Raw genomic sequence first — 243,486 nt, 5'->3', positions numbered from 1 at the left:
TTCTACCCTGTGGTGAAGGAGCAGTCCCAGACTTGCACAGAGAACACCGTGCTTTCCAGTGGCCTCACCGCAGCACGATGAAGCCTGGGGAATCGACGGTAATGCGGCACTGATGCTTGCCAATAAAACCAACCAAACAAACAAAAACTTGAAGGAAACTACAGTGTGATAAACAGAAATTCTAATCATTCCTTCTAAAGGCAAAGAAGAGTAAAGACCTAAAGCCTGTCAAAAGCAAGAAACTCCCCAGTACTAGTCTGCAGGGAGCTGCGCTGTACAGTGTGGCAGTGCACATAGTTGAGGATCTGAGGGGACTCTCCCTTTGGAATGCATGGGAGATGAGAAGCTCGGAGTTGTTGTACACGTACCTGCGTTTAACAGGATACCACTGTTGAATTAATCCGTTCGGTCAACAAGCTCTGAATATCTGACTTCCTATCTATTCCATTGTGGTGTCTGGTTTTCTTCTGTGAGGATTCAGGCTCAAGTTTTAGCAAAGTCTGCAGTCTATTCTGACACACCAGCCTCATTTACAAAAAAAAGAAAAGAAAAGAAAAAAAGATTAAAGCAGTGACAGTATTTTTTTAAGCTCTTTTACAAATTCATGTGTTATGTATTTTTTTATGACATGAGCTCTCCAGGAAATGTACCTCATTCCTGCAGTTTTCTTCTAAGTATATTCATTTGGAAGCAAACTGCAGTCGCTCTCACCACGTCCTCTTTAGTGTCAGAAGATGGCACTGTAAATCTTGAGATGCCATGAACAGGTCCCAGGTTCATTAGAAGTTTCATGCTGTGTGCATAACGTGGGGCTCACCTTTATTGATTTGCCTAACTATTGAATCTTGTTGCTTTTTTTTTTTTTGCACCACTCCCCCTACCCCCTATAAGGAAAATTTCACCATTTCTCAGCACATCTTTGTGTGGGCACCTACTTTAATGTACCACTCTAAAACAAAGACTATTTTTGTTCACAACCATAGCTGCAGCTGGAATGTTAGTCTTCCGGCAGGTCAAAGATGGAGGGTAGTGTTCTATTAGGATGTGTTCAGGAACAATCTCACATATGCAAAAGGCATACCTACCATCGTCCCTCTTTTTTGCCCCGTGAAAAACAGATCTGGCTACAATCAGGGTGATTGCATTTATAGCTCTGATAGGTCATACATGAGTGTAATGGCAAAGAAGTCTCTGACATGCAGGCGCTACCTTGTGGGCAAGGCTATCCTATGACTCCTGCAACTGGCTGGAGAGAGACGGCCAAGGCCTGGGAGAGGAAGTGGGGCTCCTGGAGCAAGTGTCACAGCTGTCTAGATCCTCTGTGCTAACCTTCATGTTAGCACAGGGCTAGATTTTGTTTGGGGTTTTTTGTTTTTGTTTTGTAGAGCTGATTTCATTTGGGGGACTGGTCACTGACATGGTTTGCCAGCTAGTCCCCTCTCCTTGGCTGCAGAGCCATGCCTCAGCTCTGGGGACCTAACATGCTTGGGGTATCTACAACATCACACTTAGGATTTCTTCATTAACTATTTAATAATGCCATACATTTTTATAAGGTTAGATTGTTTGTTTGAAACATCTGTTTACATTCCAAATTCCAATAAACTTGTATTGGTATTGAAAAAAAAAGAAATTAAGCAGTTTTAATAACCTTGATTTCTTGGCAGATAACTCATGGAAAAAGGATACCCAAGAAGCTAGAAGAATTATGTAGTACAGTCAGATTGGAAATAAAACTGTGTCCCACATAGGAAGTACTTTTATCCTAATGAAGGTTTGATAAAAGCCTGTTATCAATTACTAGGTAGCAAACTGTAGTTTACTTCTGAACTACAAAGGAATCTGGGAGTTAATAAATGTGTGGAAGAAATGAGAAAGAAGGCTGATAAATGAAAGGAGAGATTGATAGTATCAAATATTATCAGGTAAGCAAGGCAAATACCACTGGATCTAGCAAAGTGGAGTGATGGGGGATGGCCTTCTGTATGCTGTGAATATATGTTTCTCTTATTGGTTGATGAATAAAGCTGTTTTGGTCAATGGACAGGCAAAATTTATCTAGGCAGGAATTCTGAACAAAGAGTCAGGGAAAGAAAAACAAAGAACATATGCCATGTAGTGGCTGTGGGGTCAAGATGTCAGGGCATCACCACCAGTAAGCCAAGGCCATGTGGAGATACATAGATTAATAGAAATAGGTTAATAATTAAGAGAGAGCTAGCCAATAAGAAGCTTAAGGCATTGGCTAGACAATTGTAACTGATATTAAGTCTCAGAGTGGTTATTTCACTAAGCAACTGCAGGGCTGGGTGGGCAGAGGGAAACTGGTCTTGTGTGACCGAGATAGATGGAAAAAAAAATCTCCTTCTACAGTGGAGGTCAATGGTGATGTTGACACAAAACGTTTTGGTGGAGTGATCAAAATGGATCAAATAAAGGGATTATGTTGAAAAGAATCTGGGGGTGGGCAGCCGAGCAGTAGGAAACACAGGTAACTTACTAGTTTGAATGATTTTTTTCCTAAAAATGAGTAGAGAAGCATGTCTAGAAGAAATGAAATGGAGAAGCATGCCCAAAAATGTAAAAGAAAATAAAACACAGGATGTTGTCTGCTGGTGGACAACCCTCCCGAAAGGAAAGAGAGAGGTAAACTGCTGGAGTCATGATCTGAAACAGCCAAGAGTTGATTATTGTATCCAAAACTTAAGTGTGAGAGCTGGCTTCACAGAGGCACAGATACGGTATATCCATGGCAACAACAGGAATCTCAAAGTACTGGAACAGGGGTGTTTCCAAAAGGCCAGGTTGGTGGGGAGGAGTATAGAAGCTCTGTTTCGATGCATTTGTTTTCCTAGAGATACAGGAAGCAGGGTTTTCACTTAAGAATGAGGACAGTGGAGAGAATCGTGAGCATCAGAGGAGACAGGGATGGTATGGAGCAGTATCCTTAAAACGTAGGCAAATAAATGGACCTTGGGAAATGCATGCTGATTAGCAGGCATCATTGAGAGGAGTCTTTACACTTGTAATTATGAATTTGAAAGGAAACCAGTGAGCAAGGATCTGTTGGTCTTTCTTTTCTTGCAATTGTGACCAATTGTAAGGGAGACAACCCAGAGGAGGAGAGTCCAGTGGGATTTAAAAAGGGTAACAATGGGCAGTATTTTTACTCCTGGATATTGTTGGCTCCTCAGTGCAAGGAGAGAATGCTGAAGCCATCAGGCCCTTGGAGCTGACACTTGGGATCCTCACATTGTGTGTATTGCTCAAGACAAAAAACAAAAACAAATGTATGGAGCTTCTAATAAAGTTTAAATGTGATCTAGTCACGACAGCCCCTCATAAGGAACCCTTCTTTATTCACATTTCCACTCATTAGTGCTTCCTATCCTTTTGCTGTTTTCTGAGATGCATCAAGACAAAAAGTAGTTTGGCTCCTGCTGGAGGGAATTTTTTTAAATGTCACTATTCAATGTTTTGTGCTTTCCTGTATGGGAGAATTGTTGTTTCCTCAGTTTTGATTGTTAATGAGAACAGACATAATACCTGCTCTCTGTGGACATGTGAGTATTTCCAAGCATTGATTAACCCTTCATGCATACTTACCAAACTGCTTCTGTGCACAAGGGCAAGGCTGACAGAGGAATATTCTACACACTTTTCTTCACATTGAAGACCTTCAAATCTTACTGGGTAAGCAGTAAATACTAAAACACACTTTATCTACAGAGCAACCAACAGAAACACTTTTCTAGGGTTTCATAGGAAAAGCCCGGGCTGGCTGTTTGGGGTAGGCTTGGTCTTCAGCTACAGAGGCTGCCAACTGGGGACGAAGGGGATGTTCTGGGAGGTACCTTTGTAAGGGAGGTGGTTTGACAGGGCAAGGTTGAAGGACTTAGATGGGGCATTACCTCATTACTTGTTGGAGCAGCACCATTGAAAACATTTTAAATTAAATTACAGAGTCTTAAGGAATTTTAATTTTCCTTGAGACAACTGAAAACCATTTAAGGTTTTTAGTAAAAGAGTGTGGTGTGAGACTGGGCAGGTCGCATGGGCTTTGCTTGTAGCAGAATTTGTTAGGGAAAGCAATACTTTGAAGATGGGCTGGTCATCAATCAATATCTGTATAATGCTTATTGCATGATTTCACCATAACTTACAGACTCAATCCATTTTAAACCTTTGGCTCCCGTATTCCAGTATTGAGAGCTGTATGATAGGCCGTTTTATGTGTTTACCTTTATGCTTTCTTGCTATTTATTTCTCGATATGTATATTGGGATGGTAAAACTGATAGGTATATGACTATTTTATATTCATCTATGTTGTCAAATTACAGTCCAGTATACATACATATGTATATATATATGTGAATATATGTGTACATATATATATATCAATTACATGTACCCACATTGATAAATGAAAATATTCATTTTTTGGAAACTTTATCAGATGACATTCTAGGTTACTTTTGCTTCTTTTGAAGGGGAGCCATTTCCTTTTTCAGTGTATATTTCTATGACTGAGAATTAGGTTGAACTTTTTTCACAAATGCATATGGATAGTTTAGATTTATTTGTTTGTTTTTGTTTGGAATCAATTTTTCAGTAGTTTTTTTAGTTATAGGGAGCATTCATTGTTTGGGTTTGGAAAGAGTATTTGTACATTTGGTGTTTGTGCACGTGTGTATGTGTGTATATATATATTCCCCTGTTTTTCATTTGCTTCTCGAATTTGTGAAAATTCTTGATATAAATTACGTTCAAAACTCAGTATTTTTTTTTTTACGAGACAGGGTTTCTCTGTATTGTTTTGGAGGCTGTCGGTCCAGCCCGGCCTCGAACTCGCAGAGATCCGCCTGCCTCTGCCTCCCGAGTGCTGGGATTAAAGGCGTGCGCCACCACCGCCCGGCCCAAAACTCAGTATTTTAAAACTTCCGTTTTATGGTAACAAAGTGTCATGTTTAAAATGTCTCGCTCAAAGATTACATCATTCACTATTCCCATTTCCTTTATTTTGCTGTTTCTTTCATTAAAAATATGTATGCAACGTTGATTTGTGCAGTGTGAGCAGGGCCCCTACCATACTCCTCTGATCGCCTTCCCAGTGACTATCGGGGTGTCTACAGTGCCTCTAGCCCTCACTCCCTGGCTTGACGCTGTCCAACTCACATGCAGCAGCTTTGGTCCCTCCGCCCAGATCAGCTTTGGTCCCTCCGCCCAGATCAGCTTTGGTCCCTCCGCCCAGATCAGCTTTGGTCCCTCCGCCCAGTGCTTTGCTTCTTTGTCACCCGGGCACTACATTGTTTTACCTGGCATGGAACTGACGTCTCAGGCAGTTCTCCTTACTTCTTCCTTTTCACATCTTTTTGGAGGCATTATTTGTCACTATACAAACAGGCTTATCCACACACACCCCTAAAAAAGCCCTTTGTAATCATTCTGACAATCTGCAACAGTTTTTTTTTCCTATTCTCGACATCACATTAAAGGTGCAGATTACTTTGACAAGAATTGAGAATCCTAGAATATTGAATATACTAATTTGGCACAATGCTATAACTGGCTATTTTTCTTCTTTTTCTTTTTTAAAATACAAAATGTTGAAGCCGGGCGTTGGTGGCACACGCCTTTAATCCCAGCACTTGGGAGGCAGAGGCAGGTGAATCTCTGTGAGTTCAAGGCCAGCCTGGTCTACAAGAGCTAGTTCCAGGACAGCCTCCAAAGCCACAGAGAAACCCTGTCTCGAAAAAAACACACACAAAAAAACCAAAAACAAAATGTTGTTCATACTTTATTCAGTCAATTAATTGACTCCCAGTGGGAATTCCCTAGAAGCCAGTGATATGCCAAAACTACAAAAACATATATCCAAATATACCAGTTTTCTTTAGTATATAGACACTATTTATAAATTATCCTAAATTCCTTCCTGTTGAGAACATATTCAGAGTTTATATTTACTGGAGTAATTTTCACTTCACCTACTAATACTCCTGTTTTATAGGTTAAAAGTGTAGATCATAGCCAAGTGTGTATTTTGTCACACTACTTCATGTCTACTGTCAAGAGAGTCATCTAATTACTATCTCTTAATCTCAGGTAGAGAAAGCAAATTATTCTAAAAATTCTCGTTGCAATAAATACCTTGGCACATCTACTTTAATATGCTTTACTTTCTTTATGAAGCCATGCACCTACTCTTTAATGACATAGTTCATTCAGCCTGCTACTGTGTTGTCCTTAGGGTACAAAAAGTTAAGCACGATCATGCATTACTCCAACCCAGCACACTGGGAATTACTTGTCCAATGCCAGTAACAGTCATGAATCAAAACAGTTTGAGCATAGACTTTTTAATATGATTTGATTCCTTGTTTGTTCATTTGTAAAAATTTACAATTAAATCATAATCTGAAAAATAAATGAATAATAAATGGAAAAAAGAAAGCTGTGGGTGGAAAAGATAAAATAAAATAAAATAGTGAAATAACCTTATCCCTAATTATCCTCCTTTTTTCTATCTATGTAATACTATTTCTAGAATTTTAGAGATCACAGAAAAGAAAAAAGAACATGTAAGATAAAAATTACAAAGAGAAACTAGGGTTCAGTTGCAGCATTTGCCTGTCAGGTTTTCCACTGTGGTCTCAAGTAGGTTGTCTTATTCCTAGTTTTTTTCTTGGGATCTCTATGCTTTTCCGTTTCTCCACATGCTCTACAGATATCTGTTTATTCTTAGGTGGCATCCATTGTTCTTAACGTGTGAGAGTGATTGGATACCCCACCCAATGTATTTTCTAACTAATAATTTCTGGTAACTCATACAGCTATTTTGGACATTTCCCTTCCATGGAAAGCTGATCCCCTCCCCTTGGTTTTATGATCCCTCTTTTTCCTGAACTGACCAGCTTTCACCTGAGGAAGCAGCATGGAGCAGTAGCACAGGCTTTGGAACGAAATCACATTTCTGGAGCTTGGTTCTGCACCTTAGTCATGGATTGCCTAAAGCCTTTCTGTAACTGGCTCTGAATATCTAACTGGACCTAGTATTAGTTAGATCATAAAACTAAACTACTAGGTTTCCTGTGACCATAAGTGAAATTGCTAAACATACACTCAGATCCAGTTTCCCGTCCCATGTGTGGAAGAGATGTTCTGTAAATGTTTATGAACAGATAGTATCAAAAGAGAACCTTAATTCATCGAGGCAAGCTTCTTTTGCTTGCACTTTTAGCAAAAGAAGCTAGTGTAGTATTAGTTGGTAGTTTACAAGGTAACTTCTAATCTGCAGTCTGATATCATGAGTGAACAGCCTCAAAAGTAAGCCCTGAGAGAATTATTGTGACAGAAGAGGACGCATAGATGGAAGGGGAGCCTAGAAACTCCCTGTTCATATACCACCCAGCCCCTCACCTACCACAGCTGAGATGACATGAAGGGCCTGCTGTGGGGCCAAACAACGTTCTGCTCTGGTTTTTTTAGAAAGCGCAACTATTTAGACACTAACAGTTTCGCGTAAGTTAATGTCTCAAATACCCCCCTCCATATATACAATTGATCCAGGGACCACAATATTCCTGGAGTCCATGGGAGGAGAAGGCAGATAACATGAGGATGAGGAAGCCAAAGAATTCATCTCACTTGCAGGACATTTACGTCCTAGTCACTCTGGCAAAGGAATCCTACCTGAAAATGTCCAACTCTCATTTTCAATGCAAGGTATTTCCTGTCTCAGTTACCGCTCTGACTTATAAATGTAAACAGTGAAATTTCTCTGGGTCGGCCCTTACTGAGTGTACGAATCTGGCCATTTCAAGAACAAAAGGTCAAGAGGCAACTATAGCACACAAAGGAATGAGCTACTACCCTTTGTCTTACTGTCTTAGTCATCAAAGACTGTTGTCTGATTGCTATGGGAAGTGTCTCCTTCAAGCAAGTCCATGTCTGGACCTGTCAGTACAATAGCAGATTTCTTGCTATTAGCAACAATAATTAATTCCAAGAACCCTGATGGAACTTGAAATTTCTAAATACTTCAAGTTTTCTGTGCTGAATAGGAAGCAGTTTTTTTAAAGATGATTAGTGGCAACTGATAAAGCATCAAAAACGTCCCACAAACACATCAGGGTCATCTATCCCATGCTAAACTTTGGAGCCAGTAGTCACCACTGATTATAGGCACTCATCTAGTGCCTTGCTTGCTCATAGCTCTTTGGGATCAAAGTTAGTATAAAAATCAAATCCTCTTCTCCCCAGTTTGTCTGCCGTCTGCTGGAATCTCATCGGCAAACCTTTCGCTATCCGTCTGTCCGCCTGACCTTTGGCAAGTGATAACACACTGAAGAGAACAGCTGGACACCAGATAATGTGGTAGAATAAAGCCAGCAGATGTGACTGTGCCTGTTCCCAAAGTAGTTTTCTCTCCCCTAGAAAAACATCATGCAAAATCCTATGTTTTTCTATGTGTCTCTAAATGTCTCTGTCTGCCTCTCTGTATCTGTTTGTCTGTCTCCCTCACACACACATCTTTAAAGAATTTTTCTTTGCAACTTATATTTTCTATTTTTTATGATTTACTTAACATTCAAATTGGGTTCTGTCTCATAACTGCACTCAAAGTGCTTACCAAGAAGACCAATACATTCCCCAATCTCATGGTTCCTTCTCTTTACGTTATGGGACCACTCAGGAGCCGATGACTATTTGGAGCCCCGTCTTCTCTTGTCTTCTGTGATATCTCTTCTTGGCTTTCCTGTTTGCTTTATCAGCTTCTCAGTCTCAACCTCTTAGGCCTTTTATTATTTCTGTGTTAACTCTTTAAATGTACCCCTGAATTCTTGCCCTACTTTGCTGGGTATCAGCTTTAATGCCTGTGCGTGCTAGGATGCATTATCCCACTGAGCTGCACCCCACACCTGACCTCTTCATTTCTTCTGATCTTTAGCTACTTTAGATAGCTCATCTTCACCCCTTTAACTACAGTGCATGCGCAAATAACTCTCAGCTTAACATCTTTCCCTTCCCTTTCTACTTAGCATCAGTCATGGACAGCCACCAGATGAAAATCTCCACATGGAGATCTAATAGGCCTCTCAAAATTGATTTTACAATCCAAGCCTGTAGTTCTTTCCATTGCTCTTTACCTCTTCTATCTCCATATACAGCAGCCATTCATTCAGTTGCCTGAGCAACTGAAGCATTGCTACTATCCCCTTTTCATACTCTCATATATGATTAGTAAAGCAATAATTATAGTTCTACCTGTGAAATTATATCTTACATATAAGCCAATTCCATTTATGTATGTGGTTACAATCCTAGTTTAAGCTTGTTGGACCTACAGAAACAGCCCATAATTTATTTAACTATTGTTTCCTGTATATAATCAGTTTTCTAGAACTGTTTGCTTTGATTTGTTTCACTAAAACACAGCCTCACTCTATATCCCTGACTGGTCCAGGATTTGTTATTTAGCTCAGGATTTTCTCAACTTTAGAGGGATGTTCCTGCTTCTGCCACTGAGTGATTATATTGATTACAACAAGCACATACCCCTGTGCCTGGCCATAACTACATAACTGCATCTCTACATCTGAAGAGATGGCTTTGAAGTTTAGGGCATTTGTTGTTCCTTTAGAGGACCGGGGTTTGAATTGTAGCACTCACATGGTGGCTCACAACCATCTATAAATTCAGTTCTAGGGAATCTGACTTCTTTTGAGGTATACATGTGGTACATATACATGCACATAAAATAATATGTATGTATATACATATACATATTTTATTAAATATTCTGGAAATAAGGTACAGTGTCCTATTATGGTCTATAAGGGACTATGTTATCTGGACCTGCATATAATTCTAGTCTCACCATATACCATTCCTTCCTCTCCTGGTTCAAGGCACTGTGAGCAACTAACTTGCTCACTTAATGGTATTTATACTTGTGATTCACCCTTTGTATATAAAATGCTCTCAACCCGTATCTGTTTAATGACCAAATGAAAGACTTTTCTGCTGCTCCGTCCAAAGTATATCACAAGGTTTACCAGCTAGCCCCTTTCTTCCTCCTCTAGTCTTATATTTCACTACCCAAACTCCCTCTGTTTTCTTGGATTTGACCATGCACTAACACCATTTTCCATATCTGGATTTTTGCATACATTGCTCTCTTCTTTGGTATGCTCTTCCACTCTTTGTAGCTCTCTTTATCCAGTGAATTTCTACTTAACTTGAAGCCATAGCTCAGATGCCATTTTCTCTGGTGGTTGATGATCTTGCCCATCTGTTTCCTCTTCACACCAGAAAGCTTGGTACCCTCATTTAGAAAGTTCCAAGCTTTCCATGTCTTCTTGGAAGTAAATGTTTCCATAACTGTCAGTAACAAGAAGAATATTGGTGGTTTTTAGTGAGACAATGGTAAGATGATTCCTAATGAGAGCTTGTTTTAAGTCAATTACCATAGCAATAAAAAATAGTCATAGTGACTAACAGAGCAATAAAAGTAAAAATGTTAGGCTGTGCAAGATGTTTCCTGTGCACACTGATGACTTTTGGTTGCTCGCCCTTCTGCTCTTGCATCCCTCAGCCTGTCACAGCATACGTTTTCTAAAGAGAGACCATGTCCAGGAATTGGTTTTCAGTCCACAAGTCTCAAGAGACTGTTTCTAAGCCATGCCAGATATCTAAGTAGTTGATGATTGAGCAGACAGGGGTGCATTGTAACAAATGCCGTAAGGTCATACTGAAGTCTGACCATGCCTAAACTAAGGAGTAGGGGCTCTTTTTCCTATGAAGAAGGGAGAAATATTAAACAATAATGAATACGTAAATACCATGCTAAAATTTTATTTCAGGAAAATTAATTTTGGAATGTGGAATGTGTTTAAGAATGAAGAATGCACAGTAAAGCCAGGCATACTGGCACACGCCTTTAATCCCAGCACTTGGCAGGCAGAGATAGGTGAATCTCTGTGAGTTCAAGGCCAGCCTAATCCACTTAAGTTCCAGGACAGTTCTTAAAAAAACAAGCAAGCAAGCAAACAAACAAACAAAAACAAAGGATTGGAGTGAAGAAAACTACTTGGAGACTCTTGAGGAGGGAAGGGAAGGATTAGGTAAATCGTAGCTTGGGAAGGAATGCTGGCATGAGAAGGCCAGCGACCAGCAGTAGAGACGAAAACTGCTAGGGAGACGGTAATACATTGGTATCTTACTTAAAACAGTGAACGTAGTTGGGTTTTTGTGGTCCATACATTCTTCATGTATCCGCAGTTTCCTGTATCCTTTATGATTTCTAAATCTAAATTCTAAAAGAAGACAAGAATCTTCCTCCCTTCCTTTCTTCCTCCTTCTAGCTTTTTTCTCCTTTGATAAATGCTAACAGGCATGAAAGACATGACAGGAAGATAATTAATGTGTCTAGCACCTCAAAAGATTTCACGTGCTGCTTTCTTAATCCATCCTCTCTTTCCTGCGTATTCTGTAACCCTCATCCCCTAACAAGCCACTATGTTCTGTTTTTGCCACTGTAAGTTTCATTTTCTAGAGTTCATTCAGTACATGTTCCTTTTTGTCTAACTTTGGTCACTTGTTATCAGATGGAGGGTTCCTTTATGGAGTGAAAAGCATAGAAATGAGACCAAGGCATACATTCGCTTTACATGAGACCGGCGAAGCTTCCTTTTTCAGGGACTTCAATTAACTACAGAAGCAATCAGACCACCATTGTAAGACAGGAGACAGTAGACTTCTCTCACTTTTCTGGCACTTCCCAATAGTTTCTGAAGAAAACTGTCTTCCTTATCAGGAATAAGCACCGTGGCCTTGAACTGGTAGACTAAGTGATAGACTTTTTTTCAGGAACTTCTGACTCACCATCTTGCATAAATATCCTGGCTTCACTGTTCTGTATGGCCTTAGGATAATGATGAGATCCTGCCAAGTGTTAGAATTGCTGAGAAAGCATGTAGATGCCCATGCCAGGTCAAATGAGCAAGGGAACCAAATATCCCCCACAGAAGATTGTACCCACCGCTGGTTGTACAGGTGAACAGTCTGACCTTGGCTGTATTAGATGTTTCTCAGCATTGACTATTTTAACTGACTCTGTATATTGTGCTCAATCTGCTTCTCTTTTAGAAACAGCAAGACTTGAGCCCAGCCCCACTACTGATGTTTTTCCCAATTATTTCTCTTCCTTCAGATATCTATATGACAGTTAACTCAGCGTTTCTTCACAACTCAGATTCACACACATTCTAATCTGTCAGGTCCATTCATATCTGCCTATGGTCAAGCAAAGCACTGGCCTCATCTGTGCCCCTGGTGCTGTCTTCTCTGTCAAAGAGATTCGTTCACACTACTGCCATCTGTTGGTAGAATTAATTCTTGGGCACTTAAATCTAACTCCATTTGGCAGATAATAGTCATACCTCTGAATTTGGATATTTAAAATACGTTTATGTAACAGATGATACCTTTTCTAATGTGACTGTTACTTCTGATTATAGAGGTGAACAACCTCAGATGCCATTACTCATTTACTACATACCTCCTCCTTTCTAGGACTCCTGTTACTAAAAACTGATAATGGTCTGTCTTATGCTAGAAAACACTTTTAGGAATTTTGCAATTTATGGAACAAGTTCTCTTGGCTCATTCCTTAAGAGGATACAGTCCATCAGGATAAGGAAGGCATGGTGGAGGGGATCCATGAAGGAAGGGGCTTGACATGACTGCCTGATTTTTTTCTCAGTAGACCAGGAAGCACAGAGTTAGTGCTGGAACCTAGGCAGGGAGATCAGATTTTAAAATTTCATACTGTGGTCAGAGCACTTCACTAATAGATGAGTAATAAACAGAAGACAGCTCTACACACACACACACACACACACACACACACGCACATGCACACACACACACACACACATATATTTTCTATTTTCTCTCTTGAAAAAGAAAATCTTGGAGATGTTAGAACAAACTGCCAATGGTCAAAACACTAAAAGACACCAAATACTAAGAAAGATAAGGAGTAAGAGGAAGACCCACTTGTCCCTGATGAGAATGCAAAACGGTAAGATTATTTAGAGAGATATTTTGACAGTTCCTTGTAAAACAACACACACTCTTGTTCAATGATCCAGCTCCTTGATTTTACCTGCAAAAGGGTGTGGGATAACTAAGCCTCAGTGGGCTTGACAGCTGACCTAGACAGATAGTAAGAGCATGCATAGTGGATATTTTCCTGACAGTCAGTCTGCCAGAGGGCCTTGAAACAGCAGCCCAGTTTGGTGAGAGATGATGTGGACCTATGAACAGTGACCATATCACCTCAGCAGAGGCCAGCTCAGTCCCCTGGGATAGAGTGGGAGGTATATAAGACTTACCCCTTCCTGAAATAAAGTGAGCTTGTTGTTTCAATTTGTTTTCAGTACATGTGTCATTGGTGTCACACCCCCAAAGGACACCTGTCAGGACTCTGCAACAAAAGGGGAAATTTGTGTTAACGCAAAAACTCACACACAGGAGCTGACATCAGCTTTGTACATGATTGCATGAGTCTGAAAGCAACCAGACTCTCCTTAATAGATTAATAAATAAATAAGCTGTGGAACACTTGATGATGGGATTTTGTTCAGTGCTTGTCATAGTGAGGGTTTCTATTGCGATGATAAGACACTAGGCCAGAAGCAATGAGGAGAGGAAGGGTTTTAGTTTAGTTTATTCGCTGTCTGTCATAGAAGGAAGTCAGGGCAGGAAGGCAAGCAGAGGCAGCCACCTGGAGGCAGGGACTGAAGCCATGAGGGAGCACTGCTTACTGGCTTTCTCCCCGTGGCTTGCTCAGCCTGCTTTCATATACAATTCAGAACCACATGCCCAGGGATGACACTGCCCTGCTGTGGGCTGGGCCTGCTCACATAATTTTTTTATTACTTTAATTTTAAATAGCTTGCTTCACATGTCAATACCAGTTCCCTCTCCCTCCCCCTCCTCCCGCACTCCCCCACCATCCCTCCCAGCCTCCCACCCTATCCGCTTCCTTCCACATAGGGGATATCAAGAGTCTGTCATTTCACTCAGGGCAGGGGCCAGGCACTCCCCTAAGAGTCCAGGCTGAGAGAGCATCCCTCTTTGTGTTATGGACACATGAAATCCATTTGTATGCCAGGGATAAACACTGATCTACTGCCCAGGGCCCCATAGGTTGCCCAGGCCTCCTCACTGACTCTCACATTCAGGGGGTCTGGATCAGTCCCATGCTGGTCTCCCAGCTGTCAGTCTTGGGGTCCAAGAGCTCCCCCTTGTTCAGATCAGCTGTCTCTTCTGGTTTTTCCAGCCCATTCTTTGCCAATTTGACCATCATTCCTCTCTCTCTCTGTTACTGGGTTCCATGGGTTTAGTTCAGTATTTAACTGTGGCTGTTTGCCTCTGCTCCCATCAGCCACTGGATGAAGGCTAAAATAAAAAAATCACTGAAGACAATTTATGCTGGGGAGGATGTGGAGAGAGGGGAACACTCCTCCACTGCTGGTGGGAGTGCCAACTCGTACACCCACTTTGGAAATCAGTATGGAGATTCCTTAGGAAAATGGGAATCAATCTACCACAAGACCCAGCAATTCCATTCTTAGGCACATATCTAAAAGATGCAAATTCATACAACAAGGGCATATGTTCCACTATGTTCATAGCAGATGATGCCCCTCAACTGAAGAGTGGATAGAGAAAATGTGGTACATTTACACAGTGGAGTACTACTCAGCAGAAAAAACAATGGAATCTTGAAATTCACAGGTAAATGGATGGCACTAGAAGAAACCATCCTGAGTGAGGTAACCCAGTCACAAAAAGACATGCATGGTGTGGATTTTAGACATGGATCAGGATAGTGCCAGTCTGCACTTCCACTGACAGAGAGTCTGGGAAACAGGAAAGAACCTAAGAGAGATATGCATGTTACCCCAGAGAAGAGGAATGAGGCAAGATCTTCTGAACAGATTGTGAACACAGCAAGGGGTTGGGGGAGGTGGGAGCTGGGAAGAACAGAGGGGGAGAAGAGGAAGAGAGAGTAGGTCATGGGGGAACAGGAAGGTTGAGTGGGGAGGGGGCAGAGTGAGACATAGATTAGAAGAGAGATCTGGCACCAGTAAGACCCCTAGTTATCTAAAGGGATGACACCAACTGTCAAGCTAAGCAATAGTGGAGAGACCACCTTAAATGCCCATTCCTGTTAATGAACTCGATGTCTATAGCCACATAAATTATTAGTTAAGAAAATGCCTTCAGACTCATCTACAAGCAATCAGACAGGCTAGACAACAAGACATTAGCTAACCCAAGCAGGAAATATGGAAGTACAAAATTAGCTGAGGGCTTTTCCAAAGAATGCTATCAAAGGTCAGCTGTGTTTAGGGGTTCTGATTCCACTTTTGAAGGAACAGTCCCAAGACCAACTCTCCCAACAAACAACAGCAAACTCTGGACCATGAAGAAAATCTTCAAACAACAGGTGACGGAGCAATATCCATCCTTGGAAGAAGGAAATAGCACCATGGAGACAAAAATGTCCTGGTTTTTGTTTGGTGTTTCACAGAGTTTTACTTGAGAGAAGACCAGAAGTTAAAATTCAGCCTAGGTTAATAACTGGATCAAATTCCTAGATAGACATAACAAAGTCAGTAAATTCAAAGTTAATGCACAAAAACATCATCCAACATGGAGAGCAGAAACACTGAGTGCAAGGGAAAAGAAACCTTCCATAGACATGTGGGACATATAATGTGGAGGTAATTGTGAAGAGATTTTTTCCCTTACTGACCACTTTGTATTTTCTGCATTTGGAATTCATGTGTTTCGCCTATACTAAGTTTTGTGCCTTTTGGGTTGAGTCAGTACCAATTTCATAATTTTCTTTCCATGAAGTCTTCTGTACCCATTGTCCATTAAATTTATTTCCTCTTTTTCCTTGTAGATTTTGTTTCATTGTTTTATTGTATGCATGCATATAAACATCATAAAGCTTAAGTATGATTCTGATTGTTTCTATAATGAAATGCATTTTATAGGATAAACTATACACATTTGTTACAAATCAAGGAGTAGATTGATCAAGACTTCAGACTAAATATATGTATATATTTCCTTCCACAATGTGTAAGCCAAATAGTATGAAAGATCATTTAAAGATAACAAGTATAGTAGGGCGGTAGTGGTGCATGCTTTAATCCCAGCACTTGGGAGGCAGAGGCAGGCAGATCTCTGTGAGTTCAAGGCCAACCTGGTCTACAGAGTTAGTTCCAGGACAGCCAGAGCTGTTACATGGAGAAACTCTGTCTTGAAAAATACAAAACAAATAAACAAAAAAGAGATCCCATTTAAAGGTTACATAACTTCTCCAACAATATCACCATTTAGGGTGTTCAAATACACTATGAGAGACATTTTTCCACCAAACATTATTTAGGTGCTTCTTAATGTTTCTGTTTGTATTGCAAGCAATATGTCAATGAACAACTTTTAAATTATAGCCTTATTAGTATTTCTAAAGAATGAAATGTAATTTTTGAGTTTGTGAGCAATTCTTCTAGCTACTGACAAGTTTCTACCAGACTATCCTGTAGCAATTTTTAATCCAATAAACACAACCCATCATCTCATCATTTAGACCATTCTGTTCTTGTAGACATATCCACTTATCTATGTCTCAATACTGGTAGAAGACAACAAATCTGTGGAGCTGACTTACTAGCTGGAGAATTCTGTGAAAGTTAAATATTTGTGCTGAGGACATGGATCAATAAATAAACTGCTTTGTCTATAAGCATAATGACAGGAGTTTGAAATCTCAGCAACTCCAGCTGTGGGTATACCCAGCCTCAGGTGGAGAGTTATCAAAGAAGACAGCCAATATCAACCTCTGGCGTTCAAGTGTGTGTGCATACCAGAACACATGAACCTAAACACACACACACACACACACACTCACACACACACACACATATGCACGCACACAACACATACATTTTTTTAAAGTGAAAATAATGTGCCATTTTCTATGTCCTTAGTAATATTTCCCCAGGTCACTTTCTGTCCTCTTCAAATATAAGAAGCTTTCATGTGTGTATGTCAAAATCTAAACAAACTTTATTACCTGTTTTTGAGGCAGGATCTACTATGCAGCTCAGATTAGCCCCAAGTTAGTGATCCTCCAGTGATTCTCAACCTATGGGTCTCAACCTCCATATGCAGATCTGATGTCCTCCATATCAGATATTTATATTGCAATTCTTTTTTTGGTTGTTTGTTTTTTGTTTTTCGAGACAGGGTTTCTCTGTATTGTTTTGGAGCCTGTCCTGGAACTGTCTCTGTAGACCAGGCTGAACTCGAACTCACAGAGATCTGCCTGTCTCTGCTTCCCAAGTGCTGGGATTAAAGGCGTGCGCCACCAACGCCCGGCTTATATTGCATTTCTTAACATTAGCTAAGTTATAGTTCTGGAGTAGAAATGAAATAATTTTATGGTTGGAGGTGTCACCACAATATGAGGAGCTATATTAAAAGGCCACAGCATTAGGAAGGTTGAGTCCTACCTCTGTTAAAGTGCCGGCATTACCTCTGTGATGTCCAGCCAATTAAAAAAAATTCTCACTATCTCATTGGGAATAGAATAAAAATGTTCATTATACACATAAGGAAATGGTAGAAACGACAATGAAACAGAATGGTCTAACACAAACCTCTTTCCCTTCAGGTGATAAAGATAAGTAAGGAGTCTTTAGTATTTCTAATTGAAATAATATAGCCTTTAGTATTTAGAATTGAAATAATATATCAAAATGTTACAAAATTCACTCAGTTAAAAAAGAAAGGAACCCTAATTCTAACAATCTATCACAACTATTTTGTGCATCATTTTATGTTTCTATCCCTAGCAGTTGTATTTGGAGTGCATATAAATTTTGTGCTCAGTTTTTATGATTTAATATCATAACTATCTTCTGTTTTCATCATGTTCATAATGAGTAATTTAGTAATTGCATAGTAAATGATTTCCCCAATGGACCCTTAGGTTGTTTCCAGTGTTTGGTTGTCCAAGTCAAATCATGCTTTGTACTAATAGCATTTTGTGACTAGTAAATTATTTCCTCAGGAAAAAAATCCCCAAGAGCCACATTATTGAATAAAAGGCTATAAACATGTCTATTGTCCTTGCTACAAGACACCATATTATTAGGCAAAAGGACTCTATGAATCCCAGTGAGTATAGAGTCAGACACATTCAAAAGAATCCATGCTATTTTTTTCATTTCTGACAATTCAATGAGTTAGAAACATCAGAAGACCCTCTAAGTTAAAATAACCAAATATTGAATAAAACATAAAAATCATCTACTTAAAGTGAATTACTCAATTGTCAAGAAAATGAGGAACATAAGGAATCAAGACCAACCACTCTGGCTTGCAACAAAGCTGGCCATCACCCTGAGGGCTTTGTAACAAACAAAATGAGATGCTGATGTTGCATCCTTCCTGGTGCATCATATTAGGAGACACATGATTCAGTGTGACCCATTGCTGGTGATGGTAGTTTGGTCACTGGCTAGCTTTCTCCCTTATGAAGGGACCCTTTCCATCTGTAACCAACAATGAGCAGGGTGATTCCTTAAGACTATGACTACTATCTTCCTCAACCATCTTTATGCAATGGCACTACAGTCATTAATCAGATGTCTTAAATTGATGATTACAAAGGTCTTTTAAAGATGAGTTTCTTTTCTGTTTACTGCTTGATAGTCTTCAGAAAAGCTAGCATCTTTTTAGCCTTTATCAGTACACTTGTATTTTATTCTTTGATCGTCTATTAGTTTCAATATTCCTTTTAATTCTCAAATTATTCCAATGTGGTCATCAAGGATCACTTCATGTGGCTTCATGTATCTGCTTCTTATAGTCTGTAGGTCTGTGAGAAGTTCCTTACTTCTGGCCCAGGCTTACTGACCTCTCCTGCTTAAGACCTGGAATCAGTAGTTTTTCCAGAAAGCCTGTAGTCCTGTTAGTAGATGTCAGCCTTTGTAAACTAAATTCTGGACAATAACTCACTTATACCAAAATATCATTGAAGTGAGACCATTTCAGTGGACAGAGCTAGGATATGTATGTGTGTGTGTACATATATATATATATATATATAATGAGTTTATGTGTTACTTTACACATTTATTAAGTATGTGTTTATATTTTCTTCTCCCACAGTGATATTGTTTCCAAGCAACACCAGTGTTGCCATTTACTTGATCATATAATACACAAAAACTTATCCCAAAAGTAGCATATAATTGGTGGTACTTCCCAAATACCACAAGTCCAAGTTTAAGGTGTTTTGTAAATTATTTTTCTTAGAATTTAAATACTGTCAAGAAACTGTTTTCAGCTGACATTTGGGTTTAGTTTTCTTCCCTGAATTTATGTTATTAAACTTTGGCATCCTGTACATCCAGTTATTTGTTTGCACTCAATGTTCGTGGTTGCCCTTTTACTTTTCTGATTTATCTTTTTCACACTTTTTTTAATGAAAGTAAGTAGTTTTATATTTATTTAACTTAGTTCCCCTCTCATATATTAAAGGTGCTATGCAATATATTCTTTGGTTACTTGATTTGTTTCTAACTAACAATGGAACCAAATAGTACCCCATTCTATGGACTTACTGCTATACTGCATTCAATAACTCTTCCATTTTGTCCACTTATGTTTTCAATATTTTTCTATCAAAATGAAACCATAAAGAATAACTTGGTGCATTTATGCTTGGAGTACATCTTCACTATAGATTCCTAGAAGTGGAATTGATTGGTCAAAAGCTAAACATTTACAGTGTTTTGTTAATCATTGCCAAGTTCCCCTTAAGGGGTGGTACTGTTTACAGCTGCCCCAGTTGTTCTAGTTAGAGTTAGCGGTCAATATGGCACAGATTAAAACCACCTGGCAGGTGGGAGAGATTCTCAGTTGATTAATTGTCTTCATCAGGTTTGGCTGTGAAGTATTATTTTTACTTTTAACTTATGTACTGGGGCCTAGGCCACTGTGGGTGGTGCCATTCCCCAGCAGGTATTCCTGGACCTGGCATGTAGTACTGCGGCTTATAAGAAAACAAGCTAGCAATGAGCCAGAAGTAGCCAGCAGGAGGAGTTCCTCCATGGTTTCTGCTTCAAGTTCCTGTCCTGACTTCTCTTAGTGATGGACTGTAACTCATAAGCTGGAATAAATGCTTTTATTACTTAGGTTGCTTTTCATCAGTGTTTTGGTAAAAACCACAGAAAGAAATGAGATGTTTGATGACTTCTCAACCTCTCACCAAAAGAGTGTGTTGCCCAGCATTTAAAGACACCTTCACTTTAAATAGTTTGCCCTCCTATGTCCTCTATTACACACACACACACACACACACACACACACACACACACACCAGGTACAGTCCAGACTAAAAGTTAACTTGGAATTTTTGTATTCACATTTTGAGGAAAGCTACTTAACTGATATCAATCTGTCCAAAGATAGGAAGGTTTTGGGGCCTGTCTAAAATAATAATGACTCTAAAAATAATTAGCTATGAAAAATTCACATCCTATCATGTGAGACTTTGCAAGAAGTTTAAGCAAATGTCCTTTAATGTTCCATCAGTCAGCAAACAGATTTTGCAAACAAGTTTTTCTTACCTTGAACTTTTACATGATATTTGCAAAGAGGAAGATGAGTGGGCAAGGCAGCATAAAGATTGCAAGATAGGTGGAAAATAGCAAGAAAACAACTTCCATTTCTGCTTGTGTAAGTAGAAATTAATCATATTCTGAACAAAAGGTTTTATGTATTTTTATCAACAGTGCTTTTTTCTTTGTAGGGGAATCAGTGCTCACAGAAACATTATGATATTGGGATTTGAACTGTGTGCTTAACACAGAGAAAGGTAATATATGTTGCTATAAAATTTCCAGCTAGTGAGGGAGTCATTTTCTTTAAGGATGTTTCTCTTCATTACATATATAGCATATATAATTTTTGAAAAGAAGGAAGTGTTATTTATTTATATTAGATTGTTCTCAATACTTTGATACTAAAATTGTAGCATAATGAATAACCCAGTGCATGTATTTTGTATCATTGGTGACATATTAGAGAATAACACTGATGGAAAATTGTCCTTGTAGTGTATTAGGGTCCTTTCAGGGAAGAAACACAATAAAAAGAACTACATATGATTATAAACTTTTTAGTCATTTGATTTACATATATTATTAGAGGATAGATAGTCTAATAGTGACCATCTGTTTGCTGGAAAGCAAGAGCACAGGGTGACTTCTTAAGTCAAGCAGATAGAAGGCTGAGAGCATAGGTGGTCAGTGGAGTAGGCCCAGTTTGAATCTAAAGGTACAGAGTTCCTTGGAGATACACCAGTGTGAGTTCATGTTAAAAGACAGAAGAAGCTGGAGGCTGATACCTGCAGGCAAAGGCATCAGCAACAGATGTGTTCCCTTGGCAGGAATGGAGCTTTCATGAGCTCTTTGTAAATTAGTTTCCTTCTCCTATAGCTGTCCTTCCATCTGGGCCCTCCACCTACTGGATGGTAGGTCTCTCCTCCTCACTTGCTGTTCCATATGTCAACTATTTATGAAAATGCCCACTCAGACACACCCAGACAAGTGCTTTACTATTCTTCAAGGAGTTTTCTCATGTCCAACTGAGTTGATATCAACCATCAGTTCCAGGTGTACTGTAAAAATACTGAGTTAGATATGAAACAACTTTCTCTGTAGAATCAGAATATAAAATGAGCTAAACTCCTTTAGACTCTTAGAAGGGGTCTATATTTTATACTATTTTAAAATTCATTTGGCTCTGGTGTTTTTCTTCTCTGAGCATCCCTGTATAGTGTTATAGGGAACGTATTTTATTAACCATTTCTATGTAGCCATTTGAGTGGGGACTCTGAAAAGGAAGTCTTTGTGGCCGTTTCACAGGAAGGAAATGGTCCCTCTACTTCACCATTATAATTCAACCCACCCCTTCCAGAGCCTCTAGAACCTTGCTCTACTAAAAACCTCTTCTTTATTCACTGTTTCTTTCCCATTATTCTTTCCATAACACATTTTCAAGTAGTGATGTCTGCAACTTGACTAGAAATCTCCCAGCAACCCAGACGAATAGATCTCTCTTTAGGACTGCGGGCAATTTTCTGGTCCAGGAAATCTGACATAGCTAGCTCTGGCTGATGGTCTCCCAGTTTCTAAGCCTAAAATGAGCTTTACATGTTGCCTGTGGCCATGTCTGCTCTGATGGTGAATCTTGGATAGGCAAGACCATGAGGGCTTCAGTTCCAGAATGTCTCTTGCTATTGCTGTGACTTTACACGTTTGCCATTGCCGTTTTCTTCTGGCATGGTGAGAATAGGTGTGGGAGGGTCCCCATTGCCTTCATTGTAGTGTGATTATCTCATGGAGATGCCCCTATTCTACTGGGTATTTTTACCTGTAGATTATTATGAAGATTATCCTCTTACTCTGTACTGTTTAATTAAAGTAATGATTTTATACAACAATAGTGTTAATTTAAATAGAATTTTGATGATTAAGGGTTTTTAAACAAATATATTAAGGAATTATGATATAGTTTAGTTTAATGGGAGAATTAATATAGGTAAAGGCAGGATATAGTTTTGTCACCACCTCTTATAAAGCAGGGGCTGCAACAGGTAGAAAAAAACCTGTATAGACTATGGTTTAGGTATGATTAAGGAAAACAATTGAGTCCCGGGAGTTAGTTCAAGTTCTTTTTGATGCTGGGAGATGTGTTCATGAGTTTCAGTGTGCATCATAGCTAAAACAAACCTTTAAACAACTGACTTCATGTAAATAGAAAGCAAGAATTAGATGTTTAGATAAGATATTTGGAGAAGACTCTAAAATATGAAAAGTGAAACTAGTAACCTGTTTTTCTGGCAATTACACAAACTGCTGCTTATGTAAATGGTTATGGCTGAAAGGCCCCGATTTATAAAAAGCCTAAAAGATAAATGTTTGATTGTGTGTGGGTTCTTGGGGATAATTTGCTTTTCACCTAGAATATGTATAATGTTGAATCATGTAAGGGAAATAAGAAACTAAGAAACATGTTGCTTTTTTTAAACTTATATTCATGGCAATCATTCACTTGAAAATTGGATGTAGCCACATGGTAATTTGTATGTTGCTTGAAAGGTTCTGCTTATATAAGTTGTAAGAGGAAAAAAATAAAGAAGTTAGAAGGAAGACATCAGGAAGTTGTGAGAAATCAGTCATCAAGAAAGACACAAGAAGGGAAACATTAGGGTAGAAGAACAAAACAAAAAATAGAGTAGAACAAGCAACAGAAAGAATAATAAAATGAAAAAGAAGCTTTTATCCCTCAGAGAGGAAGTCTGTGTGTTTTTCTCGCCAACTTTGGATCTCATTCCCAGTGTCTCTGATCTGCCTAGAGCGGGAACCCCTGTTGCAGGCTATATCAGGTGACTGTGTGTGTTGTGTGTTTTACATATCATCCTCTCTTCTTATTTTTTAATTTTAAAAAATTAATAATAATAATAATAATGTTTTAAAAAGTATATTTTGGCACTATATTAGTATATAGGAGAGAGCTGGACAGAGTAAGGGAAGTGTCTGTGCAGGTTCTATGTATACATATACATTTTTGCAAGATCTACTGTTAGTTAATTTTTTAATTTTCATTTTTAAATTTAAATTATAAATAAGGTTGCGTCACATGTCAATCCCAGAACTTTCTGTAGTGCTGGGTTAATGGATATATATTGTTTGAATCTGGTTTTGTCATGGAATATCTTGTTATCTCCATCTATAGTGATTGAAAGCTTTACTGGGTATAATAGTCTAGGTTGGCATTCATGGTCTCTTAGTGTTGATAGATAGAATATCTAATCAGGATCTTCTGGCTTGCAGAGTTTCCATGGAGAAGTTAAATGTAATTCTGATAGGTTTGATGTTATATGTTACTTGACCTTTTTCCTTAGCTGCTCTTAAAATTCTTTCTTTATTCTTTATGTTTGGGGTCTTGATTATTATGTGTTGAGGGGATTCTTTTTGTGTGTGTATGGTCCACTCTATTTGGTGTTCTGTAAGCTTCTTGTACCTTTATTGGCATGTCTTTCTTTAGGTTGGGAAAATTTTCTTCTATGATTTTGTTGAATATGTTTTCTTCCCCTTTGAGGTGGGTTTCTTCACCTTCTTCTGTAACTATTATTCTTAAGTTTGGTCTTTTCACAGTGTCCCATATTTCCTGTATATTTTGTGTTAGGGATTTATTGGAATTAGATTTTCTTTGGTCAATGAATCTATTTCTCCTAGTGTATCTTCAACACCTGAGATTCTCTCTTCCATCTATATTCTATTGGTTATGCTTGCATCTGAGTACGTGACTGTTTGCCCAGCTTTTCTATTTCCTGCTGTGTTTTTTTTATTGTCTCTATTTCAGTTTTCAACCCTTGCACTGTTTGAATTGTTTTTTGCAATTTTTGCTTTGTCTTTTCTTCCATTTGATGCATTTTTTTGGATTTTTTGATTTTTCCCATTTCTTTCATTTTTTTCCAATTATTGCATTTTTGGTTTGTTTTTCTTCCATTTCTTTAAGGGATTCTCCCATATCCTCTTTGAGGGCCTCTATCATTTTCATGAAGTTGTTTTAAAGGTCATTGTCTTCTGCTTTATTTGCCTTCGAATGTTCGAGTCTTGCTGGTGTAGAGTCTCTAGAATCTGGCAGTGTCATATTTGTTTTCTGTTGCTGAGTGTGTTTTTGTATTGTCTACTTCCCATCCCTTCTTCTAATAGGTGCAGAAAGAGCCTTTTCCTGGCCTGACAGTTAGGGGACCAGAGTTCCCTTTTGATGGGTGCAGGCAAGTCCAGTACTCTGGTAGTTTTCCTCTTCCTGGTCCAAGCCCTGGTCTGGTCCCTTGAGTGGAGAAGAGGACCAGAAATCTGGTGTGCATAGAGGGGAGATTCAGTGGCAGTTTCCAGGTACTGGAATGCAGGCCCAGAAACAGGCCCCGAATTGCCTAGTCCTGTGGGTGGAGAAGAAGTCCAGGAGGGGAGGCTCAGTGGCAGTCCCCAGATAGTCCCCATGCACTGGAATGCAGGCCCGGATACAGGCCCTGGTTTATCTAGTCCTGAGGGAGAAGAAGACCAGGAATCTGGGGCATGTAGGCTCCCACAGGGAAGGGAAGCTCAGTCATCTCTCCCTATTTTTATTTATTTATCTTCATTTTCTTTTTGAAACAGAGTCTTATTCTGTAGCCCAGTCTGGCCTGGCACTCACTAATGTAACCCACCCTGGCCTCAGATTCATGGTAATTCTTCCTGTCTGAGCCCTCCATTTGTTAGGATTACAGGTAAACACTCAGATTTATGTTTGTTATCAATTATTATGATGCTAAAAATTTCCTCCTGTTTTTATAGATGCCATTCTGAATACACAGTGAGAAGCTGAAGTTCAGAGAGATTTAAAGTCTTGCTCCAGTCACATAGTCAGCTTGTGGCAATACCCAGATGTTCTGCTGGATAGACAGATGTAGCGGCCACTGTAAGCAGATTTTCAATCTATCCTATAGTGAGTATCAACAATTTGGCAAGGTAGAAACTTTAGTGTATTCGACAAGGAAAATCCAGCAAAATGTACTTAGGAGTTCATTTTCTGGGCATTTTCACATGACTAAGTTGCTCTTTTCCAAGTGCTCTGAGGGCACCTGACTTCTCAAAAGCTGTCTCACAGCAGGCATGGTCACACGGACATGTCTGAGAAAAATGTCTCATTTCTCAGAGTCTGTCAAGATTCATTAATTAAAGGAAACATCTCACTTGTTCAAATCATAGATAAAGACTCTTCCAGGACTATTACGCACAGCCAGAATGACCGGAGGTATCCTTTAATGAGATAAGACGATAAAGCGGAACTTCTTAAAAGGTATTATTCATCTCTTACTATCTGCTAGGAGCAGAGACAAGGGCTTTCTGGCTTAGTGACATTGCCATCTGTATTCCTGTAATGTTCCCCAGGGAGGGATCTCTGGAGACATAACTCTGCTTGTTGTCCAAAATCAGCATATTCGACAACACAAAGGAACCTCAGAACATCAAAAATCAAGTGTCAACACCCAGAGAGCAAGGAAATTCTGCTTGGAATGCCAGCCCAATATCTCCATGGTCCCCTCTCTGGATAATGTGTGCATGTTATTTATCGTCGGATGTATCTGAATACCTTTGAGGTACTACAACACACAGTAGCTTTCAAACTGGTCCACTGGTGAAGATGTTTGCAGACACAGCTGACATCACAGATAGGTGGCTTTGTCTGCAGACAGGACACCACACTTGCAGGTGGTGCCAGGGTGGCTGGTGCAGTTGGAGTTTCCATACTAGGCACAATGCCCATTTTTTCTATTTGAATGTTTTCCTACATTTCTGTTAGCATTGTCCAATTTAGATGTGAAAGTTAGAACCTGGTGCTTGTTGGAAAGGCCCAATGTACTATTCTCAGAATTTTAACACACTTAAAGGGATTTGATCACACATAACTGTTTTGGGAAGCATGATGGTTAGTTTTTGCCAACTTCCCACTGTGTAATATCATTAGGGAGAGGGTCCCAGTGAGGCACTGTCTAGGTAAAGTTGACTTATGGATATGCTTGTGGAAGATTTTCTTAACTATGATCATTGAAATGGGAAGACCCACTCTGAATGTGGGTATAGCATTTCATGGGTTTGGGTCCTCGATTGTGTAAGAGTGGAGGCAGGAAACTCAGTAAGCATGCGTCTGTTCATTCTCTCTCCGCTCTTGACTATGGATGCAATGAGGATTGCTGCCACAAGCTCCCACCTCTTCTCCACAGTGATGGACTATGACCTAGAGCTGTGAGCTGAAACACCCCCTTCTCATCTCAGCTGCTTTTTTTTTTAGAGATTTATTTATTTTTATGTGCATTGGTGTTTTGCTTGCATGTTTGCCTGTGTGAGAGTGTCAGGTCCCCTGGAACTGGAGTTACAGACAGCTGTGAGCAAAAGTGCTTGCTGCCAAGCCTGATTGCCTGGGTTTGATTCCCAAGAGCCACATGGCACAAGGAGAGAACTCACTCTCTCAGGCTCTCCTCTGCTCTCATACCTGTGCTGTGGCATGTGTACATTCATGTGTGCTTGTGGTCACACACACAACAACTAAAGACATCATAAAGAATTAAAAAGGAATTGAGTAAGCCACAGAATCCTAGTAGAGCATACAAATCACATCTGAGGCTAGTACAAATGAGCCCTGGCTGTCCCCAGTGGTAAATCCTTTATTAATAAACCTTCATGTTAGAGTCTTCCCTCCCTCTCTCACTTCTTTCCTGCCCTATATGGTTTCTCGGAATTATCTCTCAAATAAGTGATTTATACCACATTATGACTTGGGTTCTTCAGAAAAATCCTAACCTAAGATGCTGGCCAACAGAGCCAGGGTGGGAGTAAGCTGCTGGACCATTTACTTGTGTGAAAACAAAGGTGTACTTTCCAGGTGAGAACGCTGAGCAAGTATGACATTACCAAAGGGATACAAGCTTTAGGGTGATGTAGCTATAGATTCAAACCCATGTTCTGCCAGTTAATAACTGAAACAAAAACAATGCAGCTAAGTTTTTAACCTCTCTGTGTCTCTGTTTTGTCTTCTGTAATGTGGGTTTAATGTCTTCCTTTCATGTTATAAGTATAAAGCAATATATGTAAAGTAGTGGTCAACAGTGGTTGCTCTTGAATGCTGTATATAAAGTCACTGTTAGCAATACAACCATTTCCAAATAGAGACATTTGCTTAATGAACCGTATGGCTCCTGTGTCTTATACAGGTGTAAAGAGATCTAGGAACTTCAGGTGTCTTCCTACTTCTCTTAAATCACCTATTTTTACTTTAGAGGACAAACGACCCTTTCCCTTGGCCCTTTGGTATCATTTTAATGCTATTTGGAACTGCTACGTTTTCTTTCTGGGAACAATAAAAAAGTCAAAGTTATATTTTCAAACATGAGCAGGCTGAGATTTTTCTACTGAGAAGGACTGAAAACAAACCTAAGAATAGTTCCCGAGGGGGGAAAGTCCAACTTTTAAAATAAGCTGCACAAGTGGCCAAAGAAAACAAACCAACAGATCAGGGCTTTTTCCCACCCTGATCATTCTCTTGCCCTTGCTAGCATCAGTCACCAGGCAGCCTGGCTACACTCAGGAAAAGTTCAACTCATTAACCAGCCCACCCCCACTTGCTACTTCCGCTTGGGGAATTCACCAGAGCTGGCTCATTTAGAAGATATTCCCATTAGCTATTCCTTAAATCCCCAAACAGAAAGTTCAGAAGCCTGAGATAAGGTGCTGCCAAGCAAGAAACGCAACAAAGCCATGCCAAGCAGGAAGCAACGCCTTGCCAAGCAGGAAGCAAGGCCGTGTTAAGAAAGTTAAGTCTCTCATCAACTCGGAAGCTCCAGGAGTGGGGTTAGAAAGCAGAGTCCTTATGAACCCCAGGGGAAAATAAAGAAAATTAATACACACACACACACACACACACACACACACTCACACTTCTTTCTTCCTTGGTAATAAATAGGCCATCTACTTCCCATGAGTAAGAATTCAAAATGTCAACTCAACCTAAACTCCCTTTATATTTGCTCATCACTGTCACAAAACCAATAGTTCCTATACCTCAGCTTTCCACTTTGGTCAAAATTCTGATACCTAAGGATGTGTTCTCTCTGGTTTGATTTTGGTGAGTGTTTTGTTTTTGCTTTGTTTTAAGACAAAGCCCCTGTGCAACCCAAGCTGTTCTCAGACTCACTATGTAGCCATGGCTGGCCTTGAACTCATGATCCTTCTTGCCTCCACTTTCCAAGTTCTACAGCTATTTGCCATAACACCCAGATGTGTGTGTGGATTGTGGGGGAACCTCATCATATTACTTTTACTAGCCTTGAACTTATTATGTAGCCCAAACAGACCTTGAGTTGACAGTCCTCCTGCCTCAGCATACCAAACTCTGGGTTTCAAGCCTGTGACACCACACCAGCTAGGGTACACTTTCCTGAGATGTTCAGGAGACTCTTTTCCACAATACAGTCTTGTCCACGTTTTCCAGGGCAGCACTGCCCCTACCCTAGCTGGATGTCTGGAGCTGCCTACAAATCCCAACTAGGAAGTGAATTGAGAGGTAAGCAGACCAATTTTATATTGAATGTACTTATGCTTTGATCAAACAAGGAATGTCATTCTGCAATGTGGTGGTACACTGATAGCCATCCTCTTTTATCATTTGGAAGTGGAAAAGAAGTGTTTGCACACTATAAATAAGAGTGAATCTTTACTAGGATTTTCTTCCTTTACCCACGTCTATAATGATGATTTAGATGTCCTCAGAGTAGGAATTTGGAGGTTCTGAGGCTTTTCAAAATCCAAAAATAAGCAGTAAAACAAGCCTATTCCAGAGGTAGGAGAATGGGGAGCTCCACTCCAGGAGGCAGGAGGGGAGACCACTGCCTGTACTTCCCAGTTACACTCACATCTTTAGAGACTATTTATTTCGCCACACATGGTTATGGCCAGGGCTACTTTCCCCCTTTCCCAGCAATCTGCCTTCTCTACCGGACAGTCTCGATCAGAGTTCTCGCGCTTGTCTCAGTGACCCTGCATCCTCTGGTGGACCCTTATTCTCTCAGGAGTACTAAGTGGCTAAAATCCTCAGTGTAAAGGGTGTGGAGGGAAAGAGAGAGGACTTGAAGACAGTGCTAACGAAGCAGGGATGCGTGGCACCAGGTGGGCAGCCTAAGGTGTCCTGCGTATGCATCCTCTCCTCTTCTTTAATTTAACCCATCACATTCTTGTGGGGCATTCCTTCTCCCAGGGCCGAGATCCTCAAGGGTCTGGATCAGCCTGGGCAGAAAACTGAAAACTGGATACATCTTTAGAGCTTGGGAGACTTAGTACAGACCGAGGCACCACTAAGCAGCTTGTTTCTCGTAGAATTTGTTATATTTGAAGGGAATTAATATCCAAAACCCCAACCATTTAAGTCTCATCTAATTTCCCATTCTGTAACGTGCATTCTTCCCACCAGCCTGGTCCCAGAGCTGAGTCAGTCCCAAATGAACACATAGGACGCTATATTAATTATGAAGCCATTGGCCATTTGTTTGGTTTCTTATTGGCTAGCTCTGACTTAATTATTAACCCATAACTGCTAATCTGAGTATTTTCACGTGGTTATCTTTATCTTGTTTTTTTAAGTCTATGTATATTTTTAAACATGTTGTAAACCTTTTAGAGGTTTTTTATCTTAATTTGACTTTATTATATGTTTTTATGGTTTTTTGCCATGTGTCTTTTAGCTGTTAAAAATCATGGCTGTTTTAATTGCTGTTTTTTTTTAAGGTGATGGGCATAAGTTTACCACCAGCACTGGCTATGTAAGTCTTTGTTTGTCTCTAGTAAAACAGAGGCCACCCGAGAAAATGTTGTCACCAAGAAGCCATTTTTCATTTTGTTTTGTTTTTTGAAATCTCCTTTTAAGCTTTCGTTAAGTGGAAATTTGTGCCCCAAGTCCGGGGGTTACCTTTCCACTCATCTTCCACGACCCAGCAAAAGTGATGGCCCCTCACTAGTGCCAGACGGGATGAATCAGATGATGCAACTACAGAAGGCTGGCTACCCCAGCCCCTAACACACACACACACACACACACACACACACACACACACACACACACACACACCAAGCTTCCCCAGGATGTCTCTTTATGGCTTCTCCAGCAACCTGAGCAAGAAAAGAAAAGCAACTCCATCAGCTCCCAGTACCCACTCACAGGATTTTCAGGTCTAGTCACAGGTAAGAAAGGAAATATCCTGGGAGAATGCAGGATGGTAGGGTGAGTGGATTTGGAATAACACACCTCCCATTATATTTGTGTGTTTCTTTAGAAATAATGTATATGAAACCCTCTTTATTTACAAATCTTTTCTACCACTGCTCTAATCTTTCTTTCTTATATAGAGTTCTTTACCTAAAGTCCTTTCGGTATAAATTTAGACTACACATTTTGCCCTTTGGCCTCAGGGAAAGCTTGCCTCAGATCAGGATCTTTTGACGATTGTGACTTAGAGTCAGCACCTCCTTCCAGGCAGGGCACAGTTGCCTTGTCTGTTATCTTCCCTTTCCCATTTACTTTTTATTTGCTGAGGAGTCAGGACCTGTCCTCATGGCATCCTTTCCCTGTTGTTTACTGTTCTGGGTCTTTTACCAGCCCCCATGCCTCAGACCCTTAGCAGAAAGCTTCAGCAATCAAGGGGCTTCAGGAAGAAGGACAGACTGGGGAGTGGGGAAGAGCAGAGGCCTCAGCATGGGCAAACAATGGAAGGCACCACTGTGGTCTGGGCAATCAATGGAGAGGGCCCTGGAGATTGGTTGCCTGGGTTTCAACATCGTATCTCTATGCAGTTAGGTGAGATGAAACCTGGTTTGAAAGATAGGCAGACAGACAGACAGATACGTGATAGGTAGACAGATGATAGACAGATAAATGGATGATAGATGATAGGTAAACATTAGATAGATAGATAGATAGATAGATAGATAGATAGATAGATAGATAGATAGATAGATCCTGGTTCCTTAATTTCCTCATCCCTCATCTATAAAACAGGGATAGGGTACACTTTTCACAAATTGTGGAATTAAAAAGCAATACAAACAAACATAGCAATATAGTAACATGCTCAGAACAAATAGAAGAAGCACCCAGAATGTTAGAGAGTATAATTGGGGTCTAGCTCATTAAGTAAGTATTGCGTCCCAACATCACCAATGTTAAAGCTAGAAACTTATTTATGAAAAAAATCCATAAATGCAAATGTATGATTGAGGGCTATTTATGATTAATTTGCAAAAATAATTGTTAGTTACTTAATCAACATGTCTGGTAAATTTTAAGATTTAAGTCAATGTACATGATTTCTTTTTCCATTTTGAGATGGTGTCTTACACTTGTCAAGGCTGGAACACAGGGTGGCCTCCAACCCCTGTGTTAGCCTCCCAAATGTCAGGATGTTGTATATGTGTCACACTCACTTTACTATGCTTTTTAAAAAATATTTGTAATTTATATGTAGACAGACAGACAGATTATGTCTGAACACAACTTACAGCTTTTAGTCTTATCTAAATTTTAAATAAGCAGTGTGTGGTGTTATCTTTCTACATGTGCTGCACAATAACAACCATATTTAGATAAATAAAATGAGATGAAGGATTGAGATAGTGACAATATCTAGAAAATGCAAGATGGCAAGAAGGTAGAAGGGTAAATTTTTATGTCCTGCTTAATCCTATTTTGTAGAAACAAGGCGTTATTTAGAATAGATGAGTGAAGGGTTCTTGTTACTTAATGTGTGAATGAACATACACTTCATGAATCTCTCCGCTGTACCATAGTGCCTGTTGGGATGGGCTAAAGTAGCAGGTGAATGATGAGAAAGTGGGTGGGTGCTGATGCATTAATGACATCTATGCATGAGAAAACTGAGAGTGATAGATCATGACTAATAATATATTTAGAGTTTGCTTGTGTTTATGAAATGAATTTCTACACATGCGTGATAATAGTAATTAGACTTTATGACACAGGAATTAAGATCACACATTTGCATAATACTTAATAAAGTTGCATACAAGCTATAAGAGCCTAGAAAAAGGATTAGCTCAAAGGGATAGAGTTTCTGATATCACTACGAAAGTTTTTTTTTAATGTGGTGGGCATTTCCAGAAAACATTTTGGATGGGGTTGAGGATTTCCTCTTTACCAGATTTTGATAATAATGTCCCATGACTCATAGGAAACAAGCTCCCTATAAAGAGGCTCTAGAAGAAGCAATACTCAGTGGTCCTTGGCTGACTACAAATCAAAACTGCTAGAAGAACGGCGAGATAGAAGCAGCGGCAATACACCTGAGAAATCCAACCCCCAGCAACCATTCCACAAAGCAGTAAGTGCAGATTCCAAGCCAGAAAAGTCTTGGGTCCAAAACATAGATTTATATGTGTGTGCACAAACTCAAAAGGCCTTCTGATAAAAAGATCTGTCTAAACTGTTAGAGCATTGTCATTAAAGCCTACCTTTTCTCTTTGTTTAAAATGATGAAAATCTTAAAATTGCCTCTATTTGCCATGGCAAATGTCTTTGAACAAGTAAGGAGGTACAGGAATCCTTACCTGAAACCCATGGTGGTGCCTTAAATGCTGTGATAGAAGGGTGTGGGTAACACACACTTAGAATTTCCTTCTGTGACTAATTCTGCACTTTTTCTCATCAGAAAAAGATCTCCAGTCCAGTCTCTGGGTGAGAGGAACTGCCGGAGTCATGAATGCCTCATGGTTTGTCTCCACTCTCACTTTTGGTAAGCTGGCATCATTGGAGACTAGGGTCTCTAATCATCACCCTACTGAGTCTTAAAATAGGTTATTTTGTTGTGTGGGGCTATTCTGTGTTTGTAGGGGCTTTAGCAGGACTGTTGACCTCTCCCTGTAGGGTTCTGCCCTCTGGTAGGAATAGTTAGTTTCCTTACATGGGAAGGATGGATCCTAAGTGCCCTATTCAGGCATTGTGAAGATTCATTCATTTGGTTCCTGAAATGGGGCTCAATAGTGTAACACAGCACTTCTAACTTCCAGTGTACTGCAAAGTGGGTGCGTTATATTGTGGTTCTTACAAAGCACTAGTGGGTAGCCAGTCACACAGTGATACACAGACCCTTCAGATGTTCTTCTTTTTGCTTTTAAAAGCAATAGTTTGGGCCATCACAAAGACCCCTATAAGCCAAAACTAAGACAACATAAAGCAGGACTAAACTTTGCTATTCCTTTCTTGACCCAACCCAGTGCTTCTCATTGGAGAGAGCATAGCTTGGTACTACAACACCTCCATGGAACTCATGACATACGATGAAGCCAGTGCATACTGTCAACAGAGGTACACACATTTGGTGGCAATTCAGAACAAAGAAGAGATCAATTACCTAAACTCCAAGCTGAAATACTCACCAAGTTATTACTGGATCGGAATCAGAAAAGTTGACAACGTTTGGGTCTGGGTGGGGACCCAAAAGCCTCTGACAGAGGAGGCTCAGAACTGGGCACCAGGTGAGCCAAACAACAAGCAAAGAAATGAGGACTGTGTAGAAATCTACATCAAAAGACGCAATGACCCAGGCATGTGGAATGACGAAAGATGTGACAAAAAGAAACTGGCTCTGTGCTACACAGGTATGAAGTTTCTGGATGGTGGAAGGCTGGTTCTGTGTAGAAGCAGCCTGGCATATAACAGTATGCAAAATAATTGGTCTCTGCTGTGCACATTTTCTGTTTTTAAAGAGATGATTATAAAATATTCCAGCAATAATGATGCTATTTTTAATTATTTGTGTGAATAAAGGCAGGAATGTGTGGGTATATGTATACACATATGCATATATAGGTATATATACAAAGTATGTATACTCAGATACTGGGCATGTTTTAGTTGTTTGTGGCATGAAGCTATCTTTAGAGATGTTATAAATTAATTTTTCTTGTTTGGTGCCAAGAAGAGCTATTCTACTGATGTCCATATATTATCACTAAGTTATACAATAGCCTGGAACTTGGACTGGCCGTGTCAGTAAAACTCTTGAGCATTAATGCCATGAGTGTTATCTGGATTACACAGATTATAGACTAAAAGCAAATAGAAAACCTCACAATACGCACTATAATAATTGATTGTCCTCATCTGGGTTGTGTTTTCTGTAGCTTCCTGTAACCCTGCATCCTGCAGCGGTCATGGTGAATGTGTAGAGACTATCAACAGTTACACTTGCAAGTGCCACCCTGGCTTCCTTGGACCCAACTGTGAGCAAGGTAAGTCTTGTCCTCACTTGTTCCTTCTCCAAAGATGGTAAACACCCTCTCGTGGTCCAGATGGCTTATCAGATGGGGCCACATGTTTCTGCTACCTGAATACACAGAGTAAAAGTACCTCAGCAGTTGAGACTATGAAGTCAGAGCCTCCTAGGTCAAACTCCAGACTTACTACTTAGTACTTATGTCACTTTGACAAAGTAGTCCTACAGAATGACTGATATTTCAGTTGTATTAAAACTAACAAGTTCATGCAACAACTAGCTGTATGAAGATAATACTAGAAACAGCTTTATAGTTTAATGGTTCCATAGAGCCCGAATCACAGGCAATATTCAATGAGCAATAATTATGGTGCCCAGTGTTCTCTTTCCTATGCAAGGTGAGAGTTGAACAAAAGTGCAACTTTTTTTTTCAGTTGTGACCTGTGAAGCACAGAAATGCCCTGACCATGGAAGCATGAACTGCATCCATCCTCTTGGCCTCTTCAGCTATAATTCCTCCTGCTCTTTCAGCTGTGAAAGGGGCTACCTTCCCAGCAGCACAGAGACCACCATGTGGTGTGTGTCCTCTGGAGAATGGAGTGTGCCTGTTCCAGCCTGTGATGGTGATTCTCCAAATAAGCTAACCCTTCTCACTCCTCTTCATTGCCTTAGGTTTCTACCCAACCTATAACTTTTCCAATTAAGTTCTTTTGTTGTTTCTGGTACCTGTTTGGTTTAACATAAGATTTTTTCATTCTTTTTTTAAATGGGTATTTCTGAGGTTCTGGTGACATGTCAAGGAAGGTGTCATGGAGACAATGGAGATACATGTAGACAGCCTCATGATTTTCTCATGAACTTTTTTGTTCAGTGCTCCCATGAAATGGGACCAACTTTAGCACTGTGTTGATCAGGAGCTTCTGTATCTCTTTGTACAGTTCTCTGAAGCCATCAAAAAAAATTCATCGCCCTTTGTTTGTTAATATTGCTTTCACACTAGGTTATGAATTTTGATCTAGAGGATGTTATTATTTATATATGTAGTAAAATGTATCAGAGATAATCCAGCATAGTCAAAGCAAAAATTAATAAGAGAAGATGAAATATGAATAAAGACTAAAGCATTTGTTATGGGCCTATATGTTATCAAGAATTATTATCAAGAGTTTGAGTTACACTCTTTGAAGATGTGTTTCACCTTTATAAACCCTAATACTGTAGAAAATGAAAACATCTAAGGAATTTTCTTTGGGTAAAACTCTCTCTTCTCCTTCAACTCCTCAGTGGTTGAATGTGAAGCTATGACACACCCTGCCAATGGAGTCAACAATTGTTCCTCGAATCTTGGTAGCTTCCCATGGAACACAACCTGTACATTTGACTGTGACGAAGGGTACAGGCGAGTTGGAGCTCAGAATCTACAGTGTACCTCATCTGGCATCTGGGACAATGAGAAGCCATCATGCAAAGGTAGAGTTCTTCCATGATGAGATTCATCACATTTTCCTCAGCTAAGGCTTGGAATGGACAAGCCAGGTTTACTAATTTGAATGGGTGCTTGTGTTACAGCTGTGACCTGTGATGCCATCCCCCAGCCTCAGCATGGCTCTGTGAGCTGCAGCAACTCAACAGATGGAGAATTTGCCTTTAAGTCATCCTGCAACTTCACCTGTAAGCAAGGTTTCGTGTTGGAGGGACCAGCCCAAGTTGAATGCAGTGTAGAAGGGCAGTGGATACCACAGTTCCCAGTGTGCAAAGGTGAGGAAGAAACTGTGTCTAATACTTTCATTTATAAAACATCTGTCATCTTCTGTCTTGGGCACTGACATGACATCAGGTGTCCCCTCTGATACCAATTATGAGGGCAACAACAGTACCTTTGAGATTTTGTTTGTTTGTTTGTTTCTTTTTTATTTTTCAGTTTAAATTTAGATAAGAAACAAGGTTGCTTCACAAGTCAGTTCCAGATCCCTCTCCCTTTCCCTCCCCTCCTCCAGTGCCCTCCCCCAAACCCCCCATTATCCCCTCATTTCCCCAGGGAGGGTCAGGCCCTCCGTGGAGGTGTCCATAGTCTGTCATTTCATATACGGCAGGGCCTAGACCCTTCCCCAAGAGTTCAGGGTGAGAGTGCACCTCACATTGTTGGATGGGAGTCCAAAGACCATGTGTATACTTGGGATGGGTACTGATCTGCTGCCCAAGGCTCAATAGATTACCTAGGCCTCCTGACTGACACCCACATTCAGGGGGCCTTGATCAGTCCCATGCTGGATTCCCAGGCTGATGCCTGGGATTCATGAGTTAACCTTTGTCAAGTCAGCTGTTTCTGGGGGTTAAACCAGCACAGTCTTAATCCCTTTGGTCATCAGTCCTCCCTCTCTGTTACTGGCTTTCTTGAGTTCAGCTCAGTACTTAACCGAGGGAGTCTGCCTCTTCTTCGATCAGCCACTGAATGAAGTTTCTGTTTCCCAGACTCTCTGGCCATGGGGTTGTAGGCTGGCACTCCCCAGATCTATGTCTAAAATCCATATATGAGAGAGTACATGCCATGTTTCTCTTTTTGTGACTGGGTTACCTCACTCAGGATGGTTTCTTCTAGTGTCATCCATTTGCTGTGAATCTCAGGATTCCATTGTTTTTTTTCTGCTGAATAGTACTCCATTGTGTAAATGTACCACATTTTCTCTATCCACTCTTCAGTTGAGGGGCATCTAGGTTGTATCCAGGTTCTGGCTATTACAAATAATGCTGCTATGAACATAGTGGAACAGACATCTTTGTTGTATGAATGGGCATCTTTTGGATATATGCCAAAGAGTGGAGTTGCTGGGTCTTGTGGTAGGTTTATTCCCATTTTTCTGAGGAATCTCCATTACTGATTTCCAAAGTGGCTGAACCAGTTGGCACTCCCACCAGCAATGGAGGAGTGTCCAGCTTTCATCACATCCTCTCCAGCATAAACTGTTGTTGGTGTTTTTGATTTTAGCCATTCTGACAGGAGTGAGATGGTATCTCAGAGTTGTTTTGATTTGCATTTCCCGGATGGCTAAGGATGTTGAGCACTTTCTCAAGTGCCTCTCAGCCATTTTAGACTCCTCTATTGAAAACTCTCTATTTAGTTCTGCAGCCCACTTTTTAATTGGGTCCTTTGATGTTTTGGAGACTTGCTTCTTGAGTTCTTTGTAAATTTTGGAGATCAACCCTCTGTCAGATGTGGGATTAGTGAATATTTTTTCCCATTCTGTGGGCTGCCTTTTTGTCTTGCTGACTGTGTCCTTTGCCTTACAGAAGCATCTCAGTTTCAGGAAGTCCCATTTATTAATTGTTGATCTCACTGTCTGTGCTAGTGGTGTTATGTCCAGGAAGCTGTCTCCTGTACCAATTCATTAAAGGGTACCTCCCACTTTCTCTTCTAAGAGGTTCAGTGTGGCTGGATTTATGTTGAGGTCTTTGATCCATTTGGATTTACGTTTTGTGCCTGGCGATAGAGATGGATCGATCCGCATTCTTCTACATGCCAGCCTCCAGTTATGCCAGCACCATTTGTTGAAGATGCTTTCTTTATTCCATTGTATATTTTTAGCTTCTTTGTCAAAGATCAGATGTTCATACGTGTGTGGGTTAATATCCGGGTTTTCAATTCAATTTCATTGGTTGTTTGTTTGTTTCTAATGAATGCACGGCCAGGAGGCAGCACTGTATGCAAGTAACATGAGGAAATTGTTTTTCTTTTGTTTGTTTCTAAACTAGAGTATATTAATAGTATTAAGTTATTGGCATTGGCATAATAGAGTAGTAAGACTTCATAATATAAGAGAAATCCTATTTAGAATGTAAAATTCAGAATAAAGAAAATACTACTTGAACCTCACACTTTTATCATATACTTTTAAACTTCATAGCTAGCAGCAATGACAATGCTCCCAGCTTGACATCTGTCACAAGGATTGTTTTGGTAAAGACATAAAAGCTATAAAATTTAATTCACTTTACAGCAAGGGCAAGAATGTTCAGAGGAAGCAGCTTTCCTTATCCAGTTCTGGCATCCTCAGATCCAAATTTAGTATCGAACGAGTTCCAGGAGCAGGAACAAAACTCAAGCTAAGAGTAGGCAAAGTCTGAAGGGAAGGTTTCTTCTTTCTTGTTTTAACACCACGTGGAATCCTTCATGACTTGTTCTTTCCCATTACCCTCTCTATATATATCAGACCAATGAGGAAGTACTGAGTTCTTGCTAACAGCTGCCCATGTTAGGTTTCATTATCATGGAGATATTGGATCTCATAGGAAACACATTGCCTTCCCAGTGTGGCCCAAGAGGGGAGTGGGGTAGCAAAAAGCCCACACGTTCAGGTACATTCTTTTTAGCAATTAGTGTGTGTGTGTGTGTGTGTGTGTGTGTGTGTGTGTGTGTGTGTTTACTCCAAGGCCCATGTGTGGAGATCAGAGGACAACTTGCAGGAGTCGATTTCCTCCTCAGCATGTGGGTCCCAGAAATTAAATTTAAGTTGTTAGGACTGGCATTGAATGCGTTTACCTGCTGAGTCATCTTGCTGGCCCTCTGTGACATACTTTGAATTTCACTGTGAGAGAGAAGCTACTGAACATCTTCATGACTTAGTTACCCAAAGACACCTACTATAGCTCAATGCTCACACCTCTGAATGGCCCCTCTCTCCCAGCTGTGAAATGTGATGCTGTCCCCCAACCCCAGAACAGTTCCATGGAGTGTGTTCATGCTGCTACTGGAAAATTCACCTACAAGTCCTCATGTGCCTTTTGATGCAACAAGGGCTTTAAATTACACGGATCAGCTCAACTTGAGTGCACATCCCAGGGACAGTGGACCCAAGAGGTGCCCTCCTGCCAGGGTACTATGGAGTTCAGACTCTCAGGGTGCACATCAACTTAGCCATTTTGTGGTAAGGTTTTTCTAATTTCTACCATGGATATGTCATTCGCAGTGGTACACTGTTCAAGCCTTGAAGTTCCAGGAAAGATGAACATGAGCTGTATCGGGGCAATGGTTTTTGGCACTGTATGTGAATTTACATGTCCTGATGAATGGACACTCAATGGATCTGCAATTCTGACATGTGATGCCACAGGACACTGGTCTGGGATGCTGCCTACCTGTGAAGGTGATGCATTGATTGGCCGTGGTAGCCTGGGAGAGTAGGTTGCCGAAGGGGTGGTATATTGCTAAGGAAACTGTCCATTATGCCCAAATCAGGATGAGAGGTAATAGGGTTGGATAGAAAGAAAACAGAAAATGATGCAAACCAGTGGGACAGGTGGAATGTTTCGTTCTTACCTGTCACTCCACATCCCTCTCCTGAACTCTCCACTGACCCCTTCTGTTATGGTTTATTTCCATTGTCCTCCCTTGATGCCCTTAAGACCTTGCCCTGCTCCCTCATAGTGGAATTCTGATTCATTGGAAAGGGGAGATCCAGAGACTAAGGGAGGAAGTAAGAAGGAGAGGGAGGGAAGGAGGGAGAGAGAGACAGACAGAGGGGGGAGGGAGGGAGAGAGAGAGAGAAGGCAAGGATAGTTCAGTGGTGTGATAATGTCAAAGAGTTTGACAAGGCTGTGCTCTATCTGGGAACAGGGGGACACAGCCTCAATGGTGGTTTGAGAAGAATTGTTTAAATCCTCAGTGCCAAGTCTCTGCTTCATGCACTTGACTACATGGTGGTTCCTCTGCTGATAGTAATGAATGTGTAAAGAAAAGGCTAAATGGACAGGGAAGAAAGACTCGAAAGCCAGTTGTTGCTTATGCAGTTTCCTCTGCATTGTTCCTCAGGCCCCACTGGCCCCACCCACCCCCTGGTAGTTGCACTTTCTACGGCCGGAACCTCGCTCCTAGCATCGTCCTCATTTCTCTACTTGTTGCTGAGATACTTTCGGAAGAAAGGTAATTTCAGGCATCCACTCGGAAAAGATTATTTTGAAAAGTGTGTGTGTGTATGTGTGTGTGTGTGTATTTCTCACTTGAAATTTTATACTAGAATCTAGAAAGTAGAGCCCACTTATTAAAGAGCCCCAGTAAATGCCAGTGTAATCAAGCAAACATTTCATGATAAGGATTTTTTACTCAACTCAGTGTTAAATGGTTTAGGAAACTTATGTTGGCTGTACTAATACTGATTAACTCTAGGGGGCACTATGCACTTCATATTCCACAATGTCCTTGGAGTTGCTCAATGAGAATTATAGTGAAATGATGTCAAGTAGCAGATAATTGCTTGTAATAGTCTAGATTTATGAATGTACTTATTATAAGGAATAGGAAATATACCTGTAGTCCCTTTGGTCTACTGACTATTTAAATGTTTTTTAATTAAAATTTGAAATTTACACATTAGAAAATTTCATATAATACTATGTATTTTGTGTCCATGAAAACGAAGAAACAGACAAGATGAGCATGCAACTATTTCCTGGTGTCAGGAAGCTGCTGTGTTCTTTGGCTCTTTTATCCTCAGCATTTTACTTTAATTGCCACCAAATGTTTATTACAAGGTCCTGTAGTATTGGGAATATAATCTAGAAGAATCAAATCAATCTAATTTCCTTAAAAGCCATTAATCCAAATTAATCATTTTCTTTCTCTTGCAGCAAAGAAATTTGTTCCTGCGAGGTAAGGTGAATTCTTGTACAAAGCATGTCATTTAATACTCCATACTTTTTTCTCTGCATGTGGGAAAACAGTGCTTGACATAGTTTTCTCATGTTTCTGCAGCAGCTGCCAAAGTCTTCAATCGTTTGGCAACTATCAAGTACCTTCTCACATCATTTAAGTTCAAAACAATCAGGTATGACTTGGGCAGGTCGTGTGAAGAAGAGAAAATCCCCTTTTCCAGTAGTTTCTCCCTGAGACCCTCAAACCTGCCACTGGTTAGACAGTTCATGACAGTTCATAGAAAGTTGTCCTGTTTCTCTGAGGAAGGAGGGGGAGGAACTGAGTTCTGTCTTTCTTGTATAATTTGACTTGTGGGTGATAATGGTAGTGGTGAATGCTAGCCCCACTCAGCAATTAGATTGCTAAGCATGGATCTAAGCTAGGGACACTGAGAGGCTGGGGCTATTCCCCTATTCCTCTGAGATGAAGAAAATGAGGCACAGAGTTTTGGGTAACTTGCCTGAGTTTCCAAAGCTACTGTGCAGTGCAGCTGGGTTTCAAACCCCAGCACTTGTGTGATTCTGGAATCTGTGACCCTCAATTCTGCATTGCTTCCTGAGAATATATTTGGAAGGTCAAGACCTTCTAAATCATTTTTTCTTAATGAACAGAATTTTTGGTGTAGTTTGGGGCTTAGAGAAAAATTGAACAGAAGGTAGGTGTTTCAATTTGACTGTTCAGCCCCCTTTAATAGTATCTTTATTAGCATAGTTCTTAATGATGACCAATATAGTTGAATTACTCTTAATTAAAGCCCAAGATACACTATTCAGGGCTCGTTCTTTGGGATATACACTCCATATGACTTAACAAGTTTAAATGACTGATATCTACCATAGTGTCATTGACCAGTTTCATTGTTGTAACTGAATGACATTGGGAATTCATATCTGGACCACTCCCAAGAGAAAGTCAGCTTAAAAGATGTGTTTTATTGTTGCTTCCAGCATTCAGGATATTTGGAAGGCTTTCACACTTGCTTGTATTTGCAGGAATACAGATGCATCCTGGGAAACAGAATGATATGACGAAGATAGCAGGAAATGAACTGTCTGTGGGATCTTGGTTTCTCCTGCCTGCTTAATAACTGGGATCCTAACTCCATGTATCAAAATTCAATGACAAGATGAGCTGTCCATTAGAGAGACTCAGTTTTTTCTTTCCTAGCCAGAGAGCCAAGAACCTGCTGACCACAGAAGGTCAGGGCACTCAAAAGAGAGTGCCCCGACCAAGGCTCTAGAACAGCAAAATTCTACCCTAGTCACTCCGGAATTTGGGAAGAGAAAAGTCAGTTTGTGGCTTTTTTTCCTTTCTTGTTTCCCATACGATGTTTCAATTGTTAATGCTGTTATTTTTGTTACAGAGATAAATAATAATTATCAGTAGTTTTGAGTAAACAATATTCTATTTCCATCTTGGAGAAAAAAAGGCAAAATTGTCACATCCTCAGACCACCACGATATGGGAGTGTTGTTAGGGGTACAAGGTGCAAATCCTGCCGAGTGGTACGTGTTAGGACTGCTAGGCAGGCCTACCAACTTTATCCATGTGGGATTCAGTGGCCTCAGGAGTATTCTCAGACATTTGTTCTGTCCTTGCACTGAATCTATCATGCTGCCCATCAAGGGTCAAAGGACTTGAAGAAATCAGAAATCCTGTGACCTATGACAAGGCAAAAGTTACTTTAAATCATTTTTTTAATTGGCAAATCCTAATGTTCTGTCTGGCTGCAGTAAACTCATCTTCAAAATGAGGAATCACTACTCAGTGTGAACCCCTGTGTATTTAAGTGGAGCTGGTTTTCAGACATGGTACTGTCAGAAGAATAGAAGTTGAAGAGAGAGTTTACATGTTTGGGGCATTTTTCCCCAAAATGTGCTTTTTTTATTTCTTTCTGAAAAAAATGTTGAGGTTAAATGTTCTGAATTAATAAAAGCATAAATGCTAAAAGTGAAGGTGCATTTTAAAGTATTTGTTTGAAAGCTTGTCTAAATATGAATACACTTTGCATTTTTATTAAGGTGATTCTTAATGTGTGACAAGTAGATACCTGATTCTTGTATATTTTGTATGATTCTAAATCCATGATGAGGGTTCACCATGTAATAAATGTAGGCAGTAGATTTTTAAAGAGTAAAAGTGTCTAACAAGTCAGTCTGTAGCTGTTTTATTCTCTGTGTCCATATGTTCTAGAGGAGGGGAAAACTATGGTATGTTGTTTTACAGAGATTAAGATTCCTAAGGAATTTCACCTGTCATTGGCAATAACAAATCCTTGATCAGTAAGTGCCAAAGCTGTTCCCATCAAAAGTATCCCCACTTCAAATGGCACTCAGCACGCAGAAGGCAGAGGCAGGCAGATCTCTGTGAGTTCAAGGCCAGTCTGGTCTAAAGAGCGAGTTCCAGGACAGGACAGGCCCCAAAGCAATACAGAAAAACCCTGACTAGAAAAACAAAAACAAACAACAAGCAAAAAAAGTGTCCCAACTTCCAAATGAACATATTCAAGAAAGAGTGGTTTTGAAAAGTGCTTGCTGAATAGTGACAATGGAGAAGCCAATGGTGAATAAGTATGGCAAGCAATTCGGACCAAAGGGCATGAGAGAGGAAGACAGCAAGAGCTAGAGAAAGAAAGAGTAACTGTTGTGAAACTACACAATGTAAATGCTTATATATTTTTATCAGAAATAACTGTGTAAAATATGAATGTTGTCTTATCTGAATTTTATAGAGTATTTTAAATTATGATTTAAAATATTTTATGGTTTAAAAGTATGTATTTATTTAAATACGTCAAACTTATTGTATTCACATGTCAGTATAATGTTTGACAATAAAGTGTTTCTACTTATTCTTGTGTGTATAAGCCTTCCTAACAGTTAGGGAGCCTGCATGGGACCGACCTAGGCCCTCTGCATGTGTGCGACAGTTGTGTGGCTTGGTCTGTTTGTGAGGCTCCTTGCAGTGAGATCAGGACCTGTTCCTGGTGCTTAGCTGGATTTCGGGAACCTGTTGCCCATTCTGAATTACCTGGCCCAGCCTTGATGCAAGGGGATGAGCTTGGTCCTATCTCAACTTGATATGCTGTGTGTTGTTCAAAACCGTGGGAGCCCTGCCCCTTCCTGAATAAAGGAGGAGTGGAGAGGGAGGGAGGGCGAACAGGGGGAGAGGAGGGAAGGGAAACTGTGGTTAGTATGTAAAATAAATGACAAAAATGTTATTTAATTAAAAACCACTTTTAATTCACCTAGATAAAAATCTGTATACCAATAAAATTTACATTTTAGTTAATTTGATTGATTGTGTGTGTGTGTGTGTGTGTGTGTGTGTGTGTGTGTCTGCATTGTCACTATGACATCTGAGGTCTCAGCTCTCTCTTTCCATCAGGCAAGGACTTTTACCCACTGACCCATCTTGATGACATAAAAGCTCCTCTTTTAAAATGGAATATCAGGCAACCATGTACCTAACTCTGCAACATTTGTATTACTGTAGGATGAAACCCAGTCAATTAGCAGTTTCTTCCCAATCTCTTCTCTCCCTCCCATGGCAGTACTAATCTACATTCTATGGATTTGCCTATCCAACACATCTTATACACATGGAGTCCCTTGTGACCTTCTGTCTAGCTCTTTTTCCTTGGCATACTGTTCTCTAGGGTCCTCCATGGTGTAACCTGCATCAACACTTCATTCAGTTTACAGATAAATTATATTCTTCGTATGGATTGACCCTATTTTGTCAATCCGCCATGCAGACGATTGTCCGTGAGTTTCTTTCCACATTGCGACTACTGTGAATAATGCTGTAGTGAAAACTTGAGTGCAACTGTTAAGGTGCAACCTTTTCTCCATCCCCTTTAGCATTTATCTGGAGGCAGGTCAAATAGGAACTCTTTTCTATTCTTAGAGGAACCGTCCTACTCTCTCCATTTTACAGTCGCACCTGGAATGAGAAGGACTCCAGCTTCCCCACATTCCAATTAATACTTCCCATTGTCTCTCTTTGGTCTTCACTATTCTAGTACAGGTGATGTTTTATACGTATTGGGTCTTGTGCCAATACCAAAAGATATCGGAACATGTTAATAATCTAAAAGAATCACCAAATCTTTGCTGCCTGACAGTCTCTGTTTGTAATTATTTACACTGAAGATTCAATTACCCCCCAGGACTAGGTTCACAATGAGGGTCCCCCTTTCTAATACATGCATTCTTCCTGCTACCATGGGGTTAACACACAGGCCTGATATGGACAGACTTCATCCAACTCGTTAAGTATTCAAGTTGAACTCCATGTTGGAGGAAGAACACTATCATCCTGAACTATGCCATTCATTTCAGCCTGGCCTATGATGCTGGCAATCCTGATTCTCAAGCTTTGGGTCCTGAGCTAAATTACGTCACTGGGTCGCCTGGTCCTTCACTTGCATAGTACTCTCCTGGTCCCAGAAAGCCCAGTTATTGTTGAAGCTTCCTAATCTGCTAAGCTGTTACACCCATGAGCACACTGTAGGCATGGTTACCTGTACACGTTCAAGACAGAAAGATCAGTCAACATTCTAACAGGCAGCACTACTTAGACTAAGTAGGTTATAAATATCAAGAAAGCACACAAAGGTGGGAAATGTGTTGGTGAGATGCCATAGGATTATAGCCAGCAGGATTTGGGGGTGGATTAAGCACCAAGGAGCTGTGAAATTACCTAAGAACTAATAAAATTTATTTTTAAAAGGTTTATTTGTTATGTAGACAGTGTTCTGCTTGCATATATGGTGCACACCAGAAGAAGGTACAGATGGTTGTGAGCCACCATGTAGTTGCTGGGAATTGAACTCAAGACCTCTAGAAGAGCAGCCACTGCTTTTAACCTCTAAACCATCTCTCCAGCCCCAAAAAATAAATTAAAAAAATAGTACTAGTACTAGTTCCTCTCCCATAGTGTTTTAGATATGAAAAGGTAATTAACATGACCTGCTGAATTCTACTGTTGTTATTATTGTTAATATTTTGTTTTATTTCTGTGTGTGTGTTGGTATATACATGCCCTGATATTTGTCATTATTACTAACTTTCTTACAATGCAAACACTATTATGTCAGTGACTTGTTTCAGATTGCCTTTAATTGTCTGAATTCAAATTTCATATGCTGTTTTACCTCTTTGACATTTTATACTCAAGGCATTTCTAGGTCCTCAAACTTCCCTAGGACAAAAAGGCTGGGAATTGTGTTTAGGATTTAACTTTCAGAAGAGCCATTAACAAGGACTTCCACTAGGGGGTGAGCAAGGAAAGAGGGAGGGGAGGAACTGGGTGGGCCACGCCTTCCAGTAGCTCTGCTACTGAAGTTCAACAGCTTTGTAACTGGATCTGAAGTAGGTTTTTGCTATGGTACTACCAGGGCCTCCTAGCTCACAGCAAGGTGTTTCTAAAATCAGAAACAAGAAACACAAAGGGAAGCAGGAGGAGAAGGAGGGAAGGATGCACAGGGGAACAGAAAATACGGGTTAGCTACTGTGTTCTCAGGGCAGGCAATTGAGCCCAGGTTAGGAAAGAGGAGAGAGAGAGAGAGAGAGAGAGAGAGAGAGAGAGAGAGAGAGAGAGAGAGAGAGAGAGAGAGAGAGAGAGAGAGAGAGAGAGAGAGAGAGAGAGAGAGAGAGAGAGAGAGAGAGAGAGAGAGAGAGAGAGAGAGAGAGAGAGAGAGAGAGAGAGAGGGAGGTGGAGGGAGGGAGGTGGAGGGAGGGAGGGAGGTGGAGGGAGGGAGGGAGGGAGGGAGGGAGGGAGAGACAAATAGAGAGACAGATAGACAAAGACACACACAGAGAGATGAGAAAGGGGAAGAAGGGGGGAGGAGGATGTGAGACTGGGTTAGAGAAATGAAAGAGAGCAAGCCCTGTTGGTGACACTTAGCACATTCTTCCTGAGGACAGCACACCCTCCTTGTGCAAGAGCCCAGATCCCCAGGTGCTGAAGGCTGAGGGCTGCAGAAGAGCTGCAGAGAGACCCAGCAAGCCATGGTGAGCCTTGCAGCTTACAAGATCTCTAGATATTCAAATGTTTCCTGGGGGCTGAAGAGGCAGGTGGCAAGGGGCAAAAAGCTCTCATTTCTTGTTTTAAGAAAGATAGAAACAAGCAAGCAAGCAAACAAAAGAAGCGTGTTATCTCAAAACAGTGACTCTAGACTATTTCTTGTTGACTTCTTCTCTTGGCGGTTGCTCTGATGAGATGCAGGAAGGGGTACTATTGTGATTTGTCTCAGGTAGTCCCTTTGTGTCACTGCAAAGTCCAAATCTCAAGCAAAACTTACAGTTTTAAGATGTGTAGAAAAATCTATGGCTTCCTTGTTTGAGCTATTCCGGATATAAAGCTTCTTAGTTGGAAAAAAATTCAACTGCTTTCCTTTTCTGGTGTCTGCCTTTACCATTCATTCTTGAATCCATCATGACCTTATGTGAGAAGACAGCAAATTCGAACATCACTTGTCCATCAAACACCAACAAACATTAGAAACACCACACAAGTAGTGTTTAGTTTGAGTTAAAGTTCAGCCCAAAAGGACACAGAATGGTTACTAAAATACAGAGCAGCACCCCATTGGTAATGATCAACAACTTGGGACTAAAGCATGGAATAAAGCGGTATAACAGTTTGGAGTACATTGTTGCCATTGTTTTCAGCTATGTTCCCTAAATATTTTACCTTGGATAAGGCTGATGAGCTTTATTTTGTATTTTAAGAAAATTGTAGGGCACCACCTAGAGGGGATACAATACTCCGATTGTAGTTCGGAGTTTAAATATCATGGTTCCTTTCATTTACAGGTGTTTCCATGGAGATGCAAGAGTACTCCACGGGGCTCATGGAACATCCTCAAGCTGTGGGTCTGGACAGTGCTCTGTTGTGGTATGTCGTTCGTATTCTGCTAAGTCTTTATACCTAGGATTATTCTGTGCTTAATGTTCATTGAGTGTATAAAGTTGCAGAGAAAATAATCAGGTAGGTGGCTATTTTCCTCTGACCTTCAGCATTTCTCTGAGCTCCCTAACACCAGCTTTATGTGTTATGTTCTCTAGTGAATTGCCCACATGCTGGGAACTGCAGGATGCCCTTCTACTATGGAGGAATGCAGCTAATTGAGAAACCTCTAATAATATGATTACTACTTGGAACACTTTTTTCTCTGTTTTCTTTACAATTTATTATCACTTAAAAAGCAATAAATATTTACAATAATGATAGATGGGAAGCTAAGTGAAATAGCATTGGTTCAAAGATTGAAAATAAAGAAAACAAAAGACCAATATACACTATTTGATTAGATACTGGCTCTTGTAACTTAAGAGTCTGACAAATAGTTTGAATATTGGCCAAAGTTGCCTATTAGTTTTCACCAAGTTGAAACCTTGAGAGCAAGAAGGACATAAAATCCATGTATATTACACAAAAACTGAAAAGAAACAATAAATTTGGAACAGATATCCAACATATGATAAAGCCAACGTTTTAGAAAACAAACAAAAGTGAAATAACAGCTTCTAGGTGTTATGTCCCTGTCCCTTCCCCAAGGCACAAAATTGATTTCATATCTTTTGCTGAGCACTTTAAGTTTTCAGAACAAGCAAAAACTGTGATTTCAAAGTTTAGACATTAAATTTCCTTGTGGTCATTCACTTAACATACATATCAAGGTAAAATCTAAAAAAAATAAAATCTACACTTAGAACTACAGATTTTCAAAAACATGTTTTTTTGTCTTTTCTTATTTTTAAATTTAAACTAGAAACAAGGTTGCTTCATATGTCAATCCCAGCTCCCTCTCCCTCTCCCTCCCCTCCTCCCACACCCTACCCCAGTCCCTACTCCTTTCCCCAGGCAGAGTGTCCATAATCTGTCATTTCATCCAGGGCAGGACCTAGGCCCTCCCCCAAGAGTCCAGTCTGAGAGAGCATCTCTCATTGTGGGATGTCCATTTGTATGCCAGGGATAAATACTGATCTACTACCCAAGGCCCCATAGATTGCCTAGGCCTCCTCACTGACACCCACATTCAGGGGGTCTGGTTCAGTCCCATGTTGGCCTCCCAACTATCAGTCTGGGACCCAAGAGCTCCCCTTGTTCAGTTGAGCTATTTCTGTGGGTTAAACAAGCCCAGTCTTGATCCCTATGCTCATCAGTCCTCCCTCTCTGTCTCTGGGTTCCTTGAGTTCAGCTCAGTGTTTAGCTGTGGGTGTCTGCCTCTGTTTCCATCAGTCATTGTTTGAAGGTTCTGTTTCCCAGAGTCTCTGGCAGTGGGATTGTAGGCTGGCATTCCCCTGATCCATGTCTAAAATCCATATATGAGTGAGTACATACCATGTTTGTCTTTTTGTGACTGGGTTACCTCACTCAGGATGGTTTCTTCTAGTACCGTCAATTTGCCTGCAAATTTCAAGATTCCATTGTTTTTTTTCCATTGAATAGTACTCCATTGTGTAAATGTACAACATTTTCTCTATCCACTCTACAGTTGAGGGGCATCTAGCTTGTTTCCAGGTTCTGGCTATTACAAATAATGCTGCTATGAACACAGTGGAACAGATGTCTTGTTGTATGAATGTGCATCTTTTGGGTATATGCTTAAGAGTGGAATTGCTGGGTCTTATGGTAGACTGATTCCCATTTTCCTGAGGAATCTCCATATTTATTTCCAAAGTGGTTGTACGAGTTGACACTCCCACCAGCAGTGGGGTAGTGTTCCCCTTTCTCCACATCCACTCCAGCATAAACTGTCATTGGTGTTTTCGATTTTAGCCATTCTGACAGGAGTAAGATGGTATCTCAGAGTTGTTTTGATTTGCATTTCCATGATGGCTAGGGATATTGAACACATTCTCAAGTGCCTCTCAGCCATTTTAGACTCCTCTATTGAAAATTCTCTATTTAGTTCTTTAGCCCACTTTTTAATTGGATCCTTTGGTGGTTTGGATACTTGCTTCTTGAGTTCTTTGTAAATTTTAGAAATCAGCCCTCTGTCAGATGTGGGGTTAGTGAATATCTTTTCCCATTCTGTGGGCTGCCCTTTTTGTCTTGTTGACTGTGTCCTTTGCCTTACAGAAGCTTCAGTTTCAGGAGGTCCCATGTATTAATTGTTGATCTCAGTGTCTGTGCTACTGGTGTTATGATCAGGAAGCAGTCTCCTGTACCAATTCCTTCAAGGGTACCTCCCACTTTCTCTTCTAAGAGGTTCGGTGTGGCTGCATTTATGTTGAGGTCTTTGATCCATTTGGACTTAAGTTTTGTGCATGGTGATAGACAAGGATCTATCTGCAGTCTTCTACATGCCAGCATTCAATTCTGCCAGCACCATTTTTTGAAGATGCTTTCTTTTCTGGAACACTTTTTTGTTTTAAACTCTACTTTCTACTAATACTTTGCTGTGCACCCAGTGAACTTCTATTGTCATATTACTTGAGGGCTGAGTTTTTGTTTTTGTTTGGCAGATGTTTTTGTCTTTCTACTGAGGTTACATGTTTTATGTTTAAGCCCTAGGGTCTCTTTATCAACACATTTGAACTTTTTAAGCCGTTGCCTAAGAAACTCATGTTTCCTTCTTCCCTAACTTGGAGTTTCAGCTCAGAAAAAAATGAACGCAGTATGAACACAGTCTTTGTTTTGTTCATCTTCTTTACTTTTGAGAGTTTTATACATGAACAATAAAGTATGATCATATCTATATGCCTTTTCTCCCCTTCAACTCTCCCCATGCCCCTCCCAACATGCCCCTCCCAACTTCCTATTTTCTTTCTTTTTTTCTTCCTTTTTTTTTTTTGATAACCTATTAAGTCCAGTCAGTGCTTCCCATATGTTTATGGATGTGATCCATTCACTGGAGCATGGGAAACAGCAATGGCAACTTCTCCAGAAGGAATGATGCTCCTTCCCCCACAAACTATTAACTGCCAATAACTCCTCAGCAGGGGGTGGGGCTGGAGAGCCTCTACCTTATCCATGCTTGATTTTGTGCAGGTCTCCTGCAGACAATCACAGCTTCTGTGAGTTCAAAATTGCATTAGCCATGTCATGTCCAGAAGACAGCTTTTCACAACACCCATCCCCATTCTCTGGCTCATATATTCTGTTTCTCTTCTACAACAAGCCCTGATCTGATGGTTATGGGGTTAATAGAGGTGTCCAATTTAGGGCCGAGAACTGAGCCTAATTTGACTGCTATCTACTTCAAACAGAAATTTCTCTGACTCAGGTTGAGAGCAGCTCAGGATTATGGCTCATGCATAACCATTTAGAAGGCAGTTTTGGTATTTCTCTGTAGTACTCACCTTATGAAGTAAAAGCTCAATAAGCTGATGGATGTGAAATCTTTTATCTTACCATGCAATCATATTTCACAGAGGTCATACCATACTTAGAAGGCCAATATTCTCATGCTCATTGTGTACAATTATGTTTTGTATTTGGTTTCTTCGAACTCCTCATGCTTGAAGCCCCCATATGTTTATTGGACACCATTGTTTGAGTAGCTTTGAAAGTAGAACATGGTATAATCAATTTTGTGTCCTTGCATTATTTTTATATATGTTGCTTTATTTACAATGAGTTTAGATGTACAACAAGTGGACAATGTATTGCAGCTTAATCTGCAATAAAGTACTATCTTCCTATGTTACAAAAAAGTATTTACAATTACGTCATTGCTATTTCTGATCCTATTTTACTTTACCTAAAAGAGAAATTTTGTATGTATACTGTGTTAGCAGTAATAAATATTGGCCTGTAGGAAGTTATCCCAGGATTAAAAAGTATAGTATGAATTTTAGAGTTGCTAGTGACACCATTTCTAAAGTATGTTGGAGAAATTGCACTTGAAAGAATGTTGAGAAAGATCTTTCATTAAAATAAGTCTACAAAGATATATTTATGTAAAATAGTTCTAGAGTATGATGCAAGTCTGTCAATGGCTAATGCTGCGATCCTGAGATGCATGCCTGTACTCTTGGGCTCTTGTTTCTTCATCTCTGAGTGATGGGCAGCCTGCATCAGTGCCTGGTCCTAGAACACCCTAAGAGTCATCATTTTCTGGTGTTTTTCAGACTTCCTGGCACACCATGGAACTCACTGCTGGACTTACCACTATTCTGAAAAATCCATGAACTGGGAAAATGCTAGAAAGTTCTGCAAGGAAAATTACACAGATTTAGTGGCCATACAAAATAAGAGAGAAATTGAATATTTGGAGAAGACATTGCCGAAAAACCCTACTTACTACTGGATAGGAATCCGGAAAATTGGAAGAACATGGACATGGGTGGGAACCAGAAAACCTCTCACTAAAGAAGCAGAGAACTGGGGAGCTGGGGAGCCCAACAATAAGAAGTCCAAGGAGGACTGTGTAGAGATCTATATCAAGAGGGAAAGAGACTCTGGGAAATGGAATGACGATGCCTGCCACAAACGAAAGGCAGCTCTCTGCTACACAGGTGGGCAGTGACCAGACTCCTGTCTGACTGACTTGGGAAGACCGAAGTTAGAATAATCAGACTCACTACTCAGAAACTGATAGCTCATTCTTAAATAACCCTAAATAAACCTTAAACACAGCACTTCTGGGCATTCTGTATGTACAACTGGTTCCTATGCTCAACACTTAGGTCAAGTTCTATCCAGGTTGTAAGTATGTTATGTGGGAAATTGGGATAGACAGCCTGTGTCCCAGTGACAGGCAGAAAGATGATGTTGAGAGATGGGTGGTTTTTTAAGGTCTTCCTCTAACACCTCCAAACCCATGTAGAACATTACTGTGAGTTAATTCATTCTAAAAACAAATAAATGTCTATGGTTAAATGGCTATACTAACACACAAATAAAATTTTAGCATGTATTATTATGTAAAAATTTATGAATGCTGAAGCAAATCTTTCTTGTGTGAGGAAGGGACTATAGATGTAATCACACTAACATGACTTTGTCTAATTTGCTCATAGCCTCTTGCCAGTCTGGGTCTTGCAGTGGCCACGGAGAATGTGTGGAAACCATCAACAATCACACCTGTAACTGTGAAGAGGGGTTTTATGGACCCCAATGCCAGTATGGTGAGCCTCTTTGTTTTTGTTTGTTTGTTTCTTCCTGCCAAAACCCACAAGAACCATAATAGCTTAGGATAGCATCTGGTTGAGACAACATAATTCTGCTGGAACAAAACAATATTAACCATTCTAAGAAATGGGAAGTTCTGAACAGAAGGTTGGGCTTTCACAACATTATCTTCCTGTTAAGATTTCATAAGTCAACATGCAGTTTCAATTTACTTCACAAGTGTTTTGAAGTACCACAAGGAACAAGGTGTTGAGATTTGCTAAAGCTGAGCAGTTTACAATAAGAAATCAGGTGTTGTAGATCCCTACTTCCAAGGATGTCATAATCTAATGAGCTTGCTGGATGAAGAAGATCTCTGAAATACAACAGAAACAATTATATTTGTCATTCGGAGAGTGAGGCATCCGGAAGGCATTCCCACTTTTCTATAGACAGACATGATGAGGAATAGTAAAGAACTCACATATAATGCACAGACTATGTCACAGTTATTTAATAACAAATTCTATGAACTAATTTTGACTGGGTATTTCTGGAGAACACAGAATACAAATTGTTAAATGTTCTGTACTTATGGAAATTATACTTACTTAATAGAAATTATATGCATATATACATATACATATGTATATATATATGTATATATATATACCCAATGATCAAGCTTGATGGAAAATGATATGAACAGGAATAAGCTTATGGGACAATCTCCTAATAAAATCACTTGCCCTTTATTTGCAATGAGTGGCCACTCAGTATCTTACCTCCAAGGGCAATTATCCTAGAAACAGCAGAGAGGAGTTTTGCTAGGACCACCAAGAAAGAGGGGATGTAAAGAGTCATTGGGAGCCTTATGACGAAAGGAGGGAGTACGCATGTGTAAAGTCAGAGGCTTGGACTCAATCAACCATTCCTGAAAGGAGCATCAAATCTTTTGATTGAGGCTGACTGAGTTTCAAAATGTATTTGATGTGTCTAACACACTCACTGGAAATTTATCAGAAGAAAAGTAGTGTTTTTAAGGAATAAAGGACTGAAACTAAAATTAATTTCAGTATTAACCAACTGGATTAGATCTGACTAATTCACTTATCCCTAAAGCTGAGACTCTTCCTAAATGCTTCACCTCCACGGTATCACTGGTCTGTCCATTAATTTCACTCCTTTCCAAACATTGTGTTTTCTTTCATGCCGCCCATCATTTCCCTTTCTGAATGTCTGATTGTCTTTTTTAAGTGGAATAATTTCTCTTGGGTTCTTTGATTGGTACTTATCCAAGGTAACAAACCCTTAGTCTTAGCATCTATCTTTTCCATTGTTATTCTGATTTAGTTTGTTTCTTTCATCAAATTTCCTGAATGTTGTGGACTAATATACTATATGACCTTTGGAGTGACAAATATATCTATGACCTCTAAATATGCTAAGGATATTGTCTTGGGTGACTACAAGTCAAGTGTCACTAGCCAGTTTTCTTTTTTGTGGTTGTAACCACATTATATGGAAATGACATATGAAATGACTCTAATATGAAACTATCACATCCTCCAACACTTTTGTAAGATAACATAATGCAAATTCAATTTTCAAAAATTCCATTTATTTTATGGGGCTGGAGAGATGGTTTAGCTTAAGAACAGACCTGAGTTCCATTCCCAGTATTCACATGATAGCCCACAGACATCTGTAACTCCATTCCAGAGCATACAAAGCACTCCTTCTGGCTTCCTTCAGCTCTAGGCACACAAATAGGGAACACATACACATGCAGGCAAAACATCTATAGACATATAATTCAATAAAATAATTTTTATTGGTTTAAATTTCACAGCACTATCACACTTGCATACAATGCACAGTGATTGTACTCACCCCTTACCCATCCCACTTCTGCGAATCCCTTTCTTCTTCCCAACCAGTGCCCTTATTATTACATTTTACAACTGGTACTTACCCAATTTCTCTCCTACTTGTCTACTACTCTTGCCCTTGTTGTCTTTCTCCTGTTAACTGCTGTAGTCCCTAGATCAGTTCCAGGACTTACAATCAGCTCATTTCAAGAAAGTTGCTCATAGTGCAGGCAGGTTGACCAATTAAAAGTAATCAGAACAAACCAGACACATATGACCATTCACTCTTTAACTTGTCCTTATCATTTGTCTTGGTAAAATCTGAGCTCATTAAGTTGAGAAACGATGCTTGACATGTACCACATGCTCACTGGTGTGATGAAAACAGTGAGTACTTTGCCTCTGCTTCTCTCTCCCTGGCTCTATAGCAATCTCAGCATTTTGGCAGTTTTCCACTTCCCACATACACTTTGTGTTCTGCTGGCTTCTCTTTGATTCTGCATGTGGGCAACACCTGACCATCTTTAAAACACAGTTCAGAGACCATTTCTTCCTAGAATATTTCTTTGAACCCCAAGACAGACAAGACTCAAAAATCCGTGTGATTCTCATAACTCTTTCGAATCCTGCTTCTCTCCCCCATTAAAGTGGTCCAGTGCGAGCCTCTAAAGGCCCCGGAGCTGGGCACCATGGACTGCACTCACCCCTTGGGAGACTTCAGCTTCCACTCACAGTGTGCTTTCAACTGTTCTGAGGGAGCAGAGCTACTTGGCATTGGAGAAACACACTGTGGACCGGACGGAAACTGGTCATCCCTAGAGCCAGTCTGTCAAGGTGAGTGACTTTCAAGTGGAGTCCTATATTTTGAGAAAACATAGGGGAGTCTTGCCTACAAGTCTGTTTCTTCTTATACTATGTAATTGAGTTTGATGCTTTTCAAGAGGGTTTTCTTCCCCTTACTAAAATGAAGGCAAAACTCCAAAACAAACAAGTAAAAAGAGCCAAATGTATTTAAAGCCCCTTGGCATTTATAATGTGACCTATGGCAATATATTGGAGTTACACATAAAGCCTTGATGAACCTCTGTTCAACTTTGGTTCTTTTCCTTTCAATAACACCCATTTTATGTGGTGCCCTACTTAGCACCAACCAGTTTCCTTCAGAGGTAGTAGAGGTCTTTCTTGGTTGTTTCATTTGGAACGTTTTTAAAGTCATCGTTTATTTGTTTTTCTCCTGTGTAAGCTCACAGGAGAATAACAACTGCTACGAAAAACAAAGGCCATGCTCTCTATTGTTTTCATTTGAAACAGAGGAGGCTACATTTGTTTTTTGACTGACAAGATTTGCCACAGGTTGATGAGAAAAGCAAAACTTGCAGGGCTTGTATTTATGAAGTCCTGGGTCAGCTTTCTACATTTATTAGTTTAATTCTCTAATGAAAACCAAAATCCATCCTTAAAATCATAGAACTGAATTGATGTAAGTGATGAATGGTATATAGTTAAGCCTGCCTTGGAGAATGGGGGTGTCTGTCACAATTGCTTGAGTAGATGTCACAACACATGGGAAGATTGAATTCTTTGTAGTAACTGTGAATGTCCCATGCGTGCTCTGGAGTCCCAGGCTGTATTCTATGACATTCCAGCACAGTTGGCACATCACCATGCTGGGGCAGCAGCCTGGAATGGCTACTTTATACTACCATGGGTTATCAGTGCTTTGTTGACTCCATCCCTGACCATTGTTACTCAATATCATATTAACAAAACAATCCTGAAAGCATTGTCTAAAGTAATTCCTACAAATTAGAAATTTCTAGATTCATATGGATGGTTTCAGTGATTAAGTATGGTGGCTTAATTGTGATCCGAGGCTGGAGAGAAGGCTCAGTGCTTAAGAGCACTTGCTCCTCCAGCAGAGGACCTGGATTGGGTCACATTAGGTGGCTCACTACCACCTGTAATTCCAGTTAAAGATAATTCTAGGCAGCACATGCAAGCATGCAGGTACTCATGTGCATAAAAGATAAAAACAAAACTCAGGACCAATATGATCAAACTACAAAACATGCATCATCTATGAAAGTGCCATAATGAAATCTATTACTATGCAAAATTAGTTTATGCTAATAGTAAAAGCTTGAAAAATGCCTGTGGTCATGAACACTGGTTTGTGTTGCTGTGTCTTCACTGAAGCCACTCAGTGCCAGGCTCTCACGGCGCCCGACCTGGGAGCTATTGAATGCAGTCATCCCTTGGCCAACTTCAGCTTCACTTCCGCTTGCACCTTCACCTGCGCAGAAGGAACTGAATTAACTGGGGAGAGAAAAACCGTCTGTGGCTCAGCTGGCATCTGGTCTAGTCCTAGTCCAATATGTCAAAGTGAGTAAGCGCTCAGACGTGCTGAGGATTACAGGTGGTGCTGATCGACTCGCAGAAGGTGGGAAGACATAACACACATTCACATTCCATTTCCCTCAATACATGTGGCCTAAAAGAGACATTTATACACACTCATATACTATAAAAATTTTGGCTATTCTTGGCCTCTCCTTTTTTTTATAAATTTAAATTAGAAACAAGGTTTCTTCACATGTCAATTCCAGGTCCCTCTCCCTTCCCCTCCCCTCCTCCCATGCCCTCCCAACAACCCCCCCAATATCCCCTTATTTCCCCAGGGAGGATGAGGCCCTCCATGGGGGTGTCCATAGTCTGTCATTTCATCCAGGGCAGGGCCTAGACCCTCCCCCAAGAGTCCAGGCTGAGAGTGCATCTCTCATTGTTGGATGGGAGTCGAAAGTCCATTTGTATGTCAGGGATAAATACTGGTCTACTACCCAAGGCTCAATAGATTACCTAGGCCTCCTCACTGACACCCACATTCAAGGGGTCTTGATCAGTCCCATGCTGGATTCCCAGGCATCAGTCTGGGATTCAAGACCTAAACCTTATCAGGTCAGCTGTTTCTGGGGGTTAAACCAGCCCAGTCTTAACCCCTTTGGTCATCAGTCCTCCCTCTCTGTCACTGGATTTCTTGAGTTCAGCTCAGTCTCAGCCTCTCCTTTAATGATAATTCTTTTTTTTAACCTCAACTCTCCTCTTACTTTTAAACCCATTGTCTACTTATTTATGAATTGCCCATATTTTCTACTCCACCACAATCTAATTTCTCTGTTAGTCCTTTAAAATGCTTCTTCAAAGGTCACCAATGACTACCCAACTCCAAAAGCAATGTACAGTTCTCTATTATCCTAAGCTGGTTCTTCCAAATCTATCTGTGTATGAGAAGAACCACATCTTCCTCATCTTTGTGTAGATACCCCCTAACAGAGTACATTTAAAAATACTAAAATAAGTGTGCATTGATTTATTTTATGAAATAACAGCTACCAGTGTCTGCAGAGAGTATAAAAGTGATAGGCCCCAAAGAGGCTGTAAAGGAAGACATCTGGGTGTTTGAAGTAGAATGGGGGGTGGGGGCAGAGAGGGGCAGAGCAGACGTTACAGTAAGGCTGTATGTCAGGCTCATTAAGTACATTTCCTTTCGAGTCTACCAAATTTTCATTTCCTCATCTTCAGCAAAACAACAGTTGCCAATATATAAAAGTAGATTCCTTCACCTGTACACATAAGAAGATGGATGTTTTTCAGATGAATATTTTTCAATGAAAGGCTGTAAACAAAACTAGTTTGTATTTAAAAAATGATATGTAGAAGTGTCCTTTTAATTTATTTGGATGGAAATGAAGGGAAGTGGTACAATTATATTGCTTTAAGATCGTTGCAGATCCTGGACATATAAACAATAACATTTTTGTACACCTCCTTTAAATTAAGGAGTAGTAACAGCTTCGTTTGATTGACAAATTACCCAGCTCAGATTGATGACTTCATTTTCCCTGAAGTTATATATTAAGTTTTCTAGCTCTTCTCTACTCACAGAAGTCAACCTTTAAATGAAACCAGGGGTAGAATATCATGATGACTACTTCTTGTCAGTATTTTTAGACTCATCTCCAGAAATTCCATGAATTGCAGATCTGAGATCTATGATCCTATAGGCACCAGGCCAGAGGCTAGCCCAGTTGCATACTCATCATGGGCCATCCCTTGCTACTTTCCTCATCTGTGGTATATGTTACTACTGGGGAAATATCAGGAGACCAAAATGCCAAGTATTGTGAGCTAGACTAAAGAAATAATGCTGTGGTCTCATACCATATGCCTTACTCCTCTTTCAGAGACAGACAGAAGTTTCTCAAAGATCAAAGAAGGAGACTATAACCCCCTCTTCATTCCGGTGGCTGTCACCGTTACCGCATTCTCGGGGCTGGCATTTATCATTTGGCTGGCAAGGAGGTTAAAAAAAGGTAAGTGTGTTCAATAACATCAAAGTAAAAACAATTTTAAAGTAGAAAAAAGAGAAAGAAACCCCACAGGAAATAAAGTGCAAGAGATTTAACTGAAGCAGGTGCCAAGCAGCTTCTAATCTGGGTAGACATAAGTCCCAGGAGACAGAGTTTAACATACATCTTCATTAAAAAGAGCCAGCCAATGGTTCACGTTAGGCAGACCTTTTCATGACGGCTTGCTATGAGGAGCTTGGCTAAATGAGACTGTGTAATGGTTCTTTGGTCCTTTTTTGTTTCAAGAGAGGATGCATTTTCCATTGTCTTCCAGGAGCCTGGATGACTTCAATCTTAGCACTATAGTGTCATTGGGAAGTGAACCTATTGTCATCTAAGCTTTTCAAACATCTGGCATCTTTAAGAGTCACATAACTGTCTGGGTATTGGCATGTCGAAGTTGTAGTGCCCTTGGAAGAAATACTTGTGGATTCTCTCTGAAATCTGTTCACTGAGGCTATAATCTAGTACACCATATACATGTTGGGCAAAGAAGGCAAAAAGTTGGGGAAAGGAGAAAAGGGGAGAAGGAGATCTTCCTCAAAACTTTATTCTCTGTTGCACAGGAAGTAGATAGAATACTACATGAGAACACACATTCTTCCTTTCGCCTCCTTCCTCCCCCCTGTATATTCTTTTGCCTTCAGGCTAGATCAGCACACCATTCACAGGCCCACAGTCTGCAGTCTTGGGTGTGCACTGCCACTTTTGCCCAAATTCACCTAGCAGATCTATTCAAAAGTGTAGAATTCGCATACCCCTGCAGCTTTAAAGATCCCCCTGTATCATGAATGGGGCCATGAATAACCTTAAAACAATCACTGACTCCTATGTGCTACTTCCTGTGATATGAGCTGATGGCCACTTACATTTCCCTTCTGAGTCATTAGTGTGTATTTTGTTACCCAGCCCATGTGCACTGGCAATTGAAGGAATGTTATCTACCAGTCTCAAATGATCTTCCACTATGATATGATCCTCTGTCCAAATTTAAAAATAAGAGGTGATAGATTCATTTCCATCAATCCATAAAGACAACAGAGGCTGCACTATCCATATACAAGAACACCACTAACTATAACGTGTCATCACGGAACAGCTTAAATGTCTCTTCTGCTGAAATTCCATAGACTTTGGATACTACCACCACACTATAGCACCAGCACAAAACAAAGAGTGACATTTTCTTTCACCACTGATTAGTCTTTCCACTGAGACTTCAAAATCTCACTTCAACTGTCTTGCTGCCATGAGTGGAGAAGGAGGCAATCATTCATTACACATGCTCCCCAAGTAAGGTGGCTATTAGCTCAATAACTTGGGGTGGGAAGTTCTATTAATAAGGAAGATAATGACCCCCAAATTCAAATTCGATCCATTTCATAGGTGGCTAAAGAAATAGAATTGAAGTCACATGTGTTTTGTGGGTGCTAGCTGGCTAAGGTTGTATTATGAGTAGGATGAGAAGAGCTGTAGGTTGTTTTTAAAGTTTTAACCTTGGAGTCAGTCATTTCTGTACAAGATTTCAAAATGATAACCTGAAAATGGCATGCCCCTGCTCTGGGAATTGGAGTGGGGCAAACAGGAAACAGATAACGGGCTTTGGGGCTAGTGACAGTTATGCCACCAAAGAGAGTGCCAGCTCCCAGAGATCACTGACTCTGGAGGGAAATTCAGGGTAGCTACATTGTCTTCAATAGTCCTCAACCGTCAGACATCTGCTGATCTCTCCAGTTTGAAAGTGAATGGTTTGTTCTCAAAAATTTTAGCCATAAGTTTGCTCTTTACAACATAAATAGTATCTCTTTACCCACCTGGACAGAAACTGGTAGAATTGGTGACTATGTCCCTAAGATAAACCCATAGAGATTAAACAGATACTTTCATAAGAATTATAGTGAAAATCATTCTGTATTTATACATTTTTTTGGTTTTTCGAGACAGGGTTTCTCTGTATTGTTTTGAAGCCTGTCCTGGAACTAGCTCTTCTAGACCAGGCTGGCCTCGAACTCACAGAGATCCGCCTGCCTCTGCCTCCCAAGTGCTGGGATCAAAGGCGTGCGCCACCAATGCCCGGCTTTTATACATTATTATATACATGTTATAATTGTATTGGGTTAATCAAACTGGAAAGGACCAAATTTTCTTCTTTCAGATGGATTTTATGAACCTGGTTCAAGGGCTGTCCATACCCTAACCATCTTGGGGTCTAGTTAGCCTTTAGCTCTCTTTTCCTGGGCCCACAAACAAGTACCCTGGCTGTGGGCTCAGTTAGAAACGCTCAGTACTCATAGCTTTTCTCACTCTCCAAAGCAATGACATTTTGAGGACAAGCTCTAAAATCATTCATTAGCAGGAGCTCAAGTCAGAGGTTACTCTTCCATTCAAAATAGCACCCCTCAAAAAGCATTTGCCTTCAAGTTCATAAGGCTGTTTTTTTTCCCTCGGTTGGAAGACTTTTCCACCTGACCCAACACACAGGGTTCCTCCACTACATGAAACTGAGCACATTCTCCTTAGTTCTCTTTTCTTCAAAAAAGAGACTCCCTCAGTAGGACTTGAACTTCTTCAGTAGGACATGACACCCCTTCAGTAGGACCAGGTTTTGTTTATCTATTGTCATTGCTTTCATTTATCCTAAAAGAAAAAAATATTTCTGTGAAGATGAACAAATGAACTTGAACTTGATTCTCCTTGATCAATGTATTTGGCCCATATCACAAAGAAAAGGTTTGAAGTACCAATTTCTTCAACTTTAAAAGATTAAAAAAGCAAGTGGGGTACTGTATATTATATGCCAGGCATTGGCCTACATACTTTAAAACCTCTTTTTTAATTAACCCAATAAGGAAGTTACAATCTGTGTGAAACAGTTCTATAATACCAGCTTACAGACACAGACATATCCCCTCTCAAAGGAGCCGTCTTCCTCAGAGAGCTTTCTTTCTGGTATTTTTTTTTCTTCCCTCTTCTTTCTGGGAGACCTCAATTCTTCAGACCATCAAGAATCAATATTTACATTCTTTTCCATTCAAGAATGTGGTTCAGTTCCCAAAATACACTTTGTACAGTCAACCAAAATTACCTAAAGAGCAAGGAAAAGAAAGCCCCAACTGAGTAAGCAAAACTAAGTTGGCACCAAGGTTTATGTTAGGACACAAACTTGTGTGTCACAGAGTCCTTTCCACTTGACGGAAGTGACTTGCAGATCTAGCCCCCATGCAGTCAGTCAAAAGAGAAAGCAGGGTATTTATAAAATATGAAATATATATGTATATATATGTATGATTGCATACATAGATGAAAATACATTGGTTACTCCAATCAGGCTGTACAATCCCCACTGATTTCTACTAACTAATAAGACCAGAATAAAATTCTCAGGATACATATGAGAAAAACTGAGAGACATTGACCCATTTGTTTGTAGTGTTAGCATCTAAGTCCTTTAGGGAGGGACTGGAGGAAGGGTGAAATGTGATATGAATTTATGAATGGGACAGTGGGCTTGACCAGGAGGGAATTCAGCCTAGGCTCTGATGTTGTGAGCAGCACAGCAGGTGGGATGGAGTCCCAAGAAGCACCTGCATCGTGCTTGTTATGCTTCAGCACCAAATGTTCACTGGTACTCCAGATCCACTTAACCACACGTGGGTGCCCACTTATCAAATGCTTAATGTACTTCAAAAGACAGTTATGGGTTTAGGCGTAGCCTTTACTTAAAAATTTTGTTTACTTTTTGGTGATAACATTTTTCTATTCTCTCTTCTATTTTTAGGCAGGAAATCTCAGGAAAGGTAAGTTTTTTGATGAAGAATTTCCACATCTATTTATGTCTATTTACCTTAGAATGCTTCCTGTTATAGACAAAGCAACCTCATGGAAGTTATTTACACGGGGGTCTCATACAAATGGCATTTCAAGCTAAAGTAGTTGAGCACTGACTTCCATTAAAAATCTTGACATTCTTGATGCTAGTGGAATTACATGATGCACAAATATATCTACTAAGAAAGGAGAATTCATATGACAGGAATGTCTCCTGATAGTCTCTAAATTTTCCTTGAGGGTTAGAAGCATGCTGTTATGTTTCTTCTTGTCTTAGCTTATGGGACCCAAACCTAACAATCGAGGAACAAACAATTCAATGAGTATTTCCAACAACTAGCATATCTGTAAAAGTTGCTGCCCAGGCACAGGCCCTCAATAATTAACACAAAAGGGTGAATGGCTACTGCTCTAATAGGCACTGGCCTTCAGAAATGAGGAAGAGCTGTGGAGTGTGAAACATACCCACCGCTTTCCTAAGGAGGATTTGTCCCAGTTTGTTCTCGGTATTCTAACTCTTTCATTAGACAATAATGTAGATTGCTGTGGAAAGATACAAACACTGGAAATGTCTGGCCTATCTGGCCAAAATGAGGAAAAGGAGGATTAGGAGGGGCCAAGAGACACAGATGAAGGAGGGTGAAAAATAGCTGGGGACCAGAGACACTAGGGAAAGACAAAAGTGGAAAGTCTCAGACGCAGCCAGAAGAGCTGCTGCATGTCCACTGGGTGCATGGAGGACATCAGTGGGAAAGCCATTTTCAGGGCACAGAATAAGACAGAAGTCAACTGGGGAAGGATGAGGACAATTATTTAGGACAAACAGCTGGAGGCAGAATGCATTTTGCTTTCTTTAGAATTTGCCACAAAGAGGGGGAGAGTTGTAGGGGTGGGGCCATGGGTCAGGGAAGTCTTTTCACTCTGTTTTTATTACTGTAATTGTGTGGATGGAGTCCTAGTTAGAAAGAGGTCTCTTTGGGAGCTGGCCTCCTACTCCATAGGAGGAAACCCACAGGATGTAATGGTTTCTTTTGTGCTCCTACCACTTAGTGAAAGTCTGTCTGTCTACCCAGAGTGGTGTTCTGGCCACAGCAACGCAGTTCAGTTCATTTCAAGGATTGGGAGGCCAGCTAAAGATGCTGACCCAAAATAGCATAAACTTAGTTACTAATTGCTTATTAACGGTTTGTTGATTTTTTTTACAAGTACTAATTAATACTTGTTTAGTGAACATTTTTATATTGGAACAATGCTGAGTGTTAGTGAGACACTCAGAGCAGTAAGTCCTTGGCTCTAACCTCAGTGAAATTATTGCCTAATTGAGGAGTTAAGACAGAAATATTTAGAAACGTGGAACAATAAAAGGCAGAAATGGTAATGGCTGATGAATTTCATACTGATGAAAAATCATTGGTCGAAGTGATCACAGAAAAATCTTTCAAAAAAGGCAGAGCCTGAAAGAGAATCATCAAAATGTTCTGTATAGAAAGTAACTGAAACACTGGCATGGTGAGATGGATCTTAAAGCAAATTTGGGGCTACAGGTGGAGTTTCCCAGAGCTCCTGGTTTATTGAGGGTCTGTGCAATAGAAGTTGAAAGGAAAGCTGTACACACACACACACACACACACACACACACACACACACACACACTTCTAGAGCCTATAAACTGATTGACTGCCTTGGGCCATCTCTCATTGATTAGCTAAGGTGATCCTAATTCACAACATTTTAGACTAGAAAGATGGAGGATGTTGCGTCAAAACTATCTTTGTCATCAAATAAATAACTTACCTGTAGGACTTGAGCCAGTGACAAGAGTTACAACAGTAAATAGCAGATAAAAATAAACTTTCATCGGATACACATTCCACATTGCATACCATTCTGAGTAAGTCTGAAATTATTAAAAACTGCCTACAAGTCTGTGTAGATAGGGATCATTGCTCTCCCTAATTACAGTAAAGAAGCAGAAGAAGGGGCAATGATAATAGCTTGAGGGAAGTCATTGAATAAAGGGAGAAACTGAGATTTGTAGCACCGGTATCCAGATATAATGCCCTGACAGCTATTATGCTTCTAGATTGCAGGCTCTTGGTTTCCATGTTAGAGTCGTTAGTACCAGAGGTCCTCCTCTTCCAGTAATGTGATTTATTTTCACACTGAACCATTGTGTGACAGCACTGAGGAAGGGTGGGGTGGAAGAAATAGGGTGTGTCTCTAGAACAAGCCAAGGGGAAGATGAACACTATCACACTAAACACCTTGTGATTTTTTTTCCCTGACTTACGTTGATTCTCACAGTTCTTTGTACTCACTCCTATTAGTTTTTGGCTAATGAATGAATGATTCCTTGAGCATTTGTGGTTTTGATTCTTGCTGGTTATTTTGACTCTTCTGCAAATGGGTTCTGTTTATCACCTCATTTGGTTTCCAGTTTCTAAATTCTACCTGGGTAAAAGCTACACCCAAGATACACAGGAAGATATGATGCCAACCTCAGAGGAGGGTATGTGTGAGATTCTGCTTTCAGAAACATTTTTATTTCTATACTGGCAAGCAAGTTTGCAGCTGCCATAGTGGTTTACCCTGACAGCTCATCACGAGACCAGAGCCTCAGAATCCGGTTCTCCTTTTGAAAAGTGCAAAGACACAGAAATATGGTTCTCCTCCACCCTTTCCAAGAATGGCACAGTTAAAACACAGAATACAGTGGCACCTATATTCATGAGTCTAAATTTGTCACCATTTCTCTAAATCATAGTCCACCAGAACTAATTTAGAACTAATACCACACTTTTTCATGGGTTTTATTTTCTCTGATTTCACTTTCCGTTTGAGCACATGTTCCTCTTCACCTCTCCACTGAAATTCAGCATGCAATGTCCTTCAAAGGGTAGATATGGAAATTAGCAGTATTGCAGAAACATGAATATGGCCAGGCATGATCTGTGGACCAGCAGGATGAACATCAGTGGGGAGCTTATTAGAGAAACAGGACTTCAGGCTGAATCATAGTTTACATTTAAAGTGTTTACTTGGAGAGGGAAGCCAGAGAGCTGACTCAGCAGCTAAGAGTGTATACTGCTCTTGCAGAGAATTCAAGTTCAGTTCCTAGCATCTGTGTTGTGTGGCTCACAGCTGCCTGTGACTCTAGCTCCAGGGAATCTGATGCCCTCTTCTGACCTCCTCAGACAACTTCACTCATGCACTCACGTGCGCTTAAAAACAAAATAAATCTTTAAAACATTTACTTGGGGGTGGTTAGTACATGAGTGTGTAGAATGTTGCTCTAGTGTCTCTGCTCCATTTGTTTTAAGGTCTCCCTTATCCTATCCACAGTTCCCAATGGGAAGCGATTCCTTGCAGCTCTTCTTCACGCGAGTGGCTGTTTACTCTCCTACTAGCTCTTCAAGGCTTGCAATGTCCTTGCCTCTCTCAGCTAGAGAATGTTCATCCGTATTACTAAATTTTCACATTTTTTGCCACTTTTAAAAGCTCCTTAGTTTAATTTTATGATCTGTTGCTTCTCTTTCAGGAAGGACGATCCATACTAACTCATCCTTTGTGAAAGGAAAAGTCACAGGGTACTAAAAATCCATCTGGAAACAGCTTCAAATCCTCCCGCAGAGACTTTGCATGCAGGCATCACCCACACTGAAGATGAAATGTTGGTCTCCATGTTTCTGGAAGGATCCCTACCTGGCCAACAGCTCCCCTAGGCAACTCCATGTTTCCCCATCCCCATAACCCTAGCCCATAATTTTTGTTGCTAAAGATACAGCTCAGGCTTTTACTATCTTTTCTGTGGAGGAACAAACAAGACTGTTGAGGCACAGGGCTGCTGTGGAATGGAAAGATGGCTGCTGTCACTCTTTTCTACCTCTCGTTGCCTGCTTCAGTATGCATCAGTGCCAGTCACAGTGAAAATTGGATACGTGCGTGACTGAAAACTCAGATTCCTTCAAGTCCATAAACTATGATAAGGATGATAAAAACGTTTACTTTCCACCTCCAAAGAAGGGAGTTCTACACAAGTCGGAAAAGCATCATTTGCTGTAGCCCCAATTCCTGTGAGTGGAAACCACACTCACCTTCCCTATCCCCTCAGGCGGCTGACTTCCACACGCAGATCTCACAGCCATGGAACAAATCAGAGAAAACCACCTGCTCTGACTTTTAGTTTTGAGTTTTCGCTTCTCTTTATTAGATCTCTCTAGGTTCCTTGAGGTCAGTGTTCTGATGATCACTGATTGCTAATAATGACGAAACCCACTGTCTTGGAACTTAGGAAAATGAGTTAAAATAGGTAGAAAGATTCCTGGGCTCATGCTGGAAGGACACCTTCTCCTTTCCTTAATTTCTCTTACTCAGATACATAAATTCTATTCTTCAAGTCTTGGGACAGCTGTCCCACAGCCCTTGCCAATTCTTTTATACTAGCTCTTTAACTTGTCCAAGTCATAAGCAATCTCATTTTTCCGGCTTCACTCTGCAAGATCTGTAATATGATGCATTTAAATACAGCCCAATTTTACAAACTTAGTCTGTTGTTCATGTATGAGAATATACACTGTTTTTTCCTAGCTGAGGATGTACCTTTCTTGAGGGAAGAAATTGTGCCAGCTCTCTCAAGTCCCTAGTTCGTTACTTGACACTTGGTAAACTGTTGGATTACAATCCAGGAATAAAGCTGTGTGAAGAGATTTCTGAAAGCTTGGGAGAAAACTCCAAATAAACAAGACCAGAGACCTGTAAATTCTGTTCCTATACTATATATGAATTTCTTCCTGGAATGTGTTTTCGTGCCCCTCCTGGTGTAAATGGGAGGGGGTTTACTTCAGATTACTCATAATTTTACTATTATTACTTAGATAATACTTCCAAGCATGGGTTATCCTTGTGACTGTATTTGGCTTGAACTAATGTGGCATTGTCCTTTTGACTGTATAAGCCAAAACTCATGTGACCTTGCCCTCATGACTGTATGCTGCCTGGACTCTGAAACCTTGCACATATGACTGCCTAACCCTCAAAACACAAACTTTCTGATGCCCTGAATAAAGATGATTATTGCATGAGACTTTAGTCCACCTCATTTTTAGTCTCCACTCTCCCAGGTTCACAATGCCAACTAGAGCAGTAAATGAATAAAGTACATGCAAATAAAAATTAGAAAAAGTATACAAGTGCAATGGTGAGTATTCAGCTAACTTCAGTGCCTGGATTCCTATGGGAAGACAAGATATTGCTAGAAACTGATTGGAGCTGGATGTAGCATGTCTTTAATCCTTGCACTTGGGAGGCAAGGACTGGGGCAGGCAAAACTCTGAGAGTTCAAGGCTAACATGCTCTACACAGTGAGTTCCGGGCCAGTGAGACACAATCAAACAAACAACAAAGGAACAAATAAATAAATGAGGACACCTAAATAAATGAAAGAAAGATAGGAAGGAAGGAAAGAATGAAGGAAGGAAATCAGTCAGCCTGGCAGTGGTAGTGTATGTCTTTAATTCCAGCAGAGGCAGGTGGATCTCTTTGAATTCAAGGCCAGCCTGGTCTACAGAGTGAGTTCCATGACAGCTAGGGCTGTTACACAGAGAAGCCTTGTCTCAAAAAATAAAAACGAGAGTGAGAGAGACAGAGACCGAGACAGAGACAGAAACTGGTTGGAAATATTTTCCTGTTTCATGGCCAATTCTGCTTTTATGCACATTTTTATATCTTGTGAAATAAGGATATTTTTCTTTCTTAAAGTCATTTAAGGTTCTATTGCTATTCCAAAAGATCATTCATCTTGTGTGCCTACTAGTAAGTGTCAATCACACTCACAGGGCTTAGGGTGCACCCTTCAGAGAAGTACAAGCACAGAGAACAGACTCAAGTACCCAGAGCCCTGCCTAAAATGCTTAGTCACTTAAGACATCAGGGACAAGAAGCTGAAAAGAAAGAGACGATTTCAAAACACAGTCTTCTATTCACAGCATAAGGTTAATATGTGATTTGAAGAATTTTATTATAATGATTAGATAAATATCCTCAAAAACTTGTAGAGTTTATTACTTTGAGATTTCGTTTATTTGCCTTAATATAGGGAAGTCTACCTGTTTACATCCTAGGGTTATTGTGATGTTTGTCAAGGGTTATTTCAATGTTGTGAAACTGCTTTGTGAACTGAAACTTTAAATTTTATTATTGAAAGGAATGTTACCACCAGCCATATTTAGTTCTATCCTGGGACTCTGGGTTATCCAACCTCTGGTTCCCGGCCATCCAGGCAGTGTCAAGCATGGGCTGCCTCTTCTGGTTTGGACCTCAGGTTGTAACACTCATTGATTAGCCACTCCCACAAGTTCTGTACCACCATACTCCAGCACATCTTGCAGGGAGTACACATTGTAGCTCCAAGGTTTTGTGGCTGGTTTGATTTCCCAGTCCCACTGCTTTAGTGGCACCTTGCCTTGTCAGTGAACTTGTAGAGGTGGCCACACCTTTTGGGGTGGTTTCAGGTGCAGACATGACCAATTAAGATAGAGGAGAGGCAGGCTCAAACTCTCTTGGGTTGCAGAGAGCATCAGAAGAGCTGAGACTGCATTTTCTGGAGCAGGAAGACAGAGGTGGTTATTTACTCTTATCTGTGTAAATCCTTCCCTAATAAGCACCTATTTATCATTTATCTTCGGTCTGGTGAACTCATTTAAACCCTGCCTTCACACTGCTAGGAGCTTTGCCTAGCTATAGAAGATAGCCAATTCAGGCTCTGCATCCCCACCCCACCCCGTTGCTAGGATTCTTCACTAGAGTCACTCTTGTAGATTCCAGGGAGTTTCCACTATACTAGGTTTCTATATCACCCTCCAAATGCCCCCCAATTCCAGTAATCTTTTCCAGGACTCTCCCTCTGTCCTTCTCACCCCACCTTCCTGTTCCCATCCCCACCAGTCCCCAGGCTACTCACAAACTCTATTCTATTCCCCTTCCCTGGGAGATCCATGTATCCAAACACGAATAGTAAATAAATAAATAAATAAATAAGATTTTTAATGATATCCAATTATACTCATAGATCAGTGTCAGTTGTTGCAAGAGGGGTATCATCCAGAAACTGATGGGCAGATCCAGAGACCCGTAGCCAAACACTAGGCCGAGCCAGGAGAACCTTGTAGAAGATGGGGAGGAAGGATTGAGAAGCCAGAGGGGTCTAGAACACCACAAAAACATGGCCTACAGATTCACTTAAGCAGGACTCATAGGATCTCACAGGGACTGAAATGACAAACATAGACCTTGTATGGGAGTGAGCTAGATCCTCTGCATATACCTTATGGTTGTGTAACTTGGTGTTCTCGTGTGACTCTCCAGAATGGGAGTGATAGTGTCTCTGACTCTTTTGACTGCACTTGGAACCCTTTCCCTCCTGCTGGATTGCCTGGTTCAGTCTTGATAAGAGGATTTGTACTCAGTCTTATTGTATCTTCTTAGGCCATGTTCTGTGGATATCCCTGGGAGGCCTGCTCCTTTTTTGGGGGGTGGTGATAGAGAAATGGATCTGGGTGAGATGGGAGGTAGGGTGAGAGACTGGGAGGAGTGGAGGGAGGGGAAACTGTAATCCTGTAATCAGGATGAAATGGACGAGAGAGTAAAAGTTTAAAAGAAAGAAAGAAGGAACAAAAGAAAAGAAATGCTACTGGGGCCTGTTGCTATACAGACAAATATTACTGGCTTAAAGAAAAGCAGAGATGCAAATGCCACCACATAGCTTTAAATTTCAAACTAAAGCTCAGGAAGCTGGTAGCACAGTCTTTGGAAAGGGAGAGCAAGAGAAGGACAGAATCACAGCAGCATCTGGAAGATGAGCATATCTGATCATTTAAGAGGGAAGAGAAATGGAAGCAGGAGATGTCAGTCATTAAATGCAGTTATCCAGGCACAAACATGATGAAACAGGAAGTGTCCCTGGGAGGTATCCTGAAGCCTTTGTTCTCTGATTAGTGGGTGGAGCAGGGTGGGGTAGACTATGGGAGGGAGGCTACCAAAGCCCTTAGAAAGGAAAAACATAAAACAAAGATTCTGGTTAAATATGGCTTATGCAAATGTCCCTTTTTTCAAAGATCTTGGAGGAAAGTCCCTCCTTTGTTATTTTCCCCCTGCATAAACTTACCTTCTGTATTCTTAATATAGGATCAAGTCAAGGATGTAGTCCAAATGCCTGTATATTCCTAACGACAACTGGAGAAGACTGGGAATAGGAAAAGGCCCCAGTTCTAAAATGCTCTTTAAAATGCAGTTGGTAATCAGTTCTGCCCACTCACAAGAAAACAGGGTTTTGAAGTTTCATGAACACAGTTTACGTAGAGACACTGACCCAGACTGGTCAGCACTCTATCAGAGTGCTGGGCAGCCATCAGCAGCTCCTGCTTACTAGACTCACATTTGCCTGTGAGGTTGGTTTCATGTAGAGTTAGAATCAGCAGGTAGCAAGCGCATTGAATGATGGACTGACTTGCACAACTGTACTACTTGCTCTGGAGTATTTCATAACCTTCTAAATAAATTGGTTCTCCTTGGAAAGCATACACCTGCATCAATGGTTGCCACAGTTTTCTATCATAGACATACTGATGCAGGGTGGTATTTACATGTTAATATTTGGAAGTAATTAGAGCTATAGGAGCACCGGTACCGTCAAGCTATACTCTGTGGCTTCTTTCGTAAGTAGGCTCCTGAGTCTGGTGGTGTGTGAACCAGTCACAACTCAACTGAGCAAAAAGAGCAGTTTCTGAGCAATGTTCCTGATCCTACTTCCATCACCAAGGATAACTGGAGAGATCTGCTCTTGCTGGCAGCAATAATAAGTAAATGGTATGGGTGTGTATGTGTGCACGCACACACAACTTAAGATAACTCACCCTGAGAATACTTAAGGCTTCTTACACCATGCAATACTTTCAAGGGCTCACTTATGCCTCTCATGGACAGATCAGCACTTCCCTGGAGATTCACATGTGAAAACACCCCAGAGCACCACATAGCCTCAGTCTCTTGATCTCTCTGCCTCAACCACTACCCATCTGCTCATAATCCTACCTTACAAATGAGCACTGAAAATAAGCCTGAATCTGAACTAGGCACTGAGTACTTTTGCCAAAAAAGCACTGATTCTTCATTTGGGCTCACAATTCACCTTGGATCCCAGAACAATACCTTACAGGATGGATAGTTATCTGTGATGGTGAGGTGGGATGCTAGATCCATGTTTCTGGTACCTAATAGCTGTGTAGATCACTCAGGCTTTCCTACTATCCTACTCAGAATCCCAAAATAATAGACTGTGTGTCGATTCTCTGCTGGGAATGGTGTAAAGCAGAGATTTATTTGATGTGGCCATGCTGGGGAGAGGAATAAGTAAGTGGGATCCAGTGACCCCAAGTCCATTTTCACACTACTGAAAGGAACTTTATCCTTAAACAGAGCGAGGGGCAAGAGGGAAGGGGAATTAAGCAGACCTGGTTGAGTCTCGTAAGACAATTACTTCTCTATTCTAGCAGATGGGTAGTGGTGAAGACGGAGACTCATGAGTGCTCAAAGTGTAAGAATAAATGACTGAGAATGCTCTCTCATATACCCACTAAGACACAGAGAACATCACAGAAGAGTGGACCTATTGGCAATTGCTGGCAACTAGAGGAGGGAGAATCATCTTTTGGGTGGGGTGGCCACTGGCTGCTTGCCCACGCCCCAGGAGATAACCTCACAGCCGTGCACAACTGGCAGCATTGATTGGACTTAGTGCATTGCTAAGAGGACTAAGAAGCTATAAGGAGACATTTGGAGAGCAGAGGAGATAGCTCAGTGGGTAAGGTGCATAAACTGTGAAGACTGGATTTGGGGTCCCAAAACCTGCAGTAAAGCAGGAATGGTCATGTGTAGATACTGCACATGGAAAGGAAACATAGAAATAGGAGGTCTTTCCATTCAGCTAGCTAGCCAGACTAGCACAAAATTAAACTTGGAGTTGAGCAAGACACTGTGCCTCTATATCTACATCAAGTGAGGCGTGATTGATAAAGTCACCTGTTGTCAACCTCAGTCTTCCACATGCATATGTACACACATGCAAGCATGCATATATACATGTGAGCATGCACACACACACACATACACACACCAGTCAAATGAATAAATATATTAAAAACCTTTATGTCCCAAAGATACTCCTCCTAAAAGAATAGGAAGCCTAACTAGCTCCTAAATTGAAGACAAAGTGCATTTTGCTTATCATTTTAATGCTTGAACAAGAATATTAAAGTCATTAATTATAGAATATGCTGGCCTTCATTTACATATTGCTCCATTCTCTGTCAAAACTAGAGCAAGGGTTTTTTTCTTCCTTTTTTAATTTAAAAATAAAATTTTAATTGAAATTGAATTATATCACTTGGAGATGTAATTCTTGTTCCTCTCTCTCAACCTTTCCCAACTGCCTTTTCTTGAAGTCTTTAGAGGTTCTCAACCTTCCTAAGGCTACAACCTTTTCATACAGTTCCTCATGTTGGGGTGACCCCAAATCACATTTCTTAAATAATACCCTTCTTAGTTCATGTATTTTGGAAAACATATTTAATTAATTCCATCCAACATTTCTTTATATGCTAGAGGTCTGGCCAGCACGTTATCCAGAAGTCTCTGCTCCCTGAACCTGTGCTTTAGAAACATCACTGCAGTTACCTTCTTTGAATTCTCTGCCTGCATTTCTGTCATCTAATGTTTGTCTGAGCTGTTGTCACCTCTGTTCTTTCCAGTGTTCAATCTCTGGAAGCTGAGCTTGGGGTTTGAAGGGAAAATCTGAATTCCCAGATTTAGTTACCCCCAAACTTCATGGATGTGCTTTACGAATGTTAAAGCTGAATCAAAAAAGCACCCCTATCGACCATTTCAGGTTTTGCAGGTAACAAAACTTTTCCACTCACCACTTTCCTGCATTCCAAGAATAACAGAAAAAATACAGCACCTGAGTTGGACCCAAACCCTTCAGAGCTTCAGTTCACTGCAAGATCATTTTGGACTTCGACCTTCTTCAGGCCCAATTCTTCCTGAAAACAGCAACACAAATGTGTTTTTTAAAGCTTAACAATTTAATTAGCGTGGCATTTCAGAAGCTCCTTTGACTTTGGCTCTGGTGATCCATTACACTTTGTTTTTTGAAGAAGCACACTGATCCACACAGATGTGATTGGCTGACTCACAAACAATATTGCAGCTACACACGACACTAGAGAATTTATTTCTGTATTTGAATGCTTTAAAGGGTTTTAATAGAAGTTGGTGGTGTTGGTGAAAACTTTGCCTCCAGGAGCAGGGTGACAGCTGAGGCTGCTTCCAGTTTGCTTTTCTCCTAAGTGAAGTACTGCTCGCTGGCTACTTCCTCGGGACAGAGGCGAGAGGGGAGTGGACATTTGGCAATATTCCCTGAGGTTATAGGCCACCATTTCCCCTTCCTACCACACTGACATACAATCCCTGGCCAAGCTCTAGCAATCCCCTAGGTTAGCTCTCTTGTGTGCTAACTTAGGGATATTTTCCATATTTCCCAAACATTTGAAGACAATGCCCGTAAGAAAGTTCTGGGGAAACTTGTTCATTTAGGTTCTGATTCATGAACCAGGCAACAGCAGCAGAAACAAATGCACAAGGCATTTGTACAATTGAGAGAACTGGTGTAAAGCAAGGATAAATTTAGCTTTTTGCTTTGTACTGCTGACAAGGAGCATATCAACAGATCCACTTTTCCTCGGGGGCAGCTTGTCATGCCAAATATCCTGCTCATCTGTTTACTTATTGATTCACCTATTGTAGATGAAATAGACAAGTAACTGTCCCAGCCATGAACTTCCATTCTTAGGTGAATACCACTGACCCAAAGGTACAAACTGTACTGAATCTATTTCTAGAGGCAGGGGAGAGAGACAGCATTGGATATAGTCAGTTGTCCTTTAGCTCTGGGCATCTGGAAGATGTTGAATGAACAGTAAATAAGCATATGATACAAACACAGCGCTAACTCGTTTTCTCGAGAAGTTGCTTAAAATAGCGTTTATCCTCAATCACTGGACATAGTAGATTTTACAGGTTATTAAACTTGGAGCCTAAACTTAGGTCTAGAGTTCATGGTTATGTCTCATTTTCAGTGGTTTAAAATGAGCATATTAGTGACATCTGCAAGAGAGATGCATGGAGTTACCTATCATTCATTTCCCAAGGCAATAGGTAAAGACAGGGAACTAATAACTCGATGTTGGGAACAGGCAAAAAGCACCTTGTCCTAAGTACTGCCATTTTGACTTCAAACTCCAGTTTGCCTGTAGGATGAAAGAAATAAAGTTCATGTTCCCAGGCCCTAGGGGAGGTTGGAACATTCCATAAACATTCCTCCTCCTTAAACCATAGAAATAGTCATTATTCCTCTTTAGTTCTCCAGAAACATCATGGCTGCTTCCAACAACAGAAGGAACAAATGAGCCTGATTGGTTGGACTGAAAAGCTTACATTGTATGTAGAATGGCAATGATGAAATATTCAAGGAAGACCCTAATCCCTAAATCCTATTGGTGAAAATTGGAACTGTAACTAGGCAACGCGTGTTTGTGATTTTTGTGCTTAAATACTTGCTTCGACTGACATATGGGATTGCAGTTCAGCTCCCAAGTCTGTTCTGTGGCCCTAATAGATCAGCCCCATCCCCTCCCCCTTGTTTCATGCTGCCCTGTATTAGATCTTGCCTTGTGGTAACCTCTCATGTCTGCTTAGGTTGATTCAGAGACTCGGACAACAACAACTACAATGAGGGATAAATGGGAAAGTACGTAAAAGAATCATAGACAAGTGATTGAATTCCTGTGGGGTTTGAAAACACAGAACAGTCTTGAAGAAGGTAAAGTGAGGCACCTTGCATCTTTTCCACCCTGAAAGTCATTTCAGAGGCAAGATTCCTATGGGAGAAAATAAGCTACAGGCTTCATGTGGTCTCATTGCTGCTTCTGTTGACAGTATAGGGGAGTCTTCTATCACGGAAGTCTGAATATAGTGTGGAAGGAAACCTGCTCGATGTGCAGTGACAACGTTGCAAAGCTCATGTTCACACCTAACCTAAGCAGCCGAGTCTCGGTGATGTCTTAAAAAATAAACCCACCTGCCGAGGCTGGCTACTGTTCGTAGCACATCTCCATTCTAGAGACTGCCATCATTCAACCATGCTAACACAAACAATATTCCCACAACTGCCACACCAAATCCAGTAGATTCTGTGTGACAGGTTCCACAGACTGAGGTGATAATTTCAAAAGAAGGAGGTCTCCTGAAAATGGTTGTGGAACTCTCGGCTGGAGAAAAATATTGAGCCGTAGTTCTCATAGCAATCTCTCTTCTTCTATTCTTTTCTCATATTAAAAAAATGTTCCTGAAAGCCTATGCTGACATCTCAAACAAAAGATACAAATGAGAAATTGTCTCCAGGAAAACCAGCACTTTACTAATCATTCACATAAGCAAATATTAGTAGTATTAATAAAAACTTTCCCAACAATAAAATTTCATATGGCTGTGCATGTGTGATTGAGAGTGGTTCTAATGTTTGGTAAAGAAAGCTTTTTAATAAAAAAAATCAAAATAGCTCAGTATTTCAAAGATTCACAAAAACTAGGTAACTGACCATAAAAAATTTTAACCTAATCTTAGAAATAGGCAGATAGCACTGAAAAAATTTCTGATTTATTGTTGGATAAGTTGTGTGTTTGTGCCTAGTAACGATGATGTCATCTGAGTATTGCTTCACTGAATACAATCCCTGAGATGATATTTGTTTTCATTATAAAAAGCCTTGCTTGAGAACTGCAAAATATACTCAGATTCAAGCTGCCTCTGTGTTTGTTTCTGTTTGTCACCACTGAATCCTTACCTACATAGTCTTTGAGAACCCTCGTCCCAGGGACCCCCATATCCATCTGGGGTGGTTGGTGGCACATAACCACAAATGTTCTGCCTACACCCAGCAGCAAGGCCCCTACATTGGCTTCCAAATATATGCAATGACCCATTTCCCCAAACAGGTGTGCCTGAATGAAAGAGAATTGGCAAAGAACTTGTAGCTCTAGTGTGGCTTCCTGGCCTAACATGACTGGTCAGCAACCTGGGTGTCCTGTGAAGCACTACACAGGCACTCAGCCTACAGCACCTTTGTCCTTCTGCCGCCATGCCAACAACCATCTAAATTCTCCCCCCTGACTGAGAGTATACCACATAGCTGGCCAGCCCGTAATAAGTATATAATCAGTCTCAACCTGACAGCTATTGAGTGGTTTCCATGCCCATCTTGGTGAGGCTACCATACAATAGGCCTTTCCCAAATGTCATCATCACAAGCTTGTGATGGCCCCCAAACCAAACAAGCAGTAACCCAGTCCTCCAGAATGCCCTCTGTATGGTTAGCTAACCTTCAATGCTTACACTTTTGCCTGAAATAGTGTCACAACCAAAATCAAGATAATGCCCTTCCTAGTGGTCCTGTAACTTGGCTAGCTGGCTTGACTCACATGACTGTGTGTTCTATGGAAGAGAGCCCAACTTCTCTGGACTCACACCATCTGTAGGTACTTGCTGTAGCTGCATATCCAGCCAGGCAGTGATCCTACCCCCAGGAAAATCATGCTATATCAATCGTATCTATAGGTACCCACAGTCTTGTCTACTAACACAACTGTAGATACCTTTTATAAGGAGTATAGCTGAATAAGTAAAAAGACAACACCAACTATACACAGACTCAGAGATAACTTCAACTAACCAATGTCCTAGTATACATCACAGGAAAAACTCCTCATATGGTGAAAATAAACCTCCCCAAATTGGAAAATGCACCTGTTTCACTAGATGTTCAGACAACAAAATGACACCCCTAAGGAAATCTAATATTCCTATAGTAACAGACAGACACAAAGAAAGGAGAATTCAGAATGAGAGATCAGTGAGATTACACAAGAAAATTCTGTAATCTGTAATGACATCTGAATGACAATTCACAATCTAAGTGAAAATTTCAACAGAGAGACAGATATTACAAAGCTGAATCAAACGGAAATCTTTCATTGGAAACACTCAATGACTAAAATTAATAATCAAGTGCCCCAATAACAGACTAGACTAAACAGAGGAAAAACTGCCCACATTTAAAGGTAGGTTTCATTTTAATTAACCTAATCAGAAATGGAAAGCAGAAACTGTTGGGGGGAAATTCTACAGAACCTGTGAGACACCAGTGAATGGGCAAATGTTTGCATTATGGAATTTCAGACGCAAGAAGATGAAGAAAGCCACGGAAAATATATCTGAGCAAACAACAGCTGTGAAGGTCCTAAGCTTTGAGAGAGGTATGAACACCCAGGCCGATGAATCTCAAAGAGTCATTATTACACACAAACCAAACAGGCCTTTTCCAAAGTGCTATATTTAATCAGTCAAAAGGCCAAGAAAGAATTCAAAAGTAGCATGGAAAGGCTTTTGAGCCGCCTATATGGAAATCCTTACTAATCCAACAACAGATTTCTGCTTAGGAGTCTTGGAGCCCTAAAGAAGATAGGACAGTACATTCTGAGACCAAAAAGAGAAAATGTCCAATGAGGAATACTACACACAGCAACGCTATCCTTCAGAAATGAAGGAGAAATAAAGCCTTTCTCAGGCAAACAAAACCAGAAGGAGTTCATCAACACTACAAAAGATTTGAGAAAACTCCTTAAGGGTGTAACTGCCATCATGAAGATTTGCAAAAGTTTAAAACTCACTGATGGAGTGGATACAAATGAGAAAGAGTAAGAAATCAATCAAAGCCGTGCACTACAGAAAACCACCAAACCACAATGATTCACAACGAGAAAGGAAGACAGAGCAGCACGTACACAAAACAACAAAACAACCAACACTGTGATAGACACAGTGTTTGCCATCAATAGTGACTTTAGTGCTAAATGGTTAAATTCCTCAATTAAACATAGATTTTATCCATGTGGTGGTGGCACATACCTTTAATCCCAGTACTCAGGAGGCAGAGGCAGGTGGAACTCTGAGTTTGAGGTCAGCCTGGTCTACAGAGCGAGTTCCAGGACAAACAGGGCTACACTTTAGAGAAACCCTGTCTCGAAAAACAAAAACCAAAAAAATAAAAAAGACAACCAAACAAATAAACAAAAGCCATGAAACAGATTTTAAGACCCAAAAAATAAAACAAAGCAATAAAGAGGCTTCTGTACAGTAAACAAAAGACTTAATCAACTGAATGATGTCCAACACCAGATCATCCAAATCATAAATTACAATATCTAAAGAGAAACAGAACCTGCCATATACAATAACCATGGATTTCAACTCTCACTTTAATTAGTAATCAGATCAGCCAGAGAGAAAATGAAGTTACACGGCACTATAAACAAGTGAATCCAATACATTTATAAGACATTTCACCCAATACTAGCAAGATACAGTTTCATCTTATTACGTCATAGAATTTCTTCAGAACAGATCATGTTAAGTCATAAATCAAGTCTTTACAAATCAAAAAATTCAAAATTATAGTCTGTATCTTCTCTGACCAAAATAGGATAAAATTAGACACAACCATAATAGAAACTGTGAAAATTATAAAAATGCAGGAAAACCAGATAATATCGTTTTGAATAACCCCTAAGTCATGAATCAATTAAGAGTGAAATTAAATCATTTTTCCTGAAATAAGTGAACATAGAGAAACAGATACCAAAACCTACATGATACAAAAAGAAATTATACTACTGAGTAGAGCTTATAGCAACTAATACCTATGTGAACAGGCAGAAAGAGGGTTGGGGAAATGGCTTAGCTGTTATGAATGCTACTGTTTATCTTTGTAAGAGTTTCTATTGCTGTGATAAAGACTATGACCAAAAACAGTTTGGGATGCAGAGGGTTTATTTCAGCTTACAGTTCCACATCCATAGTCCATAACTAAGGGAAATCAGAGTCGAACCCAAACAGGACAAGAACCTGGAAGCAGGATCAGAGGCAGACACCGTGGAGGACCAGTGCTTACTGGCTTGTGCTCCACGGCTTGCTCAGCCTGCATTCTCATAGCACCCAGAGCCAACCATCACAGGAGTGGCATTGCCCACGGTGAACAGGACCCTCCCGAATCAATTGTCAATCAAGAAAACATACCACAGGTTTGCCCACAGACTAACCTGGTAGGGGCATTTTCATAATTGTGGTTCCCTCTTCCTAAATGACTTTAATTTGTATCAAGTTGACATAAACTCTTGCAGAAGACTTGAGTTCAGTTCCCAGTGCCCACGTCAGACAGCACACTATCACCCTATTCTGGCCTCTGTGGGCATCTACACACACATGGGGCACCTGACTTTGTGCAGGCACACACATATATACAGAAATAAAAATACATCTTTAAAAAAAGTAAAATGGGTTCAAGTAAACAAATAGTAAAGTACAAATAACTAGAAAACTACTAACTACTAACAAAATTAAGGTAATCAAACTGACAAACCTCTAACTAGACTAAGAAAACCAAAATCGATGATGATAAAGAAATGTTACAAGTGGCATTACAGAAATAGAAATGATTCAGGACCTGTCTGAGAACTGTGTGCCCACCACCCAGCTCCCAAATAAATTACCGGGAAGCTTATTACTCTTAATTCATAAATGCCTGGCCTTAGCTTGGCTTGTTTCTAGCTAGCTTTTCTGAATTATCTGGTCTATCTTTTGCCTCTGGGGTTTTATCTTTCTCTTTTCTATCTTTCTTTGTTTCTTATTCCGTGGCTCGCTGTGTAGCTGTGTAGCTGGTCCTTGATGACCTCCTCCTTTTCTTGCTCTTCCCCCCTACCCAGATTTCTCTTCCTATTTATTTTCTCTGCCTGCCAGCCCCACCTATCTCTTCTCTCCCAGCTATTGACCCTTTAGCTGGTTATTAGACCAATCGGGTTTTAGACAGGCAAAGTAACACAGCTTCACAGAGTTAAACAAATGTGCCATAAAAGAAAGCAACATATCTTTGCATCATTGAACAAATGTTCCGCAGCATAAATGAATGTAACACATCTCAAAATATTCCACACAGCATTACCCAGATATAAAACCCAAACAACCAAATAAATAAAAAGCCAGCCTGGTCTACAGAGAGAGTTCCAGGACAGACTCCAAAGCAATACAGAGAAACTCTGTTTTGAAAAATAAAAAATAAATCAATTTTACTCAATAAACATTACTCTCAGTTTTTATTAATTATCTGTCTTTGTACTTACACAGAGAAAGAAAGTTATGATGGTATATTACATACATAAGTGTATATTATCTGTGTATATGTACTTATATTAAAATTTTAACCAATCTCATCCATGAGTGATAGAATTTAAAAATACTCAAAATTTTTTCTTTGCAATTTTAACTTTAACTGTTTTTATTATTATTTGTCTTCTGAGGTTAGGTTCAGCTAAGTATCCCAGGCTATCTTTGAATTCACTTTGTGGCTGAGGTGGGCTTTGAACCACGATCCCCTGACTCCTAAGTGCTAGGAATACAAACATGAGCCATACATAGACAAATTCAAAATTTTAAAAGAAAACAACACCCTAATAATTCTAAAAATTATGCTTTCATTGTAAAAATACCACATGTACTACTGGAACAAGATGTTTATTAAAAATTTATCTTTTAGTGGGTTTGAGAAGGAAAAAAAGACTGATGCCTGAAGAGAGAAAAAGCACAATATACCATTTCATGAGATTTACCTCTGTGTTGAAATCACACAAAAATATAACTAGTTCAGTGATGTGTCTGAATGAAATATTGGATTTTTTTTTTGCTCAGAGCGTCTTGTAATAGATACTGACACAGTCATTTTCATACTGCACTATGCTCAATAGCCAGGAAATGAAACCTGCCCAGATACCAATTAACAGAAGAATGGATAAGTGTGGCAAATAGACTTATGCAGGTATAAAGAAAAAAAATGAGACAATGATATTTTCTGAAGAAAAACGGATGCAGCTGGAAAGTATCCTAGTCAGACACGATGTGTACAGGTTATGGAACTAGAAAGGGATCATGAGAGGAAATGATGTTGAGAAAGGTGGGACAGAGAGGAGGTAATGGAGCACCTACAGTTAGAAAGCAGAAGAGGGAGCACTAGCTGTGAGAAGAAAGGGAACTAGCTGGCAAGAGGAGCAGCACCGGGAAGGGGATGCAGGAGAAGGAACTCTAAAGACACAAGTATGCATTTGGATGGCACAGTATAACCCATTACTTTGCATGCATGATAGACAGTTGATTACATTTTATTTATTTAGTCACTTGCTAGCTTATTTTGCATGTCTGTACATGTGTGCACGTACGTGTGGAGGTCAGAGGAAGGCTTTTAGGAGTTGGTTCTCTCCTACCTTCTACCATATGGGTCCCTAGGATCAAACTCAGGCTTAGTGTAAAATATGTTTGGGTGTCAAGTTGACAAGTTTGATGGTTTATAATGATTGTCAATTTGACAGGATGTAGAATCACCTTGGAGAGAAATCTCTGGAAATGTCTGTGGGGATTTTCTACCTAAGGTTAATGACAGTGGGAAGTCTCACTAATAAAAGAACAATGGCAACACTAGTGTTTATCTCCTGTTGTTTCCCAGCTACATGCATTGTGACCAGTTGCCTCAAACTCTTACCATCATGAGGCTCGCGACATGACTGACTTGCTCCTTGAACCGTTAGCCCAGAGAAAAATTTCTTTCAGTAAGTTGCTTTTGCTAGATATTTTGTCCTAACTAAGCATAAAGCAATTAATACAGTATGCTAACCTAAAATTCAATTTTTAAAAATATTTAGTTATTTATTTTACATCCCAACTGCAGCCTCCCCCCTCCAACCTACCCCTCCTTCATATTCATATTGAATCAGAAAGAATCCTCTCCTATGAATCAGCAAAGCTTGGCCTATCAAACTGCCATAAGACCAAGCACCTCTGGTTGTATGCAGTCTGGGCAAGGCAATCCAGCAATCCAAAAGTCAGTCAAAGCACCAGGGACAGCCCCTTGCTCCCATTATCAGGAGCGGTACCAATAGACCAAGCTACACAACTGTCTTATACATGTGGAGGGCCTAGAAAAGTCCTATGCAGACTCCCCGGCTGTTGGTTCAGACTCTGTGAGTTCCCATGGGCCAGCCTAGCCATTTCTGTGGGGTTGTCAGCTATGTCCCTGACACCTCTGGCTCCTACAATCCCTCCCTCTGTCCTCAGCATGACTCCCCAAGGTCTGCCCAATGTTTGGCCATGGGTTTCTGCATCTGCCTCCATCAGTCACTGAATGAAGACTCTTTGCTGATGTCCTGGGTAGTCATCTATCTGATCACAGGAGATGGCCAGTTCAAGCTATGCATCCGCTGTTGCCAGGAGTCTTATGTGGGGACCACCCTTGAAGACTAGTGAGAGTTTCCCTTGCATCAGGCTTCTACCCAACTGGGTAAAGCCCCCCTTTCCAGTTATCTCTCTTAGTACTGTTCCCCCTCCACTCCCCTCAGACTGATCCCTCAAATTCCCATCTCCTTGAGTCACCAATCTACCCAGGAGATCTCTATTTCCCCTTCCCAAGTGTCCCCCTTGGGCTCTCCTGGGTCTGTGAACTGTAGCATGATTACCCTTTACAGTTAATGTCTACTTATGAGTGAGTACTTACCATGTTTGTGTTTCTGGGTCTGGGTTACCTCACTCAGGATGATTTTTTTTCTAGTTTCATCCATTTGCTTTCAAATTTCCTGATGCCATTGTTTTTGACAGCTGAGTAATACTGCATTGTGTAAATGTACCACAGTTCCTTTATCCATTATTCAGTTTAGGGGCATCTAGGTTCTGTACAGGTGCTGGCTATTATGAATAAAGCTGCAATGAATATATTTGGTCAAGTATTCTTTTGGTATGATTGAGCATCCATTGGGTATATGCCCAAGAGTGGTATCAATGGGTCTTCAAGTTGATTGTGTAGCAATCTTATTCTTTTGGATCACCAATCAGCTCCCAAATCATGGCACAGAGACATAGTTGTGAATTCTTGGCCTAGCCTAGGCACATTTCTGTCTAGCTTTTTTAGCTTAAATTAACCCATTTCGCTCATCTACCTTTTGCCTCAGGGCTCATTACCTTTCTTCTTCTGAATATCTTATTTTCACTGCCTTCTATATGTCTGGCTGGCTGGTGGCTTCCTGGTTTCTTGCCCAGGGACATGTCCCTCTTTTTCCCTTTCTTCTCTTATTCTTCCTCTTATGCTTCCTCTCTTCTTTCTCCTATTTATTTTCTCCACCCACCAGCCATGCCTATCCTTTCTCCTGCCTAGCTATTGACTACTCAGCTCTGAATTAGATCAATCAGAAGCCTTAGGCAGGCAAGGTGAAAAAAATGCAGCACATATTTATATAATTAAACAAATGCAGCATAAACAAAAGTAACACACCTTTACACAGTCAAAGTAATATTCTGCAGTATAAACAAATATAACACATCTTTGTCTAGTTAATAACATTGATTCTCATTTTTTTGAGAAATTGCCATATTGATTTCCACAGTGGCTGTACAAGTTTGCACTCGCACCAGCAATGGAGGAGTGTTCCTCTTTGTCCACATCCTCTCCAATATAAGTTGTCATTTGTGTTTTTGATTTTAGCCACTCTGACAGGTGTAATATGGAATCTCAGAGTCGTTTTGATTTGCATTTCCCTAATGACTAAGGATGTTGAGCTAATAAATAAAATAAACACCCAGAAAGGTCCTCTTATTCGTAGGGGACCACATAAAATGAGCAAAGTTATCTAAACCACTCACAACTCCATTTAAATTACTGGTCTTCCTCCTCCTAGTTAAATGGCAGAGCCACACTTATTTTATGTCCTTAAGGTTGTACATGAAGCATAGGTAGAAGAGATATGGTGTGAAAGACACAAAGAATAAATCTTTAAAAGAGAAAAAGAAAGTAAAAACAAAAACCATCTCAGGGTTGGGGAGAACATAAAAACAAAGAGAAGTTTAAAAATTCTATTCCTGTGGCATCAATTTATTTCTCTTCACACAGTTCCTTAACAAATTATAAATGCTTCGTACAGCATTTAGTAGGAAATTGATACTAAATTTCTCCAGCAGGGAAATTTTGTTATATCCTGTTTACTGAGTGATGATGGTAAATACTGTGTAAGGTGTTAGAGGCAGAGGTTGTCGTTTTCCAAGAGGAGAGTTGGAACAGTGTCATCTCTGTTCAGATGAAAATCAAGAATTATCAGAATCTAATATGTCATGACTCCCTGCTTGCTCTTACTGTCACAGCTCTGAGCTAGTGTCCTAGCACCTAGCGGTTAGCAGCTAATATTAAAACCCCAAACTTAGGGTATCGGAACCCTCAGTTCTTAGTGTTAGTGTGCCTCACCAGGTAGAGCCAGTTCCTGCAGCTTTCTGGGATTTACCCAGAGACCAGGTCCTGAAGATGCCCCATACCCTCATCTCTTCACACTTCCTGTTTTGCATAGCATCAGCTTTCCACCCTCTGTGATTCCAGCAGGGAGGTGGAATTCTTAACCACCTTTCAGTTGGTACGTGCGCCTAGGGCTGCCAGACCCAGAAGTTGCTAACTGTGCCACCAACTTAGCCCACTCTACCCATAAAGCCCACAGTCTTGCAGGAAAAGCCACAAAATTATAGTTCACTGGGAACTCAGCAACAACGCTGGGGCCAGGGACATGCAAGGAGGTCTGTACAACTTCTCCAAAGAGTGTGAAAAGGGCCTTGCCTGCAGCACTGGTACCCAAATGGGCACAGCGTCCCTTCTGCTAGCCACAAACTTTCTGCTTGGTTACACAGTTAAACAGGAAAACTAGACCTGGCTGCTCCTAGCTGCCATGTATTGATCACTCTGAGCTTTAGTGGAAAGATCCAGAGTGTGAGTCAGGTCATCTGAGGGTCTTCCAAAGCTGTCATGGGTGAAGCGAAGCCTTCTGAGTCACTAGAGTGTCTGAAGCAGTTGAGGCAAGGAATGGGGGTGACAGGGTGGGGAGTCAACTCCTAATGCAGAAGCCAAGGCTTCAAGTATGTCATAATAACAGTTGTGGTTCCTGGCCTGGGATGAGATCTCCTCAGGGCATCTCTGCCTGGTTTGTAGCTTCCTCAAAGTATTTACTGCTGAGCCCAAGTCTTCCTAGGCATCCCCAAGATGTTTATAGCTGCTGCTGATACAATGAAGGAGCAGTTGTTCAATTTACAACTCCCAGAGCCTCTGGGAAAATGATGGGTTTGAAGCTGTGAATTCTGTGGCTACCAGGGATCCTTAGAAGAGGTAAAAATACCGTTCACAGCTCTCACAGAATCCGGAAATTGCAGAGACAACAGTAATAGTTTATCCAGGCCCTTTTTAGGCATCAGATCTGCACCTGGGTAGTTCCAGTGTACCAAGAATGGAGGAGAATCTGAGAACTCTCAGGTCAGCAGCTAAACTGCTCACGCCTGACAGAACCAGTCAGTTAAAAATGTTAAGGAGTGCTATAATCAAGCTCTCATTATACTCTAATATTGTTCTTTAATAAGTTCTAACTAACAATGTGTTACCTCCAGTCAAATACCCTTAGGAATAAATCTTCCTGTCTTTCTCTCTCACACACACACAAAGACACAATGCTAACACTCCATAACAACACTGTAACACACAGTGAATCTTACTCAACAAACGCTCATTCTGAATTTGTTCACCCTGAACTTATCCTGAAATTTGTCCATTCTTAACAAGACTTAAGGATTCTTTTTTAGAAATGGCCAAAATGCTGATACCCCTTGACTAATCTTTCTGGCAATGTGAGAAATCATTGCTTGAATTTCTCTGAAGTATAATGTATATATGAAAACAGGTGTATAACAAAATATAGTACTTGATAAAATCTTACTACCTAAACACACTCCTATAACCAGCACCCAGGGCAAGAACCAGATCAGTGCCACAACCCGAGGCATTTCTGCTCTGGCTTCTGATCATCAAGTGGCCCCTGTCCCCAAGGGTAGCTCGCGCCTCTTCCAATGTCTAACAGCACTATGGATTGGTCCCCCTTGTCTCTGACTTTTATGCATGGCTGTCTTTCAGCATGTCTTCGTTTTGTGGCCTGGTTTATTCCTTTTATGAAATTCTTCCTTTTTTGTTGTACTAGATGGATCACCACCTTTGCTATATGTGTTAGACATTTTTAAATTACATATTAATTTTCAACACTCATAGTTTAAAAGTAACGTTCACTAATGTTAAGACTTTCTTTTTTTCAACTTCCTGACCCTCACGACAAAGTGGAATTTCCTAAAAGACTTCAGCAAGGAAAGTTTTCAGTATAGAGAGGAAGATATTCGATTCCCGTTAATTCTTGTTTATCTAGCTTTGTCACAATGGGAGGGAAGCACAATCCTGCCTGGGAAAGGCCACTTTGCTTTATCATCCAAGTTTGCCCTCAACAGTGTCTGACTTCCTGATTAATTCCCTGGATGCTTGAAGACAGGAAAAGATGCTGCTGCCTGGATATTCCTGTCCTGGTGCCCAAACCAGAGCTATGACCAACTTGATTGCTATGTGGCATAACTTGGTCTGTAGTAATCCCCACTCCTTTTTATCTACAACTTTGATCTCATCTGTTCACTAAAGGCCTCGCTTTAATTCAGTGGTTTTCAGTTGTTTACCTACCACCATTGGTATGCAGAGAAGAGATGTTAATTTACTTTTCCTAACCCATTCTCTGACACTTTGTGTGTAATAATTCAAAATTAACTATCTTCAGGACAGCCAAGGATGCACAAAGTAACCCTGAATTGAAACAAAGCAAAACAAAAACAAACTAACCAACACAATTAACTATGTTCAAAGGAGAGAGACATAAATTGTTCAACACAATAAGATCAGGGACCTTCGTGAAGACTTGGATCTTCTGTAGGCAATGGAAAAGAACTTGTTACCTTGTAGCAAACACTGGGGTCTGAGAGTACCATCATTACTCTTTCAGGAGTGAGTATGGAGGTGGGAGGAGCCAAAATGATGGTGCTTCCCTCTGTCTCCTCCTTGACCCAGGATATTCATGGCTACACTGAGAAACTCAGCTCATCTCATGCTTCAGAATATTAGTTGCCTTTTCTCCTATGGACTCCCTGGTATCTTTATACTATTTGTAAGATATTGTTTGATAAATTTTCCTTAAATGAAGCAGATATTCAATAATTATAATATATCAATGTCTATCTCTCCTAGTAATGGTAACATTATAACAAAGGATCCTATGTATCTCCATCCAGATAAATATCAACTTTATATGTTGTAAATATAAGTAAAAAGTGTTATTTTATGTAACATTTGCTATATGCCAGGTATTACATTAAACTACAAACACATTATCTATTAGAGACAAATACATCTGTCAAGATCATTACTGTATACAGACTCTTATTACATTGGCCATTTCCTATCCCATATTAGCTATTCTGCTTTTTACTGCTTATAGCTTTTACTTCCTATACTTGTATTTCCTCAAATCATGTATTTCTCATAAGTGCTTCTGATGTCATATTCTTTTATCTTATTGAGAACAGTGAATAGGCAGTTGTGTAAAATATTCAATATCCTATAAGGCAACTAACTTGATGGACCTTCAATTTTACCATCTTTGAAATGACAATTATGCAGTATGTAATCAGTATGTCACACTAACAATCACTTATTTTAAGTACGTTGATCTCATTAGTGTGACCTATGTCCTTAAGTACTGTCACTTCCTTTCATGCTCATTGCTATACCCTGATGATGCTACAGAGACAGATAAGAACTAAGTGCTCGATAAACATTCACTAATTTAATAAAACACTTCTCTGATATTTGGTGTGAAGTATTTTTCATGTACTTACTTTCCATTTCTGTATCTTCTTTGATGAAGTGTTAGTTAAGATCTTTAATGTAATTTAGTTGAGATTTAATTTTTTCTTATTGTTGAAGCTTAATAGTTGTTCTATATTTGGCTTGTCTTCTTGTACTCAAGATACTGTTTCTACAAGTTAGGACTTTGATGTTTTACCTAAAAAGTCATCATCAGAAACAGCTGGATTTCCTCTTATTATCTTTCATACTCTTTACAGCAACATTTTGTCATGGCTATCAAGTCTGCATCAAAATCCCTAGCCTTTCTCTTAATGGTATAGAAATAGCCATGTGTGTTCCTCTTAGAGTCCCCCTTTTTACCTACTTACTCTGGGTTTGTGGATTGTAGCCTGGTTATCCTTTGCTTTACATCTAATATCTGCTTATTGTGAGTACATACTGTGTTTCTTTCTGGGTCTAAGTTACCTCACTCAGGATGCTTTTTTCCTAATCTATCCATTTGCCTGCAAATTTCAAAGTGTCATTGTTTTTTACTGCTGAGCAACACTCCATTGTGTAAATGCACCACACTTTCTTTATCCATTCTTCGCTTCAGGGACATCTAGGTTGTTTCCAGGTTCTGGCTATTACAAATAATGTGAACACATGGGCACATAAGACCATTTCCTAAATATAATACCAGTAGCACAGACACTGAGAGCAACAATCAATAAATGAGATCTCCTGAAACTGAGAAGCTTCTATAAGGCAAAGGACAAGGTCAATAAGACAAAACAGCAGCCTAGAGAATGGGAAAAAATCTTTACCAACTCCACATTTGAAAGAGGGCTGATCTCCAAAATATATAAAGAACTCAGGAAACTAGACACCAAAATACCAAATAATCCAATTTAAAAATGGGGTACAGATCTAAACAGAGAATTCTCAACAGAAGAAACTCAAATGGCTGAAAAGTATTTAAGGAATTTCTCAACATCCTTAGCCATCAGGGAAATGCAAATCAAAATGACTCTGAGATATCATCTTACACCTATCAGAATGGCTAAGCTCAAAAACACTGATGACAGCTTATGCTGGAAAGGATGTGGAGTAAGGGGAACACTCCTCCACTTCTGGTGGGAGTACAAATTTACACAGCTACTTTGGAAATCATCATGGCAGTTTCTCAGAAAATTGGGAATCAATCCATCTCAAGACCTAGAAATACCATTTTTGGGCATGTACCCAAAGGATACACAATCATTGCATAAGAATTTTTGGCTCAACTATGTTTATAGCAGCATTATTTGTAAGAGACTCTTAACATTGTAATCCAGTTGCTCTAAATTCTTGAGTGGAAGGACAAGAAACCCAGGAACAAATTCACTAAATAGTAAGACGTTATTTCTGAAGACACCACATACTTGAGTCACAGAATAATTACCAAACTGATACTAGAAGCTTCATCCCTGCTGGCTAGCTTTCCTGGTTCTGGAAGGTGCTGTGCAACAAAACAGACTCCAAAACAAAACTCATTGAGCAATATTAAGAACATCTTTTTTCCTCAATGAAGGAACAATCTACCAAGAGGATATTATCATACTAAGCATGCACACTACAGACACAAGAGTACCTAATCTCATACAAGAAATACCATTAAATCTAAAACCACAGATTAACCTCAACCCAATAGTGGATGACTTTAAAACCCCACTCTTACCAATAGACAGGTGATCTGGAAAATTAAATAGAGAGACACTGAAATTAAATGATATCTTAGATCAAGTGGACCTACCAGACATTCTATAGATCATCCTACATGGACACTAAAGAATATGCATGCTTTCAGCAGCCTTTGTGTTTTACTCCAACATAGACCACATATCAGGACATAGGCAGTTCTTAACAAATATAGAAAAATTGAAATCACACCCAACACCCTACTTAACCACAAAAGAGTAAATCTGGATAGTGAAAATGGCAGAAATGACAGAAAGTACATAGACTCATGGAGAATAAACAACACACCTGCTGAACAATAATGAGTTACAAAAGAAACCAAGAAAGAAATTAATTCCAAATTTTCATTTCTGCTTTAAGACTGTTTCTGTAAAGTTGACTATTAGCTGTAAAATTCTAAAGTTTAATTTAATAACAAGGAGAATAACAAAAATTCTAGCTGTAGAAAAGGACAGTTTAGTAAGCAGAGTTTAAGCACAAACAACTCACCAAACAGAAATCTCCAGGACTGCTTTTCCTGCCTCCTTAGTGTTCAAAGGAGAGCAAGTCCTCAGGGGACTATTATTCTTCTTGGTAGGAAAATTCCCTGTTATCAGGAGCCAGGATCATAGAATTATTTGAGGATTTAAAAACTGGACTTGGTTTGATTACTTCCAGCTAGATAGTTATGTGCTTGTCACTTTTCCTTTTATTTATTTCATTATAATCTCATTTAATGTTATGGTTGGAGTTTATGTATACAGTATCCATTTTGATGAGCAAGATGTTTGCAAACTAATGAATTAACTTCTTATTATCTGTAACAAATTTGGAACACAGCTCAAAATTATGAATCTACTTGCAGGGCTCACCCAAGGACACTGGAACACTTAAAGTCATCTTTGTTCCATTCTCTTTGCATCTGAGAAACTGGCACTTTTATAAGTAAGAATGCAGACGACTTCAACCTTCCCTTCTTAGACACAGTTACAGAGAAGATAGAGATACTGCTCAAAAGTCCATTTCAAAAAAGAACCTCACATCCTCAAGAGAATTTGGAAAGAATCAGGTATATCTTAAGTTATATTATACTTTTCTTTCAAATGAAAAAGTGTGTAAATTGTCAGATTCATATTTAATGTGTGACAGGAAGAAGAGGACATGGGTATAAGGCTCTTGAATGAGAAACATTCATTTAATTATCTTTAGCACATGACTATGTGCTGAATTCTTGTGGGGATGAGATTAATTCCAGTAGGGTTCTTAAATAGTGGTTGGTATAGGTAGAGAAAATTGTACTGAATAAATGGTTCATTTAAAGAAGGACTCTCTCAGGGACAGTGGACTTCGTACAACTTGCATTGACTTTTGGCAAGAATGGTACAGACTAGATACTATACAGATGACTAAGACACGGTTTCTGCATCAAAGAATTTCCCATCTACTAAAGGGAGGTAAATGATCAGGCCCAATGTGGATGCTGGCCATCAGGTCACTTGGAACCCGCAGACAAGGTCATGTTCACAGTCTTACTGTGCTTATAAGGCCTGCTTAAGTCTACAAGCAAACTTATTCATGGATACTTACTTGTCTCCACTTCAGGCTATGCAGCAAAGACTATTCATAGAATCCCAGCAGATGTTAATGAAGAAGGGAAAATGTTTATCTGGTTGATAAGTATTCCCTGTAGTTGACAACAACACAAGTGGGAGTGGATTCAGTGTACTATTTTCCTTCCACATGTGAAGTTGTTCTTGACAGCACTGTGAGGTGAAGGACCAAGGCTTTTGGTGGACTTTCAAGTTGTGAACCACAGCAAAGTCTTTTGCCAGTTCTTAAATTTGGTTTTTCATTTTTCTGCCGCTGAGTTATGTGAGTTCTTGTTTTGCTTGTATTTTAAATCCAAATAGTAAACTCAAACATGTGCTTTTCATGCATTTCTCCCAATTTATAGATTGTCTTTCCACGTTGCTGATTATTCCCTTAGTTGAACAAAAAATGCCTTCACTTGGCGCATTTCTGTTTGTTTAGTTTACTTCTTTGGCCCACAGACATAGGTCATATCCAAAAAGTCATTGCTGGGGCTGTCCCTTTTTGGAATTTTAGAGTTTCAAATCTTGTCTTTGGGCCTCATCCATTTTGAGTTGATTTTTAAGCAAAAATTCTAATGGGGGATTGTTCTTCAACGGCTAGAGACACTTCTGAATGCTGAGTTACTATTTTTAATTTTGTATTTGGCTGCCACAACTCTAGAATCCTACAGAGGAAACAGAGAAGAGACAAACAACTGAATCATGAAATGATTTTTGACTAGATAAATTTTATTTTTTAGTGAACTCCAGACCAACCAGAACTACATAGGTAAAAAAAAACTTTCTCAAAAAGAAATTCCTTTTCCATGTATGTATGTATGTATGCATGTATGTATGTATCTATAATGTTTTAATTTCATGTATGTCTGTCCACCACATGCTTGCAGTGCCCAAAGAGGCCACAGGGGAATGTCAGATCACCTAGGGCTGGAATTACAGACAATAGTGAGCCACCCTGAAGGTCCTCTGGAAGAAAATCTGTGCTCTTAGTCACTGAGTCATCTCTCCAGAAAAAAGAAAATTTAATGTAAATACATACATCTAAAAATATGAAATCTATTTTTCACTTCTGAGTCACAACTCTAAAGATACGAATGGCTGCAGAGAGCTGATGGCCAATGTAACCATCAGAATATAGCAGTCTCCCTCACGCAGCAGCAGAAAACAAATCACATTGTACAGTGTATTTTATGTTATCTGTGCTTTAATATTTTACCACAGCTGATAATGGGAAATCGTAGAAATTAACTAGAAAGTTGTGGGCAGCTCAGAGCCAAAATATTCCTCATTTTGATGATTGCATGGAACCGTAGAAATTTGCCAATTTTACTTCCTGTCTCACCTGACCTTTTCCCCTCAGATATGAATGAAACTCTTTTGATGTGTTCTTTGTGTTTCCAGATAAAATACACACGCCCCAACAAAGTAAGCCAAACCTTTGTATCCAAGGTTATTTCATCCTGGGAGGCTGAGTTATATAGAGGACCTTGACCTGAGATAGAGCTCATGCTTCTTGGCATGGATGAGAAGTAACTCAAATCAATCTCACTCTTACTTAGCCTGAAATTGCTAGAAATTTCTAGTGTACAGTATCCCCATAAGATTAAAGGTCAAAGGGCTTCTCTCCTCAGAAAGTACTTTGAAATGAGCTTAAAGAACAATTTCGATTTCTAGCCAACTGTAGTGTCATTGTGGGTGGAGTCCATCCTTCCAACTTAAGAACTGTGCCTTGTTAAAATACCTAACACTCCAACACAAAATTTCCTTTCTAATAAAATCCATGTCAAAATACTTTTGGGATAGATGGACAAGCACTGAAGAGAATACCTGTCACATTAATTTGTTATAAGGATTGAGACACATTAAAAATGCTTAGTGTAGGTGCTGGCCCAAGAATAAAGGCTCAATATTAGTAGATCATAAATACAATATTTCTGCTTCACTTTCTGGATAGCTTTCTTTAAGTCTACTCACAAATGCTTATTTGTAAACAGGTCGCTCAATTAAACAAATTCTACTGCTTCAGGGTAAGTGGTAAGCCTTCTGTGGTTATCCCAGGCCTCAGAAACAGTACACTTTTGGAAGGGTGAAAGCGTTGCTACTATGAAAAACTGCTTCCTAATAATCTGTTTAAAAGACTTTACTGTGTGCACATGTCTAAAATCACAATGTTTGCACAAAAAAACTGACTTCTTCCACTCCAAAGGAGTTTCTCCTCTACAGTCTTCCAGCTTCCAATCCATTACCACCAATAAACCATCAGACGCCCTGAGTAGATCTCTCACAATTTCATACAGATACCACCTCCACCATATTGTCTATACTCAGCTGTCAGTCTGCCTGTCTCTGAACTGGTCTTTGACATCCTTCAGAACAGGGACTATGTCTCATTTGCTGCCATGTCTTTAGAGCATAGTTTAGATTACATACTTTCACACAAAAACATAAGCTGAATAAATTAATCCCTCCACGGGACTAAGCTGGTATAAATGTGGCAATGTGGAATGTGTCCTGAGAATCCCTTTCTATTTAAGGTTATGTGGGTGAATAGTCTTATGAAATTTCATGTTTGTTGTTTGGGATCTTTGCCAAGCCAGTTATTCCCTTGCCTTTCCTTCCTTTTCAAAAACTGGAGAACAACGATAGAGAAAAGAAATGCCTAAGTATAACACCACAGGGCAACTTAAATAGATTCTCCACAGGAAGAGCTAGAAACTAATGAAGCATGCTTGAGATAGCTTCCTAAGACCGTGTGAGGAGAGCTGGTGCCTTTGCCCACAGCAGAAACATTCAAGGAAGGAACAGATACTTGAGACACAGAGGCCGGGAGGGTTCCCTTGCCTTGGACGTTTCCATGTTCAACCATAGGGAGTTCAAAATTATCCCTAATTCCTCACCTCTATGTTATTTGTAGATCTATATTAATATCTACATATCCATATCTCTGCATGTTAATTTGGATGATTAAGTTAGAGCAGGTATATATTATCATATAAGAAAAACAGATGATAATGCATCCAATGATAAAAGCAGATATAAAAATATGTATAGTGCATAATTCCATTGGTGACAACATGTGCTTTTCTATAAGTTTAGCTTTTTGTAATGATCATATACTATATTTTTAAAGCATAAAAACAAAAGCCCTATGTATTCTTTTTTTTTTAACCATAACTCGACATTCTACAACCTATTCTGTAGGAAAATTCCCTGTCCTCTGAGTAGGGGGAACAGCTGGTAGGTTGAACCTTCCCAGGGAATTAACTTACTCTAGTTTGATTGGTAACAGGCAGCATACATGAAAACAAAGGCTTAACATAATGTAGCCAAAGCCCTTTCTACTTCTCCATTTACTTTCCTGCCTCCACAGCCACCATGTCTGCCTCTAGACTCCCAGGTACCTCTAAGCCTTAACTGATGTAAGTTGTTCTCAGCATCTAGATCTTCCTTCTGTGCCCATTATCTCAGGGGAGTCTATTTTAGGCTGAGTTCCTGGCATACCGTCTCGTTGGATTACCTTCTTAATCTTTTCCCTTGCATGTATTGATGCTATTTTTGTTTAATATTGATGGTGTTCTCTCTTGCAACAAAAATGTTAACCATATGAAGATTTACTCATTATCACATTCCCAAAGATTGCACACCAACAAGAGCCTCAGAAGGACTTCAGTATTTCTAGTACATGTGAACAGATCAGAGTAACAAGACTGGGATTCAGGAAGGAACTTAGATGGGAGTTCTTCATTGTGTCTCCCTGGTGTCACTAACCTAAGGATTGATTGCTGAATGTCTATTTGACCTTTCGTAAACACTTTAGAGAACTGTAAACTATAATAGGAAAGTGTTACTTAGCTTTAGAAACATACTACAATTTGGAGAGATGAGAAAACATAACAAAATACCTGGGCAGTGGTGGCACACACCTTTAATCGCAGCAGAGGCAGGTGGATCTCTGTGAGTTTGAGCCCAGCCTGGTCTACAGAGTTAATTCCAGGATAGCCTCCAAAACTACACAGAGAAACCCTGTCTTGAAAAAAACTAAAAAATATAACAATGTTAGGGTATATATAAATTATATCATAATATGAACATAATTATTTCATGTTTTAAAAATAATTATATTATGTTTAGACCATAGTAATAATATCTTATCCTGACTATATTTCAAAGCTAGTTAGATCATATTATAGGACATGATTAGTTAACTTATATTGGAACTGGTATTATATCATTCTTTAAATACGACTTAAAATACCTTAAAATTATCTAAATGTCATATCCACATAACCAAATGGTATCAACTTGAGCATCTTCTAAACACAATCTAATAGTATTTCTTCCCACTTCCTATTCTTTTTTGCCATTCTTCCTTTTAAAAACAAATTTATTTGATTTTAAAATGCATATACATGTACTGTATTACATCATTCCTTTCCTTGGAGGTCCTTTCCCCCCTCTCAGGCTTTCTTGCTCTCTCTTCTCTCTATTTTCCTCTCTCTTCTCACCTTCCCTTCCTCCTTCTCTCTCAGTCTCTGTGAATAAGTATGTTTAACACACAATAAAAATGATTTATACTTACAATGTTCAATATGTTTTGATGTTACTTTGTAGAATGCTAAGTAATTAATGTATCAATTCCTTCACTTGCTTAGTGTTTTGCTGTGGGACTACTTAAAATTTACTATTTGTGCTGCTTAGATTTTGTCATCTTGACACAAACTAGACTTATCTGAGAGGAAGGAACCTAACAGAGGAAATGCCTCCATCAGATTGGCCTGAAGGCAAGTCTGTGGGGCGTTTTCTGTATTAATGATTGATGTGTGGGGGCCCCACCCACTGTCTGCAGTAGCACCCCTGGGCAAGTGGCCCTAGGTTTGTAAAAAAACCAGAGTGACCTCGAGTGATCTAAAGGTATAACATCAATTGGCAAGCTAAGCAATAGTGGAAGGACCACTTCGAATGCCCATTCCTGATAATGAACTTGATGTCTATAACTATCCGGGAGCCTTCATCCTGGGACTGATGGAAGCAGAGGCAAACACACAACTAAGCACTGAACTGAACCCAAGGAACCCAGTGACAGAGAGAGAGGAATGATGAGCAAATTGGCGAAGAATGGGCTGGCAAAACCAGCAGAGACAGCTGATCTGAACAGGGGAGTGCTCTTGGACCCCAGACCGACAGTGGGGAGGCCAGAATGGGACTGATCTGGACCCCCCCAAATGTGAGTGTCAGTGAGAAGGCCTGGACAACCTATGGGGCTCTGAGCTGTGGATCAGTGTCTATCCCTGGTATACAATCTGTCTTCATGTGCCTATAGCACAAAGAGAGATGCTCTCTCAGCCTGGACTCTTAGGGGAGTGCCTTGACCCTACCAAGAGTAAAATGATAGACTCTAGACATCCCCTATGTGGAAGGATTTGGCAATAGGGTGGGAGGGAGGGTGAAAGGGGAGTGCGGGAGGAGGGGAGGGAGAGGGAACTGGGATTGACATGTAAAACAAGCTACTTAAAATTAAAATAAAAAAAAACATAAAAAAAGCAAGCTGATATACCATTCTTGGGCATATACCTATGCTACAGGTGACTCTGAACAGACACCCCTTGGGGGAGGGGGTGAGAAGATGTAGAGTCAATGACACAGACTCTGGGAGTAGCCAAAGCCAACTCATTTACTGAGGAAATCAAGTTTGCCTATATACCCCCTCACAAGGTCCTATTGGCTTAGGCGACTGACTGTACTGTGTTGTCCTTCCCTCATTGACATCTCCAGTCAGGTGTCTCTGCATCAGCAGTCTCTGGGTGTAGCAGCAAGCCTTAGGTTGGCTCAGGGAGAAAGTGCCTTCCAGGCAAGCTTGTGTGGACTGGTTTGGACAGAGTGATTGCAGCTTGGTAAGATGTCTAGAAGTTTCTCCTACATATCTAGAGGATTTAGAGGATCCTACTATGGAGACACTGCTCAAACATGTTGACTGCTGTGTTATTCATAATAGTCAGAAATTGGAAACAATTTATCTGTCAGTGAATGAATGGATAATGACAATGTGGTACATTTACACATTGGAATATTACTCAGCTGTTAAAAAATGAAATCCATAGGCAAATGAGTGAGGTAACTTAGCCTAGAAAGATAAATATGGTATGTATTCATTTATATGTGGATGTTAGCTGTTAAGCCATTGATAGACAAGATACCATCCATAGAACCACAGAGGTTACATGTAGAGTAAGGGACTATGGTGAAGGATGGATTGCCCTAGGAAAGGGAAATAGAATGGATAGTTATGGATGGTCAAGGGAGGGGGACTGGAATCGAAGAATCAAGCAATGAGGGGGGAAGATAAGAGGGCAAGGGAGGGACTATGAGGAAGGAGTCATATGGAAACAACACAGTGGAAGATTCCTAAAATGTATATACATTTGAAAATGGTCTAACCGAAATCATCAAATAACTGGGGAGACAAAATCCCAACTAGAAATCTCTGGTCACCAAATAAAGTTTCTGGTATAGGGAATGTATTATATCTAACAGAGTAGTTGTCTAGGCCATGGGATAGATCTCCTTGGCAGCTGAACTAGTCACTAAAGCATAGGTAGAGACAGAGCGATCTTGACTCTGGATCCCAGGGTGCGAACTCACTCACTGTGATGACTGGGGGTATGGCCTCAAGAGGAGCAACCTCAGAGCTGGGGTCTAGAACAGGGACATGCACTTTTCTATAGCAGTTCTGGAGTCTAGGACATGGGCTAACTCTGTGTGGGGGCTGCACTAGTGTCTAAAGTGTTGACTATTACAGGAATATATTGACTGTGTTCTGGATATGGAGTATTTGTCCACAGTGATGGTTAGAGTCTGATTCCTTGGTACACAAAGTTCTGCCTGAGAGATAGGTTTACCTAGCTGGGTTTGTATAAAGGTATAGTGACTCCAGGGATTGGGACACCAGCTGTCTTTCTGTAATTGTTTAACTAATGTCTTGAGAAGAGCCCATGCATAGACACCTGAGGTCAGGGTCTCAAGGTGAGAACTGGGTCACAATGGTGATGGCTCTGGAATCTGAAGTGAAAACAAAACAGAAAAAAAGGAACACATGAAGGAAATAAAAACAAAAATTGCCATGCAACCACAGCAGCAAGGTCTGTGGTGAGGACACTTCCAGAGAAGATCCAGCATAGGGTTCAGGTGACACATGGCCTGTGAGAAGTGGTGGCCCTGGTTCCGGTCTCAGGATGGCACAAGCAGGTGCTCCTTGAATGGGTGCCTAAAGCTGTCTGCTTTTCCGGGAGTTCACAGTAGGAATTGTAAGCCGCCTCCATGGACAACAACGCCAATGTCTCCTCCATGGCCACCAAGGGGCACTGAGGGCTTCTGTGTCTGACGAAGACCACCTTTGCCTTTCTTCTTACTTCCATGTGTCTCCAGGTATCACCTATATGTTGACTCACCAATCATTTTCTCTCCCTGTGTAACCTCTGGTGTTATGTTCCACTGTGGTACTGAAGAGTTTTACATGAACCTTTGTGCCCCCCTCCCAAGGCTGTTTTGATTTGTGGATAGCTGTATACATTGTGGGGGAGGATGTGAGGGTGTACGGAGTCTGGAATTTTGTACTCCAACATCTTACTGGCATCACCTCTCTAGGAAATTTTTCTGCATTTCTAATACTGCAATTTTATATTTGCAGTAGGAATCTATCATTATCCACAGAAGCCTCCCTCAGCCCTATCTGAGATTTTTTTTAATGGAGCAATGCCATACAGAGAGACTAGAGAATAAAAAAAGTATGACTAGAGGGAGAAGTTAGTGTTTTGCACACTGGCGACTACAGCACACTTATCACTATGCATGGTATTATTCCAAACACTGGGATTATATAAATGCCCTGAAATCCCCATGCTTGGTGACTGTTATCCTTGTTTATTCACATGCCTGAGGAGAATGAGTCGAGGAGAAGGCAGTAACTTACTCACCTCGTGCGGTTGGGAATCAGTGGAGTCCGCCAGTCTGGCTCCAGGGTGTGGTCTCTAAACCCCTGTTTCAGGCAACCTCAGAGTTCCCCAATCCTTTTCTCACTCAGTTTCCCTTACTCCTGTGTTGCCATCCTTCACGGCTACCTCTGTAAACAGCCCTTCTACCTGCCCTGCACACTAATGCTCTTTGCCTTGGTCCTAAACCCCACAGACACCTTGACTCACTTCTGCCTTTCTTCCAGAACACATGTATCATTTTTCCCAATTTTGGACCTATCCGTGAGATGTCTGTGCAAAATCTGTAATAATCCTAGAGAGAGTGAACAAAAACAGTGGCCAACACTATCAACTAGAATTCTAGAAGGATAAATTGTGTATTATTTTTCAACTTGAGGCAAAACACTTGGTTTTTTTATTTTGCTACTCATCTTTTTGTGGAACACTTGTGGTGTGTCTGCCATCATTTCTAGCCCTCTCCTTGTATCAATCCATGCAAATTCACAAAAGTCAGTGAGGGAAGATCCACTATTGCCCTTCTGATTAACAGCTGGGAAGGAAGTATAGAGAATCTCATTAATTTAGTGACTTGTCAAATAGATGGGATATGAGTATGTCTTAAGAAGTTTGCATGTTCCACCCAGACCCTAACCACTGCACTAACAGAATGTTTGGTCCCACGTACCATATACTCCATGAGAATAGAAATACAAACCTTCCCTTTTTTATGAACACAGGGTCTGGTTCTCTAGCCCAGTCTGACCTAGAACTCTGAATCCTCCTCTTGCTCCCAAGTTCTGGGATTAACACTTTTCCATTCTTCTTTTTCCTTCTTTCTTTCTTTCTTTCTTTCTTTGACATGAGAAGCAGAGTTCTGTTCAGATGCTCCGTGCCTGTTCCATATGTCACTTTAAAACTGTTCCCGACCATATTCCCCAAGCATCAGAAACTCTCACTGGGTTTTCCCTTTTCCACCTGCTTAGCTTTTGGCTTCTATTTTTGCTCTGTCCCCTCAGAAGTCTCCTGGAATCATAACATTCTCTGGCATGTCCCATTAACTGGAATTTACAGTGGGAATTTGTGATTAGTACAAAGCAAGTCTCCCAAACCTATGACCTTAGATTGGAACCCCTATCATAATCAAAGGAAACCTGACGCCTGGGGGCATAGGGACTGTTCCTGCTTTGCTCAGTCTGGGATGTCCAGGCATGATTCACACCTGTGCCTGTCTCCAGACCGTCTCCCCTGGAAGGAGTGACCCGCTGCCCCCTTGGCAAGAGCTTCTTTCCTGCTGCCAACACCGGTCCTGCAGTATCAACACTCTAACTTTAGGGGAAAGGCCGTGATAAATTTCTCAAAAGCGAATAGGAAGTTGCTTTTCCGAGGCAGCCTGACACCAAGGGGAGGCAGCAAAAGTATAAGAAGTGAGGCTTGACTAGAAGGAGGAAAGCCAGAGGAGACGCAGAGGAGATGGTGAGTCCATTTTTCTCTGTATGGGAAGTAGAGAAGCTGGGTTTGTGGCTGAAGCAGACAGAAGAAAGGTTCAGAAAGTAAGAAGCAGCAACAGGCTTTATGTTGAATAGCCTATTAGCGCCTGAAGGCATTTTTCTCTCTTTTTGAAATGGGGTCTTGTTCCTTTGGCTCATTAGACTCACTATCCTACTGTCTGTCTCAGCTTCCTGTGTAGGTAAGGCTTGCAGGTACACATCATCAGGCCCCATTTGCAATATTTTTCAAGCCTGCTGTCCATTTTGATTCTGCCAGCATTCTTACAAGTTTTGGTAATTTCCATTTTACAGATAGAACTATTGTGGCTTATAGAGGACGGGCTACATGGAACCCCTATCATAATCAAAGGAAACCTTAATGGCTACATGCCTGTTAAGACCTGACGATGTTGCCTTCTAGATCTCATTCTCTGGCGGTCAGCTGCTGCTCTTTCTACTAGAACTTGCAGGAACTCCCTTGGAGTAGATCTTGGCAAGAATGTCACCTCTTTGCTAAGTCTGCCGGTCTCTCTGGGATAAACGGAAGGCTGAGAAAGAGTGTTGGGATGTATCTACAATTGAACACCTTATTTTTGGTATTTTTTTGTTGATGTTTGTTTTTTTGAGACAGGGTTTCTCTGTGGCTTTCGAGGCTGTCCTAGAACTAGCTCTTGTAGACCAGGCAGATCCTGCCTCTGCTTCCTGAGTGCTGGGATTAAAGGCATGCGCCACCACAGCCTGGCTGAACACCTTCTCATGTTCAGCTTTCCTAACATTTTCTCTATCTTGGGGGTTTTCTAGGACCATTCTAGAATATCCATGTGATTCTGATTTAAAGTTCTATCTTTAGTTTTAGTAACTCAGTCTCCTCATCTGTAGATGGGATGTAATATTATTATACACTCACTATGCAATATTATACACTTATCATACAATATCATAGTAGAGATTAAATAAGATTGCACCCAAGAGCACTTATATCTTTAGCTAATGTTTAAGTGAAAGAAAACTCCAGAGGTGTAGTGAGTTTGGGATTGAGGGAAGATACAAAGGCAACAAAATACAAGGTATTTTGAACCCGGTGTAGTGACTCTGGATAAAACATGTATAGTCAGGATACTTCCATGTGTATTCCAATATGCTAGGAGTATCTCACATAGTCTCGGAATTCGAAATCTTCTAGTCTGTACCTAATGAGGTAACAGACAAGCGTTTTCTTTTAGGCATCTTTCTACAGCACTCCTGAATAAAGGCCATCTTTAAAGGGAGATCTCCCCCCACCACTGTGTGTGTGTGTGTGTGTGTGTGCGTGTGTGTGTGTGTGTGTGTGTGTAGAAAAATAGAGTTATGAGGATGACATTTGAGCCTGCACTATTTAAATGGCCATGACATAAAATGGGATTACTGGCGTCTTTTTGCATGTCATTCTTCTGAATTGCTTGACGTAAGTAAATGAACCATGAATTTCTTCCTTCTATTCTTTTTGGCATCCTCTCCTATTTCAAAGACATAAACATATTAGATCATGGCATTGTTCAGGAATTGATGAAAGCTACAATTCCTCTGCCTAGAAGAAAATACAAATCCACATAAGTTGGCCTTCATAGACAACCATAGGAGGTTCCTGGACTTCCAGGTGGATTCCAGAAGACACTTAACTAAGGCTTTCTCTCCTATGTGCTATGCTCTGATGCTCCCCAGTACTTGCCTTGAAAGTATCCTGGAACTCTGCAATGAAGTACTAAGGACCAGCCCTGGGAGTGGGCATAATACTTCTTGGATTTCTTCCTCTCCAAGCACATTTGGCTCTTAGGATTCAGAAACCTCAGTCTGTCTGTGTGAAATCTGCTTCATGTTTAGACAGTGGTTTCATTTATAACAAGGGAGAATGAAGTTAAGTTGTATCTTGCAGGATGTTTTCAACCAGCTCATATGGAACTGCTTCTGCTTAGAGATTTACAGTTACCCTGGGGTCTGTCAAGGTTTCTGCAGACCAAGGAGGAGCATCTCAGGATCACTTCGTGTGAACTTGTAATCACTTCAGGCTCCGGCTCCCAGTTTCTCCTGTTCCCTCTATCATTTCTGCTCCTGCTCCATGGTGTTTTAGGCTGGCAATCAGCTCTTAGACTATACATCTTTCGAACTCTGCACATAGAGGATTATTATTCAAATAATCAAAGAAATCTTGACTTTTGACATTATAAGTAGTACTGAGCAAGGTCCCTGGGGAGGCTGAATTTGTAGTCATAGTTACCATATTGCCTTCCAGGTGTCTAATGCCTCTGCTGAAAAAGCAAAGCAGATATGCAGTGCAGAGAAAAGCCTTTGTGTTTCAGGATTGTGACTCAGCTAAGGTCTCACTATCTTTTTGAAAATTAAGTGTGTTTTATTTTAATACTACTGTTTCATTTTACATCATGGCTATGCCTAGTTTAATTTAAATATAGGCTTTGGTTCTGAGTAGTCAGACACTTGGATTTGTCTTATTTTTATTGAAATCTGATTGACTTAGAGACAAATTCTTTTCTGTGTATTACTTTTTGGAGTGCAAAGAGGGCTGCTAGGATATTGACATTCCTCCACCATCATTCAGAAAGTCAAGGGCACTAAGACTGGAACTATTGCAATGCCTTGTTGTGTGGCTCTTCATCCCTGACAAGCTTCTTCTCTTCTTTTTCCTTCTCCATTCCCATCAGCTCCAGCCCATCAGTTCCTCTTTAACTTTCATCAGGACCATGGTAATGGCCTCTGGCTTTAGAAGTTCAGGTTTCTTGTTCCTCCTTAACAACAACCCTGTCAGGTGCATCTTTTCGTGGGGTTTCAAAGCCCTGAAACTGGCTCCCTTGTGTTGATTGACACCCAACACAGGATCTATTTAAATAAGCTCCCTTTTCAGTTGATCTCCAGAGTCCCAGTTTTCAACATCAGTCAGACCACAGCATACTTCTTGTAAAGTTTCCCACCCACCCAGCCACCCACCCTCGCTTTTTCCTGCACTGAGAATAAGATCTCACCCACACTGTGCTTTGGCTCCCAGAGCCTAGCATGATCTTTCAACTACTTTCCTGTCATATTTGTCTGCCCTTTACACTGTCCATTCCAGCTACATTTCTTTCTCTGTGTTGTTTAGCTTTACACTGGTTCCTGTGTTAAGGCTCCCATGTTCTCCCTGCCTCCGTCTTGACAGTTTTCTCTGACCCTCTTGCTGTTGGGCTAAATATCACCTCCCTGCAGAGGACTCCCTTGAAGCCCCTATCTGACATAGCTCACCAGTCACTCTGTCACAGAATCCCACTTTACTTTTTACCTGCACGCTACTGTCCTGCATTTTCATGTTTGTTTAGTGCAACCATACATATGCCTTCTATGAGGGTAGAAATTGAGTCTACTTTCACTGGTTTAATTCTTCTCCTTGGAAATGTGCCCGAGGTATTTTAAAAACTTAGTCATTGTTGAAGTAACTAATGGGAAAATAACTTACTGACAGTGACAAGGGAGTGGTGTTTAGTGTGGACAAAGAAGTGGTCTTGATAGCCAAGCTACTTGAAGGAGAAAACTGAGGGAGCTGGACTGATACACAGAGGTGCTCTTGGAATAAAAAAGCGGGGAACATGCGGCACATTATGGAAATTATAGCATGTCTTATTGTAACTCCATTGCAGTGCTGTAAGAAGGGTTGGGTGACTGAGAAGTAGTGGCAGGAGAGAACTGGCAAGCAGGAAGGGTCCACGTTTTGAAGGATCTTGTATGTGTGTCTTGAAGAATTTAAATGTGTGACTTAGAGATGAGGAACCATTGAAGGCCTCTAAGTATGACAATATGATCGTATTATGTTAGAAATGTCATTCTGGACTGGGAATATGCCTCAATAGCAGAACACTTGCATAGCATTCATAGATGACCACAAGGTCTCGCAAAAGAAGAAGAGAACCATGGAAGCAGGAATGTACCAAGGACAGAGAGCTGAGGGAGATCAAAGGAACACCCGGAAAAATTGCTCACATTCGAGAAACATCACATTAAGGAAAATAAATTGGTCTACAGCAAATGCTAATGCACAGAGTTCAAGTAAGATAGGGGTAGAAAGCTGTCATTTAGTTGGGTGATTTGTAAGTTCATAATAAAGTTCAAAAGAGCAGTTTGATAAGAAGGTGGAAGCTGTGGGCTGCAAAACAAAGAGGAGGCAGGGGAGTTACTAACTTATGGCTACAGAGGAAGTAGAGGAAGCCAAGAGGATCTGGACAGGCAGACAAAGGTCAAGAAGGGACACCACCTCTGCTTCTGGGCTGCTGCACTGTGGTCCCCTCTCTGTGGCCATGGGACTCCAGCATGCTGGTACCTCTTCCTACAAATGGGAGGCTAAGGCCCAACGGTTCTCATACTTTCTCTCTGCTCCCTCCTTTACTCTGCAGTCATTCTAAGTAGCATTACCAATAATCAGGGTGCTTACACAAGGTTGCTGCGGTCACAGGATATTATTCTAATGACCCAGTCAGTCTCAGACTCTTTTCCAGCCACTTCCAGTTTGAAGCAGGCTGCCAGACAGCATTAAAGATTAGCAGAGCACATGGCTGCTTCTCCTAGAGAGGCATTTCCTCTTGTTAGAACACTTTTTGGTTGGTCATATATATGGGGTCCTTAATTCTTCAGCATCCTAAATCCAGTACTATCTCTAAAGCTAAGCTGTGGAACAGGAATAAGTATAAAAGGCTGCCACAACCCAAAGGATGTTTCAGAGGAAGATTATTACTAAGTAAAACTTTCAAATACTACCGCCCTTCATATCCACACATAAAGTTCTGTCAGCTGCCGGCAAGCCAATAGGCAACCGTACTAGCAACACAGGGGTTCGATTTGGGGCTCCATTAAGTATAGTCAGAATGAGGAGATCCACTTGAGTATGGTGGCTTAATCCCAGCACATGAGAGATGGAGGCAGAAGGCTGAGGAACTGGCGACATAGCAAATTTAAAGTTAGCCTGGACTATGTGAGAATTACCACAAAAAGAATTAATGGATCCATGAGCCTTTCGGAAGCTAATTGTTGCAAATAGACATTTTCTTCATCGTTTCCAAAGTTCATGAGCCTGGTAAGACTAAGAATTGGTATGTGGGTCCCCGCATCGGGCTACTCTACTGTGTTCATCAGTAAGAGCTTTTCTCTCACATCTCTAAAACTTTGGAAAACTACATAATCTCCCTTCCTTTTAAAGTGGAGAGTTAAAATTTTTCTTCATAAAATTTGAAATTAAGATTAGATTTCCAGAATATTGTAAACATATCTCTTTAAAAAGCTGTTACTGTATTCTGTGTTAAAGTTCAACAAAGGTAATTAAATGCTAGATTGAGCTGGTGACACAAACCATAAGAAACATTTAATAACAAGAGCGTTTATACTACTCACTTTCTCTCCTGAAGTACTGATCCCCATTCTACTTCCTCAACAGAATCTCAGCCTCATGTGTTTTTAGACACAAGGTCTTTCTTGCTTATTTATAAAAATAAAAATATAATAAATAAAAATTAAAATATCTTTAATTATCTAGAGCCATAATCTCTGCAAGTTAACTTTTTAAAAATGTGACCAGCATGCCAATTATTTTTAGTATACAAATATACTACAAATTTTGGCTTGGAGAAGTGGCTATGCAGAGATCAGCTGACCAGTGTGCTGGCTCATGAGGACACTCAACCTCCTTATAAAAGCCAGAATTCAGAAACTCCAGGGTAGAAAGTTCCAAGCTGTCAAAGACAACGCCACTGTCTAGGAGACTTGCTTTCATCTGAGCTGACCTGGCATCTGGTCAGCCTGTGGTCAGCAATGCATCTGCATCTTTGGACATATGACATTCCATACTGTGCCCTGCATCATTTGTTACTAAAGTATGGTCTGGGGCAATTCAGAATTTCAGTAATGGTTTTAGGGAACCATTTCTCTGAAGGAGTAGAAAGACTACATTTAAATACAAAGCCATTGTTTTTATGTTGGTCATGATATTAGAGCAGTTTTGGGGTGATATTGGTACCCCACTCAGCTTGGTCATGCCTCACCCTCACATCCTCAAATTCAATGCAACATGAACTTGAAATCTTAGGGGTTTGTGAAGGTAAAAATAAGAAGTAGACAGTGTCTGTGTCAAAGCCTGCAGTTGCCATTTGTAAGATATAATTTGGATGCTACAAGTTCAGCATTGCTATGTGCAATAAGAACAAAATGAGCATTTCTAGAACTTACCTGTCCAAAATCACATTTAAAGGCCAATGGGCTTGATATGTTCTTTGAAGCCTCATTAGGGTGGGTCAAGAGAGTGATGAGAAAGCTGAAGGAAGTGGAAGGTTCGAAATACCCTCCTGCTGGAAATAAGAATTGTCCCAATGATCATCAACTGAATTTCTATGTTTTCATTGGTTGTTTATAGATAGTAAAAGGAAGGTTTCTGTTTTGTTTCAGGCCAACTGCCTAAAAGCTTCCTGGAAGCCAAGACTCCGGAGTGTGGTCCTGGGAGGCGCTCAGCTCATCTGGCTCATTGCTTTGATCTCTGGTAAATACTAGGTGAACCCTTCACCTGACCTTGAGTAGTTAGCGATCCCAGGGCCAAATGGGAGTAGTTTGGGACTGTGGTCTTCTGTGAGGGAAACTGTTCACAACCAGAGTCCTGAAAAAGGAACACAGCTGATACTATCACAGTGATCTACAAGGCTTCAGAAACAACAAGCAGATACATCTAGGATCAACATCATCATTAGACAAGGCAGACACAGGCCCACAATAGTCTCAGGACTCACATCAATATTGGAGTTTCTTTAAACATAATTTTGGGGCTAGAAAGATGAGTCAACAGTTAAGAGCACTTGCTGTTTTTCCAGAGGTCCCAGGTTTAGTTTTCAGCACCTACAGCATGTGACTTACAACCACTTGATACTCCAGTTCCTGGGGACCTGACATTCTCCTGACTCAGTCAATGCCTGCACACAAGCGGTGCATACAAACCCACATAAGCGCGCGCGCACACACACATATACATACATACATACAAAAACACATTTTTAAAAATAAAAGTGAATTTCTCCAAAGTCAAAGTAAACATTTTAATATGTAATTATTAACACATTAATCACTGCCTGCAGTTGATGAAAACAATAGTGCAATCCTGGCTGTGACAAAATAAATCTCTCTTGCTATGTAGATAGACCAGGCTGACCTCAAGCTTGCGATCCTTCTGCCTCAGCCTCCCAAGGGTTGAAGTTACAGGTGTGTACCAACATGCCTGTCTGCCTCTGAAGTAAAGCCTAAAGGAAAAACACCACCATAGAGGGGCTGCTGAAGAGAGTTGAGATATGTCAGATTCTCATGGGTCAAATAGAAACAGAATTTTATAAACAGGAAGGGAGCCATTTCCAGGCTTGATTGCTGGCATTGTCTACCTCTTCTGGGGAACTGGCCTCTTCTGCCCCATGAGTTCCCACCAGCTCCAATAACAACCTCTGTATCAAAGGGAACATACTTTATTTCATTTTTATATCACAAGAACTTACAAGGAAGGGTCTATTTTACTGTACAAATAAGTAGATTTGGAGGACATAATTTATCACAGAGAAACAGCTAAGAGAAGTAGCATGTGTGGTTGCAAGTAGGGAGATGTTTCTAACCCTAGCTCTGACGGAGCCCTAGAGCATTTCACTAATTCAGCAGGCATCTGCTTCAGGATTAGTAAGGGTCAAACACTGTGATTCATGGTGAGAATTCAGAGCTAAGAAAAGACCCACAAGCAGCCAGATTCACAGTGGTGGATATGGGCCACATCACAGAAACAGGTTGTTACAACACGGGGCAATAAGGGATGTGGGAGCCTGAAGGAAGAAGGATGGAGACTACCTGAAGCCACCAAGGGAAACACAAGAGGGGAAATTTACCAGGGATGAAGGGGACATAGTAGGACAACCACAAAGGAAGGCAAGAAGTAGCCAAACATGGTGGTACATGCTTGTGATATCAATACTTGGGGGGCTGAGGCAGAGTTCCAGGCCAGCCTGAGCTATGCTGTAAGATCCTGACTCAAGAAGACAAAATAAACGAAGGAGGTGTTCTATAAGGAGGAAAGCAAACATGGTAGACACTGAGACTGAGCCCTTGGGAGGCTCCAGATCACAGGGCATCTCATTTCCACCACACATTCATGTGCTGCGTAATGTGGGCTTGGACAAGCAACACATATGTCTCCTTCGTTTATTAAACAAGAGTAGACTGGATGACCTCTGTGGTATCCTAGGATCATCAATCTTTTAACATTCAGAATCTTTTAGAAGATAGCGCTTTCCTTTCTGACTTTGTATGCACTCGTAAGTGTAGCAAACACTCCTTTCCCTAAAATAACATCAGGCACAAAATAGCCTTATTCTCGGCATCCATCTCAGGGGGAGCCCCTCATCTTACTCACAGACGTGAGCTGAGGATCAAGTTCCGCCCAGTGAATGATACTAACCAGTGTTCACTTCACCCCCAGAGTTTGTAAATCAGAAGGAAGTGACAGCCTGGACCTATAACTACAGCGTAAAGGCATACTCGTGGAATTACTCACGGGCATTCTGCCAGAAGCACTTCACAGACTTAGTGGCCATCCAGAATAAGAATGAAATCGCTCACCTCAATGATGTCATCCCATACTACAACTCTTACTACTGGATTGGGATTCGAAAGATCAATAATAAGTGGACCTGGGTGGGAACCAATAAGACTCTCACAAAGGAGGCCGAGAACTGGGCCGACAACGAGCCCAACAACAAGAGGAACAACCAGGACTGTGTGGAGATCTACATCAAGAGTAACTCCGCCCCTGGCAAGTGGAATGATGAGCCCTGCACAAAACGCAAGCGAGCCCTGTGCTACACAGGTGAGGCTTCCTCTGAGTCATGTCATCTCTCTTAAAAATATGTCTTTCCGCCGGGCGGTGGTGGCACACGCCGTTAATCCCAGCACTCAGGAGGCAGAAGCAGGCAGATCTCTGTGAGTTCGAGGCCAGGCTGGACCGACAGTCTCCAAAACAATACAGAGAAACCCTGTCTCATAAAACCAAATAAATAAATAAATATGTCTTTCCTGGTTGAAGAATGTAACGACTTGAGGGAGTAACATGGGGTCACTAGGTTAAGGAACAAGACAATGTAGAGTTATTCGGCATTCCGGAGTGCCTTGGAGAATGTAAGATCAAGATTAGAGAAAAGCATCTTTGTGAAACGGGAAGGGTCATTAGTATTGTCCAGCCCACCCTCCTTATTTCTGACAGACACTATGCTCAGGAAATGTTACTTTTTTATTTGTTTTTGGGTTTGGTTTTTTTTTTTTTTGAGACAGGGTTTCTCTGTGTAGCTTTGGACCCTGTCCTGAAACTCCCTCTTTAAACCAGGCTGATCTAGAACTCACAGAGAACTACCTGCTTCTTCCTCGCAAGTGCTTGATTAAAGGCATGCACCACCACCGACCGGCGAAATGTTGCTTTCTTAAGGCCATGAGGCTTCAAAAAATTTTTTTTACAAGATAGTAAAAGCATTGAAAATTACTGACACAGTGCTGCTACTTTTATGTTGACAAAGGTCACCATCACTAACTGGTATGCTTTTCTAAAACCCAAATAGGATCCATCCCTAACAACCCAATATTCTAGACAGATACTGACATCAACTGATATTTTGCAGTATAAGACGTCCCAAGGTTTCCTGTGGGAGAGAGACAATAGATAGGAATATTGCAATGAGACATTAAGTTTGGTTGCTGAAATAATTATCTGCAAGATTTGTCAGGTCTCAGCACACATTATCTTGAGAAGATTTATCCTTTGAATTTCTGTTAATCTCCTTCCTGGAGACCCAAGTCTGTTTCCTAACAATCTTGGAGTAAAAGTGGGCATCAGGGCATAGACACTTTCTGTTAGAAAACTGCACCCTTGTTGCCTGACATTGAAGAGCTCGTCTGTCTACACATCTGTTTGTGACTGAACTTGTCACTCAGTGTCTAAACGCAGATGTGCCCTCATTTGGAAATACTAAATGCACTGTCCAACAGGAGCTCTGTGATACTCATATGGTGAAGTTCTGACTGGAAACCCTGCTGTCTAAAACTTTTCTGCACCAGCATGCATTAGCAGAAGATGGCACAAACTGAGAGGAAGTTTGCCACTGTCCCTAAGAGACACCACTGAAAGAATACCCACTAGTACTGCATGCCAATTGCACTCAGCGTCACTTCATGTTGCTCTGTGTATGTCGTTTGTTTATTTCGTGTCAGTTACATTTAGTCCTCATGGCACTTTATCAGCCAAGTGTTGCTCTTATTGTGGTAATGCCTTTCACAGGACATAGGACAGCCCTCTACATGACTCCTGAGAGGGCAACGTCTGTGCCTCCTGTGAATGCCTATGATTCCAATCTCTCTTATATCCATGCAGCCTCCTGCCAGGACATGTCCTGTAACAAGCAAGGGGAGTGCATCGAGACCATTGGGAACTACACCTGCTCCTGCTACCCAGGGTTCTACGGACCAGAGTGTGAATACGGTGAGGCTGGCACTTGGGTGGTATTGCTTTGGCCATTGACCTTATGTGAGAGGCAAGGCCAGAAAGTAAATTATGATGGAGCCTCTCCAGCAAATGAAGGCGAGTGGAATATCCCCTCTGCCATCTGTCCACCTGCTCCACACTGTCGTCTCAAGACACCCAGGATAAAAAGCACTTTATTTTGGGAGAGAACTTTCATTCATGATATTTCAAGCAGTAAAAGAGAAATACAAAGATAGAGAAAATGAAAGTCTTGGAGTTTAATTTTGCCTATTTGAATTAAAAAATGAGTGAGTTAAGTTGTCCAAAAAAGTGATCATTTTCTAAGACACTGGCAATACAAAGGAACCCAATTAAGATGGAGGGCTTGGGCTAGGAGAATAAAGAGAGTTACAACTTGCTGTGGATAGCAGAGTTTTTAAGTCTACAGTGAGAAAACTCGGTATGTTTGTCCTCCACAGTCCAAGAGTGTGGAGAGTTTGACCTTCCTCAACATGTGTCCATGAGCTGCCGCCACCCTGTGGGAGACTTCTCTTTCAGCTCACAATGTAGTTTTCACTGTGCTGAAGGCTATGAATTGAATGGACCTAGCAAGCTGGAGTGTTTGGCTTCTGGAAGCTGGACAAGTAACCCCCCGCAGTGTAAAGGTATGCAGGCCTTACTTTCCCCATCCTTGCTAAACAATAGAACTTGGGAGAATGTGTATGGGCTTTCCAATAAAAACTTTGAAATAGGGGCTGAAAAGATAACTCAGTGGTTAAGAGCACTGGTTGCTCTTCCAAAGGACCTGGGTTCAATTCCCACCATGCACATGATGGTTCACTAAAGCTTGAGAAGCCAATAAGGATCTACATTCGCTGTAATTCTAGTTACCACAATTACGAGTCAATCAAGTTAACCCTGGTTTTCATTTCCATGGTGCATCTCCTACCTGTGTGGAAGTGCTAGTTTTGTTTGTGTGTTTTTTTAAATTCCTAGGCAAAAGCATCATTTCCTTTTGTTACTTGTAAACTGTGAGCAATGATGAGAATTTAGGATTGAGCTTATACCATTATTTCTTAAGCAAAACAAAAAAAACATAGCTATTTGGATATCTGGACAGATAGTGAGTTCTACTTAACTGACTAAGAATGTCTTTGCCTGCCACTTTGGGAAAGTACAAATGCCACAGAATCCTGAAGCTTCCAAAGTGCTGGTTGAAACTTGTCCCAGAGTGAGCATCATAGCTCTGTGCTTATTCTTGGCCTACTAGTGCTCAGCGCTGAGCAGGCCTGAAGGAGGAAGCCTGGCCAGCATGTGGCCTACAGGAACATCCCAGCACTAGTGAAGCTGTAGCTTCATTGTGAAGAGGAACTCACTCCAGTTGGCCAGAGACTGGAACCATGGAATCCCTAGGGATGGGAATAGCTCTGGTCCCAGAGTGTAAAAGCAGAAGTCAGGACATTGAGACATATAATATTCACTCTACCCTGTCTTAACTGGAGCACAGATGAAACTGGTCATCTTCCAGAGAAGCAGTTCTGAATGGTCAATTTTAATTTTTTCCTCCCTTCAGTTACTACTGAACTATATTGTTTAACTCTTGGGTGTAAAAGCAATATCCATCTATGGAGAAACAAAAGGCTGATTTTGTTATGATCAAAACAGAAAAATCTACTCTTTCCCCAACTCATACTCCACAAGCAGTTTCAGAAAAGCATTATTCATGTATTTCATATAAGAGGACAAACACATCAATGCAGGGACCTACAGGGGCAGACTTAAAATATACATAGCATAAACAACTTTAAGAACAGAGCTTGCAGGACTCTGTGTTAAGATGTTCAGGGCACTCAAAGGATTGATATGCCATGTCAGGATGGTTAGAGCCTCCTGGTCTCTACATCTTCCACAGCCAGGTCCACACATGTTCTCTATGGGCGTGGCTTCCCTCCATGCTGGCTATTCTCCCCTTTCTTTATCATTGGCTTTTCTATTCAGCTGTGCAGTGCCAGAGCCTGGAAACCCCTATCCATGGAACCATGGACTGTATGCACCCGCTTGCTGCCTTTGCCTACGGCTCCAGCTGTAAGTTTGAGTGCCATCCTGGATATCAAGTGAGAGGCTCCGATACACTCCATTGCACTGGCTCTGGCCAGTGGACTGAACCATTGCCAACTTGTGAAGGTAAGATTAATTTTTATCAGCTCTCAATATAACCTAGAAGGAGCCATGCAATGGTAAAAGTACTAAGAGCTCTTAAGGACAAGACAGCCTCCTCTAGGATCGTATTTGTCCAACCCCTAGGAGCTGAGAGATTGCTCATCTGTGAAATGAGGCTAAGAATTGCCTGGTACATTGTGAGAATTAAGCATATGAAATGCACACAATGAAATAGCGTGTATAAGCAGGACGTGGTGTCGCATGTGTGTAATCTCAGCACTTGAGAGCCTAAAACAGTAGGGTTTCTGAAAATTAAATATCAACCTGTATTGCACAGTGAGTTGGAGGCCAGCTTGGGCTGCATAATGACACCCTGTCTAAAACATAAGCTAAGACGAAGAGAAGAGATGGCAAGTATAAAATACAGAGGATAGGCTTGGGCACTTGCGTGCTTCAGGCTCTGCCTATTTCAACCACATCCCCTTCCTGTCCCACTGGCATATGCACTCTGCAGGGCAATATCCTATACTTGAGAAGTTAAGGCAGTAGCTATGGGGACAATGAGACATCTAGGGTCAAAATCTTTGGAAGTAGGCTCTGCAAAGGGATAAAGGAGCCCACATTAAAGAATAGCTGTGGTGCAAACCTTGATGGTTACCTAATACAATAAGAGTGAACTGTGTGCAGTTGCTTCGTCCCTTCATCTTATGGGAAGAGAGAGTAGGAGATTGAAGGCTGGGTTAGTAAAACTCCCAGACCTGGATTACAAGCCCAGCTCAAACGTTATTAGTGGTGAGACTTCTGGGAGGGGCTAAGGAAATGGTTCAGTGGGTAAAGTACTTGCTACACAAGCCTGGGTACCTGAATATGGGTTCTCAGAGTCAGCATAAAAGCCAGATGTGATGGCATGTGCCTATAACCTCAACATTTGAGCTGGGGAGCTACAGATCAGCAGATTCCTTGAGTTTGCTAGCCAGTCAGTCTAGGGCAGCAGCGAACCCAAGGCTCAATAAGAGTCTCAGAAATAATGTAGAGAGTGATAGACAGACACCTGCCATCAACCTGTGGCCTCTACACCAGCACACATGGGCAGTTGTGTCACATGCAAGTGTGCACGAGCATGCTCATGCACACACACACACAAGCACAGGCATACACCTCAGTACATATACTTTAGGGAGATTACATGACATTTCTGATTCCCATTTTTTCTTGGCTATAAAGTAACAGAGAACTAGAGGACATATGGCCCTCTCATGCTCTGATTCTGTAAAAACTAGAGGTGAGTGTGAAAGGGTGGTATCTGTGCTCTGCAAATAGCAGAAGAATCTAGAGGCATACTGTCTCCACTTGGAACCACCATACAGTACTGGGTCAGAGCATCTACAGTAATCTACACTGCTCCATCTGCTTCCTCATAAGCCCACTTTCTCTGTATCTGTTCTCTTATAATCTGATAGATATTTAACGAGCACCCAGAATGTATCAAGCAGAGTATAGGGCTCCAGGATACAGTTCTGAGTGACTACCTCAGCATCAAGGAGACTGTGGTATGAAGGAAGAATTGAAATAATGCATAAAGAGCACAGTGCAGGGTCTGGGGAACCCACACAAGGAGTCCCTACCCCCTCCCCCAGTTAGGGTATGAAGGAAGCCTACTGAAGGAAAATAATGTCAAAACTGAGATCTGAAGAGTGAGCCAGGAGGGGTAGTTTTATTTTGGACAAAGAAAGATTTGAGGTTTTTGAATACGTAGATAACGTGGGCAGGAAAGCAGCAGCCTCTCCCAATAGACTACAGAGAAAGACCTAGTATCTGGCATTCTCCCTTCAGCCATTGCGTGTGAAGCTCTGGAGACCCCGGCCCATGGAAGCATGGATTGCCACCCGTCCACAGCAGCGCTTGAGTACAACAGCAGCTGTACTTTCAGTTGTGCAGAGGGCTTCGTGCTGAAGGGAAATGATTCCATTCGGTGTTCCGACTTGGGACAGTGGACAGCCCCAACCCCAGTCTGTGAAGGTACTGCGACACTGAATCATTACACTGTGCCTCTCGGGAACAACGGGCACTTAACACTCCCCCTCACTTATCAGTAGGACATTCACAGAGAATTTGAGATGTGCTGGGCTGTTTGTGTTAAGTACCAGGGATCACACCGTGCGCAAAGCAAGTTCTAAGCACAGTGTCCATGACAGCAAGGTCAAGATGAGAGCAGCAAGGTCAAGATGAGAGCTGCCTTGGTTCACATGTTTGGAGTGGGCTGAGGAAAACAATGATGCGTGAGGAACAGCGCGGGACCGTAGAAGAATAGGCAAGGCAGTTACACTAGGTCTATCATGCTTTGTCAACAGTGACTTTTGCTAAAATGAGGCACCAATACCAGGCTTTCCTACTTGTGTAACCAACAACAGTTGTGAGTCAATGTGTTCCAAAGCCACTAATACTGCTGTCAACTTTATAAACACAAAGAAAGCCATAATGAAACAGTTACTTTATAAACACCGAGTCTGTGGTCTTGTAAATACAAATCTGGTATTCCCATATACTAGAATACTATTCAGTTTTAGAAAGGGAATTCCAACATACGTTCCAATATGGATAGCTCTTAAAGACACTGATAAGAAAATGAGTCACCCTCGAAAAATCAAGTAATATAGTCACAGAGACAGGAAGTAGAATGACAGAGGAGAGGGAAAGAGGAATTACAGTGAGAGAGCGTGAAGACTGTATGACAATACAAATGACACAGAACTACACACTTCAGTTAGCTAAGTGGCAAGTGACAAATCTTATGCTTCGTGTATTTAGCATGATGCACACATTGAAAAGAAAAGCAAGCAGTGTAGGATCAAAATGCATGCCTTCTGGCGGTAAAACTGTTAGGGTGGTTAAATGTGCTGTTGTGTATTATCTAGGAGATGTGGACTGCTAAGCCCTGTGATTTTCACAAGGGATTGCTCAAGCCACTTTGTATCCAGGCAAGTAAACGTCAAATGACCCAGAACAGAATGTTGGATATTTTCTTAAAAGCCTCAATAACTCCTTTTACTGACCTCACTAGTGTTTTTACGCCAATAGTCAAGGTCTACAGCTGCTGAACAGCCCTGAGGATAGCTCTGGTGTCTTCCAGTGCCTTTGTGGCTGCTTCTGTGGCTAACAGCCAGGATTTATTGAGCACTTCCTGTGATCTCAGATAGTTTAATGCCAAGAGGTAGTGAAAGCTATTATTCATATTTTAGAGGTGAAAAAATGAGATAAGTGTGCTGTCTCCATATAGGACTATTGTATATTTACAGATAATAGTGTAGTGAGAGACAATGAGAAGGAGCAGATAGGGCAATGGGGATGAAATAGAAAGGTACAATTACATATGTACATGTGTATGTATATATAAAATGTTGTGATAAAACTCACCTTTTTGTATTCTAACTATAATTGTTCTACAAAAGACCCCACTTTAATCATGATCATAGTTTTATTCTGCTTTTCTATTTAATGTTATACATAGATACATCTCCAAAATATCTTGCAAGTAGAACACATGAAATTTAAGAACCATGAATATTCCTTTCATGAATCCATAATTTACTTTTTGTCCCATTTATGTTTGTTTTATTCTTACAAACAATGTCTTGACAAAAATCACTGAGTTGATTCTGGTATGACTCTCAAGAGTTTCGATACTTCTCAGGGATCCTTGAGTCCAAAGGTATGATAGGTTAAGATTGATTGCATATTACCAAACTGTTTACATGGCTCAAATAACACTGGTTCAAGCACTTTTCCTTGTAAAATTCCATCAAGTATCATTGACATTAATGACAACCTTTTTTTATCTTCCAAGTTAAACAAGCCCCACTCAGGAACCCTTAGGCTTTCACTAGAGCTGATAGGTCAAAGTCAACAACACTTACGTACTACTGTTGCCTTACTCTCTGCCTTCCTTGCCTCTTAGCGTTGCAGTGTCAGGACTTTCCAGTTCCAAGTAAAGCTCAAGTGACCTGCTCAGATCCCTTTGGTGCCCTGAAGTACCAATCCGTCTGCAGCTTTTCCTGTGCTGAAGGCTCACTCTTGGTGGGAGCAAGTGCAATAAGATGCTTGGCTACTGGACACTGGAGTGGGGCTCCTCCAGAATGCCAAGGTAAGAATGTCTTCCCCATTTTCTTGGAAGTAAATTGGAAGCAGTATTCTTAAAGACGGTGTCTGTGGTGGTAACTGTGTAGGGTCTACCTTAAACTGTCTGGGGAATGAATGAGTTCTGTCACTAACTCCTTCATTCTCTATCCCAGGAACCCCAAATACAAATGTAATCAGAGGCTAAGCGGATACTGAGTGTCAGGATATTTGGCAATGGATACTAGCAATGCAGTGACACTTGCACTGTCCTTATCATGACTGACAGGCTCCTATCATGAATAGTACTCATCGACTAAGCATAGCACCCAGAAAGAAGATGGAAATGAAAACTTAGCTTTGAGTGTTTTTTTCCAATACTGATCTGGCACCTTCTTCTTAGGGACCATGGCATATTCTGTTGGAGTAAGAAAGCTAGAATTACAGAACTTGGTTGCAAGCATTCTCCAAGATCTGTATAACTGTGGAGAAACGCACTTAGGATAGAGTAGGAGGATGGGAAAGGAAGAATACGTGCCATGAACTATAGAGATTAGAGCCCCTCTGAAGAAAGCAATGCGCAAATGCATTAAGACTGTTTATATCCATGTTAGATTTGGTGTTAAGAAGGTACTGTGTCCTGTGAACTCCGTAACATCCTGTGTGAAGTGGAGCAGGTCTAATCACCTGACTTTATAAACGGAAGGGCAGATGGTGATTTTTAAAATTTCCCAATTCTTCAGTGCTCTAGCCAGATTTACGACTAGTACTTTTCACGAGATTTCCATTTACAAAATCTACAAATAGAAATACAACAAGAAAACAGAAAAATAAAAACTATCCTCTTAACTATCAACTCCCTAAAATAAATATTGCTAACGTTCTAGAACAGAGTCCTTCCTATATTTTCTCATCCAATTTTTCCTTTGTAATAGAATTTGCTGTATATATTCAATTTTAATAATAGTCCACACAGCTTTAAAGAAAAGCTCAGGATTCCTGAGCAGGGTTATCAGAGTGACCAGGCTCTTCTGGGAAAGCCAGACTATGCATTGCCCCGCAGTCCTGCCTATGGGTGTTCACAGCCGGGAGGTTGTCCCTCACCCCAGCTTCCTGTGACCGTCCAGTTCCCTTCTGCTTTTAGCCCTTTGTTTACTCTGGGGAAACTTTCTCCTCTTCTTGTTGGGCGCACGTCAAGTGAAATACCCACATGTGGTTGAGGCAGGAAGGTGCCACGAGGCCTGAAATCCACAAGCTATTGTGACACTTCCGAAGGAGAGCGGGTTATCAGATAATTTCCCTTGTCACTGTCCCCACAGCCCTCCACACTCACCCTTGCAAAGTCATGGGAGAGCTGGAAATGACTCCACCAAACCTAGGACCCACACCCCTTGCCCCTTTGCAATACCAGCTTACAGCTGTCCCATCCCTGAACACACACACACACACACACACACACACACACACAGAGGAAGACTTTGCAAGTGGCAGATGGCACCTTAACCTAAGTCTCTGTAGAAATGGATTAGATTGAGTGGAGTATTGCTGGAGACAGTAAGAAACTAAGGTACAGACAACACCTTAAAACTTCATGCTGCTGTGTCAACTGACCAGGGGCAGCTGACAGGGACAGCTGCGACACTTCCTCTGGTTTAAAGTCGTACACTGAGCAACCAAGCCAAGCAGCAAAGAAGTCCCTGAGACCATGTTTACACTCAGTCTTCTCTCCTGAGTGTCAGCATGAGTCTCTTAGGCTTCATTGCTCTGCGAACCAAGAGGGGCCATCTTGACAGCTACTGACACTGGCTCTGAGAATGCATTCACTCTTGGTCTGACTAAGACATCTTAAGATAGGAAATTCAGAGAGGTTAAGCGACTTGCCCAAGGTCACACAGTATGATTACCAGCCCAATCCAGTCTCCCAGCACCTCACATTTGTGTTTATATATGGTTTTAAAGAACTTTAACTTTTACTGTAAAATGAACTGTATGTGTATGGGGGGGGTCATTTATGTCTGGTCCTGTATTGAGATGACTTCTGGGAAGAGGTGAAAGTTGTCGATTGCAGACAACTGATGAAATGCACGCCTGCTTCATTCCCTTTCACGCTTCATTGTTGAGTGTGACTTAAGTGACTTGCTAAGACAAGAGAGTTTTTCAGAGACAGAAAATGAAGCAGGTAAGGCTGAAAAGGGCCACCATGCATAGCCCAAGCTAGGATATGAGCTCAGATCCCCTCTGCCACCTGCTGAGGATGGAAAGAAAGAAATTCACCCCATTTTCCATCTCTGAGTTCTTGGTGTTATTTGCTGAGAACATCATTAGGTTTGTTTCTCAAGAAGATCTAAAGGAGCAACTTTCCCTGAGTTTCTGGGGTCATCTAAAATGAATCTCATGGCTATCTCTCCAAAGGGCACTGAATCCCTTTTAGAATTGCCTCAGAAACCCTGTGTGGGTGAGATCTCAGAATAACAGCCAACTGTCAGAAGCTGTGGTTGTCACCAGCTCCACAGACTCTTACAGAGAAAGAGCCAGAAATGTAAACAAAAAAAAGATCACCTTTAGCCAAATGCTAAACTAGCAAGCAGAGACAGGTAGACAGCAAATGTGTGTACATACACCACACACACACACACACACACACACACACACACACACACACACTGCAGGAGGATGAGGGGGAAGAAGATAGAGTTCAAAATGCCAAGTTCTAACATGATCTCCTCCTCCCACTTTGTCCTTCCCACTGTAGCTGTCACCTGCACACCTTTGCTCAGTCCTCAAAATGGAACCATGACCTGTATCCAGCCTCCCGAAGGTTCCGCTTACAAATCCACATGCCAGTTCGTCTGTGATGAAGGCTTTTATCTGTCTGGACCAGAAAGAGTGGATTGTTCTCCATCTGGACACTGGACAGGCACACCACCCACGTGTGAAGGTAGGCACATGGTTCTGTCCTGTCTTTGTGGTCTCTCAGATATCATCATAAAAGGAAAAATCATTCAATATTTGCATGAGGGTGTTCCCGATCTAAACACTAGGCCAAAATTTTCTCTCTCCCTGGATAACAAATTTTAACAAATTGAGTAAAACATTTGTCTTACCAATGTTGTCACGTCATCATAGCACATGATGTCACCATTCTAAAATAACAAAGGGAGTCGATATCATTTCCATGTTACAGACAAGAAAGAAACAAGCTCAGAGGTGAGATAGTGTAAGGCCATTGCCATTCACAATGACACTCAGCTATGCACTGAAGCATTTATTTTCTTATAAAGACCCTTGCTCTTTTCCTACCATTCTCTCTAGTCATTTATTCTTTCACCATTCCCACTAAGTCTCAGACTAAAGCTTATTTGGGAGATGGATGCCCTCTAACCTGGCCTGACTTCCATCTTTCCTCGTATTTTCCTCATATTTCTTCATGGATTTTAAACTCATTGAAGCAGAAGCTGTGCTTCCTCCATCGTGTGTGTGCAAGTGTGTTTGTGTACACATGTGCGTGCATGCATTTGTGTGTGTGTACATGTGCGTGCATTCATGCATGCGTGTGTGTGTACACATGCGTGTGCGTGCATTTGTGTGTGTGTACATGTGCGTGCATTCATGCATGCGTGTGTGTGTGTACACATGTGCATGCGTGCATTTGTGTGTGTGTGTGTGTGTGTAGGGGTAGTATGTATGTGGATGCAAAAACCATTGATGTTGGGAGTCTTTCAAAACTTCTTTTGACCTTGTCTTTGAGACACATGATCTCTCATAGAACCCAACACTCACCAATGGACTATTCTGACTAGCAAGCAAGCTCCAGGGGTGTATCTGCCTAAATACCCCTGTCTGCTAGGATGACAGGCGTGTGTAACCATGTCATGCTTTTACACAGAGCCCAGGGATTTGACCCAGGGCCTTCTGCTTTCCTGGCAGACACTTTGCCCACTAGGACATCTCCTCAACCCCTCCTCCTCCTTTGTCTCCTGCACCAGTTGATAGAATCAAAACGAGTGTGTAACAAGCGTCTGTGGAACGGAAGCTGGCCAGTTCCTGGTAACACTCACTCAAACACAGCCCTGCTGACAGTGTCAACTGGAGGAACTCTCAAAAACAGGGTGGATCTCACCTGTCGGTGACTTCCTGGAAGCACCCAGTGCCCACAATGTATCGCAAATAACTACAGGCATATAGTATGTTCTAAAAGAGAAGTGCACCGTGTCAGTTAATTTATAGTTCCTGTTTGGTTTCAGAAGGGTCCTTGTTCCAGTTTATTGTTCACCGTAGTCAGGGTTAACAATAATGAGACCCACCTTTCCCAGAACTTTCTTATCCAGTCTACACAAACCACCTCTAAAGAAGTTATTGTCATCGCCCTCTTAAAGATGAAGAAGACAGGACATCAAGAGAATGAATAGCTGTCAACAGGCACTTTGAAAGAAGGGCAGAATGACAGGCCACAGGGAGTTTTTACTACTATACCACACTGTCCCCTAGTGGCCGGGATTCTAAGCCCTGTGTTCAGGCACAGGCTACAGGTGTGAACTTCTGAAGCTTTAGAAATGGTGATGACTGGTGATTTGCTGAGAGACTATGCCTTTAAAAACCTGCTAGAGTTGATTGAAACAGCTACAATTTTATTTGTTCATCCCTATGCTTGTATCTCAAGATCTGTGCTGCTGCACTAATGGGCATAAATGCTAACACTTGCTGTCAAAAAGATACCCTACTAACCTCAAGGAACCCAGGCCATGCGAAGAGGAAATATTTATACCTTGTATATATCGCTTATTCCTTTATTTCTCACTCTTTATGTTGTTTGCCCTGGTAACATGTTCATAAGCTACAATTTTCCAATTGTATTTTAAGGGTAAAGAAACAAATTCCATTTATAAATCTGATTAAACTTTTAAATCCTGTATGTAGCCAGTTCGGTTGCTAGAGCTGTGTTCTCTAACACCACTTCCCTTCACTCTGTCATAGTCCCCTTTCCTCTGCAGGAGGGAGCATGGCCTCCTACCTGTGAGCCCAGACTCCACCCAGGGACAGCACTGCTAACAAAATGTGACCCTCAGTATTGTTAATCTTCTTAATCCTATTTTAAGATATTTTAGTGTCTGCGCTTGCCTCATTATCCACATTTACAATGTATACTTAGGGAAGTGATTCCTTTTTCTCACCATGTTTTGATAATTTAACCCTTAATTCTGCCTAGGAACCATGGTTCTCATGCAACATTATTTTCAGAATCCTAGGAGGGATCACAGAGTTCTAAGGTATTAGTAAGTGGGACCTCCAGCTTCTCCTTTCATTGTGCTGTGAGGTTTCCATTTGAGGCAGGGCTCTATAAGTATTTCTATTGTGGTAGGAACACTGGCTCCCTGGGCCCTCTTGGAACTTGGACTCAGTCTCCTCTGGCCCTTACCCCTTGGAGCATTAGATTTCCATGATTACAGCAATAACCTAGGCAATTCTATTTCCAATATGCTGACTATGAGCCAGGTTGCTTAAGTCCAGCTACTGTGTCCCTCCTGTCCCTGCCTATAGGCCGCCTCCCTGACACAGACAATTGATCTCCTTGTCATTAATGTGGTTCCCCACTTACTGTTCCTCTGGAGACCATGTTGGCCACTGAATTCAGCACCTGATACTTTGCTTGATCTTCTAGGAGACAGAGACTGGTGTTGCATCTACCTCTAGTCCCATCGCTCTGTTTTATCTGCTCATCCAAGTCCAGCTTCTGAAATACAGTGAACACACACCTTCTGAGCCCTGGGATAGTTCACTTCATATTCCTTCATCTCATTGACTGTTTTAATGCACTAATGCAAGGATCCATAAAATACCCACAAACACCTATGTCAATATGCCAACACACTTTTTCATGAGGTAGCACATAAAACTTAAGGGATCTTAGGAATCAATATGGCTAAGTAAAATGAACCGAAGATCACCTTCAGAATAACAATGGATTCATAGAAACAATAGCCACTGTTGTCAATAGCTATTGGTAAAAAGAAATTAGTCCTGTGCCAGGTAATTTAACAATGAAAATGATACCAATCTAAGAGACATCTGTATCTTCAATCACTCACTGGGAAATTTAAGGGGAAATTGTGGTGAGAAAACTAGAAACTTATTTGTTCCGCTCTTTGACCTGTGCTCATTGAGTGACTTGCACCCCTGAGATACCTGCAGCAGGAATCATGCTAGACAAAGGGAATGGTTGGGGTTTTAGAAGCTTTACAGACAGTAGGTGAAAGGAACTGCAGTGTATGACATGACACCAACATATTAATTCCAACAATAAGTCTATGAGTTAAGGGAAAGCCCTGAAAACTGAGTTACTGAAATTGAGTACTTGGCTTCCTTCTCTCCATGACCTTTCCCAATACCTCTTTCTGCAAGTCCACCTGCCTCTTCTTCCTAAAATAATCTTGTTTTATACATAGAGGAATTCCCGTTGCTCAGTAAAATGTCCAAGATGCAGTAGGTGGTCAATGGCTATTTGTCAACTATTGAATGGATAAACTATGTGAAACACAGAAGGTCCTAATAAGCATGATATTGGACTTTCTCATTTGATACTCCAGCCATCAAGTGCCCAGGAATGTTTGCCCCAGACCAAGGCAGCCTGGATTGTTCTCATGACAATGGAGAATTCATTGTTGGCTCCACCTGCCGCTTCTCCTGTAACAATGACTTTGAGCTACTAGGATCAAAAACTGTGGAATGCATGGTTTCTGGAAGATGGTCAGCACCTCCACCAACCTGCAAAGGTAAGGACATATTCACCAGGAAGTTGTACTTGGGCTTATATTTCCACACTGAAAACACAAAGCTCATTTATGTGGCAAGTACATAATACACTGTTAGTGTAGTCAACACAATTGTAGGTTTTTAAACTTTCTAAGATAAATAAATAAATAAATACATAAATAAATAAATGATACACTGATTCTTATGGAGAGAATTGTGGTCACTTCTCTAACCCTATTTATCGCAAAGATCTTCATCGAGCAAATTGAGTGGTACGTTGCATTGCTGAGAATGCTGGCTGGTGGTTATGGGCTCTGGTGATTGGAACAAGGACTTGAGATGCAGAGGGATCAAGTATCTTCATTCTATCACATAGCAAGATTACGACCAATTCGGCAGCACTTTTTCCATTTCATCTTTCATGTTGACCTTGAGCCAAGGAACAGCATACTATCCACCAACCCAGCGAGCACAGTCAGTTGTTTGCATTTAATGTGGCCTTCTATTAAGGTGTTAGCTCTCCATAGCAGCTCTCCAGCTGCCTCCCTTTTAAAACTATTAGTAATATCAACTCTGTTTCTTCTTATGACCAGAATAATGACTTTTCATGACCACCTTTAAAATACTGTTTCTTCTAAATCATTTAGTTACTTGTTACTTGGGTGTGGTGTGTGCACACATGTATATGCAGGTGTGAGAGCCCATATGCATGCATGCAGAAGCCAGAGGCCAGCCGATGTCTTCCTCTGTTAGTTACTCCCTGCCTTATTTCCTGAGACATGGTCTCGCACTGAACATGAAGCTCACCTTTTTGCCTAGGCTACTGGCTATCAAGTTCCCAGGATCTACTTGTTTCTGCCTGCCAATGCTGACTTTTATATGGATGCTGTGGATTTAACTGAGGTTCCTTGCTTTCAAAACAAGAGCTCTCATCCACCAAATTATCTCTCCAGCTCTTAAAGAATTTTTCACCATCTCATTTTCCATACCTGAGATTAATAGGTCTTTGTATCTTCCAAATATACCTTGCTAGTTGAAGGCAATTATCCCATGACAGTTTAAACTCAGATATGATCCCTTATCCTGTGAACGTACTGAATACTTTAAAATGGAATATTTTTCTCATGACAGTTGTAACATCACCTCCTAACCCAGAGGTGCGCTGTCCTGCTCTCACTACTCCTGGACAGGGAACAATGTCCTGCAGACACCACCTGGGAAGCTTTGGTCCAAACACCACTTGTTACTTTGGGTGCAAAACTGGATTTACAATCAGAGGAGCCAACTGGCTCAGATGCAAGACTTCAGGACAATGGACAGCAGTGACTCCAGTGTGCAGAGGTAACTATCGAAGCAGGAACAGGGAATTCTGATGTCGTCTTCCCTGCCCATACGTTGTATGTATCTGCCTGTTTAAATTCCACCCAGTCCTAACAACCCATGCAAGCGCCCACTCCTCCATGAAATCCACAGAGGTTCCAAGCAGAAGGAGTATGCAGCAGTCACTTCACTTGGCCAAACCACTTTATACATAGACGTATACATAAAGATACATATGTCTGCCTGTGTCAGAGCTAAAAGCATGCAAATGCAAAACCAGCTCAGTGAATTGTGAGGTATAAAATGCAATGTTATTAATTAGGTACCAGTATAAACCTGCAGTATTTTCATAATGATTGGAATCTAAGATGTTAGTCCTGAGTGACATTTCTTAAGGAGCTACCACACTCTTCACAAAGCATGGAGTCCCCAGTCTCCTTCATCTCCCACAAAGCACAGCATTGAGCTTTAGGAATGTCAGGACTGCTCTATTACATTTATTTGAATTAAATCTGATTTCCTGGGGTTCGTTTCCTGTCCACAATTTACAGAAAATAATCTGAAGTTACCTTAAAAAATAGTTTGAAGAGGGTTGTTGTCTCCTCTTCCAAACTTCTAGTGTCTAGCTGTGAGGGACATGAAGTAGGTATTTTGATAATCACATGCTGACATGGCAAATTAATCACAATGTATCAATAATAACACATGGATACAAATTCAATAGTGTTTTGAGGGGCAAATTTTGTAATTTAGATCAGTGCATTAGCAATTTATTGTTTGCTCTATGGGTCATCTTTGTTCTCAGGCTAGTACTATTTCATGGCTACTTTGGCAAGATGATATTTGAGGAGCTGCTCCAGCTCTTGGGTTTGGCTGACCTCCTGTATGGCCTTTTCATTGACTCCATTTACTGTGATTTCCAGACAAGTGCCTTCCCTCTGTGTATTTGCTTCTTCTCATTCATTTTTTTCCTTGCAGCCATAAAATGCTCAGAACTGCATATGGACACACCAGTATTGATGAACTGCTCCAACCCCTGGGGAAATTTTAGCTATGGATCAACCTGCAACTTCAACTGTCCAGAGGGGCAGTTACTGAATGGCTCTGCAAGGGCAACATGCCGAGAGAATGGCCAGTGGTCAGCTACCATGCCACTATGCCAAGGTACATTTTTCATATGGCTTATAACATGACCTTGACATGGAAGGCAAAGTCCCTTTTCTTTTCTGCATATTTCTCAGGGCTTTTCTTGGCTTCACTTGTCCCCCTTGCTTGATGAATGTCAGAATGAGCCACAAAGGATCCTCTTGCTTTATACAAACCCTAGGGATGAAGCTGGTGGCCACGTGGATCCCTGCCATTCCTTTTCATTGTTTAGATGGTGAAACTAATTTCCCCACTTACTATAGCCTCTTCTCAACACACCTTGAGACTGCAAATATGTTAACCAAGGGTTTTCACACAGAATCCTAATTTGCTGTGTCAGAACACCTTTATTTACCATCTACCTCAAAAAATACCCCAAGTCTTTTAATTATGCCCCATCTATTTGCAAGCTTTATCTCAGCCCCCTACTTCTCCATTACTAGCAGTTATGACTAGTTTTGTTATATATCCAAATCATTGATTGATAAAGAGAAATTACCCCATCATCATTTACTTCATTTACCCAAATAACTATGCATAAGCACTGATGAATCTGTATCAGTCAATGAGTTCCTTTCAGGGAATCTTTATCTTGTCCACTTTAGAAATCATGATTTTTCTTAATCAAAATCTTTAAGCCTCAGGATGCAATCAGACCCCACTTCCTTTTCTGTTTCGATGGATTTCTGACTTCCAAACTTTCTTGCCAGGTTATCTTGCTTACAACCCTATCTTAGTTCTTGGGGCGCCTCTGGCAGGATGATTGGCCTGTGCACACCATACTCACACTTTGCATGCATGTTTATTTTAGCAGGACCACTGACCATTCAGGAAGCACTGACTTACTTGGGCGGGGCAGTGGCTTCTACAACAGGCCTGGCAGTGGGAGGGACTCTCCTGGCTCTGCTCAGAAAGCGTCTCAGGAAAAAAGGTAAACACAAAGGAACCTTCCTCTTTTCTGTTCATGATTTTGGAGTGAAGTGAGAAAGTCAGAAATTTCTGTTTAGAAACAATTTGCCATAGAAAATATTTGTGACCTTGAGCCCTGACTGCCTGTCTGAATCACCGGAAGGAAATTATGAAAATACAGAAATTCTGAATTTTCTCCTGTGTGTGTGTGTGTGTGTGTGTGTTCATGAATACATGTGTGGATCTTCTGCATACTAAGCCAGTGCTCTACCACTGAGATGTGTCACCAGCTATTATATGAACTTTTCTACAGGCTTCCCTTAAAAGTTAGTTATAAAACATGCCATGTGTCTTTCCCTCACCTCACCCCATAAAATAGCCATTTTCAAGTCAGCTTTTCCAGACAGTGGGGCTAATGAGGTTGAGGAAGATACGGTCCTGTAAAAGGGACCGATAAGTTAAACTGATTGTGGTATGTCAGAAGAACAAAAATATGATAGATCTTACTGAAACATAGAACAATGGTTCTTGGATCAGATTGGTACATTGCAAAGGCTTTCTCAACCTTAGTTTGGGTTATGGGATGTGGCCAAGATGGGGAGATGGACTGGAGTCCTAGCAAAGAAAACTGCGCATGAAAACCATAAGCTTGTTAGACAGCTATGAGAAGTGGTGTGTTTAGCAGCCAACAGCATCAGAACCCAGCGGACTCACAGACCAGTGGGGAGGAGAAGCTGGTGGTTAAGAAGTCTCTGCTTCAATAGTGTCCTGAAAACACATACTCAAAATTTCTCTCCAGCAAACTTATGGGTTTGGAGAAGGTTAAGCAGGAGAGTGACCGATGATGAAGTCTCTATCAGGGACACCTCACCAGTCTGTTTTCAGAAAGAGATCTTAGACCCAGAGACAAAAGAAACACCCAGTTCTTAGCTTCCAAACATCTTTTCTCCATCTGCTATGACTTATAGCCTGCCCAAGTGTTGACTGGATACACGCGTTTCTCTATAAAATAACGAGGTTCTGACTGCCCTTCCTAATAGAAAGGAAGACCCGCTGGTGCTCAAATCCAGACAAGTGGAAGAAGTTGTGTAAACTATTCCAGACCTCGCATTCCATTGAGGAGTTCCAATAGCAATTCGTAGTTGCTCGAGGGACGGAATGTCCTGTGCCCTCCTTTTATCACGCCCCACACAAAGGCACCACTGCATGGTATATGTTTCCCCATCACTCTCACACACAATCTCCTGTGTGTTGGAAGACTAATGATAGCAAAGGGTAGTTTCCTGCTGATGGGAGAGAGGTGCCAATAGTCATGAAGAATTCCTCCATGAAAACGTGGTGGAAGGAAGAGGTCTGAAAACCCAGCTTTAATCTCCATAATCATGTCAGGATCGCATAATCTTCTCCTGCCCCTCCCCTGGTCTACTGACCCTCCAAACCAATGCCAAGTTGTTTCTTTGGTTTTCACATAAATTTGAGGTTTTCCAGTAGCCTCTCATTTTTCTAAATCTCTAACAATAAATAGATGTATGAGTTGAGGAGGATGCCATTTCCTGGGCTCATTCCAATTTGGGCTCCAATATTGTGAAATACCAGGCAGTGCTGTAGCCTTGTCTCAAGACTTAACTATCAGCCTGTTGTTTGGATTAGGACAGGAGGCTCCTGATCACATCCATCACTGGGAGGAAAAATGAAGCATCCACTGTAGTCTCGCTGTGGGCTGATTTATAAGATTGCCATGCTAGCTGAGGACCAAGGGACTAAAAACCAGGATATAGCAATAGAGGGCACTCAGGTACCAGGATTGGAGACTCGGAGACATGAGGACAGGGTAGTTGGGTTTTTCCCTATAAAGATAAAAAGAAAAAAAGGTAAGAGGACTTTGGAATAAAACATTATAAAATGCTCAATTTAACCTAAAACAAGTGCTGCCCATATTTTAAGCCAGAAGGTTCCAAATATCCTGCATATAACAGACTTATCTGAAAATCAGTCTCTGAATTTTCCTCAATAATTTCTAACACTAGTAACTATTTTCACCTCATTGTTCTTTTATTCATGTTTTCTCACTTCTTTCAGATGATGGGAAATGCCCCCTGAGCCCTCACAGGTAAGACCTGAATGTTCTGTGCAAGAACAAATGTTTGTCTTTCTAACGTTTGTCATCAGGGGAACATGTGCAATGTTTCCTCCTCTCTGTGACTTACTTATCTTCTGCCATGTCCTTCCTGTCCTGAGAAAGAGCATGTGGGTAATATAGGTCAGCTAAACATAGTGTTTGAAATATCAATACTTGGGGATTTTCTGGCTCTGGAGTCCCCCCTCTGCTTTGTAGGGGGTCTTTCTCTCTTAGGGCTTGCTATGTGTGCACATTTCTTCTCACTGGTTAGAAGCAATAGATATCCTCATTATAGTATAAAAAGGAAATAAAGTGGGAAGTGATTTGTAATAGAAACCAAATGATAACACTTGGGTGTTACACTAGTAAACGCTTGAAGGCCATTGAAAGTTTGTAAATTTCAGTAGAATCTCCATGATCTCAGGAAGAGACAGTAGGCTGTCTCCTGAGAAAACACTGTTATTAGTTCAATTCACAGGGCAATGACTTTCATCTTAAAAGATGAAAAAAAAAACACACTTAGTATTCTCATGTGAATTAATTAAGTTCCAGGCAGTATTTAATCCTGAATAATGATATTCCAAAGCCACGTGGGATCTGGGACAATTCTTTTCCATCCTGTGTTTTTGGACATGTAGTATCCCTAACCTCTGCCCGCTACCCATCCTTCCTCCTCATGACCATGAGAATCCAAAAACCACCCCTAGGGGGCAGTACTATCATTCTGTGGAAACCATTGCTCCGTTTTCAAGATTGAGAACTTTGCAACTATTTCTTCTTATCAAGAAGAGTGTGCAAACCCTTATAGGACAAATCAAGTTTTCTTCAGGGAAACCCACAGCAGCAATACTGTGGGTAGGGTTGGGGATGTGGCCTGGTGGTAGAGCATTTGTTTAGCACGCATGAGGCCCGGGGTTCCATTCCCAGTACCATGAAAAAGTGTGAGTGTGAAGTACAAGTCAAGCTGCCCAGAGTTCTGAGTGGGACCTTCAAAGTAGCTTTCCCATTTACTTGTCTTGTGAAAATAGGCAGAATTCCAGGGTAGGTAGCAATCCGTTGTTTCTAGAGATACTATGAGCTTGGTTTGGAGGAGCAATTTCATGGTAGATCATCCTTGTGTTTCTGTTCTTCAGCCACCTAGGAACATACGGAGTCTTCACTAATGCTGCATTTGACCCAACCCCTTGAGGTGAGTTCCCTATGAGGATATTTTTGAAGAAGATAAAACAGCAAAGGAAAGGACAATAATTCCAAGTTTTAATTTTCTTTACATCATTGTGCATTAACTTTTACGCTTGTATTAAAATGTCAAGCCATGACAGAAACTATGTTGGCAACAAGTATATGTGACAGTGGAGGGACAGTAGAATTTACCCAAGGATTTCCATTCCTTCCAGGATGTGTGAGATCCCATATTGGCAGCCAAGGGGTATCGACAGTGTGAGCTTGCCTCAAAATACCCTATGCTACCTGATGGGAAAACTGAAATGATCTGAAAACATTTTTTTTCCAAATAGTGCAATGAAAAGTCCCCTTTCCTAGGAAAAGCAGCCTGCTGGTAGACAGTGTAGACCTGGAAAGAGGCAACTGCCTTGATCAACAGGGGATAGGCGTGTTGAAAGACTTCTTTTTCTTTTAAGGATAGTTAAACTTGCTTTCTTTCGTTTTCAGAGGTCTGGTGTCCATCTCCTCCTTCAGTCTCTCAGGACTCTGCATGCAGATGCCACGTTTCCTGACTTTAACTCTACTGCATTTGTGGCTGTTTTCTGTAAATGATTGGATGGGAATCGAGTGAAAGGACTGTGGACATTCCCACCTCTCCGCCCACTCCTTCCGGCTCCGCCTCTCACCTTCCTCTAGCACAGCCACAGAAACAGGAGCAAATGTTTCTACTGTGGTCTATAGCTTTGGCCTTGCTTCTACTGAAAACTGGAGTTAGTCCAAGACCCTGGGGCATCTGACTCACCAGGAGACTGGACTCTGGAGAGCTGAAGATCTGTTTTCTCTTGGGATTGAAGAGTGGTACTCCAAGATGCAAGAGAAACCTCTAGCTTAAGGAAGAGGCTGCTGTAAGATCTCCTGGACCTTCCCAAGTTTCTTTCTATGAGGTTGTTTATACCTCTGCTGCTGACACTTTCACAGAAACTTCCACATGGTACCAAAGGCCACAGGAGACCAAGAACAGAGCCAGGATGCCATATCCTACTAAAGACCTTCCCTCCACTAAAGCACCCAAAGGTCATTGTTTGATTATATAATTAGACTCCCTGAAATGTCATGATCCTCATGTTTTGTTCATTAAGGTCCATGTGTCTCACATTGTCTATCACCAATGTGGTCATAGTTACAGCCATCCCAATGACAGCTAGACCTTCCAGTGAGCCAGCAAATATATGTCATATGTCCCCTGTCTGCAGAGAAAAAGTTGGAGGGACAGAAAAGGTCTTCATTGTATTACTGTTCTGCAGGAAAGAACAGATATGATTTTTTTCTTATTTTTTTATTTTTATTTTTAAATTTAAATTAGAAACAAGGTTGCTTCACAAGTCAATCCCAGGTCCCTCTCCCTTTCCCTCCCCTCCTCCCATGTCCTCCCACCCACCCACCCCCTTACCCACTCCTTTCCCCAGGGAGGGTGAGGCCCTCCATGGGGTTGTCCATAGTCTGTTATTTCAAGATATGTTTTATATGTAATTTAATTCACATATTTAATAAAGAAGTCACTAAAAATTATACATGACTTGTCTCTAATTGATGCAAACATCTGGGAGTCAAACAATGCAGTTGCCTTGCTGTGGTGTAATGAAATTCAGTGACCACCATGTAGATTGGATACACAAGCAGATAGGCAAGCAAAAACAGTAACTCCGTCCTTTGAAGAGTTAGTAATTTTGAAAAAGAAAAGAAAGGAAGGAAGAAATAAAGAAAGAAAGAGAGAGAGAGAAAAGAAAAGAATCTAGGACCTTGCTGCTTTAAATTTTTTCTCAGATACATTGTCAATAGTGTGTGTGTGTGTGTGTGTGTGCGCGCGTGCGCGCGTGTGTAAGAGAGAGACAGACAGACAGACAGACAGACAGACAGACACTAGGCTAGGTCAACCCTGTCTCCCCATGTTAGAATTTGCATTTTGTTAAAAGTACCCAGAGGATTGTGACAACATTGGGACCCCAGGAATTGTGGGTCAGGGGAGCAAGGTGTTGTTCCTGTTCTTGAATAGATTCTAATGTAGCTGTGGGTACAAGAGAACCCCGTTAAACTAATACAGGGTAATCAAAAAGATCGTATAATCTGAATAGATTAAATTCATAAAACAGAGACATCAGCTTTGAACCCAGTATCAGAGATGAAAGCAGAACTCCTGGCTTTAAAGAAGGGGAGAGCAGAGAGGGGAGAAAATGGATGTGGGCACTCCTTTTACTATAGTTAGATATGCATGTGTCTGTTAATTAATTAATTTTTGGTACAGGGCCTCCCTGTGCAGTTTAGGCTGATCTCAAGCCACAGACTCACTTTCTCCTGCTTCAGCCGATTGTGTGTTGGGATTACAGTCATGTGCCATCATGCCTTACTTGAGAAGGGGCATTCTAAATCGATTGAATAATATGAGCAAGGGAATAAATGCAAGAGCAGGGGAGGGGAGGCTGACAAGGAGCCTGGATGGTGCCAGATCACAATTTTACTTCATGTGCTGGAAGCATAAAACATGGGCAGAAACAGTTCTAGGCAACTCGGGACAAGGCATTGTGCTGATTCAGATAATATACGTCTCAGCTTCTCCACCAACAGAAAAAATACAATTTACAACAATATGCAAAGCATCATTCAAAACATGGCCCCATGGAGGAGGGGAGCATAAGCATAGACCCATAGGTTGCAGCCGCCTGGACACTGGAGACCATACAGTTTACAACATCCCCTCCCCCCACAATAATCGGATCAAGGAAAAACAGAATTGCCATCCTTATTTTGCAGATGTCAAAAGTACTCCAGAGATAGAAGGTAACTGGCCCAAGACCACTCAACTACCGACTATCTCAAATGAGGTCTCTAATTCCTGTTCTCTCCTACACTGGGGCTGCTGACAAGCGCGTACCAGGTGGTGTGTGCCTTGGTAGAAGTTACTGAAGCAATCTAGAATCTAACCTGTTGGTAGACTTGTCTTCTGGCCGTTTTCTGTGCCTAGTAACCAGTGTCATTTTCCTGGGGTCAGAGTATGGGTGTTGGGTCTTAGTAAGGCTTGCAGAAACCGGCTCGCCTAAACTTTGACCCTTTCTCTCCGCCCCACCCCCACCCCCGCAGGACCAGTGGAATTGCTGCTCTCACCTGTGGTTGAAGAGGGGGGATGCTGCTTTGCGATGGGGCAAAGATTCTTGGACACAGTTCCTGTGCCACAGCCTCCAGCAGGGTTGCCCTTTCTTTCCTTGTAATCCACAGTCCCTAGTCTGGTTCCCTAATAAATGTTTCTGACCACAGGGGGGAGTGACCTCAACAAGCCCATGCCTACATGAGGCACAGTCCGGGAAGGGAGGTAGGGCGAGCCAGCGCAACAGGAGACAGGGACACTGCTTCCTGCAGCTTCGCGCAGCAGGAACAGAGAACTGAGTGAGCACTGTCGGCAGTGGCTGTGTGCCTGCCGCAGGGCAAGGGCCATGTTCCGAGTCTGCCCGCGCCTCTGCATCCTGGTGGTCCTGGGCACCAGCTGGGCGGGCTGGGGCAGCCACCGGGCCGAGGCAGCGCGGGTAAGGCAGTTCTACGTGGCTGCTCAGGGAATTCTCTGGAGCTACCATCCTGAGCCCACAGACCCAAGGTAACTCGGGGTGGAGTCCAGGTGATCTTCTCCAAAAGAAAATCCACTGTAATTGCAGGTTTTTTGTTTTGTTTTGTCTTTGTTTTTTTTTTTTTTTTTATTTCAGGGCGGTGGGGAGGGGAGACAGAGAGAGGGAGAGAGACAGACAGAGATGGACAGGAAGAGAGACAGAGAGAAAGAGACAGAATAGAGACAGAGACACAGAGAAAGAAACACGGAGACACAGAGAGAACACAGTTAAAGTGTAATAATTTTGCTTCCACTGATACAACTTATTGTATGAAGGATGTAGAAATTTTCCAGTGTGAATAGTTAGCTATGACTAACCATCTTTTTCACACACACCCCATACTGTTTGCTCCCACTTTGTTAGTTTAGTCTACTGATGGATTGAAATGACCAACCTCCTGATCCCTCTTACACCTTCGTGAAAGTCTGGTTCCAGCCTTTAAGAGTCTGCTTTAAAAAAAAAAATGGAACTTGTAGCTACATAACATTTATTCCTTGTAGACATAGGTTCCAAAGAGAAGTCCACTGTGTACTTCATTGTGAGGAGATAATTAGTGGCTTTTGCCTTAATTTTGTTGCCTTGCTATAAATGACTTTCAAAACATTGGTACATGGGAAGAGGACACACTTGTATTTTCACCTCTTCTTGACTTCTTCCTGGCTACCTAAGTGGCTTCACTTATTTCTCTTTCCCTTTGCATGACTTCCTTAACTATGACTTATCCGGGATATTTTGGTCTGCCCTGAATATTAACCATGTTAGTGACCAGGTAAGAAGGCCATTCAAAGATATGTATTAACTATGAGGAGGTTTAAATAATATCAACCCTACCTTTGAGTTGCAAGATATATTTTGCTAACTGGAAAGTTAAATGAAAGCCTTCCTGAAGTTAGTCAACTCATAGATTTACTCAACATTCATAGCTACTGTTTCTATTTGAAATGGCAAGCCTAGCCTTCTAGTTGACTCATTTTTTTTCCTTTTAGTTGACATCAAAGTTTAAGCAATTGTGAAAGATGTGTTCCTCTTTTACAATTGCAAAACCAAAGCAATCAGCCAAAAAAATAATGTAATATTTTGAAAGCAATGGGTAACATTTTAATATGAGTGTATAGTAAGCCTTTAATTTTTGTTGTTGTTGAAGCTGGGGCTATTTGGGATGCCATTACAGTCTATCTTGGTATTATGCTAATAAATATCACATTAAAGTGATTTCAAGTATTGCATTTTTAGAGTGATAATCTAAGTTGTATCCACACTCTTAGGAAACTGCCATTAATGGAGCCCTCCCCCCCAATAACATTATTTCCAGCACCAATTTTCCTGCTTTGGGTAGACAGACTTGGTGGCTGGTGTGTTCAGCCTGGGGTAGGGCACAGGTAGGTATAAGTCAGGGGACACAAAGTTAGGGATGAAAAAATTCAGATCAAATGTACAACGTGAGGACTCTAGGTAACAGCAGTGTATTACATGGGTATGTCTTCCCCTGGTAACGGGAAATGGATAATGGAAAAGAAAAATGAATAAGCTTGTTTGCCTTAGGGTTTCCATTGATTTAATGAATTACCTTGACCAAAAGGCAAGTTAGGCAGGAAAGTGTTTCTTTGGCTTACACTTCAGCATTACTGTTCATCACTGAAGGAAGTCAGGACAGGAACTCACACAGGGCAGGATTCCAGAGGCAGGAACTGATGCAAAGGCCGTGGATGGGAACTGCTCACTGGCTTGCTTCCCCTGGTTTGCCCAGCCTGCTTTCTTATAGAACCCAGGACCATCAACCCAGGGATGGCACCACCCACCATGGGCTCTTTCCCAACCCCAGTTGATCACTAATTGAGAAAATGCCTTACAGCTGGATCTCATTTGCTCAACTGAGGTTCCTTCCTCTCTGATGACTCTAGCTTGTGTCAAATTGACGCATACAACCAGCCAGCACACTGTTGGGAGGGAAAACTACCAGAGGAAGTCTTGCTTCAGGGTCTCCATCACTCCTGTGAAGAACCTCATTTGCCCTAGAAATATAAAATGGAGCAGAAGCCTGCTGGGTCTGGATAAAGCCGAGGAAATGGTTTAGCCCTAGATCTGGGCTCTGCTGTTTATCATCTACATCTTCTGAAGAAGCGACTTAATCTTTTCAGTGCAAGTTTTTGGCTTGTACCCAATACAGATCTCAGAGTTTTACTCTATTGCTGACTCCGTTCTCTCTACTAGAAACAGGCTCCAATAAATGGACACCAATTTACCATATTTCCCATTGGTTCAAAAATGTTTCATGAAAGTAGAAAAAATTTTAATTATATCTGATTAATTGATTGAAAAATGGTTCAAATATATGCTTATCTGTGACTGGAATTTCTAACTTAGACCTGAAGTAGTTTGAGTTTGCACTATGAGCTTATCTTTTTTTTTTTTTTTTTTTTTGGTTTTTCGAGACAGGGTTTCTCTGTATTGCTTTGGAGTCTGTCCTGGACTAGCTCTATAGAACAGGCTGACTTTGAACTCACAGAGATCCACCTGCCTCTGCCTCTCAAGCTCTCGAGTGCTGGAATTAAAGGTGTGCGCCACCAACGCCCAGCTGAGCTTAGAAAAGCAGAAGCAGAGCAAAATCAGGCTTGTGGAAGGAAGACTATCATTGATGATGCTTACTCCACATATTTCACTTGATATTCCAATCTATAAAACCTTGGGCCTTGGAAACACAATAAAGTACAGTTATTCTACTTTTATATGCAAAATCTGAACACATAGACACCTCCTTTTCTGGAATGGGAATAGATATCCCATATGGCTTTCAAATTAGTTTTTATATTTTATTTCTAGCTTGAATTCTAAACCTTCCTTCAAGAAAATTGTCTACAGAGAGTATGAGCCACATTTTAAGAAAGAAAAGCCACGATCTAGCATCTCAGGTAAGTCTGAAATAAATATATTTTTTAAATTATTTTTTGTGTTGAGGTTTGAAAGCACAGTCTAATGCATGCTAGGAAAAAAACTCTTATCACTGCACTGATCTAAATCTCAGTCTACATTTAATTTTTTATTCTGAGACAAGGTCTCACTAAGTTGGCTACCCACTTAGTCTATTGCCCAGGAAGACTGTGAATTGTGATTTTTTTTGGTCTCAGCTTCTCAAGTAGCTGGGACACCAGAACCAGTTTGTATTTCTTTTCATTTTAAATATAATTTTTCATGGATAGTATTGTGTTCCTTATACTTGAAATATTCCCTCTGAACTGACTGGATAGCCAGTGGCTAGAGTGCGAAGCCTGAAATCTCCGGTTCCATCCCCAGGACTCACATGGTAGAAGGAGAAAACTGAGTCTCTCACGTTGGCCTCAGATCTCCACTCATGCAACACTGCAGGAGCTCATGCGCATGCACACACACACCAAAATAAATAAGTATAAAATATTTAAATATCCACTTAGTTGTCTTCTGTTACTATGTATGATGTTCCTATCAGATTCTAGTTATATAATATGTATTCCCAGATGCAGTGAGAGTATGGGACTTCTTGTTCATAGTATTGAGAATTTCAGAGATAGTGAAATTTAAAACAAACGGGCTTTTCTGAACATGGGGCCCTGCAGAATTGAACAGGTCACATGCCCACACAGCCAACCATGTTTTTAACCTTGGTCAAGAAAGCCAAACAAAATGTTTCAGTGTTTGAATTTGTATTTATTCATCTAACAAAAACCCACAGCTGGGCACCTACTGTGGGCTTGACATTGAATTAGGCTCTATGAATACAAGAGTTAGACAACATGAGCTCTGACTTCCCTGGGGCTTGTGACCTGTTTGTATAGACACAGATGCACTCCAAAAGGATAAACTTGTCATTGTGTCTGTCTAGCTTTCTATACTCACTCAAATATGGATGTTTGATCCTTTGCCTTTAGCTTTCTGATAGCTATGGCATTTGAAGAAAACCTCTCTTCTATTTTTCTTTAGTGCTTCATTAATCAGACTGATTTATCAAGGGCTCTGGGATCTTAACTATAGAAACATATTTCACAGGAATTATAGAAGCTTATTCAGGCAAAATATCTTCCAGTTGCCCCCCTTGTCCTCAATCCACCCATCCTTCCCCCATCCTGGTGATGATCAGCCACCTTTACCAAGCCCACCTTGTGCCTCTTCTGCCCACCCACCCCCATCCCCACCCCCTGCTATGCCCTGCCTCATCTGGTCTCCTTTTCCTCAGACTTGAGTATTTCCTCCAGTAAAAAAACAAACAACAAAGTCATGTTCTGATAAATCTTATCTAAAAAGAGGAAATATATCTCCTTGACCCTCCCCGTCATTTTCTTGTCTCTCCATTCCTTCCTCCCAATTCTCCGGGTGAGAAGTCGATGTCATTCTCCACATTCTCTCATCTTCATCCCTTCCCTAAGCTGCTCCAGTGTGACTAACTCTGTCTCCCTCGATAGCTGCCTCTGAAATGGCAGCACCATCATTTCTTTCTTGTTCTGTCACCATTTCTAGGCTGCTTGACACCACCCTTTTGGACCTCTTTGCCTTGTTTCCCTAAAGACACTTGCCCCGGTTTTCCTCTGAGTTCCTTTACCATCCCTTCTCAATTTCCTCATGGTCTATTCTTCTCTGAGGCTCCAAACTCAGCCACAACAATGGTCTTACAGATACCCACCCAGAAGTCACATGCTTTAGGACATTGCGCAAGTTTCTACCCTATCCTAGCATTAGAACTTTTTCTTTCTTCTGTGTATTCACCACACCATGAACTTATGCTCACCTTTTAGAGTTGCTGTGAGGACCAGACTGGTTAATGAATAAAAGTACTTAAATAATGCTCACACATGATAAGCACTTAATACAAGTTAGCTACATTGTTGCTGTTGTAGCTATGAACTATGCCTCCATTATAGTGTGCATATCAATAGTATTGTGGATATAGCAGCACAACTGTGCTTTTGTTCATTTTATATTCCTTGTGCATTATAATTTATATATTGATTTGATTTGAGATAAATCAAGTATTCTTTCCTTTTAATGATCACAACTTAAGAATACCCCAATTGAGAGTCTGGGGGATGTAAAGGTGGATTCTGACTTCCAACAGTCAGCTATTAGAGATGTCTGATAGTAGAATGTTATAGCAGAGTGACAAGGAAGAATGATACTGAAGAGTCTGCAGTGAGAAGAGAAAAAAGAAGGAAGGAAGGAAGGAAGGAAAGAAAGAAAGAAAGAAAGAAAGAAAGAAAGAAAGAAAGAAAGAAAGAAAGAAAGAAAGAAAGGGGAATTGGGAATCCAAACCACGGGTGTTGATGGGAATATAAAGATGCATTTTAGAACAACAACAATAAAAAAAGCAGAGCACATGAGGGTATAGATCAGTGGTTCTCAACCTGTGGCTTGTGATCCTTTTGGGGGGCTGAATGACCCTTTCTCAGGGTCGACGACCATTGGAAAATACAGACATTTTCCATGCAAAACTACAGTTATGAAGTAGCAATGAAAATAATTTTATGGTTGAGGGTCATCACAACATGAGGAACTGTATTAAAGGGTCACAGCATTAGGAAGGTTAAGAACCACTGGACTGGATAGACTCAGCCAGATCAGGGAGCTGTGTGAAATCTTTCTCTTGAGGGAAGTAGAGAGTCACTAAGATCATTTAAGTGGGAGAAAGATAGACCCCGATTTGCACTTTAATACTTGCTTCAATATTGGTCTATGACTGTGAATAAAATAGAGTACCACACATGTATAAAAATGCCATAATGAGCACCATCGCTCCCTATGCTAACTAAAAATTAATTAGAAAAATAAAAGATTGTTCTATCCAAATCTGGAAGATGGATTAGAGAATAGCCAGAGAAAGTAGTCATGTGGCTTTAGTGCCAATCCAAGAAAAAAGGCAGTGGGGAAGCTAAGGTGGAGAAAATTAAACAGATTCCAAAGATACTTAGGAGCTAAAAATCAACTAAACAGGTGGTTAATTGGATGGAAACAAGAGAAGGGGATTATAATTGACTTCAAGGTTTCTGGATTGAATAGTAGAACGGATAGTGTGCTATTCAGTAAGGGAGAAAATTTAAGAGAAGAAGGAACCTTGTTTGCAAGGATAATGAGGTCAGACGTAGTCTGAGGTGTCTGTAGAGTATCTACCTAGTGTTGTCAAAACAGTGGGTGCGTTTGAGTTTTGCTTTTAGGTGGGAGAACTAGGACAGATAGATATAAATATTCAGGAGACATCATCACCAGGTTATAAACGAAGCTCTGAGGTAACACAAGATCACCCAAGGAAAATGTAACTAGAGGAGGAGGTTGAGACAGCTCAAAGGAGCAACAGAGGACAAGGGATAAGCCAAGAAAGCAATGATCACTGCAAAGCTGGAGAACATCTTCCTAGAGAGGGCAGGGAAGAACAGAGAGCATGGTTCCCCAGAGGCCAAGTCAAATGGCACCAAGGACAGTGAATGCTGGTAGAGGGAGCAATAAAACCCAGTCTCTGCTACAGTGGTGGGAAGAACTGATGGATCTAGACACGGAAAAGGCATGGAGGGCTGGTATTAGAAGCTGCAGCTGGTTTCAGCCTTAGATAAAAAGATTACTGTCTCACTGTGAGTCCTGGGGTGGGGCATTAAGGTCAACTATAAAATTGCTTTTGTGGTTGTGGGCAGGAAACTGGAGGATCACCTGTCTGTCCTCTCTTGCAGAGTCTATTTTCATATTCCAGGGCAGAGTTTACCGTGTTCAATAGATTCATAAGAACTATTTAACTTGTGAGTAAAAGGGAACATAATTACTAGGCCAAGAAGAGAAGGCAAGTGTTCAAGGCTGAATGCTATGTGGTTTTGCCTGGTTCACCAAATATTGATGTCATTGCTAAGCAGTGCATTGTGCTGAACAATACACAGTTACAGAAAGGACTATGGCCAGACTGGAGACTTTTGAACTGATAGAAGGAGGCACCAATAGTTTTTCAGGAGGGAGATCACTGTGACAGACATCCTTCTAGATGAAGGCCTTTTGTAGTGACCTCCTGGTAGAGCCTTGTTAGTAGACCTTGAGAGTCAGTGAGAACAGCCTGGATCATGTTTAAGCCCTTTCACATTAAACATTAGCTTTCTCTCAGAGTCTGTTTATCACAAGATATATTTAATGTGGGGGAACTGGAGACTGTAGCATCCATTTTTTTTTGCAGACCCTTCTAAAGGTCCCAGTTCTGCTTAACTCTGAACCCCTGAATGGAAGAAGTGCTATTATTGCATTCATCATTATATCCCAAGGATGCAGAGCCATTGAGAAAGAAAAGCCTCCGATCCAGCTCAGATATGGACTTGAAGGCTAGTTAGCACCGCCCAGATCTAGCTTGTATTATTTGTACCTTTGCTGTGTTTCCTTTTCCAAACACTCGGTGGGTGTGATTCCAGCTGAGCCACGAACAAGTCATGGTTCTTCACCTTTATGGAAGCAGGAGCACAGACTAGTTTCTAAATTTAAAGCCGAGGCCAGTCATTTGGGTTATAGCCTGAAGGTGACATTTTGGTGAGGTTTTTGGGCACCTAGACAGTTGGAGAGGTCAGATACAGTTTCAGGAATCCAACCTGGCCTTCAAAGTTTTGAATCTCCACATGTTTCATGAACTCCTTGTCCCCAAATGAGCTTTAATTGCTAACTGTAAGCTGTCTTTGTATGGGGTCATTCTTTGTTCAACAGAGAGCAGTGGGTCTGATTAGCTCACCCACTGCAGTCTTTCCAATTCTTCGACGGCAGGAGATTGACTACATGCCATACAGTCTTCTCCAAGCCCCAAGGTATATCATTCTTTTCCCAACCTTCCTTCTCTCCCATCAAACAATCCGTGGGACAGGGCTTAGACTACGTGGCTGAGAGAGGAGGAAATCTCAGCCTTGAGTCTGCTACATGTGCTAAGGTATTTGAGTCACAGTTATGAAAACATCCTTTAGCTGTACCTTAATTATAAAGAAGCAGGAAGGGAGTTTGAATAAACACCCAAACTATCAAAATGCCCATTGAAGTAAGAGGTTTTACTGGGTCATATAACCCAGGAAAGTTTTTCTTGGCATCTGGCATTTGTAACAATGTTACACCAACAAACAAATAACCATGCAAGAAAAGCATGCCACCAAAATACAGTGCCCACTGTGACAGTGCCGTCAGTAAGTACTGGACTGTTTGCAGTTTGAGCAGGTTGTGCTTCTGTAATGAGTCAGGATAAAAGGTAACATTCAGAAGACAGGGCCAGCCAATGAGGGAGATGAAGTCCAGAAAGAGGAACCCATCTGGACTAGTCTAGGAAGGTTAGGGTCTTAACTGTTCCAAATAAAGAATTAGGGAAAGATTTTTCTTTGGAGTGTTAAGACCTAGATTCTAGGCTCAGCAATGGGAGGGAGTCACTGACTGATCTTGGGAAAGCCAACCCCCACCTTCCCACACGTCCTCCACACATGCTCCTCAGACTTTGTTAGCCATCTCTAAAATGAGACATGAAGAATGTGCTCTCCATGTTCCCATCCAGAGCATACAGAAAAACAAACCAAAAAGGCTCCTAGCATGAAAACAACATAAATTCCAAGATAGGTGCTTCAACAAAAGGAACAGGACAAGAGTGGCCGGAAAGATAGGGCAAAGAAGGCAGGAACTGGATGACAGTGGCTAGAAAGATAGGGCCAAAAACAAGAGCGAGTAGAGAGATGGGAACAGAGCAGGGAAGGAAGGACCGCTGTCGAGCTGTGACAAATTACCACACATTTAGTGCCGTGGAGAAGCATGAATCAGCCAGATGTCCTGGCACACATCTGTAATTCCAGCATCGGGAGGCCAGGACAACAAGATTATGAGTACAACAAGGCCATCTTAGGTTACGTGGCATGACCCCTCCTCAAAGCATGAGTTAATTTTTTTCTTCTTCTCTTACAGTTATAGTTCTGGATGTGTGGGGGATCAAAGTAAGGTTCACTGGGTTTAAACAGAGGAGTTGGCAGAGCTCTGTGCCTCCTGGAGGCTCTAGAGAAGTCACTGTTTCACTTTTTCCCATTAATTAGAGATGCCTGGGTTTACTGGTGTTCCCCCTTCCTCCATCTTTAGAGTTAGTGGAGTGGTATCTTCTAATTCCTCCTCAAGCTTCTCTTGTAACCCTTTAATGAGTACTCCTGTGGCTACATAAGACCTATCTGGTAACCCAAAAAAAATCTCTGACTCCCACCATTAACCATTAATTTAATCATATGTGCACAAGTCCCTTTTACTACACAAGGCAGCACACTTCTCAACCCTGGGCCTGACAACACGGAAGGAAAGGGGCATTGCCTGCCCACCACACACACCATACAGAACCATCGCATGGCATCTTCCATCCCACAGCAGGCTGCCTTTGTCTCCCGAGCAGAACCTTCCTGGCACCATGTCACTTTGCTGGTCCCTACCACCTACCCCATAGCCAACCCACTCTAAAACTCTGAGGTTTCATGTCCAGCATACATATCTGATACTTTCTTTGCTAAAGACCTCCACGATGCCCTCAATCTTGCCAGTGTTTCTCTCAAACCTTCTGTCAGCCTCTACTCCACTTTCTTCTGGATCATTCTCAAGAAACAGGCAGCATTTAAAATCTAAATCTGGGCCAAAGGGGAGAGAGAGAGAGAAGAACAAAAAACATATTAGAAATCTAGGTCATATTGTATCTTGCTGAAAAGCCTCAACAACCTCTGACTGTTATCAGATGAAAACCAAAATTCCAAATGTCCTACCCATCCCTGAGCGACTGGCCCAATATGATGCCTACAGTGTTACTTTCAATACCTTGCTCTCTTACCCACTAAGAGAAGGTGCTCTCTTACCCGCCTCAGTGGCCATCAAGAGCTCCCTGAGGAGGCCGAGTTTCCTTCTTGTCCATCTCTTTGTTTCCCTGTCTTCACACCTCACGGAAAACATCACTTCCTCGGGAAAGTGTTTGTCAAGCCTGACCCTCACCCTCCTCACAAGTCTAAACAGGCTTTTCTCTACACAATGCTCTCTAGCATAGTTTGTGCTTCTAGCTAGAGCTGTCCGTGTTTCTTGATTTATTTCTCCCTTCCTCCATCTTCTTTGATGTTATTAGAGTTTATAATTAAATATTTGTGTACTTACTTGTTAGAATGTTTTTTCTTAGTATTTTGTGAGCTCTAAGAAGTCAGAGAGTGTCTACTTCTCATCCATGTGTCACCACAGCTACGTGTCACCACAGCCATGTGTCACCACAGCCATGTGTCACCAGTCTGATGCCTAAGACGGTTTACAAGTGTGAGGTTCTGTGGAAAGATGTACCTTAAATTTAATTCAGTACCTCGAGTAAAGCAGATTTAAGTTTAAATCATAGCTTTGCTTTTGCTACTTTTATGATTTGGGGAATTGTATTTAATACTCAGGCTCACTTTCTAGTATGTAATATGAAAATCTAATCGATATCTCTATAAAAACTGCCTGCTAGGAACTGGATGGAGCTGGCCCTGCAGCCTCTCTGCTCCCATAATAACTTGTCCATCTAGAGTATGTCTACATTCAAACTGTGTGATCCCCTGGGGTAAAGGGTTGTGTGGATCAAGACTCTGGCAATAGCAAGAAAAGCCTTGGTGTTGATGCCTGTGTCCCTAGCCTGCTTCATGCTTCTTCCCTGTCACATTAACACATAACATCACTTAGCCAGTGGCTCAGATCAGAAAAGCTTTGGGATCTTTCCTGACTTCTCATACATGCCACATCCCATCTTTTAGAAAATCTTGTTAGCTTAACTTCCAAATGTGTGCAGAAAATCACCACTGCAGTGCTACACACACTGACTCAATGTGTCACTATCTATTCCTCAAGCTACAGCTCTCTTCTCCATGCATAGCAGCTGGCGCGGTCTTGTTTCTAATGAGTATACATTTTTAAAACATGTTGAACCGTATCTATACTATACGAAGTTCAAATGCTATTCCATGTAGAAGAAATCCAAATTCCGACCGTAGCCCATGGGTCCTCCCACCTCCCACACCTGCTCACTCATCGTTTCCCCTTGATACTGTAAAATCGTTGTTGTGAGAACTGTTACAAGGCCTTTCCTTAAATACATTAAGGTCACTTTTGCTTAAGGTCTCAGGGATTTGGGGGTTTTTGAACTTGAGTGAGTACCAGAGAATGGTGGGATTTACTCCTTGGCTGCACTCAGCCCCATGGGGTGGGGGATGAGAGAGTGGCGAATGAAACCTGTAGGAAAAGTCAGCACATGAGAGTGGGTAGGATCTGGGGCAAACAGGCTCTCATATCTTGGGAGCAGCATTGGGTTAAGGGCAAGGACTTGCTGTCCGCTGTTGTTTAATGAGCCATGGTGGAGTTGATGGGACGACAGAGATACAAAGATCAGGGGATGGTTAGAGTCACATTCAAGAGAAGCAAGCCAACTTGTAGTATGGGTCTGCTGCTCAGTGTTGCTCTTACTGGTTGTAGGTTTTACCTTTCCTTCCTGGAATATACTTGACATTTGTTATCATTGTATATAGTTTTTGCATCAGACTTAAAACCTTCTTCTTTAGACTAAAAGAGGAATTTTAGTGGCATCTAGCCTTGCGAGTGAATTTGTGTTAGTGGCCACACCTCTTTGGGCATGACTTCAGGTGCAGATGGAACCAGGAAGAGAGAAGCTTGAGGTAAGCTTGTGCTCTCTTGCCCCCCACCCTTAGGTTGAGGATCAGATCGGAAGGGCAGAGAAAGGCTGTGGCAGTTCTTTATTATTATCTGTGTAAGTTCTTCCCAATAAAATACCCATTTATCATTTATCTTGGGTCTAGTGAACTCATTATTTCCCTGCCTTCACCAACTCCATGACCAGAAGGAGTGACAGCAATTACCTTGGGACCTTTCTGCATATTCTTCTTGATTAATAGCTGTGTCTTTGATGATCCTGAATGCAAAAAATTTCAAACTTATCCTCCTATAGGACTTCTTGGACCTACATTATATGCTGAAGTTGGAGACACCATGAAAGTTCATTTTAAAAATAAAGCAGACAAGCCCATAAGCATCCATCCTCAAGGAATTAAATACAGTAAATTTTCAGAAGGTAAGATGAGTTTATAATCCCTCTGATGAAAGAATGGCTCGATCTCTAGCAATATTATTTCTAGATATTTAAAAACTGGTATTGTTAACCATGCACTCTTAGAAAAATAGAAATTATAAAAATTTATCCTGCTTTTGGTTTCAGAGAGAAAAACCAATGGTTTAGAGTCACCTAAATACCTAACTTTGTTAGGTTCCTGCTCCTAATAAGGTGGGGAAGGGGATCATCTAATTTCTCTGGATTCCATATGTTCATCTTAAAAATGGGAATAACAATATATTTGTAAGATGGTTTTAGGCAGAGATAAGTCCATGTTTCTACAATAAGCACAAGCAAGAATTGTCATCACAGAGATGAGTGCAGCACAAATGCATTCTGTTTGAACCCCATGACTACCATGCTTCCTCTCCCTACTCCTACAAGTTCTAATGGGCACAACAAATCCAATGGTAATTAAGAGTGAGCAAACATTTTTTTTGTAAAAAGCCAGCTACTAAATACATTTAGTTCTTCAGGCAATAAGATTTAGGATTCCTTGGAAAGAGGACATTTTAATTAAGGAGTTACCTCCATCGGATTTGCTTGTGGGCATGTCTGTGGAGCAATTTCTTGACTGTTGATTGATCTGGGAGGTCCCAGCCCACTGTGAATGGTGCTATCCTTGGGCAGTGAGCCTCGGCTGCACAAAAAGAAAGGTAGATGCACAAGCCAGGGACTCAAAACTATGAACAGGGTTCTTCAGTGGTCTCTGCTTCAATTCTGCCTTGAGTTCCTCCTGCCTTGGCTTCCCTCCATAATGAACTATAGCCTATAATCCAGGTCAACCTCTTCCTTCCCAAGATGCTTTTGGTCTGTGTTTTATCACAGCAACAGAGAAGAAAATTGGAATAGTTGGCAAGTTCCTGGACTAGACATTGTGAACATTAGTCTCTTCTATGTTACCCAAATTCATACAATGATTAGCCTCCTTAAGAGGTTTATCAACCAGAGTTCAGCAATGTAGAGCAGGAGAAGGAGACAACAGCACAGTCAAACTGTCCCTTTCAAGTGCCACTTACAACGTGGGAGAAGGTAAGAGTTGTGGACTCTGGCCCTCAGCTCAGTTGTTTGCAGAGGGAATGGATGTTGCAACATCATTCATTTTCCTTCAATGTTTATTTGACCCCCTATTACTCAGTCAGCAAGCATTTGTGAAACAAAATTGATGAACATGCCCCCAGAACATCTATTTGTAGCTTCTTAGCATTGCATAGGAGTGCCTATATTCCCATAAATTCAGTAAATGCAGATAAGTAGGAGACATAAAAAGCTTCCCTGGGATCTATGTCTAAAATCCATATATGAGAGAGTACATGGGACTGATCAAGACCCCCTGAATCTGGGTGTCAGTGAAGAGGCCTAGGGAATCTATTGAGCCTTGGGCAGCAGATCAGTACCCATCCCAAGTATACACACGGACTTTGGACTCCAATAGAACAATGTGAGGTGCACTCTCACCCAGAACTCTTGGGGAAGGGTCTAGGCCCTGTCCTATATGAAATGACAGACTATGCACACCCCCATGGAGGGCCTCACCCTCCCTGGAGAAATGAGGGGATAACGGGGGGGGGGTGGGTTGGGGGGAGGGTACGGGAGGAGGGGAGGGAATGGGAAAGGGACCTGGAACTGACTTGTGAAGCAACCTCGTTTCTTATCTAAATTTAAACTGGAAAATAAAATTAAAAAAAAAAAGCTTCCCTGGGAAACAAGATGTAAACTTAGCACATAGTTTCCTTCATGTAGAGACAAGCCTCCAGGTCATTGTATCATGCCCTTCTGTATTAAAATATGGTATCTCCCCATATCTGTGTCTAGCACTCACCCTCACCTATTGCCTACTCTATGGTTGGACCTATTTTGGTGGAGATAAACTAGTTACATGGTGAGCCAGTATAGATAAAGTCCAAATTCTTTATCTCAGAAGTAAACATTCAATAGATGTCAGTGTGAGACAGAGGCATAGTTTTGAGAAGTCATAGTGGTAGGTAGGATGAAGATGAATTCCCCTGTTGGACAGAATACACAAACTAGTTTCTAGAAATGCATACAAATCCTTTCTCATGATACTGACTTTTTAAAGCTTTGTATCATGTCTGGGAAGACAGAACAGCAGGTAAGAGCACTTACTGAACATCAGCACCTTAGTTCAAATTTCCAGAACTCCCATAAAAAGCAAGGCATGGCCAGATGGGTCTATAACATTCAGTGCCTGGGGATGGCGATGAAGACAGGAGCTCTCTAGGGCTGGCTGGTCACAAGCTGAGCTTTGTTCACTAAGAAACTCTGTCTCAAGGGACTAAGGGCAACAGTGATGAGGTTGTCAGGTATCCCCTCTCAAAGTACTAAGGGCAAGAGTGATCAGGTCATCAGGTATCCTCTGGCTTCTAGCCCACACACACACACATACACAGGCCACTGTAAAAATTCAAATTTTCTATCACTAAAGGAATTTTAATTGAAATGAAATTTAATTTAATTTTCAAAAAGTCTATGAGTAGCATGCATTGCCCTATTGGTAAAGTCTGACTAATTATTTCAAGAAAGTCTCTTTCATGGTAGGTATTAATCTTGTTATTATCCTTTCTTTTCTTCCCTGTCTAGCACTCTTCCCTGTCCTCCCTCTTTCCCTCCCTCTTCTCTCTGTCTCTTTGTCTCCCTTCCTCTCTCTCTCTCTTTCTCTCCCTCCACCCCCCTCTCTGTATGTGTGTGTGTGTGTGTGTGTGTGTGTGTGTATGTGTATGTGTTTGTGTGCACGCGGGTGCGTGCTGGGGATCAGACCCGGCACCCCACACATGCTGGGCAAGCACTGCTACCACTGAACTGCATTCTCAGATCCTTGATAGTATTCCTTCATTTGATTTATTTTCTTGTAGTTATCTGTGGAGTTGCATTGTACTGTACCACAAAATTATTTTAGTGTTATATAAAATGTTTTAAAGTATATTTAATGTTATAATTCCATTACATTTAACCATTTTCTAGGAAGCTAGAGCTCTACCCTAAATCTAAAAAATCCAATAGAGATTGTATTTTTCATCTAAGTGTTGCAAAATTCTACATATAAAAACTTAGTCTTCAAGGATTTTCCATAAATTTCCAATTTTTGATGCAAGCTTATTTGTCTTTTTTTTACCAAGCATGAAACAAATTGTAATGATGAGTAAAAAATTCTCATAAATCCCCCAAAATCTACATTTTTCATTTTATAAAACCTCATATGTCTATGCAGTAGAATCAAGTTCATTATACAATACCAGCACTAATTTGCCCATTGTCCAAGTTAGGGCTTCTAGAGGAATATCCTGGATCTTTGCATGCACAGAGGCATTCACTGTGTTTTATAAATGGGAAGAAAGAGTTCACAAAAAAATAAGTAACAAGGGAGATTTAATGAGTGAGTGCCCTAAAGGGTAACCAGAGTCTCCTTACAGAGCTTCAGTTTCCCAAAGCTTGCATGCGCCATTTCACATTTAAAAGCATACTGGAGGCCTCATTGAAAGGAATTAATACCTCATGGCAGAAGTAAACATGTTATAAAGTTGGCCATGGACTGGGCAGGAAAAGAACAGAACAGAGTAAATATAAAATGAGGGAGAACTCTTATGTAAGGGATTTGCTCTACCACAGAATGAACAAGGTCTTCTATGCCCTATTACAATTCGTCCTGTCCATTTCTCTTCTTTTCAGTTTAGAGTTTAACTTTGATTACAAAGTCAAAATCAGATTTACCAAAACAAACAACAAACCACATTTCAAAAATGCTTCCTCTAAATATCAATTTCTATTATGTTTCATATTATGTAGGTTACAAAATGAGAGCTATAGCATTTCTGTTTTATTCTAAAAGTAAAATAATCTGCTATGAAAAGAATAAAGAAAAAAACTAATAAAAGAATAAAGAATACCAATAAAAGTATCTTCCAATCCTCCAATTACCCAAGTAATCCTGCATGTACTCACAGGATACATCTCATGTGAAAATCTACTGTCTACTGTGTATTTCTGGGTGTCCATAATTCACCTTTTAAATGTAATTAAAATTATCATTCAAGCATACAAAATGCTATCTTACATTAAAATGATAAATGAAGTTCTCCTTGTAGACACCTATTGCCATAGCAACCTTGCCAGTACCTACCTGCATGTCATAGCATCCTGTTTTGCACAGGTTTTAAAGCCCATTGAACATTAAATTTGAGTGGAAGCTATTAAATGTTCACAAATAGATTTTTTTTTTTGGTTTTTACGAGACAGGGTTTCTCTGTATTGTTTTGGAGGCTATCGGTCCAGCTCGGCCTCGAACTCACAGAGATCAGCCTGCCTCTGCCTCCTGAGTGCTGGGATTAAAGGCGTGTGCCACCACCGCCCGGTCACAAATAGATTTTATGACACTAGGAAAATCAGTTACACACCTATAAGGCAAGTCTTACATAGGTTCTTCTTCAAGACAGGCAGCGTGTTCTGATCATGGCCTCTGCATTGAGTAGCCCTGGGAAATAAACAGAAACAAAAGCCATCACAAGGACAGAACCATCACATACTACCCTGGTCTCCTTTGCATCTGCACCAGACACAGTGCCTGGAATGCTTGAGGTGCTGGTCAGAGCCGTGTAATCAATGTTGGGCTAAACTGAAGGACTGATGATTTATTAGAAATAAGGATACTGGGTTGTCTTCCTTTTGCTCAGAAATGTATTAATTTTGTGGGCAATTATAAGCAATTAAATTGTCTTATTACCAATTTCCTCACCTTAAAATAGATGTATTACTGATATAGGTTCCATGTTTGTGTTTTCCAAATTTCATGTATTGGAAACCTGATCCTCAATGAGACCATATCAGGATGGGGCCTTTGGGAGGGTCCTAAGTCATGGAGTCACAACCCTCATGGTGTGGTTTGTACCCTTGTGCCTTCTTCCTCAACCTATCCAGAAAAGATATTATGAGTCATATAATCTAACAAATATTTAATCATAAATTGTGGTAGGAGATGGTTCAGTGTATGAAATGCATATTGTACAAGTGTGCAGACGGGAATTTGAGTCCCCAGAAGGGGATGTGGTCATGGCAGCCCTCCTGTAACCTAAGGGTTTAGGAGGTAGAGACAGGGGATGCTTGGATCAAGATGACTAACCAGACTACTGAATCAGAGAGCTGTGGTTTCAAGTAAGAGACCCTGCCTCAATATATATAAGACCATCAAGGAAGATACCTTGTGTTAACTTCAATCTCTACATGCATAGGCACACAGGTGCACCTGAACACACAATCATACACTTATACCTATATATTACGTATACACATGTGAAAGCAAATAATAATTTAAAAAAGAACATCACCACCATATGTGGCATGGAGTCAGATGAGTGAGCCGTGTTAAATCAGACATGTAAATGCTAAGCAGACATTTTATCTGACAACCTCTTACCCTCAAAATAGGTCACATTCTGTCTTTTGGAGAGCATGTGAAGGCAATTCCCTGTGGGGTCTTAGCAACTAGAACAGTGGGAGCTTCAAGTTGAGAAACACCATGTCTTAACCCAGCAGGCTGTGGAGGAAGATCACTTTGTAAGGGCCAGCATGCATGCTGACATAGGGCAGCTCAAGGAACCACACACCTACCAGTTGTTGCACAAAGCCTGACCTGGGAGGGTGGCCTCCTTATCAGTCCTGTTTGTGCTTCATAGCTTGCAGAGATAAAGACCCCCTGCTTCTCCTTCAAGACACTTCCTCATAGATTCTTCTATTAAGAGCTAACATTATAACTCACAGGGAGTTACTTAAGCTTTTTGTCTTTCCTCAGCTCCTGATCATTGTTAACATTCAAATTCTATTGATCATTGAAGTGGGAGTTTGTCTCATAGTAGACATTAGTTATTAGTGTTAAACCTCTCATGGTAGGATAGATCTAATATACTCAATAGTTGACTTTTACCCTAGAACAAGAGTCATAGTGTCAGGTGTCAATGATAGCCAGGGGGGTAGTTAGATGAACAATGATTACAATGGACAGTAGTGAACAGAAACTAAAAACACAAACAAACAAACAACAAACCAAAGTCTGAATCAGCCAGACTTTGTGCCAGAGTTTGGCTATGCCATCAGATCTCTGGAATTTTCATTTTGCTTGGTTTTTAAAGAGCAATCAGTGATGGGTGGCACTAAATAAAGCATTCAGTTTTCTAAGTAATGCATTAGGTTTTATAACAGTTGCTTTTAATTTGCTATTTACTTTCATAACATGCGATCCTAACAGACTACATCTATAAGCTATGAGTTGGTGACCTTGTCTATAGCCCACAGGACCATAAATTGCAGGATTGCAGCAAACATACACTGAGCATATATTCCAAGCTTCCAATGTGCTATAGAAGATACCAAAGATGCTGGATATACATGCCAAACCCTTCCCTTGAGAAACCCACACTCCAGCAATCAAAATGTGCAGAATTCTAACAGTTATCAGTAAGAAAGAATACACCACAGATATTGAATTATAAATAGTAGTGAGTACTATAAAAATAAATGTAACAGAATCAGAGATGAAGGAAAAAGTAACTGGCATGTGTTGGCTTCAGAAAGATGGGCATGCTTTTATCTAAAGACCTAAATGGAGCAAGAATACTCTAAACAGAAACAACTGCATATGAAGAGACCCTGGGTATGATAGCATTGGGCATATCTGGGAAACAGTCAGGAGATGTGGGTGATAGATACAGAGTAAATGGCAAGAATCATATGACGCTGTGGATGAGAATTAACACAGAGACCCACAACTAGTCAATGTGCAGAGAGTGAGAGACTTTAGAATACTCAGTCTTAAATGGGATATCTTTATTAAATCCCTTCCCCTCAAGGCTCAGGGATTTATGGGAAAGGAAAAAAGGAAAGATTCTAAGAGCCAGAGGCGATAGGTGACTGCGAGGAACAGTGTCTTCCAGACACAAAACTTAATACACATATGAACTCAGAGTCTGTGAGAGCGTGCACAAGACCTGCACAGGTTCAAAGCAGACAAAATCCCAGCACTGAGAAGAAGTGGACACAAGGTTCTACCCTTCACTAAGAAGCTATTCACAATTGGTACCTGCTGGGAAAGGGAAAATTAATTAATTCTCCACTAGAGTGATACTGGGTATATCAATCATACTCTAGGAGTAGTAGGCCAGCAAAAAATGAACTCCATGTTTTGGGAGAGTTTTCTTGTTCTTGTTGTTGGTGGTGGTGGTGGTAGTGGTGGTGGTGGTGGTGGTGGTGGTGGTGGTGGTGGTGGTGGTGGTGTGTGTGTGTGTGTGTGTGTGTGTGTGTGTGTGTGTTTCCATCCACATGCTCTTTTGTTTTGATATTTTTGTCTTACTAACTTTTCTTTTTATTAACCAGTTATTCTTTTTGATTTTTCATTTTGTATTTTTCTTTTTCCTGGTTGTTTTTCAGAGAGAGAGGGGGGAAATAGCAAAGTTAGGTGGGTAGAGAGACAGGGAGGATCTAGGAGGAGGTAAGGGAGAGAACAACATATTTTTTTATTTTTTTAATTTTTTTAATTATTTTAATTTTAAATAGCTTGTTTTACATGTCAATCCCAGTTCCTTTTCCCTCCCCTCCTCCCACACCCTCCCACCATCCCCCCCCAGCCTCCCATCCTATTGCCAATTCCTTCCACATAGGGGATATCTAGAGTCTGACATTTCCCTCAGGGTAGGGTCTAGGCACTCCCCTAAGAGTCCAGGCTGAGAGCACATCTCTCTTTGTGTTATGGACACACGATGTCTGTTTGTATTCCAGGGATAAACACTGATCCACTGCTCAGGGCCCCATAGGTTGCCCAGGCCTCCTCACTGACTCTCACATTCTGGGGTCTGGATCAGTCCCATGCTGGCCTCCCAGCTGTTGGTCTGGGGTCCAAGAGCTCTCCCCTGTTCAGATCAGCTGTCTCTGCTGGTTTTGCCAGCCCATTCTTTGCCAATTTGCTCATCGCTCCTCTCTCTCTGTCACAGGGTTCCTTGGGTTCAGTTCAGTGTTTAACTGTGGGTGTTAATTTAAAATATAGTGTGAAAAAAAATAGTAAAAACTAAAAGGGTTGGCAAAGTCAAGAAGTAGGAACAGGAAGAAAACCATACCAGAGCATATCATGACCTTCTATGGTTTGATGAACCAAGATCCCTTTGGCCCTGCTGAGCTGTCTGAGCCCCCAAATAACACATAAGAAACTATATTAATTATGAAGCTGTTGGCCGTTTGGTTGGTTTCTTATCGGCTAGCTCTGACTTGATTATTAACCCATAATTACTAATATACATTTTATAAGGACTTATCATTTTAAGGATGCAGTCCTGAGTGTCCATTGCTCCCGGGAGATCACATGGCAATGAGTCTCTTCACTACATTTCCTAGTAATCCTCCTAGACTCCTAGTCCCACCTATCTTGCTTCCCTATTGGCCAACAGTGCTTTATTGACATATACACAGAAGGATTTCCCACATCATCTCCTCTTTTTTGTCTAAATAAAAAGAAAGGTTTTAACTTTAACATAGTCAAATTATATATAACAGAACAGTTATCAAGCAAGAACTATAGTTAGAATATTTTGTCTATTAACATTTAGTAAGATTCAAAGAAAGTATCATCTATCCTATGTTTGTGAGTGTAAAGTCTTATATGTAATTTGTCTTTTATCGTAACTAAGGAAAACTATAATTATGACTATCTGTCTTCAACTCCATCAAATACCATAGAAGGATAATATATAAACACTAGAACTGACAGAGACATCTCACTGTCTGGACAGTCACCCGAAGTTCCTCTGCAACATTGAGGCATCCATTTTCAAACCAATGTGTCTGGAAGACTTCCCAGCAAAGCAGGAAATTTTAAACTGTCCATCTGCATTGGCAGTTTGTCAGTCATTTTCTGTGTCCTGCAGAATGTCTGGTAGACTCTTCCATGAAGCAGGAGTCCTGTAGGACTGTTCGAGTTTAGTAGTCACTTTCCTGTGGGTCCTACCTGTTCGGTTTATACAGCAACAGTCAAACAGTCCAGGCAAGAACAGTTTCTTGCCCAAATGGCTAATCTTGCCATGTTGAAAGAAACTCCATAACAAGTTTCTTCGATGCCCATCTTCCTCTCAGACGTAATTGGTGTGCCAGGAGCAGACATTTCTCATTTTCAAGAAAAACCCTAACCCATTTTAAATGTCATTTTCTGAAGGTCTTTGAAAGGTTTGAAGACTATCTATCTATCTCAAATATATCTCTGTATCTAGAAAGCCTAACTTACCTAACTATAAGTTTTGACTATTATAGGTAACTATTTATAATCTGTATTTAATTATACATTACATTTTTTAAATAAGTTATACAAACACAATACCTAAACAAGAGGAGAAATATACATATCACAAAATTGACCTCAAATTTGTATCAATAAATGAAAAACCATACCAATACAAAGTATTCATTTCCATACCATAATCCTCTTTTACCTTTAAAAAGAGATTGGTTGTGATCATTAACCAATTATAAGGAACCTCATTTAAATTGAAACAAAAATCTATAAAAAATATTTGGGAAATTGGGTGTTGTTCATTCCAAACTGTTTCCTGCTGATAGGGGCACTGTCTATACCATGGAGATCATGACAAAACTCAGAAACCTGGCCCAGTCCTTGTTTTTGTAGTCCGTAAGGCTGCAACATCTTAGCTGTTTTTGATGTTGGATCACCTGTGCCACTGCTTTCAGGGGTCTTGGTTCATCAAACCATAGAAGTCTGGAAGAAATCCATAGCCTTTCATTTTCTGTGGAAACACAAATAAAATCCTTTTTCCCAAGTATCCTGTCCTTATATTTAAATTTAGAAGTCAAAGCACTTTTAAAATATATAAGTTGGATTAATTTAGCAGCATTTATAATCAAGTGTATTTTACCAGTTGTTGTTATTTCTGTAGCAGTCAAACAATTTAAAAATAACACAATAGCATATAGTATCCAGACTCTTTTTGTATTTTCCATCTTTACGTAGCTTATATTACTCTGTGTCTTTTACTTTTATTTATTTTTTCTCTGAGACAGGATTTCCCTGTGGAAATCTATCTGTCTCTGCCTCTGGAGTGCTGGGATTAAAGTCGTGTGCCACCAACTCTTTTGTTTTTTTAACCACTATCCTGTTTCTTTTTCTCTCTCAAGCCTACATATATTTTTAAACACACTATAAACCTTCAGAGGTTTTACTTCATCTGAATCTGAATTTACTGTAAAACCTAATGTTTTTCTGGTCATGTGTCTGTATCTGCTAAAAAAAAAAAACATTGCTAATCAAAACTGTGGCTGTTTTAACTGCTGTTTTTGCAAAATGGCGGGCATAAGTTTACCGCCAGCGCTGGCCGGCAAGTCTCTGCTTGTCTCTAGCAAAACAGAGCTCACCTGAGAAAAATGCTGCTACTGAGAAGCCATGCTTCTCTCTGTTCTTTTTGTTTCTAAAATCCCTTTTACACTTTTGTCATTTTACGTGGAAATTCATATCCCACTTCTGACATCATTATATAACGTGTAGTCTTCCCGCCAGCTGCTTGGGCCCTGCTGAGCTGTCTGAGCCCCCAAATAACACACAAGACACTATATTAATTATGAAGTTGTTGGCCGTTTGATTGGTTTTTCTATCAGCTAGATCTGATTTGATTGTTAACCCATAATTACTAATATATACTTTATAAGGACTTATCTTTTTAAGGACACACTCCTGAGTGCCTATTGCTCTCGGGAGATCACATGGTGATGAGTCTCTTCACTATATTTCCCAGAATCCACCTAACTTGCTTCCCTATTGGCCAACGGTGCTTTATTGACATGTACACAGAAGGACTTTCCACATGGATGACCAAATGGCCAAAAACCAATGATGAAGCAAAACTATTGGAAGTAGTCAGAAAAGCAGACACCATACACAGGGAAGGGCAAAATTAAGAAATGGTAGCAGACTTCTGGCTCTGTGATCAGTGAAAGTCATGTGTCAGTGTGGGACATCCTTAACGCACTGCGGTGGGATATACTTGAGTTGTAGTGCATGAGGAGATCAAGCTGGTACTAACCCAAAAGCTCCTTCTCGATTGGCCAGCTTTCAAAGTCCTGGAAGATTCCATGCACACAACTGGGAACAAAAAGGAATCACCAGTCTTAGCTGTAAACTCTGGGATCCATAACAACAACCTATGAGGTATTGTTTCAATTAATGATTTATGTTAGAGTGTCAAGCCTATGGTGGGTGGTGCCTTCCCTGGGCAGGTGGGTGCTGTAAGAAAGCAGGCTGAGCAAACCAGTAAGCAGCACTCCACCATGGTTTCTGCCTAAGACCCTGCTTCCAAGTTCCTGTCCTGTCCACAGCAATGGAGTACGACTTGAGAGGTACAAACTGAAACAAACCCTTTTCCTTCTCAAATTGCGTACGGTGAGTTTTGTAGCAGCAATGGAAACCTTAATAAGGCACTGATCAAATACAAAAGGATAAGCAATGTGTCATCTCATTAACATGACATGATATAAAAACAAAGTTTTAGTGAAAGCAAGTGAGTGAACGGTTTCTTGGGTGAGAGCATAGATTGCAGGTAGCATAAGGACACTTTGAGCAAAGGAACCATCCTCTACATTCACCATGACTGCCTATCAGACAGTATGCACTATATTTAAATTTGGTGAGCTTTATTATATACCAATCAAAGGGAGTGACAAGAGGGAGGCAAAGAAGGATGGGAAAAGAAAGAAGGGGAGAGCAAGACTGAATCAAGCATTCCTCTTTTCAAAAGTGCAGCCACTTCAGGAAAAACAGTTCCCACTGGCCTTGGCCCATCATATAAACCTCTTCAGGCTAGATTCCCTGTGCTCTGATGAGCTCGCCTTCTACCAAACAAAGGAAACTCCATCCCAAAGAGGAATCTTGGCATCAGCTGACGGCAGTGAAAAGCTTGGCTTAATTGAACGAGGAATGCCACTGACAAAGAGGAAGCCAGTCCCTCTTGACTGCCTGGGACCCTGACCTCTCCCCTTCCTGCTCTCACTTGCTCCATCTCTACCATGTCTCAACCCTCCAAACTCCTTTTAATCTAGGTTCTTCTTCAAAAACGGAAGACTAATTTCTACATCGTCCCTCTGCTGCTGCTGGAGGGAACACTCAGGATGCATAGGTTGTCGACAGGCTTTTGCACAATGAAGTGAGGTATCTTCACTTCTGGGACAGACTGGTTTCATATGCCCAAGGAATAGACTGCATACAGGAGCTAGATGCTGAGACCGTGAGGTGGAGAAGAGTTGGAATGGTCCAATCGCAAGGAGCAACGAAGAGACAGAAAAAAGGGGGTGGCAGCGAGGATGATTGCAGTAAAAATAAGATATGTTTTAAGTGCCAAACAAAACAATATGTAAGGTACACACATCCCATGTTAGCAGCAAGCTAGTATGTCTCATGAAGGACTCGGAAGAAAGCTTACTGATTCTCATATTATGAGGTAGCTTACTGATGAAATGTGACTTGAGTCTCGGAGTACATATAATGAGTCATTCCAATACCCTGAAAACTTGGTCAGTCTTAACTGATCTTTTACTAGTAGCAAGTGTTCTTCAGGTTATCATGGTATTGTGTACATGTAGGGATAGGTGTATGTGACTTCGAGTATGAAAGTTGCTGTGAAATGCAGGTAATTTGCAGAGAGCTCATCTAAGAGTGATGGAAAACCCCAGATATCTTTGTAACTATTACTTCTCCAGGGGCTTCTTACCTTGACCACACATTCCCGGTGGAGAAGATGGATGATGCTGTAGACCCTGGAGGAGAGTACACCTACCAGTGGGTCATCAGTGAGGACAGTGGGCCCACACCAGATGACCCTCCATGTCTCACCCACATCTACTACTCCTATGAAAACCTGACCCAGGATTTCAACTCAGGACTGATCGGACCTCTGCTTATCTGTAAAAAAGGTAAAAGGAATAACACCAGATTTATCCACAGCAAAGACACTGGGGTGGCTGAGGGATTATACTGGGGAGAGGCTTGGGAGAAGCTTGGCATCTTCTTACAGTTGAGGCAGGAGAAGCAGTAGAGACCAGATCTTTAATGAGGGAAAATGGCACCTGGAAATGGCTTTTCCTGTTTCTTCTAAAACCTCCCTTCTTCTTAGTCATGGCAACTGCCTTCAAGTCTGTTCTTACATTGTGACTGCATGTTTGCATGACAAGTCTATTTATTTCAAAGTGTGAAGGACCCTACTCACTGAGAGAGTTCCTGGAAAGGACAATGGCTGGTACAACTGACATAGCTGAGGTTTCTTTTGGTGATTTTGTTTGTAAGAATGTGTAATCCAACTCTTTCTTTGTTATTTGGTTGATGATGGGTGGGTTGGTTAGTTGGTTGGCTGGTCTTTTATTATTTTAGTGGACAGGGCCTTGAACTCATAGTGCTATTTCTCCCTTAGCTTCCCAAGGGGTAGGATTACAGGTGTGAACCCCCTTTGCCAGCTCAGCTTGCCTTCTTATAAACAAGTTAAACACTTTAGGTATAGTCCACAGATTCCATGAGTGTTAAGTTGCTGATCTATATAGATGTGTGTCTTTGAGACCTGGGATTTGAGGACCTTAAGGAATGGGGCAGACTACAGCCTAATGCTATAGACAGTTTTATGTCATTTTCAGTGTACTGTTATACACAGATGAAATGAAGAAAGAAGTGATCCAAGGAAGGTTGTTTGAGTTCAGAAAAACATGTAAATAAACTCCAGTAAGCACATACTAAATATTGACAGTAGCCCTTTCCCAGAACTTTCTCAGGACTGACCAGTTTAAACGCCATTGCCTGGCACGTACCGTAGATTGCATCTGGGAAAGCACAAAAGCAAGGCAGAAGGCTATATCCATATTCAAGGTACACGAAGACAGCACTGAGCACATCCTTTCACTATTGGGTTCTATAGCTATGTTCTGACATCCAACAAGAATAAACATGAAATTGCACGTAAATGTTTAACACAGGAGGCACAAAATACATCTGGGAACAATCCAGGGAACAAAATGTACTTGAGGTAAAAGGCCGTCTGCCTTTGTGGAGCCTCTCTCACAGTTCCCCAAGGCACTGTTCACCATGTGCCTTTCTTTTGACCATGTTCTGACCGTGAGGAACTCCATTAGCTATGCGTCTCAGAAACGCACTTGACTTTCTCTTCTCCTTCTCTTACTCCAAGAGACTCAACCCATCTTTCACTGACTCAGTCAAAGAAACACAGCAAACTGCATCATGGGGATAGTGCCATTTATACCCAGCTATTTCTTCATCATAAAAATATATTTTTAATTTCCTGGGATATAAAGATATTGTAATTACATAGAAAAAGCTGTTAATCTTATAAAAGTCATTTTCATTTTATCACTGTTTTTACTCATATAAGGATGGGTTTATCTTGACACAAGCATTTCTCTAGTTGAGTGTCCCATTTATGCATAAACAAGGAAGCGTATTCAACATGGGGTGTTGTGTTGTACCATCTGAGACAAGGTGCATGTTCTGGTCTAGAAGATGGGAATAATGGCTGTTTTTCATTGTTGATGATGTTTCGTTTTTGCTCTTTCCCCCCAAGTGAACAATTGTCAATTTATTTCATGTAAATATCCTTTTTAAAACTTTTAATTGATTTTTTGTGGATTTCATATCTCACATCCCGATCCCATTCATCTCCCCATCCCTTCACATCCACCCTCTGCCACTGAAACCTCCCCACAAAACCAAAACACAATAAAGTGTAAAAGGAAAGAAAAATCTCATCATGGAAGCCACAGTGTGACAGTGAGTCACATAGTACACCCTCTAGTCCATACATCTTTACTTTCAAGTATTCGCTGCAATGAGCCACTGGTCTGGTTCCAGGCCTCTGGCTTCTGTTAGACCCTCCTGGACATCCTGCTGGACTCCTCCTGGACATCCCGCTGTTGCCCTGTGTCATGGAGATCCTGCAGCTTTGGATCTGCAGGGCCAGACCCTTCAAATGCTCTAGCAGATCACAGATGGTGTGGATGTTGGGATGGGCCAACTCATATCCCTGGTTCTGGGCCTGGGTGGTTGCCGGGTTGGTCAGCCCACCAGCTCTTCCTTGTCCTCATAACCAGGGTGAGCTCTCCAACACGTCCCTGGCTGGCTCACCCTATACAGCAAGCAGCAAGGAAGGGGTGGGGCCAGCTCTCCCACTCCCACATCCTCATGGTCAGCTCACCTGTACCTATGCCACCAGGACCAGGCGCTACTGTGTTGCACAGGGGAGATGCAGGGGCCACGCTCTGCAATCGGAGAAGGGCGGGCTCAGATCTCCCACTCTCATGACCTCAGGGTCAGCTCTCCCACCCACCACGGGCAGCGAAGGGCAGGGGAGGGGAGTTTGGGTTTTTTTTGGGGGGGGGGTAGACATTTACTACATAGTCCAGAATGGACTTGAACTCCCTGTATAATCCAGGTTGGCCTTGAACTCATGATCTTCCTGCTTCAGCTTCCTGAGTACTGAAATTATAGGAATACATCATAAGACCTGCCTGGGAATGTATGATAAAAGTTTATATCATCATTACTTATTTCTGGCCCCAAATACAGGGTGTGTGGAAACACTAAAGGTACCCTATAATCCAGAAAGTAGTAAAAGCATGTCTCTTCTCTCTCAGGCACGCTAACCGAGGACGGGACACAGAAGATGTTTGACAAGCAACATGTACTGCTGTTTGCTGTGTTTGATGAAAGCAAGAGCTGGAGCCAATCGCCATCCCTGATGTACACAGTCAATGGATATGTGAATAGGACGATGCCAGGTAATACAGGGGCCATGCACTGTTCAGCAAAGACCGTGTCGCCAGTCCCTTGGTCCCACTATTTCTGTAAGATAGCTTACCCATACACATACCACATGCACTGGTTTCCAATGCCTAGTGGCAAATTAGCACACTCTGTGCAATGATTCAGTGACTCCCATGGCTTTTTTCATCCTCAGCTTCTTTTTTTTTTTTTTTTGTCTTACCCAGGAAGTACAACAGATAAATCAGAAGGTAACAAGGAGCCTTGTTTGTTACGGCCTTGTTAGATGTAGCATCTGAGCATATCACTTCTATTCAAGTACGAAGTCACACTCTAATAGGAATAGGTCAACAGAAAGAATGAAATAAAGAGGGCTGGAGAGATGGCTCAGTGGTTAAGAGCACTGGCTGCTTTTCCACAGGTCCTGAGTTCAGTAGCCGGCAACTACATGGTGGCTCACAGCCATCTGCAATGGGATATAATCCCCTACTGGTTGTATGTATGAAGACAGAGCATTCATGAATATATGATACATAAATAAATAAATCTTTAAAAAGGAAATAAAGATACTTGTAGTAAAGATAAACAGGAGTGTGCTCTACCACACAAATGTGTTGTTAGCTGTTCAAAAGTCTATTGAAAAACAATATCTAACTGCATGTAGAAGGTTTTCTCTTCCCATCTGCAGATAGAGGTTTGAAAAAAACAAGAAAAAAAAGTAAAGTCATACCAACTGTTAAATGAGGGAAAAACTGAGTTCCACTGTACTAGTCAATTTGAAGTTGCTATAATAAAATACTTAATGTTGACTACTATATATAATTAAAAAAGATGTTTTAAAAGAATTCAGTTTTAAAAGCAGAAAAATCAAGACTGGCAGGTTCAGTCTTTGGGAAGGGACCACTTGTTTGTGTAATAGTAGGGCAAAGAAGCAAAAGGGAAATGGTTAAATATAGAAGAAGCCAAGAATAGGGATGGGATGGCCTTGTTTTATGACTTAGTCTTATGAGAATTAACAAAGACCCATGAGGACTACATAAATCTCTTCCAAGGACAATACCTCCAGTGACCTAATCACTTTCCACTAGGCTCTGTGTTTGAAAGGTTTCACCACATGAAATGCACCACACAGAACCAAGCTTTTGGCTTGTGAGCCTTTTCAGAGACATGCCATAGCCATAGCAACCACCTATACCACTTCTTCTATGTCCTTGTAGTAGAACTGACTTAGAATGAAAAATCCAGAATATTCATACATATATGATACAGTGTGTGTGTGTGTGTGTGTGTGTGTGTGTGTGTGTGATGTAGTAACAACAACTCAGGGAGAAAGCCTAGATTTGCTGTTTCTTTGCTCCCTTGGTGACTGGGAAACTACTCATTTGCTCTGTGGGAGATTCTAACCTTGGCTTCTTATCCTAGATTTACATTCAAATTTCAAATCCACAGTCCCTTAGGATATATACATATACAAACCTACACACACACACACACACACACACGTACACACACACTCCAACATATATATGTATATGTTATGTTTATGTTAAGTTTTGGAAAAATGAAAGCATGTCCCTATTAAAAAGTTCTAGGGGCTGCTGAGATGGCTCAGCAGGTAAGGGTGCTTTTCTCGAGCTCTGATGACCTGGGTTCAGTTCCTAGGGCCCACATGGTGGAAACAGAGAACCAAATTTCACAGGCTGTCCTCTGATTCCCACATGTGAGTCATGGCATTTGTGCCCATGCACATACACAGAATCAATAAATAACTGTAAACAAAAATGAAATTCTAAATTTCATTATGTATCAATATCCCAAATGGCTTCTTTTACAGAGAAACAGACAATGTCAAAAGTTGAGGTCTGGTATTGCTTTCAACATTTATTCTATTTCATTTGATGCCATCATCTTCCGCCTGGCTCATGTAGTCCTGGGTATTGTTCCAAACCTAGATTCTTACAAACCTGAGACTGAGCTAACTGAAATCTACCTTGGAAGATCTGAATTCACACCTCATTCATTTCCCTGCCTCTGTGCCGTCCTTATCAACTAGTAGTCGCAATATGCTGTTCCCAGAAATGGAATTAACAATCCCATTATCTGTGTCCTGACAGGGAGAATAATCCATGCAAATATATCAAAGCTGAAATAGTGAAACAGAGAGATTATATAGTTGAAAAGAAGAATAATTTCAAATAAAAGCAAAAGAGCAAGAAAAAGGGAAGAAAACTCCTTAGTAGACACAATACTTATGCCTGTAAGGCCCCAGCATTCTGGAGTAACATACACTGTTACAATACTATTGTAGACATGCTCATTGCTGGACTCCGTGTGAGCTGCATCTGAAGCCAATAGACACACCCACAGAAACACACACACCTAGCTACTCCCCAACTCCCTGTTCACAATGCTTTCACAAAGGACAAGCGCCTCTATGGATGAGAAACCAATTCCCAGACCATCCATCCTTTTGTATCAGGATCATGGATCTGTGTAGGAGCCAAGACTAGACTCTTTCCTAGAGGAAACGAGCATTTTCTCTATCACTGTGTCAACAAAGACAGCAAAAAGCTGAGTTTTTTCCTTGGTTTTTTCTTCCTCGATTGTTATCAGTCTGCTCATGAAAAACTTTTGGTGTCCACTTACAGCGAGAATATCAGTAACACAGAGAGTAATCCATTGCCACTAAAATAATTCAAATGTGGGTAAAGACACAATAGAAAATTTCCTCAGCACATTTCACACATTTCACACTCCTTCTACTTTGACAGAACTTGACCTCTATCTTCATGAGAGGATTAGGTACTGACATTCTGGCTTATGGGAGGTGCTAGTTACTTCTTCCAGCTGAAGCTAGGGTGATGTGATCAGTCATCCCATTTTGTCCAGGACTTTATCAACACATGCATTGAGAGCCCTGAGTCTCAAGAGACCTCTTGGTACTAGACAAACCAGGGTGGTTCATCACATACTCAGCTGCCGCCTAGCCTTAGGCCTTCAGCTTTCCTTGCAATTCTGGGGGAATGGCCCTATTCTAAGCTCTATCCCCGCTTTGGGGTATTACTTGCTACTTGAGTTGTGACTCTTTGTTCCCCTGCCGCTGTGTGTTTGGATGTTGTCTCTCCCTCTCAGATATAACAGTCTGTGCCCATGACCACGTCAGCTGGCATTTGATTGGAATGAGTTCGGGGCCAGAGCTGTTCTCTATTCACTTCAACGGCCAAGTCCTAGAGCAGAACCAGCACAAGGTGTCCACCATCACGCTGGTCAGTGCTACGTCTACGACTGCAAACATGACTGTGAGCCCAGAAGGAAAATGGATTGTTTCTTCTCTCATCCCAAAGCATTATCAAGGCAAGGAACCTTTCTGACCACCTTGTGTGAAGTACAGCTCCATTTGTCCTTCACCCCTTAGTCAACCCCACCTAGATGCACTCATCATGGTTCCCAATGACACCGTTCCGTCCTCAGCTCTTAGACTCATGACCCACTGGCTGGAGATAAAGGAAGTACAGGCATTGACAAAGACCTTCTAAAATAAAGAAAAAGCTGAAGAGGTCTCTACTTCCATGAAAGAGGAAGAAAATCAATGCTTCTATAGTTACGTTCTTGGGTGTGTTTCACATGTAGCTAAGGGAAGGAACTCAGAGATTAGATAGAGCAAAGCAAACGCTCATGAATTTGAAGAAGTATGGAGTTACCAAGACCGACAAAGCCAAGCATGAGAATAGGGTCCTGTACAGTGAAATGAGCACAAAAGCTGGCACAGAAAAGAATGCAATTAATGTGTATTGAATGGACCATAAATGATACATTCTCTGTTTTACTGAGGGAGGGTCTTACACTGTAGCCCAAGATGGCCTGAAACTCACTATGGTCTCTAAGCTGATCTTGAACTCACAACAAAACCCTCCTGTCTCAGCCTCCCCAGTACTGGGATAATAGGCACTTCAGAGAGCATCAGTTAATTCTCCAATCTCACAGGAGTCTTGTGGTGCTGTGTAAATGAAACAGTTAACTGTGATGTCACAGGGTTTTGCTTTTAGACAGTTGAGAGGAGCATTCAAGCTGATAGAGATGGAAATCTAAGCAAATTCTGTTACTATAGGAAACCATTTGTTACCATCAGTTATGTAGGCACTTGAGGAATAAGTATTGTATGAGATCATTTTGTCTTCCTTCTGAACAATGAAAATTATGTTGAAGTGATGACACTGATAAACTATCACTGTGGTTTATTTGTTAATAGGAATAGAGCAAAATTAAGGACAAGTGGTATTAGGAGTTATTACTAATCACATCAAGTATATAATATTGTGTTCTTCATTTAGCAAAGGGACAAATAACAAGAACAAACAAAAATTTTCTATTTAGTTATTTTGAAGAGAGAGAGAAGGAAGGAGAGAGAGAGAGAGAGAGAGAGAGAGAGAGAGAGAGAGAGAGAGAGAGAGAGAGAGAGAGAGTTACACTAAAGATAAAACCAGGGCCGTGTACACACTAAGGCCACACTTGACCATAGAGCTATACCCCAGCCCTAGTCCCAGGGTTTTAAGTTTGTTCCTGGTACAGAAGAAAAACAGGGAACCTTTCCCATTTCCTCCACTAGCCCTCACCTCTCGCCCTGCTTTCTACTCTTGCCTCCTCTGAGGCCCATTAAAAGAGTGCTAGGCCCAAATGGCTAAAAATTGTCTGAACATTGCTTTGCTGTTATTGTCTCCCATTAATTTGTTTAATCCCATCCAAATACACATTGTGATGAAATTTTCTCTTAAATTCTTTTATATCTTAATTCAGCTGGGATGCAGGCATACATTGACATTAAAAACTGCCCAAAGAAAACCAGGAATCCCAAGACACTCACTCGAGAGCAGAGGCGCCACATGAAGAGGTGGGAGTACTTCATTGCCGCAGAGGAAGTCATCTGGAACTATGCACCTGTAATACCTGCAAACATGGACAAGTGAGTTGGGGTCCGGGCGACCACGCAAAGATTAGAAACATGTTCTTCAGGGTCCCTAGCGTGTGAGGCTGAAATCTGAAGTCATGAGTGGCCAGCCCTCAAGGAACATGTGTATTGGTTTCCACCTAGACATTCTTATCCTCATGAACATTTAACTACACCTAATTCACCATAGGAATGTGGCCCAATGGTAATAACAAGAACAGCGGCAGCTGGAACTCATTGAATGCTCGCTGCCACTGTCTTGTAGCAGATGTCTGCCAAGGGCTTCACACGATTTCTGCAAGCTCAGTACTGCTCTTCTATGCTCATACCTGAGAGAAGATGCAAGAAAAATAAAATTGGAAGTTCCAGTAGCTCTTCATATGCCATCATAATAAGGACAATGAGAGTGAAATTTCACTGGGATGCTCTTCTGCACCTATCGGACTGGCAGGTTCATGTTACACCATATGTTGCTAAGGCAGTAGAAACAAAACCTATTGCACATTGTGGTGGCCCAGTGTGTTATCTGTCAAGTTATCCATTCTGGGGGATAACTTGACAAACTATGTTAGAATTGTAAGAACCTATACCCTTTCCCCCAACACCATGCTCTTGGAATTTAATTGTACAAGGGTATTCTTGTTCACAGGTTGAGAGCTGTGTGAGTGGGGTATTCACTGCTGCACTGCTAATAGTAATAAAAAATTAGAATCAATTCCAAAGGTTCATCAATTGGAAAAGAGTATCAAGTTATATCACATTATTGCAATGGAATACTATGAATCAAACAAGAGAGAAGAAAGGAAGGAAGGAAAGGAGGAAGGGAGGAAGGGAGGGAGGGAGGGAGGGAGGGAGGGAGGGAGGGAGGGAGGGAGGGAGGGAGGGAGAGAGGGAGGAAAAAGAAAAAACAGGAAGGTGCAGACATTCTCTGTCAGTATACTGTTTCTCATCGGGTAACTGTGATTTACTCAGTGGTGGAGGAGATGACTCTTGACTGCTAGTTTCCGGCTACATAGAAGACATCAGGATGTTGTAAACTACACTGAGAATGATCCCAGAAGTAGCATTTTAGCTAACGCCAAAGCAGAGCTTGCATACAAGCCCTCGATCCCATCCTGCACATCGTACTGGACTCTACTTGAAGTAGTTTAACTTTTGTTTTATTATTTCATTTCACCTTAAGGAAATACAGGTCTTTGCACTTGGACAATTTCTCAAACCAAATTGGAAAACAGTATAAGAAAGTTATTTACAGGCAGTACGAGGAGGAAACCTTCACCAAACGCATGGAGAATGCCAATATCAAACAAAGTGGGATTCTGGGCCCTATTATCAGAGCCCAGGTCAGGGACACACTCAAGGTAAGCAAAGACACATGGAAGCAGGCAAGAATTGAAGCACGGACGAGGGGTCAGGGGTTGACAGCTTTCAATGTTTTTAAATGTATTCATAAAATTTTAAATTCAAACACAGCTTTTAGTTTTACTAAGTATTTCATTCATTTGTAGCCTACTCAATAATACAAGGGGTCTTGACAGGTAATCAAACTAGAAGGGAATAAAGCAGAGTCACTGTCATTGGAGGAGGAAAGAATAATATGGGAGCAAAGAACACGAGGCCACAATTAAACATAATGAAAGAATCCCTAGGTTGTCTACAAATTAGTCCTAACTTTTAGAGCAAACTATTAATGAAATATGCCTGAGCAAGATTTACCTGCCTTGAACACAGCACAATTCACCTGAGGTAGAGAGCCAGGAGAAATTCCTTGCCATGTCCTTGACAAGATCCCCACAACTGTCGCAAAACAGAGATGGGTGGCTTTTGAAAATATCATTTCTCTTTATCAGTGTGAACACCCGAGTCAGGAGAGTAAAAAGAAAATAACTCTTCAGGGAAGTCAAAGTGTGCGGCTCTAATGACTGATCTCTACTAAAGCTGCGTTTGTTTGTGCTGGGCAGGCAAGATGACTCAGTGCATAAAGGAATTTGATGTCAAGCCTGAATACTTGAGTTCATTACCTGGGGTCTGTTGTGGAGAGAATCAACTCCCACAGGTTGTTTTCTGACCTCACATGCACACTATAACATGAATGCCCTTAAACACACACACACACAAAATACAATAGCAATTTGCTTACGTGGTACATCACATCACAGAGCTAGGTAAGGACCCAAGCAGCAGACAAATGAAGACTAAAATCTTCAGCGAGACTCTAGGATGTAGATAATCTACAGATTAAGGTTGATTTGAAGGCTTTGTCAGAAACCCATGTAGAAAATGAGACTAAGGCTATTAGGCAAATTATTATGATGATGATGATGATTATTACAGGCAAATTAGGACTTCTATGAAAACCATGCCCCAGGCAAAGCCTATTTTGTTCATTTGAAAATAACTAGGTGACAAAGCCTTCTTTCCATTTTTCCTTCCTTCCCTCATATTTGGCTCCACTGTGGTGCTTTAGGTTTCTGCATAAGCATATAATACTCAGGACTCAGGATCTGGCTATTGTGGCCCTTCAGGAAGACAACTTCATTGACAACGATCTCAGGGAGCAAGCAGAGAGGCATCATGGTCTAGAGGAGAAAAGGAATAGATGTGGTCCAATCTGAAAGAATAAGGGAAAGATGTGGGACCACTTGGGAGAGGGTAGTAATGTGATTTGAGGGAATTGTGACTTCTCCTAAGCTGCCCTCCACGGACAAACTCCTATTTGTCTGCTGCTCAGAGAAGCAGAGCTGATTCTCCCACTGCTTGCATACATGCACGCCTGCATGGCACACGCATACCTTACACACACAAGAGGTAAGTGTGCAAAGCTACCATCTAAAAGTTCTCATGAGTGACCTTAAATACTGAAATAATGAATATGACTTAACTTTGTAGATCGTGTTCAAAAATATGGCCAGCCGACCCTATAGCATTTACCCTCATGGGGTGACATTCTCTCCTTACGAAGACGAAGGCAACTCTTCCTCCACCCCAGGTGGGAACCTTTCACTTCTACTGAATGAGGCTGCTGATCTCTGAGGGACCTCCATAGTTTTCTCTTGTCTTATTTGCTCAGTGGTTATGACAAATACAGTCAATAATACTCATGGAGGGGGAAATCCCTAAAAATCCAAGACAACCCTCTCTCACTTTAACAGTTACAAATGCAATACCTTTCTGAGTGTCGTTGGCGGCATCTAGTGGAAAAATATTGAACAGCTACATGCAGTCTATAGTCAAGAGTTTAATACAAAAAGAGTTTTTCTTTCCTGATATTAATTACTCTAAATAATGAAATAATTTCCCTAAAAATTGATAGTGTGTATTTTCTTTCAGGCAGTCACACCATGATCAGACCAGTTCAACCAGGGGAAACCTACACTTACAAATGGAACATTCTAGAGTTTGATGAACCCACAGAAAATGACGCCCAGTGCCTAACAAGGCCTTACTACAGTGATGTGGACATCACCAGAGACCTTGCCTCTGGGCTAATAGGTCTACTTCTAATCTGTAAAAGCAGGTCCCTGGACCAGAGAGGCATACAGGTATTTCATCCTTAATGTCAACTTTACAATAGGGATTTCTCCTGGCTGGAGCAGATTAGGTCTCCCTGCTGGACACCAGAGTTTTTCCTGATAAAATACACCAAACATCAGTCTTCTTTAGCAGCGGTGTTATAATATTTATCATGGAGGATAATCTTTTACATTGTTGTTTTTTCTCTTTTCCTTTGGAGTTTCAATGCAGAAAATGTATCCCCAGTTGAGATACTGGATTTTATTTTAGTTTCAAACCCCAGGCCTTTTGGTATTGCCTGTGTGATGAAGAAGTCAGTCGAGATCCTTTAATTCTTTCCTCTAAGCAAATAAGTAATAACATTCTCCCTAGAAAACTGTTTACTACAGGGTGGCATAGGAATGCAGTACAAACTCAGCATCCATCTTTGCTGTTTTCAGAGGCATGCAACAGAGACAGGAGAGGGGAGGTACTTAGAGCAAGGACATTTGGAGCCATGGTTTTCTGTTTGTCTGTTTGTTTGTTTGCATGACTGGCTGTTTTTTGTTGTTGTTTTTTATTTTGTTTTGTTTTATGAGACAGCATTTCTCTGATTAGCCCTGGCTGTCCTAGAACTCTCCCTGTAGACCAGACTGGCTTTGAACTTGCAGAGATTCACCTGACTCTGCCTTCTAAGTGCTAGGATTAAAGACTTGCGCCATCACCACACTGCTGGAGCTGTAGTTTTTGGTGAAGTTAGAGTCTGTTAAAAGTTTTTCTTTGGTAAAACTAAGTTGCATCAAAGAATGTAATTAAGAGACTGGATTTCTGAGTTTGTTTTATTTTGAGACATGTTCTCATGTGGCCTAGCTTGGCCTCAAACTCACAAAGGTCTAGAATGGCCTTGGACTTTTGAAATTTGTCTTTTCTTCCCAAATTTTTATTTTTATTTTATATGTATGGGTGTTTTGCTTGCATGCATGTCTTTGTACTGTGTATACCTGGTGCCCATAAAGGCCCGAAGAAGGTGTTAAATCCCCTGGTACTGTAGTTACAGATGGCTATAAGCTGGCATGTGGGTGATGGGAATTGAGCCCAGGTCTTCAACCAGTGCTCTTAATCACTGAACCATCTCTCCAGTCTGACCCCTTGTTTGGTTTTTGCTGCTTATTTGTTTACTTTTGTTTTGAAAGAGTTTTCCCTTGTAGTTCAGGCAGGCCTCAACCAGATTGTGCAACCTGGGATAGCCTTGAACTTCAGTGCCTCTCAAGTGCTGACATTAGAGACATACATATGCCACCACACCAGGTATATGCAGCGCTAGGGATTGAACTCAGGGCTTTATACATGCTAGGAAAACACTTCACCAACTGAACTACATCCCCAGCATGCTGAGTTTATCTTCACTGAAAATGAATAGTCTCATATTATTCACCTAAAATTACCATTAGGCTAAATAATGGTGAAAGAGGTCTTCTCCAAAACAGGTGGATGTCTAGAAAACTCAGAACATTTACAAGATCCTGATTTATTGATGTAGTAAAGGACAGAGGACAGGACGGGCATGAGGCTTTCCTGCTATAGGCTCCTGATTATCCTTTTCACCATTTGGAATACATTCAGTTATTCATTTTGAAAAGTGCTCAATTACAGATAAGCACTAACTTACAGGTGCTGCGCAGGGATAACATTTCTCCCCTAGGTATTTTTGACTGAGTTCTCTGATCCCTTTTGTTTGCTTTCTTGTATTAGCTTTATCTCTGACAACTGTTTGGTACATCATGGGCTCTCATAGGAACCTCTGACATGTGGCTTCTCTGAACTCAATGGCAATGGGGACATAGGCAGCCAACTAGAGCTTTAATCACTGCCCTTCCGCCCTCCAGAGGGCAGCAGACATCGAGCAGCAGGCTGTGTTCGCTGTGTTCGATGAGAACAAGAGCTGGTACATTGAGGATAACATCAACAAGTTTTGTGAAAACCCTGAGGAGGTGAAACGTGATGATCCCAAGTTTTATGAATCAAATATCATGAGCAGTAAGTCAGAGCCCCCGTTTCTATCTGTCTTTTTCACTCTGATGGCCACAGTATGTCTTCCCCGTTTCTGTCTTTTTCACTCTGCTGGTCACAGTATGTCTTCACCCAAAGGCAAAAATAACATTCTCCCTAGAAATCTGTTTACAGGGTGGCATAGGAATAATCACTTCCATGCAGGTGACTTTCCCAGGGTCTGTTCACAGAGCCTTAGGACCGACAGGTGCCACATTCAGCTGTCTTTATATAATTTCCTTTCAGCAATGGGTCTGTGATAGCTCTAGACCTACAGCTCTAGACCAGTGCTGCTCAATAAAAATCACATGTGGGTAACTTACATTAAATTTTCTGGTAAGTTGAAAATTAATTAGAATAATGTTTACCCAGCTCACTGTACTTCAGATTCTATCTTTTCATTGTTGTTTTGAGACAGGGTCTCACAATATAAGATATTATAATTTTTAAGTGCAGTAGAAAAATGAGATTAGCTTTATTACTGCCTTTGCAGTACACTGTGTATTCGATCCTTAAAGCACACGTCAATGGAATCTACCTACATTCTACATTTCACTCATAGCTGTTTGTAGCCAGTGTCCATAATATTAGACCATTTAGAAAAGCATCTGGAATGATACAGAAACTAAGAACGCACACTTTCAGCAACATAGTGACTGCAATTTGTTTATTAGTACCAAACACCATATGAACTAGGACTGTGGTCACAGTGGTAACCTGGGGATACAGGTTTGTGCCCTCAAATAAATCATATCTTAATTGGATTACCATGCTCAATATTTATGTAAATAAAGATGTTGCCCAAAGTGGTGTTCCTTTAAAGATAATTAAAATATATAACTCAATATTTCAATGGAAACTATTAGGTTAACTGTAGGTTGCTGATAATAGGTCTTGATGACAAATATGTCTAATAAGCTCCCTTTTTCAAAAATAATATATATTTTTTATGTTAATGTTCAAAGATTTCTGGATCATTGAATTTGGACAGCGTTTCATCTGTGGGATGCAAATTATTCTTTTTTAAGCACTTTTTATTATATATTTAAATTAGAAACAAGCTTGCTTACCATGTCAGTAATATATTTTTATATTTTAAAAAAACTTAGGTATATTGACTTCAGAAAAAAAGGCACTTCCCTAGAGATAACATCATTTGAAGCACAAGTTCTAATGCATCTTAATAATAAAAACTCAGAGTTAACTATCAGGGGGCGAAAGCTGAAGGATCACAGAAGCAGAGTGGCCAGCCACTAGAGTTTTTACCCCTACCGATGTACAGACCAAAGGGGTGATCCTGTCCTCAGACTGCATCCTCAGACTGACTGCTGTCTCTACGAAACCTCAGACTGAATGCGCAGACCGAATGTGCAGACTGAATGCTCTCACTGTGTGCCCTCCTGTCTCCTCCCACCTTATATTCCTCTCTGTCCTGCCATATCACTCCTATCTCCACCTCCCTGTGCTGGGATTAAAGGTCTGTGATCCCAAGTTCTGAGATAACCTTTGTGTGAGCTGTTTCTCTTTTAGACTGATTCTCTCTCTCTCTCTCTCTCTCTCTCTCTCTCTCTCTCTCTCTCTCTCTCTCTCTCTCTCTCTCTCTCTCTCTCTCTCTCTCTCTCTCTCTCTCTCTCTCTCTCTCTCTCTCTCTATATATATATATATATATATATATATATATATATATATATATATATATCGCTCTCTCTGGCTCTCTCTCCAGCTCTCTTTCTCTCTCTCTTATAGCCCAGAGTGACCTTGAACTCACAGAGATCCATCTGACTCTCTAAGTGAGTAAGCTCCCTTTTTGTGATATTCATTGTTACAACTACTATGTCAAGAAGACAAAGTTCTTATCTATAGATTTGGACAATCTAAATCAACTATGAGAATATATTTACAGCAGAGCATAAAGTAATATTTTATATTTTCTTGGTGGATGAATACTAAACCAATGTGAGTGAAAGCCTTGTCTTTCTCCCGTCAGCTAACCCAGGAACATCAGCCATCACATGGGAAGTTGAAAGTGACCTTACTCACACATTAGACATCATAAAACTTACCTCTAATAACCAATGCTCTAATGCAGCCAAATGAACATAAGAGCATTTGTCTTGGATGTAATTAGACACAGGTCTTCTTGTGGTACAGGCCTGGAATATGACAAATGTTTATTCTTTCAGCTATCAATGGCTATGTGCCTGAAAGCATATCCACTCTGGGATTCTGTTTTGATGACACTGTCCAGTGGCACTTCTGCAGTGTGGGAACTTACGATGATGTTTTGACTATCCACTTCACTGGTCACTCATTCATCTATCGGAAGAGGCACGAGGACACGTTGACCTTGTTCCCCATGCATGGTGAATCTGTGACTGTCACAATGGATAATGTTGGTAAGCATGTAGATGTTTGAAAAGAAAATTGATGGAATCTCAGGTGGTAAATGTCTCTAGGATCCCTGCAGACTTGTCTTACCCTGCTTCTCATGGTTTATAGTTGGGAAATTCCATTTGCGCATCTCTGGAACAACGGGGCAGTAAAGACATATGATGGCAGAAAGACAGGTGTAACCATGAAGATGCAGCGTAAAAATATTAGCCATGAAAGCAACCTTTGGTATCATTCCTCAAGTGTTGTTGACCTTTTTATAAAACATTGGCATGGAATTTGCCAGATAGGCTATAGTAATTGTCCAGTGGACCCCAAGGACCCGCCTATATCCACTTCACCAGAACTGGTATTACAGACCTAGGCTACCATGCCTGACTTTTTTTTTAAACATGGACTCTGGGGATCAAACTCAGGTCTTTGTGCTAGTTGAGCTATCTTGTCAGTCCCACTTTTCAATTTCTTTTAAGAGATCATTTCACCCTAGGTGAACAATTCTTAGATAATCCCTGAAGGCTGTCTCAGAGACAGCATTGGCATATAAGAACCGAGTTCAAATCCAATTCTGCCACTAAATATTTAGCAACTTTAGACAGGTTACTTGCCCTTGCTGAGCCTTAAATTACCCATTGAAAACCTGACAGTGCTTTAGCTCCTAGTTGTAGATAATGCCAAGTGCCTAGCACCCAACAAGTGTTTGCTATTGGAGATGTCCCAGGTCATTCTTAGTGTGTCAGTAATTCACTTTCAAAATGACTCAAACTTACCCTGTCCCCACATACATTATTTCTTAGAAATACCTAAATACCCCTTCTTTGTGGGAAGACAACCTCACCACCATCTCCCAAACTCAGACAAAATGTACAACTAGGCAGATGGTAATGACTTTCAAGGTCTGTTTTATCACCAATTTCCCCCCTCTCCTTGATATAGTCTAAAACAACAATTCTTGAACAATCTAAACTGAAGGTCTCTTTTTTTTCTCCTTAATCTCCACTCTCAATACTTTAATGCTAGGTTCTGTTAAATACCCTAGGCCATAAGTACAATGATCCTGTGTTTAGATACTAAAACATTCCTAAACACCCTATTCTTAGTTTTTCTCCTTATGTCACTGTTGCTCAGTAACTCACCCTTCATAGGCTAGCATGGTAATAGTTCACATATGGCTACCTCTGCTTAAAATTCACTAAAAATTATTTTCCCTACAAAACTTGGTGTTTTTGTAAATTTTCCTGAGATTTTAGCATTTTCTTCTCTGTCTTTCCTTTGAAGGAACGTGGATGTTAACTACCATGAATTCCAATCCAAGACGCAAAAGCCTAAGACTGAGATTCAGGGATGTTAAATGTAACCGGAATGAAGATGATGAAGACTCATATGAGATTTATGAACCTTCTGCACCTACATCCATGACAACTCGGAAAATAATTCATGATTCTTCAGAAAAGGACTTTGACCTAGACAATGAAGACGATGATTACCAGTATTTATTGGCTTCATCACTAGGAATTAGGTCATTCAGAAATGCATCATTGAATCAAGAGGAAGATGAGTTCAATCTTACTGCTCTCGCTCTAGAGAACAGCTCAGAGTTCATATTTCCAAACACAGATAGAGTTAATGACTCAAAATCTTCTCCAAAAAACCTTAGTGGGATCACTGGTAATAACCTCAAAGAATCTCAAAGAACACCTCCTGGCTCAGGAGCCACCATGACTGGTACCCTCCTGAAGGACTTAACTGGCTTAGATGAGAATTCAGTTCTCAACCCTGCCACAGAGCATCATTCCAGTTCATATTATGAAAGTGATGTGGAAGAGTCACAATCAGACATCACAGTGGTTCACCTACTTCCTCTTGGTACAACAGGATCAGGGAGCCAAGAACATGCTAAGCATAAAAAGGCCAAGTCAGAAAGACCCCTCCTCGTGAAGCATAGATTCTCCCACATGAAAGTACCAGCCCGAAAAACTGGGAGGCTTTCAAACCCAAAGAATACTTATTCCAGAAAGAGGGCCAGAGAAGAAATTCCTATTGAATTATTCCTCTTAAAACAAAAGAACACATCCACATTTTTGAATAGAGAATGGTATTTGGCTTCCGAAAAGGGTAGTTATGAAATTATATCAGTAAATGGTGAAGACACAGCTGTTGAGAAGCTTCCAAACAGCCCTCAAACTCAGAACATCTCAAAGACTTGGGGTGATAGCACCTCCCCTACAAAAACAGCAGGAAAACAAAGTGACCTCCCAGTGTTTTCTAGAGTTAGTCATAAATCTCCCCGAGTAAGACAGGAGGAAGGAAACAGTGACTTAAAGAAAATTAGGACACGAAAGAAGAAGAAGAATAAGAGGCTTTCGCTCCACAGTCCTCTATCTCCAAGGGGCTTCCACCCCCTGAAAGGAGATGCCCAGGCCACATTTTTAGACCAGATACTCAATCACTCACTGTTACACAACAAGACCAAGAAATCAGTTTCTGCCCTAGACCTGAATCAGACCTCCCCTTCAACAAGTATTGACAGGTCACTTCCTGACCATAATCAGACCTCCCCACATGACACTAAGCAGAAGAGCTCTGCTTTTGATCTGTATCAGTCAGTGCCCCCAGAGGAACACTCTCCACCATTTCCTGTCCAAGATCCTGATCAAACACACTCTGCCACAGACCATAGTCACAGATCCTCTCTTCCACAGCCCAGCCAGGAGCTTGATTATGACCTAAGCCATGAATCCTACCCTGAAGACACTGGTCAAACATCTTTCTTTCCAAAACAAAGCCAAAAGTTTCTCTCTTCAGAAGATGGCCAAACAAGTCCCTCCTCAGACCTAAGCCTCTTTACCGTCTCTCCAGAATTGGTTCAGACAATTATTTCTCCAGACCTGGGTCAGATGCCCCTTTCTCCAGGTGACAACCAAATAACCTCCCCCCAAGATCTGGGTCAGGTGCCCCTTTCTCCAGGTGACAACCAGATGACCTCCCTCCAAGACCTGGGTCAGGTGCCCCTTTCTCCAGATGACAACCAGATGACCTCCCTCCAAGACCTGGGTCAGGTGCCCCTTTCTCCGGATGACAACCAGATGACCTCCCCCCAAGACCTGGGTCAGGTGCCCCTTTCTCCAGATGACAACCAGATGACCTCCCTCCAAGACCTGGGTCAGGTGCCCCTTTCTCCGGATGACAACCAGATGACCTCCCCCCAAGACCTGGGTCAGGTGCCCCTTTCTCCAGATGAGAACCAGATGACCTCCCCCCAAGATCTGGGTCAGGTGCCCCTTTCTCCAGGTGACAACCAGATGACCTCCCCCCAAGATCTGGGTCAGGTGCCCCTTTCTCCAGATGACAACCAGATGACCTCCCCCCAAGATCTGGGTCAGGTACCCCTTTCAGACAGCACCCAGAAATCCTCCCAACAAGACCTTAGCCTCTTGACCCTCCCTCCAGAATTTGATGAGGTAGCCCTTTCCCAGGATTTGGATGAGATGCCCTTTTCTTCAGACTTCAGTCAGGTGACCCTCTCCCCGGACCTAAGCCCTTTGACACTCTCTCCAGATTTTGATGAGATAATCATATCCCCTGACCTGGGTCAAGTGACCCTTTCTCCAGACCTCATCCTGACAAGCCCCCCTCTTAACCACAGGCACAAAATGGCCTCTTCAGATCCTGGTCAAGCATCCCACCCTTCAGATTCTGGTCAGTCTTCACCCCTTCCAGAACTGAACCAGACTCTTCCAGATCTCGTTCACATGCCAACTCCTTTACCATCAACCACACTCAATAACACTTCTGTGTCCGAAGAATTTAACCCTCTTGTTGTAGTAGGTCTCAGTAGAGTCGATGGCGATGACATTGAAATTATTCCAAATGAGGAGCTGGAAAGCATTGACGACGATTATGCTGAAGATGATTATGTAACCTATAGTGACCCCTACAAAACAGACACCAGGACGAATATCAACTCCTCCAGAAACCCTGATACCATTGCAGCATGGTACCTCCGAGGTCATGGTGGAAACAAACAATACTATTTTATTGCTGCTGAAGAAGTATCCTGGGATTATTCAAAATTTGCCCAAAGGTTTGGCTAGTTTTCTCTCTTTATAGTCTCGTTTTTCCACCACTGCCTTGGAAATCACCTACAACAATTCTTGGGAGATGATTTTGAACAAACTGTACTTTATATTGTCTAAGTCTCCTGTTTCATCTGAGCCTGTGATATTTCCTTTGTCATTTTCAGTATAAGCTTTGTCTACACTTTAGATGGCACCTAGGCAAGTTTTGTTATTGTTTCTGCTCTTTGTGTGTCCTGATGGTGCCAAACTGTGGGGTTTCCACATACATGGGAGTATCCCAAGCTAATGAACACATACGTTACATTATACACTCTAAAACTTACTCTTGCCATTTTTCAAGGCTATACTACACAGTGATTAATTATCATTGCCATGCTCTTGAAATTACATTTGCTCTCTAAATGAAATTTTCCATCTTTTGACCAACATCTTCCCAGTCGGCTTCCCTCAAAGTCCCTGGTAACCATTCTATGTGAGTTTTTGTCTTTCTGTGCCTAGCTTATTTCATTCACAAATCTTTCTTCTTTGTAAAAGCTATATCATATTCCAGTGTGTGAGTGTGTGTGTGTGTGTGTGTGTGTGTGTGTGTGTGTGTATGTGATTTTCTTTCTTCGTTCATCCATAGACAGACACTTAAGTTGATTAAGTTTTGGGCTGTTATAAATAATGCTGTGATAATACAGTCATTTCTTTGGTACAAGTCTCACCTTCAATTCTGTGGCCAAAAAGGGAAAAAAGAAAGAGAAAGGAAGAAATGAGACTGCAATGTGTGTTGTAGCTCTATTTTTAATTTTTGAGGAACCTCTGTGCTATTTTTCATGTGCTGTAAATTAATTTGGATTCATATTTCAGTTTTAAAGGATTTCTTTTCCTCCATGTGCTTGTCAACACTTATCTCTTGTTCCTGTAATCACCATATTAATATTTAAGTGGTATCCTTGGGATTTTCATTTTCATTTTTTAGTTCCTAATATGAGCATTTTTATATACTTGTTGGCAATTTCTAAGTCTTTTTTTAAATTATATTTTTATTTAGGTTAGAAACAATCTTTTTTCACATGTCAATCCCAGATCCCTCTCCCTCCCTTCTCCACCGTCCTCCCCACCAGGTCCACCAGTCTCCCACCCAATCTCCACTCCGAACACCAAGGAGGGTGAGGCACTCCATGGTGGATCAATTTCTAAGTCTTCTTTTGATATTATATCAAAAATTTTAGTATACTATATGTAAAAATTTGTTTCCATGTTATTATATTTGTTCACTAATTCATTATTAATGATAATGTATATGTGTGTTCTTTGCCTATTATTAATCAATATTTTTGTTACTACTTGTTTGAATTCCTTATATATTTTAGATATTTATTTCTTATCAGATACATGCTTATCAGTATGTGTTCTCCCAAGATGTAGATTGTTTCTTAATTCTCTTGACTGTCTCCTTTGCTGTGCATAAACTTCAATCCGATATTGGATGAATAGAACTCCATCTGTCCCATTTGTGTTATGTTACCTGTATTTTGGGAGTCCTATCATGAAAACCTTTGATCAAACAAGTGTCCAAAAGTTTAGGAATAATATGTTTTAGCAAAATCAAAGCTAAGAGCTGCCAGTCAGAGTAAAAAAGGCATTCATCTATCCAATTGCCTTCACGAGGGGACCTTCTTGTCCCTCTGACGATCATCTGACAGCCCCCAGCTCTGGCACTAACCCACTGAATGATTGTGTCTGTCTTTGGTGTTAAAAATGTTTGTTACTATATTATTGCATTAGTTTATTAATTTATGTGCTTAACAAAAGCATATTAAGTGCCTACTGTATGCCAAATAACATGCTAAAAACTGGAGAAAGTACCATGAGCATGCTGGGTGGAATACTGGGCCTCAAAGGACTTACTCCTTAGTGGCAGAGCGAGATATTAATAGATCTCTCAGGTATTACTATAGGAACTTACTGTATAGACTATAATGCTATATATATATATATATATATATAATTATACTTGACTTAGTCCAAGATATCCCAGGAAGTCTTACTTAAGAAATTATATGTGAGCTTGGCGGTGGTGGCACACCCCTTTAATTCCAGCACTCAGGAGGCAGAAGCAGGAGGATCTCTGTGAATTCGAGGCCAGCCTAATCCTCAGAGTGAGTTCCAGGATGGACTCCAAAGCTACACAGAGAAATCCTGTCTCAAAACAGGAAAAAAAAGAAAGAAAAGAAATTATATTTGAGCTAGAAATTAAAACATATGTAGTTTTCATTTACATATATTCATTAACTTATACATTAGGTGGTTATTAAGTACTCTATGCTAGTTAACAAACAGATTATTTTCTAAATTCTTTCTAAATTTTATTTTTTATTTTATGTGCATGTATGGGTGCCTGAATGTATGCATGTGAGCTGTGTGTGTGCCTGGTACCCTCAAAGGCCAGAATATTCCCTAGAACTAGAGTTACAAGTGGTTTGTAAGCTGCCCGCAGTGGGTGCTGGGAACCAAAAGTAGGTCCTCTGGAAGAGCAGCCAGTGCGCTTAACTGCTGAGCCATCTCTCCTAGATTTCTCCAACAGTCTTTAATTTCCTCTTTTTAACGAATGATATTGCTGTCATGTTAGTGAAATGGACAACGAAGACACTGATGCCGTTCCAAAGGACACCACATACAAGAAAGTTGTCTTCAGAAAATACCTTGACAGTACTTTCACCAGACGTGACCCTCGGGCAGAGTATGAAGAGCATCTGGGGATTCTCGGTCCTGTTATCAGAGCTGAAGTGGATGACGTGATCCAAGTAAGTCATGACTTCAGCCCTCTAAATCTGCAGGGGTTTGCCACAAACACCAAAGCTGTTAAGGTAGAAACACCAAAACTATAGGTGATTTGCTTCCCAAAAGTAGCAAATAACTGCATCTCCCCCTCCCCACACACACATACACTAAGACTGCTTGACTGTTTGGCAGTTTTTGAGATAAAAAAATATTAGACTTTTTGACCCTGAAAATGATTTAATGTGGAAGAGACAGCCCTGGCTTTTCAAGCTGAAGCCAGCTTGTGCTGAGCTAACATGGAAAATGATTCAACTATATACCATGGCAGAAGCAGCGGCAGCAATTGTAGTAACTTACAAGAGGCCATATGGCGGAATGAAATGGAACTAGAAAGTAAAAAGATGTCTTTCTGCCCTGAAAGATGAGCCAGTTTCTTAAGCATGTTACCGACCTAAGTCATTTATTGCTTTCAAAACCCTGTATCTAGTTCCCAGCCAATAGCGTGCTTTTATAACATAGTGTATCAAAAGTGCCCCTTACCTAAAGGGCATCCTATGTCCTTACCCGTTCAAGTATCTGCTAATTGGCCAGTGACTATTTTCTCCTTTTCCAAAGGCAAGAAATGGTGGGGAGATGTCTCAGTGGGTAAAGAGTAACGACTTAGCATGTGCTATGCAAGATCCTGGCCTTGAACTCCAACACAGTAAAACCAACCAATCAATCAATCATAGGAGGCAATGGAAATCTGTGTTAGTCAGCTTTCTGTAGCTGTGATAAAATACCCCAGATAACCAAAGAAGGAAAAACTTCTTTTAGCCCATGATTTCATCAATGGTTCCTTGACTCCCTCCCTTTGGGTCCTGCATTAAATCAAGTAATATGCACAAACTAATTTACAATTATAAGCACTCAGTACACCCTAACTTTGATATCATAACTGCTTGTCACAGCTTATAGTTCTGACAGGTTTTGGTTTGGTATGTTGATACATGTGTGGGTCTTTTTTTTCCCTAGGTTCGATTTAAAAATTTAGCATCCAGGCCATATTCTCTTCATGCCCATGGACTTTCCTATGAAAAGTCCTCTGAGGGAAAGACTTACGAAGATGATTCTCCTGAATGGTTTCAGGAGGACAACGCTGTCCAGCCCAATAGCAGTTATACATATGTATGGCACGCCACCCAGCGCTCTGGGCCAGAGAACCCTGGCTCTGCCTGCCGGGCTTGGGCCTACTACTCTGCAGTGAATGTGGTAGGTTTCAAGTTCTGATCTCTCCCCCTCTTACTGTATTGCCACAGTTCACTGTTTCTTGTTAAAAGCCTGTACTACAAGCTGATGGGTGGGGGTACACCTTAAATCCTAGCACTCAAAGGCAGGAGGATCTCTGTGAGGCCAGCCTAGTTTACAGAGTGAGTTCCAGGACAGCCAGGGTTACCCAGAGAAACCCTGTCTTGGAAAACTAAGAGAAAAGGGGGAGGGGGTAGATGCCTGTGCTTTTCATTGGATATGTGACGGGGCTGCCATTCACAGTATGGCTGCCACAGTCAGGGATTCTCCACACGGTTCATCAGATGTGGCACAGAGAAAAGGGTTCTTATGTAGGTCATCATAGGGATTACATAAATGAGGGGCCTGAGTGTGCTCACAAAGAACTGTGCTCATTTGCGAGTTGAACGTAGTATGTCTTAAGCCAGACTTTGTGTTACTCCAGGAGGTTGGGAGGGCACAAGGCAAGGTCTGAGCCAACAGTGTGCACACAGATCCCATGCTGGGGTTGGGAGTTTAAGGAGGAAATGTTTTCCCCGCTCCTCTTGGGCCATGAGGAGATTAAATTTGTTACTTAATGAGTGGCCTTTGCTAATAAAGACAAAGCGATAAGAAGGCAGCCTTACTCTGAGTTAAATAAGGACAAGGGGAGGAGGCTGCGGTGTTCCTGGAGGAATAATCCAGGCATATTCCACCCTGTCCAGTTCCCACAGAAAGGTAGTGAAAGACCCCTACCCAGGACCCCCTAGGAAAAGAAAAGCAAGGCCAGGCCGTTGCCTAATGAAAGAAATCCAGACCAGGTGTCTCACCCTCAAAACAGGATGTCTGTGATCACTATAGCAGTCATGGGACCCGGATAATAATTGCTGAAGCGTGCTGGGAACTTTCATATGGCAATACCAGGACACCTAGTCCTTGGCAACTACCTTTGCCCCCAGTTGTGTCTATGATCACCATAGTAGTCATGGGACCAGGATAATAATTGCTGAAGTATGCCTGGGTCTTTCATAAAGTAATACCAGGAAACTTAGTCCGTGGGAACTACCCCTGCCCCCAAGATGAGCCAATGAAATGCCTGTTACTTATGTAACCATTGAAACTCTATAAATATTGTACTCCTTGAAAGCCCGGTATGTTCTGCACCCGAATCGCAGTAGCATCCGCAGGCGCCTGTGTACTCATTAAATCACCTCTTGCATTTGCAGCCAGTGGTCTGGCCCCGGTTCTTGGGCAGAGGGTTCGGTTCAGTGCCCGGCGCTTTGATGCCGAGGTCTTTCAGTAGGAACAATTAGTTTCTCTGGGTAAACTAGCAACTGTTGGTCATGACAAGCTGTGCCCACCTCCTGTCTTCTTGGCTGGCCTTGGGTACCCAGGAAACCCAGAAGGAAGCCAGCATCCATGCCATCCCCACTGGACACTCAGCTGCCATCTTTTCTCTTGACCTTCAGACAGAAAGGCCTTTGCACAGTGAGACACTCACTCATGGGTGGCTGACGGCTCTACCCAGGTTTGCAGCCAAAAGAATACACAGCCTTCTCCCAGCCCTCCCCCAGGCAAAGGGCAACTTGGCTTCAGATTTGCCCTCAAAGACAGGTTTCTTTTCTACGACAAGGTATCTAGAGAGTTTCCTAGGGTTCCTCTTTGTCCTTGGGCCAGTGGTTTTATGAGGATCATGGGTGCTAGAGACCTCATATACTTTTTGGAAGGGGGTGGGGTTAAGGCTGTCACAGGCCTAGTTCATGTGAAAGGCCTCCCATGTACCAAAGGAACAGAGCCCATATGAAGAGGAGAGGGTTCCCTGGGGAGCCTCCTTAACTCAGTGCTACAAGAAACACCATGCTTGTTTCTGGCCATCTGGGATCCCTTGAACATGCTGGATGCTCCTGGGGAAAAGGCATCCGGACATGGACTATCCAGGGCTGCTGTGTGGGTGCCTTGTACTTACCTACCTTCACCACTTGGGGACCAGACACAACATAGCTCAGGCTGAGTTAGCCTCATGGGCAAAGGTGAGGGGACCAAGACCTGGCCATCCAACCCTTGTGCTACCCTGTCACGGAGGATGCAGTTTCCTACCGGACCCCACACCCACCCAGCTGGCCCTCTGGGTGCAGAAGTAGGCTGTGGCTCTCAAAATAGTTTTTGAACAGTATTTGTAAGCTTTTATATGCTGTTCACTGAAAATTCAAAGATCCTTCATTTATCATTCCACAACGTATATATGTTGTTCAAAACAACATGCTACATGTAGTAAATACACATGGGTTTTTCAGTGATGAGAGAGAGCCAGGGAGGGAGACAGGAAAAGAGAGAGAGAGAGAGAGAGGGAGGGAGGGAGGGAGATTCGGTTTTTGGGTAGTAGAAAGAGCACAGATTCAGTTTCTTATTTCTTTGTTGATATTGCTGTTCGGTGCTTTTTTTCAATACTCAGCGTCAAACCCAGGGCCTCCTATGTGCTCAAAGATACTCTACCACCACCACCCACCCCTCCCCCAAACACGTGTGCTTCTTGGCTTAGATGTAAATACCCATCTGTCACTACAGGGACACTGGGAAAATAATTTGTCCTTCCTTAACCTCAGGCTCTAAAATTAGGGAGGAAAAAGTTAGGAGCTGTGTGTGGTGGTGAAGCTCTGTAATTCCAGCAACTCAGGAGGCTGTGGGATTGGCTCAGAGTGTATTCAGGGATGGTCTGAGCAATTTAGTAAGAGTCTGTCTTTAAAAAAGATTAAAAAGAAGTTGGGGGAATCAATTCAGTTCCCAATATCAAAACAGAGGGAGAGAAGGAAGCGAGGTGTGGGGAGGTTAACAGACACATGTTCAATGAATGTATTGCCATTTGGGATAGCTGCCAAGATTAAATGAAATACTATAGGCAAGCCTTTAATACAGTATAGATGCTCAGTAAATGGTATCCATTTGGTTGTCGATTTTATTCTTATTACTCAGATAAAGGACAACTTCCCAGGCTTATTCATCACAGATCTTCAAGTTTGGAGGCTCTTAAATGAGATTTCCTATTATGTAGGAACTGTGATTGCCAGAAGAGAAAATAAAAATATCCTGATGAAAAGCAAGTGTTTGAAGTTTGCTTTTCTTGTCTTCCAGGAGAGAGACATCCACTCGGGCTTGATTGGCCCCCTTCTGATCTGCCGGAAAGGGACACTTCACCCGAAGAGCAAACTGCCTATGGACATGAGGGAATTTATCTTACTCTTCATGGCCTTTGATGAAAAGAAGAGCTGGTACTACGAAAAGTCCAAAAGGTCATGGAGAATCGAATCTCCAGAAGTGAAAAATTCCCACGAGTTTTACGGTATTTTCCCTCTGACTTTGATCTGCTCCGATTAAGCATCACCTGGTCACATGATTAAGCCTCAGCAGTTCACAATGATCCCTGCCCTTTGGTCTTCACAAGATTAGATCGTAGCCGTTCCTGAGGAGCCCAGAGCAACAATTAAACCTGGCTCCTCAGCATCCTAGAGAGCAAATCTGGCCCATAGGAAACCCTGCTAACGAGCATAGAGAGACTGCAGGACAGCGCACGCTGGCTGGCGCCAGACAACATACAAGAAAATGGGTACTGTGTTCCAGACGGCAACATACGTAGGAGTGGGCAGGGTATCGCTCTACTCTTTAAGACACTAATGACCGTTTCTTGTTGTCTGAAACAATTAGTATTCACACTAAGAAAAGATCAGCCACGTGTCTCTTCTGAAATCCCAATGGCTATTGCAGTTCCGTTTCTTGGCACCCACACTTAGATCACACAGGGGAAAGAATCTCCATTCAGAAGGCCTTTGAGGAGTGGAGCCTGTAAAATGGCAAACAAATTACCAAACAGTCCCAGGAAAACGCAGAAGGAAGGGTTTAGTGCCCAGGCAAAACAATAGTTAGAAAGTAGAAGAAAATAAAGACTCATGAGTTGTAAACTGATTTAGAAAGTAAGAGTGCTTGTTGCTAAACCCGAGGACCACTCTCCCAAACCATCGTGGTGGAAGGAAAACAGAATCCCCAAAGGTGTCCTCTAACCTCCACATACGTGCTATGGGTGTGTGTGTGTGTGTGTGTGTGTGTGTGTGTGTTCCTGTGTGCACTCATGCACACACGAAGTAAAAATAAATTTAAAAATAAATGAGAGACAACAAAGGCCTGTATTCAGTTTGAATATGAAGGTTGTCTGGGCAGTAGTGGCACATGCCTTTAATCCCAGCACTGGGGAGACAGAGGGAGGGAAGATCTCTGTGAGTTGAAGGCCTGGTCTGCAGAGCAAGTTCCAGGACAGAAAAAAGAAAAAGAAGGTGGTTATTGTGGAGTTTCTGATTAGTGAGGATCTGTGCTTTAGGAATGAGAGTCTGTCAAAACACTGGGCAGAAGGAAGGTGCGCATGCCTGAAATCACCACACTCTGAAGACTGAGGTAGAAGGGCTGAAAGTTGGAGACAAGCCTGCTACACACTGAGGCCTTGTCTCAACAAATACATAATAAATAAATAAATGAACAATACTTTTATTGCATGCAATTTCATGGCACCTCTAGCCAGCCAAAAGGCCAGGTAGATTTATTCTCGCTCTATCACTGACACACACACACACATACACACAAGGCACACTTCTTTATGTATGTGGCCTTACTTCTAGGAGAAATTCAATGTCACCTGTAAATACTTTGAGATACAAGTAGACAAATAATGATTTACAATTTGCTCAAAAATCTCACCTGCTAATGATGGAATCAGCTTTTCATAAAAACATTTAAAGATTTTTAAAAAGTCTGTTAAATAGAGGATAGTTAATTCAGATAACTATTGAACACATTACAAATAGAGTTCCCCCTTCCCTTCCCTTTCCCCTTCCCTTCCCTTCCCTTCCCTTCCCTTCCCTTCCCTTTCCTCCCTTCCCTTCCCCTCCCTTCCTGTCTTCCATTTCTAGGCCTCTCAGCCCTGAAATTTGCTCAAATGAGCAGGAAGTACATCCTTTAGAAACCCACCCGGCCTAGTAAGACAGATAGCATAGGCTGCAGTCAGACGGGCTGTCTCTCGGCCATGCCCTTTGCTGGAGGAACATCCTCCAGGAAATGCTTCCTGATTTTCTCAAAAAATAACAGATACATTTATTATAGCTTTGGTCCTAAACACTTGGACATTTGCTGATCCCAACATGTAGTATTTATTGGGGTATGTGACAAGCAGATCTCTGGAGCTCCCCAGGCCCTAGCTCAGGGCCTGGATTTTATAGCATGTGCTCAGGAAACATAAAATAGTGAATGAATGAACAAGTCCTCCTTTTCATCTCCATCCATCAAGTGTCCGTTGAGCATCTCTGTTGAAAGTCTTCACTCCCATGTCCTGGTGCAGCCACTAAACAATGCTGATATTATGATCACTCCTAACACCTCTTACGACATCTAATTCTTTAACAGAAACTGAAGCACAGGAGTGAGAGCAGGTGTTCAAGTATGTAGGTAGGAGTTCCCATACTGGATGTGATTTAGCAAGTGCCAAAATAATTTCAACTCCTCCCCCTCCAAACGTTTTCTTGACTGTTTTCTGAAATTATACAGAAATCCCTTGAAGGGAAGGAGAATTCTTCCCTTGCTTATGTTCCAGTTAAGGAGCACCAAGCTTTACCGTGTGTGTGTGTGTGTGTGTGTGTGTGTGTGTGTGTGTGTGTGTGTGTGTGTGTTATGTTTTTAAGGTGATTAAGATTGTCGCTTTAATCACATGGACACACGGACACACACAGAGAAACATATATACACAAAGATACAGACACACACACCAAAGAGCAAGAGAGAGAGAGGTATTGTACCCAAGGATAAGACAAGAAGACCTTGAGTTCAGGGTCACCTTGAGCTAAAGATGGAGTTCCAGGCTGGTCTGGGGTATATACCAAGACCCCATCTAAAACAAACAAAAAATCTGCCTGTTTCACTAAGGAAGGTAGATGCAGCATGGTAATCTTAGACTCTAACCTGAGAGGTGAATAGAGAGGCAGTCTTACCAAGGAGAGTAAGACACACTATTACCTGTTTACTCTCACCCCAGGGGTTTGCATTGTCTGCCCATTTTCATGTTTATGCATCAAAAGGACATTTATGCTATCAATGCAAAGGGCAAATGGGCAAAGTCTTAAGCAGGAGAAGGACAAAATCTCCAGGAAAGAGAGAAAAATTGTTCTGAAACGGAACTGACCTGCTTGTGGTGTTTGTGAAGTAGCCTAAGGGTTTGGAAGTTCTAATTCAGCCATGCATTGGTTCTCTGAAACCACCACAGGCTCTCTCTACACCTGAGTAGGCATAGGAATGCCCAGCAATGAGGAAGATGGGTGGGGAGTGGGTGGTTTATCCGGCTCCTCCTTGTGCATACAAGTCTTTAATCGATTACAACTTTCTTTCCTTTCAGCCATTAATGGGATGATCTACAATCTGCCTGGCCTGAGAATGTACGAGCAAGAGTGGGTGAGGCTCCACCTGCTGAACATGGGCGGCTCCCAGGACATTCATGTGGTTCACTTCCATGGCCAGACCCTGTTGGATAATAGCACCAAACAGCACCAGTTAGGGGTCTGGCCCCTTCTACCTGGTAAAGATCTGGGCAGTGGAAGAGGTCCCCACTAAGAAACAGCAGGACAGGGCACCCATAACTTCCTCTCCTTGTACATCTGCTATTTCAGGGAAGATTCTGGTCTAGATGCCAGGCAAAGCCTTGTTTCTATGTTGCACACATACAGAGTACAAACCAGAGCACCTATGTGTAGGTACCTCTTAAGACAGGTTTGTGAGCTTGCTTGGGTCTTCAGAGATTCAGTGTCTCATGCAGTTTCTCCTGGACATCTGTGTGTTATAAGACTCAGACCTCAGTATGTGACAAATAAGTCACCAAGGCACAAAGAAAGAGACTATTGCTGTTGGGAGGTTGGTTAGGACCTTAAACTGGGCTCTTCTGAATTCTTGAATTCCATTTCTGAAAACTTCACCCTAACCTTTCTGAGTTAGAAATTCTGGGAGTTGTAATCTTGAACAGATTCATGACTCCAGAGAGCAAGATCTTTTTAATGACTGTGAAAGCTAACAGGTATTTAGATCTTTTCATGTGAAAACTCTGTGACTAATATAGATCTAAACAAACGGAAATCATCAGGAAAGATTTTTGTTGTGTCACTGAGTCATTTGTAGGGAATCTGCTAGTGAATGGGGTTACCACTGAGTTGCTTGTAAGGAAATCTGTTCGTGAATGGAGTGATGAGGGAAAGACACCACTGAAGAACTCAGGACTCTGGTTAAGATGCACATCAACTGAGACTGTCCCCTCAGAGACTTTGAAAACCTATTGTGGGGAGGAGACCCGGAATTCTGTATCTCTTGTAAGCAGCTGCCCTCTCTGAGGAACTAATGAAAGGCAATCCCTTCACAGCAGTTGGGGTGTGGATGTCATTGTCTGAATTGGTCTCATTTATGGGCGTGGAGGTCCAGTGGGTCGGTTTTACTAAATAGAGGGAGGGATGGCTTCTTGTTTGGTTCTCAAAAGTCACTCCCTAAGAGATCTAGAAAAAAAGTAAACCTGTTTTGTTTAGCTAAAGAGACAGGATGAACCAGACCAAATTTACCCCATCTTCTCACCAAGTGTAAGCAAGTGGTTCATTGCATAGCATGCAGTGTGGCCTGAGAAGCTAAGGTTGAGAGATCCACAAAAATAACAGGTTTCAGAAAGGAACACGTGAGATCTGATTCACTGTGTTTGAGATGGATAGCCATCAGCTGTTTATTTTTACCCACAGTCTGGGACATGGTTATAGGTTACAGTCGATAGAATTTAAGTATGAGTTCAAGTGGAAGTCAGTGGACATTGTCAGTACAAATAAACAGAAGTTTTAGAAACTTTTTCCATTTTTCCTGAAACAATTTATATGTTTTTATTCAAGTATGTACACTTTCAAGAGGATTTGAGACCATAAGGCAAGGATATTTTTTTATTCTTTACATATTAAAAAATAAAAATGAAGTATATTCTAAATTCTAAAGTTGGTGATAACTCATTCAAGTTCATTTTGAAACTTGAAACTATGAATTTGAATTGTATATGGACTAATTTGTAAGAGCATGTCTGGGTAAATGAAAATTCCTTTTTAAGGAGGACTGGTAGACTTTTTTATATCTGGGTGATCTATTTTTAGGAATTTCTTTCTTATTATTTATCTGTTCCATGGTTTGTTTGCTTAAAATAAAGTCCATGTATCACCATTAAGTGAAAGATGTCCTTGATCCTGATCCTTTTGCCTTCTCCTCCTAAGTCCTTTGACTAGAGGCATGCACTGGGCTGCCCAGTTTATAGTGTTCTTGGTCAAACTCAGAGCTTTGTGAATTCTAAGCAAACATTCTCTTGCCTGAGTATGTCTACACACTTAGTTTTGGCAATTTGTGGATGCTGGTGTTGTAGCTGTTGTCAGATTCACTTTTATCTGTAATGGCCTCAAGAGAAAAGAATCACTCTTAAATTCTCTTCTGCAGCTTCTTGTGACTTTAAGATTCTTAGAGAAGAGCTCCACCACAATATTAGTTTAATAGTCATTTAGTTTGTAATTTTCTCTTTCATTCTCTATTTTAGGTTCATTTAAAACTCTTGAAATGAAGGCCTCAAAGCCTGGCTGGTGGCTCCTGGACACAGAGGTTGGAGAAAACCAGATAGCGGGCATGCAAACGCCATTTCTCATCATAGACAAAGGTATCACCTATGTGATAATTACTGGTGAGGGGATGCCTGATAATAGGAATTTCCAGTTTTCAGATATCTGATTCATGCAAATATCTAAATCTAATCAGTCTGTTGTGAGAAGACAAAATGAACTTTTTTTTGGTCATTAAAAATATAACAATTTATATGTAAAACCCTAACAAATGGGTGAAGTATTTCATGACTGGGGGAACCAATAGAAAGTGTGCTTCCCATTGGACCGATCCAAGACTTCTGAATGTTAGTGTCAGTTAGGAGGCCTGGGCAGTCTATGGGACCTCTGACAGTGGAACTAGTATTTATCCATAGTGACGAATGGACTTTGGGAGCCCATTCCCCATAGAGGGATACTCTCTCAGCCTAGATACATGGTGGAAGGCCCTCCCCCAAATGATATGACAGACTTTGATGATCCCCCATAGAAGGCCTCATCCTCCCTGGGGAGTGGATGGGGTGTGGAATGGGAGGGTCAGTGGTGAGCATGAGAGGGTGGGAGGGAGAGAGAACTGGGATTGGTATGTAAAATAAGATTGTTTCTAAATTAAATTTAAAAAAATAGACAAAGGGGAAAAAAAGAAAGAAAGTGTGCTCCCTCAGGATTTTTGACTCCATGAGAAAATCTTCAAGTTCCTAGAGTAGAGTAGAAAGAGAAACCAGGATTCTGTAATAGGTAGTTTATCCATCCATTTATTAGTAAGCCTTGTCAATCATCTGTTGACTACCAAACACTGTGCTCACATCAAGGTACCCACTAACTGGTATTTCCTCCCTTGAGCAAGATGTAAATAACCTTGTAATCTCCAGGCCAATAGCCAAGAGTGCAGTCTTAGGAATAATAGTACTTAACGTCAATACTTTGTTTTAAAATTCAACCATGTAGAAACCAGATTAAAAATATTTTTTAAGACTCCAGTTATTTTCTCCTGTGGTAGTCACTATTTTAATAAACACCAGTATTACTGAGTGCTTATCACTTTCTGATCATGTATATTAATGTCACTGTTATGAAAGATAAGTGAAAACAGTCTCTAGCCATGGGGGTTTTACTTATTATATATATTTTCTAAGCAAAAATGACTGATTTTTGTTTTTGTTTTTCATAGGGTGTAAGATGCCAATGGGACTGAGCACTGGTATCATATCTGATTCACAGATCAAGGCTTCGGGACATCTGAGTAAGTAGTAATGTCATAGCCTATGACTGGCGATGCCTACATTATGCAGTATGTAGCTCATGAAGCTGCCAGACCATGGGCTAGTTCCTCTCTCTAGGCTACCATCTACTACAGCTTTAATGAAACAGCTCTGTCTGTGGTTTTCCTCTGGTAGTGGAAGAAATACAGCAGGCACTAGAAGCCATACTACTACACTTAACATTTCCATTCCCCAAAGGGTCTTCTCTAGGAAACACCAAAAACTCATCATTGTTGCTGATATCTCTACCTAAGTAATCCATAGCTCTGCAAGGATTTGGCATGAAAGTAAACAGCTTAATTTTATGACCTTGTGATTATTTCCTAAACCCCATTTATCTTGCCTAGATTGTCTTATACACATAATCTCTAGCCAGATTCACAGGGTTTTAGCATCCAGCAAAGAAGGTCCCAAAGCTTACACCACCATTCATCTAGTCAAGAAATGTTATGACTGGAACGTCTCTTGAATCTATTCATTCTGCCTCGAATCCCTTCCTGAGATCTAGAGGCCCCCATCAGAGCATAATGAGGCTGCCACGGATTCCTCCCAAATCTTCCTGTTCGGCAGGCGCATTCAACAGTAGCCATATCAACAAGACTGAGAAAACACAAACATGACCTGTGTGCAAGAAAGGGCGGATGATGCTTTACAGCTGACTAAACACGGCCTGAAGCCAAGGTTTCATCACCGAGAGCTGGTTTGGCAGCCAATGCCCATGCCACCTGCCTGGTCTCTTAACTATAGCACAGATCTCCAAGGATCTGCTTCTCTGCTGGACTAAACTTACTTGAGAAATTGGTAATTTTTTATTCAAGCTAGACATTGTGGTCCATGAGGCAGGAAGACTGTGAGCTTGAGTCATATAATAAGACCTCCTCTTAAAAAAATAAATAAGTTCACAACTCATTTTTTCTTTTTGAATTTAGATTATTGGGAGCCCAAGTTAGCACGATTAAACAATGGTGGCTCATATAACGCTTGGAGTATAGAAAAATCTGCATTAGATTTTGCCTTTCAATCTTGGATCCAGGTATGTCTAACTAACCTGATAATACTGACTGCTATTATGACAAAATGGCAGTCGGTTAGTAGTTTCTTACAATGGGGTTAAAGAAAACAGCCGTAGGTGGTAGTTACCATTCTCAGCACTTTGCTTCCTCATATCAACCCTGAGAGGTAGTTCAAGTGATTTTTCAGTCTAAGAAAGAAAAACCCAGACAAAGGTATCAACTACTTTCCCAAAGTAAAGCACACCTATAGCCAGTGCCTCAACCGGCACTCAAGGCCAGATGCGCTTTGCTCGACTGTGCCTCATACCTGGCCATTTTATGAGTTCGCTAAGAGCTTGGGCATTGTCTAATGCTAAAGAAAGCTGATTATAGCTTGAGTTGTGACAAAGTGTGACTCACCAAGGATGGTTCTGTTTACTGACTTGGCTGTATTGCAGGTGGACATGCTGAAGGAACTTGTAGTCACGGGGATACAAACCCAAGGCGCTAAACACTACCTAAAGTCTTGCTTTATCACGGAATACAATGTGGCATACAGCTCTGACCAGACCAACTGGCAGATCTTCAGAGGGAACAGCACAAAGAACGTGATGGTTCGTGTACCTGTTTCTCGATAAATCTTAAGACTTACCCAGGGATTTCCATAGCAGTAACCTTTACAATTACATTTCAGGGGCTTTGAAATGTGAATGGGTTCCTAAGGGTACTGGGAAGTAAAAATGGCAATATATGATAAGACTATATATTACAAATTAAAAGGATACATAGAGCTACTAAAACTTCAGATCTCCACAAAACCTGAGAGGAAAAACTCATTTAAGCAAACACCCCTACAAAGTACTGTCAGGTGGTATAAAATAGTGTTCACCCTTGATCAACACAGAGTCTATCTAGAAACTGCCCTCAAAGAGTTTTGATTTCACTACCATATTTTATTTTGTCCTTTATCTAATGTACCTTAATTTATGGTGATTATGATTTCCCAGTGGTTCTCTGAGACAGTGTGATTCTCAGGCAGCCTGAAGACTGATGTCCTCCTTCCTGGTGCTCCATGAGCCCAGCCAAGATTCCTAGATTACCCCCTTGTCCCCAGCCTCCTCCCCAAAGGAAAATATACAAAAGCGAAGAGCTTGTCTGCTGTCATTAGACCAACCATCTTGAATCTGCTTCTATTGATATTCTATGTAAACCATTTACCATAGACTACTTTTTCCTTTGCTCTCTCAGCTATTTCTAATGGTGACACATTTGTAATGTAGTTTAGATGAATATCTTAAATTATGGTGCTTAAATGCCGGGCGGTGGTGGCGCACGCCTTTAATCCCAGCACTTGGGAGGCAGAGGCAGGCGGATCTCTGTGAGTTCGAGGCCAGGCTGGACCGACAGCCTCCAAAACAATACAGAGAAACCCTGACTCTGTTAAAACAAAAAAAAAATTATGGTGCTTATACATCAGTAGTGGGAAAGAAAATGCAGACAGTAGTCGACATCATACCTTAGGGATTTTTATATCCATATTTATGTGTAGTTTGACTGTTTTACGCTGTTTCTAACTTCAATAGCACAGTGATAGAAGACTTGTAAAGTAAATCAAGGGACATCCCCTTCCCTTCAATGCTCAGGTTTAGATTTCTAAAATCTGTGTTAATTCCTTCATTTGACAGAAATCACTCACAAACCCACCTAGAACTGAAAAATCTCTCTGTGGGAAGTTTAAAAATTTTAAATTCACTTTCTTTTATTGATAGTTTGAAGGCTATTTGAATTGTCTATTTTATATTAGGTGAGTTGTGATACTTTGGGAGGGGAAAGATTGAGACAGGGTTTCTCTGTGTAACAGCTCTGGCTGACCTGGAACAGCCTGTAGACCAGGCTGACCTCGAATTCACCAAGGCCGCCTGCCTCTGCCTACCAAGTGCTGGGATTAAAGGCATGCACACCACCGTTCTAGAAGCGAATTGTGATACTTTGTGAAGCTCTTAAAATATGAACTGTAAGTTATGGGTCATGTATCTGCGGTATTGGTTGTCCTCAGATGTCCTCCCGACATCTGCAGGGGCTGTAACAACACTGCCTACTTCATCTGTGAGATCGTCACTTTTCTCTTCTTTTACTTTTGGGTCAGGCCTGCTGTGGTTTGTTTTTAGTCTTCTCCAAGCACTAGCTCCTTATTGATTTCCTCCTATTGTTTAAGTGTGCAAAGTCTTACAAATGCCTATTCTTAGCTTCCATTTTAACTGGGCATTCTCTGTCAGGGAAAGGGAGGTGGGGCCCAGCCTGGTGACTGCCCAGTAGGCGGTCAGAGTCCTAGGGCATCTTAGGAGGCATTATTTTTCCTGACTACTAGGTAGGAGCAGAGTTCCACACTGGCTTCTCCTGACACTGCTGAGCGATCCCTCCTAAGATCTGCTGAGACAGTGTCCTGGGCTCCTACTTTGGCCTTCTCTAATACCCTAGGATAGTTCTAGTACCTCTTCAGTGCCGGGAACCTAAAGTCTAATTACTTCATTACAACTGTTACTCCAGTGCTTGGGTTGTATCTGGGTTTTGTTGGTTTTTCTGCCATAGTTGGCTGGTATCAGCAGTTACCTAGTGAGATTTTTACCTTCATCTCTAAGCCTGGGACAAGTGAAGTAAACAGAAAGCCTGTGGCCTCAGAACCGTGCTATTCCCTTTCTCTGAGAGGCTTAGCTGGCTGCTCTCCCTTCTTCATACCATCTACCCATCTTCATTTGTTTCTTTTATGTATAGTCCAGGGTTTCTGGCTCTACGTAGCAAAGGGAAAAGAGGAAAGTGCATGGCACCAGTTTCCTTGAAGTAGAAGTATCCACACATCAGTTTTTCAAACCAAATTGAACTGATTCAGTTCCCATGAAAGAACCCTACAAAGCCTGTTAGATGGGTTTACTATAGATCCAATCAGTTTATAGGGAATGGTTATTAATGCTTTCCTCTTTCCCTCTAGGATTTTGCTGGGAATTCAGATGCCTCTACAATAAAAGAGAATCAGTTTGACCCACCTATTGTGGCTAGATACATTAGGATACATCCAATAAAGTCCTATAATAGACCTGCCCTTCGGTTAGAGCTGCAAGGCTGTGAAGTGAACGGTAAGGGACAAGAAGCATCACCTTTTCAAGACTCAAGACTAGAATTCTTAGATACCTTCAATGACTTAGGCTCCAGAAAAAAATCTCTGCAAAACACAAGCCCCAATCCAGGATGTTCTCAGGATGGTAAAAACAGAGACCAAGCCTGGTTCTGTAATCAGGAGGTAGGCATCGTATCACTAAAGGATGTCTACATGATGTGAGCACCACCATGGTATCATCATGACCCTGCAAGGAAATGGTCTAGGTTGGAACTGTCACTAGGTTGGTCTAGATTGGGACAACTATGATGTCCCATTTTCATTGAGAGCTGCCTGACCCTTTCAAAGTCCCCTAGGCCACTCAGATTACAATGAAGGAGACATATCACTGGCCTAGTTTTGGAGTTTTATGAGTGTTTTTTTTTTATCTGAACCTAGTTTCCTGTTTCTGGAACCACGAGTGTGCTCTATATTCTGTTTTGGACCCTGTATAAGTACTCAAGTCTTTCCAAATTTCATTTTTTTTTCAGGGGATGTAACTTGGCTTGTGATCTAGTGAAATCTAAGTCATAAGAAACAGTCATAATAATGGTCTACTGACTGTTCTCTGATTTTTGCTTGGCTTTTGTTTGTTTTGCTTTTTGAGGTTGTTTGTTTGTTTTTGGTTTTTTTGGTTTTTTTTTTTTTGGTTTTTGGCTTTTGGTTTTTTGAGACAGGGTTTCTGTGTGTAGCCTAGGATGTCCTGGAACTTCACTCTGTAGACCAGGCTGGTCTTGAACTCAGAGATCTGCCTGCCTCTGCCTCCTGAGTGCTGGGATCAAATGCATGCACCACCATCACCCAGCTTGTTCTCTGATTTTTGAAGCAAAGCTTTCCATTATTTTTAACTTTCAGGCACATATAGAAAATACTATCATCATCCAGGCATTCTGAGGTAAAAGACTAAAAAAATTGTCCCAGGTCTTGGCTGACCAGGCCTCAGATGACTGTTAAAGAACTGAGTAGGTGAAGGGACGTATAGTTACATGTTGTGTCATGATCTTGTAAGCTACATGATCCTCCCCTGAGGTAGGGGAGGAAGCCCTGACTCACCATGAAGAAAGTACCTGAATTTTGGAACCAGATTCTTACCAAAGCAGATAATGCTGCACTTGACATTTGTGAGAGATATGGATATGGACATTTGCCAGTGTCTAGATAATGGTAATATATAAAACTACCCACGCAAAATTTTGTGTAGGAAGGATTACTCCATGAAAGAGTTCTATAAGTCACTGGAGTTTTGTTTCCATAATTATAGAGTAAATGGTAGCTTTGTTCAATCATATAGTCTAGCTAACCTACAACCTGAAGTTCAATTCTGTTAATTTATTGAAAACATAATAAGCATCGCTTTTTTTCCTCCAGTTTTTTTTTGGAACTTACATAATAAGCAGTACATGTTCCTTTTAGGATTTTTTTTCCACATAGCTATAGCTTCAAAAACAGAAATGTGTGTTTTTTCAAAGAAAAATCAACGTAGTGCTAAGTAGTCAGCCACCCTTACTCACTAGCTATGTTTCCTACATCAACAGGTCAGCTTTGCTGCCTAGCATGCTCAAATTATGTCTTGGCAAAATTCCAAAGATCATATGTGTTGAAAATTTTGAGAAGGAAAACACGAATGGTCACTACCAAAGCCCCACTACATTTTCTTCTTGCCAGCTTCTGTTAGAAGAAACTGGCTTTGGTTTTTTTTTGTTTGTTTGTTTGTTTGTGTTTTGTTTTTTATGTACAGCTATGCATTGATCAACTGTAGGGATCAGTTCTTTGAAATGCATCGCTAGGCTATTTTGTTACCATGCAAACATTATAAATTGTGTTTACATAAACCTAGACAGTACAGACCAGTCACTCAATGTGGTCTCTTGATACAGTCAAGAAACACCATGAGTGAGCATAACATGACGCAGTTTCACAGTAAGCTACTGTTTTATAAGTAGAAGGAGCACATTAAAAAGCAATTAGAAAGTTGAGTAATTACACAAAGCAGTTACATTGTGGTTTGTTATTGAATACTATGAACTATACATAATTTTTTGTTGTTTTATGGTTTTCAAGATAGGGTTTCTCTGAGTAGCTTTGGAGTCTATCCTGTAGACCAGGCTGACTTTGAACTCACAGAGATCCACCTGCCTCTGCCTCCCGAGTGCTGGGATTAAAGGCATGTGCTACACTTCCCAGCTGAATAATTATATGCCCTATACATCTACACATGTATCAACACAATAGGTTGATTTATATGGGCACCATCACACACACACACACAGGTTATATGTTATTTATGACAACTATGATGTCACAAGGCATCAGCTCCATAGTCTAATGGGACCACTATTATTTGTGTGGTCTGTCATTAAATAAAATGTCATTATGCAGCATGTGATGGATGGTACATGGACAGACTATCATACACCTCAAAACAAAGACTGACATTTGCATGACTGTCTGAAGAAGGGAGTAGCCATACTTAGGATACAGTATTTGGTGGTATACTGGCATTAAATTCAGTTTCCTGTTCTTCTGACTGTCTTGTGTTGGGCAAGCTACTGTGTCTTGCTGTACTTTATGTTCTTCTGTCAAATAGGCTGAATATGAGCACTGAACAGTAAATTTGTAGCACCAGAGTGGTATTTGCACTTGAATTGAACAAATGTTCTTTGTTTCCATTGTTTTACTGTTCCCTGGGAGTGGTATTTCTTGTCTCCTCTGTTGCAAAATGCAACTCAGGGACTATGAGTGCTGTATAAATAATCCCATTGCTTTCCACTTCACAGGATGTTCCATGCCACTGGGCCTGGAGGATGGAAGGATAGAAAACAAGCAAATCACTGCATCTTCATTTAAAAAGTCATGGTGGGGAGACTACTGGGACCCCTCCCGTGCCCGCCTGAATGCCCAGGGCCGTGTGAATGCCTGGCAAGCCAAGGTGACAGCAGCCATATAAATGGTGTTCTCTTGCCTTCCAGAAACAAACAATGACCGCGACCGCAGGGGACTTGGGGGCCCGCAGAGAGTCTAGGATGACTTGCAGAATCAAATAGCTACAGCTCTAAGCATGGTCCCAGCAAAGTCACACATCTTCACTGTGGTCCTTGGTCTGGCTTTGGCTAAAAACAGGGAGGGACAACAGTTTTCAAAGAGCAAGATAGTAAATATTTGAGACTTTCAGATAGTTTGGAAATTTATTCTTTTTGTTTTAAGTAAAATTCAACTATAGATTCGTTCAACGGCTATTTGTTGAACACTGTGTACCTTGCATTGCTATGAATGCGAGGATGGGGGGAGGACAAACACAGGAGACCAGGACATGACACAGCTAAATAAGCTCTCTCCCTAGAACAGCGAGGGACCTTAAAAAGCACACAGTTATTGCATATGATATGGAATACATATGTAGAATTTAAATTGGTATGCAAAGTAGGTTTTATTGTGGCATTTTCATACGTATGTGTCATCATACTTGGTTCTTAATCATTCCCCTTCAGCACTGCCATCCCCCAGTCATACATATTCTATTCCTCTATTCCCCCATCATGGTCCATAACAATAAGTCAGAGATCACAGGGAAGTCTTCTACAAGACAGTGACTCCTAAGGGAGGAAATGGGGAGGCTTTAGTGCATTTGTAAACAGGCTGATCTTAACAAAAAGAAAGGCTTAACATCTTCCTCAGTTCACGTTTTTCTTTAACCATTTTCATAGGCAAATAACAACAAACAGTGGTTACAAGTCGATCTGCTCAAAATCAAGAAGATCACTGCCATTGTAACACAGGGCTGTAAGTCTCTGTCTTCTGAAATGTATGTTAGGAGCTACAGCATCCAGTACAGTGACCAGGGCGTGGAATGGAAACCGTACAGGCAGAGATCCTCCATGGTGGACAAGGTACGGATGCCATGCTGGGAAACTGTTTCCTGGCGAGACTAAGAGAAGCATCCTGCATTTAACAAGTCTGATTATGTGCTGCTCCCCTAGTCTTCTCACAGGGGAACCATTTGTGTCACTTTTCTGTCTTAGCCACCTGTGAAATAGGGAAGACAAAATGCCAGGGGATGCAATGTGGCTTTCATTACCTCTGAGAAAGATGGTGAACCTGTCCAGAAAACCTTCTGCTAAATAATAAAAACATTGCTGCAGGCAGAGCCGGTGCTTGTAGCAAATCAGATGCCCAAGACCACAAGTCTCTGTGTGTCACGCTGCTGTTAAACAGGAAACGTTTGGGAAGACTACTCTTGTGGTGAAATGAATGGCTCCATCACATTCCTAAGTCCCTCTACCTTCTACCAGGTGCTTAAACAATGCTGCCAGAAGCAAAGCCAAGGAAATATGCTGAGTGACCCAGGAATGGCAACTGGGCTAAAAGTAGGAGGAAAACTGTTAGGAATAAAGCACATGGGGGACCTTGGCAGATTCCATGGCGGGCAAGGGACAAGTGTGCCAGGCAGACAGAGCTTAAGTGAAAACTTTATTAGAAAGGGAAGGGAATGGAGTGATGGAAGGGAGAAGGGGGAGAGAAGAGAAAGAGAGGGAGAGACAGAAACAGCGAGAAAGAGAAGAGGGAGGCAGGAAATGTAATGGCTTCTTCAAGGTCACATGGTGACAAAGAAGCTAAAGAAGTTACTCATGTCAAGTTTATTTTTTTTCCTAATTTGACACACATCAGTAAGAAATGAGCATCTTTTTTTTCTTTTTTCTTTTTGGTGGAGGGTGTTGAGACAGGGTTTCTCTGCGGCTTTGGATGTTGTCCTGGAACTCACTCTGTACACCAGGCTGCCCTCAAACTCACAGAGATCCACCTTCCTCTACCTCCGAATGCTGGGATTAAAGGTGTGTGCCACCGCCACCCAGCTGAAATGAGTATCTTTAAGGGGACATTGATCTGGCTTGTGATTTAGTAATTTACTGATAATGATAAAAAAATTGATGACTGACTCTAGTATAAGAGGATTTTAAAAAATAGAGATAAAATATGAATGTCCATGCTGCAAACTTTGACAGTTCTACTGTGCTTTCCTTTCAGATCTTTGAAGGAAACAGCAATACCAAAGGACATATGAAGAACTTTTTTAACCCACCCATCATTTCCAGATTTATCCGCATCATTCCTAAAACCTGGAACCAAAGTATTGCACTTCGCCTGGAACTCTTTGGCTGTGATATTTACTAGAATTGAAGCCATAAAAAGGAAAAGAAAGAATAAAAACTGAAGAAACTTCTTAAGGCCTAAACCATTTAGAGTAGACAATATATTATGGTTATTTTAAATGTTAACAAATTTTCTGCTATTTTTTCTAATAGAGAGTAAAGTTTATATAAGAAGCCTTTACAATGTTAATTCATCGTTGCCATTGAGGTGGCAGCTATTATTTCTTCACTAATTTGAATGTAGATGGGAAAATATTAAGTACCAGCAAGATATGACTGCCTTTTACTCTGATTAAAGATATTAGTAATGTAATAGTTATATAATGGAATAATATGGTTCACTGTAGCTCTTTACAATCCTGTAGGTATTAATAAAAGAGATATTACTTTCAGAAACTGTTCATAGACCTAGAAAACTTTTATTCCTATATTTCCACTTTAAAAACAAACTATAGTTTGTAAACAATGGAGACAATAGGGAAAAAATCTTGCTGTAATGAAGTGAAAACTTAAAATGCCCTGTGTTGGGCTGGCTTGCAAAAACCTGATGGCCTGAGTTCAAGTCCAGAACCCTCAGTGGAAGGAAAGAACTGATTCTGAACAGATGTCCTTTGACTTCCTCCATGCAGCTGTGGCACATGTGTGTGCCCATGCCCACGTATAAGTACTAACAGGAAATAAAAGATTTTACAAGCCCATCTTTCTATGTCAGCATGAGTCTCCGGATTCTCCATGAGCAAAGAAACAATTGAGCCTGTTTCTCACATCCCAGGTAGACTTGTACATCTGTCTTGGCCTTGTTTGGGACAGGTTACATCTATTGACATCCAAGGGTACCAGCCATCAGAAATTAAAACCCAAATAACCTTGGGAGAACTAGTCATGTGTCTTGGCTTGATGGAAAGGTTGGCACTGTGTAACTCACTGTTTCAAAACTTGGGTTCACCTCAGGGAAGGCACTTACCTGTAAAGAAGAACACCGGGGCTGTTGGCACAAGTGAAGCAGTTCCTGTTAGAGCTGCTCCGGGCCAAATTGGCAAGTGGGTTAAGAGTTCTTTCTGTGCCTTCTTTCTTGCCTTCCCTCGCTCGGCAGCTTCAGTTGGCATGCTTTTCTCTGAAAACTTGAAATCTGGTGGTGCTACACTGCTAGCCAGTCAGTGGAGCCTTTTAACATCTACAAAGTCACTTGGGATTGGGCACTCCATACGGATAGGAGAGTCATTCAGACAGTCAAAATTGTTTGGTTTTGTGAAATAAACCACCCCAAAGCATAAGCAAGAGTTGTGCTAAATATACATGAGGTAATAGATAAGATAGATGACTGATTTTATAGTGTGCATGTACATTATACACCACAAATACAATTTGTCTAGATTAAAATATTAATGGCAAAGCATCCGATTTATTCTCTTTCATGATGCTGTGGGGTCACTGGGCTCAGTTGGACAGTTTCATTGCTGGCTTCATTTGGTGTCACTCATGTAGTTAGAATGAAGCCCTGGCCTCTCAACTGGACTCCTAAGGGGATTTACATGAGTACAGAAACTGGAGCAGTGGAGGGGGTGGTCCTTTCTGTCTTTTGATGTGTTTCAGTTCCAGTCTCCAATACTTGGCTTCTGTGTGTGGTTGTTACGGAATTTCCTGTCCAGTTCCACAGCCACCTTACCCAAAAGAAGCACACAGGTGCTATATTAATTATAATACTATTGGCCATTGGTTAGGGCTTCCTGTTGGCTAGCTCTGTCTGAATTACTACAAATTTCTATCAATCTATGTATTGCTACGAGACTGTGGCTTACCCAGTAATGCCCAGCATGATGTTACTCCTCTGGCAGCCTACACGGTGATTCTGTCTCCTCTGCCTACATTTCCCAGAATTCTCCTCCTCTCCCAGTCCCACCTATCTTGCTGCCCTATTGACCAACAGTGTTTTATTCATCAACCAATAAGAAAAGCATATGTACAGAAGACATCCCCATCATGTGGTCTTCCACTCAATGTCCCCAGTGAGTAGTTGGCTTTTTATATGATGGTTAGGGTGTTCTAGGCAAATGCTCAAATGCCAGGAAGAAGAGATCCTCATGCTTTTTAAAGTCTAGGCTCAGAGCAGAGGCATAGCCTCACTCCTGCCACATTCTACAGGTGAAGTAAGTGAAGAATTGGTGAGCCAAGATTTGGTGTAGGAGGAGCCATATGGGTATGCATACCAGAGGGCATTGTTCACTGAGGGTTTCTTTAGAAACTACCAGTTACCTATTGCATCTTCTAGTGATCCCTGTAGATATGTGTGAGAGCTTTCAACACCCATAGAGTAGTGACTTTCTGGAAGTATTTATATTTCTGTTGTGACTTTTGTTTCATGATTCATTTTACAGTCCTCCCAAAATTTCACTAAGATTTTCATTTTGTTAACAGAAACTGAGAATCTGAAGTTTTTTTTTTTAATTTCTTTTTTCCAACTGGTGGATTTGCTTTTGATTCATCTGCAAAAGGCCCTATGTTCAGGGCCTGGACTGAGGTGGCTGCTCAGCTGTCATGCTTTCGACACCTTTAATTTTAAGATAAAAAGTCTGACATTTATATTTTTAATAAGCCCCATGCATTATAAAGCTAGTCCTGTGTATCTCTACTATAGAATTAGATGGTCTCAGCACTCCCTTCTCTCTCTTCTGGGTCTCACTATGTAGCCCTGGCTGGTTTGGAACTCACTAGACAAGGCTACCCTTGAACTCACAGAGATCCACCCACCTTGCTGGAATTAAAGGCTTGTGCCACCACACCTGGCTAGGATTTCTCTTGATCTGAAATCTACTGAAGTATAATTGGGGTAATAAATATTATGTGGCAACATAAGAAGGGGAATAAATGACAAGGTAGTGAAACACTTAGCTTTGTTAGCTTGTCTATTAGATAAGACTCCAAAGGAAAAGTAAATTGTTCAAAACTCGTACATGCTAGTTTCAGATATATACTCAAACAACCCAAATGGAAGTTATAATGTGAGTAAGCCACACCCTTAAACAGGTAGATATTAATGTGAAAAAAAAGTTTAAGTATCAGCAAAATGTTAGGGCTATAAGTGACTTTGAAATAAAATACAGTTCCACTTTTTGTCCCTCCCTTTGAGGAAGTTTAGCTGAACTTACAGCTTCGGTACCTGGTCTGTCCTCCTCTGACACAACACAGCGCACTGATTGTTATCTCGTAACTGGTCGCTAAAGAGAGAAGTGAGTCACAAAGGAATTATGATTTCCAAAGAGAAACCAACAATTAAAATCCTAGGCATTATTAGTCACTCTAATTGAAAGTTGGAGAAGAATAGTTGAGCGCATCTCAAATACGAAAATCCTCAGTAAATGTTGGACTACTTCTTCAGAAGAATTTCAAGTACCAAAAGAAATACCATGCTACCTTTCATAACAAAAATTAAACAAGTATCATCTTTTGTGATGAGGACCAATATAACAACTCAAGGGGAAATGTTTGCCATATGCGAAAATAAAATGATTGATAGGAAAAGCACAGGGTATAGTTGGACAGTAACAAGACTTTAAAGTATTTATGTAAAAGCTTTGTCTCTGGTCCCTATTTAAACTGCCATCAATTCCTCTGTATGTTTATATTAAAGGAAAGCTTCTTTGTGTTTTAGGAATGATGCTCAGTAGGTCCAGACCCTTGTTTATTTTTTACTGGCATGGAATTCGGTGATCGTCCCTGGTGTGCCTGTTTTCAATGCCTTCCCCTAAGGACTTACTCTCCCTCTGTTGGGAGCCCGTCACCACTGCTCCCAATCTTTGTTCATATGTTTGCTTTAACAGAGACTTGTGATATCACTGACTCACTTAGTATTCTGTTTGTTTCTAGACCAAGTTGACCTCAAACTGGCCTGCCTCAAGTACACATTGCTTTTAATTGCTGCTCTGTTTTCTACCTTCCTTTTCTCAGGAGTTGGTATTTATCTGCATATACAGAGTTCCAGGATTTTCACAGAGGGTAAGCCTTGATTCCTGAGGCTAAACCAGTGACTGAATGTAATGCTTGAACTTCTTTAGTAGATATCAGTGATCAGATTATGTTTTTCTCAAGAATAGGAACAGTTAATATTTGTTTATATACTGAGCCCTCGGACCTTCTTATATGAGATGCAGAAAAATTATAGAAAATTGGAAAATCTAAGTGGAATTGTCTTAGTGTTCTTTTGGTGTGAAGAGATGCCTTGACCAAGGCAACTCTTATGAAAAGAAAGCATTTAATTGGGGCTTGCTGACATTCAGGGGTTTAATCCATTATTATCACAGCAGGAAGTATGACAACATGAAAGTTGACATGGTGCTGGAGAAACAGCTGAAAGTTCCACGTCTGGATCAGCAAACAACATGAAGAGAGAGACATTCGGACAGGCTTGAGCATTTGAAACCTCAGAGCCCACCCCCAGTCAAGCCTATGCTCCAATAAGGCCACACCCACTAATAGTACCCCTCCCTGGTGCCCAAGCATTCAAATGTATAAGTCTATGGGGGTCATTCCCATTTAAACCACCACAGAAACTAAGTAAAAAGCTTATTTCAAGAAAAATTGCTTGTAACGAGAGGAAAAAAGCCAAGTGGTGGTACATGCCTTTAATCACAACACTTGGAAGACGGAGACAGGAAGCTCTCTGAGTTTGAGGACAGCCTGGTTAACAGAGGAAGTTGCAGGAGAGTCAGGACTACTCAGAGAAACTCTCGTCTTGAAAAACTAGAGGTGGGGGCATTAACCAAAGATAAACTAGAAAAATTAGTCAGCACAATAGATTATACTATGCATTGTGAAGATCCCATATTTTTTTCAATACACCAGATAGACTAGAACATTATACACTATTGACTGGTGGTGATAATATGGTCTGATATTTCTGAGTATTATAAAGAATGCTCCCTATCCTGTAGTTGGATAATTGAGCTAGCACGCTAAATTAGAAATGAATTGGGAGCCCGACGGTGGTGGCACACGCCTTTAATCCCAGCACTGGGGAGGCAGAGGCAGGCGGATCTCTGTGAGTTCGAGTCCAGCCTGGTCTACAAGAGCTAGTTCCAGGGCAGCCTCCAAAGCCACAGAGAAACCCTGTCTTGGAAAACCAAAAAAGAAAGAAATGAATTGGGAGCCAACACTCAACTAAAAGTAAAATGCCAGAAGATTGGGGAAACAAGGCTCCTGAGGCCAGTGTCGCGTGCACTGTGTGCATGGATCTAAAGAGGGCCCATATTCATATGCATGCTCCAGTCACGAGTATTTCTCCAGGCAGGGATTTAATGGCCATTTGGCGGCAATAAAATCAAGACTGCATTTCTGCAGGTATCCTCTCTCATCTCATTCTAATAGAAGCAAGTGCCATGGGAAGTCAGATGCTTTGGGAAAATAATGGGAAATATGGGATTTTATAAAATTGTTTTCATTCATCTAACTTCCTTCCTGTTACTTTAGAAAAGATTATCATTCTATTTTGTCAATAGAATAATCTTTCACACTCAATTCCCTTACACTCTATCCACAACCTGTGGTGGGGACATCAATATCCACTCATTGTATGCATCCGTGTATTCTGATTCTTCATCTAGTACACACTAATCATATCAGAGAATCAACTCTTCTGAAAACCAATATAACATACACAGAGTCTTTCGACTTGGTTAAAGAAATATCTATTGTAAATAAGATCAAGAAAGGATACCACAAAGAGTTGTTCTGGCAAAACCTTCGGTACTCACAAATTTATTTGAAAACCTCTAATGTTGGGCAAATACTCTGCATCAAGCTCTATGCTCAGCCACACAAATTTCTAACTCTTAAGGCCTGGTTTTATTAATTACACAGGTTTCTCTTTGTACTGCTTTGTAGTGTGTTGTCACACACTTGACACAGATTCTAGATAAACAGTTTCTCCCAGTTTGAGGTCACTCGGACTATAAACCCAGATGTTGAAATGCAAATATATGCTGGCTTCCCAAACCCAGTGTTTGCTCTATGAAGTTATCATTCAACAAGATGAAAGCTCAGGAAACTAAGCCAGGTTTATATTTAACCACCTCTCCCATCCTCTTCCCCAACAAATCCTATTCCCTTACACTTTATCCGCCTACAATTTTTTAGCACTCACCGGGTAAACTGTCCCCTCCCCCCACTTTCAAAATAATTTTTTTCACAAAGTCATATTTCTAGCTAATAATCGATTGGTAACTGGAAGCTGCTTGGACAAGAAATTAGTTTTCCAATTAGTTTCCTTGTAGACTGAACAGGCTCCAGTGGAGGGGTACACATCCCAGAGTATACAGCCAGCACTCATAAGTTGTACTGGATGCATTAAAAAAATGAGGACTCAAAGTTAGGTGGCTTTGAGATGAGGAGGAGATCTGGATGGAGTTAGGGGAGATGATGAATATAATGAAAACAGAATGTCTGAAATTCTCCAAGAGTTAGTAACTAAAAAACACAGAGAAACAAATTAAATACAAAATTATGACTAAGACGGTAGCATTCTACTACTAAACGCAACATTTGACTTCAGCAAATTAACGTAACACACCATGTAAAATTAATGTCAGTCATCTTTTCTTAGAAGAAAAAAATGATTTTTGTGATGCATTTTACCAAAATACATTTGCTGTCTGTGTTTCGTCCCCAAAGTGCTGGCCTACTTAACCCTTTCAAACCTCCTCTCCCAGTGAGGATCTGCGGACTGTGATCTAACTTAATTCGAATGGGGGGGAGCTGTTCAGTTGTCCCAATGGGGTCTGCAGGCTCTTAGCACCCTGCACTTTGCCTTCCTGTCTCCCTCAGTGGCCAGTTCCTATGAGCAAGCCTGAACCTTGTGTCCTCAGCACAGGCGGGCAGTACGTTATATGCAGCTGGCTAGAAACTACTGGAACAGCTCAGCTCTAAAACACTCCCATGCCACCCACCCTAAGACCTATTAACATCGCCAGTATTTCCTGCTTCCACACGACTCTGGCTTCGTGGTTTCACTGCCTCTATACCCAGTGTGCACCCATGGTTCATTAGCACTGCTTGCAATCCTGTGGACAACTCCAGTTTGTTAGAGCTGCTTTCATCTGCCTTACCTCCTTCTAGGAGGAGGAGGGAAACTTCCATTTTTCGTCGTAGATTATTTCAAAAATATTAGGATCTCCCAGTGAATTCAGTAAACTTCTATATATTTGTCAAAACTTATTGAGCGCCAGACGGTGGTGGTGCGCGCCTTTAATCCCAGCACTCGGGAGGCAGAGGCAGGCGGATCTCTGTGTGTTCGAGGCGGGGCTGGTCCGAAAGCCTCCAAAACAATACAGAGAAACCCTGTCTCGTAAAAACCAAAAAACAAAACAAACAGACAAACAAAAAAAAAAACTTATTGAGCTATCCATCTAAACTTGGGTGATTTTATTAACTGAAAATTATACTTTAATAAAGTTGTTAAATTTGCTACTCAAAAAAGAAAAGACATCTGAATTCCGGCTGCTCCCTTCTCCTCTGCTTATGAATGTACTCCAGCCTCTTCAAGAATAAACAGAACAAAAGGTAGGTGAAAATTCACTCTATTCCTGTTGTTAGAATTCAGGCATTATGCTGTTCTGACCCTGTTTACCTGTCAGGATGCACTCAGCAGTACCCTGGCCAGCCCAAGGTCCTATGGCTGTAACATGACTACATAGTTTGCATGCGGGTGCAAAGGTTCCTTTAAGAGGCAAACTCCGCCCACCTCTTTCTGACATCTCTCTGAGGAGGCAGACAGATCCCGGTCTGTTCTGTCTCTCCCCCCTCTCTTTTCTCTCTGTCTCTCTCTCTTTCTTCTCTCCCTTCTTACACTCCCTTCCCTTCCCAATAAAACTTCCTTCCCATGTAAGTTCTGCCTGATGGCATGTTTGTCTCCCACTATGGATACACTGTGGTCCTACCGCAAGCCTTATTCCCAACACCTGTTGTCTGCACTAACATTGAAAGAACTACTGTTAGCATCCAGGCATATCTGGTCCACCCCTGGCATCCTCCCTTGCCAGTAGTCAGGTTGTACTCTGAATGACTCAGAGTCCTGACAACATCTTCAGCTAGCTGCTATAGCTACACCCTTTTTAAAAGGGCTGAACTCTGAAGCCGGGCATTGGTGATTGGTGGTGCACGCCCTTAATCCCAGCACTCAGGAGGCAGAGGCAGGCAGATCTCTGTGAGTCCGAGACCAACCAGCCTGGTCTACCTATCGAGTTCCAAGACAGGGTCCAAAACAATACAGAGAAACCCTGTCTTGAAAAAAAACCAAAAAAAAAAGGGGGGGCTTATCTCTGCTTATTCTTCCTCTTCTTCCTCCCTCCTATTTCTCCCCCGCCCCAGCTCTCTGCACCTCTGTCTCTCTCTCCCTCTTCTTAGGAGGCTGCTCTGTGCTCCCTCTCTCTCTCCCCTCACCCCCCCCATAAACTCTTCACATGAGTTCTGTCTGCATGACTGTCTCTCACCATGGTTTGAACCCAACCCACCAAGGTCCCCCTCATGCAGAATCATAACAGCTACTAATTGATTCTCAAATTTATCCGAAGTACTTGTAGGTTGACCCATTATGGTATTAGGTAATAGAAGATCACATGTTTAAGATTAATTTTTGTGTGTATGTAAGGCTCTGTGTAGAGCATTAAGATGGATGGTCCTTATTTTGTTCCCTGTGCTTCCTTAAGAAGTAAATACTTTGCACCAGAGAAAACTGAATCTTTAGGAGAGAGTACTAGTGGACCTTAACCCAAGGCTGCCGAGTGCTACAGCGGTGTCTGGGTTCCGAACCCATTCTTCCTGGTGGTTGCTTATCATTAAGCTCTTTGTTGTAAGCCACATGACTATGTCTCCGAGAAGGCAATGGTAAGAGACGGATTAGCCAGTTACTTATGCTTCCATGCATTTCTCTCCCTCTAATGTAAAATTCTCGACTTCATGACTCAGTCACATCCAACTATCCCTTGCCAGTAGCTGGCCATGCAGCTTGGTGGGAGAGTGCTTGCCAAACATAGGGTTTGAATCACAACACTGAAGTAAAAAAGAAAATGAGTGGTGGGAGAGAGAAGAAGAGAGAAAGGGAAAGAAATGAAAACTACTTGGCAGGATACAGAATTGAAGTCCAATGGTCTGAGAGAAGCACCAATCACATCCTAGGTCTGTGCATCCTTTCTCCTCACCCCCAGTCTAGAGACCCAACCTAATAGATTGCACACAGCATCAAGTACACTACCATGAGCCACATTCCAGCCCCCACGTAGATCCTTTTGTATGTTTCCAAGCATGAAGAGCTTCTGCCCTAGAATCCTAGAATATAGTGAGAGAAGACAGGGTTAAAATACAGAATGGTCTATGTTGTCAGAAATGTATGAGTGAAGATACAGGATCTCCATGTTCTAAGACAAAGATGAGTTCTTTCACCCGTGGATGCATAAAGTTGGTTTCATCTAAATACTTTAACACTGAAACAAATAACCAGGGTGACTGTGGGCACGGAGTGCTTCACTCAAGTATTGGTTAGACATTATAAATCTACAACTGATTTTCAAAAGAGTATTAATAAAGACTGAAGCCAACCCATGAGGATTTGGAAGTTTGTCTGCCAAAATACTTATTAGATAACTCCTATGCTCAAAATACCAGAGTAAACATGGGAGAAGATAAAGAATACAGCTGGTTCTTAATCACAGAAAAACCAGCTCAGCTGAGCATAGTAGTACACCTGTACTCCCAACACTCTGGAAGTTGAGGCAGGTAGATGGTGATTTTGAGGCTAGCTTGATCTATGCAAGACCTTTTCTCAATAAAATAATAATTAATTTATACTATAACACCGACAGTAATAATCACAACTTGTGGCATAGGAATTCATGCATATAGGGACTAGAAATTATTTACCTGACAGGATGTAACAAGGGCCTGATATGACATGTGGAGCAAGTAAACACAATACTTAAATGTCTCCCTCACTCTTAAAGATATCCATGCTCTATTGAAACTCTAGCCAAGATCACTCATCAGCACCTAGAAAATACACAATGAGAAATTTTCAGGTCTGGGATCAATATTCAGACTGAGGTTCAGGGAGAGTGTGCCCTTGTTAGTCTCTTATCTCTGGGAGGATTTTACATGAGATAGTCTTCCACAGAAACACGTGAAGAACCTATAAGTGAGAGAAGAAAATAATAGGGTGTGCTGGTGTGTTTGGTGTGCTCATTTACTGTTAGAGCGAAAGAGGAGAATGGCAGAGCAGAGACAGCTCCATGGCATTGGGGATGTCAATGCACTTGGAAGATCTGTTCTTTTAGTCCATTAGTTCTCCAAGATGACTATCTGATGGGAAAAATCAACACGCCCTTGTTTTGGTTCATTCTGGATTTCTTGTGACTCATTCTCATGGGACTATGAATGCTGAGTTTAGAGATTGTCAAAAGAGCTCACTTACCTTGTCGTAGAAAACAGGACTTAACACATCTTCTTACAAAGGCTTGGTACAGTCTTTTAAAAAGAAACAGACTATCAGCATATAAAATATTTCCATAGTCCTGTCAGTATGGATCCCATCTGAAACCTGTTCTATATGGAAGTCTTTCTAATGTGAGGACATGGAGAGGCTGCCTCAGCTGAGTCAAAGGTGATGTGTCCAAGCCTGCCATTTTGCAATGGATTGACTGTCCCATCCCTGGGAGCTTCCAAAAAACACACCAAGAATTCTGGGTCAGATCAGTGCTAATTTTCAGAGAAAGCCCAGCAGTAGGGCTAAGACAGCCGGTGAAGTGTGGCAAGTTGGCCCTCTCCTGATTGTGCTCTTCTCATACCTTTCAAACCTTGCTAGCAGTGTGCCCTACTCCTCCCCTCTTCTCATCCATGGTGATGGGAGCCTAGGTGCTTGATCCATGTGTGAGGAAGGCAGCTGTGTTGGTAGGAATGGGGATACAAATGCCTACAAATGTGTCAGTCTCTGTCATCATACCATGTCATCGGTGTCGAGATGATATATTCCTTTTCCAGGACTCAGTGTATTCCTGCCACTGGGGCAGAGTCTCCCAGCTGAGTCAATTTCAATAGCAGGGAACTTTACAGCTAGAAATCATCGGCTGCAACTCTCATGTTAGAGGAATTGAGGTTGCAAGATACAGCCACTTACTCAAAGGCATATAGCCTACTTGACCTACTGAGCAAGAACTTAGAGTTAAGAGTCTCTTCATCAGATTATCTTTGGCTAAAATACATCTCCCCAAATTAGTGTGTATAGTCTGTATGATTCACACTATCCATCTGGATAGCCAGTAAAAGCAGTGTTCCTAAGAATATAAATTCCATTTTCTTACTGAATCACAGAGGTTAACACTGTTTATGATAAAGCCCTTAGATTGGAATTGCTACATGCCAGCCTGTTTTTAAACTTCAAGTAAGCTTGCTACCTATATGGCTTTTGGAGTTCCAAGAAAGCTCAGTTTTTAGGAAAGGGAATTTGGGGAATAGTGGATGGAATGGAGATAGATTTTTCTGTGGTCTATTCTAAAAAAAATGCCAAAATTCAGTATGAACATAGCTTCCCAAAAGAGGGATTAATAAAAGCCTCATATCCGTTTACTATAGAATCCCCATCATGGCTGGACCATTTTGTTTCTTTTGCCATTGGCCATCTACTCATTTTTACCTGGTGTGGACTGCAGGGTGACCATTGCTGCTTGACTGCGGTCCAGCATTTCAACACTGCAGACCACACTTCTCCATATCTTTATCCTTTTACTTTTAACGATCCTCACTATTAACACCCTTCCTTTTGGGAGATTTATATGGGCTTTGGTAAATGATTAAAATGTATACAATGGTAGCTTCTCTAAATAAAATAATTCTTTGGAAGAAAATTCCCTGCCACCACAGAATCAGGAATTCCATTGTGCACTCCTAATTATACCAAGAACAGGAATGTTAAAGATTAACTAGACACCTGATCCCAAGGATGAAATGCCTACAGTTCCCAGACCCTGAGACCATTAAAGGCAAGGGTGCAGTTAACAAATACGGAGAAATCTGGGCTGGAGAAATGGCTCAGCCTTTAAAGGCTAGATTCACAACCAAAAATATAAATACAGAGAAATCAAAACGGTATGGTATAATGGGGAAACAGTAAGACATTAGGACCTTCCTTTTTGGTAGCGTTATGAGGGAAACAGGCCCATATAGGAAGACTAAGAAATTGTAGTACAACCTGGCAGTGGTGGCACATGCCTTTAAGGGAGGCAGATGTGGAGCTCTGTGAATGTGAGGCTAGCCTGGTTTACAGAGTGAGTTCCAGGACAGGCTCCAAAGCTACAGAGAAACCCTGTCTCTAAAGAAAAAAAAATGTAGTATAGTGTGCTCAGAAGAAGTCCTTTCCCAAGGTTAGGCATTTGGACAAGGGTCTCCATTACCTTGGGGGCTTGAGGAAAGTTCCTGCTTGACAAAGCAGTCATTCTTCTTATCTCTAGCAAGAATCTATGACCCTTTCATTAACATATGGCTAGTGCCTATTGTGGAGGTCCAGGCTGGCTAGCTTCCTCAGCTCCTTATCCCAAGCCACATCCCTGCTCACAAGTCCCTTGTATCCAGTTTAATCCTATGTGTAACTCTATAGTATAAAAGGTATAATCTTTTCTTAATAAAATGTTGCGGGCAGCCATCCTGATTCCATCCTCAGATCACATCAACCGTGTCCTGTGTCCTTTAGCCCACCCGGTGACTCCACACATCCTCTTTGGGACCTGAACACCCTGCTGAAGCAGGTCTCTGGCATTCGCCAAACTTGTTGGGGTGTCAGTGGATGTGGAAATGGGAAAGACTGGGGACTTTATAGGTGGATGAGGGCTAAAACACAAAAGTTATAATAAAATGTGAGAATACAATAGAAGTAAACCCATAGTTCCAAAGTAGAGAACAGAGCAAGTGCCCAAGGAGCCAGGGAGAAACTGACGTCATAGCCACTCATTTATTCAATAAATACAAATTGAATGCGTGAGCACATTGCTAAGCATCATTCTAGAACAGCAAGCCAAAGCAGAGTTAATGCTTTCATGGGGCTCTTATTTCAGTGTTCACTGGAGGAACATGGAAAGTAAACATGCAAGCATCATGCAATAAAGCACGTGGACATGAGTGGTGAGTTGGGAGAAAATGAATAAAGTAGAGTATTAAAACAAAAAGTGTCTGGGATGTGTTTGTGTGCTACTTTAAACAGGACCAAGTATTAACTAGACATGGGGGCTGGAAAGATGGCTCAGCTGTAAAGAGCAAGGGCTGCTCACCCAGAAGACCAGGGCTCAGTTCCCAGCACCCATATGGTGGCAACAACCAACTGTAACTTCCAATCCCAGGGACCGGATGCCCTTTTCTGACCACTGAGGTACTGTGTGCACATGGTGCATAGACATATATGCAGGTCAAACACCCATACACATAAATTTTTAAAAAAGATAAAATAAAATTGAAAGAACCAGACCCTTTAGCAACCATGACAGGCTGCAGAAAGGACTCAGCAACATGTGCTTGCCTGACCGCCTAGCAACTAGGAAGTCAGATACCCTCCATGTGGCAAGTAACCAATCAGAACTTAGCTGGCAGGCTCTGGACATGCTTTATGGTAAAACCAGAGGAACCTTAACTTTACAAGCATAGCAACCGCCCTGGGAGGGCCTATAGGCCATAGCAACTGGTTGACCAATCAACACAGGACAGGTTGCTCAGGCCCAGAAGTGCACCAATCCTGAGACTGTTGCATACCCCTAGACACTCCCCTTTTACACTCTCAACAAATTCCCCTGCCTCATGGTTTCTCTGGGTTCTTCTCACCCCACCCGCTGTGGCGAATGCATAAGTACTTGAGTTAAGACAGTTAACTTGCTAAACAATAAAAGACTCTTTGCTTTTGCATCAGAATGGGTCTCTTGGTGATTTCGGGGTTCAGAATTGGGGCACAACAAAAATAACTGGAAAGTAGTCATGGTGAGTGTATAGGAAGAGCTTGTTGTGGCTGCAGACAGCAGCAAGTGCAAATGTCCTCATGGGGGAGCACTCTCAGAGGATCTGGAGAAAGATGAAGTCTATGTGACTTTTCCAGAACAGGAAGATGAAGAGTTTAAAAAATCAGTCTCTCTCTCTCTCTCTCTCTCTCTCTCTCTCTCTCTCTCTCTCTCTCTCTCTCTCTCTCTCTCTCTCTCTCTCTCTCTCTCTCTCTCTCTCTCTCCCCCCTCTCTCTTTCTCCTTCTCTCTCTCTCTTTCTCCCTCTCTCTACCTAACTACCTATCTACCTACCTACCTACTTACCTAGATATAGATACATACTAGTGGGGGAGAATGGATCAAGGCAGGGCCTTATGGGCCACTGTGACTTAATTTATCTGCCAAAACTCACTTGAAATTCCCTGTTGTGAGCTGTGAAGAGGCAGGGTAACATGGATCTTTGAAATGTAATTAAGTAATGAATACTCTGCTCTGCAGAGTGGGCATATCTAGTCATGGAGTAATGGATTGAGTTGAAAGGTTCTCTCAAGAATGGTATTATAATTTTTTTTAAAAAAATGTTTGGTTCTGGTATTTGTGTGTGTCCCTAGAACAGTCTGATACCCCACATTACCTCAGAAGTGTAGAGTCCCCAAGCCAGCAGGGAGGATCTCAGCAGAAGCTAAGCTGACACCTGTACCATGCACTTGGACTCCCAGAACTATGAACAAAATAAACCTTTTTTTTTTCTGATGAATTACTCCATTTGTGATATTTGGTTCCTGAAACAGAAAAAAAAAGGCTAAAACACTGACTGTAGTAAAAATTTAGGATTTACTTCTAAATTTTATGGGACTGCATTGGGGATACCTAAACAAAAGAATGATACAGTTTATTTAGGCTTTAAGAAGATCCCTCTGGATGCTGCGCACATGGTGGAACTTTTTGAGACTGGCAAATGGTGGTTGTATTCTAATTTAGAAATCAAAAGGTGGAAGAAGTTAGGCAGAGCCAGAGTGGAGTAGGGGAATGGCACTACAAAGAATGCACTGGACATGCTCCAGAGTACTTTCCCATAACTCCCTATAGGTGTGACAATGCCTCTCCTGCTTGGTAACACATTCCCAGCCCACACAGAATGAGCAGCAGATTAATAGGCAGCCCTTTTGTTAGGATGCAACATGATACAGCTCAACATGTTGACAACATACAAAATTCTGGGTCAAGTATTCAAGGAAAGGGGCGGAGACTCACTTAAGAGCTGAATAAGCATTTTGCTGCCACATATAGTCTTTTAGTCCACAATTACTGTCAGGACACAACGTACTTCTGTTTGTGAAAGCCATCACAAATTTAGGAACATCTCAGGGGCACAACCTACAGTGGGACTTGGGTAACTGATTCACAACTGATTTCTGATATGAATCCTCTGCCTATAGACTGTCTTATAAAACTAAACACAATGCCTTAAACAATGGGTTCTCAAAAAACACGTTGAAGGAATAGATCGATAAGGAAGACTGATATTCTTTGTGGTCCCAGCTTTAAACTGGGGAGGGTGTGTGGTTTTAGCTATCGTACTTACAGAACTGTAGTAAAAATCTAATATCCAGTGAATGAATTTGAAGGCATTCAATGCATTGTTTTCCAGAACTACATTGATGTATGGAGCCATTTTCCCTCCATACGTATGAGGAATTGGTCCCAACATTATGATGCTTATAGATGGGCTAGTGCACATCCTCTTATATGCTTTAAGTCACCTCTGGAATATTTACAGTATTCAATACAATGTAATGCTATGTAGATAGCTGTTTCCCTATGATGTTTAGGGAAAATGAAGAGAGTTTGTACATATTCAATACAGATGTGATTTTTATGAATATTTAAAACCCATGGTTAGATGAAACTATGGGTCTAGAATCCATACAGGGGAAAAAGAAACTACATATTGAAGTGAAGAGATATAAATTAGGAGAACGCCGGGCGGTGGTGGCGCACGCCTTTAATCCCAGCATTCGGGAGGCATAGGTAGGCAGATCTCTGTGAGTTCGAGGCCAGGCTGGACCGACAGCCTCCAAAACAATACAGAGAAACCCTGCCTCGCAAAACCAATAAATAAATAAATAAATAAATAAATAAATAAATAAATTAGGGGAACATAGGGGCTGCATGATGTGGAACGGCATTAGAGTTTATGTGTGTACAACTATACACTTTTTTTTTTGTTTCTCTCTTGGTGAGCCTGGTAAGATGATTTACATACATTTCATGACTTCAAGTTTAATAAGCTTTTCAAAATGATCAGGCTATGATCATATTTTTACCTAATTCTATTGTTCATATTGTAAAGCACATTTTAAACTGGGCCCAAAACATTTTTCAAGTTTTATCACACCTCATTTCCCTTCTCTGTTCCTTCTATCTTCCTTTGGAGGCCATGGAATGAACAAGCGGATCTTAGTTCTTCCTTTTGTTTTAAAGTCCCATGGGCTAGGGATGTGGCTCAGTGGTAGAACATACATGTAATATGTGTAAGGCCCTGGGCTTATTCCCCAGTACTGTAACAAATCATTCAATAAATACAAAGAATAAAATTCTGTGTGACACATGTTATTTACTGTGCATGAGAACAGACCACAAGATATACAACAAAACCCACGTTAAGAGTTTTATTAATAAAGAGTAGGGAGAGGGTGTGCACAGGCCAGTCTGAAAGAAATGGGGGGGTGGGGGCACAAGGGAGGGGGGGAGAAAAACACACAGAGAGGAGAGTCTGGTGTGGCTTTTAAAGGTCACTTAGTGCATGCGCATGGGTTTTACATGGCCACACCACCAATACCCATGGATTATGCAACCTTGCTGAGCCCGCAAGCAAGGCTCTGGTATGACTAGGCATTTTGCCTGAATGCTGATGGCCACGTGGGTGGCCGTGGGATCCCGGAAATGACAACACAGAATATGCCTTTCCAGCCTACACTAGACCAAGTGTTAAAAATGTTTGACTTGTCCACACTTTTTAGGTCACTGCTTGTTCATTTAGTTGCCTTTAAGGTTTGCTATGAGTCACACAGAAAGCATTAGAATCAAGATCAGCAGAGGGCTATTCATCCTCTCGGGTTCATTAAGTTTCTTCAAGTTGTTAGTTTCTGTGCTAGATAAACAGGAGACACCAACACCAGGTTTCTGGTGTCAGTTCAGTCACTTTTTCAGTAAACTCGAGTTAGTAAAGATGTTCATTTACTCATTCTCCTTTGCCGTATCTTATATTAATGAGTTTTCTTTCTTAGTAAAGGTTTGCCCTTGTTACCTAAAGTACTCACGTCATCTTCCAGATTTTGTATGTTATGTACTTGTAAGTCATTTATATTTCAGTCATTTGTTTTTATATGTCCCATAATATTGTTTTAAATTTGCTGGGATATATCTCAGTGGCAGGGTGTTTGCCTACCATACACAAGGCTGTGGATTCAAGTTCCAAGAGTATAACAAAAAAGAGTGCTTCAAACATGAGTAGATAGTTTTCTGTTATTTATTAAATTATCATTATTTTTATTTAATTGAACAAAATAAATTCTCATAGACATAGGGACCAATTTTTAAGTTCCCTGTTTTGTTTCATTTTTATATCTGTCTACTCTGTAAATATTGTCAAATTGATTTGATTACAAAGCTTTTAAATTTTGTTTTGATATCTGCTGAGGCAGAACTCTCTTAGCAATCTTCCTTTGTATGGTTTTATTAACCATTCTTGGACATTTTAATTGTGTTTTATAAGCTTTGTGATACCTTTCCTGCTACCAACTGGAAAAAAAATCTGCCTTTAGAAGTAATCTCAAAGTTGGGTAGGAAGGGATAGGAAGGTGTAGAGGGCAGTAATGAATGGAGTTGAAGTACAGGGTGATGAAAAATGTTCAAATATATTGTATGAAATTCTCAAAGAATTCCTAAAACTATTGCAAACAACAACACTGCTTCTCAACAGCTCTCATGACTACCCCTGTAATCAGGAATGTAGTAAAAACAAATACTCTTATATTTGCTAGTGAAAATGTAACCTATTAAAAAATTTAAACACGTATTCTTCAACCAGGCAATTCCATTCATGGAATAAATGAAATAAAGCATATGTAAACATTTATTGTGCAGTGATTTAATTATAGTACTGTTAACAATGAACAAAAACTAGAAACAGTATATAAGGCCACAAGTAGAGAATGGTTAAATAAATTATAGTACACCCACACAACATATTACCATGTAGAAGGAATTTGATGTATATCTTATTATGTGGGATGTTCTCCACATAGTACTCCACAGCAAGATAAACAAGAACAAGAAAAGTGTATAAAATAATCCTACTTCTTTCAAAATGTATGGCCCTACATATGAATGAGGAAAACATTTTTCAATATCCTGTTTACCTGTAGTTCATGAGAGAGCATAAAATGCAGCATATATAAAGAACTCTTGTAATTCAATAACAAAAAAAAACAGTTTAAGAGAAAAGACCTTAAATGGACATTTCTCCAATGAAGATATACAACCAATAAATACATAAAAATATGTTCAACATTATCAGTCTCTGGGGGGGGGTTAAAAGCCAAAACCATGAGATACCACATCACATATAGCTATATAGGCAACCCCGTAGAAAGGAAAATACACATGGAAAAGTGTGTAGAAAAATCAGAGGCTTTGTATGTTGCTTGTATAAAGTAAAATGGTACAGTTTCAATGGAAAACAGTTTGGCCCTTCCTCAGTCAAAACAGAATTTCTGACGGATGCAGCAGTTCTTTCCTTGGAAACACACATCTAAACACACACAAATGTTTATAATTCACAGCAGCCAAAAATAAGAAAACAAACCAAATATCCATCAAATGATGACTATATAAAGCAAATGTGGTTCATGTCTCAACTATAAAACACAAATAAGTCCCAACTTATGTTACAGTGTAAACAAAACATATTGTCCTTATGTTAGGTGAAAGAAGCCAGAAGTGGAGTTCACATGTATGAAACTTTCAGAGTAGATATATTCTTTAGAGGCAAAGGCACATTAGTGTTTCCAGGTACTGTGTGAGTAAGGGAGACTAAGTGTGTAAGTGTGGGTTTGCTTTCTGGAGTTGAGAGCATGTTTTATTCCTACAGAGGAGTGAGGGCGCCACAGTATTCAGGAGGTACTAAGACCATTGAGCTGTCTGTTTCCATATTGCTTATTTTGCCTTATGTGACTATTATCTCAGCTTTAAGGATGCCCACTTTCATCCCATCTGAGAAGCTAAATGGGGTTGCAAGTAGTTACTACTCTCATATATATATATGTGTGTGTGTGTAAATGTGCAAATTTACTTCTGCCTTAGTTTTCTATTGTTGCAAATTTGTACAAATGTAGCAACTGAAAACAATTACAACAGCTAGGCTCACAGCAGTTGAGTGTAAGCAGATGGGCTTAGTTAGGATCTCTGGGGTTTCACATCAAATCCCAGCTGTAGGCCACATTCTTCTCTGGAGGCTCTGAAGAAGAATCCACTCCAGGCTCTTTGAGTTGTTACATGGTGGTGGTGGCAGTTTTTTTGAGACAGGGTCTCACTATGTAAGCTATCTGTCCCGGGACTCCTTATATTGTTCAGGTTAGCTTAAACTTTTGCTTCAAGTGCCGGGATTACAGATGTGTGCTACTACTCTTGACCCTTTGAGGTTCTTAGAAGAATTCAGGTCCATGTGATTGTAGGACTGAGATCCCTGCTTCCTTGCTGTCAGCCAGGAGCCAGATTCTGTTGTCCCAGGCTACCCACATGCCTTGGTTCATAGGCAGCAGAAAGTCAAAGCCTTCTTAGCCATCAAATGAATTTGACTTCCTTTACTACTACCATGGAAGAAAATTGTCTGCTTACAAGGGGCACATGTGTTGTGTGGATAATCTTTTTGTACACTGTGAAGAAGTGTCTCTGCCTAAGGTGCCTTCTGATTGGTTTAATAAAGAGATGAATGGAAAGGATAGGTGGAGGAGAGTGGAGAGAGAGGAGCTAGGAAAGACTCTGAGGCTGGGCAGATTAAGACTGTAAGACAACGGGGGAGTTGGACATGGAATATGGAGGAGAGGTAATGAGCCATGTGGCAGAATGCAGATTAATATAAATGCATTAATTTAAGTTATAAGAACTAGTTGGGAACAAGCCTAGGCTAAGGCCAAGCTTTCATAATTAATAAGAAGTATTGGTGTTATTATTTGGGAACTGGAGGTTCAAAGAAAGACCTATGCTTGCATTAACTAGATTATTTTTGTCACAAAACGTTATGCAATCACAGGAATATTATCAAATTCACAGCTTCCATGCTACCTTAAAATGGATAGATATTATATAAGGACAAGGGTCATTTTGGATCATCGTTAGAATTCTTCCTCTTTCAGAAAAAAAAGAAGTCACTTTCTATCCAATTCAAGAGAAACTTTAGGTCCACAGCCACACTCATTGCAAAGCAGTTTGGAAGTACTTCTTATTCCATCTATAGCAAGGAAAGTGATACATAGATTCCGTAGGTTCCCAAGCCTCAAGGAAAGGATAGAAAGCCAACTTTAGTGGATAAACATCTCAACGTGAGGCCTGTGATGGCTTGTTGGTTTATTTTTCTTCCCTTTTCTCTACTGAAACACTGCATGTACATGCAAAGCAGCCAAAAACTACCCCAGCTTTCTTTCTGTAGTTGTGAAGAGAAACTGATATTATGGTGGGAATTTAGGTGACTATATATTTGATAGACCAAAAGTTCTCTTACATTTTAGTCTCAGAGCCCTTGTTATTGAGGCCTTTTGATTTTGGTGGGTTAGAACTACGATATTATCGGATAGTAGAAATTTCAAACTAACACACAAGCATATGTCCTTTTAGCCTACAAACTGATGATGATATCATCACATATTATACAGCCTCTGGAGTGTAAAAAAGAATGAAGTCTTCAGACCACCCTGAAAAAGACTCGGTGAAAGATGTCAACACCTTACATTTTTGCAAATTGATCCACTCCCGCATTTTGGTGTTCTCTCGAATATAGCTTTATCTGGCGTGAGATTAGAACAGAGATTAGAACCTGTGAATCTAGCAAAAACTCATACAGAGGGCGTTGAAGGAAAGCACTGGGCAGTCCCATCATGTTTCGCCCTTGGAAACAGACCGTTTTTATTGCCTGTTATTTTTTGTTTTAGTGAAGAAATGTTTGTGATTGCTTTAGTGAGTCTGGATTTTCCATTCTCCTTTTAACCAGTGTGTAAGAATTGATTTTGTAGAAGGAATTAAAGGATGCAAACTCAGATGGCCCTCAATCTGAGAGTGGAATCTCAAGACTGGGAGTCATCGTTCCCTGGGGTGCAGGAGTGCGCTGATCTGAGCCAGGTTTTGTAGTCTAGAGTCAGGAAGCAGGCAGCTGGAGTGCTGGGGAGGAGACTAGCCTGTCTAGGTAAGGTATTTTTCTTCAAATAGTGAGGTGGGAGACTGGTTAAGAAACCTCCCAGTGTGGGGGTGGGGCCGAGCTGATTTTACCTTAGCAACCTCTGGGAATTTCGTGAGCTGCATGCTTACCGGAACTTGGAGCCTATTTTAGGGCCCCGGCCTTCAGGGAGATTTCCTTCACAAGGGCTATACTGTAGTTAATTGTTCTCTGTATCCTGCAAACAAAAATAGTGACGAAATAAAGCAAACCTCTCGCTGACCAGCTCGTTCATCTCGTTTTCTTTCGGTCTGTAATAAAACAACAACAACAAACAAACAAAAAACAAAGCTCGGCCGGGTGGTGGTGGCTCACGCTTTTAATACTAGCACTAGGAAGGCAGAGGCAGGCGAATCTCTGTGAGTTCAAGGTCAGCCCTGGTCTACAGAGCCAGTTCCAGGACAGCCTCCAAAACAACACAGAGAAACCCTGTCTCGAAAAACAAAACAAAACAAAACAAAACAAAAAAACAAAAAAGCCAAATCAACCAAATAAACAAAACCAAAGCTCAGCTCTCGGGCTTGAGTCTTTCCAAGGCATTGCATTTTCCCGCCTCAAGGTTAAAGGTGTGCAGTCCTGTGTCACAAGGTCTCCCGGGAGGAGGACCGACTAGACACCAGAGGGCCAGCGGGGAAAACTAGGTAGGCTCACGGTGCGGAAGTGCACATCCGGGGATCTCGCTCAAGGGAGCCTTCCGGACTCAATATTAGAAAAAGCAGGTGACCGAGCCGAGGCGGGAGGCAGTGGGGGTAGCACGTGGGATCCCCGCCACAGGGTCCAGACACGATTCCCACCTGTCGGGTGTCGGAGAGACCCTCACATCAGAGGGCTGGCGCACCGCCCGGGCAGCTACTGACCCGCGGGAAGCAGGGACGTGGACTGTGATTGGCTGTGATGAGGGGGGCGGTTCTAGGGGGCGTGGCTCGTGTGCGCCCTGCGGCGGGCTAGGCGGCTGGTGGGGCCTGGCGCGCGGCACAGCTTGACCGGGCCGGCCGGCGGGAGGTGGCCGGGGCTCGCATCAGCCTGACCCTGGCGCCGGGCAGTTTCGCGCGCGGTGACAGGTCCCCGCGCGGGGCCGCGGCTGGAGCGAGCTCCAGTTGGCGGAGAGGGAGGAGGGGGCCGGTCCGGCGTCCAGCCCCACGAGCTCAGGATGGATGTGCCGGCCCGGGTGTCCCGACGAGCGGCGGCGGCGGCGGCCGCTATGCTTCTGCGGACGGCCCGCGTCCCTCGAGAGTGCTGGTTCCTGCCGACCGCGCTGCTCTGCGCCTATGGCTTCTTCGCAAACCTCCGGCCGTCCGAGCCCTTCCTCACGCCCTACCTGCTGGGGCAGGACAAGAACCTGACCGAGAGAGAGGTAGGCGCGGCGCGGCGTGGCGGGCGGGAGGGCGAGCTGGAAACGTGTCTGTGGAGGGCCTGCGGCGGAGCACCGGCGCAGGCTACGCACGTAGCCGATCCGTTTTCTGCTCACTTGGAAAAGCACTTCGTGTACCGCTTTGCCTTACTCTGGAGTTTCTAGCTCTGATGTTCCCTGCGGACTAAATGGGAGGGGCCTCAGCCCGCGTGCAGGTTTGTTTCAGGCCATACGTGAATAGTGCTGTATGTATAGTGGCATAACCCGGCTCTGCCCGGATACGTCCTGCAGGAGCTGCTGGGGACAGGGGGCAGCGAATGGATTAAAAAAAACAAAAACAAAGAAAAACAAAAAACAAAACAAGAAAAAACAAGAAACAGTAAGCTCTACTTTGGATAGAATATATACATACTAAACACATATGTGTGTGTATATGTGTGTGCATATATACACATGTATGTTTACATGCACACAAGCGTATACATACGTATATGTATTCAAATACACACATGCATACTTATACATATATATGTATGTACATGCACTTGTGTGTATGTGTGTAGTAAGGTGGCGCTGCTTTTGTGAAAAGGTTCCCATTTTCCCTCCTGTCCTTGACTTCGTTTGCCTTTGACAAGGTAGATATTCTCTACCCCATAAGGACAGTCCAGGACAGTAGTAGGTCATCTAAATTTGGCTTTTAATTAGGTGAGATTTTTGTTCAGAGACATCCTGCCCCCTCTGAAGTCCATCTCTGGGATGAAAACAAATGGTATCTCATGATTGGGACTCAGTTTTTCTTGTCGTGTGAACTGTTGCTTCACCTACAGGTTTTGTTACTTACCTGCCTGTGGAGGTTTTGTGGGCTTTAATGTACGTGGCCCATGATCAAGAACTCCTGAGCATTCATTTACTCAAGTAAAGGACTTAGAAGCATAGCACCTCAGAAGTGCATAGTAGACTTTTAGAATGGCCTACTTCTTCTAACTAAAACACATTATCCCAGCACTTGGTTTTGGCAGAAGAGAATATAGACTGAGAAAGAAATGAAACTAGTTTGACCCCCGTACCAAAAAGGGTGAGAGCTGAGGGCTAATGTCTTTGTCTACTGTCAGCTGAGTGGACACTGGATAGCGGTCGCCCTTTTCCTGCACCTCTTTCCTTCCTTCCCAGCCTGCTTCCCTGCCTGAGTTGCCGTAAAACATTACTCACATTTACACCTTCCTTGCATTGCTAATCATCTAACTCAGTAAGTCAGCATGGCAGGTCAGAGAAAAGGGTGGCACTACCAGTCATTTTTACTGGCAGATTTTAATGACTACAGCTTGTCGCTGCAGAGTGTCTTTATTCAAGGTCGCTTGAAAAAGAATTGAAAGTCAGTGTTGATTTCCCAGATTCTTTGACAGTTAGCAGAGTACAGCAGGCTTCTACCCAAATGTTAAATCCTGTTTCCTAGTCTTCTGGGTCACATCACAATTACTTATTATCCCTATGTATTAGATACCAGCCAAAGGCAATAGTAAAAGGAAAAGACAAAGACTTCTGATGAGAATGATTTTTCCCGAGAAGAAAATTGCTACATAGTTATAAGAAAGTGTGATTCTGGAGACCTAGAGCAACCGCTGAAGCTGAGGTACACACACAGAGGAAGACGTGATTTTGGTTTTGAGCAGATAAAAGTTACATACTGACTGCCATGTGAAATGCACAGTGTATGCACAAGCCTGACAGCAGCATGGGAGAACCACTCTCTTGCTTTTGATATTTGAAAGTTGATCTGTTTTGTCACAGGCCCTGGACTGAGAGCTGCTGTGTGCTGTCACGGTCACATGCTCTGCCTTAGCAGAAGGTCTTACATATGTTTAGGAAGGTATAGGAGTGTGTCAGGGTGCTGGAACCAGTACTTGTCTATTGTATAACAACATAAGGATGCTTCTCAGCAAATTAGTCAAGGCAAGGGGATTTGAAGAGAAATCCAGTGATCTGCTGTGTGGGATCTTGGAATGATGGCTGATTCTGTTGGTTATGCCAGTGTTGCCCTTCTTTCCCTGTGGAGAATCCTAAATTAGAAAAAAAAACCTAGTAGCTGAAATAGAACCACTGTTGTTCTTCATGAATGAGCACTTGCTTTCAGCAATGGGCATTGCATTTTAACCAATGTAAATCTCAGGATAGTCAGTAATATTTGTATTAAAGTGTGTAGTTTCCCCTTGAAGACTTCAGAAGTGCCAACCTGGATCATCTTAAATAGTGCCAAGATCACCAAAACCCAAGGACAGAATTTCCTCTCTTCATTTCCATTTTAAAGATATTGTTTATAGAATTTTAGGGAAAGTATTATAAAGTTACCACTTTAAAAGTTGAGGCAGGTTATAATTAGACTATATCCAATCATTGAAAAACCAAACATCAATAAGAGCTAGCTATTTATTGATTGATTTATGATGCTAGGGACTGGATCCAGGGCCCCTTCTGCATGCTATGTAAGCACTGTACCACTGAGCTACGTTTCCAGACTTTTTTTCTTAAATTTTGTATTTATATGTATGTCTGTGTGAGTGTTTGTGATGTGTGTAGGAGCCCGTGGCTGGAGTTACAGGTGGATATGAACCAGCTGACATATGACTCAGGTGTTGAGAAACAAACTCCAGTCCTCTGGGAGAGTAGCAGGTTCTCCTAACCTCTGAGTCATCCCTCTAGTGCCATTGACCATTTTCTAGGGGTGTTTTTATTAAGTTGCCCTGAGTATCCTGTACTTGTGATCCTCATGCCTCAGCCTCTCAGGTGGCTGGGATTACAAGCATTTACCACCATACCCAACAGAACCCTTTGTCTCTAACAAGTGATTTTATCTTTCCTTGGTAGCATTTGGTTTTGATGTTTACTGCTCTTCTTGGGCTTGCTTAACACTCTGAACCTGGTAGATACCTTTACCCCTTTCATACACCCGGCTTCATTCATCTGCCAATCCCAAATCTAGCTTATTCACCATCTCATGTATGGTCCAGTGCTTAAATGCATGATCTCTGCTTGGAATAATCTGTGTGTGTGTGTGTGTTTTCTTGTCTTTGTTGTCTTTCTGGGCCCACCATAGTTTCAGGGGTTTTTTTTGTTTTGTTTTGTTTTTTTGAGACAGGATTTTTCTGTGTAACTCGATCTGTAGACCAGGTTGGCCTTGAACTCACAGAGATCCGACCACCTCCTGAGTGCTGGGATTAAAGGCATGTGCCACCACTGCTTGACTCAAAATATTTTTTGTTTTTGTTTCCTTTTGTTTTGGTTTTTGCTTGTATGTTTGTTTTGAGTTTTTTTTGAGACAGGGTTTCTCTGTGTAGCTTTGGAGCCCATCCTGGCACTCATTCTGTGGACCAGGCTGACTTCTAGATTCTCCTGCCTCTGCCTCTGCCTCCTGAGTGCTGGGATTAAAGACATGAGCCACCAACGCCCAGTTCAAAATATCTTTTAAAGGAATGTTTTCCAGTATTAGGATTTCTCTACCAGAAATGTTTTAAAAGAATGTCCTCTGAGACCCAGTCCTGGAGACTGTGGTCTTCATCTCTTGAGGAATCCCTGTCATGGTACATCCACAGCAATGGTAAACTTCTGAAGGCACTAGACGTAAATTAAGACATTCAGAATTGACACCAGTTTCTAAATTAAGAAAGTAGATGTTCTTGTGTGGTGGATTGGGAGGATGTCTGGTTCAGATCTTTTCTCTGCCAATCCTGGCTGTGGTAACTTTGAATAATTCAACATTCTCTAACACCAAGTTTCCTTCTTATAAAATACCAATGCTAAAGCATTTACTTCTTAGGATTGTTTGGATTAACTGGAAATAGTTGAGGTAACATTCACAGAATGGTGTGTAGGATACTCAGAGATGTGCTGCCATGGTGCTAACAGTGGAAGAGGATATTTTTTTTTTCTTATTTGATGTTCCTTGTAGGAGAAACCAGGTCTCTTAATTAGAGGGAGTTAAAGAGAACCCATCTGGTCTCCATGTTCCACCCGACCCATCCCTTAGCCATATTTAGTTGATATCACAAGGCTGGTAGTATTACTTTCCCTCATCTTCAGTTAGCTAAATTGTGGGTTTGTGTCGGTGTAGTGTTAACCTCCTAAGTGTTATTTATTTACTTTGAAACAAGGTCTTACTATGTTACCAAACTGGTCTTGAACTAATTAGCGTTCCTCCTGCCTCAGTCTACAGGCATGCACCACTACACCCTTCAATTGATAAAGGATAGGACTTACACAATGAAACTTTGGCAGTTAATCATTTAAGGACAGCTACTGCTGGAAGTTACATGTCTAAGCTTAAACAGTATTACTAGAGTGAACAGTTGAGCAAAACTTGGGTACAAAAGAAGGTGGGATGCTGAAGGAAGCAATAGAGAGCATTTTTAAACTTTTATCAGCATAGTAATTATATGTATTCATGTATTAATTTCAATACATGCATACAGGATACAGGGATTAGAAAAACTGCCATTCACCTCCCCACCATTTTCTTGTATTTGGAGTCCTTAAGATGTTCCCTTCTGGTTATTCATAAACTATATAATCGGTCGTTGTTGACTACACTCATTCCAGAGCGTAGTAGTGACTGTCCCAGCTGTGCTGTGGCACCGGTTACCTAAACCCATTCCATCTCTTCAGCTACAGCCCGAGGTAACCACTGTTCTGTATTTATTTTGGTTTGATTTGACTTTCATGTATGAGAGTGGACATGTAGCGTTTGTCTTTCTGTGTCTGGACAATTTAACCTAAAATATATCTTCTGGTTCCACACGTGTTGCTGCAGGTGACAGGCTTTCATTTTTCTGTATGGTCTAGTAATAGCTCATTGTGCACCTTCGGGAAAATACTTTTCCAGGAGAGGATTGTTGGCCAATAGCTTCGTGGTAGGAAAGCGGCATTAAGGGACCTGTGAAGGCACAGAAACATGCTGAGTCACTCAGGAGACAGTCAGACTGTAGAGACTGAGGGAGAGTAGTGTCTGGAAGTACAGGGTGAAGGGGAGCAGGGAGGTGCACATTGGAAGACTGCTTGCCTCACCTCAGCTGTCTCTCTCTCTCTCTCAAGGTTCCCTTGCTAAGGTACACAGAGACACTTTGTTTCTCATTTGTTAGAATTTGTGCGTTTTGACAAAGAATCCCTTCTACAGTTCTTAATTATGACTCTGCAAATTTCAAGGCCACTCTGGTCTACATAGCAAGTTCCAGATCAGTCATGACAACTGCAAAGCTAGGACCCCCTACTCCAAAAACTCAAAGCAACAGCAACAAAACAGAAATACCAAAGACTGACTGGCATAACCCTTTAGGACATTGCTGGTGGTAATCTCCCTGTAAAAGGACATTTTCAGCGATTATTGTTATCTGGGGAATGAGGTTCACAGTCTGACTGGTTCTGGTTCATATTGTCCAATAGCCTATTTTCAACTCAGTCTTTTAGTTTTCAGACCTGTGAAAAAAGTAGAGCAAGTAAGTGATTATGCATGTAATCCTTCATTTAATCCTTGCAACAAACTGTCCAATAGTGCAGGTTTTATCCTCTTGTACTGATGATAAAGATGAATTCTAAGGGGAACTGAGAAACTTACTTATCCACGATCCCTTCTTACAATTATTAAGCCTCTCTTTTTCAACTTTATGATACTGTTAGAACAGTACTCATTCCGTGTGCTGTATTCTGGATTTTAATTTTGACCTTTTCCTGTACTATCAATGACATTTTATTATAATGCCAGGCAATAGCAGTGAGTCACAGTTTCCTTTCAGCCATTCATTCGTCAAGGAAAATAACCAATACTGTACAGGATTCTGTGCTGTAAATGAGGTTCTGCAGAGTGTGTATATTAAATATGTTTTGTGTGTGTGATGTGTTTATGTTTTTAGGAATGATGGGGTGGGACATTTAACTTGAGGTAATCTCTCACAGAACCTGCAGCTCACCAGTGTGGCTAAGTTAGCTAGATGACCAGCAAGTACCAGCAAACCTATTTCTTCCTGGCCAGTGCTTAGAGTACAGGCATGTGGCTCTGCACCCAGTCTTTTACATGGGCGTTGGGGATCTGAACCCCAGTCCCCATGGCTTGCACTTTACCAACTGAACTGTCTCCCCAACCCAAATACAGTTTTGATTTATGTTCAGCTGATAGAAAGTTTATTAGCACTTACCCATTCTGAGCTGAAGAACAGCTCTTACTTACACAAGTAACAGAACTGAAATTCTGGACTCAGTCCTTCTTATTTAAAACATATTTTAAAGGTTATTTTTATAGAATCCCAATTTAAAATTGTGCATGGAAAAGAAAATAGCAACAAGTTATAGCTAACTTTATGTCATATAAATCAAAATATCCAAAGTGAGGATTCTGTGTTCCTGTTATAAAGAAATGATAAATGTTTGAGATAGTAAGTAGCCCAAATGCCCTGAGCTTGGTATTGCATAGTGTATACATGTACTAAGATACGCCAAATCTCGTAAATATGTACACTGTATAAATTATTGTTTGATTTAGGAAAAGAAAAATAAAACACCAAAATTTACATTTTATTTCATGTTACAAATGAGTAGGAAGGACACATGTTGCCTATAATTCTACCACCAAGGGAGAGTTTATTCCATCAAGGCATAGGGCAGATATACTATTTTCTTCTGTTTCCCAAAAAGCAAACTTAAAATTAGAGAAACCTCACTACACCCTGATATTAGAGGGTGGCCCATAATACTTTGCTCATGCCTCAGTGGATGGCTCTATACCCACACCTATATACATATAAGCAGTCCTAGTTGGTCTCTGAGTTATGGAAGAGTAGGGAGTTTAATGAAGTTGGTGGGGGTAGTCTTAGAGAAGTTGGAGGAGAGGCTTAGGAGTAGATTATCATCTAAATACTTTGTATTTATGTATAACATTACAAAAGAATTAATAATAATACATTTAACAGGTAAGAGCTGGTAATGATCTCATTTCCAAAACATTTATCGGTCCTTGAGTCTTCCAAACAGTATGCTGGCTGTTAAGTTATACAGATGGACGCTGGGTCTACCTCTCAGAACCCCTAAAGGAACTGGGCATGAGTGAGAAAAAAATACCTGTCATCTCAGCACTTGGGAGGCTGAAGCAGGAGGACCTAAAGTCCCGAACTAGTTTGATCTACATAATGCATTTGAGTCTAGCCTAGCCTGGGCTACATAATAAGACTTTTAATGGAAAGGATTTTATTATGAAAAATAAAGGGGTAGGGATAGGAAAGGCTATTTGAGACAGTTATCTGAACCTACTCTAACTAGTGTTTCTTTGGTTGATAAGGGAATGTTGGTAGGCTGATTGTCAGAGTGGATTATTATGGCTTGTCGGGTCTTTTGGTCACTAATGAGCTTTATTCTGTCCTTCCCAGGTCTTCAATGAGATTTACCCCGTCTGGACGTACTCTTATTTGGTGCTGCTCTTTCCTGTGTTCCTTGCCACAGACTACCTCCGTTACAAGCCTGTCATTCTGCTTCAGGGACTCAGCCTTATTGTTACATGGTTCATGCTGCTCTATGCCCAAGGACTGCTGGCCATTCAGTTCTTGGAATTCTTCTATGGCATTGCCACAGCCACTGAAATTGCCTATTACTCCTATATCTACAGTGTGGTCGACCTGGGCATGTACCAGAAAGTCACAAGTTACTGTAGAAGTGCCACCTTGGTGGGCTTCACAGTGGGCTCTGTCTTAGGGCAAATCCTTGTGTCGGTTGCACACTGGTCCCTGTTCAACTTGAACGTCGTCTCCCTTACCTGTGTTTCTGTTGCTTTTGCTGTGGCCTGGTTTCTGCCCATGCCACAGAAGAGCCTTTTCTTTCACCACATCCCTGCCTCCTGTCACGGAGTGAATGGCATCAAGGTACACAATGGTGGCATCGTTGCTGATACCCCAGCATCTAACCACCTTCCTGGATGGGAGGACATTGAGTCAAAAATTCCTCTAAATTTAGATGAACCTCCCATGGAGGAGCCGGTGAGTTTAGCCTTAAATTCGAAGTTGCTGTTCTGGGCGTTGCTAATGGCAGTGAAACAGACAGGCAAGCCCGTTTCATTGGTTAATTCACTCATTATGATGCAACTGATTTATGTAAGGGATAATCAATTTATTCTTCCCTAGAGTGCCTGACTGTCAAAGTCAGACTGACCCAGCATTATGTGTCATGGAAGAGATGTCTTGGGGCTGTGCCTTCATTTTTGTATCCCTCCTGCTTGGGATATATAAAGAAAGCACTCAGAAAATGTTTCTTATTGAGTATTTGAAATGATTCAATTGGTGATTTGTGTCTACTTGTAGCTTCTGAATTGAAGCTCTAAGTATTTAAAGATACAAAATAATTTTCCTTTTCTATGCTAAAAGTGATATATGTTATTTATTTTTTCAAATTATGCTTTGTTGTTTTGTTCTAGAAGGGTAGTAAATGAATGATAGGAAAGGAATAACAGAAAAATTCAAGTAATGGATTATAAAGCTCTTTCTCAGAAGACGAGTCCAACACTTAGTGTACCCCACCCATCCTTTGTAACCAGAAAGATGCATTAACTCCCAAGTTTATAGTTTTAATATGGAAAGGGTATGTGTGATTTTACAGTGGAAACTTTGGATACTTAATAATTTTCCCAAGGTCATGTAATTGCAAACAGTGAAGTCAGGATTAAAACTCCGAGTAGCTTCAGAGTTTGTGTCCTTGATAACATATTCTGTTGTTCTTACGTTTTACTTGAGTGAAAAAAAAAAGCATTTGGTTTTTACAAAAACAAAATATCTCTTGAGATAGAAAACTGAGCTTGCATAATTATCTATCTACACAATTACCACCATGGTGTTTGAGTTTTTTCCATTCCCTCTGTAGGAGCCCAAGCCAGACCGGCTGCGTGTGCTGAAGGTCCTGTGGAATGACTTCTTGATCTGTTACTCTTCCCGCCCTCTGCTCTGCTGGTCCGTATGGTGGGCCCTCTCCACCTGCGGCTATTTTCAAGTGGTGAACTACGCCCAGGGATTGTGGGAGAAGGTGATGCCTTCTCAAAGCCCCACCATTATCTACAATGGCGGTGTGGAGGCTGTGTCAACCTTGCTGGGTAAGCGGTGAGGAAGCATGGGGAGAGTCCACAGGAAGTTAAGCCAACCATGACTAGGATTACTCGCTCCTCCCAGACTTAAGTACCCAAAGGAAGGGTTCATTTTGAGCTCTGATTTTCTGACTTAGGAGAAATCAAGTGGTAGGAAGAAGACTTGGACAAACACATTGGGGGAAATGGAACATACTAATTTTTAGATAGTTTTCTTGGCTTATCCATGTTCCATTTGTACATATTTACTGAGATTTTAAGTAGCAGTGTGTTATAATTTATGATAATAGCTAATATTTGTTGAATGTTACTATGTACTGAACACTGTCCTGTAGATAACATGTATATTTGTTGTGTTCCCAAATTCCTGAGACGGTTGCAATTATTGTCATTTGACGTTGGAAATTTTGGACATGTTAATAATTTGCCAAAGACCATATAAAGGGTAGGTAGTGAGGTAAAGACTGGAACTCAGGCATGGTGGCCTCAGAGCACATGTCCTTGATACACGTTTGGTTGTCCTTTTCTTATTTGTTGCCCTAATTCATATGGTTGTTGGAAGATTCTTCACAACAGCTATAAACACCTACTAATTGTGTTGGCATCCAGGAAGCATGCCTGTATTTTTTGTAGCTTTCATCATCATCATCCTTTCACTAAAGGGAAGGGAAGCAGTTGTGCATATACTAGATTGCTTCTTGGTCTGAAAGACCAAGACTCACCCAGCCATGTTGCAAACTAGATGCAATGATTTTCTGTGACTGTAGCCTGTGCATTAGGCCAAGCAGTTGTCTCCTTAGCAATATCCCTGAGTCTGTGTCCTTTTCCGTGTAATTGCCATATACCCCAATGGTCTCCTCTTAGTGGTACCATGCTATTCCACCAAGTTCAAAATTCTATGCTTGAGTTTCAAGGAGCTCCATATTCTTGGTCTACCTGATTTATAAGTTTAAAGATTTTAAGATAAAGTAATTGAATATTTAATATGTTGAACTAGAGTTTGTTTAGTCAATAATTAGATTGCTTTTTTATTTGTTTTATAGGTGCAAGTGCTGTATTTGCAGTTGGTTATATAAAAATATCTTGGTCAACTTGGGGAGAAATGACGTTATTCCTGTGTTCTCTCCTGATTGCTGCTGCAGTGTATACCATGGACACTGTGAAGAACATTTGGGTTTGCTATGCATCCTATGTTGTCTTTAGAATCATCTACATGGTACTCATCACCATAGCAACGTATGTATTTTATCTGAGAGAAGTATTAGGAAAAGTTATGGAGAGATAAATGTGGGTTTTTTTATGAACCAAAAAATTTTAAATTTCTATTTAAAAGGGACAAATGGGAGGAAGCATTATATTGTAGTTATTGTACATTTTCCCCTCAGGAGTATTTATTTATTCTCTTGTACTTTTATCCTACTATTTTCCTAAGATTTGTATCATATAGTAACAAAATATGTTTCACATTGTTGGAAAGCTAATTATCAGTGGCAGTGTTCATATTTAAAGTAAAAATGGGTAACAATTCAGGAAGCTATAATTTTATTCTAATCATTGCTTTTCTTTTTAAAAAGTTTTCAGATTGCTGCAAATCTCAGCATGGAACGTTATGCCCTTGTGTTTGGTGTAAACACCTTCATTGCCCTGGCATTGCAGACTCTGCTCACTCTAACTGTGGTAGATGCCAAGGGCCTTGGCTTAGAGATTACCACACAGGTAAGATCTCTTCATTGACACTGAAAACAGTCTGAAATGACAGGCGTGGAACATGTTTTATGAAAATAAATTCCAACACTCTGGGCAGATTAAAAGTAAGCATTCCCTCCTTCCTTCAGCCACTGTTCTTTTCTGTGGAGGATGAGGACCTGGGGCGATGGTTCTCAGAATGTGGGTCTCCGCCCCTTTGAGGCAAATGTCCTTTTCACAGAAGTCAAATATCAGATGTTTACATTATTATTCACAGCAGTAGCATGATTACAGTTATGAAATAGCAATGAAAATGATTTTATGGTTGGAGGTCATCACAACATGGGAAACTGAGGGTGAGAACCATTGACCTAGAGCAAATAACTTTCTTAGAGGGACTGTTTCAGCTGAGAGATAATACTGACTCCTTGCAGGCTCAGTCTTTTTACCCCCTCAATCATATTCCATTCTTTTCTGTCTTTTCCTCTCCCTTTTCTGGTAGAGGAATTTGGGACCTCAAGCATGCTCAGTAGATGCTCTTCTGCTGAACTAGTGATCAGCTTCTTTTTTGTGTGGTGTTTTGCCTGCATGTATGTCTGTGCACTACATGCGTGCTTGGTGCCTTGAAGCCAGAAGAGGATGTTTGATCCCTAGATCTGGAGATACAGTTGGTTGTAATCCACCCTGTGGATCCTGGGGATTGAACCCAGGTCATCTGGAAAAGCAGCCAGGGATCCTTACTTCTAAGCCATTTTTCCAGCCCCTCATTCTTAATCTATATGCCAGACGTGCAGTATGAGATGTCCTGCTTCATGGTATCTCAGAACTCTTTAAGAACCAACCTTCACCCACATACCAAGTTAATGACTTGCTGTTGATAAGTATTATGATTCTCAACATGTGACCTGTTGAGAAAACATTGGTGCAAACACTCAAACAATGGCTATTTTCATCCACTCTGGAATTGTTGTAAATGGCCTTATGTACTATAATTTTAGACTGTAGGTAGAATTTGTAAGCAGCTGACTCAGGAAGTGCCTGTCTCCACATCCAGCCAAGTGGTCCTTTTCCTTGTTCCTGAATTTCCATTATTACTCAATACTTAACTCTTACACATGAATTTTCCTAGATACCAGACTTAACATGTTAGTGTTAGTGGATTTTGTTTTCATTAAGCAGTCTACAAGAGAAATAGAACGAGTAAATACTTGTACTGAGTGCTTCTCTCAGTTCTATTAGACTAGAGAATTGTCAGTACTAGGTATCAAGTAAATGAGTCTGGGAGGTATTAAGTGATTTGTCAAAGATCACACAGTCAAGAGCAGTGAGGTAGAGAGGATTCAAGTCAGTATTTAGCCTAGAAGCTATTCTTGGGTAGAAGAGAAGCAACCTGCCCATTTTGTGAGGAAGATTACCAGACCGTTACAATTGAAGAAATATGAGTGACACTTGAAGTGGAAATTTAAGAGCACATTATCAGAATATTGGTTTACTTAATTGTGGAGGAATAAAATTTTGTGAACTGTGCTGAAACTGCCTGCCCTGAATCGTTAACATCTTCCTATAGTCAAGTTTTAAAGAATCTGGCTCAGGCTTAGGGCCATACTGTTGTAACTGAACCTGTTGTAAATATTTAATGAGTTATTTTAAGAAGAAAAAAATAATGAAGATGTTGAGACAGACAGACACACACACACACACACACACATCAAATAAGAGTCTTTTGTCGAGTAAGTCTTCTAAAAAGAATTCATTAATGAAATACTCTTGGCTTTCTAGTGCCCTCTCCTGGTGGGGAATAAAATCTCTTCATTTCTTTGGCATACCTACACATCATTTTGAGGATACAGACCATGATTCACTTAGAAACAGTATCAGCAATAACAACAACAAAAGCATCTGTGGCATTGACATTTGTGTTAGTAAACCTTTATGTACATGACCTTCTTCCAGTCTTGCAATAAGCCCTGGAAAATAGGAATTGTTTAAAATTCCATTTTGTGAATTAGGCCAAAGCTCTGAGATTATCAAGAATGTTTTTTCTTCTTTTTAACCGTGTGTGTGTGTGTGTGTGTGTGTGTGTGTGTGTGTGTGTGTGTGTGTGTGTGTGTGTATGTGCCCTCAGAGGCCAGAAGAGGCAGAAGAGAATGTTTGATCCCTTGGAGCTAGAGTTGCAGGCCTATGAAAGCCAACCTCTACTTCTCATGTTTAAGCATCAAGTGCTGTTACTGCTGAGCTATCTCTCCAGCCCCAAGAGTAAATACCTACATGTAGGTTACATCTAGGAAGAGACACAAAGCCAGGATTTACATTCAGGCAGCTGGATGGGCTTCAGTATCCTGCTAGTGTGCTTCTGTCTTCAATACCTGGCATATGTGTAAGTGTGCAACATTTCTGAAGTTTGATTGGGAAGCTCTAGTCATACCTTTAGCTGTGTGGAGTATGTTTGCATGTATGTAAGGAAACAGTTCATCTCTAACTGGTAATTTTATGAATGACTGCCTATCTCTCTTGTAGTTCCTGATTTACGCCAGTTACTTTGCGGCCATCTCTGTAGTTTTCCTGGCTAATGGTGCATTCAGTGTCATAAAGAAATGCAGAAAGCAGGAGGATCAAAGCTCCAGCCCTCAAGCAACTACTCCCTAACGTGCTGCTGAAGTGATGCTGCTTCCAAACACGGACTGCACAGCAACTGCCTGGATGTATTTAAAGTCTTTATGGTTCAGATAAATATTTATGAATGTGTATTCCATGGCTTCAAAGCAGCTACTCAATTAATACCTTGTATCCCAGGAGTTAATATAATACTATCGAGAGAAGCCAGAACTGAAGCTTTTATCATGGATTATTTGTGAGCTTTAATTTAAGAATAACTTTTTCTAATTACACAAAAAAAGAAGAAGATTTGATTTTGGAAACCAAGTAATCAAGACTAATGAAGTGGCACATCTGCTGTTTCCTTGATGAGTGTGTGAGTGTGCTATTTTGTAGTCACATGGTGGGAACAGGGCTTCCGAGACCACAGGCTGTTATAGTCATGACTGAAGTGTGTTCTGTCAGCACTTGCCCCTATCACTTCATCCTAATTTCAGTGTTACTCTGTGTGTTTCTGCAGATGAAAATGGTTTCTTACTGGCAATATTTGCTCCAGTGTAATGTTGGGTCCTCTAAAGAGTGGCATTTCTAATTTTATTTTTTAGTTCATTGTATGAATGTTCTTGGTTCCCATTTTGACCATTGTATATTTTGGGAAACTTTCTTTAGAATTACAGTTTTGCATTGTTCTTATGCTTCCCAGAGAAGCTCATTTCATTAGAAAAGGCAAATTTTAAAGCCTGCTGCTAATCTAAATAGGGAGAGCTAATCACAAACTCATGGTAGGTTTGCTTGTCTTTAATACTTCAGTGTGAAGGACTCTTAATTCCAAGTGAAAACGTCATTCACAGGTTAGAGATAGAGGCAGCCCATTTTATATTTGCATACTCTTTTACTTCCAAAAAAATTAACTCTTTTCTTTTGAAACAACTTCATTTCCATATGCTTTTCATGTTATCTTAGCTTTCTTATCCAAGATGAAAATGTCAGTAGGAATTGGATTGTTCTAAGGCCTTTTTCATAAAATGAGCCTCTTTTTCATTATTTTATTGGAGCTGGAACTAGGATCAATTTGATGCCTGCATTCTGCACCTTTAAACCTGCCTTTATTCCTAAGATTAGATCATCTTGAGAGATTTTAAATTAAAATTTGCTCCATTTCCTCATTACTTGAAAGACTGGTGTTCTACCAGCTAATATTTGTGAGACCTGAAAACTATTTCAAAGTCAACTTTGTTGCCTTATTGTGCAAATAGTCTAGGCAGGTGCTTTTAACTAGAGTGTTGACTTTCTAAGAACAGAACAGCTAAACAGTGTTATTAATATTGAGACTGCAAAATTGGGGCTGGGATAATGTTCGATAATAGAGAGCTTGACCAGTGCATGGAAGGAAGACCCTTGCTCAAGCATTAGCGCTGGGAAGACAATACTGCAAAACTGACAGAAGAAATGAGGCTAATAGCCAGGCATTGGTGGCACACGCCTTTAATCCCAGCACTCGGGAGGCAGAGGCAGGCGGATCTCTGTGAGTTTGAGACCAGCCTAGTCTCCAGAGTGAGTTCTAGGACAGCCTCCAAAGCCACAGAGATACCCTGTCTCAAAAAACAAAGAAGAAGAAGAAGATAATAGGTCATTTCTGTGCACCTTCGTTTGTAGCTAGGGAAAGGAAAAGAACACTGAGAAGGAGAGAGAGAACTAAGGTCATAGTAGCAACCTCTAATTTTACATTTTGTCATCATCCCCATACCTTTTAGCTCTATAGGAAGTTGAGTGTCCAGAAAAAAGTTTTGTGTCTGAGAAATTTTTTCTCTGTTTTTAAATATCATGTGTTATGGTACAATCAAATTATTCCCATTACCAAAGCAATATTTCCTTGGAATTCAATTCACAACTTGTAGCACCCAATCTGATTCGTCTTACCTGTCTAAATCAAGAATATGTTCACATCTTGCTATGTGGCCATATTTGTAGAATGCTGAACCCAATGTGCTGGTTGTACTGTATGCACTTTTACGAAGAAGTGAAAATAACTTGTACTTTTTATTCAATTCTGTATAGATTATAAAACTATTTTTATTAAATAAATATTTTACAATGTATTTCCCCTTTTTTTCTCTCCTAATTGCTTTTCCTAGGACAACATTCATTTAAAGCTACGCCATCTCACCTTCCCAGGTCATCCTGAGTCATTGTGTTAGCTCTTCCATGGCTATGTGACCCTTTTCACTCTCCGCTGAGCTGTGGCTACAGCACTCTGCACTGGCCCGACTGCAGTGCTGGTTTCCCTAGTCACTCGGCTCTCTTTAAAGCACTGTTCTATTTAGAAACTGACACAGTCTCCACTCCCTTTGCTATCGGAGGAAATTAAAGACAGGGCTGGGAACCTTGTTTGGAAACTCCATAGCCTCTTCATTCCACCCCAGAAGATACCCAGAGAAGCACCTTCATTGCACCAACTGCAAATCATTTTTCATTGTATGCTATAGACCAAATCAATCTTGTCACCAAGCCGGTCTTATCATTCAGCATCCAAATGAATAGTTTCCTTCTACAGCCTACTTAGTAAGGCCTTTCATTATTGCTAAAGGACAGGGCATCTTTCATGCAAATATTTCAGAGATAGCTTTCTGCCTCTTTAGTTTCCCCCATTTCCTAGCTAGCCTTCATATTTATAGGCCTTTGAGCAAGGACTGTCTTACTTTTGTCATTTGTTGCAAAGCAGACATCCTGATATTA

The 243,486-nt window shown here is 41.1% G+C and overlaps 6 protein-coding genes and 2 long non-coding RNA genes across 12 annotated transcripts in view; 6 read left to right on the top strand and 2 right to left on the bottom strand.

Annotated features, from left to right (window-relative positions):
- Positions 1-442, top strand: part of LOC121136945 (casein kinase II subunit alpha'-like) — a 1,445-nt gene extending 1,003 nt beyond the window's left edge. For both annotated transcript variants that reach the window (XM_040738527.1, XM_040738526.1), the window contains one exon: positions 1-442. This exon is cut by the window's left edge. In XM_040738527.1, coding sequence (XP_040594461.1) covers positions 1-81 — 81 coding nt within the window. In that variant the 3' untranslated portion in view covers positions 82-442.
- Positions 443-32,956: 32,514 nt separating this feature from the next.
- On the top strand, positions 32,957-44,460 carry Sele (selectin E). Its single transcript, XM_040738990.1, has 12 exons — positions 32,957-33,099; positions 33,427-33,510; positions 33,992-34,375; positions 34,901-35,008; positions 35,427-35,615; positions 36,277-36,462; positions 36,562-36,750; positions 39,957-40,133; positions 40,799-40,909; positions 41,614-41,635; positions 41,738-41,810; positions 42,670-44,460. The coding sequence occupies exons 2-11, from the start codon at positions 33,474-33,476 to the stop codon at positions 41,793-41,795; spliced, it is 1,461 nt and encodes a 486-aa protein (XP_040594924.1). The 5' UTR covers positions 32,957-33,099; positions 33,427-33,473; the 3' UTR covers positions 41,796-41,810; positions 42,670-44,460.
- A 3,056-nt stretch (positions 44,461-47,516) lies between these two features.
- Positions 47,517-68,932, top strand: Sell (selectin L). Of its 2 annotated transcripts, XM_013114268.3 has the most exons (9): positions 47,521-47,694; positions 48,499-48,580; positions 52,765-53,151; positions 53,656-53,763; positions 56,266-56,451; positions 57,814-57,999; positions 59,859-59,987; positions 63,802-63,820; positions 67,390-68,932. In XM_013114268.3, exons 1-9 carry the CDS (start codon positions 47,692-47,694, stop codon positions 67,406-67,408), a joined length of 1,119 nt encoding a protein of 372 aa, XP_012969722.2. In that variant the 5' UTR covers positions 47,521-47,691; the 3' UTR covers positions 67,409-68,932. The 2 variants fall into 2 exon arrangements, with proteins under 2 accessions (XP_021083580.2, XP_012969722.2); XM_021227921.2 differs by lacking the exon at positions 57,814-57,999 and having other exon boundaries at positions 47,517-47,694.
- A 33,492-nt stretch (positions 68,933-102,424) lies between these two features.
- Positions 102,425-134,330, top strand: LOC101834270 (selectin P). Of its 2 annotated transcripts, none has more exons than XM_021227926.2 (16): positions 102,425-102,535; positions 109,000-109,090; positions 111,053-111,439; positions 112,991-113,098; positions 113,560-113,745; positions 115,079-115,264; positions 117,074-117,259; positions 119,196-119,381; positions 122,106-122,291; positions 125,938-126,123; positions 127,235-127,444; positions 128,402-128,587; positions 129,384-129,500; positions 131,558-131,588; positions 132,731-132,786; positions 133,269-134,330. In XM_021227926.2, the coding sequence occupies exons 1-15, from the start codon at positions 102,533-102,535 to the stop codon at positions 132,783-132,785; spliced, it is 2,304 nt and encodes a 767-aa protein (XP_021083585.1). In that variant the 5' UTR covers positions 102,425-102,532; the 3' UTR covers position 132,786; positions 133,269-134,330. The 2 variants fall into 2 exon arrangements, with proteins under 2 accessions (XP_021083585.1, XP_021083584.1); XM_021227925.2 differs by having other exon boundaries at positions 102,426-102,535; positions 129,381-129,500.
- On the bottom strand, positions 130,815-136,018 carry LOC121136992. The gene is made up of 2 exons (XR_005874199.1): positions 135,921-136,018; positions 130,815-131,325 (listed from the first exon to the last, which is right to left on the bottom strand). It is a non-coding gene; the product is annotated as an uncharacterized LOC121136992 (long non-coding RNA).
- Positions 136,019-136,147: 129 nt separating this feature from the next.
- On the top strand, positions 136,148-205,232 carry F5 (coagulation factor V). 2 transcript variants are annotated; one of them, XM_040738158.1, is made up of 26 exons: positions 136,148-136,404; positions 139,235-139,323; positions 148,362-148,484; positions 161,274-161,486; positions 164,205-164,348; positions 167,464-167,685; positions 169,126-169,291; positions 170,460-170,637; positions 172,166-172,265; positions 172,607-172,818; positions 174,655-174,805; positions 177,001-177,213; positions 178,484-180,496; positions 180,551-181,289; positions 183,902-184,076; positions 185,068-185,304; positions 188,428-188,635; positions 191,723-191,902; positions 193,925-194,041; positions 195,154-195,225; positions 196,174-196,277; positions 196,695-196,850; positions 199,223-199,367; positions 202,165-202,316; positions 203,092-203,274; positions 204,410-205,232. In XM_040738158.1, exons 1-26 carry the CDS (start codon positions 136,247-136,249, stop codon positions 204,554-204,556), a joined length of 6,597 nt encoding a protein of 2,198 aa, XP_040594092.1. In that variant the 5' UTR covers positions 136,148-136,246; the 3' UTR covers positions 204,557-205,232. The 2 variants fall into 2 exon arrangements, with proteins under 2 accessions (XP_040594092.1, XP_040594091.1); XM_040738157.1 differs by having other exon boundaries at positions 178,484-181,289.
- A 146-nt stretch (positions 205,233-205,378) lies between these two features.
- LOC121136817 lies at positions 205,379-226,965 on the bottom strand. Its single transcript, XR_005873967.1, has 7 exons — positions 226,813-226,965; positions 226,111-226,196; positions 219,161-219,308; positions 214,988-215,040; positions 214,441-214,566; positions 207,681-207,749; positions 205,379-206,195 (listed from the first exon to the last, which is right to left on the bottom strand). It is a non-coding gene; the product is annotated as an uncharacterized LOC121136817 (long non-coding RNA).
- Positions 226,966-226,978: 13 nt separating this feature from the next.
- On the top strand, positions 226,979-242,849 carry Slc19a2 (solute carrier family 19 member 2). The gene is made up of 6 exons (XM_005071370.4): positions 226,979-227,372; positions 234,773-235,375; positions 236,253-236,478; positions 237,513-237,705; positions 238,044-238,185; positions 240,673-242,849. Exons 1-6 carry the CDS (start codon positions 227,169-227,171, stop codon positions 240,799-240,801), a joined length of 1,497 nt encoding a protein of 498 aa, XP_005071427.1. The 5' UTR covers positions 226,979-227,168; the 3' UTR covers positions 240,802-242,849.
- Positions 242,850-243,486: the final 637 nt, after the last annotated feature.

This window comes from Mesocricetus auratus, unplaced genomic scaffold (genome assembly GCF_017639785.1).
Source record: "Mesocricetus auratus isolate SY011 unplaced genomic scaffold, BCM_Maur_2.0 Super-Scaffold_100676, whole genome shotgun sequence".
NCBI lineage: Eukaryota > Metazoa > Chordata > Mammalia > Rodentia > Cricetidae > Mesocricetus > Mesocricetus auratus.
This window is presented reverse-complemented; position numbering and strand designations above follow the sequence as displayed.

Excerpts from the sequence above, each read along its gene's own strand:
- F5 (XM_040738157.1), top strand. The coding sequence starts at position 136,247 with ATGTTCCGAGTCTGCCCGCGCCTCTGCATCCTGGTGGTCCTGGGCACC. Across the intron at positions 139,324-148,361 it reads GCCACGATCTAGCATCTCAG|GACTTCTTGGACCTACATTA; the intron begins GTAAGTCTGAAA and ends ATCCTCCTATAG. Across the intron at positions 170,638-172,165 it reads AGGTCAGGGACACACTCAAG|ATCGTGTTCAAAAATATGGC; the intron begins GTAAGCAAAGAC and ends TTAACTTTGTAG.
- Sell (XM_013114268.3), top strand. Across the intron at positions 48,581-52,764 it reads CTGGACAGTGCTCTGTTGTG|ACTTCCTGGCACACCATGGA; the intron begins GTATGTCGTTCG and ends GGTGTTTTTCAG. Across the intron at positions 53,764-56,265 it reads TGGACCCCAATGCCAGTATG|TGGTCCAGTGCGAGCCTCTA; the intron begins GTGAGCCTCTTT and ends CCCCCATTAAAG.
- Slc19a2 (XM_005071370.4), top strand. The coding sequence starts at position 227,169 with ATGGATGTGCCGGCCCGGGTGTCCCGACGAGCGGCGGCGGCGGCGGCC. Across the intron at positions 227,373-234,772 it reads AGAACCTGACCGAGAGAGAG|GTCTTCAATGAGATTTACCC; the intron begins GTAGGCGCGGCG and ends TGTCCTTCCCAG. Across the intron at positions 238,186-240,672 it reads GCTTAGAGATTACCACACAG|TTCCTGATTTACGCCAGTTA; the intron begins GTAAGATCTCTT and ends TCTCTCTTGTAG.
- Sele (XM_040738990.1), top strand. The coding sequence starts at position 33,474 with ATGAATGCCTCATGGTTTGTCTCCACTCTCACTTTTG. Across the intron at positions 34,376-34,900 it reads ACTGGCTCTGTGCTACACAG|CTTCCTGTAACCCTGCATCC; the intron begins GTATGAAGTTTC and ends TGTTTTCTGTAG. Across the intron at positions 36,463-36,561 it reads TGAGAAGCCATCATGCAAAG|CTGTGACCTGTGATGCCATC; the intron begins GTAGAGTTCTTC and ends CTTGTGTTACAG.
- LOC101834270 (XM_021227925.2), top strand. Across the intron at positions 113,746-115,078 it reads TAACCCCCCGCAGTGTAAAG|CTGTGCAGTGCCAGAGCCTG; the intron begins GTATGCAGGCCT and ends TTTTCTATTCAG. Across the intron at positions 127,445-128,401 it reads AGTGACTCCAGTGTGCAGAG|CCATAAAATGCTCAGAACTG; the intron begins GTAACTATCGAA and ends TTTTCCTTGCAG.